General features: G+C 40.5%; 6 protein-coding genes and 2 long non-coding RNA genes across 16 annotated transcripts; 3 read left to right on the top strand and 5 right to left on the bottom strand.

The window, feature by feature from the left end:
- Positions 1–20,755: 20,755 nt before the first annotated feature.
- On the bottom strand, positions 20,756–83,069 carry FBLN1 (fibulin 1). 2 transcript variants are annotated; one of them, XM_064736728.1, is made up of 17 exons: positions 82,411–83,062; positions 70,107–70,206; positions 63,879–64,014; positions 60,626–60,797; positions 58,906–58,965; positions 57,114–57,215; positions 55,386–55,523; positions 53,147–53,284; positions 51,746–51,889; positions 50,824–50,952; positions 50,193–50,318; positions 48,901–49,020; positions 47,965–48,096; positions 47,168–47,291; positions 35,048–35,190; positions 32,981–33,112; positions 20,756–21,906 (listed from the first exon to the last, which is right to left on the bottom strand). In XM_064736728.1, the coding sequence occupies exons 1-17, from the start codon at positions 82,472–82,474 to the stop codon at positions 21,767–21,769; spliced, it is 2,100 nt and encodes a 699-aa protein (XP_064592798.1). In that variant the 5' UTR covers positions 82,475–83,062; the 3' UTR covers positions 20,756–21,766. The 2 variants fall into 2 exon arrangements, with proteins under 2 accessions (XP_064592798.1, XP_064592807.1); XM_064736737.1 differs by lacking the exons at positions 20,756–21,906; positions 32,981–33,112; positions 35,048–35,190 and adding an exon at positions 39,629–40,039 and having other exon boundaries at positions 82,411–83,069.
- Positions 83,070–114,728: 31,659 nt separating this feature from the next.
- On the bottom strand, positions 114,729–125,106 carry RIBC2 (RIB43A domain with coiled-coils 2). The gene is made up of 7 exons (XM_064736718.1): positions 124,990–125,106; positions 121,801–121,882; positions 120,038–120,382; positions 119,322–119,440; positions 118,106–118,324; positions 116,588–116,754; positions 114,729–114,900 (listed from the first exon to the last, which is right to left on the bottom strand). The coding sequence occupies exons 1-7, from the start codon at positions 125,104–125,106 to the stop codon at positions 114,819–114,821; spliced, it is 1,131 nt and encodes a 376-aa protein (XP_064592788.1). The 3' UTR covers positions 114,729–114,818.
- A 639-nt stretch (positions 125,107–125,745) lies between these two features.
- Positions 125,746–148,555, top strand: SMC1B (structural maintenance of chromosomes 1B). Its single transcript, XM_064736666.1, has 25 exons — positions 125,746–125,925; positions 127,465–127,657; positions 128,149–128,257; positions 128,977–129,180; positions 129,564–129,802; positions 130,275–130,533; positions 131,420–131,560; positions 132,663–132,745; positions 133,234–133,441; positions 133,607–133,792; positions 134,138–134,317; positions 135,267–135,413; positions 135,978–136,115; positions 136,569–136,685; positions 138,233–138,339; positions 139,097–139,238; positions 139,981–140,126; positions 141,229–141,382; positions 142,754–142,852; positions 143,525–143,681; positions 144,408–144,562; positions 145,904–146,055; positions 146,206–146,275; positions 147,683–147,793; positions 148,013–148,555. The coding sequence occupies exons 1-25, from the start codon at positions 125,817–125,819 to the stop codon at positions 148,121–148,123; spliced, it is 3,717 nt and encodes a 1,238-aa protein (XP_064592736.1). The 5' UTR covers positions 125,746–125,816; the 3' UTR covers positions 148,124–148,555.
- A 1,552-nt stretch (positions 148,556–150,107) lies between these two features.
- FAM118A (family with sequence similarity 118 member A) lies at positions 150,108–161,513 on the bottom strand. 4 transcript variants are annotated; one of them, XM_064736697.1, is made up of 9 exons: positions 160,612–160,742; positions 159,449–160,369; positions 158,040–158,095; positions 156,601–156,853; positions 155,156–155,377; positions 154,360–154,488; positions 153,326–153,611; positions 151,691–151,723; positions 150,108–150,333 (listed from the first exon to the last, which is right to left on the bottom strand). In XM_064736697.1, the coding sequence occupies exons 3-9, from the start codon at positions 158,084–158,086 to the stop codon at positions 150,236–150,238; spliced, it is 1,068 nt and encodes a 355-aa protein (XP_064592767.1). In that variant the 5' UTR covers positions 158,087–158,095; positions 159,449–160,369; positions 160,612–160,742; the 3' UTR covers positions 150,108–150,235. The 4 variants fall into 4 exon arrangements, with proteins under 4 accessions (XP_064592767.1, XP_064592749.1, XP_064592757.1 ...); XM_064736679.1 differs by lacking the exons at positions 159,449–160,369; positions 160,612–160,742 and adding an exon at positions 161,237–161,513; XM_064736687.1 differs by having other exon boundaries at positions 159,449–160,746.
- Positions 161,514–174,438: 12,925 nt separating this feature from the next.
- On the bottom strand, positions 174,439–180,722 carry LOC135456426 (uncharacterized). Of its 2 annotated transcripts, XR_010442539.1 has the most exons (4): positions 180,643–180,722; positions 177,230–177,354; positions 175,977–176,132; positions 174,439–175,258 (listed from the first exon to the last, which is right to left on the bottom strand). It is a non-coding gene; the product is annotated as an uncharacterized LOC135456426 (long non-coding RNA). The 2 variants fall into 2 exon arrangements; XR_010442540.1 differs by lacking the exon at positions 177,230–177,354.
- Positions 180,723–182,528: 1,806 nt separating this feature from the next.
- KIAA0930 (KIAA0930 ortholog) lies at positions 182,529–235,869 on the top strand. Of its 3 annotated transcripts, none has more exons than XM_064736644.1 (10): positions 182,529–182,549; positions 206,591–206,739; positions 214,548–214,655; positions 215,934–216,011; positions 221,027–221,128; positions 221,554–221,694; positions 223,739–223,933; positions 226,523–226,685; positions 229,267–229,422; positions 231,040–235,869. In XM_064736644.1, exons 2-10 carry the CDS (start codon positions 206,629–206,631, stop codon positions 231,078–231,080), a joined length of 1,095 nt encoding a protein of 364 aa, XP_064592714.1. In that variant the 5' UTR covers positions 182,529–182,549; positions 206,591–206,628; the 3' UTR covers positions 231,081–235,869. The 3 variants fall into 3 exon arrangements, with proteins under 3 accessions (XP_064592714.1, XP_064592705.1, XP_064592695.1); XM_064736635.1 differs by lacking the exon at positions 182,529–182,549 and adding an exon at positions 182,989–183,342 and having other exon boundaries at positions 214,551–214,655; XM_064736625.1 differs by lacking the exon at positions 182,529–182,549 and adding an exon at positions 182,989–183,342.
- Positions 185,565–196,815, top strand: LOC135460043 (uncharacterized). The gene is made up of 4 exons (XR_010443147.1): positions 185,565–185,678; positions 194,613–194,734; positions 195,341–195,554; positions 195,647–196,815. It is a non-coding gene; the product is annotated as an uncharacterized LOC135460043 (long non-coding RNA).
- Positions 235,870–237,394: 1,525 nt separating the features above from the next.
- NUP50 (nucleoporin 50) lies at positions 237,395–251,335 on the bottom strand. Of its 2 annotated transcripts, none has more exons than XM_064736598.1 (8): positions 251,111–251,335; positions 248,529–248,607; positions 248,120–248,203; positions 245,947–246,142; positions 243,802–244,464; positions 242,482–242,560; positions 241,897–242,015; positions 237,395–241,221 (listed from the first exon to the last, which is right to left on the bottom strand). In XM_064736598.1, the coding sequence occupies exons 2-8, from the start codon at positions 248,595–248,597 to the stop codon at positions 241,019–241,021; spliced, it is 1,413 nt and encodes a 470-aa protein (XP_064592668.1). In that variant the 5' UTR covers positions 248,598–248,607; positions 251,111–251,335; the 3' UTR covers positions 237,395–241,018. The 2 variants fall into 2 exon arrangements, with proteins under 2 accessions (XP_064592668.1, XP_064592679.1); XM_064736609.1 differs by lacking the exon at positions 251,111–251,335 and adding an exon at positions 250,662–250,837.
- Positions 251,336–251,903: the final 568 nt, after the last annotated feature.

Raw genomic sequence — 251,903 nt, 5'->3', positions numbered from 1 at the left:
GTGTGTGTTAATTTGTGTCATCCTGTAGTTTTCCCCATGCTATGAGGTGCCAGGGAGAGGCCTCCTTCTGCTTAGAAATTTATTCTCATGGATAGAGAATGTCCCTGTTACAGAGTTAACGCAAATTTGGATAAAACTGAACCTTAAAAAAGTCACTGATTCCACCTCTTCTTGAGTATCAGGTGATGCCCCATTCCTGGAAGTGTTCAAGGTCAGGTTGGACAGGGCTTGGAGCAGCCTGTTCTAGAGGAAAGTGCTCCTGCCCAAGGCAGGGGAGTGGAATTAAATTCTCTTTAAGGTCCCTTCCAACACAAACCACTCCAGGATTCTATGATAATGAGTAGTATATACTTCAACACTGCTGCAGGGGAATAAAATTGGTTACCACAGTTTAATTTCTGTAGGAAAGGACAGGGATGCACAAGGGCCTACACAAAGCAGGAAAGGACATCTCTCTGCACAAGGCAGGCTGCCCTTGACTTCAGTCATGAGGCTGAAGGAAAAATGGTGGCTGTGGGGAATGTGGCAGTAAGCAATGAGCTTGCAGAAATGCTGCATAGACACAACATATCTGAAATAAGTTCTAAGGGTCTTGTTTAAGGTTGTGTGGTAAAGAACGGTTCTTGAGGAGGATTGTGAAGGGGAGAGCATGCAGTTATGAGTCTCCTCTTGTGACCTTTTCCACTATCCAGTGTTACTTTAAGTCCTAGAAGCCAGTGTGAAAATGCTCCCACAAGCAGTGGAGTGGGAGCTAGATTTGACACTTTTGCCATATAATGTAGATTTCCCATACAAATACAATCAGATCTCACCTCTTATGTGAAAATCTTGGTCTTTCCTAGTTTTCATTGCAGCCCAGACAACTGAACAGCCAAAAAGCTGCTATTAAGCCAGTGCACACAAATCACCTCTGTGCTCTGTGCTGAGCTCACCAGGCTTTTGTGCTTCTGTGGAGTTACTCTGTGGCACAAAACAGGGAGTTCAAGCAGACTCATTGCTTCTGCACAGTGTGCAGTCACTCTCCACACGCACATTAAACCTGCTGGGATTGCTCTGTATTTGCAGAGCTCCACATGGGAAACTCACCTTTTGGGGACTGTGGCAGCCACTGCTTAGCATCTGTGAGCAAAGTCTTACAAAATCCTGTGTAAAGCCCTGGAAATGCTATCTGCCTTCTGTTGCTTGGAAAATGTAATTCATCCGCTAAGCTTGGAGACCAACCTGGCTCCTTCAGATATCTCACAAAGATGCTGTTGGAGAGATGGGAATACTCACTGAAATTGTATCTCATTCCCAGAAAATAGAAATAAATATCCCTGCTAGGGAGGAGAAATAACTAAGAAGTTCCCCACCACCTGGTTGCTCTCAGAGAGTGAAGAGGCACATGCTTGAATATTTTCGAGGAACTCACCAGGTATTATATAGTCTTCCTGAACAGATGTGTCAAGCCAATGAATGGAGGAGCAAAGGGAAATGCCCACAGGGAATCCCACATTCCTTGGAAGTGCTCCCATTTACCAGTGCTGTTGTACCTTGTCAATGCTGAGAAATTTGCTGCAGGGAAAAAACAAGGCACAAAAAAATGAAGAGCAAGAAAATCCATACAACAACTCAGAGTGTCTCCTATTTTGGGTTACTGCTGGTGCTTGGAATTGGAGAATTGTAGCTGTGATCCTGACCAAGCTTCATACTAAGAAATAGAGATTAAACCCCTCCAGTTCTGTCAAAAGCCTGACATCTAGTGGAGGTAGAATAGTGGGCAGCAGAACTCAGCCTAAAACCATTCGAGTGCAGAGTTTGTATTATTCACTGCTGGTGTAGAGTCCATTTAATTTGTTAATTACATCTGTGAAATATGAGTTAGTCTTCTCATCTTTATTGTGCACTAAAATCACAGAATACATATCCCTTCCAACTCAGGATAATTTAGGATTTTAAATCCCAATAAGCTCAGCCTTTATGTACAACATCTGTCAGCAGATAAGCTTTGTTAGGTGAGAGCAATAGGCCTGGGATTGGTACATTTATGTTAGGAGACAAATACCTACAAAGTCTGCTGTTGCAGAATTTATGAAAGCCAGACTAATGTCATCTTAAGAAATAATATTTGAGAAGATGCTACTGGTAACTAGAAGTTGCTACATACATTATCTATTTGTCTCTGAGTAGAAAATATATGCAGTTATATAGAGTTGCTAGATGGACAGGACTGAAAAATGAAGGGTTAAATTTCAGTTCTAGAGAATCTTTTTCTTTAGATCTTTATCCATTTTTGCAGCTATAAGAAAAGCTTCAATACTTACAAGAAAACAGTTATTGAAAATTGTGAGCATTCATTTTGATATAATACAAAGCTTGGGAAGTTCTAGTTTAAAATCTCAGAACTTATTTTCTCAGAATTTTCTTATCCTAGCTTAATATTCATTGAAAGAAACATGCAACCTAAACTTTTTAAAAAAAGAACAAATATTGCTATTCAAATATCATCTGAAGATTTCAGAAGGTTCAGATATAAGGATGTTTTGTTGCCTTTAAATTTCAGATCCTTAACCCATTGAAGAAATATCTGATGAAACCTCCCTGTCATACCTGTGGACCTGAAAAAAAGAAAGTTGAGTTTCTTTTAAACCAGTATGTAAAGGCTGTCCAGAACCATTTGTCTAATTATGTATCTGGAGAGAAGCTTTGATCCATTCCTGTTTTATATGTCTTTTTTACACAGGTCATATCAGAAAAATAAAGTGATAAGTTATGGATTTTTTTTAACTAACATCTTTTTTAAGCAGACACAAATATAAGTCAAGTTTGATAGTTTCCATCTGTATCTACTGATTATAAGATTTAGCCTCTGCAGAAGTCCTTATTTGTATGTGTGTGACAGGCTTCTAAATTCAAAAATCCCACACTCTTTAATTACTGTGAGTAATAATACTTCAGAGTTATAAATTTCCCAGCTCACATGGAGATGAAAGCAGATATTGAAGGAAGCATTTGTCCATCTGTTCACCTGTGCAATATTCTCCTTAAGTCCAAAACTCATCCAAATAAGATCAGCCCCCTGTGTCTGCATCTGTGTGCCACACATTATCCACTTGTTATATCTAGGCTACCTAAGGTTTGTTAGCCTCCCCTCCCACACTTTACCAGTCTCTGAGTGTGCCTCGTACCTCAGTAACACAGCAGGCAGTTAGTAAGTAATATAAATTAATAATTAAAATATTAACTGTTAATTCCATGCAAACACAGACACGTTCAAGACACTGTCAGGGATGGGTGAGCCTGCTTTTTGATCTGAGCAAGTGCTGATATTCACAGAATACAAATACTGGTTTCACCAGAGGGGGAAACAAGGAGAAAACCTTGTGATGAGGCAGAGTGGAGCCTCAGTTGGCAGGAATTGGGTCTGGGACCTGACTTCTCTCTTCCCTTTCCTCCTTGCCCATCATTTTTGTGACTCTGCAACTGCACAGAAACTCTGAGTCTTCCAATACCTTTGGGAAAAAATTTTTTGGGCAAACTTTCTTTTTTTTTTTTGGTCTCCCTTTCAGAGTGGTCTGGTTTATAGGCAGAACTAAAGGCAACAAAGCACAGTATGATATTTGTGTCTGATAGACATTATTTTTGTCCCTCACCCTTGCTTGCCCTGCACTGATGGAACAGCCACCTTGGCTCATCCTGCCCCCAGGGTGTATTACAAGCACCAGGCATCAGGAGTCACCTGCACAGCACCCAGTGCTGGGAACAGGCTGGGTGAGATACTTCACATATAATCAGTGCAGTCCTGTGCACCACAAACTCTGCTCCTCTGCTTCTGTTTTATGCCAGAGTCATCAAAAGCCAGAAACACATCTTAGACAAAATCTGTTGCATTGTTTTCACAGCTAGAAACTCCATCCACCAACATGTGACTTAATTTCCCAAACTAATATATCTTACCTCCTAAAATGTTATTTACACCAGTGCATGCCTGACTTCTAAATATGCACTGTAGTTTTCCACTATCCATTCATGGACAGATGAGGAGTCACTTGATAAATCAAAAGCAAGTAACAGTCAATTTTTCCTGCACAAGACAAAGGTTTCTAAGCTCATAATGTTAGATGTAGAGTTTGAGTAGAGTGTGCACCTTCATTCCTGAAGCAAGGAGTGCCTCTGCTGAGGAATCTGTTATAAATCACATTTTTAGTGCGACTGGCAAAGCCGCATAACTCTGGCCTCAGGGAACCTGTCTAATTTGTCAGCTAAAATTCAGTCTCCTCATAGAAAACTAGTCTGTTCATGCTTTGTGAAGGCTAATTGCCCATGGAAGGAATCTGCTCAGGGAGCTGTCAGCAGTGATGCGGTGTGGTGCTGTCATCTGGCTGGAGCTTCCCTGGGAAGGAGGCAGAGCTCCCCTTCCTCTTGTGCTGACCTTTCACCATGCAGCTGCTCTTCCCCTGAAAGGAGTGTTTGGTCAGACCACTACAGATTGCAGGAGCCAGAGGAGTTCTTATTCACGTTGGTGAACTCCTTACTCCTATTTGTATCCGCTTGGAAAGGGACACAAATAACACCCAGCAAATAGGAGCTTCCAAAAATAATCCTTGGAAGAAACACTACTTCAGCTCTTAAGAACTTGGTTTTTATAATCATTCAAGTACACTGTGAACTGAAAAAACTCCAGCATTCAATAAATTGCCACAAATTTAGCATTTCCTATTTCAGGCAAGAACTGAGTTTCTTTTATTGGACTACAACAATTTTCTAGCTGCAAGTCAGAGTTTAATTCCCTTCCATAACCTTAGGCATGCAGTATGCTTTTTCTCTTCTAGGATATTATTCTCTGGTGTTTGCCCCAAATTTCAATAAGCAAAGTAACTCCATTTGTTCCAGCTTAGTGGCATTGTTAAATGACCATGTTTTATTCCTACTAATTATGAAGCCCAAGCTTTGAGTGTGTCCCTAGAATAGCAATGAAGATGGGAAGAAATGTTGAGAAGGAAGCAATCACTCACAGTTACTAGCAACTGTTAACCAGCAGAGGTTCAGTACTTGCCAGGGCTAATTTAGGATCCTGTAAGAGATCTCTTCAATTGACCATTTAACTTACTTTTGCTGTTATTTATCATGCTACTACGAAGACACCTCCTGGACTGAATAAATTGTATTAAACAAGGAAAATAGGCATGAATAAGAAGAGAATTGCTCGGGAAGCAGTTGCATCCAGCCCCAACCTATCTATAACTACCCTTTTCATCTATTATAGAAAGACTTAGTTCAAAATTAGTTACCAAGAAATGTTCCTTGTAGTTAAAAAGTATATTGCAGATTGACCATGTAAGCTTGAATTCAGCAGGGTGCTGAATGCAAGTTTGCAAGAAGTAGAGTAGTCTTGGGATGATTATGAAGCTTAAAATAAGGCCCATGTTTAAAGTTTCTTGATGTTCCAAGACCCCTTTATTCTGTTTGACTCCATCAAATTTGTGTGTTTGTTCTATTAGATGGCATCAATGACTAGTCTCTTTTCAGAGTGCTTTGTAGAAAAGGGGACATAATTGTCTGAAAAGAGGCCTATTAAGTGTTTGCTTTTAAATCAGAGAACACTTTTGAAATATTAAATAAAGAAGGACTACAATATATAAGTCACTCCAACCCATCTCAAATATACTGATGCACATTAATGATTTACTTTGGGCTCATACATCTATTTGGTTTTGTATTCAAAACATTGTTACCCTGGTAACCCCAACATCTTGCAGATTTTAACTTCTTCTCCATCTAAAGTACACTCTCTTAAGGAAATTCATACAGGTTCTTGTGAGAGCTCTTTTCCTTTTTTCCCCCTCCTTTGTTTGTAAAGGAAGAAACAGTGACTGGTTTCATCATGAATGGGTTGTTTCTGTCCTTTCTTCCTCCCCTCTCCTATCCCATTAATGACAGCAGAGCTTTAAACACAACAGTACATTCAGCTTACTTTCACTGTTTAACAAAGATCCCAGTCTTAAGCAAGCTGGGTTGCTTTACTCCAGTGTTGATACTTGTTAGTATGCTGGAAGGAGCCTTTCTAAGGAGTTCCTTATTTCAGAGGATATGTTCATTCTCAACAGGCTGCCCTCTCATATATTCCTTTAAACACGAGCAATATAGATCTATTCTGGCACATTTTACTGGGGTGTCATTAACTGGGATGTATTTCAGCACTTGGTGCAGTGGCAAACATCAACAGGAGGTTGCCAATGCACCTCACACCCCGTGGTATTCCCTGGCAGGTAGGCAAGGATAGAGGAAAAAGCAGTGAATATCCTGCAGGAGACTGAACTCTCAGAAGCCAAAGATGATGTACATAGTCTGAAGTGGTCTGGCCTCCTTCCTGCAGTGGTGATTGCTGGTGCTCTGGCTCAGGGAGCTGAGCAAGGTGCACGTGATGGCTGCGAATTGATGTTGGAGCTGACGGAAAGGGGAAGTCCTGCTTTGCCCTGGGGGCCACTTCCCATCCTTGCTCCATTGTTTGAGGTCTATCAGTCAGTGACCCAGTAGAAGAGAAGCTGATTGAGAGGGCTGATCCAGCAGGAAAGCTGGAAGTTGACTCCAGGACTCTCTGCCCTTCCTCCTATTGCCACTCTTGGTTCCTGGTGTCCCACACCTCATCCCCGTGGGCTGGTGACTGGATTCAACAGCTCCAATTTTGCATGATTATATTCTTGCTGTTATTTTGATTAGTTCCTGATGCACATACCCTGACACAAGGCAGGAGATGGGTCCTGCAGGAGCAAGGGACAGGAAGTGCGGGAGGGCAGGAGGTGATAACCAGCATTGCCACCTTCCCACAGAGCATTGGGAATTTTGGGAAGACAAATCAGAGCTGGAAAGGAAGATAAACTTTGCAGTTTGTGCTGGGCAGATGGCACAGCACCTGTAGCACTGTGATAGCTCAGAACTCAAACATACCCAAGGAAACCACAGGGAGCTGATGAACAAAGTGACATCTGCATCCTTTGTGTCCCACGCTGGGACACCACAGGGCTGTCCAGACCCACCTGAGCACAGGGCAGGAAGATGCCAGTCATGGATAGCTCTAGAGGATTACATCCAAGGGAAAACATTCCCAAGAAGGGGTGGATGGACCAATCCCTGCAGAGTACATCCTCTGAGCACAGCACAGCCATAACCACACACTCAGTCTGCTAAGGCCAGAAACAGCAAGAACATTTGTTGAGCCCTATGGTGTACATGACAAATCAATATTTGTTCCAGAAGTTGATTTTTTTGATTAAAAAGATTTTTTCAGACCAATGCAGAAGAAACAAAAGGAGTAAACATAAGCTTAAAGTTTCAGAAGAGTTTCAAACTCGTTATTCAACATTATTTGCTTGCTGTGTAATCTCTTCCTCATCATTCATTGACCTCTGGCAAACAAAGAGTTGAGCTGACAGCAACTTTTTTCCCTCAAGCCCAAATTCTTAAAACTACCTTCTATTTAAAGTTGTATTTCAACCTCTTCAGACACTCTGTCCAATAATCTCTTTTAAAACCACCATCCTACTTGTCTTTTGCATTTAAGAAACTTGCAAAGAGCACTTCACAGTAAGCCAGGTAGGGAGATTATTTTTTCTTATTGAGAGTAAAGGGGAAAAAAAATCCAAAGAAAGTAAAGCCAGACTGCTTATAGAAAAAAAAAATTCTCTTTTCTTGATTTCTTCACCTTTGATTTATAAAAACATCTTGTTAATCCCTGCAGGGTTTCTGAGAGAAAAGTTGTCTGAGATCGCTACGCAGCGATAGAAGTTGGATACATGTGAAGCAGAAAAGATTGACTGATTTAATGATTAAACAAAAAGAGGAGGTATAAATGACTGAGGAATCTATCAGGGAAACATATTAACTGCAGTTTCCTGATTTTTGTACCTTTGCATTCTTAATAATTTACTTTGAGGAGATGCTGAAGTGACCGTCTCAGTTAGCTGTTCCTAACCTTAAACGTAAAGAGGTTTTATCCATTTCAGAATCACAGAAACCTCCCAGCACACCATATCCAGTTTTTAGAGTTAATAAAACTGACTCCGTTCTTTGGAAAGCTTTCTAAATTTTGGATGATATCACCTTTGCACATTTTTGAATTTAGACCAAATAAAATGATTTTCCAATTTTTTTTATAAAAACAGTAACTTTTTTTTCCTTCTTGGGTAGATTATTCTCTGAAATTTTCCCAGTTTTGAAGTAAGCATTAAAATTTTTATGAGCATTTTAATTTGAAGGAGGAAAGAAAAGTTCATTAAAGGATTTGCAGCATCTGAATAAAACAGGAGTAAATAGAGTGTATCCTAATCTGGGTAGGACTGACAACACGCAACTACTTTTATAATCACAATATAAGTACAGAATACTGCAAGTACTAAGTGTCAACATTACAGTCTCAAGGAATATTGTAAAAAAAAAAAAAAGCAGACCAAATTGGCTGATTTAGCAGCAGAAATAATACTGTTAATTACTCAAAGGATTCAATGAGCTGAAGTAACAGTATTTTTTCCAGTCATACTGCAAATCAAGATACTTTATAGGAGCTACCTAAAGGAAATGAGCAACACACTGCTGAGCACAGGTGGAAAGTAGATGTTTTTTTGAAAACCAAAGTTCTTAGGGCATCAGGAAGCTGCCACTGACCTCAAACAAGGACAAGCATCTTCATGCACAGTAGCCATTCCCACCCCTCAGTCCAGTTGCTGCAGTTTTGAGCATCTCAGCCAGTGCAGAGGGACTGAGCCCAGCACAGTTTGCTCTATGGTGGTTCTTGAAAAGCCCTTACACTCTACAGACATGATTCACATGTACCCACTCTAATTTCATCTCCTCTTACATCAGTGTGCATTTACTGGAAAATGATGTCTGGGTTTACCCCTAGAATGAGCACAGCACAAATACCACCAGGGCAGTATCCCAGGAACTTTTCCCATGCATACAAAGGGACAGAAATATCCTGCTCAGCTGGCACTCAGTTTCCAGCACTGATGTCCCTCAGCAAAGATAGTCCCTGTTGCAGAGGGATGGCTCTATGGGAACAGGACAGTCTGTCTCTGGGAAGTTACCAAACAGGGAGCTGTTTGTACTAGATGTTGGAATAGCAGTGGAAAAGCCACAATTCCCTGTGAAAGGCACCCAAGAACAAGAGAGTCTGTTTAGGGAAGTTTGGCTGGTACTAGCTTGGGTGAAGCCTGAACTGGTGACCATCGAGTGAAAAGGTCCCACAATTCATTCCCTGCTCCACACACCAAACCACTCCTTTGTACATTTCAGATTAACCTTACTGCAGAACATCTTTTAAAATGCTGTGGAGTTTTGCTCATCACAGTAAGTTCGTGGGGCTAGGAGCAGGGCTGCTCCAGGAGCACATCATAAACAAAATTCAGGTACAGAGTTATAACTGCCTCCTTGGAGAGATCTCCCCACTGTGTCCTAGTTCGGAATATGCTCAATTACTGCCCATATTAGGGGCATATCATCTTCTCTTCCATTCAAGTTTAGCTGTGTTGCCTCACAAATTACTGGAGGAGAAAGCAAAATTGCCATCCATGCCTGGCCACTTCTGTCTTCTTCCTCTTGCGCCCATGAAAAGCCACCTCCCAAAACTTGCTCGTGCAGCCAGGACAGTCCCCAGCCCTGTGAAGGGCCCTCATGTGTGCATGTCAAAAAGGTGAGAGGAATTTGTGGCCACAGGTTGCAAATGAGAAGCCTGAAGGGTGTTTTCCCCCCTGCCTTATTGGTTTGGAAGCAGAGGGAGAGGGGAAGAAGGATTTTCCTGATTTTAGCACTTTTTTTAGTGACTTTTCCCCAGCTCAGCCTAGCTGAAGTACACATGCCTGTGGTTCATCCTCACAAATGCCACGTCAGGCCCTGTGCCAATACAAACACCAAGTCTGTCTTCAATATATGCAGGGGGAAAAAGTATAGTTCTAGCTCACTCCAGATTAGAGTGTGTTTGCAGAGAAAGGGAGGAAATGAGGAAGGCTCTGATAGTTGTAGCTGAGTAATGCTGAGCTCTGCCTTTAATAGGCCCTGCTGTGGAGGGCACAGCTATTTCCCTTGGCATGCTTTCAAGTTGATTATAATACAAATAAAAAGGTACTCAAACATACCAAGAAAAGATCTCAAAGGAACATATCTTAATTCAGTAGGATAAGAGGTTTGGTGGAACTGCCAAGTGTGCCTTGTGAGCTGAGGGAGATACAGGTGCCTTAGGCCAGTGTGAAATTTCCAGTTTCACTCCTGACAAAGACATGGGAACAAGAGATACGAGACTTTTGATTTTGTTGTTAAAATAATCCCATTTTGCAAAGATCTGCAAAACTTCCTCCATTGTCAGATGTTAGTAAAAATGTTCAAATCCAGCTTTAAAATAGACTGAAGCGTTGTGTTCTTTTTAGTTGTCTTGTGCCTGGAGAGCCTGTGCCATTTCTGCATGAAGCAGATATATCATGAGCAAAATTAAGTTGATCAAAACAAGAACTTTGCAAGAAAGGCAGCAGCTGAAATGGATCCTGGTTAATCACCTCTGAAGATTTGATGGAGGGAAAACAAAGAGAAAAATTAACTTTGTTTTCAGGTGGTCACCTACAAACAAAGGTAACTTTTCTTTTTTTTTCCCTTCCATTAAGTCACTGAAAATGAAACTGAAAACAAAAGAAATAATATAAATTAATAAATTATTCATGGCAATTAGGTTGCCAAACATCAATCTGTGCCATTTTCATAAAGATCCTAGCCCAGTTTCCTGGCCTGGTAATTACATTGTACCCACTTAAATTTCCCCTTCAGTTCAGCATTATGTACGTGTCTTTCTCTCTGAAAACTGTCTGACAAACCTGAAACTTGTCACTTTCAATGCTGGGTGGTAGCTTTGGGTTTTGCTGCAGGGCCCATTATTCCTCTACCCCAATCAGCTTCATATTTATTTATGCTGAGAATACTAAATGAAAGGAACTCAAACCACAGCATCACTAAATCTAAAATTTCTAAGGTTTTCCTACAATTAAATATCTTGCTACTATTGAGTGTAAAGTTTTAGCCATGTCAAATCACCCAAACCAGCCCAGAAAGGACACTGACTTTGCCCAGCCTTCAAAAGCTGCTGCAGAGGTTTTCATCATTAGTTGAATTTCAGCCAGGCTGCCCTGTGCAGCTCTGAACATTGCATCCTAATGCTGGGCTGGGGATTATCCACATGGCTTGACCCCAGGCTTTGGAGAAAGCTCACAAATATTTCAGAGGCTGCTCAAGGCTGTTCCTGCAGCTCCACCTTTTGGGAGCTGGGGATCAACCAGGCTGCTTGAGAAGAGGATTTCTTTACAAGAAAAGGACTTCACCTTGTTGTATTTGGGCTGACATTAATCTCTAAAATACAAAAATGAAGCACCTTGGAGGTTTCAAAGATGCATTGATTCTTCACAGAAAGCTCTATAATGTGTAGGCTGGACATATTTTTATTCTGAATAGTTTCTGCTCAGAATGCTTCCTTTCATCCTTTCTGCTTAAGAATCACTTGGATTGTCTGTGTTGGATTGAGAGGTGCTCAAAGCACACCATGTGGAATATGACAGTATCTGGTCCACATCAAATTCAATTGTATTTCTGTATGTTTGAGATGGATTTGGTTTCTAATTCTCCACTTGCAGCCTCGAGACTCCATGCCATGAGGTGTCAAATACCCTCAGCCCTGTTAGGGGATTTCTGTGCTCCAGTGAGCGTCAAATGATCCTGTCCCTCTTTGAAAGAGCCCAGCCCACAGCACGAGGAGATGCTATCCTGTGCTGGTGGGCTGAAGATATTGGAAACATGCAGAAAGCATCCTGGATGTCATAAAGCTCTAAAAGACTTGGATCTGGAATACAGCACAAGTCTACTGGAAAAAGCAGGGGTGTGTTGGTGACTGACGAAGGGACTTCTCCAGAGTCCATTGAAAGTCATGATACATATGGCTTGCACTGGGACTTAAACCAAAAGATTAAAAGATATTGTGGCAGTCAGGAGTGACCTTTAAGAGAATGGAATCCCCCCCAAAAAAATGGTCTTACTTGTTGGTTCCAGGGACTTGGGGGATGAGTGAAAAAACAACAACTCACAGATCAACAACATAAACCCATTTTTACCTCTTTTCACTCTTCCACCATGGATTAAGTTGCTTTGATGGATATCAGACATGTATTTGCCTTTCATCACTTTTCATGTTCTAAACCTTGCCCTAGACTCAGCCTCTCTGTTTCAGACTACTGAATATTATTTGTGCACAGGAGCAATTTGGTGTCCGTAATGATAGGCATGATTGTTAAACTGGCTTCCAGTGTCTTTGAGCCTGCATCCCTGCAGAATTGCAATTAAACACTTGACAAACCACAAGGCTATGCTAATCCCACTTCAAAAATTTCTGATGGCAAGGCCAGCAGTCTGCCTTCCTTCTCCACTGAAAGATGGGGAGACCCAGCATTGCTCAGGCTCTCAAAAATACTCCTTTCTGCCTTCAGTTCAGTGGCTCGTGTTTCAGCTGCAACATTCTGCCTGAGCTGGCCATTGCTGTGTAACAAGCTCCTCTTTGTTCAGCTCTGCTACCTCATTTCTTTCTATTAGCCTTTAATCCCTGTCAGGGTTTCACCTTTGCAGCGATGAGGTCACAGCTCATGTTGATTGGGAAAGGAAATCCTGATGATTGTTGCTGACAGAAAGCTGATAATGCTGGTTTGGGCAGCAATAAATTCTCAGTCTCTAAATGAAGACTAATCTTTGAGCCAGAAATCACCTCTTTCAGTAGGTTTTTTTTGGGCCTCATTCACAAATATTTTCCCATGCTCAAGCTGCCTGACCTTTGGAGCATTCAATGCACCTATGTTATTGTGGAGAACTGTTTTCCAGGGATCAAAACAAGCAGCCATCTATCAGTGAGAGGCAGGTGAAGTTATGAAATAAATCAATAGTGGTATTCTCATTGGGAATGCAGCACTTGAAGCTCCCTGTAGCCTCTGCAGCCCTAAGTGCCAAATTGCTCTCTGCTGCTGAGCCATTCCGTTCTATCAGCATTTTCATTTCTTCAAATGACTGTTATTGTTATAACCACTTATTTTTATTTTTTCAGGACAAAAGCACAACATGCAGAGACATAAAAAAATGAAAAAGGGGTGAGCAGGAGTGGTTTGTGCTGTTGAATTCATATTGTTGCCTCAAACAGTGATTCAGTAAAGACAGTTTTTAAATAACCCTGAGCAATGCAGATGCTTCTTTTACAACATATAAACCCTGTCATTGGTATGGTTCACTGCCTTAACTCAAGTGTGATTTTGAACTGGCCCTTCTCTGCTGCAGTAACCAGCACTTCAAATTCCTTACACCTCCTGCAAGGACACAGCTCCTTGGGAGCAGCAGGGAATTTCACCAATGGTTGTACAAGGAGACCTCTCCTGGAAATCCAGAAATTCTAATAATTGACAATACTGTCAAAACCTTATCTTCTGCACATGATATTGTGTTTTTCTTTCTGTTCCTCCTACTGTTGCCCAAAACCCATGTTCCATCAACACACTGCAATCTAATCTCCTCTTAGTTCCTTATCTACCTAGAAGAGCCTCAGTGCCCCCAAATGTGCCTGCTTTGTGCACTTATTCACTCCCAGACTGCCATATCCAGGCCCAATGCTCCCAAAGTATGAAAAGCTGGTGGCTGAAAGCCTTGGCTCCCTCCCTGCCTGTTTTTGTCTCTCAGCAAGCTGTACTTTGATCAGAATAACCCTGGACTCTGGTCTGAACGCAGATTTGAACTTTACAAATTGGGTTTTCTCAGCTAACAAAGTGGGCATTTTTCTTCCTTTCCTCCCTGCAGTAACAGAACTCCCTGCTCCAACACACAGCTGGTAGCATTTTACTCAAGCAATCCCTGTGTAATCCATCCTAATTTTTTTCTTCCTTCCACAGTGTGTTGGTCTTCCCAATGGCAAAAATCCACTATGGTCAAAATTCTGAACACAGGCTCCAGCAAGGTTCCTGAAGGGGGCAGTTCAGGCACCTGAACAGAGATGGGCAGTAGGGATTTGGCCTAAGCTGTGATGTATAGAAACCACCACTTGAGTATTTGTGCTGGTATTCCCATCTTTGCAAGGACGAATCTCAGAATGTTTGTATGCTAATCCTTATGCCTACAGGTAACTACTTTATGTATCTTGTACATGTCTGCATCTGTCTGCATGTATCAGATTTTCCAATCCCTCTGTCAACTAAATCTACTGGCCTGTGGGTTAAACTCTTCAGAGGAGAGAGGGAAACTTTGTTCCTTTGTTTTAACTTCAAGATTCTCTCCTATCTTGGTTTAGCAAAAAAACTCCAGCATTAGCTAGACTTTGTGTACAAAACAAATTTTTCATTAGAGGAGTTTAACTGGACTAAGACTCCTAAAGCTGCCTCACATCTGCAGTCAAGCCCCACTTTCCCACATTCACATCCCACTGCCAGGGGCAGCTCAGGAGCCCAAGGAGGGCCAGAAACACCTGTGGGGTAGAGCAGTGCTCTCAGTGCATGGAGAGTGAGCAGATACCTGGAAAATGCTGATGTGAAGAGAGCAGAGCTGGTGGACCTGCTTTCCTGCCTGGGATGAGATGAAATTCCTTAAATGCAAGAATAGTATCTCTGCAAAGGATTGGGGTGGATTGTCTGGCTCTTGCTTCTGCCCATAATTTGTCAGCCCTGAGATGCTGGCAAGACAAAATAGTGCATAAAAGCATGGGGAAATACACTGCAGTGTAAAAATCAGACTCAGTGGGAGCACAGCATCGTTCCTCCCACAGTCCCAGGGCTCTGCTCCAGGCTGATTCCTCTGGTTTGTGCTGGCTCCTTTGAGCATCTGGCCATGCTCTGCCATACTGCACAGCTCCATTTCACTTGTGCAGAAAAATGGGCACATTCTGCAAAGGAGATGTGTGCGGAGGTATGCTAATTGCTGATGGATGAATTCCAAGTGGATGGCACTGATTTCTCCCAGACCAGATCAAGCTTCCTTCCATGCATTACAAACAGCTTTTTGTGTTTTGCATTACAAACAGCTTTTAACAACAAACACCTTATTTTGCTCTTCTTACAGATCTACTGCTAAAATGAACATGCATTATGGTTTTAAAGCCAGTTAATTTAGTTGAATTTGTAAAAATTTATATTTCATATATCAACATTTAAAAAGCTAAAGAAAAAGTAATCATTATATTGCTGAAACACATATCTAACCCATCCAAACTGGCATCCTAACTCTTACCACAAGTTAAAAAAAAAAAAAAAAAGGCAGCTGAAGGCATGGAAAACCCTTTAAGGAAGAAAACTTGGGATGTCAAGTACAGGTCTGCTATTGTGCAATGCCATTTTAATCCAGTAACACAACTAGAACCAAGTAAAGTCACGCAGCTTCTCCGGCTCTACTCTGAATTCATTATTCCCATTTCAAAATATAATCTCAAAGTAAGCACAGTCACAGCTGTATTCTGCTGTAGGACACCTGCAATCTCTCAAGCAATATAGCTGAAGCCAGACTCTTGCAGCAGAACAGCCTGAGTGCCACCTGTGGAACAGAATTGCCTTGGATTTGGGAGATTTTGTATAAATAAATGCCCTTTCTTGGAACACAAACAGTTAATTTCATCAGCATTATAATACCATTGGCTGCAGACACTTTTCCTTCAAACTCCTTTTTCCATTCTAAGCTCTCTTATCTTTTTATCAGCTTTTTGTTCAAAGTTTGTATGACAACTGTGACTGTGTTCACAGGGGTCCCAGGATGAGGGAAGAGATGAGGATCTGACTCCATGTTTCAGAAGGCTTGATTTATTATTTTATGATATATGTTACATTAAAACTATACTAAAAGAATAGAAGAAAGGATTTCATCAGAAGGCAAGCTAAGAATGGAATAAGAAAGAATGATAACAAAGGCTTGTGGCTCAGACTCTCTGTCTGGGCTGTGATTTGCCATTAATTAGAAACAACCACATGAGACCAATCACAGATGCACCTGTTGCATTCCACAGCAGCAGATAATCAATGTTTACATTTTGTCCCTGAGGCCTCTCAGCTTCTCAGGAGGAAAAATCCTAAGGAAAGGATTTTTCATAAAACATGCCTGCGACAGACAACTAGGACCAGGCCCCCTTCAGAATATTTGGTTTATTCTAGAGATGACCCATAATTGGTCCAGTCCAGTGCCTGAGCAGCAAAGGGCCTGGCCCACCTGACAAACTGGGCCTCCAGGGAACTGAGAGGCTGCAAATGTGCCTGACCCACAAATCCCTCATGATCCAAGGCAGGAGGTGGGAATTTTGCAGGTCACGTTGACACTTCAGTTCATGCTGTTTGGCAGAGAATTAAACACTTGATAATGAAAACTTAAAATGGTTTAATATCAAAGAGCCTTGGTGAGTTCTGATGCTTTCACCTAAAACATGAGCACCTAAAGTCTACCTGCTTAAAAAGAAGCTGCTGAAGCATGAAGGTATCCCTGTTGTCCAAGCATTTTCTCTCTTCCTTTCCCACAGAAAAGTGATTGTGTTTCCATCAATGAGCTCCACAGTGGCCTGGGACAATTCCGCCCACTGGCTTCTGATAAAACCCAGCCATGGATGCTGATAACACATGGCTAATAATAGGCCAACAGGACAAATTCTGTGAGGCTAGGAGTAACGCAGCTTGGTGCTGGCAGGGTGAGTGGCAGTATCACTTCTCAAGTGAGATTTATTGACTGCAAGCTCAAGGTGGAGAGGATGCAGCTCATTCATCGGTGACTTTCTTCCACTCTTTAATGAGTGATTGCTCTGCTGTCTAGGTTGGTTGTGTTTGTTTGATTTATATTGCCTTGGACGCTTATAAAATAGTGGCATTTCTATTCCTCTGTCCCAGCTGAAGGGTCAATACCCTGCTCAATTTGCTGCAAGTTTTACATTCATAATCTCTGGTTTAAATTTAAGGATGGGCAGTGGGAAAACACAATGTTACTTTCTAACAAGTTAATATATTTTATTTTCATGTTCTAGTCACAGAAAGATGGCATTAAAAATGCCTTTCTGTAAATACCTTAGCACATACTTTCTTATTTGTTATACAGCCAAATTTTGAGATTAAGAGGTAGATAATAAAAAGCACAGACATACCAAAATACCACAGATAGCTAATCTGCCTTGACTCTTATGACAATGTAACTAGGCATCTGCAGATCTTCAGAAATCTGGCCATGTGGAAAACAGCTTTGGATCCATAGAGCCTGTCAAATATTTCTTGGGTTCCCCCTCTCAAGAGTTTCACTTTTGGTAAATAAAAAAATATGGTTGATACGTTATAGAGGATCTAATGCATTGAGCATTGTAGAAGAATCAAAAGGAAAACAGAGGTTAGGGAGAGAGCTAGCAAAAGATGTTCAGCCACTAATGAAATTCACTGGTCAAAACAAATTCAGGCCATGAACTGCAACTCACAGAGAATAAAAGAAACTTGTGTGGACAAGATACACATGCAGGGTAACTTAAAATACAGATGCTACTCAGTTATTTCAGTGTGATGCATTTCTGAGGCAGAGCCAAGGCTGCACTCACCCAAAAGCTCCTTAATTGATCACGAGTTCAGTTTCATGAACAATTACCAGCTACAAACAGAGCAGTTTACATCAACCCAGTGGTTTATATGATATTCCAGCACCACTGCTGAAGAGAGGATTTCCAGATCCTGCCTCACTGACTGGGTGTGCCTGGTCAGAGCCCTTATGCCCTGCCCAGGTAAGCCCATGTCCATGGAACTCTGCTTCGGTGGCTTTCTGACCCCGTCCCAGTGAGCAGATCTGGGAAATCTTGTGGGTTTAGGGAAAAAAAAAAAAAAACCAAAACCCAGCAGCTCATTTTCTCGGTGCCCTTCAATGGGAGCAATCTTGTAGCCACCCACACCTATCAGATAACTGCACTTGGCCAGGCATCAAAACCAAAGCCTCAGCCACCAGTGATTTCAGTGTAACCTCTGCCTGGGAGGAGCTCAGGGAAGCCCACAAGTTCTCAGAATGCAGTAATACTCCTTTCCTGCTTGCTAACACACTTTTTCCTGCCTCTTCCTGCCCATCCCACCCCCATGACCACCTTCCCTGGACTCTGACAGAAGCAGCAGCTCCACAGCACAGTAATTAGAGCAGAACATCTCATTTCTCCTTGACTGACACAGCTATCTGCATCTGAAGTACTCTTTCCATGTTCCCAGGTGTTCCCCATTTGAAAAACTTAGAGAAGAGGAATAAGGGATCAGGTGTAAATCTTACTCAGGGGAGAGGTAAAAAAGAATTGTAATCACAAACATTTAGAGAGCTCAGTAGCCAGAGATTCTTCCACATTGTGGATTCTTCTACAGTGATTTGGCAAAAATCAAGCTGCTTGTATGAGTTGAAGAAACAGCACTTAAATGGATCAATGCATGTAATTCAAGACAAAATGAAACTCACTGTTGCTAAAGAAATCAAAGTTTACCACAACTTGTTAACTGATGGGGTCTGATATAAAAAAAGAGTAGGAGATTTAGTGGCTGCAAATGAGATCCCTGATCTGTAAGATGTAAAGTGCATCATAAGTTGAAGGCTTGACAGTCCATTTTTCTTCAAGTTTTTGGCAGCTGTTTTACAAACTAGTCATCCTCTCAATACCACAGAAAATCTGGTGCTTCCTGGTAGAGCTGGACAAATAGTCACCCGCTCAATAGGTACAAATGTATACAATTTTTCCAGTTTGGAAGAGAAAAACCCCATTTTTTTTTCTAATTTCTAGCTTCTAGACAGCTGGCCACAGTTCAAGCACCATTTAGTACTTTCTGGCTAGCCTTAGTTAAACACATATTTGTAATTTTCAAAACCTAAACTGCAGTTACAGAGTTATGATGGTATCCATTACAGTAGTGCTTTTTTATTGTTATTACAATTTATTCTCAAAATGTTGGCAGTATTAGGACAATTTGGCAATGTATACTTTAACTTACCTCACATCCAGAGTCAGAGGTGGTTGTTCTCATCAGCTCCAAGGTCACTTGTGGGCTGGGCTCAGATAAAGTTGATTTTGGCTTTGCCTGAGTGGAGGAACCCAAAATCTTTTATCAGCTCTCCCCCAATCACTGCATGGCCTGCACCAGACCTCACTCATGTGAGAACCATCAGCTAATGACAAAACAGAAAACCTTAACACCATCTTAAGGATCTCACTCATGTGAGAGACATCAGCTAACGACAAAACAAAAAACCTTGGGGTTTTTGTTAACCACCATCTTGGGGATCAACCTGCAAATGTTTTTCTGTGAGCATGGCCAGGCCAAGATACCCTGCATCCAAGGTGTGATACACCACAGCTGCTTTCCTGTGATGTCTATTGGTTTTTACCTTTTTTTTTTTTCTTTTATATATTCTTTACACATGCATTTGGAGCTCTGTAGGTCATTATTGCATTCTCAGCTAGTTTTCCCAGTAGTTTTCCCTGCCCTTTCCCTAGGCAGGAACACAAAACAAATTCCAGAGCTCCAAGCCCTGGGGGTACAAGGCCTCTATCCTGTCTTGGTTTTTCCTAGGATCCAAGGCTGAAAACAGCTCTTTCAGGCACATTTTCATAAACAAAATACAGCTAGAACCAAGTGGAGGGGTGGGGCTCCAGAGAAGGGGCTTGACTTGGGAGGAATTGCATCACCACTTATCCTCCTCATTGGTGCTTTTTATCAATTATGATAATTTCCTGAAACCTATAATAACTTATGCACCCTTGTGGGAGTGGACTTTGGTGGACATTCTTCCATAACTGCTCCTGGAACTCCAATAGACATCCACTCTTATATTACTTCCTATATTAAAACTATCTTGAGTTTCATTTCTAGGTTGAAAAAGGCATCACATACCATTTGATTTATTGGTTTTTCATTTAAATGGGGTGACTCACCTTCTGTCACAGCAGTACCAAAGCCAGACTTACAGATCACACAGACAATGGCAAAGGGAACTGATGCTTGGTTTAAGCTCTTAAAGCCCACCTAACTGGGAAAAGCTGTCCAAGGTGATGAGAGCACCATGAGCTGATGAGGTGTCAAGAGTGAGACTTGGAGATGAGTTGTCAAGCTCAGATGGGTAAGAAAAAGGCAATGTGGGCATGGCATGGACGTCTCCATCCCTGCCCAGCACGTGAATACAAAAATAAATACAATTTTCCTCCACAATGTGGCTTAACACCAACACAGAATATTGAAAAGTCAAGTGTCAGCATCCCTGCAAAAGCCATTTCTGTAACACTAAATGCAAAGAGAGCTGCTGGAGGCTGGTTCTCACAGAAACATCCCTCAGAGCCCACTCTTGTTTTCTGCCACAGCTGGCACCTGCCATTTTCTGCATCAATAACACCCTCCCAAACAGACCCAGACCACAAACACACATTTAAAAAGTAAAGGTGGCAGGATCACACTGACCTTAAAGTTCATCCAGGCCAAGCCCTGCCATGGGCAGGGACACGTTCCACTATCCCAGGTTGCTCCGAGCCCCATCCAGCCTCTCACAGCCTGTGAGAGGCTGTGGCTGTCCCATCCCTGGAAAGAATTTGGGCCTTTCCAGGGATGGGACAGCCACAGCCTCTCACAGCAGCCTGCTCCATGCTTAGTGCCAAAAATGACCAAGGGGGTCTGGTTTAAGTGGGAATATATCTATGATGAATTTGCTTACAAAAGCTGTATCATATCATTTTCCTGGGAATCAGAAACCATGGCATACTTTGGAGTGTTTCCCATCTGACCTTCTTTATTTCCTCATATCTTAACAAACATAACAAACTGAAACATGGAGTTATTTATTTTCTTTTCTGTAATAAAAAAGATACAGTATTTTGATGCCTAGAAAATACATTAAACATTCATTTATTGGTGAGATTTTCATTATATAATTACATATGCCTTAGTTTTGTGCATAGGAAATGTACAGTTTAACATGCTAATTTTATTACCAATTTTAAAAAGGCATGGAGCTTTATAACAGACAGGAGATAAGGCATGAATTTTCCATGTATTTGTGAGTACTGGTGAGATTGGAGTTGAAGCAATATGCTGTCTTCTTGTAACAGATTAATTTCAATGAGAGGTATTTGTTCAATTAGAATAAAACAATCTTACAATCAAATAATAAGTACAAAAAAATAGGAGTATTTTTTAATTATGTGCATGTTATTCTGCAAGTATTTCTAATTCATTTTGCACTTTTTCTGGTGGCTGCAGCTGAATGGCACTTCTTAAATATCCAGGCTGAATTTTTCAGGAATAATTAGCAGTTCTGGGGACCTATTCAGAGGACCCAAATCTATTTATCACTCTCTGACAATCCTCTTCAAGGTAGTTAATTTGGGGTGAAATTATTAATCCTTATCCAACTTCTTCCATCCAAAGACACCATATACCCATCCCAATGAACTCTGACATCTGTTTTGTTACACAGCCTCTCACCCAGGTTATCTGGACAAGGAGATCTGTCCAAACATTTAGAAAAGTTTTAAATTTCACCAGGCAGCTGAGCAGTTTTACACACTACATATTTATACAAACAACTACATCAGGCTCACTTAACTTGCTCAGCCCTATGTCTAAATCAACGTAATAGCTTGTTATTTGTCTTAAACTATAAAACCAAATATTTAAAAACAAAACAAAAAACCAAACAAAACAAAGAACACTATTGGGTTTTTAGAAACAAGAATATGACATGATAGCTTGTGGTAATGTTTCAGGCTGGAGCCCTGTACTCAGAACCAGTACTCGGACACGAAGATGTGCACGTTGACGATGTTGCGGTGGGACACCACCCCGCCCATCACATAGTTCATCTCCAGCTTCAGGATGGCGTGGAAAGGTCCAATGATGGGCCTCACCTGGCGAACCACACCTGTGGGGACAGGAATGGGTGGCTGAGATTAGCAGATCTAGCTACGTCTGGAGGATCTGCACCACTCTCGGTGTTCAGTACAGCCCAGAGAAAGGTATTTTACCTACTGCGCCTGTAAATGGCTTGCAAAAGAAGTATAAAATACAGCTTTTGAGTCAAAATATCTCGAAGTTCTATAATGAGCACTCAAGTGTTGCAAATGGCAAAACCCTCCTATGTATACTGAAATCAGTATTTTTTTTACCTTTATCAAATATCTGGAAGATCCATAATGAGCACTCAAGTGTTGCAAATGGCAACACTTGAAATCAGTTGGCAACTTGAAATCAGTTTTGGTTTTTTTTACCTTTTATTTGGAGACATAAATTCAGTAAGCATGCTGTGACACTGCTTTTACATAGTGCAGAAGGACATTTCCCTGGCTAACCCAGAGCACACATTACTCAGAGGAGAACATGAGCACAGCTGGGAACTCCATGCAATTCCTGGGATTGTGTTGAAAACTCCATTTCATTTGTAGCAGTAGAAACTATCTGTATTGCATCAGTAAAATCAACAATTCCCCTGTGAACATCAGATGACACCAATCTGTAAATCATTAGTGTGCTGAGTCATGGATGGACAACCCCATTGGACACAACAGGAATAAAGTTTAATGAGGAAAAGGGGCTATCTCTGCATCTGCTCCCATGTCATCCTCAAGTGAATGGTGGCCATTCCTTTGCCAGCATTGGAGTTTGATAAGTGTGGTGTTTGTGAGGGTCCTCAGGACATTTACATTCTTGTAATGAACTTTCTTGTGCACTTTATGTAAATAAATTACTGGTTTGCATTCTTTTATGGAGGAATAGAAATTTGATAGACTATTGGTTTGTCCAGTGTCATTGGAGAGGTGGCACTGTCACCCTCCAATCCACTGTCACTTTTCGAAATCTATAAAAGTTGGAGTCAGAAATTAAACACCCTCTTTTTTGCCTTAGAGAGCTGTGTGTAATTTTATTTCATGTTGCAGGAGAGGACCCTGGGGAGGCACATCTGGTTCTGTGCCCTGATGAAATGTGGCTACACAGAACAGTAATGCAGGTTCAGACCTACAAAGCAAAGTCAACACAAGCCTTGACATTGATTCCAAAGGCTCCAGATCAGGTTCTAAACATATTCTCACTTCTTGTTTATTTTCTAGGCCTTGTGTTACAGAGTAGGCAGCTACCAAACTGCTCTCAGCTGAAAAGGATGTCCCCAGATGTCAAAATCACATGAAGCCAAGGTCAGTCCTCCCTTTAGGGTAGCATTTAAAGCATTTTACTAACAACACACCACTAAATAATATATAATACATAGGCAGTTTGATTCAGAAGGAAATGCACAGTTTAAGGAAGGATGGTTTGAGATCCCCTCCTGCATGCTGGGGATTATGATGGAGTCCCAGCTGAGCTCCTGCAGCTGTTCCCTACCCACCCTCTGGCCTGAGATCTGATGGGAGACATAAACGTTTGCTTATGCAGCCTGTCAGCACCTCTTCCTGAGGCAGTGATGGCATTACAGTTCTGTCCTGTTCAAACACTAATATCTTCAGCATGCAGTGAAACTGCAAACTTCTCACCACAGTCACTCTGCCTGCCATATTTGATGAATACACTTCTTAAGCATCCTGCCCCCTAGAATCTATATATATCTATATATACTTATATTTTATTTTTTAATTTTCTTTAGCTTTCTTGGCTACTCTCCTGTACCTTATAAAAACGACTGGGCTTGGCAGATGATGTATTGAAACAGAAAAACCTTGCTGAAATTGCTCTCCCTTTAGGGTAGCATTTAAAGCATTTTGCTAACAGCACATCACATTATTGCAGCTCTAAATGAGAACCCTGGAAATGCACAGCACTGAAATCACTCAGTGCTGGCAATATTTTACCAACCCCATGAGCAGCTCCTGCAGTGACCACCAAGCCCTAGAGAGCAAAGGCTGCTTTAGTTTTGGTTTAGCAATCTTGTTATAGCATTCTACACTTTCTGCACCACTCCACTGGTTTACTCTGCTCTGGAGGTGGAATTGCAAATGGTGTTTTCTCTGCTGTGCTGTGCCACAGTATGTCAAACATTACTAAAAACATCACTGATGCAGCATTCAAAGCATTAGTAATAATATAATTCATGTTGGGATGCACCGTGTTAACAGGCAGGGAAAAAGATGCAATGAGCAAACACTGCAGGCCATGTGGCAGTGCCTTTTCACAGAGTTTTCTTGCTGCAGTTTTAAAATCCAGCTGATTAAATGGCTTGGGAAGTGAATGCCACACATGCTGACAGCTATACTGAAGAAAGAAATTGAGGGAATGTAGAAAGAAACAATACTCTGACCATAGTTATTTCTACAGTTTGTTGTGCCAATGCTCTAGATGGTCCTGAAATGACCACCACTGCAAGAACTATTTCCCTTCTCTCCCATAAAATAAATGAGTATGACACAGGTAGGTGACTTTGTGCTACAGTGTATGTGTCAGGATAAATTCATTCTGAAGAGGTAGAATGAAAAAAAATTATAAAAAAATAAAATAAAAAAAAGAAATGTTCTTCTGGACCTTCTAGACCAAACCATATGAGAGGTTTTCTGCTCTTGGCAGATTCACTCCTTGAGAGCTTTGTATTTTTGTTTTGTGAGAAGTGCTAAAATGGAAAACCTGAGTGGTTTTTCTTCACCAAACTCAAGGACAAACGCAGGGGGGGAACCATGCAGGATGCTTTCTGTGTCTGGTTCTCTCCTGTCTGAAATTTTCACATCACCTACAAGGGAGGCATAGCTCTGCCAGGCCCAAACAAGGCCTGCAGTGCCTTGGGCTGACACACACAAAAGACCAAAAATAAATAAATCTTGAGATCAAGGCCTGGTCCATTAACTTACCTGGATCCTTTCTGGCCTTCCTGGAGACTGCAGTGACATTTGCCTTTTTCTATGGGAACTTTTGATCACCACAGTCTTTTAAAGACTCGAGAGTGCCTTACAATGACATTGACCAGTTCCCTCAGCACCCATGGACTTGGTTATTCCCAGTTCAAATGTTCCCAAACCTGAACTTCCTCCACTGTGGGTGAGGATTTCCTGCTCCATATCTTCCTCTTGCTCTGAGAGTCCAGGATTTCTGAAGGCCAGTCTCACCAGTAAAGAATGAGGCAAAGAAGGCATTGAATAATTCAGCTTTCTCCATGTTTTTGTCACCAGTTCTCCTGCCCTATTCCTGCCACCACAGGCAGCCTCACAGGCATTATTTTCCTCCACTCCTCTCCAGTTCATGTCAGTGCCTAAAGGAACAATCTAGCTGTCAAACTGCAGGCATTTCCCAGACCACCAGATATCTGTCTGCTGACTTCAGAAAGTTAATTTATACTTGAGATTCCTCCATCTCTCAAAAGCTGAATAGTTTTTTTTTTTTCATTTTCTTTTTTGTGTGTGTGTGAGTGTGCAAAAGCTTTTTATATTTCTCTCCATTATTTGTCACAATTATGATGTGGCTCCTGCTATGTGGTGCTCTATAGTTTCTGATATAATGTGTTTTATTAATAAGTGGCTGCTCTTTGTAAAATGAAATATTTCTTGCTAATCATCACTTCAGGCATCAAATCATATTCAGAAAAATAGCTCTGAAGATATCATTAATCCTTAAGATGCCACACCTGACAAACATAACTACAGTGAAAGGATTCAGAAAACTCATTAATCAAAATACAAGTACCAAAATAGATTTTCTCATGCTTTGAAGTATATTGCCCTCATAACATTGTGAATTGAATTGAACTTCATTCAAGTTTGATGGTGAACACTTCACAAAATAAAAGTTTTGGAGAATCAAGTCAGAGCTGGATGTTAACAAGGTTTCCATCCTGATGGAGAACTGCTTCACAGGAATGTGGCTGGCTGTACAAATCTTTGCTGAACTATCTGGGGACAAGATTTTCAAAAACATACTTTTCAAACGTGAACATCCCAGATCTTTATTTAGGAAAAAGCCTGTTTTTCAACTATTGAGCAACCAAGTGCTTATAAAATACTTCAGAAGCCAGTTTGGCCACATAAAATTCACTTTTATGAGCTATATGACACTCAGGGTAATTTCACTGTTGGTTTAAGCTGATCCAAAATAGTGGTCCTGTAATATCCTCCACCCCTTTCCTTGGATGAACACCTGGAAGAACCAAAACCACAGCCTGGCACACAAGCACTCTCTGACCACAGGGTGGAGTGTGGGCTCAGGGGTGGGCAGGAGAAGGGGATTTCCCTCTGGAGCACCCACAGAGCTCCCCAGCACTGAACACAACATTCTCCTGCTGGGAATAGAAGGGCAGCAGTGCGTTATTCAATAGATCGAAAATTTAGGATTCGGTTTGTTATGAATTCAACAACTCCATCAAGGTTAATTTCATTAACACTTGGGCTTCTCTAGAAATCTTTGATTGCTAAAATGCATCAAATAAAGAGGCCATAAAGAGGTGTCATCACATTAACACGTTTTTGGGCCAGAAACAAATGGTGAATATTTTCAAAGCTATTATCTGCCATGTTGGATCATATGGAGCCTTGGTATTATGAAAGAATTTTTTTAAAAAATCTTTGATTTTACTGAGGTTTGGCTAGTTTACAAATACTGTGATCTTTATTAAGGACACTAAATAACTTCAGAGAGATGTGCTCTTATCTTGGTTTGGCAAACTTGAAGTGCTTTTAGATGTCTGGTTTGCCTTCCAGCCAAACCTGGCAATGGGTTTCATTGTTGACAGTGCTGTGAAATCACTCATGCCTAAAATGCAATAACTGTACTTGAAGTAGCCTCATTATGAAATAGTTTCCATCATATTTTTTTAATCTTTCCTCTTCCACCTTTAGGAATGTGAGATGCTCTATGTACTAGAAAAGTAAAACACATTTACTAAAACAGGTGGGAAAACTTCAGCAATGAATGTCCAAAATGTGCAAAATCACATATATCAGCTTCTTGCTACTTTATTCCCAATATCTTATTTACAGGGGGCTTCATGTGAGAGTGGCTATGTTTACCCTGCCTGTCTCACAATGAAATTGTTCCAATTCAGCCACGCTTGGGTCCACTTGGGCAATTAATTATTGCAACCCTTGTGATAAAAGCATTTCTTGGCAAAGAGCCACAGTTATGGCACACAGCATGATCTGGCTCTGTGATTTGATTTACCATGGAAGAAAAAGAACTTTATCCTGAGGCTGTGACACAGAAGCCCCTATGGAGTGCTCAGTCCTCACCTTGAGGCAACAGCTCTGCTTTTCCTGTGTGCAGAATTCTGACAAGGAGGCTTCCTGAACTTTAGTTTCAATTCCTGACCAGTTCTCAAAGGCTAAAATAAGGGTTCACTTCACCACATTTTTCCCCTTTAAAAACAAAAGTTAAGGTCAGGTTGTATTTAAGTGAGCCAGGCATCTGTGTGTCATACTGAGAAAGATTTAGGATGCACCTTGGGTCTTATCTTCCTTTTCCATTTTTATGGGGAGTGTAGGTGCTGCTGCAGGAATAAGATGGTTGCTATCAACAACAGATTTGGATATAGCAGCAGAAGCACCTGAATCACAGAATTGTTAAGACTGGAAAAGATTTTCCAGACCAGTAAGTCCAACCTTTGACCAAACACCACTGTCTCAACCAAAGCAGAGCACTGGGTATCACGTCCAGTAATTAATCAATTGCACATAGATTTCACATTTGGATATCATCATAAAAGCAGGTCTTTGACTGCTTTGAACTGAAGCAGAGCACCTCAGAAAGATGGATTCACACAGACATCTCTCTGAGGAGCTACTATTATAAGTTTCGTGGTGTACTAGATTTCAAATCTGGCTTTATTTGCTCATTTGTGCAGTATCTCATCCCACTGTTTAACATGAATACCAGAAAATGCATTCTATGCAACCTGAAGCAAGGACTTTGGTGCTCTTTGCTGTCCCTAATTTAGTCCATTTCTTTCCCAAGTTGTCAGGTTTTATACTTGCCACCACAGTTCACAAAACTTCATCAGAGCTGCAGTGTAATTTATCTGCCTGCTGAGCCTTATGGAAACTGTACCCAAAGGTGGTCTGCTCCAATGGGAACACCTTGTGCCACCTGAGAGCTGAGATGGGCACAGATCAAGGAGGAGAGTTGAATTAACCAGACTCTTGCAATGTGCTGGAGTGAAATTTGGCCTTAGGAAGGTTGCTCCCCTTGAGATCAAGACTCATTCTCACCAGAAAAGCACCTTCAGCATTTCTCAGATATGAAATGAAAATTCACCTCCTGCTCAAGGTGCTTCTTTGCCCCCAGAAGAGCTCTCCATCCTCATTTTTTATTTTTCTTTTCTGGAGGGGAGGGAGGGTGTGGAGCTATTTGACTACTGAGCAGTGCAGTCAGCAGCCTCCTGAAAGGGCAGGTTTGGGCAGCAAATCCAGGATCCCATTTACCAAATGGCTTCTGGGCACCCTCATCTCCAGTGCTCTGCTGCTGATTGCAACAGGGCAACCTGGCACAGGGAAAAACTCACAAAATATCCTTTTCTGAGGAGGCCCTCTTGTGAGAGAGGCAGCCTAGGGATGAAACCAGAACAAAGACACTGAAAGGGACCGTGTCTTTTTTAATGTGCAGCTGCAAAACCCAGTTGAAAAACCCACTGAGTTATGTCCTACTCCATAAGCATAGCAAGAACCAGTCAGACTCTGGCCCAAAAACAGTTTGGAGCTACAAAGAAGGAGAGAGGAGCAGAGGGAAATGTGAAGGTACCTGCCTGGCAGAGGAGAGTGGGTCCAGGGACAAAGTTCTGAACCAGATCTTTTGGCAGACCAATGACTGAATTTAATGTCAGACCCTACAAACATTTGCATGGAGGACTGTAAAAATACTGCCACACTGTGAATGGGCAAACTACTTATGAGATACAGAACTACTTATGAGACACAGAACTACTTATGGGATTCAGAACTACTACCCCTGTGCTAAGGACAGGCTTCACAAAAGTCAAACAAACCTCGAGTCTCCTTCTCCTGCCCCAACTAAATGGGATATCACAAACACACTTGCTCATGGTACCTGGTTTTGTTTAACTTCTTGATCATTTTTGACAATTCTCCCCTCAGACTCTGGAGCACACTAAACAATCATGATAGCAAAGTGGAAATCAGACCAGTGGTAAATCCAGCAGAGTGCTATCAGTAGTTGAGACACTTTAATGGTTCAAAGGCAGCACCACAAACTGTCACCCACGTAAAAGAAAGAGAAAATTCAGGATGGAGACAGCAATGGAACCCTTGAAAATAACAATGGAGAGCATCTACACAGATATCAGTGTGTACAAATGCATGCAAGCACCAGCACAAGCCCCCATGGAAACTCCATAGTGACTTTTTATACCTACATTGGCTCTGGATGTTTTCCAGAAAAAAAAGCACCATTCTGCTTTATAGGCAAGGACACAGTCTTAGGTTATTAACCAAATGCAATATGGAAGATTTCAGCCTATCAAAACTACTTTTAGCTGTATTGTGAAATTTTAAAACCTTCCTGAAGTTTACGAGACTACAATGTGGGATTACTGTTTTAAAAAATGAATGTATAGCTGAAGGGGAAAGTGTTTTATAGCAACTGATAATACCTCAGGCACTGATAGGACATTTTTGCACAGGTTGAAAATGCATTCTTCATTTTTCACTGACAGCTGGTTAAAGGAGGAATGCAGTGAAAAGTCTATAAAAGCTTTAAAGAAACACCAAACCTGGATAGGTCTGCACTTCTGTTTTCCTCCCACCCGTGCTAGTAAGTGATGTTAGGTTTTTAACAGTATCATTTAGATTCATTGCCAACCTGGCCTGTAACCACACCAGGAAACAAGGAGTCTTCAGCACCTTGTGAACCAGGAAATCCTCAGGATTGGGGATTTGCATCTCTTTTTTAATATAACAGGGTAAAAATATTGGAAGCAGGTTTTTTATACAATTATTTTTCATCAGATTGCATGAAGTCTACACACTGTCTCTCCAGGAATCTGGCTTTCATTCTTCCTCTTCCACTGGAAGATACTTTCTGTAGGTCAGCAGGGCTACTCCTGGAGCTTGTCCTTAGTTCTTTTGGCTCCTCCATGTCTGATAGTGCTGGTCATTGATTCCTGATTGATATATTTTCTTTCCTTGATTTTGCAATAATGTCCTTGCCTCTTCCTTCTCCTACCTTTGGGCCTACTCCTTCTACATATCTTTTGGGAGACTGTGTCCTTTCTTTCTCTGACATTCCCTGGGGCAGTCCTTTCCTCTGCTTCTGTTTTCTTCTGCTGTGTGCCTCACACTCATCCCCTCCAATGACCTCAGTTGCAATCTCTCCATCAGCAAAGCACAAACCAGCCTGAGCAGCCATTCTCCATCCCATCCCACATAATTCCGCTTCCCTAACATCTCCCTGAAGTCTCAGTGCCAGCTTAGAGGGATAATGGCTGAAACTGAATCTTTTCAGCCCAAAATTCTCAGGGCTGAAGCCCCCACTTTTCTTCTGTACCTTTTTCTCTAACAGCTCCTCCCACTCTTTAAACCTTTCCCAAAAGAACTGCACCTTTTCATTTTGAGAGCATCTTGTTCTTTTGCATTCACACAAGCACAAGCTGCATGCAGGTCCTTCTTAAGGCATCACCTCTGTCCTTGTCAGTGACAGGCTGGCTAAAACTTTAATTACTAATTAGAATTACTAATGAGGGTCTTCCTGCTAGTGCATCTTCACTGCTCTGTCCTTTCTACCCCTCTTTTCCCAGTGCTCATTTCTCTGAACCCCTTCATCAGCTTCCTCTGGTCTGATACTGAGTCAAGGTTTATTACACTGAGGTCTTTCAGTAATTCTAGTTATTATTTTCCTGCTTTTTTCCATGTACTCTTATGGATTTCATCATGTTCTGAACTAGTCTCTGTCTTTTCTTTAACAAAAAAACCCAAACCACCCAGTCAACAAAAAATCACCGTAGAAATTGTCAATCTTTTCTCTTGTAGAGAAAATCAGTATTGTAAAAAAAAAAAAAAGATATTTGGTGATCTAATTCCCATTAGCAGACAAAATAGCTTTGATATTCTGGCCGTTTCTCCTGAAATAGTACAACAGAATGAAGCATGCTTCTTGTTTCTTTTACCAATGCATTTATGATTTATTATTAAAATAAATTCTTTTCTTCCCTATATAGGCAGCAAAAAGGCATGAAAAAGTATGCATAAAAATATTTAAATATATGCTGCATGGATTCCAGTGGCATATGTGGTCATCCAGCATGATGGTCCAGGTGTGCTCTCCCAGAAGTGCATAAATTGGTTTTTGCAACAAGTTGGAACATTGCAATTGCAGAAAGTTTCCTGAAAACCCTTCTGTTACTGCCCTCGTTGGGCATTTGCTCTGCAGGAGTTGCTGTGTTCCACACACTGTTCTAATGTCCTGTAACTTGGTGGGATAACCACTAAAGCTTTCTGATACTGTCTGTGCCCTTTGGGGTTTCCCTCCCTATAAAAAACTTTCCCTTTCTTTAAAACAGGGACTTTGTGAATTCTCATGGACTAGGATCCCATCTGATTTGTCTTGGAAACTTCCCAGAACTTTTTAAGGATACACCTAGCATTCTGATTATTAATAATAATAAAAATTATATTATGATGAGAGCAGCAGAACTGCTGCTGGCAGAATTATTTGCAATCCTAATATCGCACAGACAATGTGCTGTCCTGAACCTCTGCCCCTCCAGGTAATTTCAGCTGGGGGGATTGTTTTGATTTTCCTTTTCCAATTCTGCTGTAGGCAGTTTTCTTTGCAGCTTCCATCCATTAATCTCAAAGTACTTTTACACAGAGGAATTAATTAAGAGTCTTACACACAAGAATTAATTAAGACAGTAGTAGGCATGTTTTATCATCTCCATGTTGCACAGGGGGAACTGAGGTGAAGAAAATGTTGCCCAATTCTTTCACAGAGCTGGGAATACACTTGGCCATGCATCATATCTTCTCAACTCAGTGTTTAAAAATATCCTTTCTCTCTTTGCAATGTGAGGCAAATTATCCGGTTTACCAAGTAAAATACTACTGACACACAGTCCTGCTCTTCAAAATGGAAACCCTTCCCTCAGGCAAATACCTTGGCCAGTGAAATTTCCAAACACATCCTTCTTTCTTAGTTCAGACAGAAAGGAGCACACGGCACGAAAAGCAAACTAATGTAACTCCTGCGAGATCTGATAACATTTATACTCTGCTAAAGAAATGCCCCAATAACTGAAATCTGTAATCTTATCCTGTTTTAACAGACTCTCCCTTTTTCTCAGCATTCACATCTATACTTCTGTTTGATCAAGAAAGAAATAGAAACCTAATGACTTGGGATTTTTATCTGCAGTTCATAAAACCTTTGCAGAGCTGACCTTGTGCTGTCCTGCTTCTGAAATGCACCAGTGCCACCTTCAGACCATGTGAAATAGGACTTTTGAAAGCTGCAGGGATTTTTCTTTTCCCCAGGACAAGTCCTGCTGCAGCACATGTATGAACCTGAGCAGGATCTGCATGTTCACATACCGAAGCACAAGTGTTCACTGGGAACAGAAGCCCTTTATTTTCATAAATAAACATTAATAAAGAGCAATCAAATGCTGCTTTTTAATACCTGGCATGAGAATTCCAGTGTATTCCCCTGCCACTGCCTGGGCAGCTCTCATTGGGCAGAGCAACACAACAGCTGGGATCTGCTCCTGCCCTCCTCCTTAATATCATTTGCCAGCTGCTCCTGGTTACATTAGGTCCCTCATCATTTTAAAACTAAGCCATTTGCATTTTTAGTTATAGCTAGTTCTGAAAAAAAGCTAAAATACTTCTCAAATTAAAGAATAGGCCTCTGGTATTTTGCAAAAAAATTATCTTTTATATTAGTTCAAATTACACATATTGGACTGAAAAATATGAAATCAACACTGGCTTGAAAATCAAGGTAGGGATTAATTACTTGAATTAATTTCTTTGACCCTGTCCTACAGTATAGCTGAAAGAAGAAAGTAGGCAGAAAACACTACTCACCCACTGTCATGCCATCCATGTAACGCTTGATGATATCAAATGAATCTCTTAAATTTCCTTCTGTAATGTCAAATATGATATCTGCCTGGTTGGCCGGATATGTAGGTGTGATGGCACGAAGAAAAATGATCTCTGCAAGGAAAGAGGATCACAGAATGCACTGACAAGTATTTGAAAACATCACTGAAGAATCCAACAGAATTTGATCCAAAATGACTTGGTGGAAGACATTAACCTCGCTCACCACTCCCAGTTTGTCCTTTAAAATGGAAAGGCAGAAGATCTAAGGGAAGCAAGGATTTGGATAGATTTGTTTTCTCCTCCTATTTCCACCATCCAAGGGCCCTGAAGCCAAAACACTGTTACTTTTAAAACCAAAAAAGATTGCTTTGAAGAAGCCAATCAGATTTCCAGCATGTGCCCAAAGAGGACAACACTAAGGATCCACAGGCTGGGCTGAGGAAGGGACCAAACAGATAAACCTCTCTAAACCTCTCCACTCTGATTCCCCATGGCAGTCACACAAAGTATTGCCATTACAAATTAAAGAGTCCTTTGGAGTACTGGAGGAGATGTTTATGTTTAAAAATAAAAGTGAGACTATTTTCAAGTCCCTGGTGAGGGATGGAGGTATTATTACTCTCATTATTATCCTCACTCTGCAGATGATGAAACCAGACTTGGAGCTGTAAGAATTCACCTGAGGCCATGCACTGAATTACAGTTTACATCTTCTGGGCTTCAGCAGTAATCTCACATCACTAGGTCTCATCTCTCCTTATTAAAACACCAGGATGGACTAATGAGGTTTGGGAAGCATCCTGGGCCAAATCCTCAGCTCTGCTGCCAGTACACCTGGTGGAGCTGAGGGGTAGGACGGGAGCAGGAGTGGCCATGGGGCATTCCTCCCTTCCCTGTGAAGCAGGGCCAGCCAAGGCCTGGAACAGGCCTGGCAGAACCCACAGGAGCTCTGCATCCGTGGTTAAACTCTTCCTGCCTGGGCAAGGACTGCCATGGCTTTTTCTCCACTCCTGCCTGGTGCAGAAGGGAAGAGTCAGCTTTGGCTTTCATTTAGGACAACTTTCTGAAACAACTTTCTGAAAAGTTTCAGCATTTCTGAAATGTTTCAGCTTTCAGAAGCAGCAAGGCTGAGACTTTGGGTGCATCAGAAATGGGGATTTAGGGCCTTTAGAAACCCCTCCAAAATAACCTTTATGACCTCCATACCCTTCTCTCTGTGCCTGTGCCACTCAGTAAGGTGCTGAGAGCAGCAGGGCTGCAGGCAGTCATCCCACTGATGGATGCATTGCCAGAAAATCCATACAAATGGCAAGGAACAAAAACTGGCTCTTGATCTGTAAGCTTTTCATTTTTATGTGAGCTAAGAGAGTGAGTGAAAAGTGTGTATGGAACTGCAGGACTTAAAAACTTGCAAGTACTGCAGAGGAGCAGTACTGCAAAAAGCGCTTTTTGAAATTCTTCAAAATTCTTCAAAAAGTGCTTTTTGAAATTCTTGTCTTAAAAACTTTCTGCCCAGTCCTTGGAATTTCCCTTCCTTTAATCCATAATAACAAACAACATTTTATTCATAGGTCAAAAATCAGCCAATCATCATATACTCAGTATAATTTATTTTGTGATTAATGTCTGCATGTAAGGTTTTTATTCTTGGCACAAGTCACCTGTCAGTAGCAAACAACAGGACATGGACAGATGAGAGAAATATATTTAGTACTGTGTTCCTACAGCAAAACCTGCAAACAAGGGAAGAAAAAATGTCATGGGGCATATGGCTATTGTGTGAGTAAATGTGGTACATGGGAATTCAGAGTCAATATTTCCTTAGACTGGGAAAGAGTATGAGTTAGAGCTCAGAATGTCTTTCTTTCCTCCATAAAATTAAAACTCCTGGGTATTGAAGGTTTTAATTAAATGAATGGTAAACTATAATTTGGAGCTGTGCAAACATTTATTGCACCGGCAGTGAGTCTGGCTTTAGGCAAGGGCTCCTGGTGGAGGTTTTATATGCTGCAGTCTGTTAAATGGAACAAGGAACAAACCTCTTACCTTCAGGTCTTGTAAACTCTCTGAACGTGGGCAGTGAAATGACAGTGTGGGAGATGGTGTGGACAGGATCCAGCAGGCAGCTGACATCATTTGGTCGGCAAGACTTGATGCAGCGGATGGTATCTGTCTTTTCCAGTCTGACACTGAGAGAAACCAAAAAGAGATTCATTCATTCATATATAGACTCAATATTAAATACTTTGTGCTTTACAGGCAGCCAGAAACTGTAACTGATAGAAGTGTCGATTCTTCACCACAAAAACTTAGACAAATGCAGTTCGTCAGAACTTGGGGACCCCTGAAGAACTGGGTTTGGCTCAGAGTTGCATTCAAAACCCCCTCAAACCCAGCTCTTCAAGCCAGGCATGTGAAAACAAAGAGAACTGAGGTGCCCAGGATGCCATGTGATGTCCTTTTCCAAGGACAAACAGTGAGACCCACACCCTCTCAGCTGGCCTGCTCTCAGCAATTTCACTGGAGCCACTTTTACTTGCACGTTTTTACTCAGTCATATAAAGCAGACAGAATTGTTTCTGTTTTAGAAACCTGGCATAACTATGTATAGGGCCAACTTTCACAATTTTCAGCATAGCAAGGGCCAGAAGAGCCTCTTTTAAGTCTTTTTTTCACACCCTTCCTTTCCATCTGGAAGAACTGAGAAAACAGAGAGGAATGGAAACTAGGGGGAAGAAAAGTTAACCACATTATTTAAAATCTCAAAGGCTGAATTCTCAGCTTGGGGAAATGGTAAGGATCATTTCATATTCCATCTCAACCAGCTGCTCATTCGGCCTTGAAAGTCTATTAAAAGTTAAATGACTTCTCACCCTTGTCCACTAGAGTGAATTTAAAGTCACTTAGAGTTCAAGAACCTCACACAATGCCCACTCTGTGTTGGTGAGAGATGAAAGGGCTGTGCTGGGACTTCAAATGTGACTAAGCCTCACAAATGATCTCAACTTTGACCTGCCCATTTCTACATATTTCTAAGTGGAAAAAGAAAATGCTGCAGTGTCAGAGAGGGGGGGAATTAATAGATTAAAAGTAAGAAAAAATTACTGAGTTAAAGGGAAACAAAAAAAAGGAAGATTTTTTTTTTGTTAGATACTTCTAAAAACAAATCATTCTTGCTCTTTTCACAATGTCTTATCCCAACCCACAGCTACAAACCATCTTTTTTCAGATGTTCAAAGGGACTTTATGGCTCTATTTTTAATCAATATATCAGTAACTTCTTATTACATGTACCCAACTCTGCTCATCAAAAAAAAATTAAGCCAAGCATTATGATACTGTATGAAGTTAAATAAGGGGAAAACACAAATCAACACCAAGGAACTCATGCTTCAAAAGATGTGAAGTGGCACAGTCCATGGGGAGGCAAGAGAGCTGGGTTAATAAACTCCAGCTGAGGCTGGTGTACAGGTATTATACAGGAATACAGATATTCACACACTGTACTTGATGTTTTGAGAGTGGACAGGAGGTACAGGCCAGAAGTGGTGCCCTATGCCCTTTTACTTCCCACCATTATCTGTGTACAAAGTCTTGTCATGTCCTAGACACCTCACCTTAACTTATTTTGGGACACCATTGCAGATTAAGTACTGTTGGAATACACAGAACATCCTAAATTAGCACAGCTGTATTTAGAGAATACAATTTGTATGCAAAAAGCCTTGTGGTGGGAGTGTCTCAGGCATTCAGTAGTGGTCTCTTTTTGCTTCTTCCTGGGTACTAAAGGGAGATTTACTCTCAACTTCAGCTGGAACAAAAGGCAAATACAAGTATTTCTGAAATACTTTGCCAATAAAGCCAATAAAAAAAATAAAGTCAATAATTTTGTGCAAGATGAAGTCCTAAATAAGACCTGCATTCATGATGCTCTCCTGCGGAATAAAGCCTTCTGACATGACTTTAGTACAGATCAGAGGATCTCAATGGTCGCAAGTGGGACAGATAAATGTCTGTGTCACCTCTACTTCTTTGCACCTTTTGTCTCTCCTCTTACAAATTCCACTAACTTGGGAGGTTTTTTGCATGCTCTGTCTACACTGCTAAAATGGAATTTGTTCTTCCATTGCAGTCACTCTCTGATCACCTTTCTTTTGCCATCCCTGCTAATTGCCATGCATACCCAAAGTGCAGTTGATAACACTTTGTTCTCTCATTGCTTCATCTTTTGGACATCTCTGAACTCGAGTAACTTCTTTCAAAACTAACATCTATCTCAAATCCTGATATTTGCTATAAATTATACGCTCTGTTCTCCTAATACTTTATAATTTTATCCTTACACATCATCTTTGCATTTCATCTTCTGATTAGCTGATGTTCTCCATTTTGCCCATGTTCTCCTACAGTGGGGACTATGACTGGCAAAAGTTTTTTCCTCAGTGATGATTTTTTATTTTTACCTTTCCTTCAAGTTTTCTGCATGTAGCACAAATTACAGCTTTGGAGATTGATTTCCCTCTGGGCATTTCCATTTAAGGGGAAGAAAGTTAAGAAACAGCTCAGCTGCTCTGATTATTTCCTGAATATAAAATTTTCATTCTTCTAAGGTCCTGGCATGATTCTTTTTCATATTGCCTCTTAGATTCAGTCAGTAGGTTTTTTGGACCAGGAGCTGTGGAGCTGTGATTTCATTTTCATTTGGGAAAATATAAATAGCACTATGCAATTAGTAATTACCTACATGTTCCTGAAAGTCCCAGTGACACTGCAGCATTCAAGCATCTGACACAGGGGAACGTGAGCTTTGTGCTCTTGAATTCCTTGCTAAATACAATTATTGTGGCGGCATTTTACAACACTGAGGGTCATGTTCTCAAAACCCCTTCTTTTCCTGCTCAAACAATATGTATATTAATGTTTGCAAATATGTCCCCCCAAAAAAATGTATATATTAATGTTTGCAAAAATTTATTTTTGAATATTTATCCTACTTCATTATGGCCTCATAAGGAATTGGTAGCCAGAGAACATTTACATATAAGCACCTTCTGTGGCAGTAATCAACTCCACTGGCTCAAGTGACATGGGCTGTGCTCTCAGTATTTAAACCTGGGACTCTCTCCCCACTGGCAGCTTCTGGCACCTTTTATAAGAATGTGTCAACAGCCTTATTAAACACTGGCATTCCTTAGGAGACCTGAACTCCTGTCAGCCAGCTGTGATGCACTTTGCCTTGGGGAACATGTAATGCTCTGGCAGACTGCTCCAATCCTGCCCTGATCCAGGCATCCAGGAGTCATTCCTTGTGCCCAGGTGATTGAGGCTCATCATCTTGGTTAGAAGGTTCCCAGTTTCCACCCTTGGACCCTGACTGTGCTGTCAGCACTTACATGGTGAGATATTTTCTCTACAGGTGCATGCACATGGATTATTCCCTGTTCTTGTATGGAATTATTATTCTGCCTGTCTAATGAGCAGCAGACTCACCTGAGCCCAGGGTAGTGTAAAACATTAATTTTCGGCTCACTCTGGGAGTCAGCTTTTAATATTTATCAGCACAAGGACTCTGTGTAATAAATAAATCCTCTTCCAGCTCAGAAAACAAAAGAATTCCAAAGATATTCCAGTTGAATTGTTCTTGACTGCTTAGAAGTAAACAAAGAAAGTCAAAGCAAAGGAAGAAAGATCTGGATGTTGGAATTCTGACTGACTTTGCAGAGCACTTATGGTTTGGTGTAATGGTAGTTGTGGATAAAGTCTTTACTGGTCACAATTTATCAGCTTCCATATGAAAGCTGGAGAGACAAAAGTGTTATGAGTCAAATCAAATATCTTTTTCAAATGTTCCTGTAGATGGGAATGTTTCAGGATATAGCTTGTGAAACAGAAAGGAGCTCTCTGCTATTAGCTGAATGCTGTCATGAAGCTGATTGCTGTTCTGCTGTCATTAGCTTTTCATTCAGCAAAAAATTCCACAGAAAGAAAGATGAAATATCTCTCAAATAAATGTTCTTTAGAGAAGATTAGCTTTTGTGCCATCCTTAGAAGCCTGGTGTACCTGGCTTCTAAGGATGGCACAAAAGCTGTACCTGGTGGAAATCCCTATCAGCATTAGCTCATGGAATAAAAAGAGAAACAATAAATAGGACAGCTTGAGAATCTGGCTGCACACTTTCATACTGACCCATGTGCTGGGGCACCTCAGGGCTCCTAAGGGTCCAAGTTATGCCCTTGTAACAGATTTTCAGAAAATCCACACTATTTGCCACACTATTTTCATCACATAAGTGATGAAATTTTCTAGAGATGTCTCAGTTGAGACACTTCAAAATATGTACCTATTTTCTTTGAAAAATTTAGACCTAAACCTATGTAACTGTGTAGGATCAGCTGACTCCTCTGCTGTGTGAAGTAAATTAATAGCTTTCAGTCCTCAGTATGCTCAGGTAATGAATTCTTAGACACCAAATTCTGCTTTGTATTATGATGCAGAGTACACAGAAGAATCTCCATGAATAAGACGTTCAGTTATAGGGAAAAGTGGAAAACTGTACTGATGATGGCAAATAAAATGCAAGTGCAGCATGCAACAGATGAACTAAAACTTTATTAAAATCAGGGGGGGAAAAAAGCTACTCTTAGAAGAGAAAGAGTAGCCAGTGATGACTGCGAGTTAGGGATCAAAGCTGTGCAGAGACAAAGATAAAAAGCTTGGCAATAAATGTGTTGACAGTTCCGTGGCGGGAAAGTCGCATTTGGATTGTCAGAAGAAGGTCTCTGGGCTCTGTGATTTGACGCTGCATGACCACAAGGCCACTGTGGTTGTTCACTTTTTTTGTGGTGAAAAACCCCTCCTGGTTCCCGCTGGTGATGGACAGCTGAATTTTATCCCCAGGGACAGCATTGGAAGGGCCCATGCGGAAAATGTCGGTGGGCACTTGGATGTTGGTGGGGAAAGAGAGGTGATAGTAGGTTATTCTCAGGGGCAGGCTCTGGCACTCCTTATTCTCATTACAAGGCAAGCGCTCACAGCGACTGCAAGAAAAGTGAGAAGACAAGACAAGAGGAAGATTAGCGCACATTTAGCGAGGGGGAGGGAGAGCAGGGGCACTGGGGATGGGAAAAGATGGGCTGACTTGCATCCTGCATCCACTCTCCAGCCTGGCACCTCACTCACATTGCCAAGGGACAGGAGTTCAATGAGGATGAGCTTGCCTGCAGCTGGGGCTTTGGGAGAAGCGTTGCCATTGTCACAAGTGTTGCCCTTGCTCTGCAGGCACAGATGGATCAAGTCTGGCACCCCAGCAGGGGTGAGAGTTTATTTTCATTTACATCAGCCAAGCCCCCCTGGGAGAACACTGCCACTGTTTTCCCCCTTCAAGTTTTATTCTTTTGCTGGTTGGACATATGTTCAGTAAAGGAAGAGATTCTAAATGGCAAGGGAGCTGTCTGTGCCCTACTTGGGATGTCTGGCTGTATTTTAAGACTGAGCGAAGTATTCTGAAAACCATGGATGTCCAAGGAGCTGGTCTCTGAAGATGAACCTTTTCCTGCTGATATGGCACAAGTATTGCTCTGTGCTATCAGAACCAACCAGAGTCAGTCTAACACCCATCTAGGCAAGCCCTGAAAACAAGATCCAATGGCCTGATGTGCATGCAATGTGTCCTACATGTTCAGCCTCCTCCTGCATAGCCCTAAGTCGTGGGAATGATTTCCCATGACTTTCTGGTGAGAGGGGAGCTTTCCCTCTGCTCTTTCATTCCCTCAGCACCGTGTCACAGTGAAAAATCCAGAGCACCAGCAGGAGATCACCCACACAGGCTGGCAGGGAACAACAAACCTTTACATTAGCAGGCACAATCTTCGTGCATTCTGTTCCAGAGAGAAGTTAACTCTGTCCAGAAAAATATGGCATACAGCTATGGGCATCCAAGTCACTGTGTTTAAGAGTGTTATATGAACACGTTAATGAAGATCTCACATCGTGGTACCTGGTGGGTTTCAGAAGTGTGTAAAGGATTGCTTACTGGGTAAGTTTGTGTGCATTTCAGGTTAAAGATATGCCCAAATCGCCACACAGGTATCCAAACACCCTTTCAGGCAGGTGTGTGGAAGTAAAGGTAGACAACAACGATCTCAGCTGGATGATGAGTTTGCAAAATTTCATCATGATCAGGTTGAGCATTTAGCTCCAAACTTGCCTCATGCAAAACTATGAATAAATTAAATTATATTTAATTAATTTAAAGAGTCTCTCCACTCCAAGCAGTATTTGCTCCTCTGGTTGAAAGTTTGGAACCTAAACAATTTCTTTCTTTACCAAGAAATGCTCCAGCATAAAAGCACGGTTTGTTTCTTACCACCTCAGAGAAGCCTGAGTGTCCATTTCATTACTTTATTCTGACATGAGTTTGAGCTCCTATCAGCAGCATCTGCTACCAGCAGAGCTGTGGTTCATGAGCAAGCCCCAATTTGTTGCCAATGCACGGTGATCTGAATTCCAGGAACTCCTCGTTATATGCAAAATCAGCACTTTCAAGAAGACTAATTAAAAGTACCCTCAGCTCTTCAATTAATGTGTTGCATGTTTTCTTTTAATACTACTTGCAAACAAAAGCGGTTCTTTGAAGCAATTCTTTGAAGATTTGCATGCATTCTTAGTTTTATTCATGAGTTTAAAGATCATGCACAAGTCCTCACAGGATGGCCAGCTAATTAGGTGTGGATACTCTTGAAGTATTTTCAGGTATGGAGAACTCTGCATTCTTTTCTGAAACGTCATTAATAACTCCACTAAGGAGAATAACTTGGAGTTGTTAAAATCATGAGGCTACTTGGTTTTGCTGAAATCATGGAGCAAGTTGAGACAGTTCATTCCCTAGCTGGAAATGTTTTCTTCAAGTACAACTTCTTAGAAGCATGTACATGCTAATGAGCACTTACACTCTCATAAAGATGCTCTCCCTTATTATTTTATAAAAGTAAAATACGTTTTTAAATTATGGCCAGAATTTTTTAAGAGAACAAAAACCAAAGCTTCCAGCTTTCGAAGAAAAAGGATGTTCTGTGGATTCAGAAAGTTATTTGTGAAGATAGATGTGCCTGCAGCTAGGACTAAAATTATTAAAAATTCATCATCTTTTATCTCATGCTTTGGTGGTATGCCCTGCACACTGCACTGTAGGTTCAGTTGATGTGCAGTAATTGCTCCTTCAAATAACCACAAAGGAGAGATGGCAAATATTATTGCTTTCAAGAGCCAGAGTTCATTGTGGGGTCACACACCACAAAGGCAAGAAGCAAAGAGCATTTCAACCCTCTCTAGATTTCAGTGGGCAGCAGGAAATCACATGGCAGTATTACTATATATTATATTGGCAGTATTATTACATATTATATTATAATAATTATATTGTTATATCATATATTATTACATATTATATTAAATATTATATATTTGCAGTCCTTGCAAAACTCTGAAATCAGGTGCATGGCCTATAAAAGTAAGTGTATACTGCTGCTAAATGCTTATTCCTGAATTTGAACCCAGTTAGTTTAGCTCACTTTCTACTCTATTATGTTTATTTATGTGGCTGAAACATTCGAAGAATTATTTCAAAGAATATTTCAAAGAAATATTTCAAAGAATTATTCCCAGTTTGAATTTCATGTACCAAACACTGATAAATCAAAACTGGAGGGACTCCATTTACAGATAATAAATACAATATTTTGTAACAGAAAAACAAGGAGAAAAATATTTTGTGCCTTCCCTCACATTAATTTCTGAGTCAGATTTTCACTTCATTGTGCTCAAAGGGACTGAGTGGTATGCAATAATTCCTCACATGCTGAAGGAAAACAAACTTTCTATTAGCAAGATTTATGGCTTTATGCCTTGCTTCCTACAGGGAAACCAACTCAGCATGCTGAACAACTAACCAGGTTTATTAGTGAGCTATACCCTCACTACACATTCTATGCTGTAGATTTCCAGAGCTGCAACAGCCTTCCAAGCCTCCTGGAATATATTCCACTGCAAAGTAAAAAAAAATATAAATATTCCTCTTGCTCATGCTGTTGTTGGTGTGCACCTCTTTTCAGCAGGTTGCACCACACCATGAGATCCACGTGAGCCATTGCCACATCATGGACATTGATGCCAATGATCAGCTGTGCAGGGAAGGTGGTTTTTGTTTTAAACAGAGGAGAACTTTAAGGGAATGAAACCAACTGATGGTTGGTCTTCACAGACAATCCTTAACCAGAGGAGAATCTGGAGCCCCACTTCAGGAAGGGAAACAGGATTGAGCAGAGTGGTAATGGGGATGGACAAGTGCTCTGTATGCTCCCCCTGTCTGGAGATAGGAAGTCTCTAGGACATTTCAAGGTGTAGAAGATACAGAGCTATGTTCTCTTTGCCCTCAGCACTGAGCCTTTACATCCTATTCTTGTCCCCTTCATCTGTCCTTTCTTATCTTGTTTCTTCTTCCTATCCCCTCTCCTAGCCTATGGCCCTTGTTTCTCACTCAAATATTTGGCATCAGGACTGTCTACTCAGCCAGTGTCAATCCCCCTCCTGCTCCATTCTCTCCTGGCTGACACAGCTCTCTCAGTTTCCACCTCACAGCCCTAGACCCAAAGCACAGATCCTTTCCCTCAGGACCTTTGTGTGGCCATCCTAAATTATTTCTTCCTTTGATGGTCCCCATCCAAATCCGGAATAGAATAATGGAATCACTAAGAATAGAAAATACCTCCAAGACCATCGAGTCCAGAGCCTTGTCACCCAGACCAGGGCACTGAGTGCCACATCCAGGCATTCCTTGGAAACCTACAGGAATGGGGACTCCACCACCTCCCTGGGCAGCCCCTTCCAATTCCTGACCACCCTTTCAGTGAAGAAATTCTTCCCCATGTCCTCTTGTCCTGTCATCAGTTCCCTGCAATCAGCTACCCTTGGGCCATAAGGACCTGTGGTTGCCTCCTCTGTAGTTTCACCCCATTTTCCCTGCTACCCTGGAAGCATCTCCCAGACTCATTCTCCTCACCCTGACAGACCTTCAAATACTTCCCTCCCCACGTTCAACCTCCTTATCTCCAAATTTTCATTTTCCTCTCATTTTTTTCTTACCAAGCTGGCTCCTCTCTCACCCATGCTAGAAACATCTCACTTATCTGTGAATTTGGGGCTGCTGTTTTGGCATAGAGGAGTGGATTAAGTTTACTCATCAAGGTCTTAATTTCTTAAAAAAGGCTGAACACAATTCTACAAATTTTACAAAGTTTGTCACTTTAAAAGTTTCACAGGATTTTGATGCAAAAGCAATTTCATAGCAAATCTCAGATTTCCGCTCCTTAACATGACAGCACATTTAAAACAAATTTAAATCACCAAAATGTCTTTAAAACACACATATACCAGTGTGTTCCTCTCTACACTTGTTCTTGGAAATGGGTGAACTGCTCTGGCTGAAATTTGCCAAAACTTGAGCCTGAGTCAGACACCTGGCATGTAAAACTTCAGCCATTGGTTACATTTTGGCAAAATTTTAAGGAGTTAAAACATGTCCTAATAATGATAAGCACCAGGCAACCTTAATAATATGCACAGACATGTCTAGAAAATAGAAATAGTTCCCCATTTGGCTCAATGCAGCACACATCTGACATGTTGCCATAAACGCTTCTTTATCTTTTCTACTATTTTTCTTGGCTTAAATATTACAAATGTTAGACTTCAATGCCATATAAAGAGAAGTTAATTGTTATGCAATTTGAAAACAAAAACTGTTTGGCAAGGCAGGGCAACAAGTTAAGTTTTATTATGAGGAGCAGCAGATCTTAATCTATCCTGGGAAAAACCCCAAGCCTATAGACTGATCAATGAAAAAAAAAGCAGAATTTAAGTAAAAGAGATAAGGCCTTCAATAAAATTGTTACTATTTAGATCAAGCCAGGGATTTTGCTGTATTTGGGGAAGATAACACAGAGTGTTTCCTCCTTTCCTGCTTCACCTGATGGCAATTGCCACTGCAACAGCCACCATGCAAAAACCTCTGCTTTACAGGTACTGGGTAAAGAAACTTCTGGATCACTGAGTGCTGCTGCTGCCTGTGCATAAGGATTTTAAGGAAAAATAAGAATAAGGAAACACGGATTTACAGGATTGAGGCCTATTAAATTATAGCTATTCCAAAGAAAATAATGGGGAACAGGGTAAAAAAATTCCTGAGGTGCCAGCTTGATGGGAATGGAAAAATAAGTAGTCTTTCTTATGATGTGCCAAGCTGGTGAAACTGGAATGTGTTTTGAATAAAAAGGAGAGAAAAAATGGTATCTGTACCAGGTGAGATTAGAAGCCAACTACTTTGATTTTAGAGCCTGGGTGAAAAAGCAATTTAATGTTGTTATTATGCAGAATGTAACAAAGATATGCTGGCTATCAGCCCTGCTGGGGTACAAATGCAAAACTGATTCAGTCAAAGAGATGTAAAGTAGTTGGGATGTAAAAAGGGTGCTAAAGAGCTGTCTTATGAACTGCTCCCAGTAATCCCACCCATAAACAGGTAATCCCACCCATAAACCCTGATTCCTGCACACTGGTGTAACATTGATATCCTCTGAGAATGAGAGCACCTGAGGAACCCACTGCTCTTCACCAGTGACAACAATGAACTCACATTCTCTTCGCTTTATGCAAACATCTTTCCAGAAATGCATTTAGTAACTATCTGTAGCTGTTGAGAGGGGAAAACCTAATAAATCCAACAAGATGATGACTTAAGGAATTAAAATAATTAGAATTTCACTGAGCAGCTGCAGGATTTGTGTCTGACTCAGCCTAATTACAGCCTGAGCACATCAGAAGGATCTCGCCCTCTGAGCAGGTCTGAGTTAGGCAGAGAAAGCCATTACAGAGCAACAACCTAGACACAGAAAAACATTCAGACACTCCTGCTTTCTCACAAGATGTCATGTAGCTCAAATAGCCAATGAAGTCAAATACAGATAAGAGAGAAAAATAAATGGAATGTGTGTATGATGTGTATTTTATAAACTGAACTCTGCAACGCGGGAATGTCTGTAAGAGCAGAAATCTGCTAATTCTGTCTAGTGGTCCATTACACAATGCACTTTTAAAACTTTTTTTAAAATTAGGATACCAATGAACCCACAGACTTACAAATAAAAAGAACATCTGCATCATGAGGCGCTGCTTGGTCACTGATGTGACAAATTTAATTTAAAATTTAATTCCTATTACCCTTCCCAGAACACAAGCATATTTTATAAATAGCTGGGTTTACACCATGAACTTCCTCTCCAGCATTCTGATCAAACACATCTGCTGTGCCACTTGTATGACATTTCAAAGACTAAGGCTCGAATGCAAACTAACTGATCCCCACAAAATCCCTGAGATGGAGATCAGTGCTGGCTTCATTCCTCACAGGAGGCACAGAGCACTCAGGTCTGTCTGACAGATGGTGCCCATACCAACAGTGACTGGGAAAAGCAGTAATGGGCTGATAACAAATGGGTATTAGGAAGAATTTTTTTATTGTAAGAATTTTTTTACTGGAACAGGTTGGCCAGTGAGGTGGATGCCACAACCCTGGCCAGTTTGGATATGGCCTTGAGCAAACTGGTCTAGTGGGACATGTCCCTGTACATGCAGAGAGGATTGGGACTAGATGAGGTCCATTCTAACCCCTTAATATTCTACGATTCAAAATAATGGTACCAAAAATAAGACATTCTTGCAATGCTTTGCAACAGTACAGGTGAGAATTCAGAGAGGGAGCTAAAAAGAAGCCTTTAGCTGAAGTGTGAACATAAGGAAAGACTGTGTGTGATTCTGAAATAAAAGCCAAGGATTTCAAAGCCCAATGTAGCCTTCCTATCAGGCTGCCTTGCAAGGGAACCAGACAGAGTGTATCTGCTTGTGGCTCTGGAGATCATTATGGTGCAAACCACTGACACATGGCATTTCTTAAGGGAGTATCTTTTTTCTTAGAAAGAGAAGCATGAGGAAGGAAACCAGACTTGTGTGGTAGGCCTGCCAACACAGTTCATATTTGCTAGAAACTGCTCTGTGCTCAGCCAGCAGTGGCATGGCACTGAGGAGATGGTGCCACCTTGGAAGAAGGTACTTACGTGTCTCCTGACTTGCGGTAATTCTCGGGGCATTCCAAGGACAGGCAGCGGAAGCCGCCCTGGATGTTAAAGCAGGTCTCGTTGAAAGAGCAGTTGTGGCTTTCTGCAACACACTCATCGATATCTGCCAAAGGGAAACAGGGGTGTGGGTTAAACAGGGGCTTCTCCTCTCCTTGCAGGTGCCAGACAATGACAGAATCACAGAATCACAAGGTTGGGAGAGACCTTCAAGATCAATGAGTCCAACCCAGCCCTAAGACCTCAACTAAACCCTGGCACCCAGTGCCACATCCAGTATTCTTAAACACACCCAGGGATGGTGACTCCACCACCTCCCCAGGCAGACCATTCCAGAGCTTTATCACTTTATCAAACTGCAGGATTGCAAGGGGAGGACAGAAGAACAAAAAAGAAGAACACTAACCCAACCAACCAGCAAGAAGAAATGGAAGAGCAGCAGTGCCACTAAGTGGACAAGACCTAAATATTTGCTGACATGTTTACAGCAGGATATTTCCTTTTAATGGCTAAACCAACTCACAGCATTGGAATTTTCACTGTAAGAATTTTTATTAATATTTTTTATTAATATTTTTTAAAGTAGTCTCTACTGAATTACTTTGTAACTGAAATTTTCTGTATATTTATCATAAAAGACTGATTTCTTCAGATGTCAAGCTGATATGTACTGCATTACCTATAATGTCTTAGGAAAGGCATTTTTTCAAACACAAAAACTGCTATAACTTGTCAGAATTCCACAGTGCTTGAGGTCTCCCTTCAGTTGTTGAACACACCTTGGCAGTTGCGTGCGTTGGGCGCCAGCCTGTAGCCAGTGGAGGGACAAGTACATTGAAAGCTCCCAGGAATATTGACACATCTAAAGGAACAGATGTGTCCTCCAGTGGGCAAAGCACATTCATCAATATCTGCAAGGAAAAAAAAAACACCACTAATTTTCTATGTGTTCACGACATTCAGCCCAGTGCACATGGACAGTGCTCCTGCTATGAGGTTCAAATACAATTATACAATTTGATGCTTCTAATTTCTGGGCAATGAAGAAGATCATCAGATAGGTGTGGCTCTAAACAACAAGATCTAAATAGCAAATATTTTCAGGAATAAATGGAACTCTGAAGAAAATTAAAAGCTATATGAGAGCCCAAGAGACAAAGTAATGGATGAGAGCAAGCACTTTACAGTGACATGTATTGTAGTGCTTTATAAAAGGGAGGGAGAGAAATAGTTTTATCCTTGTTTTTACAAAAGGAAATCAACATTAGGTGTTCTGCCCAAGGCCTCACTGTTTAGTAAGTCTTGGAGACCTAAGTCCAAGCTCAGGATCTTGTCCATGAGGTCACATCCTCATCTTCCTTGTATTTGAGAATACATTAGATCAGAACCGGCCACAAAAAGAGGATATATAAAATATTACCTAGTAATATCTCATATCACATATGTAACACAAATATGCTCATTTATGACAAATTTCTGTCGAGTTATAAAAGTGTGCCAAGCTACAATTCAGTGTGAACAGCAAAAATGACACCACACATACAAAGAGATGCCACTAGAAAAGAGCATGGGTCGGAGACCTTCATTAAATACAGTTAGAAAATAAAGAAAATAAAGAAAATACTGAAGAGACTCAAATGTTAAAATGAAAAAATTACATGGAATTGCTCATGTTTGTTACAGCAAGAATAAGGAAGGAGCACCACAGGGCTCACCTTCACAGGAAATGCCATCGATGTCGCTGAGCTGGAAGCCCCGGCGGCAATAGCACTGGTAGGAGCCGTACACATTGGCACACTCTTGGCTACAGGGGTTGCTCTCACACTCATTCAAATCTGAAAGGCAGAGTTACACACCTGAACCACAAATTTCTTGCAATGTTCACCACTCCTAGTACTGGAATAGGACAAAATTTTGGAAGGTAATTGTTTTAATTGAAAAAGGATGGCACACGTCACTGAGTAACCTGGAAATAGGGGGCTCTCAGTGTGCTACTCTTAACAGGCAGCATAGGTTAATTTTTACTGTGCTATAATTTCCTCCTGTACTTCAAGGTGTGAGACTGGGAGGGAATCTTTAGGCCAACACTCATGTTTTTGTGTCTGGATATCAGCAAGGCTGGTTTTGAAGGTTTTGAACCTGATTGAGTTGAATCACCCTTCAAAGTGCAGCAAAAGCAGACCCATACACCTCTGCATCACAGAATCACAGAACCATTCAGGCTGGAAAATATCTCCAAGACCATTGAGTCCAACCTGTGACTAAGCCCCCACCTTGCCACCCAGACCAGAGCACTGAGTGCCACATCCAGGAGTTCCTCAGACACCTTCAGGAGGGGACTCCACAACCTCCCTGAGAATTCCAATGTCTCAGCACCCTTTCAGGGAAGAAATTCTTCCTGTTGTCCAACCTTTCCTGGTGCAGCTTGGGTCTGTGTTATCCTGTCCTGTAAAATGATGGACTCTAAGGGTGATATATTCAAGCTGTGGGCTATAGTGGCCTCAACTAAGCACGGCAGCATTCATGTAATTAGAGATTCTGCACTGTGATGATTTCTCATGACATTCCAGTACAGTCTTGCAAAGTAAAATAAAAAAAACAACAAATAAAAAAATAAAAAGTAAAAAAGTAAAAGTAAAATTAGAAAAAAATAAAAAACAGGTAAAAGAGCAATGAGCTGTGTCACTATAGGACACAAAATAACACGACGCGCACATGCAGCTCTTCCAAGGTGAAAAGAGAGTTTTTAATTTCTGACTCCAGCATTTATAGATTTCCAAAAGTGACAGTGGATTGGAGGGTGAAAGTGCCACCTCTCCAATGACACTGGACAAACCAACAGTCCATCAAATTTCTCCTCCTCCATAAAAGAACACAAAACAATAAGTTATTTACATAAAGTGCGTGAGAAAGTTCGTTACAAGAATGTAAACATGAGAAGGCTTAGAAAAACTTAAAAATCAGGGTGACAGAGCTGTTTCTCCCACTCCATAACTGACAGCCCTACCTTCACAGGATCTGCCATCAGCTGAAAGCTTGAAGCCCACGGTACAAGTGCAGTAGTAGGAGCCAGGAGTATTCTCACACTTGTGAGCACAGAGGCGGCCTGGGTAGCGCCTGCATTCGTTGATATCTGCAATGACAAACACACAGAGAGCTCTGTGGATGGATGGGCTGCCCCACTGCAACACCAGCCTGGACAAGAATGCGATTATAAAAGCTTGATTGCTGTTTTCCAGATTTAAATTTCATACTAAAGAGAGAAGAAGTCCTCAAAATGCTCATTTAGAAGCACCCCAGAGTATAATTGGATTAGATCTATACAGGAGAAAGTTGCTTTGATCATCCAAAGGAATCTTTTGCTGTAGGTGCTTATAAAAATATCACAGAAAACAATTACACACACTCTCACAACCTTACCTTTTAACAGGATAGCAGATAAAATGTTGACAATACTAATAGAGCTTCCTTTGAAGTACCAGCAGTTCGTTAATATGGTTTTAGAGCCATCCAAATAATATAGCAGTCAATTCTGCATTCTGATAACAGAGGCTATGCACAGAGCAGTAACATTCTTTACAGAGGATCATTTTTTAAGTGCTATGGCTGCAGGTATTTAGGTTGATGGTGCAACTTACCAATGCAGGTCCTGCTGATGACATCAAAGCTGTAGCCAGCTTTGCACTCGCAGCGATAATTGCCTGGGGCGTTGATACAGACGTGCCCTTCTCCACAGGGCTGGTTGGAGGATGAGCACTCATCCACATCTACAACAAAATGTGATTTTAAGTGCACTTCTAACTATGCAGGCTGAGAGAAGAACATGTTAACATATTTTTTGGTCCTCTGGTGGTTATAAAGTGTTTTGGAACAGAAAACAAGATGTTACCGTGCTCTCAGCTTTTACAAGATCAAAGTCACAAATCCAAACTATTCCTACCAAAGCAGGTTAGCTCTAAGGTGTCCTTAATGTTGGTGGACTTGGGATGGAAACAATGAAGTAATTAGGCAATCTTTGGAGTAATTCAGGTGCAAAATTGTTTTATTGTGCATACTCATATTTGTGGATCAAATTTTCATCTAGTCTAAGATGTTTGAGATCCAGAGTCATCAATTTCACTCACAGAAATTGAGAACGCATACAAAAACGCTTGTCTTTGCTAAAACCACCTCAGTTAAAAGCCAGCCAAAGGCATCTATATCTTTCAGTGTTACTTGAAGGCGTCTGTGGAATGTTAAGTTGACCTTGAGTTATTTCTCTGTACTAAGAAGATTTGGGACCTCACAGCATTGTTCCATTGATGCAGTCACAGCCAATGACATTTATGGGGTTGATAATAATTACTCCTCAAAATGTAGGATTTCCTGAGTTTTATGAAGGACAGAGGGTGGATACTTGTCATTCTTCACTTGCTGGGACTGCCATGAGGGAAAGAACAGTATCAAGAATTGACTGTGGGAATGACAAAAACCTGGACAAAGCACAGGAAACTGCTAAACATAAATTATTTATCTGAGTTACTTTCTTAGAACTGCTTTTTCTTCCCAGCTGCCACTCACCTACACATCTTGTTCCATCTTCATTGAGGTGGTAACCTCGGCCACAGCTGGGTGAGATTCTCTGGCAGGTGAAGGAGCCATCAGTGTTGATACAGATCTGCCCAGCTGGGCACGGCATGTTGGTGCTCAGGCACTCGTTGATATCTGCAAGAGCACAAGTCAGTGTAACTCTTTCTGCTCTCAACAGGTTTAAGGTAAGATGCCTTCATTATTTAACCCTTCAGAGAAAAGTTCTGCCCGTGGGAGAAGACAACTTTTCATGACATTTAGCTCCACTGATACAAAGCTTCCAGAGTGAAGACTGTGGAGGTATAAAAGCCATAGATACCAATGAAAAGCAGTGTAAATTTGATATAGAATTTGTATTTGTTTCAAAGCCTTTAGAAGTCCCTTCTAAACATACTGATCAACAGTTCAGTTCACCACCTTAACCAGTTCTGTTTCAGCCTGTGTGTTCTGATGGAGCTCTTAGCTTCTACATGATGATCAGGGTCACAAATCCAACAACAAAATCCCCTCAACTCCACACAGAGCAGCATTTGATTCCCAGTGCATAAAGTTAGGCTGTGAAACTGCCTAAATGTTTTGAGAAAATGCATTTTATGTGGCTTTACTGATGTCCATGACAGCAAGTAAATAAAAATCTGCCATGGAGCTGGCACTACCTGTGGCAATTGTGTGTGCTTTCAAAGGGGGTGCTGGGGGACTGGCCCCCCTCATTTTAAAGGCTGCAGTTTTGTTTTCAGTCTGTTTCCAGTGTCAGATTTCAACTCTACAGGAGAACAAGGGGCTGATAATGAGTGCAACTTGGCAGCAGCTGCTGCTCGGCCAGTTCCACAAGTCCAAGGCTTGCTATGCCAATGGGGGAATTAAAAGTTGAGTTGAGACTTGAAAATAATACTCAAAGGAATAACTGATAGATTTGTAGGTCACATTAGACAGATCCATATAAAGTCTGCTGGAAACCAGTAATTTTAATGGATTTATATGAAAGGTATAATTCTGGTTTTGGGGAGTCTTGGAAACAAGGCATTGGCCTGACAAGATTGTCATCAGTCTTTAAATTAAAACTCCTCTCCACAGTATGTTATACCTGTCCCATATTCTCATACACAATAAGATGGGCTTTAACATGGCACAGGTCTGGAAAGACCTACAAGCCTGTAAAACCAAGCAGACTAATATCAAAGGGTGTTCCAGATGCCATAATTACAGCTTTCTACACAAACCTTTGGCTAAAACCTTTTGGATAGAGTTAGATAAAATAGATGGCAATTTTTTTTACAAATTTTGCTTCAGATAAAACACCCAAAGACTTAAGCAGCTAACCACCTACCCAGGGAAAGTACAATTTTCTCCCAGCAGCATTTGAGCATTCCCCAAGACAAGAGCAAGCCTTACCAATACAGTTGCCCAGTGCATCCTGTATAAACCCACTCATGCACTGCAGCTTGGGGCGGCAGCGGAAAGATCCTGGAGTATTCTGACAGATAAAATCGGGGGGGCAGTTATGAGTACCAGTCTCACACTCGTCAATATCTGGTACGTCACAAAAAAAAATTGTTAGCAGGAATTAAACGGGTTGCTTCATTACATTTCAAACATAAGACATAATTAAAATAATCACATAGATTAATCCTCAGTGTACCTTCCTGGAATTCTGTGATCCAGGATCAATCTGACTTATTACCTCAAAAAATATCTCAATAAAACCAGATAGGTTAAGAGTTTTTTACAATTTTACTACTAATTTTATATATAGGAGGGTATCTGTGCATATCATGCTTTGCAAGTTTAGTTCTCACAACTAAATGATTCAAAACTATTATAGACAACCTAAAGCATCACATTCAGCCTTGATTCAGCAGTGTGCTGGGATTTGAAGTCAGGAAGATTTAATTAGCCAAGTGCAATTTTAATTTTAGCTTTAGATCCAATGCAGATATTGTTCATTTCTTTCATAAGTGAATTAATTGACCTTGATTCCCCATCCATATTAAGGCTTGAAATCCCTGCATTACCATGCTTTAAAATGCACATAAATATGACTTCTGATTACTTTAATATTCTACTCCAGTTCAGAATAGACAATAAATATTTCTGAATAAATTATTGTTCATGTAAAGCAGATAAAGGAGATAACAGCAAATGAGGCTTCACTCAGGAATGTAGTCCTGTCCACATAAAGCAACTAAAATTTAATGTTTGCCAACTGGCAAAGGGATTAAATCTCCTAAAGCTATCAAAATATAGAAAATCTCCAGCAAAAGGATAACTCATCTTTTCATTCATGTTGATACAACAGTAGCCCCAGAGCTTTGTGGGACTTAAAAAATGAGTGTGGAGACCATTTGAATTAATAATGAAGTGGGTTTAGCAGGGTTCTACATGTAGCACAGCTCAGTCATGTTACTTGGCATTTAAAAACCATACATGACTATTTTTATCACTTCACATAGCATTAATAATTAACATTATTAGCATATCTAACCCATATAAGAACTTTCTAGCATTAGTTGCGGGTATAATTTAATATCTGTACTTCTTTTTTTGCAACAGAAAAATATGTTAATCCTTGCCAGTAAGCTATTTATTGACCTAAATCTGATATTATTTAAATCAGTGGAAGTGTAACTTTAAAGGGATCACAGTTACACCAGGATACTTTCAAAAACATTGTGTGATGTTCTGCAGGTTTGGCATTGGAGTTTGTTCATCAGCTTTTTTTTTATTCAATCTATTTATTATTCATCACTGATCAGTTCCTACAGTAAAACCTTACCTAGAATTTTGGTTAATTTACTCAGTGGAAAGAAATTAGTTTATTTATAAAGCAGTCTAAGCTTAGGGAGAACAGACATGGTGAAAACCAATTCAACATCAACTGGAGTTTGCTGCTAAATTATATCTCTGTAAAGGCAGCATGCCAGGTGAAGTTACCAATGCACATTTGAGCATTCTTTAAGCTAGATGGAACTTGAAACAAGTAACTTTTTTAGTAAGGACTGTTACCTTTGTGTTCAAACACAGCTACTCAAGAACAGTGGTTTTAACCCCTTTATGTTTTTAAATCTCTAGGAATGCTGTCATTAAGAAATTAATCCCTTTATAACCTCCTAAGGATAAAATCTTGCTTTCTTTTCCTAAAGATGCATCTACCCTCACATTTTCAAACTGAATCACCTGGTTGCTACACTTTGTTTCATGCTCCAGACTGTGCAAACTTGATTCATTCATGTGCATCCAAACCATCAGATATGCTCCACGAGCAGGACTTGGGCACTCCACTCACAAATGAGCTATCAATCCCACAGACCAGACTGGACCTAGCCAGACACAATCTCCAGGATTTTGTGTGTATTGTGAGTTCTGGCCTTGCTAATCACCTGGTTTAGTCCCCAGAGCAGCTCCTAATGTGCAACACAAACTGCCAGGGTGAAATGCAGTTATCTCTGCTGGAAATCTTTGCAGCAGCCCCCAGCTGCACGATCTGGTTATTTGCGAGGTGACAGCTGGGGAAACTGCTGTCCTTGAAGTGTGTGTCTCAGTTACCTGAGTATTTACCAAAAGCCAAAGAGCATGATGTGCTTAGTTTTTATCTTAAGCCTGGAAGATGCTGGTTTCTGTGCACAGGACATACCTTTGCAGCGACTGTCGTCCGTGAGCTCGTAGCCAGTGCCGCAGCTCGTGTCCCGCTGGCAGCGGAAGGATCCCAAAGTGTTGACACAGGTCTGGCCAATCCCACAGTTGTGTGTCCCAGTGATACATTCGTTAATATCTACAACGGGCAGAATAATTTAAAAGTAAACAAGAGACAGCAAATAAGAAACAAGACATCCCTGGGAAGACACCAGATTGAAGGGCTTGCTGTGGGCACACCTCCAACCAGGCATTCATCTGAGCATCTGAATTCAAAGGTGGGGATTTGGCCTCACATCCACATCCTGCTACACTGCTGTCACCAGGGTGTGAGCCAGCAAAGACATTTGGAGCCTGTTGGCACCAGGACTTGCTGATAAACTTCTTGTTCTTCAGTACAGTGTGACTGAGAGAGAGCAGAGACTCAACATCATCTGACTGAGTCTAGTAGTCGATGATGTCTCTGGATATGTCTGAAGTTGTTACAGCCAGGATGTGTAAACACGGTCTGCTGTTGGCAGTGTTTGGTTTAGGTTGGACTCAATGATCTTTAGGGTCTTTCCAACCTCAGTGATTTCATGGTCAGATTATAGTGACTTTATGAATGAGGCAAACTTTCAGAAATCATTGCCTTGCTCTGCATCCCACCAATATATGGTTGAGGGACTCACTGCACCAAGCTGACTTTCTACTTCACAGCTACTGACAGACATTTCCTTTGTGAATTTATTTTTCATTTTTACTTTGAATGCGTAAGAAAATCTGACATCCACGTGTATTAAATGTAAAAGCTCTTCCTTTTTATAGGTCCAACTATGTTAGTGTTAATCTGACCAATCATCAATATTTATTTTATATTCTGAAGTTTGTGTCTGAGGTACTTAAGATTACATTTCCAGTCACTGACAGAAAAAGGCACTCTTCATCTGGAACATCTGTCATCCTTGAACACCTATGCAGGATGGACAAGTTGAGCTGTGCCCTGGAAGGGCTCACATCCCTCAGTAAGAAGGAGCCTGGGCTCACTAGCTCAGAACCAAATGTCACATTGCTCATGCCTGGAGTCAAATGCAACCTCTATCCCAGCCCATTTCATTTGATGCCACAGATCAGAATATGCTGACTTGGAAGGCACCCACAGGGATCATTCAAACCAGCTCCTGACCCTGCACAGACCCCCCAACAATCCCCCCTGTGCATCCCTGAGAGCCTTGGCCAAGCCCTCCTGGAGCTCTGGCATTCCCTGGGGAGCCTGGGCAGAGCCTGACCACACTCAGGGGTACAGGAAAAACCAGTTCTTCTTCTGGGAGAAGCTAACAATCCTTCCTTGACAGTTGCCATGCCACTCACGGAGTCCAGAACATTAATCCGTTCTGTTAGTTGTGTCCTTAACAAGCTAAAGAATCCTACTCTATTTATTTTGTCTGCCTTATCAATAACAATCCACTTTTACAAGAGAGGATAGGTATTCTGTTTTGGTTTTATTCACAACAACAAATTCAAACTCTGCCTCTTCTCCATTCTAAATTCTCCACCTTTTCCACTTAACATCATTTCCCCACAATTCTCCTTTCAACACTCCATTCAAATCAACATTTTATGACTTCATCTCTTTCCCCAGCTGACATAAGCGTATTCTGCTCTCTTCTCTCTGGGTATTTTTGTATCCATTCTTGCACTTTTAAAACAAGAATGTTTATAATCAGAACAATGGCTTTATTTCTTTTACCTTCACAGGTGATGCCATCTGGTTGAAGCTGATAGCCAACAAAGCAGGAGCAGACATAGCTGGATCCTGTGTCTCTGCACTGCTGGGAGCAGGGACCACCACCTAATGAACATGTTAAAAGGCCTCATGTAATTAAGAGGCTCTTCACAGGAACTTAAACAAACCACTAATTTACAGGATACTTGATTTATTTAGAAAATAACTTAATACACATATACAAAACAAAGAAAGGGCTAAGCACTGAAAGATCTAAAAATTATTAAAAGAAGGGTTATTGTGACAAACAGAAAGAGAATACTACAGAGAATTTACAAAATTTGGCTCATCATTAAGAAAACTTTTTCTGACCTTGTTAAAATAGAAATTAATATTAAAATATTTCATATTCTAAAAGCAGAGAAGAGGTTATACACTTCCAACAACAAATATTTGTTGTAAGGCTGCAGATATTCTTAGTACAAACAGAACCCATATCCTGTTTTTTAGAATGGCTGGATAGGCATTAAACAAAAGGTGTGAGATAGGCACAATCCATGTGAGAAATTGCAGCTATAATATGTTATTATAAATAATTTTTAAAGCACAACAATTTCTAATGAGGACAGGGCCATTAATGCATCACTGAAAATTAGGTGGAACCATAGTTTTGCAGTTGCGATCAACAGCCTCTGCTCTCTGAATCTCTAATACTGTGACCTCTGTCCTGACACAGTAAAACCTGTAGTGAGAGTATTAGAAGAACAGAATTAATAATGAAGGTGCTCCAAAACAAATTGCTGGAAGTTCCATTTCCTAGGAAATTAAAATTTCCCCTGTTGAAGTCCAGGAAATTAGAAGTTTTGGCATGCCAAGTTTATCAGAAAATATACTGTAGGCAGAACCACCAATTGGCAATTAGCAATACCAATCCATCTCCTGCAGGCAGCTGATTAACTGAGAAATACAACAACTGATTACATGGAGAAATAATGCTAGGAAAATATGTAACACATATTTCTATGTCATCTCCTCGAATTAGCAACTGGAGACAAGGAGGAGAGGCACTGCTGACTCTGGCTCACTAACGACCTGGTAGATATTCCCACTCTCTCCAGAGTGTAACAGCTGTAGAACATGGAGCACAGTAAATAATTTTTCAACTGGAATATAAGCCTGTTAAATTGATTTTATCCTAAATACATTTCTGAGCTCGGAAATGCTGGCAGAAAACAGTGAATCGCTGCTGGTTTAGGTTTATAGACATATAAATCGTATGTGACAAGCAATAAATCAGAATATTTAGCAGAGCAATATTCCAAAAGCACATTTCCAAGGAGGCAGAGCAGCATGAATAATGAGAACAACAGCCACTTTTGTCTTCCTTTTCTTCAGGTTATGCATCTCAAACATAAACAAGTTTAATTTCATATTTAAACACCCTGATATTCAAACACCAAGAGAATAATAAAATATGCACATATTTAATATAGGATCACCACATTCTGAAGAATCCAAAGCACTCCACAGGTTAAAGGGTGGCACTTCTGAGGTATTACCCACAAGAGGTTAAGTAGAAGTTAAATGTATTGTCCCAGCTTCAGTAGAATAAGATGGACTGCACTGTGAGAGACAATGCCTCCCTTATATTTGGGCACTATTTAGGCATCACATAATGGCCCATTACTCCTTGGAAAGGCTCTTCCTCATGTTTTTTTTTAACCCATAACTATCCCAGGCAAAGGGCTTTGGCTAGATCTAATTTGGCTTCACTTTATTGAAAGCAATCACAGCAGAGCTGGCCAGCAGGACTCACCTCTGCAGCCATCATGCAGATAAGGATCTTCTTGGTCCAGCTCCTCCTTTGAAATGTCAACTAAAAAGAGGAGAGATAGGCATTAGAGAGAGGAGAAAGCACTTTTCTTCTCATTGTAAAACACTGTGTGCTTGGGATGGAACTCACACCAGGGTTTTGGACAAACCAGAACAAAATTAAAAAGCATTATTTACATATTTTACAGCTATTTCTTACTTAAATTTGACATTCACATGCTCATGGCCATGGAGCATTTTCCATCTGACTGATTCAATATGAAAGTCACATGTGATCATAGATTACATGTGGACTGATATTTTCAAACACAGGTTCTTAATGCCAGGCTTTTAACCAGAGCTTAACCTCATTTCCATAAGGCACATTGTTGGGGCATGCTTGTCTTCCACTGATTTTATAGTAGCTTGGGGTATTCAGAGATTTAATGAGAATCAGATTAACCTCAGTTATTTATTTGGACTTCCTTTCAAAAAGAACTCCACACCTAAGTTTTTGGGCACATACTAACGGCATTCTTTATATATATATGAAGCATATACTTATATACTTCAACTTTTTATATTTATATATATATACACACACACATATATATACATATACATATATAAATATATGCATATAAATATATAAATATATATATATGTACTTAATATACTTATTGAAGAGTTTTGATCTGTGGTATTCCTGCCACATACACATATTCCAAGAGTCCATTCTCTCCACATGGACATACAAGGGCCAAAGACATCTTGAACTCAGTGCAACTCCTAAGAACCTGCTAATGGACTTTCTCCAATCCCTCTGAACAGCTTTGAACACAGGGGCAAAGGTAAGTTGGTAGTGTGCAAAAACACAATCCCAAAAGCCCCAAACAAATGAAAGTCTATAAGGGTCAGTCTGTACTTATTCATTCTCTTCAGCTCTGTGGACTAGTTTTGGGAAAGGGTGTCAGGAGCATCTAGGTACCCCTCTTTTTTTGTAATAAAAGAAACATTTTCCACACTTTCTGGAGATCTTAGTTGTCCCAGGCACTCCAGGCATTTCAAAAACCCCTGGTTTGTGGGCATTTGCCTCTCACACAATGGCAACGTTTGCATTCTGCTGAGCTGGCAAAGGCCCTCTAGCTTCCCAACACAATTCTAAGAATTGTTTGTTGATTTTCATTTTAATTAAACATTTTTTCAGTGGGCAAAATGCCAGTAAAATTAATAGCTTTTATTCAGCTTCCAAGGTAAGATCATTGGTTGCCAAAATAAGCTCTTATAGATTTAAGTTCTGACACCAGAAACTGAGTGACCTCTTTCTGCCTCTTATTTTCAACAACAGCCTTTCAGCTATCACTAGCGCAAAAAAAAAAGAGCTCCAAAACATGCATCATTAAATTACTCAGTTGAGATATCAAATTAGAGTAATTCCAAGAGAAATAATTTAAAGTGAAAATACTCCTTGCACCCTGTATCACTTTGTGTCTCGCTCTTTTAAGTATGCCATAAAATACCTGGCTCTTTTTTGGGAGGATAATCACTGATGGACAGATCAATGTCTTTAAAGTATGCCATAAAATACCTGGCTCTTTTTTGGGAGGATAATCACTGATGGACAGATCAATGCTTTTTAAGTATGCCATAAAATACCTGGCTCTTTTTTGGGAGGATAATCACTGATGGACAGATCAATGTCTTTAAAGTATGCCATAAAATACCTGGCTCTTTTTTGGGAGGATAATCACTGATGGACAGATCAATGCCTTCTTGGCCTTTCCCACAGCAGGTCCTGAAGACAATCCCACACTGATATCCCATCTTTGGGTTGGGCTCACAGCTCTGTCCTTGAACTTGGGCAGCCTTCCCCAGCAAACAACAGTAACAGCATGTCTGTTAAAGAGAAAATGAAAGTATTAACAAAGTCAAAGCAATGTGAGCTTTGATAATGATGTCAGTGGTTATCTCACCTTGGCACTGATGGAAAATTTTCCACAAAGTCTTCAAGAGAAGCACAGAAGCAAGAACAGGATAAATTAATCCTGTGGAGGCTTCCTTTATTTTAAATTGAGAAGATGCTGCTGATTTATTCAGTTTTCTGCCTTGCTGTCAGAAAGCAGCAAAAGTGTTTGGCTCTCTGGAACTGGTGTCTGACAATTGCTACTGTCACATGAAAGCAGATTTAAGCTATTTTTTATTAGATTTGTCTTCCAGACTCTGTTTTGCTTGAAGAAAATTGCCTGCACCATTACACAGAACAGATGAAACATAAAATAACTAAACTTTCAACTAAATTTCTATAGTTTGGTGCTTTAAGCACCACACCTGCTAAAAAGAAGGCGACCATGAAATGCTTTGCATTACTTTGAGATGTTCTAAGTTTTCCCTTGTAAGGAATTACATGTTTCTCTCCCTGCACTAAACTGAAAGGCACTTTTAAAACTCAGAGCAGCGTGAAGTCAAGACAGTAATAGCATCCTGAAGTATGCAAGTTTTCCATTTTGCATGAAGCCATTAAATACACAACAGAAAATTCTCTGTGCTGCAGACTGCTGCAGGGCTGGAACTCCCCTCTCCTGGCCTCATATCCTGGGGTGTTGTTTCCATGCCCTTCCAGTCCCCAGGATGGATTTTTTCCCTTATTTTCTCTTGTTTGGTGAGATGGTTGCTACTACCCACTTTTTTTACCAGTTCCTCCAACTACTTCCATCCGGTGACAGATGCTCCAGTTTCATCCTATTATGTCTGGGATAATTCCATCTTTCCTGGCTTTTTTGGATGACTTTAGAAATAAACCTTCGATGATTGAAACATTTCACAATATTTATTCTAACATATCAAGCAATTCCCTGAGGCATCCTTCTGTGATGATAATTTTGATAATATTCAATTTTTCCAACCATAAATTAGAAGAAAAAAAAATGAAAGCCGGCTAAAGATTCATCACTTGACTTACACCTGCATATTTTTGATAACCAAATCTTATTTAGTTATTGAATAGGCTGATGCTTTGACAAATTCTGACATTATATAATTCTGGTACCCTCACTGGCTTCTGCTGGAAGACTCAGGCCACTTCTTTATCTTGTCACAGGATCTTCATATTGGGAGTTGCAGAGTTTCTCTGGAATTTTTTTGAAGAGTGATCATTAATTTTGCCCTTTTTTGAACTGTTGAACAGCCTTAAGTTCCTTATTTCTTTCAGCCTGAGCCACCACTTGAAAAGCCTCTGTCTGCAGCTTGTGCAAAACTTCAAGTACAGAACTTGCTAAATCTTGCAATATCTGTAAGACACTGCATCTTCAATTAACATAATTGTGTGCCCTGAACCATTTGTTCCAACCCATATTTATTCTAACTGTGCATGATATATCTTGATTTAACATCTTGATAATGAGAATAATTTATGTTTCTATACCTCAGCTAAAATGATACAGAGATGGAAAGTGTCAAGTGTTATCTTAATTGGTTTTGCATGGCTTTTGGTAGTGAGGCACAGAGGTGGCTTCTGTGAGAAGCTGCTGGAAGCAATCTAACTTCCATATCAATTGAGTTCTTGAGGTGTTTGCAGCCATTTCCCAAAGGCTGCCAGTTGTCTGAGAGCAAATTATGATGACCATTGATTTATTAGCTTGAACCATCACAGCTTTCATGGATGGTACAAACTAACAATCAAGTTGTTATTCTACCCTTTCACTGCCTGTAGGCCTCTGCTTCTTCAGTCACCCTAATAATAATATCAAACTTTTTCCCCTCTGGTATTGGCAAAATCCCATGGAGCTTCCAAGCCATGCCTTGCTCCCATGTTTGAGTAGACAGTGGTCAGCTGTGTCCCACCTGAATTCCTATGATCCCTTGACTGCCTTCTCACAGAAAGGAACAAAGGAGTAAAGTTACACGTGAGAAATTTGAAGGTACAATTTTTGGTGTGATTAGGAAGCACCCGAAGTTCCTTAGATTAATAAGGTCTTTTGATTATGCAAAGTTTACAATAGTTTTACAATATTTCTTATTATTTATGTTCAGATTGAAGTTGCCAGTTTTGGTGTGAATCCTGCAGTAACTCTGCTTTTGGTATCTGTCCACAAGAGGTCTCTCCCTTGCTGAAATCCCTTAGATGCTAACCAAAAACCCACTAATAACTCAGAGGAATTTTCCAGAACTCTTTAAGAGCTAAACTTCTCAAAGAGAAGGACAATGTGCAAACAACTTTACCAGAGACATGAGGTGCAGGTGGGAAAAAACCATTCATGTGTAGCAAACCGAGTCAATCTTCAGGCCAACCCTAAACAACCTCAATTCCACTTCTTAGAGACAAACAGAAGTTTCTCTGGGTCAGAACCCAGGACATTCCTCTGACTGCCCTGGGTGATTCAAGACCTTGGCAGGGGGTTCAGAGATCTTGGCACAGAGTCAAAACCACCCGTGCCTTCGATTTTAGCCCACAGAAACAATTACCAGCTTTGTGTGAAGATTCACAAGCTACAAGAGTTTTGAGTGGAATGATAGTGAATTTGTCACAGGGCGAAAAACTAGAATTTTGGGGATTTAGAATGAGAGTTCAAGAATCAAGATGGAGGAATCTGGGCATGTTCTGTCCTTCTTCTTCTTCTTCCTGTCCTCCATCTTCTGCTGTGATGGTGCCACTGTTTGATTGGTTTAGGGTAGAGACAGACTGTCTAACATAGATTATAGGTCTTGGAAAATTATTGTAAATAAAGTACTCATAGTTTGTAGTATAAAAAGCTAACACCACCCCAAGGGCAGTCACTGTGCCACAACCCAACCTGCCAGACAGATCTCAGCAGGTCAGAGAAGGAATGTAATAGATAAGAAAAAATAAACAATCTTGAAAAGCAGAACTGACAAATCTCGACTTCTTCTTCGGTCACAAGAACACAAAGGGAAAAAAGACTCTTTAATACCTTGGGATCCTTTTCAGCAACACAAAACCTGAGATCTCTGATGCCTCACCTTGAAGTATTCGGCCTCACAGGTGGAGTTTTTGGCAATATGGGAGTCACATTCCTCACGCGCGTTGGCAAATTCGACCCCGTCGGAGCAGGACTGCTTCTCCAGCTGGCTGCGGCAGCACTGCACCTGGGTCATGCTGCAGCAGCAGGGAGGAAAGGGAGAACAGTGTCACATATGGGGCAGGAACACATGATGCAACATTTGAGAATTAGTACTTCTACTATCTATGTGGAAAGAGGTTTCTGTGGGAGCGATGTTACAACATAAAGGTATTCTCTGGGAGGAGGCAGATTGTCTGTGTGACATGGTTAGTACAGTTTCACTACTGGTCTACCTTGCAGTCTGTCCTAGCAACGTTTTTAAACTTCAACCACACCTGCCTCAGGACACAAGGAACTCGGGGCTGCATTCTGGCATGTTTTGTGACAGCCTGTGGCTGAGGAGACTGATGGAAGGGAGAAGTTATTGCATTTGCAGGGTCCCTCATGGCAGGAAGGAATGATGGATCTGACTCCATGTTCTCAGAAGGCTAATTTATTATTTTATGATACTATATTGTATTAAAGAATACTAAACTAAAGAATACAGAAAGGATACTTACAGAAGGCTAAAAAGATAATAATGAAAACTCGTGACTCTTCCCAGAGTCCTGAAACAGCTTGGCACTGCTTGGCCAAAGAGTGAAAACACTCACACCAGAAACCAATGAAACAATCACCTGTGGGTAAACAATCTCCAAACACATTCCAAAGGAGCAAAACACAGGAGAAGCAAATGAGATAATTATTGTTTTCCTTTTTCTCTAAGGCTTCTCAGCTTCCGAGGAGAAAAATCCTGGGCACAGGGATTTTTCAGAAAATATGACTGTGACAAGTCAGGCCCTGGATCTTGTGAAAACCTGCAGTCTACCCTGGCACCTGCTGCCCCAAATCAACAGGGATGGCATGTGCAAGGAAGATCAGAGCATTGTTCTGTGGGACACCTGGAGATCATGGAGAGACATGAAGATACCAAGGGAAGTCACAGCGAGAAACAGCAGAGTGTATTGCAAGCAAGGGGAAAAGAAACACAAGGGAAAGAAAAGTATTACAGGGCAAGGAGACGTGGAGAGGAGACAGGATAAAATTGTGCAGAAAACTTAGTTTTGTTGCACTGCTCATTAAATCACTCTATTTTATCTCAATGCCAGTGAAAAAACTGGAAACTTGTTCCTGCAGGGGAAAAAAAAATCTGCATGAGGAGACTTTAAAGTCCTGCAGTCTGGTTGCTGCTTGTCACATGAATACAAAGGCCAGGAAAGATCTTTCTCCACTCTGCCTTTATGTGTAACTCTGCTTTGCTGCGTAGTTTTGTGGATAAAGCTTTTCCACCACTACTTTCTGTTACAGACACTGGGAAACAGAGGAAAAAATACCTCAGTACTCCTGAAAATCCCCTATTCCACTGCTGGAAATTTTGATAATATCAGGAAGAGGAGTGGGTTAGTAGAACTACTGAACTACAGGCTTTTCCCACCATCACCTGAGATAAATGACCTACCATGCATCCCCTCTGGAGGAGCTTTCCTGCTCTCCAGGACCATGGAATGAGCTTTCAGCTCCCAGATGGTATCAGGGACTCCCTCTGCTCTAAGGGCAGGCAACCAAAAGCAGGGGACATGTGGGTACTGGGCTCAGATTATGGATCTCTGTGCATGTGGGTGAGGCCAGCTTGTCCAGATACATTCCTGAAGATTCCAATTCCTATTTATTAGATTGTACATGGATCACTTACAACCCAAACCACTCTGGAATTTTACAGTTCCATCATTACTAATGGTCTGACTGTGCAGTTCCCACTTGGACAAAAACAGCCATGGTATTTCAATGCATAGGAACTAAAAGCCAGGATAAATTTATGAACAAATTATTCAAAAATGGACTCTAAAATCATAGCAAGAAGTTAAGCCCAGGACAGTAACTTTATTTGGCAGGATATTTGAAGTTTTTGCTATCTGATTTAGTTCCAGTTTGGAAGAATATGTAGCCTTTTTGTTGCTGAAATTCCCTCTGAAGCAGAATTTCCATTCCCTGCCCAGCTCTGGGGTGGTCTGACTTTCAGGGCTTTGGAAGCCTCTAAAAACTGAACTCCAAGCCCAAGAGTGTGGGAGCAGAGACTTTCCAGCCTCTTTACCCCTTCAGATTCTCTTGAGGAGCTAGATATGTCAGCCACAGACAAGCAAACAAATAAACAAACAACAGCAGTCTTTCAGTAGGTCTGTTTGATTCCTGGTGTGGCTTTGTTTTTTCCAAACACCAGCCAACCCTTTGAAATCTCTGAAAAACATGCAATTTCAACCAAAACAAGAGAGTTTGTTAAAATGTTTCCCACAGCTGTATTCATAAGTCATGTGGTCCACCCCAACTGTAATAAGGAATTAAACATCAACTGGATACTAGATTAAAATACCATTTGTTCATTCTGAGAACCACAACAACAATAAAATCACACTTCATTGCCCAAATCCTACAGCCCTGTTGCACTGGTAGCAAATATTGCTGGAGACTCCAAATACCAATGTGGCAGAAACAAAAATCCTTGAAAGATGGCAGAGGAAAATGCTGGAAATACCTGCACAGTGCTGGTCATTCTTTTCCCTCTGCACACCAGGGATCCCCAAACCAGCCAGGCAGGCTCCAGGGAGTTTGGGATGAGCAGGATCTCTCCCTGCATTCCCTAAGTCACAGGTGCCTCCCTGGATGACAACCTCAGCTAAAACCTGCTCCCTTTCTGCTCCCCAGCAAGGGGAAGGAGCCAACAGAATATTTAGATTTGTCTCTTGGTGTTACACCATTAACACCATTACCAATCTGTGGTACCATTAACAATCTGTGGACCATTAAAAATATTGGTCCCTAAAAACAGAGAACATAAAGTAGTACCTTTCTACAAATCTGTTTTTTTTTTTTTTAATTAGGAGTAATACTTCAAAAAGTCAAAAGCTGGTTTTTTCTTTTTTATCTGCCTTATTCTGATTTTCAGTTAAAAGAGAGTAACAGAATTTTTCAGAAAATAAACAGCTATTCACAATGTGGCAGATATTGTATAACACTAAATATTGAGTCTTTAGGAGCATGAGGCCTCATAAGTGATATTCATTCAGGATGTTTCAGGTAAAATCATGCATCTCTGAAAGAGGAGTTTTATTCATGGCTCACTAGTGAACAAAAATCACCAAGACATTTTAAAAAATCCTTATTCATTGTTTCACATGTTGATCTAAAAGTTATTTCACTACTAGAGAATTTGATTATAAATGAAGTCTAAGAAATCATGTTTTATATTCTCACTTTTACTTTCTGTTAAATCTTAATGAATGTGACTAATTTCCATGGAGTTAATTTTCAAATTAAAATCTACACATCCACTTACATCCACCATATTTTCACATTTATTATTCTCCTGTGTGGAGGATGCACTCCTAAACCAGCACAGATTTCATAATAATCTATTTTTAATTTCTCTTCTTTTCATAAAAGCATTAAAATTTAACTTTTTTTCTGACAGCAATGTTTTGTCAATCTGCTTTTGTTACCCTCTGTCTCTCTCATTCTACTTCCTTCAAGCTATGTCAGTGCTGTTCATGTGTACAGTGGAAGGTCTTGGACAAAATATCAAAATGAAAAAGAATGATTTTGCAAAAACAAGCTAGGTCTTCCAGCCTTGGATTCCTCAATGTGCATTCTTGCAACACTAGTAAATAATGCTATTCCTGGTGTAATTCCAGAAAGGCTACACATTGTCAAAGGCATGCAAATACCATATGGAGACAGACTGTTTCTGGCAAGGGAATTAAGTTCACTTGCTAAGAGCTCTGTGCAGGGAAAACTCTTCACTTAGAAAGGAAGAAGAGTTATTGGACAGGTTGAGTTCCAAAATTAACTGGCAGCTCTTTCCAGCTGCCTTGAGTTTAACCACACCACAAGAAAATGAATGAATGGGAAAAGACCCACTGCGATGACAGCCAGAGATATTACTCATTAAAATTCTACACTTGTATTAGCTGAGCCACAGAGACACAGAGATAAACACTGACATTGTCCAGAGAGATAATACAGTGAGATAAAATCATGTGTGGGGCAAGAAACCACAGTGAGAGATTGCAGACTTTGGGCCCAGAGCCTTGTTTCAGCTGAAAGCTGGAGTAAGAGAAACCAAGGGGATCTTTGGAACTTGTGAACTTCACACAGGGTCTGGCTCACCTTGTGTAGGACAAAAAAGTGAGTATGGCTGTAGTGTGAGCCACAGCACACTCAGTGAGTGACAGTGACACAGATGGCTCCCTCAGGAACCACAAGGGACTCGGGTAGAAGAGCCTTACAAATGTGCTGGAGCCCAGAGCTGTCACCTTGTGATGTGGCAGATACGAGAATGACAGGGCTGGAAAACAATTCTTTCTGTGGAAAACATTTTCCCCTTGAGGGTGGTGGGATTGTGGCACAGGGTGTCCAGAGAAGCTGAGGCTGGCCTACCCCTGGCAGTGTCCAAGGCCAGGTTGGGAAAGAGAAGGCTCTGGGGTGACATAATTGCCCCTTCCAGTACCTAAAGGGAGTCTGGAAGATGGAGAGACTGTTTACAAGGGCTAGGAGTGACAGGACAAAGGGGAATGGTTTCAAACTGACAGAGAGTAGGTTTAGATTGGATGTCAGGAAGAAATTCTCTGCTGTGAGGGTGGTGGGGCCCTGGCACAGGGTGCCCAGAGCAGCTGTGGCTGCCCCAGCCCTGGAAGTGCCCAGAGCCAGGTTGGACAGGACTTGAAGCAACCTGGGATAATGAAAACTGTCCCTGCCATGGAAGGATTTGGAACAGGATGGTCTCTAAGGTCCCTTCCAACCCAAACCATTCCATGGTTCTTTGATTACTATGGAGGTATTTTAAATGGTTGGGAAATGACCAAGGGGATGCAATTCCAAACCAGTGAGGCAGCTGGTTCCTCACACAAGAGACTCTAGCAGTGGGCTTCCTTTGAGGGAGGGACTCAATCTGAAACACCACTGTTATTACTATTCTAAACAGATGATTCAAAACAAGAAGTGCTCACACCTCTCACAGAATATATGCCTTTTATTTTATAAGTATAGCTTTCTTAACTACATCTCAGTTATGCACATAAGCTAGATGAGTCATTAGTGAGTTTGTTCTCCAGTTCCTATGAAGTCCTAGTAAGTCTCCAGAATTAAAATCTTTTGAAGAATAAATTATTTGCAACAGAATCTCAATTCATATAAATCAAATTATTATTATATCATCAAGATACTCAGACCTAGATCGTTCAATAAACTTGGTTTCCTGTTTTTCCTGCCTCTGTTTTGTCTGTAATTCTTATGACTCCTCAACTATTTCCTAAATTGGCATTTATTTCCTATCTGTCAATTCTTCTGTGTAAGAGGCTGCTTTTGATGCCAGTATAAATGCAAAAGTCAGAAAACACAGATTGACTTCCCTGGAAGACACATTCTTTCTGTAATAAAGATCATCTTAACTCTTCTAGAATTATTACTAAGGCTAAATCACACTGCAATCCATTTGAGTAATGGGGGGAGCAAAGCAAAGTGTTTTAAATACAAATTTCTCTGTGGAGTTGCCTCTCAAACTACCAGCTGTTTGCCCCACTAATTAAATGTAACAAGTGCATGTAACAGCAAAAATAATGCAAATTATATTGACATAAAAACTACAAATGCCACAATAACATAAGAGATGCAGCAGAATCAAAATCTTAACTAAACATTTTCTTGCATTATTTCATTAAGTAGATTAACGAAAAGAAATATCCTACAAATTCTCAGCAGAATTAAGAAATCTGTATATTAACTGAAGGGTTCTGTTTTCTACAGTCAGATCCACAACCAGATTGGTGACAGCAGTGCAGCCATGCTGAGATGTCCTCAGGCAGAGCAGAGCCCAAGTCCTGTGAGCAAAGCAGAGTGGGAAAATCTCTGAGTAAGTGACACTAAATGCCACATGGGTTAGAGTGGGTGAATTTAAGCTAGATTGACACCAAAAATTAAAGGACTAGATTGGAAGAAAAGTAGGTCCTGAGGAAGAACTCCACAAGGCTACATATGGAGTCGAAAAGCTGGGATATAGGAGTTGGGTGCTTCATCTTCTAAGTTCATCTTCCAATACCTGCCATTCCAATGGTTTCACATTAGAGTATAGACTGTGTTTTAAAATATAAGTGTGTACCTGCATTCTCTAGACTCGGATATTAATGGCAGAGAGGCACATATCCTGTTTGTGATTGCCCATTCAACACCCTTGTCACAGCATTCTTCCACTGACAGATCTGCAGAAATGAGGAAAGAGAAAAACACAATACATTTAACACAATTTTCAGAAGTGGTGTTGCATTTGCCAGTTAAAAAACACCCAAGCAAACACAAGCAAGGCAGTTTTTCCCTCCCTGACTTACAGACAGGACAGGGCACCCATACAAAAAGCATCCATGGCCAAAGCAAGCACCTGTCAGCACCTTGCAATAAAGCCCAGTGCTGCAGGTTTTCCTTTCTTGGTGAAGCAAACTGCATTTTCTCCTAACATTCCACACAAAGACATAGCTTAGGGACTGATACACAGGCAGAAACCAGTTCAGATAGTCCTGCCAAATAAAATTATCTTTGGGACTGCACTCATTTATTATCAAAAGCAGAAATATAAATAAGCAACCTTTTAAAATCCCAAAGAATACAGGATAAATCAAATACCTGATATGAAAAACAAATGAAACAAATTACAAGCAAATTTGCAGAACTATTTTTTTCTTGAGGTTATTATCCAGTTAGTCTGTTTTCAATTTTTTACTCAGAAGTATGTTTGTGCAAATGCAAAAGTACTGCAGAGAGGAACAAAAAGGTATATGGTATTTTGATCACTTAACACATGAAAGAAAAATTAATCCTGTTACCAACTTATACCAACACTGACACTAAGGAGAACCACCCCAAAGACAATTATTTGTGTAGAGTATATTTTTGCAAGCTTTTAATTTAATAAAACTGAATACTGTTAATGAACTGACAAGCACTACAGGTTTGCTTCGTGTTCCAAGTGCAAAAGTTCACTGCACAGCAGGTGTATCAGAACTTGGAATAAAACAGGAGTCACGCTTTTCTATTAATTGTCTTGTGGTCTGAACACTAAACAGCTCCTTGTGTTACAAATATGAAAAATATGTAAAAAAACATCTGGTTATCCAGAGGGACAGCTTTCCAATGATTCCTCTCTGTTTCCTCAGTTTTTTAACTAATGGCCCTGACAGGTTTCACCCATGAGTGCTGAGGGAGAGCGGTGATGGCATTGCCAGGTTATAAATGATGATTTTGGAGCTCAGGGTGAATGAGAGGAATTCCTGAAGGATCAAGGAGAACAAGTGTCTCCCTGATCTCAAGAAGGACAAGAGAGAAGATCTGGGAAACTACTGGTCAACCTCTTATCAGAATCAGAACCTCTTATCAGAATCACAGAATCATTCAGGTTGAAAAAGACCTCTGAGGTCATCCAGGAATTCACATGTGGGGAAAGCAGATAAAAATACATAGAGAAGTTAATTCCCTCCAGTAATTCAGGGCTTTTTTTGCAGGGAACAACCTATATTCCCAAGTAGTGATAATAATTCAAAGCAAAAAATGAAAGAGTTAAGTGAGGTTTTAGGATACACCAGTCATTTTGAGGTAGGTAATCTTAAGGCAGTTATCAATTCTATAGTGCAAAGATCTGTAGTACTGCACAGGATTCTGGCTTTCCCTGCTTAGGAAAGATTACATCAAAATGAAAAATGTGTAAAGAAAGATTAGGAGGATGATGAGGGGAATCAAAGTCCTGCTAAATGAGGAGAAACAGACAATTTTAGGCATAGATAAGTAAAACCTGTGAAAGGGCACAGTTCCTGTCAACAAAAATTGCAGTATTACAGTAAACAACAATCAAAATTATTGATCAAGTAAAGCAAACATGTTTTAGTAAGAAAATCATTATACTTCTAAACAGAATTGCATTTAAGTGTTGGTTTGTAAGAGTGCTCTGTATTCTGACCCAGGTCATTCTTCTAGTCTTACCCAAAATAATGGTCAAAATTCTGTCATTACTAAGTCAAGGCAATATTTCTCTTGAATCCCTCTGCATGTCCAGAATTCATGCCAGTGACTGAAAGCTAAGTGCAATTTATAATGCTTTGGATTAAACTAGTCTAGTAAATAAAAGTCTGCCTGAAATCCATGAATTTGTGTCTAAGCTCTTCTTTAAGCACAGGGACCCTGTCTGGGGCCTTCCAGCTGACAAACATCATATGCATCAGATTTCATACAAAGCACTACAAATAACCTCCTTTTTAGTGCTGCTGCCTGCAATCAATCTTAAGTGTGTTGAAAAATGATACACATTTCACTGAAATGCAGAGCTGGCTGCAGGTTTCTGCAGGGCTTTGTGCAAATGAGTCTTCAGCCAAGTTCCTCCCCAGAAGGCCAATCCCTGGCTCTGGACACCAGCTCTTCCCTCCAAGCCCTGGCAACACACCTCCACTCCAACCAAATAACCCAAGGATTTAAAGCAGGCCAAGCCAAGCAAGCTTCTCTGAAGGAGTGCATCCAAGCAAAGAGGGATCATGGAGACTTTGTGGAAGGAGCTCTGTGGTCCAGGCCCATTGTTTTGGTGACATCACAATTCATATCCTCTAAAGATCCTGCCAGAAATCTCCTGAGAATAGAGGGAAGTGAAAAACAACCAGTAAAAAATAAAGCACTCCACCCTCAAGGCCATTCTTCTAAAACGTAACAATTAAACAGTGAAAAACATTTTCTCTTGGCTTTGCAGTTTAAAAATGGTAGCTCACGGGCAAAACCCTGCACTTTCAAAATCTCCAAGTGAGAGTCTCACATATCAGGTGTCAGCCTCTGATTGCACTGGAAGTGATTCCATTTGGGCATTAAGAGTTGCTAATAAGTTTTTAGAAGCGGGACAGAATTACCACCTCCCAGCTGCAGTTCTGTTGCTGATTCCACTGTACACACGTGCACATTCATGTGGCTCCCAGTTGGAAATCCTTGTGCAAAAAGGTCATTCTGAGGCTGTTTGTGCCTTCTTGCACCTTCTCCAGGGGACCAGGAGCACAGAGGGGCTGTGGCCACTCCACAGCCTCTCCTAACTTTGAGTTGGTATTGCAGGGTGGGCAAAGAACCAGGCAGTGGGAAGCAGAAGGTAGAAACTACTCTGATTATGACATCTCAAGGAATCTCACTGAAAAAATGTGTTGGTTTTTTTTTTCTCGATTGTAACCACATCTCTTACTTCAGCTGGTGGGCTCCTGGCACACCTCAGACCAGGTATGATCAAGTAGGAAGAACAGCACTGCTCTGCTGAACCTGGTGCTCCATCAGTTTTGCCAGGTGCACCATGCTTCAAGCAAACCAGCCAGAGAAATCTCAGGCACCCTAAAGACAATGCTGTTATGGGAAATGCTGATGCCATCATCTGTGCTCAGATAAATTGTGCCCTTTTGTTGCCATCTTATTGCAGAAGTGTTCCCTACTGTTGTCTCCTTATCACCAAAGTTTCATACCTTGTTGGTGTTTCTCATGGCCAGCTCCTCAGAGCACTGACTCTTTATTTGGAGGGAGAAACCCTACAGCAAAGTTGTAGCATGCAAGAAAACAGTGTCAGATCCATTTTGTAAAATTGAATGCTGATTCAGCTTTCTGGTATCACAAGACAGAAAAATATGAGGATAAACCAGAGCTCTGTCAATAGGGGGGAGCATGTTAACTTCCTTGTCATCAGATACAGTAATTTTTGCATGCTTACTGATTTGTTCAGAAAATCCCAGGTTTATTTTGGGTAAAATCCAATGCAGCTTTATCACCACTTTGTTCCTGTACAAAGGTATGTGCAGCAGGGCATCCAAAAGAACTTGAGCTCTGTTAGTGCGGTAACAGCAAGGATGTCTGTCCTAGTGGATGCCTGGAGTATGTTGGATTGTGAGAGAGATTTCAGGAGTTGGATTGTGAGAGAGATTTCAGAAGTCTTGGGAAGGAGACAGCAGAAACACAGCTGGAACTAAATTTCTCTAATTTTACAAAAGATGTCATGAAGAAAATCTATCAGTTAGGGCTTGATAAAGGTCAAAAATATTCAAATATTATGTGTGCATGATGCATTCACATGCTGGTTCAGAACTATGTTTACACAGACATGATGTGCACAAGAAAATGTTGTTTTAAGAAAAGGATTTTTTAACAGGATTGCCATAACTTGTGGGGAGTTCAAAGCAAGAAATGAGGTTGATATCTGCATGACCTTAGGCTTCTGTGATGCAATAATTGCTTATTCAGCTGCTGCAGTGAATATTTTTTGCAAAAGAAAGATAAGCTGAAGAATGCAAAAAAAGCATGATTCCTGGAATGAGAGTCCCTGAATTGTCTCTTGTGCAAATGAAAAGCAGGAGTAAAAAGAACTGGATAAATTTCATAGCAGTAGCATTCCAGCTACATCAAAAAGGGAGATTTTTTTTTTTAGGTAACAATCTTCAACAGCAGATATTCTCCACTGTTGCCTCTATTGGAAAGGCCTTCATATATTCCAGGATTGGGTGGCTGTTCATTACTGATCTGTGGAACAGTTATCAACCTGATGGTGAAACCAAACCAAAGAGACACCTGAGCCCAGTCAGGATTGCCTGTTCTTCAGGGCAGTCAATGCTGTGACCCTCAAACTCCCTGATTTCCCAGCCCACATAACCAGCTGTAGTTTGGTATAGATTTGGAAGTGAGTCCAGGTCCAGAGGTCAAAATCACACCTTCTTATTTAAGATGTTTCTAGTCCTTTAAGCACATGAATTGATTGTGTTTGCAAAATGTGGTGCAGATCTTGCCTCTCACTCAGTTTAATCTGTAAGAGGCTCAGCACAGTGGAATGTGAGAAAACAAAACATGATCATCACTTCTCAGCACACAAGGATACAGGCAACAGACTCTGTGAGAGCTCAGCACTGATCCAACATGTTTCAGTAATAGTATGTCATGCAGAATTTTTGGAATTTGTGAGCACAGCAGGCACATGCTTGTTTAGGTTTCCAGTAAGAAAACCACTTTCAGCAGTCACTGTGCACCTTTCTGATAAAACCTCTCTTGTCCTGTCCAGAAAACCCTCTCACTAGTGATGCTCATCCATCTAACTGCCAGCTGGAAAAAGCTCCAAATCTGCTCACAGAATCTGATCCTCAGAATGACAGACTGGCCAGCCATAATACTCAGAGTCACATTCTTTGTCTTCCAATCTGCATTCTCACAAAATTACAGCAACTGCATATCTGTTTAACCAAGGCTCCCATTTGCTCAACATTCAGGGCAAACAGAGTGTGCTTGGCCTGCTCTGCTACACCAAATTAATTCCTCCTGAGCAGTGACACTGGGCTGTTATCAGGGGGACAAGCTCAGCTGCTTCTGTGGCAGGGACAGCAGTGCTGGCAGCTGGGATGCACATTCTTGATTTTTTTTTCCTTCTTCTTACATTAAACTGTGGAAATGCTGTCTTTGGCAATGCAAACACACTCTGGCTGGCCTCTTGAGGTATGGAATAGACCTGGAGACATGTTTAGACAAGAGGGAAGCCAGCTGATTTCAAAAATCCAACTGGTAATAGACTAAGATGACAAATATGGCTTTGCTTATCTTCATATTGTGTGTAAACCTAGGGATTGGGCACACAGAGTAGGGGAAAGGGTGAAGGAGATCTGAAACCATGAAAGGGAGAGATGTACAACAGAAATCTGGGCCCATGATTCCCTGAAACAAATAGAACAGGAGTAAAGGAGCAAAGCAGGAGAGCATTGCCATTCTTCATCTGAGACAAGGTGAGTGTGTGATGGATCTCTTCAGAGTGGAGTGGGAATGAAGACGCTCCTCTTCCATTTTATATGAAAAGAAAGAAGCAAAGTGCATAGAAGCTTTTCTTTCTCTGCAGAGAAGTGCTGGTTCACCTTAAGATTGAGCACACGGAGCAGGGGAATCAAATGTTCATCAAATACCCCAAAACACTGATGGGGTGCAATGAACAGTCACAGCTGAACTGTGGCCCTAGATCTGTGGACAGTAAGATACTCTCGGTCATTCTACTCAGTTGTTCTTACAGGCTTCCTTAAAGAGTAAGACAACCTGAACTTCATAATAAAAGCATAAAACCTGGAGCCAGGACACCCTCTCTCCTAACACCCACAGCAGCAGGGGCCAGGAAGAATTCTCCAGTGCATTTGCTGTAGGATGCAAGGCTGTGTTCCTCACCAGCTGTCCCTCTCCTGTCCTGCTCAGTCCTTCCAGGAGGATTTGTGACTTTGGGCTCCTGTCCTCCAAGTGTGAGGGGTAATTCTGGAGCTTTATGGGCTGATAGACAATCATTCACAATTCACATATAGCTAAAAAATACTACATCCTCTCTAAACATGTTTAAAGGGTTTGAACCTTTACTTTCAGATGGATTCTCAGCTAAGAGTGATTATTTCAGGACAGCTGAGATCACTGAAGAAACCCAGTTAACACAGTAACTAAAGCAGCAGCACCCTAGAGGAAATGCCTGGTATGTTAGTGTGTTTTGTGGTTGGTTTGAAAAGAGCCAACACTTTACTGGAAATTATTTGGGTCTGGAGAACACTCATTTACAGGGAATGTGAGTCTGGTAGCACCAGCAATGGCCATCACACAACTAGGGGGATTTTTCAGACACAGCCAAACCTCATTTTATGAGATATCTGTGTGCTGTTTATAAAACAAGTTCTTAAAACCTTCCATGGCAATAGCTGGTGATGAGGACAGGCCTGACAGAGGCAAAGCTATGGTGCAATATCCATTATGTCCTTAGAGGGGAAAGCACACTCTGCTTTACTGCAGAGTTTTATTATGCTTTGGGTCTAAAAAAAGTCTTCCTAAAAGTAGGCAACTAGCTACTAAAAATTAGAAAAGACACCTCCATCTATTGCAGGAATAAGGCATCTTAGATATATATATATATATATACATCCACATATATATATATATGTGTATCTCAAAATATCAGAAAAGATAATGATATCTTAGAAGGCCTCAGCAGGTTATCTTGTCTTACTCACTACATTCAGAGACTAATAAACTGATAAAATTCAGTTACTTGTGGGCAGAGCTCTTTGTAGTTGTTTAAAATCAGTATCAAGTGAGGCTGATTCTCAAACTTGTCCAGGCAATGCCCAAACTTGTCCAGGCAAGTGCTCTTGTGCTCTAAGATCTCATACATTCAGCAAGAACAGAAATTTTTTTGGTAATTTATTACCTCACTGTTCACTCAAAAGATCTTTTCAATTAATTCTTTTGTCACTATCTCTTAAGCACTCAACCTTTTGAGTACCTGAAGACTGCTGCTCCCTGAGGATGCCTTTCCTGGGAACAAATACCTATTTTTTCATCTTTCTGGATGGGTTCTTTTTTGGGCTTCCATGAGGAGGCTGAAGACTAAAAGACATTAAGACTAGAAGAACAAAGAATTTTCTGAAAATTTCTAGAAGACATGAAAGTGTTGAGAGAAACCTGGAGTCCACTGAATCAATATTGTGTAAACAGCTTAGAATGTGTAATTTTTGTCCCAGACTTTACATACTCACAAGAACATGAAAAAAATGGTTCATTCACAAGATGGCATGATGACAGGGAAGGACATACAAAAAAAGACTCATAATAGGAAGAATTGCAACTGCTGTGCCTGACAAACGCATGTTAAACTTTGCCCTTCATTTTTCCCCCTGTAAGAAAATCATGCAAATAATGAAATAACCTCACAGGAAAAGTGCCAAATAGGGCATTCTCATTTAAAAGCAAATTTTAATCTTCTCTTGATTTCTCATTTCAAATAATGAAAAATGGTGTGATTAGAAATTTTTATTTAGGATACTAAAATTAACCTATTGCTAGTCCTGTTCATTTATATAAAGGCCATGACCTCAAATGTACTGCAGTAAAATGACAGTCTTTGGGTAGTCCTTAAACAGTTTTGAGTCCAAGTACATGTATATATCCAAAATAAAGCTACTTAAATGAGGATATGAGAATGTGACAGAGCAGCACATCTCATAATATTGAACATATATACTCAAGCATTTATATTGCCATAAAATTATTCCTATTTCTATTGCTATTCTGTAAAATGATTACAGGAAAAACATTTTCACACTGGGATTTCTGTATTTTCATCTGACTAGTAAATTAATAATAATAATAATAACTATGCTTTTATATACTGCTAAAGTCAAATGTATCTTCTCTGTAGGCAGCATGTTTATTGCTGAATATGAAAAATGATGGACAATGATGAAAGGTTCTGATATTCTAGTATTGCCATATTTAAAGAACAGTCAGGAAACACTAAGCAGATGGGATAAAATTTATAGCACAATGGGTCAGGGTTCAAGTATGGAAGGAACCACAGATTTAACAGAGCAGGAAGAAAATACAGATCCTTTTTTTGCATATATACATATAGCAATGCTTTAGGGAAGGTTTCATTTTAGAGAAAACATCACCAGAACTCTTACATGAGACTTTCCTAATTTTGCAATTTTCTGTACTGAGCCACAAATCAACATCTAGCTCTCCCAGATTCTCTTACTAAGCATTTATATTAAAAGTACTCAGTACCTGAAATTTAGTCAGTGACAAGAGCAAAGCTGGAAGGTGGCAGTATTTCCAATGAGTGTAGTGCAAGTAGCATTTACACATTATATCCTTCCAAAGCTTCATAAATCCTTGGAAATACCCTAAAAAGCTGGAATATACCATACAAAGTATTTCTACATCTGTACACCTTTAAAATAAGTGCTGATAAAAAAGATCTTTTCTGGTACTGCTTTCTTTATTATTAAGATTAAAGTCTCAATCCAGATTTTGACTAGACTGAAAACCAAACAACTTATTGGGGGACATAGCGCATCCTTGTGCAGCATTGTTCATTTGTGGCGCTACCACCACCCAGAAATCAATACTTCCTATAGATATTTCCTATACCTGTGTACTCAGTACCCAAAAGTGCATCAGCTTTCTCTGAATGAAAATGTAACAGTATTTTAACTAACTGAAAAGAGTATGAATGAAAATCCCTGAGAATCTTGGAATTTATTTTCTTCTTAAGATACAGCAGCACATACTTTTCTTGCTTTTTCTGTTGTGGCTTCTTCTAATGTTTTCTCTCTTGCTCCTGACTCCTTCTTTGCAGATTTCTTTGCAGACAAGTTTTCTATTCTTCCTTACCCTGCAATCTTCTCAACCTTCTGCTTCCACTTCTACATATTAACTTGGAGCAATGCTGTCCATTACACAATTTAATTGTGTGATGACCTAACTATTAAAATCTCACTCCTGGCCTGTCTCTTTCCATTAAATCTACACAAAAAGATGAGTGCCTCACATTTTCAGAGTGCTCACAAAACTTCTGCCTATTTTGGCTACAATTACCTGCTTACTTTGTTATTTCTTAACTTCATTAATTTTCTTTGCTTCCTGTGTAACAGTCAACCATCACTTTCTGCTACATTTTCACAAGAGATTTTGTTCATTTATCTCTTTCCTACTAACCCACTCTGTGTTACCATTGAAATTCTTGCCTGTGCCCTGAAGTTGTTTTATTTGGATTTCAGCTCTCCCTTTCTTGACCTTCTCTGTTTCATCCCCTTTTATTCTCTACAGATATTTTACAAATCAAGTAAACCCAGATTCTCTGCTTACTGAATTCCTTTTACCACCTACTTCTTTAGAAGTAACCATAACTCAAAAAGCCAAACTCAGAATCTTTCATGGTCCCTGTTAACCATTTCAGTCAAGCCCCAGAGGGCTAAAGCCCATCTTTCATTTCAGAAAATAGGAATAGAAGTATTGTAGAACAAGTTGGTCTTAACACAACTATTTATTGAAAACACATGCAAAGTTGATATGAAACTTGCAGAATGGGCTGAAGTAGGATGACAAATAAAATAACTTTTGAAAATGCATTGACCTACTCTCAGATAATGCCTGTAACCTAACAGAACAATATAAATATACTGCAGTAACTTGATAAGCTGGTTTATGGGGGTTTCTCTTGGATTTCACTAACACGTCTGCTTTCAATTACACAGATGAAAAACAAAGAGCTTTCACATCTTGCTCTTCTCCTGATTGCAATAAAATGTCACTTCTGAAAATGACCCCTTAAAACAAAACTCGACTAAAAACTCAACTAAAAACTAATTTAGAGGTACCACTCATGTTTTAGAACTGGTGGTATGTGATTTTTTGGGGGCAGACTTATCTAGGGTAACACACAAGAAAGCACAGATTCAGCCTTTTATGTGTCCTACCTCCACCCATACACTCCTTATAAATGTACTGTTATAAAAGCACATGTAAAAATCATAATCTTAAAATAAAACTCCTTCCACAAAGTCAGTGGAACATTTTTTTTATTACAACAGTAACCTTCCCCTGAATAGACACGCTTCCAGATGTTTAGTGAGTTAAAACTGTGCCTGCAGTACCAAGATGTGCCAAAGAGAGAGCTGCAGGATGAACTATTAATTCCCTGACTGGCCATGGTGATGGAATTAATCTTCTTAGTTTTATGGTAGTTGATAGGTGTTAAATAATGCAATGTTTACAGTACAAAAAAGTTGCATCATGAAATGTTTTAAGGTTTTAACATCCTTACTCTTGCAATGATGTACATACCCTACATTAGTGTGCACTAGGCAGTTCCCCTGAAGGCAGTCCCTTCAGCTGCTTCAGAATGAAGACTTGAAGAGCTACTGATGATTTGATGATTCATTAGTGAGGAAAAGCAATTAAGAAAACTGATGGCAACAAATTCAGAGGAAAACTGTATTTCATAAATACGCTATCCTAGTAACTTGGCAGTTGTATCACTACAGCACATGGGAGCCCCTCTCTGCTCCAAGGCCCTTCATTCCAGACCTGCAGGGCAGCACAGGCTCTGCCCCAAAGACTTCAACAACATCACTTCACCATGTAATTACCCCATTTACCTCTAAAACACAGATTATTATTCAATATTCATTAATTATTTTTCCAAGTGAAGTCTACTCTTTAAATCCCAAGCAAGGATCCTCACCTGCTTTCAGATATTTAAATCTAATTTTACCCAGGTTACTGTTAAGTTGTAAGAAACAGAAATTCTCAAATTAGAGTATGGATTCGAATTTGGAAATCAAACTCTGATATATATTTTATTGCTAATTTTTGTGTTTAAAAAAAAATTTTTGAAAACTGAGCTTATAGATGTAATGAGTTCCCAGTTTTCAAAAAAGTTATCCAGTAACTAAGGTTAAATGTACAGAGGTTACAAACTGAAATTATTCATGTTCTACAATAATGTTGGATGCTTAAAAGTCCTAATTGTCTGCTCACTGGCACATCAAAGCCACAGTTTTGCTGATGTACTCTGTTGTCTAAGGCAAAGTAGGAGCTATTTTGATTCTGGAGGTGAATGCTGGTCTTCTGACCATCTTATTCTGTCCCTCTTTAAAATGAGCGCTACAATTCCTTATCAAAGCAGGTATTTTGAGAGATATCTGTGACGAGTGCTCTGCTATATGAAAATCGAAGACTCAAGACACTGTGATAGTAACAAATTATTTACTTCACTGGCTTTTGTCTGCCAGTGACCATGTGTTTCCAAGGACTTGCCGGGAGTGTAATGAAACCTCACTGGACCCCTTGGGGTTACTCTAATGGAAAAGTCACTTACCTGTGAGCTGTGATAAATTCATTATCACCACAGGACAAATACTTTCTTTGTCACCTCCTACAAATTAAGATTTGCATGAGATTTCTACAACGAATTAATAAGTTCACATCCTCTCTTCAGACAGCACTAAGAGACCAGGAGAAAAGCGTGCAGTACGGTAAAGGAGCCATGGCTCGGATCCAGATCCCAAACCCAACCAACCAATGCTTTCAAAACCAACCACATCACACGGTACCATTCGCACACGCTCCACGTTTTGTCTCCAAAAACCTGCATCCTTTGCTATTCCTGCCTCTCCTCCGGGATCCCAGTGAGCTGCTGGCTCGGTTTCCCGTGCTTGCTTTCGGCTGGAGCTGTGTCCGGCAGGTCAGAGCTGCCGCCTCCGCCGCCGCTTTCGGACCCGTCGCTCCCGCTGGGGACCGGGGGCACCGCGCGGCGGCCGCCCCGACATGTCGCGACATTCCTGCGATATCCGCCGAGCCGCTCCGGATCCCGGGCGGGGTAGGGGTGTCCGTGGGGCGAACCCATCACCCTCTCACACAGAGAGCTCAACACCCGCGGCACAGCACAGCCCGTCCCGTCCGGAGGAGCCTGCCCGGGGGCAGCGGCGGGGCCGGGGCTCACCACGCCTTTCTGCTCACTTGGACGTGGCAGCGGCGCTTTAAAGCCTGCCCGGGACGTGCAGGGACACGGGGGAGAAGGGGCCCCATGGCCCTGCAGCCATGCCCGGGTCCCTGCCCGCTCTTACCTTGTCCCCGGAGCGAGGGCGGCAGCAGCGCCAGGAGCAGGAGCAGCCGCAGGGCCCCGTCCATCGGCGGGCAGCGCTGGCCCCGAGCGGGTCTCGGCTCTCCTCAGGCGGCCGGGGCGCTCTCCGCTCTCCCTTCTCCCTTCCCGCTTGCTGCTGCTGCTGCTGTCCCAGCCGCCCCAGACCGGTTGGGCAGGAGCTCGCAGGAACCCCCCACTCGGTGGGCTTTACAAAGATTTAATTCAGTGCCTGCCCGCTTAGTGCTCCAGCCTGCAGGACAGAGCCGTGGCCGCAGCTCGGAGGCACCGGAGGCTGCCTGGTGCTGCCGATGGCCCGCCGCCCCCACACGCCCTCGCAGTGACTCCCCGGAGCTCGGCGAGCGGCGGATCCTCAGCCCGAACCGTCTCTGATCCCGTGAAACAGAAGTGCAGCGACTTCTCTCGTCTCCAAGTAGAGGGAAGCCACAAACAAAGGCAAGGCAAAGCAAAATAAAACAAAAGAAACCACCTAGCAGAGGTTTAACCTCTCAAGGGGGAATATTCAACCTCCCCTCCCTTTCTAGGTCTTTACCCCAGTACAGCTTTTGTCAATCAGATATGGTTTTTAAGAGCAGAGAGAGATTCTAGAATCTTTCAATGAAATTCAGTGGGGAAAATAAAAATCCCTTCTTCCCTCCCCCTACTCTTAAGAAGTCAGGATGAGAATTTCAACCCAAATGAGGCAGCTCTGATTTCTCTCCCCTCCCTTCTTCTTCATCTTCTTTTTTTTTTTTTTTTTAACCTCCTTATCTTATTTAAACAGGAACACAAACACTGATAGTGGTCAAAGGACCCAGTTGGCAATGCTGTTGCTGAGATCTTTCAGATAATGAGAGGGATGATATTTGCAGGCAAATGGAGATGGAAACACACAGAGAGTTCAACACCCCTGTATACTTTGCCCTCGATTTTACACAAAGAGTTGGGAGTCATTGTGCGTTTGCTTGCAGGTTCCTCTTGTAACTACTCAATGTAACACTTTTGAGTATCTCTCCTCAAAATGTCCAAATGGAAAAACTGTTTAGGGCAGTAAGAGGTGAACGTATGTTTTCTTCCTCACCAAGTTATTTGCACTTTTCTAACACAAGAACATAAATACCACCATAAGGCCAAAAGTCCAACTATCCCAACAGCCTGTCTTCAGCCACAGTTGTAAAGTAGTGGAAGAGCATGAATAAGAAAAACACACAGTAATTGTCACAATTACTCTCTCGGCCTTCAGTTCTTTGAGTTTGGAGCATTTCCTCAGGGAAATGTGCTCTATGTGTATTTAGTAGCCCTCAGTGAATTCCTACTCCAGGTATTTATCATGTCTCCCCACGAGTTCTTGTAAAACTTTATCATCCAAAATACCCTTTGGCAACTGATTTCATGGACTCAACAGTGACTGTGTGAAGGGCCATTTCCTTTTGTTCCTTTTGAACCTGGTTCCAAAACCCTTCTGGTGCTGCCTCCCACACATGATGCAGAAAGAGTTAATCCAAGAACTGACCTCCATCCACACTCAAAATGTCCACATTGTCTTCTTTTAACTGCTGGGGTTTTTTGTTTGGTTTGTTGTTTGGGGTTTCTTTGGGGTTTTGTTTTGGTTTGGTTTTTTGTGTGGGTTTTTGGTTTGGTTTTTTTTTTGGTTGTTGTTGTTGTTTCGGGGTGGTTTTTTTCTTTGTTGGTTTGATTTGTTTTGGGGGGTTTGTTTTTGGTTTTGTTTTGTTGTTGTTGTTGGTTTTGGTGGGGTTTTTGGGTTGGTTTTCCCCTCTGTTTTATTGGGAAGGGGCAGCTGGAAAAGGGGAAGAGGGTTGGATGGCTGATTTTATTTGGGAGGGGGGATTTTAACTGGGGGATTTTCTACCATAAGCTATTAGTCTCTTTCTCTCTCTTTGCATGTCTGTTTCTCTCCATTAAATGCCCTGACTCAGTTTAAAAGGATTTTACATCAGCTACAGTGGGACCTTGCCAGTGTTTCATTCCAACCTCCAAGCTACCATTTTTCATGTATCAGACAGCTGGGAGAGACACCTCACAAAGATTACACCTTGTCTAAAATTCATGCCAGTTTACTGAACCAGAGAAATCCCCTCTGTAGTAACTCTGGGTTCAGTTCAATATTGCCTTTTTTCACTTTACATTAAAACCTCCCCTAATTGATTAAAGGTGGGTAGAAAGAACTTCACCCAGCATGCCTAAAACAGTGTAAAGTCATACATAATAGCCTGTCCACACATGGAGTTCCCCTGATTAACACCATGTGTGGACATTTTTACTCCAGAGTAAGAATTCCTTGTTCCTGTTTAGTTCACCCCCACAAACTATACCAGAAATGAGGCAAATTTAAAAAAAAAAAAGTTTAAAAGCATTTGTAGAAAACATCATGGCTGTGGCCATCTGCAGATCTGACAATAGGTTTCTCCTTGGTTTGGGGTGGGGGTTTTTTGCTTAATACACATTTCTACTATAAATTGGCACTCTCACCTACAGTTAGAGTGAGAGGCCTCGAGTACATGTGATTCCAATTACTGACCCCAAGCTTTGTAATGAGCTGAGCCATGCACTGCAGGCTCAATCCAGAGGTCCTGGGAGTCAGTGGAAAGCAAGGGCTTATGAGAGGGAACATTTTGCATAACCACATTTTTTTTTTTTCTCTTATATCTGTTTGTGAAAGCTGAGTAATCTTTTGTGTAGCTCTAAAACAAACAAATTCTTTAATGAGGATTTTGTTTCTACTTCAGAAGAATAAAAATCATTTGCAGAAGCTCAGATTAATGAGTAATGACAGCGTAACAAATCACTGCACAAGTCATTTCCAAGGGTCCTGTTGAGAGTAGATACATGCAAGCAGATTGACAAAGAATTTAGAATTATTTTATCAAATCCAGCCATCTATGGCAGCAGGTTCTAAGCTCCCTTTTGGCTCCTTAGGAATTCTTGAGATGGCCTGATTGTCTGTAAGGGCATCAACCTCTGTCTAATGAACAAAGCTGACACGAAGTCCCAGCTGTTGTGCCTTCCAGCTCATCTCTTTTACTGCAGCTCCCAGAGCCTGATTTTTTTACCTCCCCACTTATCTGTTCCAGAAATTGAGTGAAAGAGAGGGAAATGAAATTGCACTGTCTTCCCTGTTTTCAGGAAGAATGTTGCAAGGAAGTTAATAGAAGTCACCTAGAAATTAATTCTAACTGTAGGTTTGTTACTGTGAAGGGAAACTCCTTGGGCCCCATGGCAAAAAATGAAGCTACATATTGGCTCTTGTTATGTGCTGCATTAAAATGCATGCTACATTTCCTACTTAACAGGAAGAATACATCACTGATTGGTACAGATAACCCATGATTCATGTGGATTTACCATCTCCCATTGTAAATATAAGACCTCAAACTCTACACTAGGTAAATCCATGGTTGTTGGAGAACAAATGAACACTCAGCTTGGCGCCCAACACTAGTATGAGCATGGTACAACTGACATTCAGCTTCTCTCCTGCCTAGAGCAGGAAAAGAAAAAGAAACTTAGCACAGTTTTCAGAGGTGGATGCACAGTAATCCTTGGTTATTTTTTGAAATGGCTACTGTCGTTATAAATAACAATTTCTTGCTTATTTTGAGTCAAAGTCAATGTAGATTAGTTTTCACTAGCTCTCTGGGCTTGTATTCATATTGAAGTTGTCACTTTGTGCATCACCACTGATCACCAAAGCGTCTTGGGTAGTATCACTTGGGGACACTTTATATGCATTTTCCATATCCTTGTCTGGAATTAATTTGGAATAAATCAGGATGCAGGCACATCCCCATCCTCAAATCCCAAACTACAAAACATCCATACCAAATGGCTCCCAGCCTAGGTAAACAAAAGGAAATGGGAGGGCTGTGAGCTTACAAGTCCAAAATTTCACCTCCAAGAAGGCCCACCCAGACACCACCACAAGGCTTGTTAGAGCATCTTGTAGCTAAAGGCAGAGCTGGAATTCCTTCTACAATAATTACTATGTCATTCATAACAACACTAAATTTAGACTCTTTTTCATATAAATTGTATTAAATATAAATAAAAATACACAAATAAGTAATAACAAATATTTATATAATATAAATATAAATATAAATATAAATATAAATATAAATATAAATATAAATATAAATATAAATAGAATATATATATTATATGACTTTTATATAGTATATAATATATATTATAATATATATAATAATATATACTATATTATATTATACTAATATAATATAATAGTATATTATATATATATATATAATATATATAATATATATATAATATATATATAATATATATATATCATAATATATATGTATATTTATATATATACTAATATAATATAATTAGTGTAATATACTATAGTATATTATACTAATATATAATATATACTACTATTATACTATATACAAGCTACTATGTCATTTGCATATGCAAGAAATACAGATACAAGGGAATCTACCTGGGCTCTTTGCTTCAAATCCCTAAAGACTGTCAGAATAGGCTTGGCTTACCTTCAAGAACTTTCCCTGTCACAGACAAAACCTCTTTTCACTCTTTGCATGGATCAGTTAAATATTCCAGGCTGGGACTCATAACCCTGAGTAGTTTTCAACAACATTGCTTCTAAGCATGTTGAGGTTTTGCCCATTTTGGAGTTTGTATCTATTTTTTACCGGTTGCCTACATTTTGTTTTCTCCTCTGTCTGATTTAGAGAAATAGTTATAGCACTCTTGGACACTCAGAGCACACCCTGGTTGTTCATTAATATGTATGGGGACTGCTTCTAAGACAAGAGGGGAGTTTATCTGGCCATAAAAGAATGCTTTGATGATCCATGTCATTTCCCATGTGGCATTATTTGTAGAAATCAGGAATAACTCAATCTGACATTCATGGGGCATTTCCTGCCTCTCCTTCTAGAAATGCATCCTCCCAGCCTCTCAGATCTCACTTCCCATAAATTTCTTTCCCCCTTCTAAACTTTCTCCCGTCCCCACACACTGAACTGGCTGGATGTGGGGATGTGCAAGGTGTTTTCCATGACCTGAGCCCTAGGAAGGCTGGGATCCTTTGGATAAGCTGGAGAACAGTACGAGTCATGCACACACAGGTAGGAGGGGACAACAGCATCTGCTTGGAGCCTCCACAAATCCAACAACAGCAGGGATCAGTTGCTATTTAGCTGCAGTCTAAATAAAATCTCATTATAAAGGGTGGGGGAAATCCGTCAGTAAAGCAAATGGCTGTTCTGTTAAAGGCCATTTCCCCTCCTGATAACCCTGGTAAATCTGAACTCTATCCTTTGTCAAATAAAAGTAATATCTGAGTATGTGACCCAATGATCTTTGGGCACCAGAAAATATACAAATGAATATAAGTTATTTCAGTCTTGAATAAATAAAATCCAGAGTCAGTTTTACCTATTAGCTTCAAACCAGGAGTATGGTTTTCTAAGTTTCCTCATGGTCACTGGAGACCTGCATTATTCAGTGCTGTTTCTTCATTGTTTTATGAATTTCCTGTATTATTACAAGTCATTTTGCATAGTTCTAATAAACAAGAACCCATCCTACCCAACCACAAACAATTCCAGCTTGCTAGAAAACCTTTATCTTACCAGTAGAAACTGATTTAAAACATTATAATATAAGCAGGCAGTCAGTGGAAAGAGTATGAACACTGATAAAACTCTGCAACAAACTCATGTGTACTCATTTCCTCCTTCTCCCCCAGATTCACAGACAGCCTGTTTCTTTTCCTCAGCCTGAATTTCCTTATCAGAGGTTCTCAAACTTTATTTACTCATTTGCCATATCTTTTAGACTTCACAGCCTTGGGCTGAATATCTCTGTCCCAGGCACCCAAGATCAGTCTTGGTGGCCTGAATCTACAAACAAATGTTAATAATACTGTTTACTGTGTGGCTTGCATTTACAAAATGCTGACACAATTCTGAGCAGTGGCTATGAAACGGTACCTTAATAAACATGAATTTAAAAGTTATTGTAGTGCAGCAAATTGTTTAGAATAAAAATATTATAAACTTACCATCTTTTCTGGCACAATTCCACAGAAACTGGTTGATACCTGGTGTGTGTGAAATTTGTACACACTGAGTTTTAATTGGGAGGGTGAATGGATCATAAAATCCATGTACAGCTGCAAAGTATAAACATTGAATGAGCTTCATGTTCCATGCTGGGTGTGCCCTGTGGTTCTCAGTTTCATTTGTGTGTGCTCCAGCATTAGCCACAGCCTATGGGGATGAGGAGGCTGGCTCAGAGTCTTTGGAGAGCTATAGTATACTCCAAGTTTTGGATAATATTGAGCTTTTCTGTCTGTCAGGGACTACTCAGTCATTCCTTTCTTAGCTCCTGGCTGAGCTCTGGAAGCAGAGTAAGCAACTAAGTTTAGGCTTTGGCTAAAAGAACTTGAAACAACTAACTCTTTCTTTTCCAGACTACTCTTTCCTTACACTCCTATTCTGACTTTGATCTCACAACTCTTCTTTGATATAGTCCTAGAGTTTGGGGTTGGATCACTGAGATATTCCTGCATGAGGGAAGAACAGCCCTCAAGTGAATGTATGAAAATAGGATGTGGCATACAGACAGACAGCAGCAACTTACACCAAAAGGAGGTAGGAAAAACATCCAGGTTTCTCACAAAAATGACCCCCCGCACCCTGAAAGTCCTAAATATTTAGGAATTAATTATCCAGGAGAAATGTGGCCTGCATAACTGCAAGTTTGAGCAGAATTTAACAGACATTCTGTTTCTACCTCATTCTCTCTGGCTTCTGAGATATCTTTTGGCCAAATACTGGAACTCTTTGTGCCTCATGTTGTTTATAGTGATAACCTGATTTGTAAAATGTTTTGAGTTTCATAAAATTAAATAAGGTGCATAAGAATTAGGTGTTAGAAACTAGCAGCTTTAAGCTATTAACTTCCCAAGATTGTGGCATGAAGTATTTTGGGCCAATTTTAATTTAACTTCCATTTCCCCTATTTCAAAGCAGCGTCCTATATAGTCTATATTACAGTAACATTAGTGTTTAGAATAACTCTCATATTTTCTCTAAACTTAGAAATGTACAGACAGGCACATTTCCAGTTGAATAGCAGATATAGACATTTACTGGATAGCTATTTGTACTTTACTTCTGAAATATTCCACAAACACACAGGCTGTCATTATGAAGATCTAATGTCAATAACAGTTGCATTGTAAGCCAGAAAACAGGATTCTTTCAAATAGGTGTATTTGGGGACTATATAAATGGTGTCTTACCTCTCCTGCTGCAAATAGGTGGTGTGAAAAGCACTTGCAGAATCATTTACATGAATCCAGAAAATTAAATGCCTTTATTCATTTATTATTAATATACTGTATTTAATAGCTCCGTTTATTAATATACTGTATTTAATAGCTCTGCTAAAGACAAGTGAAAGCTTGGCTCTATGGAAATCATTGGCAAAATTCCCACTGACTTCAGTGGGGCCAGTGCTGTTAACTCTTCCCTACAAGGAAAATCCAGATTGCCTAGGAAGCTGGCCTGCCTCTGCTAAGACCTCAGTCCAGGCTGCTTACAAGTTGAGCTGACTTTGTACAATTACGAAAGCTGTTATTCTTGAGAATTTGCCAAATCCTCAAGACAAAACTAGCATAATAAATTATCCCCAAACTTTTGCCCTGGAGTAAAAGAAAACTTCTCATTTTATAAATGAAATCACCTATGTAGACTTCCATATTCCAGTGGTTTCACTGACAGTTTTACAGAAATTAAAAAATTTATTATTATTTCCAAAAATAAACTCATGCTTATTAAATGAACGCTGATGAAACATTCTGCCTCCAAGTTTGACATCTCATTGAAAATCCACTAAAATATATAAAATTTGTTGAAATGTGAATATATTGTTTTGTACCTTCTGAAACTATCAGAATTAAGGATGATTTATAGTCTGTGAGGAAAGGCTAAGTGAATTGAGATTGTTCTACCTGGAAAAGAGAAGGCTCTGAGGTGACATAACTGCCCCTTCCAGTGCCTAAAGGAAGCCCAGAAGAAAGGTGGAGAGAGAGTGTTAACAAGGGCTTGGAGCGACAGGACAAAGGGGAATGGTTTCAAAGTGACAGAGAGCAGGTTTGGATTGGATATCAGGAAGAAATTCTTCCCTGTGAGGGTGGGCAGGCCCTGGCACAGGGTGCCCAGAGAAGCTGTGGCTGCTCCATCCCTGGAAGTGTTCAAGACTAAGTTGGACAGGGCTTGGAGCAACCTGGGATAGTGGAAGGTGTCCCTGCCCATGGCAGGGGGTGAAAAGGGATGGGCTGTAAGTTCCCTTCCCACACAGATATTCTATAATTAAAATATATGTCTATTCCAGACCATTTACTACACCAAACCATTCGGTTTCCTTGTTCCCATTAAAACACAAAGATGACTTTGTGAATAGGAAAAAACCACAAGGAATTTGATTTAATATGGAACAGAAAATTCAGCAACATTGTGATACAACAAACCCCCTAAAAATCCAGCTGTGGGGAGTTCTCTCTGTAAGTTATATGAAGATTGTCCATATTTAGAGCTCTCTGCTAAACACACAGAATGCAGATCCATGTTAGTGGCCATTGACTAACTCTCTGTGTTCCCTTGCAAAGTTTAATTGTAGCTGCTTTTCTTTTATACTCTGTAAAGTTTCACAGTAGATGTTCAAGTACTGTTTTTCTGATCATAGCTGGAAGAAATTGGTCTGTTTGCTCTGAAGCAGCAAAGCTAAGAATAGCTTTAACTTTGCAAAGAACTGCCACTGAAGAAACTGGTAATATTTCTGTTGGAGTGGTTCTCATGGGATGGTATGTAGCCTGATTTCAATACAGCCAAACACTTCATCTTTATTTAACAGGCTTATTAACTTCACTGGGATTACTCACACACCTTAATTTATATTTGCCCTTAAATTCTTTATTGAACTGGGTTATATAAAGCGTCCTAAATAAAAAGTCCACTCATGTTTTTCATTTTCCAAACTGCGTGTTAAGAACTGTAGTTTTTCACTATGATTTCTGTAGCCAGCATTTGCCAGACTCCATCATGGGTCAAAAGAATCTTTTCCACACACATGCTGTTCATGCCTCCTTCTGTATTTTCTGACAGCTCACAGAATCTGACGTCCTTTTCATTTCACTGCCTGTCACAGTGAGCTGTTTCCTTTCTTAGTAAAGCCAGCCTTACTAGAAATGTCTGTAAATTCTCTTCTGGTTTGCTGTTCTGTTTCTAGTAAAAAAAAAATTAATTCATGCTGGAGTTTTCACTGCCAGATTTCTCTTCATTCCTCAGCTGAGGATGAGAACCCAAATAGTAATGTCAGTGTTGCTTTCATATATCAGTCATATGTAGATTTCAAAAGAAAAGGAAAAAAGAAAATTCCCCCCTTATATTCTGAGTTTATTTATTCTGTGAAGGAGGCAATGATTGCTCTTTTTAAAGAGCTAGCGATCTTGGCATTCAATTTTTCTTCAGAATTTACTTTCACAGAGAACACACAAGAATGTGTTTGTACCTCAGGTAAGCGTATCCCATATTAATTTTCTTCATGAGTGAAGATCCAGGAGTACGAACTTTCAGGAGATTACAGACAAACCCATTAACACATTGTCTCAACCCCCTGGCTGTTCACTGTGTTTTAGGTAAAAGTCATCTCTTCCAAGCATGGCTCTGCATAGTGGAATCACTCCTTTATTTGCTTATGTGGATTTTAGCTGGCCACCCCTAGAGGATCTAGCACTGTAGAGTGACATTTGTAAAACCAGACCCCTAAATATTCCCTTCATATAAACAGCAACTAGCAGTAGTAATAATCTATGAAATACTAATAAAAGCCTAAAGAATTCATCTGTTCTCTCTTCCTACATTCCTGGGCTCCTCCTCACACAATATAATTAATATTTACCTTAGACATCAGATAAAATACTGGAGCTTTAAGCTGTCAGAGCTGCTAATACCTTCTCATCAGATTGATGGCTTTTGAGATGAAAGATGAACTAGAGATCTTTCCTGCTAGAAAGATAAGTTTGTTCTTAAGAGCACTGCCAGGATAGAAATGAGACTTAATTATGTATGTGACTTCAAAAAGCCCTCACTATTTTACCAGCAGGATGGCAAGGTCAGAAAGTACTCATGAGAAAGATTTTATCACTCTATATAATACTTTCAGAATTATATTATTTTTCAAGCTTATTGTGAATATTCACAGCATTTTCTAATGCTTACCTACAGTGTCATGTCCCACATTGCCCTTCCATCCAGACATATGATGAGAGAGAAATGTCAAAATACTTCTTATCCAGATTTTTTTAACTGGAGAAAACTTCTGTCCTGTCTATGAAGCTTCCATTTAAGACATGGCTAAGGAACAACAATTTGTACTTTTCTTCCACCATGGATTTCTGCATCCCCATGGATCCCCATTCCCTGTGGGTGGATCTCTGCATCCCCTGTGGATCCCCTGTGGATCTTCAGTGGATCTCCCCTGGTGTCACCACAGCTGCAGAGGAATCTCGGCTCTGGCCCCTGGAGCACCTCCTGCCCCTCCTTCTCCACTGACCCTGGTGTCTCCAGGTTGTTTCTCTCACACGTTCTCACCTCCTCCTCTTCTTTATCTGGAATTAAAGCTGCCCCACTGTCTTTGTTTTGATTTTCTTCTCAAATCTGTTATCCCAGAGGCATTACCATCATCTCTAATTGGCCCAGCCTTTGCCAGTGGTGTGTCCATCTTCAGAACCATCAGAGATTGGCTCTGCTGGACATGGAGGAAGCTTCCAGCAGCTTCTCACAGAAGCCACCTCTGTGCTCCTCACCACAAAAAAACAGGCTGTGCAAAACCAACACATCAACAGACACAGATGAGAAACATTCACATCAGCCTGCAGCAATTTTAAGCTCTGTACTATGAGCACTTGAGAACCAGAACGCACACACAATGATCCCTCTCTATCTCTGTCCCACGGGACTCTCTTCAAAATATGGTTTTTCAAGATTTATTTAGAATATAAGACAATGCTTAGGCAATGTGGATTTGTCTGGCTTCCATTTTTATGTGTTTGTACTAAGTTTGGCTTTGGCATTCCTGTGTGCCACCCAAGTTGTATTTTATTTGGAGGCATTTTCATGTTGCTCTCTACTTCAGAGGACTCAGCAAAGGAATACATGTTTTACACTTTGCAACATGGAACTGGAACTGTCACTATAGCATGTATAACTACATTTAGATATTGAATTGTCTAGGCACTGTTATTTATCTCAAAAACAGGATATGTATTTTCTGGGACAAACACAACCACCTTCTCTTTTGACTCTAATGCCTATGAAAAGCACCCATAACTACTAGTGAAACACCACAAAAGTGCCAAGTTTGAGCACGTGTTTCTTTCCTTTTTTGTTTATTTATGTATCTATGCATACATTGTTACACTGGCCTGGCTCATGCTTCAACATACGCCCAATTTCAGCTGAAAAGCTCAGGTTAATGTTCAGTGTCTCCCAAAATGAAAAATTCTTGTTTAAAAGACCTTTTGTACACTTCAGGAAGTTACATGGTTTTGCCTTCAGACTCTTACATTCCAACCATAATTTCAGGGAAAGACTGAACAGATACTGAGTCTAAAAACTCATCCATGGCATGAAGAAAAACAAAAGTGATATAATAACCAAAAATTCAATGGAAGCACAAATACCTATATGTCAAGATTCTCGATTTCATGGCTGATGTAAATCCTCATGGCTCCACTCTTTTAATCAAAATTGTGACAATTTGCAACAGAAGAGGATTGGCTAATGTTGGGAAAAAAAGGAGGCGCAGTATCCTATGAATTTCTATATGTAGGGCAGGAAGTTTATTAATGTGTCCTCAACAATACTGTAGTTCATCTCTTAATTTAAAAAATAAGAAAAAAAGAGAAAATGAGAAGAAAAGAGATGAGAGGGAAAGGAAAGGAAAGGAAAGGAAAGGAAAGGAAAGGAAAGGAAAGGAAAGGAAAGGAAAGGAAAGGAAAGGAAAGGAAAGGAAAGGAAAGGAAAGGAAAGGAAAGGAAAGGAAAGGAAAGGAAAGGAAAAAAGGAAAGGAAAGGAAAGGAAAGGAAAGGAAAGGAAAGGAAAGGAAAGGAAAGGAAAGGAAAGGAAAGGAAAGGAAAGGAAAGGAAAGGAAAGGAAAGGAAAGGAAAGGAAAGGGAAAAGGACTTTTAAAGTTTGAAATTTAGAATAACACAAATCACTGTAAAGTCAGACCTTTAACACTTCATGATATAATGCACTACACTGAGGTGTAATACTTAAAAATATTGACACTGCTTGTAAAATCATATATAGGACTTGAATTTAAAGTTCTTTCTGTTATTACATTTCCCATCTCCTTTTTTAGGCTTTTTTTTTTTCAGAGTAAAAACTTCTTACAGCCTCTGCTTCAAATACAAGAAAATCTGGTCCCAGATGTCACTAATTGGGAACAGGTTAGCAGAGGGATTTACAGAGAGATGCCTGAAGTTACAAATCATCATGTGGGATCTGACAACAGCCTGTTTGACTGGGCTGTTTCATTTCATTGTATGTTAATAAGCTTTAACCAGTACCATGCAAAGCACAGAGGACACATTCAAGCAGGGAAATTACATTAATATAGGTCTTTCTAAAAGCTCTTAGTGTTTGTAACATACCAAGTACCATGTAAATATCTCTCTTCTAGCCAGGGATTCAGCATAAGCACAAACTGAAATGAGAAGTACATTAATCAGTGTCTTTTGTTTCTTAACATCTGACATTTAAAAACTAAATTTAAGGACTAAAATGTCTTTCAGCAGATAACTAGTTAAAAAACATTTCAAAATTAATTTTCTCTAATAAACAATGTTTGGAGAGGGAAGGAAAAGTAAAGGGAATTGCAGTTAGTTATGATGTAGATTTGCTTTTGCTGCTGGAATCAGCAGGAATGTTGCCATTAATTTCAAGGGTAGAAAGACTGAGCTAACTACAGTACAGTTGCACTAAATGAATAAACAGAAACACTTCCTTCCCATGGGATTAAAACATTGCATTAAAACACAAATACTTAATTTGAAATCTAGTCTTTAAAAAATAAAATTATCCAGTTACAAATAATCAAGACAGTTCTGCACATTTACATGCAAGCTTAGTCCAGAGACTACTGAAGCCAACTAACAATTCTCAACACATTTCAACTGGTTGAAACTGCCAGGTAGCACTCACTATTGGTCAATTTTTAACTTAGATATTAACGCTTGTGTTCCATTTGAAATGCTTACTTCAAATTTATTTATGAGGCTTTTTTCTTACTATACAATAAAACAATGCAACTGCACATACAAATTCTGGTATCCTCCCAATGACAATATTTTGTGAGCCTTATTGTCCATTTTCCTGTGTTTCATGTTAGTCATTAGCCCTGGTGCTAACTGTGAGTAAGACAGAAAACCAGTGGGAATTGTCTTTCATTTTCTTTTCATTGTCTCAAATGACCATATAAGAATTTGGATCTATTGAAATATACTGCAAAATTCTCCTTACCTCATAGGAAATCCAATCCAAGTTATGTGAAACATTTTCTGCTGTGGAGATTACTTTAGACATACTCTGCCCTTCAAATAAAATGAAAACTAGGAGGCAGTTAATATGCACAAATACACTAACTAACCATATAATTATTATTTTAACATGTCATTTATTAATGTGTAAGTTCTTTTTACTCTTCATTTCATGGTTGTGTGAATATTAAAATCCATGTTTGAACCATGCAGTTGAAACACACTCGTTTTGAAAAGAAAGGTTTTAAATAGTGAGATCCCATTTTGGCTTTCAAGATCACTTTTTGTCACCAGATAACTCAATATAATTATTCTGACAAGTAACACCGGACACTCTCATTCCCTTTCCTGTAATTCAGGTCTTTGGCATACTACGATGTATTGTGGGAGCCACTGGTCTTTATGGAAGGCATATTCCTATGGAAGTATCAGCTTAGGAGAAGGGGAGATGGCACTTAACTTTCACCAAAAAATTGAGTTTTTCACTTAAAAGAAAATCAATGTAAATTTTTCACTTAGTGCAATCACAAGCTGCATCTGAATTCCATCATGGAGTCATCTTTGTGCTGTTTTAAAACCACTCTGTAATTTTTCTGTTCATTTAATCCCTGGTTTCTGTATTGGATTCATGTAGAGTCTCCAAACAGAAGAGCTCAGAAGGCTTAACAATGTATGTGAAATAGAGAAAAGCAAACTGCCATCTTGGAACAATTGCACAGAAAATGCAAGCAAGGACACCAAGTTTTTACCAAGCCTTCTTAGAGGATATTTCAGGGTCTCAAAGTAAGTGCCCCAAGCACCCTCTCAAGCTCAGAATGTCTCCTCTTCAATATTTAGGGAGAAGTGCTTATTTCTGGCTTTGTGGCATCCAGAGTGCTCAAAGCATTATTAGTAATTACTATTAGTTATGAGTTATACATTAAATTCATTATGGAAATGAACACTGAGATTACTGCAAGAATGAAAATCATCATCACATTCTTACTATTCTCCCAAACTTCCTGAAGTACAAAGCAAAGGAAACAGACCAAAATATTTCAAAAGAAATGTTTTTGTTTGTACCAATTGTGTCTCCTTCTAAACAGTCAGTTTGGCTTCCCAGGGAGAAGCAGGGAAAATAAATCTGTTATGCTGATCAGAAATGTAATTCTCAGACCACATTCAGTTCATATTGAAAGATATCCATGCACACACAGGTCTCTCCTCCTGTGGGGAAAAGAAAACAAGGGAATGAAATTTCTTCTCTAGACTAAAATTTTCATTGCTGCTAAAACAGCCCTTTACAGCCCCTTTAGAATTTAAATTTCAAACAGATTTGCCTAGCCCCTCTGATGTATTCAGGGCAACTTATAAACAGTAAAAGAAAGGTAATATAGTGGAGCCTCTTTGGCAGTTTGCCTGAATCCAAACACAGATCATCTGTTGGCAAGAGAGGAATGGTTTGGTTATGTCAGAAGTGGCATATGTTCCTTTAGGAAACAAATTTCCTCTGCAGCAGGAATTTAAACACAAGTGCAGCTCCAAAGTATCTGAACAGTGCTCTCAACTGAACAAGAAAACTTGTTTGAATGAATGAATGAATGAATGAATGAATGAATGAATGCCCAACACACCGGAAGGGATGCAATTTGTCTGAGGATTCAACTAATGTAATAGAATACAAAAAAAATCTAAATGCCATCCTGCAAAAGAGTTACTACCATTGTTTATTATAGCTAAAGGATGAGAAAAAATTAAAATAACAAAATTATGATATATGCTGCTTCTAATTTAGACTTGAGTCTTAGATGCACTGATATTGGGAGAAAAATTCTTAGTGAATGTTCCCTCTTTCACTCCAAGCTTCAAAAATACTCTAATTCCAACTTTGAAATTTTGAATTCTTGCACTTTATTATTTACTAGATAGGCCAAGAAATCAACTGTCACATACAACGTGATATTATTTCATTACACGTTAGTCAGACATGAAGAACTAAAGTAATTTGCTAACTTTACAGAACATTATTATTATTATTATTATTATTATTATTATTATTATTATTGCTGTTAGTTTTGTCAGGGGTCAACATACACTGCAGACAACAAATAACATAAGTAAAAGACTTAGTGTAGTAAGAAAATTCTTAATTTTGTCAGAAATGCTGTAATGTATTGCTAGATTTAACATATACTTGTAAATATATAAAAATACATTGATTTCGTAATCAGCAGGAGTCTTTAGGTGAACTCAGCATCCTAGGGTGCCAACTATAAGCCTCATTTAATTGTGAATCAAGCAGGTATGTTAATGATGAACAGCATGCTAGCATCTGGATAGACAGGGAATTTTCATTGAGTAGAAAAGTGGTTTCCCTATTTATCCCTTTATTTTAGCTTTACGCTAATATAAAAATACTATTTTCAAAATCCCAAACTTGCATAAATCTCATGAAGTTGAACAAAAAAGAGGATTAATTGCTGTTAATAGAACTAAGCTGAAGTTAATAGTGTAAAATATACTTTTCTTAAATCCCTGGAATCCATTAAAGGAAACTGTGTTGTGGCTGTGGTGGACTGAATGTTAATCTAACACATATGCTTTGCAAATGCCTACTCATACATAAATTCTCAGATGAAATATTTGAAAGCATTATTACGATCTTGTACTGGAATATTCTTCTAGGTCTTAAACTGGGTAGTTTTAAGAAATATATACCTTAAGGAACCACAAAATTTTTTGTTGAGTTTCAGCTGAAACAAAAAAAACACCCCAAGCCCCCGTTGGTTCTTCAGAAATAACCCTTCCTAAAGGGTTTTGCATTCTAGAGTGCTATAGCAGCCTCAATGAGTCAGCAAATGAAGAAAGCACTATTCTGCTTGAATGAAGAACATCAGCTGGTTTTGAACTCCTTTTTCTCATACCAGGCTTTTAAACAGAAACATGAGTTTCTACTCACACTATATTGAAAATATGTATGGCAGATAAATAACTTAAAAAATAACAGAAGACATAAATCCCTAATTAAAGTTCTAAAGTAAATGTAATTTTTACTCTAATCAATACTCTCTGATATTGTCTGTATAGATTTTATGCCTCAGTTTTCAGTGACAACAAATACAATGAAATGTCCAAACCAGACTGCAATTTGATCAGATTTGGAAGCCATTAAGTCAATTTAAGTAATTTTGTAATTCATTAAGTCCCTTGGTATTTTACGAAAATATCAGCTCTAAATTCTTGCTTGGATAGCTAAAAAGTCTAATAATACAGTGCACCACAGGCCCCAAACAGGTGATTTTAGTCTTAAATTGTGTGATTTCAGTCTTCATTGTTTTTAAAAAAGAAACACTTTATTTGCACTTCTTAGGAACAGGAATTCAAGCCAGGGGGCCATTTAGACTGGTTTGGGTTTTTTTTTCTAGCTGTAGCTGTAAGTGGATGCTCATTGAGGAACAACAGAATAAAAACAGACTTTTCCTTCAGAAGCCCCTCAGTTTCCAGTTATATGCAGGTCACACAATTTCCTAAGCTTACTGGATTTTCTTCTGTTTAGTAATCTTAAGTGGATTCCTCTTCAAAGTGTTTGTCCACTTCCCCCTAAAATCCACAAAAATATGAGCATCTGCAAAGCCTCCTGGTGAGCAGTTCCATGGGGCTGCTACTCTTTGCATAAAGAAATGCCACACTGTATTTCTTCTGAAATCAGCTTCATCTGATGGTCCTTAGTTTTTCTATGAAAAGAGACAGCAAACAGCTGAGCTGCATCAACTATCCCTGTGAAATCCTGTGGATTTCTTATCAGCCCTCTAAATTACTCTTTTCTGAGTTAAAAATTGCCAACCTAGTAACCCAGTCCTTCTAGAGAAACTCCATCCTTTTGTTACTTTTTTTTTTGCCTTTGCTGAATATTTTCAAGTTTTAATACATTCCTTTTTAAGACCAAGAGATCAGAATTTGCACAATATCCAAAAACCCATGATTGAACTATAAAGGTACATGGTGGCGTAATGGTGTTCCCTGTTTATTCAGTCCTGGAAATGCCTAACAGTTGATTTGGTTTTATGACTGTCACTGAGCAATGAATCAATGTTTTATGAAACTAAAGATCATAACCTCAGAATCTTGCTCTTGAGTGGGAACAGCTGGTTCAGTTTTATGAGACTCCTGGGTTGTTTCTGCCATGTGTTTGATTTCACATTTATTTACTCTGAATTTCAGCTGCCATTTTATTGCCTGGTCATTTAGTCCTATAAGCTCTCCTTTACCATCTCCTCTTCTTCCCTCTATCCTGAATTACTTAGTATCTTCCAAACTTTTAATCTGAATGTTCACATCTACTTCTAGGTTATTTATGAGTACATTGAAGAGAGTAGAGCTTAGCACAGACCACTCCTGAAATTTTCAAATGACTCTTCATTGTAAAAACTACATTTTAGACTAATCCTCCTTAGCCAATATTTTAGGTGACTTTTTAGCTAAGCAAAGACCTTCCTTTTTGGTCTGTGCTGATTCATTTTCTTAAAAGCTCTCAGTGACAGACTTCTTTAAATGCACTGCATATCTACATGAACTATGGCCTGAAATAACAGCATGGTCCACAACTGCACTGATCCTCTGAAAGATCACCCAGAGGTCCATAAGGCAAAAGTGTCTTGATTCTCTTACATAGATCATATTGAGTTAGGTTTTCCCATTTTAATTTTTATTATGAATTTATAACTGAATTCTGCATGGAACAGATAACTGCACATTATAAACAGGAACAAATTAGTATTTCCAAACCCAAAAAGGTACTGTTTTACAAATGTGGGGCAAAGAAAGAAAGAAAGGCACTCACTCAGGGAGGTTGTGGCTGCCCCATCCCTGGAAATGTTCAAAGCCAGGTTGGATAAATCCTTTAGCAACATGGTCTAGTGGGAAGTGTCCCTGCACATGGTAGGGGAGGTTGGACTATATGATCTTTAAGGAGCATTCCAGCCCCTTAACATTCTAAAATCCTATGATTATGAAGCTGACTTGATTTGGACTTGATGATCTTGGAGATCTTTTCCAACCTTAGTGATTCTATTTCCATTCTACTGGGTGGTAAACTGGATTGCTTGGATTTTACTATCTGTAAAAAGAATGTACCATTCTGTAAGCCAAAATAACATTTTACCAAAAATGTGACCTCAAATGATTCATTCTTTTCCTTTAATTCATAGAAGAAAAAGGACTAATTAATTCATTAGGAAAACCTAGAAACCTGGAAAACTAAACTTGTTGAGGAAGAAAACTCCTTATTTCAACCCTTTCAAGTACTTGCAGAAACCTTCAAGGACAAATACAGCATTTAATTGTGATTATTTTCCTTCCCTATGAAAGAATTTGATTTAAAAATAACTGCATTCATTACAGTTACCTTTTTGAAGTGATACCCACACTGGTACAGGGTGTTCCACAGCCAGCTACACCACCCAGTACCCTCTCCATACAACACTGGCTCATAGTCCCCTGAAAGCATATCCCAAACAGAAAATGTTTTTCTACTATCTAAAAGACATCAATCTCCTAGGCCCATCCATGAAAGCTTCCTATGATGCAAAATCAATAAGTAAAAATATACTCTCTGGATCATGATATTCTAAATGTATTGAATAAATTTCTAATTATATATTGAGTCGCTATATTTATAAATGCGTTTAATTCTTTCTGCAGTCAACATTAATTAGCACCTAAATATATTTAAAATTCCACCATGTAGGACAAAATGGGAAACAGAATTCCTTTTAGATGCCAAAAGTATACATGGGCCAAAATATTTGTGATTAAAATTTAGGACAGAAAAATACAGTGAGAGGTAAACACACAAATGGAGCACAGGCAAACAGAAAGATGGCAGTATTCACAGAATTAAATTGTCTTGCTTGTAATAATAGATTAACTGCTTACCCCCTCTCAGTATCTTCAGTTTTTCATTCATTTATCAATATCGGCCCTAAGTCATGCATCAAAGGAACTGTAAAGTAAATTTAAGGGTGTAAAAGGACGAACAGTGCTGGTAGAGAAGATGCAGGTCATTGTCCTGTGTGGGGGCAGCAGTTTTGCATGTACAGAACACTTGATTTCAATTTCTCCTCTTTTAATGAAGAGTAGTTCAGTGCAGATTTTTTGCAAAAGGGAACTGGTGCAAAACACAAGGAGTAAGGAACGTGAGTTTCTGAAGCTGTGCTGTTCATGTCTGGTTGGTGACAGCCAGGCTTTGGCCAGCACTGAAGTTGGAAACCATATGGAAAGTGTCACAAACACTTGGAAAATACTGCTCTGAAAACTACTCAAGGCAGTGAGGAGCATGTTCCAATTACAGCATCATACTGTAAATCCAGTTGGCACAGACGCAAGGCAGGATGAAAAGCAACAGGCTGAAAATCAGAATATGTTAGGGGCAATTGCTGGGACTTTGTCAATAAAAGCTGTGCACATGAGTGAACAACTTTTTGGCCTTTAGTAGTGAAAATAATAATACAATTAAGCACCAGGCATAGAAAAAAATTGTGTGTTTTTTACTTTTTTTAAAACTTAAAATTTGCTGTAATCATTTGAGACTGCAGTGAGTTAAAGACTTGATTTGTTTGCAGGGTATCTCAAACAAAATACATCTTCATCAAAAAATATATTTTGTCTAAAATATTAGCAAAACCCAACATCCATTCAATATCATTCAAACAAATCAAATAGCCACATCAGGGTCTGTTCTCCACTCAATATATTTGCTCTATGTACAACAAGATGTGCAGTTCCCCAAAACATTTTATACCCAGATGTAAGAACTGAGTGTGGAAAGACAATGCTTTGTTTTAACATCTCTGTGAGCACAAAGCCTCAATTCTGCACCAATTATGTTTCTACTAAACTGCTGCATTAGGAACACTTAGAGGTCTCTGATAACAGAGGCTTATTTCCCTCCAGTGCAAGTTTGAAATTCAGTTTATTCACCTCTTCAGTGCGCCATACAATGCAGGATGAAAGAATTTTCCAAAAGACAAGAATCTTCCTAAGAAGAAACTTCTATAAGTGAAGAATCCCATTAGAAATCCCTCCTTTCTCTGCCCAAGCATGTAACTCCAGGTACAAATGCCACACCTCAGCATCAGGTAACACTGCTCTCTGCACAATAGAAAACCTGACCTGCCTTAGCAATGAATGGCAAATGCTTCCCACGGTGCTGCTCCTGCATTTTGTTCCATGCCAGGGAGCCAGTGTCAGGGGAATGGGACAGACATTGCTCTGTTCAGCACATTGTCACATTTGCAAACCAGTTTTTAGCTTGGAATATAAAAATATATCAAAAATACCCACTCCTGCTCTGTGTTACTGCATTACTGCAACTTCCTTTTACATTTAACTCAGCTGAGTGATTTCTAGTTGAACTGGTATAAATCACTGTAGATCAGAAGTCTTGTTCTAGGGCAAACATTAAAGGCTAAAAAAATAAAGAAACAGAGACAAAAAGGAAGCTAGATTGCCTAAAATATTTTTCAAAACAAAATTAAATTGCTCCTAGTGCTTTCACACATCTCTCTCTCATACATTATTTTCACAGACTGGGCCAAATTCAATAGACACATTGAATGGCCCTATCTGATCTCAGGTCACTACTTAATTAGATGACAGAGAAATATTACATGACAGGGAGTCGGTGAGAGAAAGAATAACCTTGGGCAAAAACAAAACTCCAAATCTGAGATATAAATACACATGAAGGAAGCACCACCGCTTGTTATTTTGCACTTTTTCCAAAAAATATTAGTGCTAAATTAGGAACTGGCATAGTGAACTCCAAAATGATCACACACAGTTGCCTTGGATTCCCAGAAACAGAAGATTCAGATTTAAATGAGGAAGATTGCATTATAGATGATAAAAGGTTTATGTATCATGCTCTAGGAAAGTTTATTATTTCCTAATCACTGAGAAGAGTCTGTGGACTGGAATGTGACATGGGGAAATGGACATTTTTGTGTAAGAGGCCCATTATAACAACTGAAAATAAGCAACTAGATCTCGGCGTCTGTCAGTAAAAACAAAAAGCACAAGTTGAAAAGAAGGAAGAAAATGGATTTTTTTCCTTCTCACAGTTTTAAACAGCAAGTTGTGCAGAATCTACACATCTTCATGGCTGCCTCAAATTTTAAGATACAGTAAGATAGAGATTCCATACTCTCAAGAGGGTGGAGATCCACAGGGTGATACATTTGCTCTTCGTATTCTACAATAATTTGCAAAATTCTACCTCAGCTGGAGGAGAACAGTATCTCACAGCAGGAGAAGACAAAAAACCACCTTCCCTGTCTCTCAACCTTTCCTTCTCTGTCTCATAGAACTGCTTCAATTGCAGTCTGTTGGTACTATTTATGCATCTTGGTTACAATGTAAGGGATGTATTCTGTCACCACCTACATCACCTTCTGATGAGCTGCCACTGGTTGGTCTGTGCAACAGCGATACTGAGATAAAACACACCTAGATACACAAAGGAGTATTTTAAATGAAGAAAAAAATATATTCCCTTAATATTTTTAGAGGCAAGAAATGAAATCACAAAATTACAGAATGGTTATGTTTGGAAGAAACCTCTGGAAATCATGTGGAGACTCCCTCAGCCAAACAGAGCCACTTAGAGATGGTCACTCAGGACTGTATCCAGATGAATTTTGAGTATCTCTGAGAATCAAGACTCATTTGCTCTGGGCAATCTGTTAGAGTGCTCCATCATTCTCCTGGGAATGACTTCCAAGTACAAAAGCACAGCTCCATGCAAAAATGGCACCACACACTGTCCTATAATGAAATATAATCATTTAGAAAAAAAAAACACAGAAAAGCTAAAACTGAAAATTCAAGTTAACAGTCAAGTAAATCATCACAAGAATACATTGCTCATTTTACTTCATATCTATTTGTGTGTTCTTACCTATTGTTAGTGATAATACTCTCAACCAAAAGTTTCAGTCTCTGTTTATTTTCTGTGACATGAATATGAAGGTAACTCTACATGTTCACACTCAATATCATCATATCCTTTGATTAAATTGTAAGCACTTGATAAGGAAACAGAGGATACCAAAAGTACTGAGATCCCACTGCTGACTTTAGTACCTTTGGGTGTTGACATAATCCACTCTTCACCAAAACTCACAATGTCTCTTCAATGTAAATGTCCTTCAAGATTCCAGAAAAAAAATACATCAGTATATTTGTATATTGATACAGCATGCAGCCTGATGACAATTATATGGATTATACATCTATTTTCTCTAGACAGTCCCAAAAAATACAGCTTATACTGATAAAGACAACTATACTTTATATAGAAAGTAAGAATGAAAAAAACCTTTTATGATATTTAGTTTGTGCACAGATTATTCAGGGCCTGAAGCTTCAGCACAGCCACAATTCAGCTCACAGAAGGACACTGCTTTTAGGCAGATGAACAGAATTTGATTATTCTGTGCATCTAGGACCTCACATTTTAGCATATTAAAACTATTAACATGGCTCCATTCTAAAGATAAACAACAGTTTCTAGACACAACATCTTTTGTTTGTGTAAATGCTTTTTACTGAATCTGAGCAGCATTTGAAAACCATACATTTTTTGTTTAATGTTCCTTGCCAAGAATGAGAACACCATTTGGACTACAAGCTCAGTGACATCATTGCTGAAAAATGAAATTATTTTCCTGGCTACTTAAAAAACCTGGATACTATATAACATTTTTTAAAGTGTCTGTTCCTAGGATATACATGTCCATGTAATTGACATTTCCCAGTGGGAACAAATCTTCTGTTTTCAGAGAGGTCAAACAGACCATGAAGAAGATAGGGCTCGTAATTCCTTTTTCCTCAATGCACTACAGAGAAAGGAAAAGAAAATGGTGGAAATTTGCTCTTCACAGGAAAATACAAGAACATAACTCATTGGATCAGACCAGTTGTCCATCTATCATAATATCCTGCCTTTGACAGTAACCTATGCATTAGAGGGAAGTAAGAGAAAGGCATAATAGACACCTTCCAAAGAACCTGCCCACAGCTGAACTTCCACCACGGAACTATGAGCTTCTGAGCCAGTGGAGCACACTTTATCTTTGAGTATGAACAGCTCATTTCATTCCCTTGAATGAAATCATGCCTCCTCCCAGCCTCCTTTAGTGATTTATCACACAGTGGTCCTTAATAATTTGTTTAAGCCCTGAACACGACTGTTGACATCATAATTTTTACAACATGCCCAAAGTAATAGATTCTTACTAAGCATATAAAGATATTTTTCAATTTTATTAAACCCTCTCAAAGATTCTATTTCCTTAATTTTTGTGTTGCTTTCAGACATTTCCTTCTACAGTGGTAAGCATATTGCCTTCCATTTGCATTGTCTTCTCTTCCCTTATCAGAGACTCAATAAGACAGCCCATTCACTGTGTTCTCAGTTGTGGCATTTGTGCAAAGCTCAAGTGCCTGGAGACACCTGAGCTAACCCAAACCAGACCTAATTTGGATTGCAACTCTGCACAAATGCAACTCCTCTACTCTTGAGGTTGGCTGCATTTCAGGAGCAGTTGGTGTTATTATGTTGCACAGAAGGCAGTGAAACAAAAGTCACTTAAAACCTGAGGATGCCCATGAGAACTACAAAACTATTAAGTAAAAATAACATGAAACCTGTAATGGCTTGATGTATGTTGGTATTTGTTGAGATATTCAGGCCTACCAGCTGCCCAGTAGAACTTGACATTTATTTTACCTACCAGTTTGTCTTATGTATTTTTAAATCTCTCTCTAATGACATGAAATCTTTGGTATATTTATTGGTTTTTGTTCTAATCAGTTCTTCTGCTTTATCTGTCTTTATAATTTAATGCTATTATTTAACTTTATAATTTGACTGCAGTGCTGTGAAATAGTTGCTTCAAATTCAAAGCAACTATTTGCTTAGCATAGAAAATAGTTCTAATCTATATATTTATTTATACTATTTGATGTTGAATTATTCTCATTTTGCAGACTAGAAATTAAACTGGAGAAAGCTTAAAATTGTCCTGGTCAGACATGACATGGGGCAGACCAAGGATATGCAATCATGGTCCCCAGTGTTCTGAACTATTGCACAAACTGATTCTTTCTGAGATTCAAACATTTTTTCTTTCTCATCTCCAAAATGCTCTCTTTTGTACTTCAGAATTTTTTGGCAGAGGACACTCACAGCCAAGCATAAGGTATTGGATCATGTTACCATGCTATGTCATTTCCTAATCAGTTTGGGTTTGGGGCTGTGACAAACTGGCTGAAAACTTCCCCTGATCAGTCTGTACTTGTCTTAGCTCTTTTTCTTCAGTGGCTACAATTTCTCTTTAATAGATGTCATTATTATTTTTAGCAGCCATTGTCTTCCACTGGGTTTAAGGTATTATCATGCTGCTTACTGGCTTTATCAGTGAAGTGTTATATGTGCTGCCATTATAAAAAAGCACTTCCTAATGTGTCTTGTATTTTCAGAGACCTGGGATAGGGAAGGTTTGATATTTGTGCTTTGTCCATAGATCCCTGTGACTTGCTTTTTTTCCTATGTTTAGAGGACTTGCACAGTGACAGAACCCCTATTTCCTGTCCTGCATTCCTGCTTTCCATTCACACACTGAATCCCTTACCAGCTTCAACCCTAAACAAAAGAAGGGAAAGTTTTCAAATAGAAATTTCTATTATATTCACAAGCTGAGCTTGGAGAAGGTAGAAAGAACAAAGGTGAAGGATCTGTTCAGGGAAAGGATGCAGCAGTTTGATACTTCTGTTCCATGTGGCTTCTGTTCCATGTGCCCTGAGAATTTTACTGCAAAATGGCAACATCAAGGAGAAGTTAAAATACCACTACGTCATTTATGAATTCATTTCTATAAATGGATCATAATATCCAGAATACAGTAAGTCTCATATGCTAGAGACCTACTGTAAAAGTGGTTTTCTTTAGTAGAGATGCTGCTATTACTCAAGTACTTCCTCTTGACATTTACCTCCATGAGAACATCAACAATCCAATCCTACATCAGCTAGTTAAAAACTACAAAATTTTCCACTAAACTGTATGAATTAATACACACAGCAGAACTGAATAAACATTTAAATTCATAGTAAGGCAGGTCTGTAGGCCCTGGGACAATGATTGTTATACAGGTATCTTTAAGAGTTCATCTTATTAACAAATAATATTAGAATAAATAGAAGTAATTTGCTGTGCTGGCCAAACTTGTTATACTCATTTTTTGTTCAATAACTTTTTCAAGTAAGTTGCTCTTTTGTACTGAAATATGACAATAAAACAGTTTTATAGCACTTAGGAAAGCCCTGAATGAGGAGGCTGAGGCCTTTCTTTTTCCCCAAGCCTTTGGTATGTGGAGCTATAATTGGTAACTTCAGGGCACATGGGTTTTCTCTGACAGAAAAGAAAAATGTACTTTAGCACAAGTCACATTTCTAGAAGAGAAAAATATGTACTGTTTCTTTAAAATCTTTTCAGCCTTACTTATGTCTAACAGAAGGTTTTTTTCTGCTCCTTGCTGATGCATTTCCTCATAAACTGAATTATGTCATAGTTCTATGGCTTTACTTATACACAGGTCAAATTGAAAACTGATGCTGTATTCCAGCACCAGTTAATTTAATACAGCAAGGGCTCTCATCTTCAGTAAGGATGCAAAATCATTTTCTTCTTCAATGCATGCAATTAACAATTTGAATTTTACAAGGAAGGGAGGAAAGAAAACCCCAAGCCAGGAGAACATTGCAGTGAGAGCCTCCCTTTTTCTGTAATATTCCCTTTTTGTGCTTCACTTTTTTCAGCATGGAATTTAATTGGAAATACATACCCATTTAGTAGCCTGAGATTCTTCCAGCTCTATGCAACCTATACCTTGATTATAATCAAGCAGGAAGAAACTCAAACTTTTATGTTCCATGTTTCAAAAAAGGTATCCAGACTGTAAGGGGACGAAGTCTCCCAAGTGTCCATTTGCATTGAGGAAGCCTGCCCAGAATGTGCAATTTCTTGTCAAACTATAAAAACTAAATCAGAAATGTGCAAGCAAAAGATTCTAACAGGTATGTAGGCAAAGCATGACCTCCTTGCAGAATACTAATGCATCAATATACATTGTAAACTCCAGGATAAGAAGGGCAGACTTACTTCAGAGTGGAAGAGGCTTTATTGAAATTGTCACCTTCCATTTTCCTGAGCTCAGTACAGGCTGCTTCCCATGTTCTGGCAGAGTGGTCACATAGCTATGCACACCTGAACTTTTACATCATGGCTGGAGCTAAAAGTGTCCATAATCCTGACCAGAACCTCAGTGACCTCTGCTCTATTTTGTTCATAAATTACCTGTAAAGAGGCTCAAAAGTGCAAAGATTGGAAGCATGAAATATTACTTTCATCATTTACCCAGATTTTGATACAGCCATGGTTTGGTGTTTCTGACATTTCATTCATATTTTATGTAATTATTTTTCTACTTTTTTTGCTTTTCTATTCTGCTTTTTGATTAGATATCTGAAAACAGAGATGATTCAGTTGACCAGCATGAAATCTATTTTCCCATGGCTAAGACAAAACTTGCACTAACCTTTGTATCAGTGAAATTCTATTCCATCACCTTAAAGAAAAACTATAGCTCTATTCCCTATGGGATGCTAATAATTGCTTACCAAACTAAAAAACAAAAGGGAGAGAGAAGGGATGAAATTTTGGTTCCATCAGGGGTTGTGTACCTTTTATTCATACAAAGGTACACACCCCACAAGCACTCAATTCTTTATGCCATACATGACTCATGCTCTCACTTCTGGAAGAACTGTTACACATCCTACTAAGGTCTCAAAAATAGAAAAGCAAAGAGCCTGCAGACCATTTTTTAATGCAGTTCATCAAAGCAATAAGTTATTTCCCAGCTGGATAACACCAGCTGGATAACACTTGGCTAGCCTTAGCAGAACCTCTCATTCTTCAGTCCTTTAAGCTTACAGGGAAAAACATTTTCTTTGTAGAAATAAGCTTATGATCTCTGTTGGAATGAACTCTGGCCCTGGCCATCCTTCCAAAAAACTACTATTTTATCTTTCTTTTTTTTTAAGCCAGCAGGAGCTGAGCAGATGGTTTTAAAAATTGCATTTTAATTTCTGTCTATGTGCACACATCTCTGCTTACACATTACATGCTCACATATATTGTGGGAGGCTAAAAACATTGATCCACTGCAATTCCAGTTATCCTGAGTCTAGGCCTGGGACTTGGATCTCTGAGCTGGACTTAGGTAACTACAGATAAAATCAGACCTGCATCTCCCAAGAATTCACAACTCAAAATCAGCATTGTTTCACACTGGCTGTTGTTCCAGCAGAAACATGAACCCAGGGAATGACTGTGGATCCTTCTGCGTGTGAAAAGACAAACAGGATTTTCCAGTTAAAAGGTTTGCTTGAAACTATTTTACCCATTTTGCTACTCAGCAAATCCCAATTATTATATGTCCTTTTAACTGAGTTTTCTCATATAGCATACCATGAAACTGTTGAGCAGTTGTACCATTTTTTTCATCCATCTTTTCACTAATTTCCCCACTCATCCTGATTTCAGAGCAGTGTCATTGGTTTCAGGCATTTTAACCAATTTTCAAGGCATCGTGTTTAAACATCTCATCACTTAATCACTGCTACTGCAATTAAATTAGCATTTAATTGCCATAGCATTAAACTAGTAACTCATATCTTAATATTACCAATTAAATATAATTTTTTAAATACTAACATCTTTATGTAGCTGGCTGTTTCTTTTGTCAATTTTTCCTGTATATGCTCTATTTTCTAATCCTCACTTCCTTCCTAGCATTTTCAAATAAGAAACCTAAATTAACTCTTAAATTTTATTGATGGATAAAGCTCATTGAAAATCTAATAAAGCTCAAAGGTAAATAATTTTAATTTTTATTTGCCATATCAAACACTCACAGTATTTACAGTACTCTGTTTTTTAGTGTATTTCAAGCACCACTGCAACAGCAAATATTCTCATTAGAAAGGCCATAGCACACACTGGAGCAGTGTTTTGTTTAAGTTGGTGTGACAGGGATGCATCTGAATCCTCACTATTCCACTCTCTTGTATTATTGCAAAATGTCATAGTTAAATTAGACTTTATTTTATTTTTAAAAAATACACTTATCCCTATTTTCTAAGGAGCTCAGTGTGATTATTTTTTGCTGTGTGAAAGGCAATTGTGCAATTTCTACTATGACATCTAGAGGCTGCTGCTTATTTTCTGTGGTTTCTTGTATGGGCAAGATTTTTGTGGTTTCTTCTGTGAAGAATCAGGATTGCTAATGAGAAGCCACAGGAATTAGATTTCTCAGGGTGAGAGTTCAGCACAATTCTGCTAAGCAGCACAACATTTAGAACATCAATAGCAAGAAACATTCCAAAGGGGAAATCAAACTGTGGCCAAGTTGGATGTAAAACTTAACAACATAGACCAAAAATAAAGTGTAAGGATCTCTAAAGTAAAGGTATAAAATTTATATTCCTTTCTGAATACCTCATAAGCAGGTGATCTTAAAAAGAATCCTGAAGGACACAAAATTTCTTAAAGCAGCAGAAAAAAATAACGTCATTGCAAACAGTTGAAGAGATTTTTTATGTATTCACAAAAAATACACAAAAATACAATGGTGGAGAGTAGGGATGATTCCAAACCAGAACACTGTATTGTGGAGAACTTATTGGTAGGATTTCAAGCTGTTGTGTTGATTACAGACAGTCCAGGACAGCGTAACACAATAGAAAGTAACAGGTTGCACAGAAGGAAAATTCCCTTTAAACTTCCCTTTGGAGGGAAATTGCTAAGCCCCACAAGCCCAGGGTAAAATGCTATTCAACATCCTAAAGAAGGAAGTAAATGTTGTGATCATATACTTTCCTGATCCTATTAACTTATCTGTGCAGCAAAAGGATGATGGGGAGATAAAATGATGTTAGGAGAAGCTTAATAAAGGAAAACTCAAAAGTGACACATACCAAAAACCACCCTCCCCTTCCCCCCAGTTTTAAGTATATATTTTGGGGGATCTGAACTAGTTGATACAACTGAAGAGAAAAATATATTTGAGATATTTTGAGATACTATAAAATACATCTCAGTGGTAAACAATGGCCAAAACCAAAACCCCCAATGTTAGAATTCTCTAGAAATACACATGTATTTGCATTATGAAAAATAGGAATTAACCAGAAAATATCATTATTACACAATCTTCTGAGCCCCTCATCTCATAAAGGTTATATAGTCAAATTTTTTAAAGTACAGAAGCCATTAAAAAGGACTGAGGAACCTGTATAACTTCTACTGAGGAAAAACTGGACAAACTTCAGATTCTTCTTTCTATAAAAAGGGAAAATTAAATGGTCATGTCACAGCAGTCTAAAACAACTTTAAACATATCAGGAACAGCTATTCACCTTTTAAAAACATTTTCATAAAAAGATTAACAAGAAGCAAGTGAAGCTCAAAGATGCCAGGTTCAAAAAACAAACAAACAGAAGGTGAGTTTTGGCTGGTACATTTATTTACCTGGGTTCAAAAAGCAAAGGGTTTTTATCACCATGAATGATTTCAATAACAACCAGCTATTATAGCTCTGGAAGTCCTTGAGACAGTTTGCTGGAAAGGAGTATTCCCTCATCTTGGAGAAGATGATGGCTTAGCTGGATATTTATTCTGATAAATTTCTTAGTCCCTCTTTAGGGAAAGGAATGGAAGAAGGGGAACCATATCCAGAATTTCAAACTCATTTGCTTACACCAATTACAATAATTTCCAAGGTTTAACTATGCACTTTGCATTACATCACTATCAGTGAGAGACAGAAAAAAATTACATCTCATTTACATATATCATTAGCTAGTTCATGTGTCAATGAACAAAAAAAAAAAGATCCCAATCCAATTTCTACAATCATATAAAAAAATGCTACTCCTCTTTAATCAGTGTTTTGAATCAGGCAGCAAGATTTTATCAGTGTGATCCCACAGGGCAATACTTCAGCTGAGCAAACAGACCTGTTTAAACAGTCCCCTTTCAAGAAATGCTTCCTTCAAGCATCTTTAAAATCTTCCTGCTAATATTTCAAGAACCATGCATTCTTCATTATCTTCACAGAGATAAGAATAACTCATTTGAGTTTACTTCAGCCCTCAGTTTTTCTTAAGCACCTTTCCTCCTTTGCTTGGTGGAGGCATCTTCAACCTCTTTCACTCAAAATTCATTACCAAACATTACCATTATTGCTGAGACAAAAAACAATCGGTGGACTCCAAGCCAACATCATCAGGATGATTTTGCCTCAGATTTATGTCTCATATTTTGGCAAATTACAGTTTGAGATCTGTTTTCATAAATGGGCTCTATCTTTATTTAAGGTTCACAATATTAGAGGTCTTGGATTCTTAGCTGAGTCTCATCTGACTCATTTTTTCTCCTCTTTCAGATATTCTGACTCCCAGGGTTAAGTCTTCCAACCCTTTTTGCAGTCCTTTCCATTTCAGCTCTTTCTCTTCTGGATTTAATTTCCTTGTTAGCTCCACCATCCTTTTCCCTTATGCAGTTAGTTTCCTACATTGCTTCTCCATATTTTCTTTCTCTGTGTTAAGTTTTCTCCTCTTTCAAATCTTCTGACTCCTAGGTTAGTCTTCTAACCCTTTTTGCAGTCCTTTCCATTTCAGCTCTTTCTCTTCTGGATTTAATTTCCTTGTTAGCTCCACCATCCTTTTCCCTTATGCAGTTAGTTTCCTACATTGTTTCTCCATATTTTCTTCCCCTGTGCTGTGCTCACCCATTTTCAGATGCCAATGACTGGCTCTTTAATTGCTAAGTCAATACTGTCACCATGAAGACAGGGAGTACACAGGTTCCATGAACTGCCCTGCACAGGCTGAGATTTTTCTCCTTGACTTTGTTTGGTGCACACCTGCTTTTTCACCCCTTTTCTGTCACACCTGGGAATTGTCCCCACTCTCCTTCAGCAGCACATTACCTGAAACCTCCTCCATTATTTCCAAAGCATCAGGGTGTATGTAGGAATAGTTTCCCCCTGCTTTTTCCCACTAAATCTAACACACATGCTGTTTCAGTGCCTTGCCTCAGTGCACTAATCACCTCCATGACTACTGAACTCTTTCCTCCTTATTCCCACTGAACAACTTCACCACGTCTTCCTTTTTTCTTGCCTTTCTGTCTGGCTGGGTTTTTTGCTTTAAGAAAAACCAAAATCAAACCACAAACAAACACAACATTTTCTGCCTAGGTCATCTTCCTTCCCTCCCAGAGAACTGCATCTCTTGTGGTCTATGGGAGGCAGCATTCCTCTCTGGCAAAATTGCATAAAGCAGCACTGCAGTTAAAATTCAGATTTCTTTCCAGAAGTTGATTCCTATAGGCATGAATAATGTAAATATTACAGCTAAGCCTGAGACACAAGAGTCAAACAATGTACTACTAAATCTACTAGTCCTATCAGAACAACAATAATGTTTAAAAATTATTACAATGTTTTCCTTTTCTTAGAACAGATCTGTCTGTCCTTTAGTTTGAAAGCAGTATTTGAACAGGGCTGGGAACAGATAAAAACAATAAAAAATGGGATTGCTCAACTGAAAATTTTAATGTGTCTACATACTTCTGTATAATTCTGGTTGATTTATCCAGATCATCACCGGGTGGTTGTATTAAACTGTGCATAAAACTCCTCTGTTGGAATATTTGAATACTCTTCCTCTTTAAGATATATGTTCCTAGAAATAAAATTTTTTAAAAACCATTAGTAATTTTTGTTATTATTCAGAAGTAGCCTGAGAAAGCTAAAAAAGATATAATGCAGTAACACCCATAAATGTTCATAAATTATTAAAAATTGAATTTAATGTGATTAGAACTTGTTCAATATAGCAAACTTGGGTTTTTTTCTCCCTGAAACATCCCTCCAGAAATCTCAAGAGTAATAAAGCCTGAATTAACACAATCCCAAACTTTTGTTTTCATAATAAGAAAGCATCATGTATTGGAAATGCATTTGCAAAAGGTATATATGAACCTGAGACTGGCTCAGTTGGTCAGAGCATGGTGCTAATAATGCAAAGGTCAAGGGTTCATTCCCCATATGGGCCACTCATTTAAGAGCTGGACTTGATGATCATTCTAGGTCCCTTCCAACTCTGACTATTATGTGCTTCTGTATTCATGCACAAAAAAAAAAAAATCCAAAAAACAAAACTGGAAAAATAGAACACTAAATCATTATGTTTGTTTTTCTTGTCCTGCATGTATTATCTTTCTCCTTTCCTATAAGAGCAGACACAAGAACTGCCCTTCAAGACACATCCAGTGGTTAGTTAAAAATCATCTAGCTCTGTCACACATAATGGAAATGCTGTTTGTGTTGCTAGCTTAACCCTCAGCTATCAGAAACTGGCAGCTCTACTGGCAGTTCATCCTTTTTAGTTTCAGATATATTAAAGAAACATGTAATGGTTTTTCACCTTATAATATGATTTTCTGCATAGCTAATTATATTTATTCACTGTTTCACCATCTATATAAACAGTCTGTTGTCAGTGGAATGCTTTTAAGAATTACAGATTCATGTCAATCAGTAACACTCCAAACCTACTCTCTGAAGTTTGATTAAAGAATAGGGGAAAACACACTTCAGGTGAATCGTTGATTTTTTTAAAAGCATGAACTTGTAACGAAAAAAATTACAAACACAACAAGTCAAAAGAGCTTTTGAAAGCCAAGCCATTGGGTTAATAATGATGAAGAGCTTTTTTCATTTGAACAATGCTGGTTTGGTGTCCGGTTTTCGGCTGTTTGGATGGCCTGGAAAGGCCCGGGGTGGCCTTGGGGCAGCCGCGTTTCAAAGGACCAGAAGAGGCTTCAGTTCTTTTCTCGGTCTCGGTGTTTATTAATTGTTTATCTAAAAGATTTTCTCTCGGCCCGACAGAGGTCTGCTCAGCAGCCAGCCATGAGCACACTCCCTGCCCTCCGGGCGGTCACCTATCTTTATACCCAAAGTTACGTGTACAATATTTATCATTTTTCCCCAATACCTTTCACCCTTATTGCCCAGTGCACTTTTAGTAATGACCAATCTCAAAGTGCCACCATCACCACAGAAGATGGAGGAGAAGAAGAAGAAGAAGAAGGACAGGACACGCCCCAATTCCTCCATCTTACTTCTCTAAACCCCCCTGTACAGAAATCCTAAACCCTGTGTCTCACCCTCTAATTAACTAATCCCTTCACCATTCACCCCGGTGAAACCCTCCTATCCTCATACAGGTGTCGTCTCCTGTGTAGGATCAAAGTCCAGCCACCAGACACTTCTGGCAACATTCCAGGACTCCCGAGCCCCCCAAGGGTGGTCTCGGTGACTCGGCACCTCAGTCCTGAGGTGCTGAGATCCCACAGTTTGGTACTCACTTTGCCTTTTGCTCCTGAGAGAGCCCTGCATTGACAGCATCCAGGTCTCGGCGCTGCACCTGGTCCTGGCGCTGCTGGTGCCGCTCCCAGAGCAGCTGGGCCCTGGCAGCCTGCACGCGCTGCCGGTCCCACTCCGCGTCCCTTCGGCGCTCCTGCTCTCTGGCTCTCTGCAGCAGGGACAAAAAGGCTTCATTTCCTCTTTCCAAGATGGAACTCCGTAGATAAAGTCTCATGGGTAAGCTCATCCAAACCTTGCTTGCCTTTATTGAGCACTAGGGGTAGTATTTGAATGGGGAGAAGGGAGCAAGGATGTCTAAACCAGGCAGAAGCAAGATACAGCTATTCTTTTCTCTCTGTAAAAACCCACAGCAGCAACAGATTTTTCTTTTAATTATTGTTAGCAAGAGTTGAAATTTCTTGAAGCAAGAGGTGCACAGACATCAGCACAGCTTATAATATCACTAACTCAGTAAAATAGGGGAGCCAAGAACACCACATGAGTAGAAACTTTTTCCTCTGCCTCACTGTCTTGTCTGACACCCCACTGAACAGAATCAAAAAATCAGGCCTGCAAAAAACTTACTTTTCTTGGTTGTATTCATTTTCAGCCAGCCTAATGACTTGAATGGGTTCATTTCAGAGTAATAGGAGAGGCAGGAAAATGACAATTCTACCTTCAGCTTTAATAACAGTACTAGCTAAGATGTAATAAACCCTACAGTATTGTAAGGAGTAAAAGATAAAATTAAACATTATTCCTTAGCTGTCATAAATACAGCCTATGCACAAGGGAGGCAAGTCACTTCCTACTCCACAATATCTAGACCTGGACACTCTTGACTTTATAGGAGCCTAGATGTTTTCATTTTAACTGCCTGCTTCTATGCACCTCTAGAGCAGCAACTATTACCATTGAAATTCTATTTTGTAGCATGGCTCATAGGTGTGTGGGATGGTAGAAATGAAACTCCATCACATTCTTATATTAATGAACTTTTAGACCTCTGAAATGTGCATGAGCAAGGTCACTGGACCTGCTCTATTTGCCTTGCTTGGGCACTCTTGAGAATGAGAATACTGTTTTGGCCTGCCCTGCTTTCACCTTCAGCTCCTGGATCTTCTTCCCCTATGGAGCAGCCTTGCAGGCAGCCTGTGCACTCTCAGGTCCTGAATTCCACCTTGAAGCCTGGGTCTCAGGCTGGGCAGGACTTTGCTGCTCAGCTGGACCATCACGGACCATACCCTGAGATCTCTTTGGCCCTGGGCTCCTCAGCAACCTTCCTCCCAGTCCAACTCCAGGGCTCCAGCCTACTCCATGACATCTCCCAGGTGCTTCAGAGGTACTATGTTCAGTTATACTGATTAAAGTTTGTGTAAAATGCAGATCAATGGCAAACACAGCCTCATATTGGCATGTCCAGGGCAAACAACGGCATTTTTATTTTACAAACATTGTCTATAGTATTATTACAACCAAAAAAACAAACAATACATGGCAATGCATGTGAGCTTAAATACCTGTTTCTCCAGAACTTGCTCCTTTTGGAACTCACGAATTGCCATCAGCTGCTCCTGGTTCATCCCCTTCCATCGATCCACCAGCACACCCCCAGGACCGATTGCTTGGTCTGGGTTTTCAGACAGGAAATCTCCTCGAAGCAGGCAGGTTATTTCATACATATCATCTTTCATTTTTTGAGCCTTTTCCAATTCATTTTTGTGATCTAGTTCAGCAATCTAAATTCAATGGAAAGAGAGAAGTGATGTTTTTTCCAAGACATATATGAACTGAGGGATGAAAAAATGTTAACATATATCATAAGAGATGATTTCCAACCTGCATACAGTTGTCAAAAGCATCACCTACAAAAAGTGATCATTGTCTTATTGGCCAAGATCAAAACTCTAATATCAAACAATTCTTTAATGCTGTCATATCACATATAGCAAGTAAACAGGGGAAAAATAACTTTGTTTATAAGAAAACAAAGAATTAAATAAAAAATAATTCCACATTTATCCTCACGTAAATGACCAGTATATATTTGGCAGACAAACAAAATATGGAAGAAATTTACAATAAAAATTTACCATCTCAAATCACTAGACTTGATTTATATATTACACTCTGAATCTAGGTGAAAAGCATGGGTAAGCCCTCAAAACAAAGACAGGAGATGTCCAATTAAGGTCTGAGGATGCAGCCTTGATTCTCTTTGCTGATACAAAATGCAAACCTGAATCATATTACATGAATGTATCTGAAATACTGGAGATCACAGTATGCATTTTCTATGGAAATCACTTCTTCTAACATTCATTACAAGGCACAGTCTCCTACTCAAAGGAAATTTTCCCTTTACAATACTCCAGAAATAAAATACAATCATCTTACTGGCCATAATTACCTTTCAAAGAAGAATGAGACTAAATAAACTAATTTGAAGAAGAATGATAATGCTATGCATCTTTCATTTCTAAAACTGTCTCATTCTTCTGTAATGCATAAACTAAACTATCTGGAACAATGCCTGGCTCCAGCATCCAGTGCACAGAGAGAAACCTTCTGCTTGCTAGGGCACACAGAGCACAGGGGATGGAACAGCCTTGGCAGTCAGGTGATAAGAAACCCCCATTGAAAACATGACTACTCATTCTGATTTTGTGCATCTTATTTTCCTTCTCTGTCTCCACATTTTCTAAAAAACAACAAACTAACTAAGTATTCATTTACCTGGATTTTATTGAAATTTTTAGTAGCTGTACAAACAGCACGCCTGCTTTCCTCTTCTTTCCTTTGTTCTTCCATAATCTTTCGGTCAAGTTCAATCCTAAACTTGTCATAAAGATCATCTAAATTAGATTCAAATAAAACATAGTCAATATTCATGGATTTGATGTGCCATATGAGTTAACCAGGGGAAGAGACAGGGGGGAGTTACAGATACAGTAGGCTGAATAACTATTTCCAAATTCTACCATCAAAGCTGTCCAACTTGGGATTTCAGGTGATTAACTAATCAGTTTAATATGTAATATGCACTGTATTAATATATAGTATGTACAGTTTAATATGTATTTATCTTGTCTAAACACATAGTGTTAAAATGAAAGAAGTATGTTAAGTACTGCAGAAAATAATGTTTCATGATAAGCTGGGAAAGAAAAATCAGTATTATTTTTTCTGCTCTAGGACAGTAGGGATTGGACAGTTTGGCCTGATGAAGCAAGCATACCAACTGGAGGCACAAACTAGAAATGAAACCTGGGTGACATTAAAATCACATGTTATGAAACAGAGACTTCCTAAGAAAAACAGTGAATACATTAAAGCTTATAAAGTAAAAACTGGTCCAATATTTCTAAGTTAAATATACAATATCATATTTTCATCAGATACACCACAACTTCAGAAAAAGAAGATTAAAACTACACTATCTTTTTTGTTACCTGCCAATTTTTGGTCAGCTAATGCATTTTTTAAGTCTTTCTGTTGCTGAAGAGACCACTCCCTTATTTGCTCCTTTTGGAACTTCATCCTCTGATCATGGTTTAAGTCTTCACCCACAAACTTCTGCATGCCAGAGATGGTACAGCGAGGATCATCATCTGAGACTCGAGCAGGTCTGTCCTTCTTTAGGGCTTGTGGATCATTCAGGTCAAACTCACGTCTTGTTTCTGGCCCCTGAAAATTCTTATGGAACTCAGTTAGAGCCCTATTCAGGTCTCTGATTTCATTTTTCTGGCGTTCTTCTAGCAGACACATGAGCTTGTCATTTTTCTTCATGTGATGAGCTAGACAAAAATGAACACAATGAAATCACAAGTCTTAGGAGTCCATGAGTCACTGGACTGCACACATAAGGTGAAAATAAAATTTTCAACATGAATGCACAGAATATAAGTTTTCAAACTGTTATGCCTTAGGAGAGTATTTGATCCATAAGTACCAGCCCAGCAAACACTCTAATGTTAGTAATATTTACTTTTGAAATATTTTCAGCTTTTTAGGTATCAATTATTTTATTAATGTTGCAATGAAATATGTGCATATGAAACAAATACAATAATAAGTACCAGCACTATGAGGTTTCATTTGCTGAAAACCTGATACACAAGAAATGTACAGTAAACCAGTTGTTCCCATTTACTCTTGTTTACAGCTACAGCTGAAATACATTGTTGCTTGCCAGGAAGCAAGCCAAAATTGGGCTGCAATTGAAAGGAATATAGGTAGCTCTTCCATAGGTCCAATGATTTTTCTAACCATAGCACTAAAATCATTGGCTGGCATTAAGTTTTGAACAGAGCTTAAGAGCTCCTGCCCATTTAATTGGAACTAAATCAATTCCAGCATTTTTAAGAAAAACATGCAACACGACTCCCACCCAACCAGCCATTTCAGTTATTTAAAACAATTTGCTAGAAAATATAATTTCTTCTTTTGCCAGAAACTACTGCTGGGAAACTAAATGCTGGTAGTTTCCCAAGAGTCAGACCCTGACAGGTGTATTTTCCAGCCAGGAAAATCACAAGCAGCTGTAGTGGAAGCACAGCATGGAAGTGGCAGCTCCATTTTAGCTCCTCTTGAGGCACACAGAGAGCTCAGGCTGTGGCACCCCTTCATCTGACAGCCCAGGAAAGCATCCCAAGCATGGAAGACCACAGGGAACAGCATGAAATATTTGTGTGGCTGCAAGTTCTGACTCAGCAATGGCTCCTCTCATCACCTTACTGTACATGACTCGTGCTCCCAGCAATAACAGCCCAGAGGGGATTCCACAGAATCCATATATTCTATAGAAGAATGGCTGGACAAAAGATGAGCTCACTCTTCATAAAAGCAACTAAAACAGATTAGCCACTACTATACTGAGAGGGTACACTTACCACTTACAATGGTAAGTAATTATTTTATTTTTTTTAATCCTGTTGCATACTCAGGTTTTTAAATGATGCTATTCATCAATACCTTTTAAAAGAAAACACTGAAAATTCTGGTCTATTAGGCAATGTATCTCAGTTTAATCATGTCAATAGAAATCTTAAGATAACAAGGAGAATACATAGTGTGTCAATGTAGATGTATGAACATAAATAGGACATAAATTGGATGACTGAATTTAGAGAATATATGAAGGGATAAAAGAAAGCAAGAAATGGATTAAAACATGTAGCTATTCACAGAAATATCACAGTGTCTAGGAATTTACCAAATCTTTCATGCTCTGCTTTTTCAGCTGCTTCTTGAATTTTCCTTTCCTTGACCTGTGCATCCAATGCATCTTTATCAATCTATTAAAATAAAAAAAAAAAAAGCAGCTCTTTAGGAGAACAATTAAAACATTGTCAATCTACATTGACTCACAGTTGTACACGATAGATATAACCCCACTAGCAACAGAATTTATACATATTTTTAATGTAGGTAAAACAACATCCAGAAATAGAAATATTCCTGTTTGTTTGCTTTGTTTTAATAATGATAGGTATGTTCTTGCACCTGATCAGATGAAAACACCACATTTACATGATCCATAGACCTATAAATATTTTCGGCTGCATTACATAGAATATGTTTTCCCCATTACAGCTGGCAATTTTATTTTATTGTTCTGCTTTCATTTATAAAGCAGGTAAGTATTTTAATAGTAAAGATGCCAGAAAGTTGTAATAGTTCATATTTGAAAAAAATACAAAGGGTTCACTCTAAGAAAGGAATGGAAATGTTTCCTGTCTTATCAGAGAGATTCACATGGTTGCCAAAATGCACTACAGGACACAGGATCTGTGATGAGCTGCCAGATATGGAACAGAACATCCACATCCATGGCAAGTGGGACCTGAGCAAAGGATAATACAGGGCACATCATCAAATGGCAGCACACACCTCCATTTTGGGCAAAAGAAAGTGTTAGCAGATTGTGGCAAATTAATGGGCAGAAACATGGATTTTACTTCTCTTTTTTTTTTTTTTTTTGCAGATGAGTCGCTTAATGTCCTTTAAAATTTTGTCAAAAATACAATGACAAATCTTCAAGAATCTGGCAAACAATTTTAATAATATTTGTCTAAAACCTATTCAGATGAAAAGAGAAACAGATCAAGCTGAAAATACACATGGTTAGTGCTGTAAAGGACAACTGACAACAGCCATCAGCAAAGAGGTAAGTTTGTAAGCAAGGCTGAAACCATCAAGAATTCTATCCTACAAAAACAATGCTGTTGTGGATACTAAATATCAACTCTTCCAGAGGTCTCATTGGGAAAGCCAAGCTGACAGTATAATTACAGGAAATACTGCTAAGAGAAATTCAATACAAGTTCTTAGAGTGGCAATAATAGAGGTAGGTCAGTGTATTGACTTTTTTACATTACTAAGATAACAAAACAGATACAGAAGTAAAAGTAATAATAAAACTATTAATAATCAAGAAAAAAAATAAAATCTGTGTTCCAATTCTGCTTTCCAGTATATTACCTCTATGTTTTTAAAATATTCATACCCTGCTTTAGGATTTCTGGTTTCTAAGTAAAATATTGTCTTGATTTTTAAATTTTCTCAGTGACTGCCACTCAGGTAAACTGGTCAGAGAACTGAAGCAAAGAATCTTAAAACCACACAGAAATACTGATATAGAATAGCTCTGTATGGATTTCCTGGCTCTTTATGGTTCAGACCTAGCCTAACTTCAAACCATAAGAACCAGATTCTGTCAGCATCATTGTTCAGGTACACTGAATGATGTTAAATCAAAATTCTCCAGATTAACTCTCCTTTATTTTAGGTGTTTGTTTAATGTAAGCAAATCTATCAAAACCTGCCTGAGTCAGTTCTACAAAATAAGTAAAAAGTAAATTCTACAAAAGTATTTGGGTAAAACCTTTGTATGGTATACTCCAGTACAGCTCAATAAAACACACTAGGATATGTAAGCTGTCAGCTATTTCATTAACTCAGGATTTATGGTTTGCTGTTCATTTTTAAGGCTCTAGAAAAGCCACTTTATAGAGAAAGTATTTATTTCCGATGAAGAAATTTCAAGTATCTTAACCCAACTGCTAAAAAATGTTATTAGCTGCTTCCACTGAAGAATATTATTGGGTACTTAAGTACATTGTTGGTGTATGTTGGGATGCTGTACCAGGTGGATAAACCTGTCATGTTCAGTAAGTGGGAACTGCTAATTGCTCTGCAGATACAACAACTCATGCATAAGAGTGAAAAGAATAAATTCAAGGCCCTGTCAAAAATAAGGTGAAGATATTTTTCCACTGACTTGAGACATGTTTCTATACCTAAGAGAAGAGGATCCAATTGACATCTGTTGCAATTTTACCAATTCAATGAAGTCACCTCATATCACTCTTCCCTCCATGCATGCTCACAACATCTTAATGTGGGCCTTTGGACATATCAAGAAGAAATTCAAAATACTATTGCATCCAAAGTCAAATAGGTATAGAGCACATTATTTCCTGACGTTCAGGATGCAAACTGCAGAGTGAACTCTGGAGAAAATCTACTAGCCTGAAGCATGTTCACATTTACACATCAATGCCAAGAAAAATCAGATACAACAATTAATTACATATATATAATCAAGGATGGATCTGTCCTATTCATCTGATGCAAAATGTGGACTAATTGCAGGACACTTACAGCACTAAATCTCCCACAGCATCAATTCTAGCAAGGTCCAGGCAGAAAAAGGCAGTATAACAGAGCAGAGAGGTAAAAAACAATTACTTGCTTTATCCACATTTCATAAACTGACTCTGGAAGCTCTAGGCTTCCATTCAAGTACTACTACACAGAGATACAACACAGGGCTTGATCCCTCTGCGCTGTCAGGGGACAATGACACCTTGCCCTTGAATCCAGAGCAGTGGGGCACAGGTACACACGAGAAGCAATGGCCATAAAGGAAAACACAAGAAGTTTTGCCTCAACAGGAGGAAGAACCTCTTTCTATCGAGGGTGGCAGAGCACTGAACAGCTGCCCAGGGAGGTCAAGGAGTCTGTCCCTTTGAAGATATTCCAAACCCACCTGGGCACATCCCTGTGCCACCCGCTCTGGTTGACCCTGCCTTTATAGGGGGGTTGGAGCGGATGATCTTCAGAGGTCCCTTCCAACCCTAAATATTCTATGATTTCTTTCACCGGTAACTTTAAAAGCGACTCTTTTTAAAGACGCGAAAGTTGCATCTGGGCCCTCCTCCCTTCCTGCTTGCTCCCCCTCACATACACACACTTGAGGAGGGGTCACTGGGTGCCGCTCTGACCGGCTCAGCCGCCCCTTCCCTCCCTGCACTCCCTCCCTGCATTACGCCGTTCTCTTCAGAACCCCTGGGAACACCGGGGGGACACGGCGCCCTCCCTCCCGTCCTGCCGCCCTCACCCCTATGGTGCGGATCCGTGCGTTGAAGATGCGGCCCCGCCGCAGCAGCTCCCGCCGCCGCCGGCGCTCCAGGGCGGCGGCCTCCTCCAGCTCCCGCTGCGGCCCCAGCCCGCTCATGGCGCCGGAGAGAACACCGGGGCTGGACTGAGAGCGATGGCCGGGAACAGCGGTGGCGGCCAGGCGGGACACAAGGCGGCCGGTCGCGATGGGAACAGCGGCACGGCGGCGCTGGCTAGGCGGGACACAAGGCGGCCCGTCGCGATGGGAACGGGAGCGGCGCTGGCCAGCCGGGACACAAGGCGGCCCGTCGCGATGGCACCGGCCAGGCGGGACACAAGGCAGCCTGTAGCGATGACACCGGCCAGCCGGGACACAAGGCAGCCCGTCGCGATGGCACCGGCCAGCGGGGACAGAAGGCGGCCGGTGGCGATGGGAACGGGAGGGGCACTGGCCAGCCGGGACACAAGGCAGCCTGTAGCGATGACACCGGCCAGCCGGGACACAAGGCAGCCCGTCGCGATGGCACCGGCCAGCGGGGACACAAAGCGGCCCGTCGCGATGGCACCGGCCAGCCGGGACAGAAGGCGGCCGGTGGCGATGGGAACGGGAGCGGCGACTCCCGAGCGCAGCGCGGGGCGGAGCCGCCGCACGAGGCGCGCAGGCTGTGAGGGCGGGGCGGGCTCGCCCTTCCTTCCCTTTGAGGCGATAAAATCGTCGAAGAGGGTTGTGGGGTGGCGGTGGTTTTTTGTCGGTAGATTGGTGAAGTAGCTTCGTTGGTTGTTTGAGGTGTTGAGCTCGGCAGCTCCTGAGCCCAGCTCCCCGCGGGGATGGGTTACCTGAAGCTGCTGGTGGTGAAGGACTTCAAGTCATGGAGGGGCCAGCAGGTTATCGGGCCCTTCATGAGGTTCAACTGCATCATCGGGCCCAATGGATCAGGTATTGTGGGTGGGTAGGGGGCAGCTGCTCCATGAGCTGCCAGCATTGAGGGCTCAGCTTGGTGGATTTTAGCCTCACGGGCCTGCTGAAAATCTCCTCAGGTGCACCTGAAGGTGGGCAGTATAAATGAAGCCTAGGAAGCACCTGCTGTGTAATTTTTAGCTGGAAGTATAGGTTTTCTTCAGGATGGAAGGGCAGGAGCAGGCTGCGGGGGAGAAAAGTTCGTGTTGACTTGGTGCTTTCAAGCTGAAGCAGAAAGCCTATTTTGCAAACAGCACACCTTGTCTTGGCCATCTCAGCTTACAAAAATCAAATAAAGATGGTTTTATTTTAGTACTCCGGGCTGTACGAGTGGAAACCTTCTTCTTGGGAGTTTGTGGGTTGTGCTGCGCTTCCTCCAGGAAGGGGAAGGTGGCTCTGCAAAATGGCGGCTGTGGTGAAGCGGGGTTGAGACCGGCGAAGCTCTGAAGGGGCAGCAGCACCGTGTCGTGATCCCAGGGTGCTGGAACTTCTTGTGAAAAACGCCAGTCACTTGTTTCTAAAATTTTAAAAGTTTAATAGTAATAAAATGGTTATAAAAATAGCAATATAATTAGAGTTAAACGGGTAGTATACATAGTATCTTGTCGGGGTCTGGGGTAGCTCCTTTGAGAAGGAAAGGGATAATCCCTTGATTGTTAATTCGCTTGCAAAGAAGCTGTCTTTGCCGACATATGGCCACAAATGTTTGTAAAACTACATGATAGCTGTTTTCCACTCTCTCCTCTTTAAAATAATTTCTGATCAATTAATGGAGAGCCTCCATTAATTACCTTAGTTTGTGACTCTTCCTGTGCTGCATTTTAGAAGCATTTGGTCAGTTGGTCATCACTTAGCAGATTTGTTTAAAATATTTCTATTTTAAATTCTTTTATATATAAAATTTTTTACTAACATGAGAATGCTGAAAATACTGCACTAATTTTGGGCAAAAACATAAGTGTTAATCTTCAGGTTGAATGGGAGGTGCTATAAGCTTCCCTGAATAATAAGAGTAATAAAAAAGGATAAAAAAAGACTGTAGGTGAGAACTGTTAGGTGTAAGCTTTGGATTGAAACTTAGTGTCAAAAAATTCAGGTTATTATAATGCCAGATAGGCTTATTTTCTGCTGTCAGTGTGTTACCTCTTAAAAATGTTTATTATGTGCAACAGCTTTTCCTCGATAAAATCACAAAATCATAGAATGGTTTCAGTGGGGAGAGACCCCATAGCTCATCTGGTTCCAGTCCTCCATCATGCTTTCCACTATACCAGGTTGTTCCAAGTCCCATCCAACTTGGCCTTGAGCACTTCCAGGAGTGGGGCATCCACAGTTTCTTTGAGCAACTTGTACCACCACCCTCAGAGAGAATTTCCTCCTAAAAGAATAAAAAATACATAATTAGCAATAGCATTTTTAAAGAATTTGCTGATTCCCCAGATTCTTTCATTCTTAATAAAATGCTTCCATTTATGTCCTGTCAAAAATGTCTGCTTTTTTTTTTTTTTAATTTTTAAGGAAAATCTAACATAATGGATGCTGTTAGCTTTGTGATGTGTGAAAAAACATCAAACTTGCGAGTTAAAAGTGTTCGAGAACTTATTCATGGAGCACACGTTGGAAAACCTGTTTCTTCTACAGCCAGCGTGAAGATTGTGTATTGTGAGGAAGATGGGGAAGAAAAAACATTTTCAAGAGTTATCCGTGGTAGGTTCTAGATTCTGCTGCAGGTACTGTCTACTGTGTGATATATAAAGAAATGAAGACCAAAAATACCCAAGTTAGAATTTCAGATGCCCAATATTAGTTCATAGTTGGGCAGATTAGTATAGTCCTTCAGATGGTGATATAAATGAAAAAATAGATTTAATTAGTTAAAAAAATAAGCAAATTCTTTGCTCAGTATCCATCTCTAGATATTTCTTTGGGGTCTGTGGGTGATGTAGGCTCTAAGAAATAGGGTCTGACACCTTGCTGCAGGTGTCAGTTCCTTTAGAAAGTACTAAAATTCGAAACTAGATTTTTTTAAACAGAAAAAATAAATTACTGAAAGGAATAAAGGAGTAATTGAAATCTACTGTGTTCTTTGAGGAAATCACTCAGTTAAATTATTCCACTAGTTTAAGTATTTTCCAGTGGGTTTTTTTGTTGTAGCCATTTTCAGCAGTGATTTTTTTTTTTTTCCTTTCCTCCTTTAGGTAGTTGTTCTGAGTTTCTTTTCAATGACAAGTCTGTCAGCCGATCTGCTTACATATCTGAGCTAGAAAAAATAGGCATTCTTGTCAAGGCCAGGAACTGCCTTATTTTTCAGGTGAGCATTCAAGGTACTTTCAAAAGAAAACAGAACATTCTTAGGTTATTTCATAGAATACACAGTTAAATATTGTCTAGAAATGAGAGCACCCTTAGCCACTACAAGGCAACATACTTTTTATTAACTTTACCAAGAAGTACAAGACTACAAAATACACTTTATGGGATTGGTATATAAATGCATACACTAGTAAGAAAGAAGCTAATCTGGAAGAAGTTGAGTGCTTCTGTTATTTACAATATATAGAAAAGTATGGTATAAATGCTTAGTGTATTTAATTGCAGGAGTGCTAGGAAAAAGTCATTTTGTCTTAAAATACTCCTGTTAGTAAAGACGCATGAAAATGTAAAGGATTTCTTTTTAAGTTTGAGGGGTTAAAAATTCTATTCAACTATCAATTGTCAAGAATTTAATGACATAATGATTAAGCTTTTGATGAATAATACATTTCACAAAATCATGTTACTTAGAATTGCTGACAAAAATTCCTAAGGAAGAATAGATTTTCCCCTTTTATAGAAATCTGAGTGGCTGGCAAGGTGATCCTCATTTTGACATGAAATTTTTCCTTGGGCTTGAATCTAAATGCATTTCCACCATCTGTGTTGACCATAAATAAATACAAAAGTCAATCTATAATATATGCTTCTAAATTCATAAAGCATCACAGTGATCTATGGTGCTGCATAATTTATTTATTTTCAATTTTGGTTTAGGGAACAGTAGAGTCAATTGCCATGAAGAAGCCAAAGGAGAGAACTCAACTTTTTGAACAAATTAGTAATTCATGGGAATATGCTGAAGACTATGAACAAAAAAAGAAGAAAATGCAGCAAGCAGAAGAGGATGCACAGTTTAATTATAACAAGAAAAAAAGTGTGGCAGCAGAACGCAAACAAGCAAGGATAGAAAAAGAGGAGGTAGCTTCAAGTTAATCAGTTTTTTCATGTTAAGGTGCCAGATTTTGCATCTCTTGTGAACTTCAAGTGTTTAAAAAAACCGACAAAACAAACCCACACACTTATTTTGTTTTTAGTCTAGTAGTTTTTTTCAGTATGGCATACTGTATAATAATTTATTTATCCTTTGAAAAGGTAGAGGGATACATGTAATCTAAATAAAAGAAGGTAGAGGCTTGCCAGTATAATTAATTAAAGTTGACTTCAATATTTGAGTTTTATGATTAGTGACCATTACTGGAATTAGAGCTACTTGTACACCATCAATTTCATCACTTGAAATTAGACTGCTAATGATAGAAAACAGTTTTTATAAACTATAAATTAAATTTTAATGTTGGTAGGCAGAGCATTACCAGATGTTAATCAAGGAACTGGATGAAGAAAGGATACAGCTGCAGCTTTTTCAGCTTTATCACAATGGAAAACAAATTAGCTTTCTGAAAAACAATTTGGATGAAAAGAATATGGAGGCTCATATCAAGAAAGAGGCTCTTTCTACAGCAGAAGATTCATTTAAAGTCAAGAAAAAAATGTTTGGGATACTAAACAGGGACCAACAGCATATGGAAAAAGAAATGAAGTAGGTTTTCCAATCAGATTCTGTGATAGTTGAATAGAGCATTGTCTGCACTGGGAATTCCTTGGCAGGTGTGCATTTCCTGGTGAAAATGTGGTTGGTAGTCCATGCTGTGGAAGTCAGTTCCTAGCAATTCACTGAAGTAAAATCCAGAAATGATTTTTTACCTCCTGTACCATGCCTAGTTATATTTTTCATTATATAAACACTTGTTTGCCATTAAATTTTAGGAGGTTATTTTTCACTTTCTAAATTACTGTTTTCACTGGATATTAAAAAAAAAAAATCCTCTGTGGGCATACCCACAGTGTAAACCCTACCCTTAGAGTTTAAAACTGATTATATATGTGGTCAGCTGGGGGGAGGGAGTGTCTTTTCTGTCTTCCCTCTCTCCCCTTTTCCTGTGGCTTTGCACTTTTGGCTGTGTCTTGTTGGGGTTGGTTGTTTTGGGCTTGTTTCTGCTTTTGTTTTTTAGGACTCTGGAGGCATCACTGATTCAGCAGAGACCCCTCTATATAAAGGCAAAGGAAAACACATCCTACCAAATCAAGAAAGTAGAAATGTCTAAAAGATCTCTGAGGGACAAGGAGAAAGCCTGTGATAAAGAAAAGCAGAACATAAAAGAGCTGGAGATGGAATTGAGTGATATTGAGAAGGCATGGAGAGCATTTGAGGAGAAAACTGAAGAAGAGAGAATGGAGAGAGCAGAAGATATTGAGCTGGGGGAAAGTCAGGTAAACCTGGAAGTCCAAAAATACTCCTGATTACACAGAAACTGTTACTTCACCAATGACCTGTGATTTTTAGTGATCTTTTTGCCCTTGAACTTAAACAAAACCAAAATTCTAAGTTTTATTTAAACACATGGTACACTGTGGGAGGGTAGGACAGAAAATGTTTGTCAGGGTCTCAGGGTGAGCGATTTCTGGCTTTTCATCTGAGGTATCAATTTGGGAAAACCAATGAAGAATTGGTAGTAGACATAACATCTCCTTTGAGAAGGAAAGGGCTACATCCCTTGATAATAAATTCACTTGGAAAGAAGCTGTCTCTGCAACCATGTGGCCACAAATGTTTGTAAAACTACATGATAGCTTTTTTCCACTGTCTCCTCTTTAAAATAATTTCTCACCAATTAATGGATAACCTGCATGGTTGCTACTTTAGTTTGTGAATCTTTCTGCACTGCACTTGAGAGGCATTTGGTCAGTTAGTCATCATTTAGCAAATTTGTTTAAAATATTTGTATTCCACTTACTATATGAAATTATTTAATAACATGAAACACCAAAAATACTGCACTAATTTTGGGCCATGCAAAAACATAGTGTAAATCTTCAGATTGAATGGGAAGTACTATCAGCTTCCCTGAACAATAAGAGTCATAAAAAAGGATTATAAAAAGAATAGGTGAGAACTGTTAGGTGTAAGCTTTGGATTGAAGCTTAATGTAAAAAAATTCAGGTTGTTATAATGCAATCAGGAGCTAGAAGAGTCTTCTGGAGAATTGGGTAGTTTCCCTAAAATTTAGGTAGGTAAAGTTAATTAGAACTGTAACAACATGAGTTTTCTCACTTTCCAAGGAATGAAATTTTTTTTTTTTTGTTTCTTTTTGTGCAGTTAGAGCGATACAAAGAGCTAAAGGAAGTGGCAAGAAAGAAAGTAGCTACACTGGCCCAGCAGCTGGAAAAGCTTCGTTGGGAAGATAAAGGAGATCAAGAAAGGCTGAAACTTAATCGCAGGAAGAAAAATGAAATTGAGGTATCTGTGTCAAACTAGAATTAGGTTTTTAGGAGAAAAATGTCTCTCTGGTATAACTGTATATAAACATGCTCAGTGCTTTGATGTAATCAAATCCTCAGCAGAAGAGAGGTACATTGGAGGTACATATGAGGCTTTGTGAGTGCTAGAGCTCCAAATACCTCATTCTTGAACATCTAAGCTTGTTTCTATGGAAATGTCCGGATTTTACTCCATGTTTATGAGGATATAAAGTTATTCTTACCATAATAGCTAAGCTAATATTTGTACATCCATTTTTTCTTCATAAAATACAATTTCTTTTCTAATTACTAGTTACCAGAAAAATGTAGTTGGTATTTAGAAGTGAAATAAATTCCATTGCCTGTGGATAATAATAATAATAAATTCCATTGGTTGTGCTTCTTAATCTAGCAAGTCCCTTTGTGTTGTTGAGAAAGGAGTAACAGTTACTTAAGAGTGCATGAAATATATACATGCAAACAATGTAGTGGGTGCAAGTTAACTCTTCATCCTTAGAACTATTTAAAAAAAAGTCCAGGGATTAAATTAAGGTTTAATAAACTGTTATAGGTAGCAGTATTTTTTTTTTCCTCTCTACTTGCTTCAGTTAATGTGTTTTTAATAAACTTGAGTAATTGAAAATTATTTTTTTACCATTGGTGGGGTTTTTTTACTGCAATGTTTTGTGTCAGTTTGGAAACTGTTTCAACTTTTTTGGAAAAAGCTATTGATGTAGGGCCAAGAGTAGCACCTCTTTGTTTCAACACCTATAATTTCCTGGTGCTTTGTTTAAAGTTGTTTTTTTTTTGTTGGTGGTGGTGTCATGATTCTCTGTGCTGAATAGGTTTTCCCTAAATTGTAGCTGAACATGGAAAATCCCATAATGGCCTTGGTATAATAATTTCCCTATATTATTTGTTCAGGTGTAGCATGGGACCTACTGTTGCAAAAGAGATGCTGTCACTTCACCATGAAATAGCAATAAAGAAGAAAAGATCTATCTCAGTACTTGTTCTTAATGTAGACCTGTATCTTAAAAACTTAAAACTGTCATTTTGCTCTGATTTATTTTTAACACATTCTATTTGTGACTGCATAGGAAACCATTAAACAGACTGTGGAACAGGTAGAAGAGCATGAAAAACGCATAGAGAAGTTGGAAGAATATGCTAAAGTATGCATGTATGTGTAAAAAAAATAAAAGCTAACTGGATTTCTTGGGTATTAATCATTTTCAAAACATAGCAGGTTTCTACTTCCTTCTAATAATTTTCTTTGAAATTTTAATAAGAACTAGAATTCTTACTAATTTTACTTAATATTACAGTCACTTTGGCTGTCAAAGTAGGAAGTATGATGACTAATCCATATTTTGTTTGAATCAGTTCTATAGGTACAAGTTCTCACAAGTTTTGTTACTGTGGGTATGGGGCTATTATTGGACAAATTCTGAGCAAGAAAACAGGAGAATTTTGTAGTTGTGCTGTTCTAGAAAACATTAATATTTACATTGTGTGTTGGCACAACTCAGTTCTTGCCTCCTGGGTCTTGTCTTCTGCCTGATATTTACTGCTTGTGAAGTGAGGTGACTGCAGAATGACCTTCATTTATACTGAAAGTGTGCATAAATGAAATTGTGAATTGTTTTTTTTTTTTGCTTCTGTTCAAAGTGGATCACTAACAGAAAAAAAGCAGCAGGAGGAAGCGCTGGCTAAGGAAATTGAGAATGCAACAATCCGAATGGCTGAAGTGAACGAAGACTTGAACAAAATCGTTGGTGAGCTGCAGAATGCCAAGATTGATTACCATGAAGGGAGGCGTGAGCAGATGAGAGCAGAGATCCTGGAAAGTCTAAAAAGGCTCTATCCAGATTCTGTGGTAATGGAATGGCCTCATTTTAGTGCTTTCTTTTAGAGTTAAGACCTAAAAGTTCTGCAACAGACTGAGTAAATTGGACAGTCTGGAATGTCTTTTTAACTTTTGTTCTTGCTTGAGTGTATAGTATTAATATTAACTAATATTTCTCTGTATTTTAATCTTCAGTTTGGAAGATTGCTTGACCTGTGTCATCCTATTCATAAAAAATACCAGCTTGCTGTTACCAAGGTGTTCAGCAAATACATGACTGCTATTGTTGTTGCCACTGAAAAAATAGCAAGAGATTGCATTCGGTTCCTGAAACAGGAACGAGCTGAGCCTGAAACTTTTCTTGCTTTGGATTACCTTGATGTAAGTATGTTTTTCTTTCTCCTGTCATCAGCAAGCTCCTACACTTTTAAATCTTGATACTGGCTCATCTTGAGCTGTCTTGTTTATTCTCCATGCATTGGTGTCCCTTGATTTGATGCACAGGTTATACAATTATATCTTAATGCCATCATAAATAGTAATGCAATAGGTTATGCAGATTGAAGGACAGTGGTGCACAGAGAAAATAAACCTCAGGTTTGTTTTTAGTCTTGCAGTGATTGAGCTCCCTGTTGTGTTTATCTGTACATTCTGTCCCCAGACTACTCAGATTTGGACATGCTTTGCTTTAACAACATTTAACAACACTGCTTGTTTGCCTTACAGGTTAAACCAATTAACGAGAAGCTAAGGGAGATAAAAGAAGCTAAAATGATGGTGGATGTTGTACAAACCCAATTTGCTCCACTGAAAAAAGTGATTCAGTTTGTGAGTGGGAATGCCTTGATCTGTGAAACCATTAAGGAAGCAAAACACATTGCATTTGATGGACCAGTGAGGCTGAAAGTGAGAAGCCAAAGTTTATTGCATACATTTTTCATTGCAGTTATGTGTTTGATGCCATTAAATAATTCTTCTGTAAACATGCTGGAGTATTGCAGATAAACACAGAGCTGGTACTTTAATCCCACAGAAACAAATCACTAGATACTTCACTTGGCTGGTTTTGCCTCTGATAGTAAGTTGAAGTGGTTTTCTGGAAAAAGGAGGCAAATGAAATGATTATTAGTGTCCAAATACAGGTCTTGGTATAGTCCTTGTTATGAGGAGTAGGAGGAATGGATAATTATGCTTCTTAAACTGTCTGATTTAAAAACACAGACTTTATCTTATAAAATACTTTAAAATATCTGCCAGAATATCTTGGTTGTAGATATGGATTATGTTAAGGGCTCCAAGCTTCTCTGTCACTTTCTGCAGTTCTTTCTTCGTATTCCTGTCTCTATTGCTGCAGACAGTATTTTATTCACTTTATAAACCTTCTAAAATTTTGATTAAGAGAGTTTTAAGTTGAAGGTGAGTGTGAAGTTATTTTTACTTGAAATAAAGTCACAAACCCCCATGTTCTTTACAAAAATGTACATTTCACAAGCTGTTTGCCTTTATTCTGTTACCATGTTGCTTGGTCTGTTCTACCAAGTTTAAAAGGTGTCTGTTCTACACTTTTTAAGTGCAAGTGTATACACAAGGGCCTATATGCAAGGAAATGATAAAATGAAATTGTATGTTCTGATCAGCTGTAATAGTACCAAAATGTGATTACTCCTAAGAAGGAACAGACTTCTATTTGCTTCAAATGCCTCATGTTAGCAGGTTTGGAAGAGAAAAGAAAAATTTGAGTCCAACTCAAATGTGGTTGTTACTTGTTTTACCACCATATCTTGGGCGCTAGTGCATGGGATGCTTTGGATGGGGTTTTTTCAGATTTATTTGGATATAACTTATTTTATTCCAGACAGTGTCTCTTGATGGAACTTTATTTTTGAAATCTGGAGTGATTTCTGGAGGATCAAGTGATTTAAGATTTAAAGCTAGATGTTGGGATGAGAAAGAAATGAATAAAATGAAAGAAAGAAGAGATAGCTTGATTACTGAGTTAAAGGTAGGTCTCTTAATTAACTGCAGAAGTCATGCTGTGTCTAACTTAATTCACCTCTGGGAAGGTGATTTTCTAAAAGTGTAATTTTCACAGCTTCTAGAAGATAAAGACAGGACATAATTAGCTGTTCATCCTCTACTAGTTAATAATGAATTCTGCATCTCAGTTCTTAGCTGTGCTTCTCAGCTCACAGGCAGAAATACAGGACAACACTGTTGGTCCAAGCTCCCTCCTGGAAAACATTAAGAGTACCTGAAGACTTGTAATGAAAATGACAATATGGTTGTGTAAACATGGGAATGTTGGCATGACCCAAAACCTGCCAGTGTAAAATGATTTGTCATACCTTTAGTTGGATTTTTTAACGAGGGATGGAGTTGTAATTGAATCTGTAAGTGGATACTTTCTTGGGAGAAATAAATCCATTATAATATTAATATTGCATGTGACCTGTGCTATCAGCCTTTACCTTGAATGAGGTCTAGGTCAGTGGGACTCCCTTTAACATCTGAAAAACAAGTAGTTTTCACAGTTCATCTTTTGTTTTTCTCCCAATAACACTTTGAGGACCTGATGAGGATCAGACGGAAGGAGGCTGACCTGAAGCAGCTGCGTGCTCAGTGCCAAGGAACTCAGACTCGACTTAAATATTCACAGAGTGAATTAGACATCATTAAAAAGAAACATCTTGCTAATCTCTTCATGGTACAATATGAAATCTTTATCATTTTCATGTTTAATAATTGTATTGTTTTAACTGTAATTACTGATCAAGTAATGCTGCTTCCTTACATTGTTTTTTAAAGTCAGTTAAAGTTTGACATACAACAGTTACAACTGAGGAATTGATAAAATATAAAAAACAAAGATTGCAAAGTACTTCACATGAGGCTTTTTCTATTGTGCTTTAAAACTTGGGTTTCTGGTAAGCTTGGTTTATCATCTGCTAACCTTCAGAAATCTTTAAGTCAAAGTGCACTTGATGAGGTACTTAGTTTTGCTTTTCCACTTGTTAAAACTGTAATTGTTACATGCAGATTGGCAGTTATAGTTACTAAGTGGCATTTGAGAAGAAATGCCACTTAGAGCTGTCCCTTAATTTCTAGAAAGCTGATCTTCCTATTGAGAAAAATTACTATCTTTTTCCTTTCTATCTAGGAAAAATCAAAACTGGAAAGTGAACTGGTAAATATTGAGGCTCAGTATGATATGCTGAATGAAGGAATAGTGCAGAGAAAGGAAAAAATAGAAGAGTTTCAGAGGAAAATTAACAAGGTAATGTCTTCTGTCAGAGCTTTGAGAGCTCATGCTGTTTATTAGGCTACAGAAGCTTAAGTTTTACTGATGTAGACACTTTGGCCATCTCATCCCTTGGTTTCCCTGTGATTTCCCAATCTGCCAGTGGTCCCTAGAGCAGTTCATACAGACAGTGGACAGATTGCAGAGCAGGGTTGTCATGAAGAGACTAAAGGCACTCAGGGAAGGGAATGTTAGTAAAGCATAATGGGATGCCAAGAGGGGTTTCCTGCTGGGTTCTGCTGGAGTAGGCAGCAATTGACCTCTTGAGGAAATAGGCACCTCATCCCTACCTGTGTTTTGAAGCTGCCTTTTTTCCTGCTCTTGTCAAACCAAGAAATCTGGTGTAAGCTGTGGAAAAATGGTACTGCAGTTTTATCTGGGAAATACAGAGCCCAGCACTTAGATGCTGGTGTAAATGAATATTGTTGGAGAAGGAGACATTCCTCACCACTGTCTGCAGTAACTCAGGCTGTATCTTACATCTGTAATTTAGTTCCTGGCTTCTGACCCATTCTCATCAGTCAGTCTGGGATTAATCCATGACTGGAATTCTACATGTAAGAACAAGCCAAAAGTGCTGCCTGGTCTGTGTCTTGCTGGGGGTGCAGGCATGAGGGAGTGCAGATGTCTGTCATCTGCAAACACTGAGGAAGTCACTGATGGTTCACTGTGTAAGAATTCCAGATACAGGGACTTCTCTTTTGCTTGTTCTGAAAAAAAAACAAAAACATAAAGGCTGTCATTTGGAACCAATCATCAGTTTCCAAACTTGGTTTGATGTAGTATTTGATACTTGGCTAAAAAATCCTGAATACTAAAACAATATAAATAATACCAGGCTTTGACCTGCAGAGTTCTCCTAAAATTTTGTTCAGTCCGTTGGGTTTCCTTTTAAATAGGAATTTATAGGAATGGACTGTTGCTATTTCTTCCTTCAGTCCAGTCATATACACTGTACCTAGTATTCACCTGCTTAAATTGTAAAAAAAATTTAGAATTGATTTTGACTGATGCTTTTGTTAATATATGCTGTATAATTAGGAAATGAGCTATTCCATGGCAGAGTTTTTGCTATGACTTTTCTATAAACATAGCACAGTAATTAATATTTATGGATCCCTTGAAAGGATTCAAATAAAGAACTAAACTATAACTCCCAAGAAATCTAGTGTATCTGATTAGTGTCCTGTCTAGCTTTCTCTTCCTCAGCTGCCTGGGAACAACAGGCAAAAGCAGGGAAACTGGTTACACTGTGATGACTTCTGTCTTCAGAATGACCAGCTGCTGTCTAGAAGAGCTTAGACTGAAGTTACACTTGGTAGATCTCAAATGCCTTATGTCTGTCATTTGAACTGAAAATGTTATTTGAAAATCTCAAGTACAAATTACTTCTCAGTAGTTGTCAGCTGTTTTCTTGAAGTACCTTAAAAATCTAGCCTGTAGCATGAAGTGATTGAATATTTTACATCTGTGAGTTGCAAAATAGTATAATCATTTTTTGTTCCATTTGTCTGTTTTTGAAGGTTGAAGATGATGTTTTCCAGGAGTTCTGTGAAGAAATTGGTATAGAAAATATTCGTGTGTATGAACAAGAGCATGTGAGACAGCAAGAGGAGATTGATAAGAGAAGGTGATATCTGTCACTAAAATGTGAACCAGTGGTTGGTATTAGATTGGGCACACTGGTACTGGAGAAACTCCCTCCCAGGAAACAACACAAAGTCATAGGAGAATGTAGAAGGTGCTCCTTGTCACTTAGTTAGGCCACTGCTGTAGGTTAGTTAGACAAGGATCAGTTAGATCACTGCTGTGACCTGGGTTTGTTAGACACAGTCAGTGACAGCTTGCAACAAACTTGAAAGCTAACATTTACTATTTTGGTAGCACTATTGTAAAAGAAAATTTAAAATAGTTTTCTAATACCCACATTGAAAAATGGCACTATCCCAGATAGAGAATAGCATGAAGGGTCACTCATGTGTGAATAAATCTTAAGGAAAACTGGGTGTGAGATGCATAGGAACATACTCTTGTAAGGAAGACAAGTTCTTGAGTTTTTCCAGACAACCTCAGCTAGTGTTTCTCTCACAGACATGTGTCTCTACACCACAGATTTGTGTCTTAGAAGGAAAATGTTAAAATGAACTGATGGTTGAAGTTCAGGTGTCACTTTCCATATTGATGTGGCTATAATCTATATTGTATTTGTTTAATCAGTATCACTGTGTATTTGTGATTTCCCATATATTCACAGGATGTAGTAGAATCAATGTAATGCAGATTTTTGTGTTCACATAGAAGATACAGTAATGGCACCTAAATAGAGTCCAGTCACAGTTAATAGCCTGCTTTGTAAGAATTGATTTTAAATCCTGTACCTTGACTAGACTGGAGTTTGAAAATCAGAGGACACGACTGAACATTCAGCTGGAGTATAACCGTGATCATCTGCAAAAATTAACAAACTCAGTCAGCAAGTTGAGGGAGACAATTCATAAAGATGAAGCTGAGATTGTCAAGCTACAGAAGGTAATAATAAAAACAATTTTTCTGTCTCTGTAATTCAATACATTCTCTCCTCTCAGCTTTAATTTTGAATAAATGTAGTTGATGCTGTGGATTAATTTTTCAAGGGGTTAATTCAGGGTTGACTTTGTAATTGCTTAGACAAATGCAGATGCATATTGCATATTAACTTTGGAATAAACTGCCATATTTGAATGCTTATTTATTATTAAAAATAAGCTTACTAAAAATTAGGTTTTGGATTACTGTCTGTACAGTATTCCTTATATTTTGTTCAGTTAGTGTATTCTGTTGCTGTGAAGAGGCAACATAGTACTATAGATAAAACCAGCAACATGTGGCTCAGATTCAACAAAGATTTTATGAGTAAGAGCAAGCAATTCTGATGCTTTACATCTTTAAGCCACTAATACATTTGAAATAATGCTAAAATAAATAATGCAATTTAGATTTTTAGTTGAAGTAATATGTATGGGTTCCTCCTTCACAATGTTCTTTATCCTGTACTGTGCTGATGGTGCTTGTTAAAAAAACAAATTTGTGATCCCTCACAGAAAAGGGAAGGAGAAGATCTGTGCTTTGAACAAAAAACAAAATGTGAAATGTGTAAAACTGCCACAAAGTGGGGGAAACCCTCCCCTCCCCAGCACATTTGAATGTAACAGGTTTAACTCCTTTCTGTATAGTAGAGGTTCCAGATCTGGATTCTTAGTGGGAGGTTAAAAATCGAAATATTTCTCTGCAGGATGAGGAAAAGCTTCTAAAAAAAGTGAATGAACTTTTGGAGGAGCAGCAACGCCTTAAGGATAAACTAAGTGCTCATAAAGCTGAGCTTGCAAAAAGCCAAAATGAAGTTGAAGAGTTCAGAAAGACAATGTTAACTCTTAACAGGTAACTCCTACTCCTGGGAAGATGATTTAAGGGATAATATTTAGAATGGATTTACTGATCACATGTTTGGATTTATCTTTTGCTTTCTTGTGAAATATTTCTTAGAGACATAGTGATTTGCATCTACAGTGTGCCTTAGTTGAACAGTGTTTCTAATTCAGTTTGTGCAGGAGAGTATTTCAAGAGGGCCATCCCATAAACCATACAGAATTATTTTATTATCTGCCAAGTCTTAGGTCTCACTGTGATCTCTGACCACAGATCTCTCATCCCCTGTGGAGAATATGAAGTAGCTTAAGCTTGATTGGCAGCATGTGAAATTCCCTTGCAGTTTCACAGTTCAGTTTGAGTTGTACAGTTTAATAATGTGTACTGATTAATAATAGGAATATTTTTATTTTCCAATTTCATTGTTATTTTTCCAGACTTTTCATATTTTGGATACCTTAAACTAATACTAACCTTAGGTAATTTTTTTCTCCTATTTTTATATTAAATCAGCTCCTTTGTGGACAGTTTATACTTAAGTTCTGTTGTGCTTGCTTATTACTGATGTTCCTTAATCAGGTGTCACTGCTATGTTTAAAAACCCCATCACATTGGCACAGTGTGGTTATGTAAACTTGTGGAATTTTCTATTAACTCATGACTTTATGCCTTGTAATTTATGTTTTGTATAATTTTAACAGTGTTTCTGCTGATGGTAACTTGATGCTACCACGGGAATTGGTTGTAAAAAATCAGGCTGTTTCAGGGAGAGTAATGGTAAAAGATACTTGGTTACCTGTTAAAGGATCAAATCTCCATGCATGTTCACTAGAGCTGAACAGGACAGAGGCAGTCTGTAATTAGGGAAGATGGGTATTTGAATGTGCTTTTAATGCACTGGGACTGAGGCTCCCTCTGGAGTAATTCAGGAGAATGGAGGGGATGGCAGAAATACCGTTTTCCTTTGGTTTGGTGGGGGTTATTGAAGAGGAAACAGCCCTCTTGGTGCTTGGAATCTGTTTTCTGTGCTGTATTTTTCATGCTGTTTTTCCTGTGGATGTTATTAGCAGTGCTGTTTCCACTTTTGAGTTGTTTTGTGCCTTTTTGCATGTAGAGAAGCCACAAAGTTGCAGAGGGAAGCTACAGCTCTGGAAACCTCCCTGGAAGAGATGAGATTAAGGGGACACAATCTGCTGCTTGAGTGCAAGGTGCAGGACTTGAAAATCAAGTTACTGGCTGGATCACTGGATGACATCAGTGAAGTAGAGGTACCTACAAGTGTTTACAGAAGATAGATATGATGGGGGAGCACTTACTCATTAATTTAATTTTTCTTTCCTTACAGGACTGTTTCTCTTACATAGTAATGTTCAAACCAATGCACTCTATTCATGTGATCAGGTCTCTTTCATTCAAAAGGAGGATTTATTTTTATTTTTGTAGACAGAAATACTGCTTGCAAGTATTTTTGCTTGTGCTTGAAACATACTCTTTTGAAATATATAAAATCTTGTACAAGAAAATTGGTATGAGGATAAGTAAGAGGATACACAGGGGTCAGTGCAGAAATGTAAATAAATATGGCATGTGCAAGATCATATTTGGTCTATCATCCATAATATAAATGTTGTATATAAAATCATCCTTTTGTGTTCTATAGATGTAGGTGCTCAGAGAAATCAGGGCTAGGCTAACATAGAAACATTCCTTCTGTCTGATGACTGCCCCTTATTATTTGTCTCCATCTTCCCTCTTTTTCCAACATACCTCTCATGAGGAGAAATAAACTTTCTGCACTGTCACAAAAGAAATGAACTGTGAGTTTTGAAGAATTTACAAGAAGTGTGTGAGTTTGGAAGTAGTCTTGTTGAACCCATTCCTTGGCAAAGTATTTTTGCTGGAGGTGGAGGATAGGTGTGAACTGGGCAGCAGACAAAATGCAGGCAGGGAGGTGGGGTGGGCAGTCTGTGAAGGGAAAGAGGAACTGCCAGTGATCCAAGGATGTGGGAACTCTGCTCTCACTGTTTCTGAATAAGGAGGAGAGGAAACCAAGGAGGGGAGCAGAAGGAAATAACAGTGTGGATTCTTAATCAACCTCACAGAGAAGACCAGCAAAAGATTTGGTTGTGAGAAAAAGTCGTGGTGGGAGAGGGGTGTAATAATGAGAGGTAGGACATGTTTCATTGTTTGACATTCAGGTGACAGGCAGTACAAGATTCTCTGCTTGTGCTATACAGAACTGAAGCTCCTTGATCCCCTTGAGTGGAAGGAATGCCTCAGCTTACACAGCCTTCCCTTGGAAGGGTTGAGGTATCAGTGAGTTTCCACCTTCCCAGTCAGGAGATTTACAGGATGTACAGTGTTGTGAATATGTAATAAACAGGTTGCTGCTGCTTTTAGCATTGCTTCAAGCTGAGTTTAGCAGATGTTTTCATCTTCATTTAAAAGGTGTGTGTGTTAATTAGGCTCATGAGATCTTAACTGTTCAGTCCATTTGGGCCAAGGGAAGAGCCATGGATTACGTATATCTTGTACCACATTACCACTCTCTCTTAATTTTAAAACCTTTTTATGAGTTGGTTTTACAGTTTCACAGTTAACTGTTGTATTTCTGAACTGGAATGTTGTTCATCTTACAGCCAGGAGCTGAACTAGAAGGAACCCAGGCTTTATTAGGGATCTATGAAAGGGAAGAGGGAATTCAGATAGACTACAGCACCCTAGAAGCCAACCTAAAGGTAATCTTTTGTCTGAAATTATTAGAGATGGAGTGTCTGATTTTTATTTTTGTGAAAGATGTTTTATTTGTTGTTTATTTTGTTCTTCACCCTGGCCTTTAAGTGACACTTGGTAAAAGCACTGCTAAGCTGAAGGGGATGTGTATGTGTGCTCTGGTTTTGTACTCATGACGTAGCATTGATGTGTGGGATTTCTAGAGAGGTCAGTTTCCCATATAACTGCCTTTAACTTACAGCTTACCTGAACCACAAAAATGGAACTGAGAGACTTAATATAACCTTGATTTTTTTTTTCCTTTACCTTCTGCCTGCACAGAACAGAGGATGAATCTGTCATTAGTAGAACTTATCTCAAAGAATTCACTGAGAACCTCTTCTTTAAAAATCAAGGAGTGAAGCATTAATCCTGCTCCTGTGTTGTATTTTAAAAAGGGAATTGAGAGAAAATAATTGGCTTCCTGTTTTTAAAGGTCTTGGGGAAGAATAGTGAGGGCCTGGTAGATTCATTGCAAGAAATAAGACCTGGGTGGCATTTTCAGTTGTGTTTCAAGTTAAAGCTATTCATGAGTGGGGTAATTGTTTCAGGAACCATGAGTGCTTGCCATTATTGAAATGGCTTGGCCTAAAAGCAAATTAGATTGCTCTGTTGTTTTTTGGGTTTTTTTCCTTTAGGAACTAGAATCTGATAAAGATATAGAGGATCAAGTGAAGCAAATGCAGCAAGAAATCAAAGCTAAAGAGGTCACATTAATGAAGACAGCTGCTCCAAACCTGAGGGCAGGGGAGAAGTTACTGATAGCTCGGGACAAGTTCCAGGAATCGACAGATGGTAACACTGAGTCTTTCATGTCACTCACTTCTGTGATTCCACCTGAACTGAAATTCCTCTTCTTGGGGTTGGTCCTGCTGCCTTTGCCCATTTTGGGGTTTATTTGTGCTTGAGTGTTTATCCTCAGTTATCTTTTAAATTACATATTCAACAATTCATTAACATACACTTGAGTGTTGAGTAGTTTCTTGAAATACAGTTTGAATGATTGGGAAGATATTTGTTCCTCACATGACATCACAAAGTGTTTTTTACCTTCTGAGAGGTACTGACTTTAATGTTAAAATTAAATTTTTCTTGCATAACTGAAGGAACTGTGTATGTTGTCCTAAACTCATACATGAGCATTTCTGCAAAATGATTATTATCTCCAGAGAGTTTTGAAGATATTAACAATGTAAAAAACTTCAGGGGTTCTGGAGCTGTACCAGGTCAGTGCTGGTGCTGCTTAGGGCTGCCTGCTTCCCAGAAGGAATTAGGAGAATATTGTTCCTTGCTCCAGACAAATGTGGCACAGAGCAGATTGAATACATCACAACTTTGCAGGTTTGTGGGTCTTCCATTTGGAATTTGGCAGGAAACTCACACAATACTGATATGTTCCTTTTTCTGCAATAAGCATTTTCTTTGATGCTGTTCAAGGTACCCAGTATACATTTGTTCTGTGTATTTGCCCAAAGACTTCTTAAGGAGTAATTCCTGTGATTTTCTTTTTTTTTCCCATAGCTTTTGAGAACAGCAGAAAGGAGGCCAGAATACGCAAGCAGGAATTTGAAGAGGTGAAAAAAAGGAGATATGAGCTGTTCAGCAGGTGCTTTGAGCATGCCTGCATAGCCATTGACAGGATCTACAAGAGGCTCTGCAGGAACAGCAGTGCTCAGGTGAGTCTGCACAGGGGCTGTGCCTTGAAGGCCATACTGGATGCTTTGTTATCTAGAATAAAGTAGCACTGTTTGCCAAAGACCTTAAGAAGAAAATCACAGAAATAAAGACTACAGAAGTTTAGGGTCAGGGAAGGAATGGGCAGTAAGCCTAAGTATGCTTGACATTAGACAGAGAGAGGTAATCTGTGACCTTGGCTTAGTTTAACTCTGCTTTTAGCAGACTTGTAAATTATCAGAACACAAGTGTGAAATGTAATTGAGTACTTCAGTTTAAAAATAACATTGGTTTACACATCAGGTTACACTAATAATAATCATTAGTACAGACAACTGAAAATCATAAATCAGTGCTAGTGTTCTGTATGAGGTCTTGAAGCACCTTCTACCCCACTTGAAATATTTAGAAAACATAAACAGACATAATATGTTTGCAACTTGTAAGAAACATGTAGAAAAATTGTCTCACAATTATCATTGTTACTGTTCCTGTGTTAATACCAAAAGTCAAGAGGGAACTCCCAAATGCTTTGGTTATGTCAAATTCCATAGACTGTGGAATTTTTAAAGGATTGAACTCTTAAGATTTTGTGGTTTTCTTCAGAATGTTGTGTGGTTGTTTGGTTTTCTTCCATGCTGTCTGTGATCTGAGAGGAGACATTTGAAATGAGGGTTAAGTAAGGAAATTTCTCTTACCTGTCTCCACTTGTGCAGAGGGGAAGAGTCTGTATTATTTTATTGTCTCTTCTATTAATGACAAAAAGAAGCCATCTAGCAAAGATGTTACCAATCATACCTTTAGTGGTTAGGAAAATGGTAATTCTTTTTAAATAATGCTTTTAAATTTTGTCCCTGGGAACCAAGATACAAAGTACAGAAAAAGACTTTAATATGAGCAGTCTTTGTCCAGCTCAAAGCTAGGAAACTGGTAAGCTAACCTTTCACCAAAAAAAGGCACTTTTGCAAATATGTTGTCTTCCAGGCCAAAAAAAATATATCTGCTTTTGAAGTCTAACATTTTAATAATGTAAAAAATCTAAGCAGTTACATAAAAGGTGATAAAATCAAGTTTGTTCAGTAGTTGAAAGTCTGAAAAAAACAAATAAGTGGCACCATTTCCATACTGGTTTTGTTACTGAGCCTCTGGGATCCTGGTTTGTTGACAAAACCATTTTCTCCAGGAACTGGATACTGCTGCTCTCAGCATGGATGAACAGCTTCCCTAAAAGGGAAGCAAACTCAATTGTTTCCTCACTACCTCAGGCAATATTTAAACCCTAAAAATATCCATCTAAATACTTGGATAAATCTCACTATTAATAATTAAATGGTTTTTTGTAGGCATTCCTTAGCCCAGAAAACCCTGAGGAGCCCTATCTGGAAGGGGTTGGATTTCACTGCGTGGCTCCGGGCAAGCGCTTCATGCCCATGGACAGCTTGTCAGGAGGGGAAAAAACTGTGGCAGCCCTGGCTCTGGTGTTTGCTGTGCACAGGTAACAGAACTGTTCTAATTATTTCATTACAATAAATATAAGAATAATATTGCAAAATGCTATCAACTTTATTTATGGAGTAAGTAAGTAATTAGAATGTTGATTAATATTTTGGTATCTCAATGCAAAATACTGACTTGTGTTCTACAGCTTTCGTCCAGCTCCTTTTTTTATTTTGGATGAGATAGATGCTGCACTGGACAACACAAACATTGATAAAGTAAGTTGCTCTTTTACTGACAATATCTGGTACCCTCTGTAAAAGGATGGCTACTTCCATTGCAGGGAGTTGGGATACAGAGATTGTTTAGCCTGACTGAATCTGATTTAATTTAGCTTGGATTTAGGGCTGAACTAATGAGTCTATGAGAGAGAAAAGTCCCGTGACTTTTCTTCGTTAAAACACCTTCCTGCCCTCTTAATTTCTCTTTCCCTCTCTGGCAGTAATTGTTCAATGTAGCAAGAACGGAGGCTGGAGCACAAACAGCAGAGAGGGGGAGACTCAGAACAGGGAGAGTTTTGTAGGGAGGAATCCTAAAGCTCCCCACATATGGCTGGATTTTCTCCTGTGGAAGCATTCTTTTTCAGAACAGTATTTCTACTAGCATTACTGCTAATGTCAGTCTTGGTAGAGCCTAACAAACAAAAACAGTTGTTTAAACACCAAATATTTTGGTTTTTCCCCTGATGGCATTAACTGTGATGTGCCAAGTACCCCAGAGTTTGCTTGGAGGGTACCTCTGGAATAGACAGCTGGAAATCTCTACCACTTGTGCCTGCCAGGTAGAATTAAATTTCTTCTTGGAGCTTACTGACTCACTGTGAGAGGTTCCTGAACCTGAATTCCCTAAATAATCCTTGGGATGCAAGTCCACAAGTTACCCAGGCCCTGAGGTTGTTTTAACTTGGTGCAGTGTGTTTCAGCAGCAGCAGATGGGATGCAGTGGGGCTATAATGAAGATCCCTGAGGAAGTTTTAGGGTTTGGCTCTCTCACTAGTTAGAACTATACTCTGAAGTTTGTAATTTACTAACAAGAGTTCTTCCCATAACTTACTAACAGTTCTTCCAGTAAAAAATTAATTTCCATTTCATGTAGATAGAAGTGTGCAGAAAGAGGGCTCATTAAAAAGGTGTTGGTTTTCCTTTATGCAGCATTTAATTTATATTGTGGGACATTGCAATCTCACCAGTTAGTAACTTAAATTTTGTACCTTTAAGTTGCATTACCATTGAGAAACTTGCTGCTGTCTGCAGTGAACTAATTTAAGATTATTATACAGCCAGTAGCAAACTTTTCACACTTCTAAAAAAAACTTTAGGGATTTCCACCTTTCTTTCTAGTTATATAAAGTAGAATTGTTATTCATTGTCACTGCTGTCTTTTTATAGCTTTATTCACTGGAATGAACCATTGTTTTCTCGAGTGCTTTCAAAAAGCAGCACACCTGAGGAGTTGTCTTAAAACTATGCAAAATATCTGGCTTTTAAAACTGGTTTATTTCTCATTTTAGCAATCATGATGGAATTCTGCAGCTAGCACAGTTCAGTCCTTCCCTCACCATTCCCTAATCACAGCATTGCTTCAGGTTGCCAGAACTAACTGAAATCCTTGGTTTCTCTCCAAAGGTCTCGAGTTTCATTAGAGAACAGGCACATGAGCAGTTCCAAATGATAGTCATTTCCCTGAAGGAAGAGTTCTATTGCAAGGCAGATGCACTGATTGGAGTGTGTCCTGAGGTAACAATAACTGTGGGTAAATAATGCACAGGGGGTTGTGCAGGTGCTGGGTCACACCTGCAGCGTTGCTCACAGTTGGTGCTGGCTGTGTCCTGCTGTGCAGGTACAGCTTTGGGGAACATCCTTTGGGGAACTCCAGCTCATGATTGCTTCTCCTAGTTACAAAATGCTTATTTCAAGTACCAGCAGTGTGTTACATGTGCTCCTCCCTCTTCCCAGTACGATGATATCATGTTCAGCCAAGTCCTGACCCTGGATCTTACCGAGTACCCCGAGGAGGAGGAGCAGGACACAGCAGAGAAGCCCAGCCAAGGTTCTTTCTTCCAGTAGTGCATGGATGGTGTCAGGGCCAGGTGACAGCAGGAACTGGGCTCACAGCTGGCTGTTGCAAACCTGAGTTTGAATGGGGCTGTTAGAGGTTGACAGGGAAATTTAATGTTCACTTTTCAGGTGAAGCAGTTTTGCAGATTAAGGGAATCGGCTGCTACTCCTTGATGCAGTTTTGTTAAGGAGTGAGAGCCTGAGGCTGTTTCTGAGGTGTGCACACTGGTACCCAAAGCTTTCATTCCAAGTATTTTGGCTGTAAGAAGTGCTGCAGGTTCATTTCCATAAGCAGGGTATCCCAAAGAACAAGCCTCTTGTTTTTTGTAGGAAAAGTCCACAGTGCCAGCATGCTGTTCAGTCAGGACCTTTTGTGTTGTACCTGCCTCTATTTGCCTTCAGAATAGGATTATTTCTTCTTTTCTAAAACAGTAAGGTACTGGAGTGTGTTCATTATCTGGGGTGACTTCTGTGACAATCAGATCTCAGTTCTCCACTGCAACCTTACACAAGTATTGGTTAACTGTACAAAAACTTGGGATGCAGCTCTAGAGCTGTGATGTAACCTTGAAAAATTTCACCTCTGAGCTATTTCACCTCGTACAGAAGTGGAAAGAATGAGTCATGCTATAGAGGCAAATGAAATATATACATATGAATATATAAAAAATGTAATGTCATTATGTAGCTGTCCCAGTACACTGAGGTTACTTTGCTGGATGTTTCTCATCTAAACACATGGAAGTTAATGAAGTTGGGTAAAGGAAACTGAAAGCTGGAATCACTTTATCTGGCTTATGTTCCACCTCTGTGTGTGCTGAAGAACTTACCTTGGTTTATGGCTGTTAATAATTTTATCTTGTGTTCAGAGGAGGTTCTTTTTGTTCTGTGGGTTGCTTACACACACCTACCTTGTCATGTGCTGTGAGCCCTGAGTTTGTGCTGGGCCTGGGAGGATCCTGCCTCAGGGAGTGTAACATGTTTCACAGGATACAGGTGTTCATCAAATACTTGTGTTGTTGCCACAGTTCACTGAATAAAATAATTTACTCTGAGGCATGAGTCAGCATCAGTGCCTTATTTCAGAATCTGGTAAGATGTATTAGGAGATAAAACAACCCCTCACTCTTCTGCTTTTGAGGATACAACAGATGGCCCTCAGGAGGCTGCTGGACAAGCTCCAGTTCAGCAGTGTCTGTCTGCAAGGGAAGAATCACCAGTGCTGGGTGTAAGCTCATCCTTACCAAGGGGAAGGATGGCATTTCCTATTGATCCAAATCAAATCGTTTTGATAAGGATTTGCAAGACTTTACTACCATTATTTAAACCCTAATGAGGTCATAAATACCTCAGTGAGAGTGATGGATTTTGCTTGGCTTGAAACAACAGGTGCACAGGTTCTGAGCTGATCATCAGGATCCACAAGAGCCTGACTGGGCACTTCCCAAAGCAGCACTTGCAGGAGGTGGCTGTGTGACAGGAGGGTAAAGAGCTGCTGAACCAAAGGCAGCACCACCTGTGATGCAGCAGTATTTAAAACATTGCACAGGTCAGGAAGTGCCAGCCCTGCAGATGCAGCAGTTCCAGCCTTTCCTCCCCAGCTGATCCTGTGCCTTACCAGACAAAGGAAAAAACAAATCCTCATGCCAAAAGTGGAAAGCAGGTGGGTCATCATGCTGTGGTTCCATAAGTGTTCAGGACTTGGGGATCAGAGACTGCAGCCTGCAAGAATCCAGGAACCCACCTGCAGTTCAGCTGATGGGAGAACTGAAACCCCTCTATTTCAAAGGCACTTTTGACAGATTCAAATGTTGGGTGGCTTCACCTGGGGAAGAGTTTGGTCCAAGCAGCTTCACATAGATGCAAAGAGAAGTTGCATCTGCTTCTGTCTGACCCTGCAGGTCGTGCCTGAGTGGTCTGGCAGTGCCAGGAGAGTGACTCATTTGACTCCCAAGCTTTACACACAACACATTTATGGCTTTAGAAGAGAGAAAGCTAGTATGTACAATTTTATTCCACTTAAAATCATGAAAATACCAGCTCAAAACTTCCCATGCAGCAGATGTTAAACACCTACTGTTAAAAAGCTTCTGGGGTTGGCCTTTGGTGTCTGGAGTTTTTTCATTCAAGAGTGGGCATATCTGACTCTTTGATCCTCTTAGGAGAATCAGTGCCACTTTCTCCTAACTTCCTTTTAGCACAGTCCACACATGATGTTCCTGGGGTGAGAGAGGGGAAAGAAAACACATTAATATTGCCATAGCCATGTGCTTGGTGTACTTTTTATTCTAAGCACCAGCTAGCAAGATAAACACAATCCTGGTTCCCCCCAAGGTTCTCATCTTTGGATTCTGAATTACATGTAACATTAACCCTGCTAAATGTCTGGGCTCAAGCTCTCCCCCAAAACTGATCTCTGGTACTGACACAAACAACAGGCACTCAGCTCAGGATTCAGCTGCCTTTTGCAAAGTAATTTAACACCTGTAAAATTCACACCTGAGTCTGGATCCCTTATTCAGAGGTTGAAATAGGTTAGCCCAGTGATCTTAACTTGAACCATCCCTGAAGTCTGCAGCAAAAATCCTTGGTGTAAGCTGCTGTTGGAAGTACATAAACAGCATAACTGGAGAGTAAAGTGAATGGAATAGAAACTCCTTCAAAAGCAGAAGGTTGTGGGGTTTTACATGCAATAATCTTGAGTTTTTTACTTGGTCTGTATTCTGAACTACAAGTAAACAGGTGCCTAAACTACCTAAAGATGGTGCTAACAAGTTTAGTAAAGGAGGACTGTTTAAGAGGGACTGGAATAAATTGTACTGAAGGTTTTGGTTTCTCTTCTGCCTAATTGTACTTACCGAAACTGAGATTTATGAATTTAGTTGAGAGAAAGTTAAGTTTAAAAATCCCACTGGAATTACAAAACTAATCTCTGGCTTTACACCTGCACACAAGTGTCTTGGAGCTTGTGTGCAATTTTTGATTGGGGAAGAGCAGAGTTTGCACCTCCTGCACTGCCCAAGGCCCTTAATGCAGTACCAAATGATACTTCTATACAATTCTGACGCTGGCTGCAGCACAGGTGTCTCAGGAGTGGCATCTTTTGAAGTTGTTTCGCTATTACTTCTCCATCAATTGGAATGTATTATTGCTTGGGTTATTCACAGAACTGCTACAAAGCTCACAAAGCAACCTGAACAACTCAGCTGTAAAATCACTTTCAGTACCCCACCCTTGAGATTCACTCTTCCTGACCCCCTTAAGGAACAGAAACATGTATTTGGAAATCTAAGCCAAAAATCTCATTGATGTTAGCATGTAAAAGCTCCAGAAGATGTATATAAAAAGTTACTAGCATTCACCAGAGTACTATGAAGTACTGTCATTTGTCATTTGATGGACTTAAAAAGGCCATCAGTTACCTGCTGCTAGGCAGAAAGAAAACCAGAGAGTAAAAAAGAGCATTCAGCAAACTTTCAGAGCTAAATGCACAGTAATTACTTTATTACTTTGGAAATCATTTTCTTGTGTGGGTAGGATAATGGAACTTTCTGTAAAAATAAAAACATTACTTACCCAAGAGCGTTGTGCTGTCCACCCGGTCAGCATCTAGAGAAGTGTAAGAGACATCAGCAACACACATGAGCATCCAGGAGGGTTTTACACTTTTATGCACCATCCCAAAGCAGCAAGGTTGTATTTAGAATCCCAGAATGGTCTGGGTTGGAAGGGATGTTAAAGCACATCCAGTTCCACCCTCCTGCCAGGGGCTGGGACACCTTCCACTATCCCAGGCTGCTCTAAACCTGTCCAGCCTGGTGACCATCCAGCCCATTTTTTTACCCACATACCCCAAGTCTTCCTTTTTTCCCTTTTTAAAAGTAGGGGTTATGTCTCCTCTTTTCCAGTCAGTGGGAAACAGAATTTTTCAAATCATATGGCTAAGCAACTTCATTCATGGTTTAGCAGATTGAGAATTTCACCAGGACATGATTACTCCAGCCCACATCACCACCAACCCTGACCTCAGGTGCAGCTGAGCCTCTCCTCTCTATTGGGCTCTTTCACCTCTCCTAGGAACTGGTCCTCAAGGCATTCCAGGATTCCTGGACTGCTTGTGGTTTGCTGTTTTCCTTTTCCTGTAGTCCCCAGTCTGCATCAGGCTTATCTTGGTTTTGCATTTCTCATTTCTTTGATATAACTCTCTTAACACACTCCCCCTGCTACATTTTAGAATAGACTTTGTAAATAGGCACAAAAAGCCAAACACTGACAGTTGGGTGATGTACAGAGCACTTCTGCACACCTGAAAATGGTTTTGTTTGGGATCTTGACTTGTAAATGAGGTCACAAGGTTTTCAAATCTGAGTAAGGTCCCTCTTCTTACAAGTCTGCTGCAAATCAGACTGCAGAGAAACTTCCTAAAATCTCAGTGGTGTGATAATTACTTTTTTCTTGCCTTCATGCAAAGAAAAACATAATGCAGTCTAATTGGAATATTCGTCAAGTCACAAAAGCCAGGATATTAATTTGGACACACACTTTTCAGGAAAAGGTTCCTCCTATGTAGCAACTGGGAATAATTTTAGACCAAACAGTTTCACTGAAATGATAAACAGAAGAGCTGTCAAACAGTGATTCTTCCCAAGGTCATTTAGTTATTTTCCTCTTTTCTCTGGATAAACCAAAACTGAACTGTCCTTGTTTGGAAAACATTAAAGAAATCTCTCTCCTTAGACATACAGTTGTTGTTTCTCTTCACAACCCTAAGGGTACTAAGGCAAACACTTACTGGATGCAGTGATTTAATTTCCCATTCTATGCTCAGTCAGATATTGTGGCTCAACCAGCTTATCCCACCAGCTAATCCCCTCAATTCTCTTAATCTCTTTTCCTGACAAGTCAGATTTCTGACAATGTAATACTCAATAAGCTCAAGTAGTTCACATCATAAATACATATTAAGTGAACATCTTTACCAAATACTACCAAAGACACAAATCCAGAATTCAAGATTAAATTTGCAAGAATCCACAGACCTCCAAAATCCACAGATTTCAAAAAAACCCATCTAGTTACAGTTTGGCCACATGTCCCTCACAAGCAACAAAGCTGCACATGAGGTCAGTGCCTTGGATCAGCTGCAGAGTTCAGGCAGGGCAAACTGCCCAGGACCTGCTGCAGATTGTGCTGTTGAAGAGGCCACATTACCTGGACTTCTCTGTTTGCAGATTTGAGCAGTCAGATCCTGGACATACTCAGGGAATTGTTGGAAGCAGTCCCCATAGGACACCACTTTTATTCCATGCAGCAGCATATCTGCCTGCAGCTTAAAAAAGTGGTCTTCATTTTCTTTAAGCACCAACATGTAATGTTCTAGATCCACTTTGTTCTTTACTGTGTAAAGAAAAAGAGCCTGGAATATCTGGTCACGCAGAGTCTCTCCACAGCCCAAAAACAAAAAGGATTTGGTTCTGTACAAGTTCTGGAGAACCTCCTGTGAAGGAACAGAAAGAAAGAAGAGCCACATTTACTTCAGCAGACAAAAGCCAAGGTCAGAACTTTTAAAATACATCAGCCAGAAAAGGTTCAGTAGAGCAGAACCTCACTAGTGACCTGAAAAAAGCAAATGTTTTAGGACCAGGCCAAAGTGACATTTCAAAGCCATTGTTCCCACACAAAAAAGGGCAAATTTATAATACAAATATGGGAGTAGGAACAAGATGATCTTTAAGGTCCCTTCCAACCCAAGCCATTCCATTTAATTTAAATAGGCATGTAAGTGCTGCCAGCAAGGGAATTTAAATTGAAAGAATTGGGGTGACAGAATATTGTAAATCAACCTCTAAATATGGAAAATGAATATTCCTGACCAAATGTTTGACTTCCTATGACAGCTAACATATTAAGTCCAGGGTCCTGGTACTGGTTTAAACCCCTAAGAAACCTAGCAATCACATGATGATGAATCCTTGTCCTGGTGTCCAGTATTTTGAGGCTCCTGTTCTTTGCAGAGATAAACACAAACTGTGACCTCCAGCTGAGGGGTTTGGCTGTGATTTACACAGCCAAGGGCACAGACTGCCCTTGCAACAGAGCCATCTTCCTGAATAATTCTGAATAGTTCCTCTGGTCCCCAAGTATTTCATTTATATGATCCCACAGAACCTTAGATATCTTGTCTGCAGTGATTACAAGAAAGCTGTTTGGCAAAACATAGTCAAAATTTTAAAAGTCATACAAACCATGACTTCAGGATCTTGAGTAACATCTTTATATCCTGAGGGATCAAGCACCATTCCACAGGGATCTGTATATAAGCCATGAATATGAAGAACTCCATATTTTACATGGCCCCTTGCCCACTGAAGAACCTAAAGCACATAATGTAAGATACATCCTTTTATTATTATACACCACACTCACCATGAAACTGCAAAACTATACAGCTGAACTGACTCATAAACCACTTAAAGCAAAAACAACTCCTTTAGCACTTTCCTACAGCAAGAGATTGTTAGGATTTAAAGTGAGCTGTGTAATTAGTAATTACAAAGAGGGGATGGCTGACACTGCAGCTGTCTCTGGCTTTTTGGGTTAAACAGCCAGTCAACCAAGGAGCAAGTTCCAGCAGCACTGACAGAAAGGTATGAACAGCAAATTAACTACCAGCCAGGTGAAATTCTATTTGGCATTTTAACAATGACTTTAAACAAGTTAAATAATGTGTGTTTTTTTCCAGTAAATGGCAGGGAACTGGTTGATAAACATAACATGTCACTGAAATTCTCCTTGGTAACTGTTACCAGATTATTTAGAATAAAGAGATATGTAAAAGAAATGTCTGGGCATCAGCTGTAACTTATAGACATAAAACAATGCATGCAACAATTAACAAAGACATAGACAATTAACATTAACATAAGACATGCAACAACAACTTTTAGTCTTGACTCTTTAAACAGAAAAACATCTTTCAGTGCAGCTTATGTGCCAACTTGTCACAAATTAAGTCTAATAATTTTACAGCTCTCATCATACCTTATCCTTATCTTTAAGGTCTAAAGATTCCATGGGTTTACCCTGTTGCTGACCAAATATTTCAAGCAGGTTATCATAGTTCGTAGTCAGAACCATTGTGCCTCTCTCCATGAGCCTCAGGATGGACTGAAGAACCACAGGGTTCTGAATGTGCTGCTCCAAATTATCAAACACCTCCATGAGGCAATCCTGGAAGAAGTTGGGCTTGGTGTCCCCGGTACGCTGAGGAAAGAAGAGAGGAACAGTTGTCTGGGTTTCTCAAAAGAGCTTGTAATACAAGCACAGTAGAACAACACTAAAATTAAATCCCCCTGGATTCACACACCAGTATTTTATCAGTATTCAGCTACTCAGTATATCCTGAATGTCCCTGGGATATAGTATAAAGAGGGATTGGGGGAGGACAGCAATTTCTGTGTTTTCATTCCTGGCTGATAAAACTTTATATGATTAAATCTGCTATGAACACATGCAGACTTATTGTCACACTAGAGCTGTTGAGAGGCTCACCCCAGCCTACATTTAGCACTATGTCTGTCACCCAGATTATTTAAACTAGAAGGAAGACTTGGCAAAGGTCTTAACACTGAAAACCTCTGGAAACTCAGATGGATGAGTGAGACTGGGCATGCATGGGCTGTCCTCAGGGCAGTGTGATCTGCACTGGTGATTCACAATGTGTGGCCCCAAGGCCATCAGCAGCCATCTGTACTTACAGGGTCTCTCCAGTTATAGCCACAGATCTAGAAATTCCTCTTTCAATCTCAAAAACACTACAGCAAATATTTAATAGTCAGGACTCTTGTTTGCATTAATTCTGATGAATGCTAACTTATACTAAAACTCGGGGATCTTTTAAGTCTCCCCAAAATGTAAAATGTGCTGTATGACTGTGACATTCACATTCCCTGAACATGATTCCTTTGCCCAGGGTTTTTCTCCTGGGAAGCTGAAAGGCAGTGAGAAACCTCAGAGAAAAGAAAAACAAATCTTATCTGATTTGCTTCTCCTGTGTTGTGCTGATGTAAAATGTGTTTGAAGATCATTTACCCACAGGTGATTGTTTCATTGGATTCTGGGGTGAGTTGTTTTGACTCATTAGGGCCAATTAGGGCCAAGCTGTGTCAGGACTCTGGAAAGGGTCACGACTTTTCATTATTATCTTTTTAGCATTCATTAAGTATCCTTTCTGTATTCTTTAGTATAGTATAGTATTTTTTAATATAATATAATATAATAAAGTAATAAATTAGCCTTCTGATAAGACAGAGTCCCCCTCATCGTTCCTTCCTTCCTTCGTCAGTGGCCCTGCATTTACAATAATATGATTATTCACAAAATTTCTATTTCACCATTTAAAAAAATCAACTTTTGGAAGTAATTTTCCCTTAGGACAAAAGCACATAGTAGGCTTAGAAATGAACAGAGGTAACAAACATACTCACTGGTGACATCTTCCTGATGAGATCATGTGCCACCACAAGCAGGTCCCTCTCTTTGGCCACTTTCTTACGGAATTCAGCGACGTCCCCGGGGTGCAGCACCTCCAGCTGCTCAGCTGCTCCAAGCACAGCCTCGATGCAGCTCCTCCAGGAGCACAGTGCTGGGATTCCTGGGGCCACTGCAGCGCTCACCCCCGTCCCTATCACCAGCAGAAGGTCCCGAGGCTGCTTTCTTATCAGACTTTTTAGGAATTTCCTTAAACACAGAAAACAAAAGCGTTCATTGCTCACAGCGCATGAAGAGCTCAGGGACTGACTCCAGAAGTTCACCTGAGCCATTAAAGTGTCTCCAAAACACCAACAAACCTGCAGGAACACAGTTCTCCATTCCATTCTCCTCTATTCCAGCCACAGAAGCTCATGGCCTCCCCCAAACCAACAAACAGCCTTGATGCCTTTTTGCCATTTCAGAGAAATAAATGTGCATGGTTAATGCCAGCCAAAAAAAGGCAGCAACTTCAAATCACCACTATCTCTGACATCCAAATTGGTAATTGCCAATTTCCAGGGCAAGCCAAACACCATTTCCAATGAAATTTTGAAAAAAGAAGGCAAAAGATTGTCCAATGACTGAACTAATACATATGTGATAGAGAGGAAGTACAACTATTTCAAAGGGACAAGTCACGCTAAACCAAGAAAACAAATTTTTGGTTTTTTCAGGGAAAAAGTTGACTATTTTATTCTCATTTCTGATCACTGTAGGATATGTGAACATGGCAGTCATGCTGGTTCAGCTCAAGGGTTCATCCAACTCACTGTTTTGACATTACTACCCACAGATCCCTCTCAGAGGAGTGTTGGTGTTACATCCACAGTCTCTGCAGAAACCAGCACAGAGGAATGTGAGGAAAATCTGCCTTTCATGATTACTCAGCAAATAAGTGAAAATGCATACAGCAAAATCACTCTGTACAAACAAGGATTTCAGCAGTACAGAAACCCAGAACTCCCCTGACTTTCCAAACTGCCTTTACAGATTTTCAGTTCCTGGCAACATGGTAATAAAGACGATTAACACATCTTATTTCACAATCATCTGAAACTATGCAGGTCAAACTATAATGGTCAACTTGAAATGGCCTCAGGCAAAGCAATAATCATGCAGGTATGGTTGCCAGCCAGTGCCTACAAATAAAATATGTTTGATAACCTCCATGCCTTCCTGCTACATTTAGCCCAAATTCTTTCCTCTCATTGTTTACTCATAAACAAACTGAGTGAGCATGAAGTAGTAGATCAGTGAAGGAACTAGCTCCTGGGATAATTTCAAGTTTTCTGCCATGATGTTGTTCTTGTATTCAATATTCAGTAGTTTATTCCCACTGTGATTTCAGATTTTCATTAAGAGACAGCTTTGTATCAACTCTAATAAAAGTTACCTGTTTTTCTGTTCATTTCTAATGGTGGCCCCTTCTGGTGAATCCATCTCTGAGCCCTGAATAAAAAGAAAAGCAAAATAATTATTAATGCTTCTACCTTAGAAAAAGCCAAAACCAAAACCAGATGAATTACTGTTGATTTTCTTTCTCTTTATTCCTTAAACCAAGTGTTTTAATATCAAGGCTTCATGTGTCACATCCCAGTGAAGCCAGGCACTGATGGAAACAAACCTGCCAAAGGAGAAGTGTGCAAATCCAGCACACTCCAGTTGAGCTTCCAAATGCCACAGGCCTGAGATAACAGAGATGCAGCTAAAAAATACTTGTGTCTAAATTCAGGATAAAATTTATCACACCCACTAAAACTACAAGTCATTTCAAGTCAATTAATGAGTTGCTTGATTTTATTTCCTGCTCACAAAAAGCCCTCTGGCTACAGGACCAGACTGCAGGGTATGAGAGATTTTATCTAAAATACTTGCTGAGAAAAAAAATAACTTATTTCTGTACCATCTATTATGCCTTGTGTCTGAAGTACAAGAAGGACTCTGTCTTGCCAGGAGAACTGGCTATGGGATCATTACTTAGAAACCCCCAAATTTCATTACAAGGGTTTATTTTTTGATGAGGATGTAATTTTTGGTTGGCTTTGAGACAGAGTTTTTGGTGATGGTGATGGCAAACTGCAGTCCCTAATCTCCCAAATAAACATTGTGCCAGAGCCTAGGGCTCCTAAGGTAGTTGCCAGCTCTCTCATTCATGTGCTGGAAACTAATTTGGAAGCAAGAAGCTCCAAGTTTGGAGATGATTTGACTAACAAAAAAAATCCCAAACCAAACCAAAAAACACAAACAAAAGACAAACCATCCCAAGGCCCCCTCCAAAAAAATTTAAAACCCACAAAAAACCAAAACAAACCCAAACAAAAAACCCCACAGATGTCTTCAGTAAATGCATTCAGGGTGTTTTTTAAGGCAGAAAAATATTTTCTTGTTGTAATATTTATTTTCTCTGTACTCCCTTCCCTGAGGTGCCCCACCTGTTGTCATTAGCACATCCAAAAATCAGGACAATAACCTGTTTAAGGCAAAGCACTTCCAAATCACACAGGCTGACAGAAACCTTCTGGATCACCAAGGCCGCCACCCCAGTGTCTCCATTATCACCCCAAAACATGTTCCCTTCATACACGGGAACATTACGAGTGCAAAAGGCAAAATGAAAAACAATGCGCAAAACAAATGCAAAATGCAAAAACAAAAAATGCACAATGCAAAAACAAGACAGGAACACAGCGCAACTTATTTTTGTGGAAAAGATAGTTCTTATTTTATAACCCCATTCAGGAAAACTTTATTAACATTATTATAATTTTATTAAAATCCCCACATTTAATAAGAACATCTCACCACAGGCTGCTGTCAATACCAACATTTCAGGCCTTGCTGTTTCCTTTCAGCTCCCAAAGTTATTCCTGGAAGGCGCAGCGGGAGCAGCGATCCCACCGAGGAATGGCTGCGATGGGGGATGCAGGTCACATCTCCCGGTGCTCCGAGCGCTGCCTGCCGCTCCGGGACACCCTCCGGGCCTGACCGCAGGTGTGGACAGCAGCCTGCCAACCTGGCTTCCCCTGGAGCTGGGAGCCCGCTGTGGTCCAGGGATGCCCGGCAGCCGGGATGCGAGCTGGCTCCTTACTCCCAGCACAACGAGGGGACATCGGATCAGCTTCTAACCTCGCATCTTTCCTGCCCGACACACTGCGGGCTTATCGGTGAAATAACAGCTCTGTTCACCGGCTGGAGCTCCGGGTCACCGGGCTGACTCAACAAAGCGAGTGTTCCCAGACACTTTGATAGCTGAAAACAGGCTAAAACGTTCAACCCTAAAGGAATGCCCGGTCCCGAGCCCGCCAGTTCCCGCTGAGGAGAACCACGAACAACGCCGGGAGCAGGAGCCAAGCCGGGCCAGCCGCTCCCAATTCCCCGAGGGCTGCTGAGTTCACGAACCGGGCCGGGCCAGCCGCTCCCAATTCCCGGCCGGCTGCTGGGTTCAGGAGCCGGGCCGGGACAGGACAGCTGCTCCCAATTCCCTGGGGGCTGCTGGGTTCAGGAGCCGGGGCAGGGCAGCCGCTCCCAATTCCCGGCCGGCTGCCGGGCCGGGACAGCCGCTCCCAGTTCTCTGGGGGCTTCTGGGTTCAGGAGCCGGGCCGGGACAGCCGCTCCCAATTCCCTGGGGGCTGCCGGGTTCAGAGCAGGGCCGGGACAGCCGCTCCCAATTCCCTGCCGGCTGCCGGGCCGGGACAGCCGCTCCCGCCGCTCCCAATTCCGTGCCTGCTGCCGGGCCGGGAGAGCCGCTCCCAATTCCCTGGGGGCTGCCGGGAGCAGGAGCCGGGCCCGGGACAACCGCTCCCAATTCCCTGGGGGCTGCCGGGAGCAGGAGCCGGGCCCGGGACAACCGCTCCCAATTCCCTGGGGGCTGCTGGGTTCAGAGCAGGGCCGGGACAGCCGCTCCCAATTCCCTGCCGGCTGCTGGGTTCAGAGCTACGCCGGGGCAGCTACTCCCAATTCCCTGCCTGCTGCCGGGCCGGGAGAGCCGCTCCCAATTCCCTGGGGGCTGCTGGGTTCCGAGCCAGGCCGGGACAGCCGCTCCCAATTCCCTGCCGGCTGCCGGGCCGGGAGAGCCGCTCCCGCCGCTCCTAATTCCCGGCCGGCTTCCGGGAGCGCCCCGGACGCGCTGCGGAGCCGAACCTCCCGCCGCCCGGGAAACAGCCGCCCCGCCGCCGAGGTTCCGCGCAGCTTGCGATCAGAAATGCGGATTGCGATCAGAATCTGCTCCCAAATCGCGGCCGTTCCGCTCAAACCCCCAGCAGGGTGGGCGGCGGGTCTGTCCGCTGGGTCCCGGTCTGGGATCGGGCATGGGAGCGGCTCCTCTCACTGGAAACCCCTGAGAGGCAAGAGCGCCCAGCTGCGGGTCTGTGTGAAGCACAGCAGCAGAAAGCGACCTGGCTAACCCGCGTATTAAGCATTTGTTGCTCTGAAAACGTATTGGCGATAGAAGTGTTAGAGATGAAAAACACTACAGTGAGGAAACATTTAAACAAATAGATAGATAGATAGATAGATAGATAGATAGATAGATAGATAGATAGATAGATAGATAGATAGATAGATAGAAGCAGGCATAGACGGCGGCATTACCTTGGGCGGCTCTACTGACGGCACGGCGGGGCTGGCGGGGGTGGCCGGGGCATCGTGCATGAGGCGCGGTGCTGTGAGGCCGTGACAGCAGTGACAGCAGTGGCACAGGCCACCCGGGACAGCAGTGACAGCAGTGGCACAGGCCACCGGGGCACGTTAACCTGCCGGGAGAGCAGGGCAGGGCAGCCCGGCGCTGCACACAGCCGGCTCCCCTCAGCGAGTCACAGCGCCAACACCCAGAGCGCCTCCCTCCTCCTCTTCCACTTCCAATCCTTCTCTCTCTCCTTTTTTTTTTTTTTTTTTTTTTTTTTTTAGCTTTTAATATCTTAAAGCCGAAGTGTAAAAACTTCCAGGTCCTTCAGCATGGTTTATTCTGGTGTTTGGTTAACAATATTTAGCTCAGTTGCAGCTTTTTTCCCATCAGCAGTTTCCCCTCCCTTTGAAGCGCCTCGCTTTAAATCTTTCAGGCAGATAACTAAAGGCTCTAATTGTGCCCAAGGAGGCTGTAACAGACCTGTACCCCCAAATTCCTGTTGCAAAACTGTGTTGAAAATGCCTAATTCTCTGGTTTTAATTCCATAACTGGGGTTTTCAAGGCTATGTGCAGAAGGAATTCTCTGCTGTGAGGGTGGTGAGGCCCTGTCAGAATAAGAAATTTCCCTAACAGAACAGAAATGTGAAAAACGCCAATCACTTGTTTTTAAAATTTTAAAAGTTTAATAGTAATAAAAATTGTTATAAAATAGTAATACAATTAGAGTAATAATAATTTGGACAAATTGAATTAGGACAATATGAGACAATAGAGACAAAGAGTTACGGACGTCCGGGTACCTTTTTCTGGGCAGCATGAGCCCGAAAAAGGACACACATTAACAAAGGATTAACCCTTAAAAACAATAGCCTGTTGCATATTCACACACCTCATACATGATGCATAAATTTCATTCAAATACAGGATTCTGTCTGGTCATCGTCAATTTCTCCCTCTGAATCCTAACAGCACCTTCAAGACAGGAAGAAGTTTGTTTCTTCTGAAAAGAGGGCAATAAATTCTTTTTCTCTGAAAGATTTAGGTGTCCTGTGGCTACTATCTTGCTGCGAGTCCTTTCTTTAAAAAAAGTACCCTAACATAGCATAATTTCTATTTTAACATTTTTTATAACTTAAAACAGTATTTAATACAGTACTTAAGAGAATTAATACAGCATTACTTTCTAACACAACACATATAATATTCATTTTAATATTTGCGAAAAGCCAACCATAAAATACATGCACCTTACACAAGAAAGTTTGCTTGTCAATGTAGCTGAAGTTTGTTAACAGACCAAAACTTGTACTCATACCACAGCCTTCCATGTGCCTCAATGAGCATGCAAAAAATACCTATTCATCTCAGAGATTGATGACACTCTTGCTAAAATTAAATTAATTTAATATCTTAAAAATGTGTGAACATTGTAAGCTCCATCTGTGCTCACAGGATGTTCTGATCCTTTCCCTTTTGTTTATTTAGCAATTATGTCATTAGCTTATGTAGAAAATAAGATCAAAAAATAATTAAACAGCCAAGACACAAGCACTATTTCTTTCTGCCTGGTAATAAGAGCTAATTCCAGCACTAGTTATTAATTTTCACTCAACTTACTGATTCCTTCCTTAGTCCTCATGTAATCACTGTAATTTGCATGAGCAAGGAGGATGTACAAGGTCTGGTGGTTGGAACAGGAGACCAGACAGTTCCTCATCTTGCTTGTTATGTGAACCTGAGAAGTTGTTTTTACAGCCTTTACAATTTAGGTATCCCTGCCAAGTGAGAGCAAGGCTGTTTATGAGCAGCCAAACAAAAGTCCTGACTTACTGTAGAAAAGCTGTGCTGAGTGTATTATTGCCTTACCTGTCTCTTGTTTTCCCCCATTTTTACAGCACTTGAGAAAATCTTCCCGGAAGGAGCAAAAATGACATTGTTAATTTAAGTGATTAATGCTTTTATATACACACACACGAGTTCTTATAAAATATAGTTCTTACTGTTTTTATCATCTCAACTCACATGTCATCCTCCAAAGCTCAATAAAAGGCTGTTGTAAAATGTGAGGAAGGAAAAGAACAAATTTCAAAAATAACAAAACCTAAGTACCACCGCAGGAAGGAAAGGAAGTGAAGAGTCATATTCTGCTTTTCTGTTGAGACAGAACAGAAATGGAAATATATCAAGATAAGGAAATGGCAGCATCTGGCACTTGGCAGAGGCTCCTGTCCCTGCCCAGGGTGATTCAGAATCCAGGCAGGTGGACACTTCAGCAGAGGGCACCAGAGCAGCAGGGATGAGGAGTGGTGCTGGCTCTGCCTTGCTCAGCCTAGTGCACCTAAAGGCTTGCTGTGCTGTGAATTCTTGTTCTTCATATTGCTTCAGCATTTTTGTCACACTGTGTGTGAGAGAGGTGCTGAGTAACACTGGAAGCTCTGGGATGGCAGCAAAGCAAGGATGAGATGGAAGGAAAAAGGCAGTAAGGAGCTCCATGAGAACGTGGGCCACATCCCCCTGAATCAGCATTCTGCATCCCACACCACCAACAAGACCAGGAGGATAGTGAGACTTGCCCATTTAGTAAGCAAAACTTCTAATGAGAAATCATCAAAGCAAAGTTTCTTATCTTCCTTATATTTTTTTCTTTTTTCACATCAGGTTTTACGTAGATTTACGTAGATCTTTTGCATTCCAAGTAGCCTGAAAGCACAAACATGAGTAACTGCACTGATATTCTGCAAATTCATTATATACAGCATCAAAGAACTGCAGAAGGGTTTAAACAAATCTGATGTTTGATGGGTTATATAGTATAATTTGTGGAAATTTAATGGTTGGGAGAGAAGCATTCATGGTGGAACATTGATTTTACACATTCCCTTAGATCCTTCAGGCATTTCTTGCACAAAGAAAATCTAAACCTTGTGTGTTATGGTGGAGATACTGAGCAAGTCCTTCCACAGTGGAAGGCTCTACTCTGCTGTCATCCTTTATTATTTTAAAAGAAGCATATCTAATTAGCTCTGATAGTTGCCTCTATATCCTATGGGCTTGGATGGTATTTAACACACTCTTTAATGAATCCTGGAAATTTTTGCAATGGTTATGTTGGATTGACACAGTCTTCTGATTTTTTTCAGTGGAATTTTAAAAAAGGAAATTAGGTTTTATTAATATGATGGTCAAACACATACAAGTACTAAAGTTTTTTTGCCATCTGACATTTACATGAAAGAATCTTGGTGGTGTGAAATAACAAGAATTTTTTATACATGCTTGCAGCCACCTGGAAAAATATTTCATTCTGATATCACAGGTTTCAAAATAGAATTTTTCCATTATTATCAGTTTTACAGGTCATGTTGGTAACTAAAATATCAAACTGAAACACTGCCTACACCTTTGAATATATAGATATAATATATTTATAATTATGGCTATTCTGGTACCTTGGTTTTATACCAGTTTTATATGGAAAGTGGGATATAAAAATTGAATGGTGAGATAACGCCATTTGACATTCACAATGGTATTTTACCTATTTCTCTCAGTCATACAAGCTAAAATGGGGAGTCAGTTTTAATGTATAATCTGAAAAACATTTTTAGGATGGCCACAAATGTCAAATCCTAGAATCATGCCTACACATTATCCCCTCTTGGATGGAAAAAGAAAATAAAAGAGGAATTGAAAACTGAGACTATATGTGGTAGAATCAAAACTAATTCTTGTGGGTTTTTAAGAGCAGGAAGAAAGAGCAATGTGAACAATGGAGATAAATTATAACAGATTTAATGATCAACTGAAATTAGATCTGAAAACAGTAATCATAAAAGCAGACACTGTTTTCTGTTTCAAATGCTGAAGCAGTGTGTCATGCAGGAAGAAGCGCTGTGCAACTGGGGAAAGCAGATATTAAAAACAATCTGATTCCACTATTATCTAGCAGGATCGGTTCCCAAGGAGAAAAGAAGTTCATCTGCCAATTTTTTAACTTTTAAAAAAATGCTTAAAGAAAAGCATTATAAAAGTGACTCTGATGGAGGTCTAAAGCAGGCTATGAGAATTTAAGTGCTCATCTTTGCTGTCTTATATGATAAGAACCATAGGTCATTTCAGATCCCACTTCTTTGAATTTCATCAGTGCAGTACTGTGGTAATCCATGTTGTTATATTAAAAATCGGTGTTAGTGTGTTACTGCTGGTAATGGAATTAGACTCTGAGGGAAAACACAAGCTACCTGAACACTACAGGAACACAGTATAGAAAGTGGTAGAAGTCTCCACTAGGAAAACTAGGAAGTACAAGGACATCCTCAGGCCCTGACCATTTCCAGCTTCTGTGAGTTTAAACCAAGGTTGCAAAGAACATTTACCATTTTAGCTCCCGGTTCCATCTTCTGCTTCTGATCAGGGCACTGACACCTCCAACAATGTCCACATTTCTAGTGCAACATTTAGGAGTGGATTCTGCAAAAGATGGCAATTGCTGATTGAAAATTTTCTGTGGTGTAGAATCCCAGAATGGTTTGGGTTGAAAGAAGTGTAAAGCTCATCCAGCCCAGCTAGATGAGGTTACTCCAAGCCCTTTCCAACCTGGCCTGAAACACTTCTAACTTACACTTCTTTTGCAATTCATAGTAAGGCTCTTGCTAAATGAAAGGTGAACTTTGCAGATGTATTAGTCTTCTGTGTTTGTATAATCTCAAAGGTCTGTGACTACAACAAGAAAGCCCTGCTTCAGAAATTAGTAGCTGTTCCTAATATTATTTCATTTAACCACTGATACTTGACAAGCATTAAACTTGTTTTGGTGGAAAAGTCTAAATAATAGAGATTATTTCTTTAATAAAATTTTTAGAAATGACACTTTTATTTACTACCACCACATTTCTTGTAAAGGAAATGTTACTTCATATTTATGAAAATGAATATGTTATTTTTTCTAAAACAAGAATTATTTTTCCAAAACTGAGAAGATCTCAGAGGGATGGCTGGGTTATATTAAGTTTGTCTACGTGGTGTTAGGAATTTTCATCAGTATTGTTAAGATGTTAAATAATTTAAAGTTTTGTTAATAATGATTATTGCATTTTAATGTCTTAGTATGTAATAAATTTTATGTTGTTACAAGCAAGGTTTTGGGTTGTGTTTTATTTATGTTTGCCACAGCAGATGGAAAACTCCCTGAGCTTAGTTTTGGAGCTCACTCAGGGTTTCATATGATTATGAAATCAGATCTGTTGCTGTGCTGAAGGAGGAGGATGTGGTAATAGCAAGTGATGTGTAAAGCATGACTGTGCAGAAGAGGGGATGACAGAGGAGCTGAGGTGGCAGCTGCAGAGTTTTCTCTGGCTGTGGGCAAAGAAGGCAAGGCATGAGTAAAACTGACAGAACAGAAGAGAATATTTCATGTTTGGGAAACAAATCAAGGGTTTAGTGAAGAATTTTTTCCCAGCTGTTACAATCCGCTTTAATCACAGAGGAGCAAGTGAGCTGTCTGTGGATTAACAAATCCTGAGGTTCAAATATTCCCCAAAACACGAGAACATGTACTTAGAAAAAGTCTTACAGCTGGGAGGTTTTTTTGTATTTTTTCAATGTAATTTTTTCCCAGTTCTTTCAGGCTCATCCAGTAAAGCCAGACTAAATAACTAAGGTGACTCATGGAGTGAACTGAGTGGACAAGTCCAGCTATGTGAGTTCATAACTACAGTTAGCTAGCAGACAGGTCACATGCCTAGATTTCTAGAAAAATGAAAATTAAAATATTGTGCTACTAGTATGTAAGAAATATCTTTATGTGTGTTAACTGTAGTTAGTCTTGGCATTGATGGGTAAATTGCTGTGAATTCTCAACACATGAGTGATTGACAAAAAAAAAGAGAGGAGCAAAAATAGAAATTAAATTATGTGTGTCAACCAGATCTTCACTGGATGCATCTTCTGAATTGGCTCATCCTCAGGCTGTCACAAGTGCATAGCTGAGAACATGCTTGAAATGATTACTAGTCTGGCATTTAAATTTAAAGACTGTTGATTGAATCAGCTTAAGTATTAACCAATTTCGTCCCCGTTTCAGCTAATTGGAATCTCAGTAATGGAACACCCCAGCCCTTCAGTGCCTTGTTGTGGAGACACATATTTCTGGCACAGCTGGATGACTGAGCTGTTGCTTAAAAAAGCCACTTTCTGTCATCTTCTCTGAAATAATTCGGGGATTTTTTTTGGCCTTGTTTTCATGCCTGAGTCAGCATTTGGTAGCTGTTCTGTTTGTGTGCCTTGCCAAGCTGTTTCTGTCCTCTGCTCTCTGAAGTGGGTGATGAAGCTTTCTGTCATTGCAGGGAGGTGTTCCTGCCACAGACTCTGCCCTCCTCACTTGATTCTCACATGCAAGGACAAGAGCAATGATGAGTTTTGTAAAAAGTGCATATTATGTGGCTCTACGCAGATATTTACTATATGTATTACGTTGTATTGAATACTAGTGCTGTATTAACATTTTAATAGTACAGTAAATGTAGTTTTGTAGTTAAAAGCTAACTTTTGTTCGCATTTGAAAAGCAAAAGCCATGCACACAAGCAAAGCCAAGCAGGGGATTAATTTTCCATATTGGGGAAAAAATTGAGAGAAAAAAGCAAATACATGAATCGGCACTATCACAGAAACTGAAATGGCTGCTGAAAGCCACAATGAAAATCACTTAATTGAGAAAAGCAAAATTCTGAGTGACAAGTTTATATCAACTTGATAACCTGTTAAAAATAAGCAGAAGAAAAATTTAGAAATAGAAAAAAAAAGCTATGGACAAATCATGCTTAAGAGATGGAGCAGTGGCAAGCAGCATGGAAAAGCAGTGATGCTGTCAGTCAGCAGTTGTAGACAAAGCCCAAATCATTTCACATCCCAAACAGAGCTGTGAAAAAGCTTTATACAATGTAAAACCACTGTAGTTTCAGGCAAAGAGGAAAATCTCCAAAAAAAAAAAAAAAAAAAAACCAGTCAGAAAAAGCTGGAATTGGTGAGGTTATCAGTAAAATCACCAACCCCGTGAGGCTGAAAACCCTATGAGACAGGGAAGGTTTCTCATCAACCTGAAAGCAGCACTTCAAGGATGACCTAAGCATTTGCACAAACTGTGAAGGCTTTGGGGTTCCTTCAGTCTTCTCCAAAGACAGAACTGACTTAAAAAGAATTAATGAACTAAGGTGAAAGTAAAGACAAATCAAGATATGGTCCTTTCCAGAAAACCAAGGCCCCACCAGATTTTTATCCTAAGAATAGTCATCAAAGAGATAATTGAATAGCAAAAGCCACCAAACTTCTCATATTTAAAGAAAGTTTTTGACAGGCTTTAGTATCAATGTCATCTTGAAGTTTTATTAAATCCAAGAAAAATAATAGACATGAAAACTCTTCTAGCAAGGCATAGTTTCATATTTTAGGTAAGCATAGCTTCAAGGAACATTTTAACAGAACTGAGTGTCAAATGAAAAAGTCTTTTTTCACCTTTATGTCACTGCCTGCTTCATTATGAGAAGGGATAATGAGAATTATATGAGAAAGTATTTATCATTTGGCTTATGTAGCACCAGATAGCTTAACAACAGCAAGCATGATTTGGATTTTGCTGAAGATACCGTGCCCACCCTACCAACAGGATTATGAAACACCTTCTCCAATATGAACCAAAAGTTTTAATAATTAGCAATTACCAAAATCAAGGCAGAACTCTCCAATTTGCAGTTCTAATTGTCTACAAGATATCAAGAGTAAGAAAGGTGTTACCAGAAGAGGTTTATTAGGCAGCACAACAAGAGTTTTCCCCAGCTTAAACACTTGCAGTTTATCACTGCTTGGACTTGCAGGCATATTAAAGGCTGTATCCAGTCAGAGCTCTATCTGCTCATAAATCCTGTTAATCCCTGGACAACACTTGGGATATGTACATTGTGTCCTGAATTATGAACTTTTATTTCATTTTCATCACAGAGAAATAATTATTACAAGCTTGAGAAACACATTCCATCTCTGATTAAATAATCTGAGCTAAATGTAACTGAGGAAAGGGTTAGAGGAAGACCTGGGCTGCAAGGTAGTTTTGCACCTGATTACCTTAGGAATGTTCTTTAATTTGATGAGCAAATATTATTTACTTGCTTAATAATGCCTTCTATACACACTGCCATAGGTAAGTCTACAATATACATTAAAAACAAGATGTTAGCTGTTCCCTTGATATTTCCATGTACTTACAAACACTACTGTTGAGACTATGAGGAGAGATTAAACCCCAAGGAGGAGCTAAACATCCTTGGACTCCTCCTTGCAAACAGTAACAGGAGAGTTGGATTAAGCACAGCTTTGGGCCTCATGTTTAAGTGTCAGACTCATGGTACTCTCCACTTCTGATTTTAACACATAATGAATGTGGATTAGTATTTTTTCTAGGTCAACATCACTATGTAATGAGTGTAGACTTCAGTTTTGCAGTGGTAGAAAGCAAGCAAAAGACTCGATTTCATCTTTCAATAAGGATTTATCCCTTGTTTCTCCCTGGAATACAAACTCAGAGTGACTTCTTCTAACCCTGCTTGCCATCCAAGATGGATCCAGCCAGGTCATGAAGAGGGAATCAGTTTTGTAGATCCACGGAACTGATCAATCATTATCAGTCAGGGAGCTGGAAATGCAAAAGCATACATTTTAAAGCTTTATCTTCAACACTAGCCCAGACTCAGAAAATGGTTGAATGGCAGGGACCTCTGCAGATCATCTTTTCCAGTCCCTCTACTCACCTGGAGCTGGTTACCCAGGACTGTACCCATTTGGAGTTTTTTTTAATGTCTCCGAGGATGGAGATTCCACAGCTCCTCTGGGCAACCTGTGCCCACTGCTCAGTCACCCACAGAGCAGAAAAACCTTTCCTAATGTTCAGAGGGACCCTCTTGCGTTTCAGTGTGTGCCCCTGGCCTCTGCTGGGCACTGAGCAGCATGGACAGACAGCAGGACAGAGCTCTCCTTTGCTTTTAGGTAGTTTTTGGCTAGCTGAGGCAGAGAAGTTCCCTGGGCTGTGGTTTCTCTTTTCCTTGGGCCTGTTTAACCCTGCTCTGCACAGAACACCCAGCAGAGCACCGGCAGCTCCAGCTGTGGGCACCGGGCCGGGGCATTTCCAGCACTGAGGGACTGACAGAGACTGAGTGAGCTGAGCTACAGCCATGGAGGGGCTTCCTGAGTTTGGCATCTCTTTGGAGCAGCAAGAGCTTTTATTGTTTAATATTATTTTTTTTTTTTTTTTTTTTGTGATGGTGAATGCTTTGCCTGTCAAATAAACAGTTTTTTCAACTTTTTTTCTCAAGAATCAGTCTGAAAGATTCATGCTTTAAAAAAATAAAAAACCAAAACAATAAAACCAAAGAAAAATAAAGAAGACTGTCCCTTCCCTCTGCCATGACAGCACTTTGAAACTGGGTGAACTTTAAGGTCCCTTCCAACCCAAGCAATTCTGTAATACCATTCTATAAGGCACTGGAACGATTTTGAAACCTTCCTTTCTTGTTAGGACACCTATCACAGCAGTGGGCCCCACTGGAAAATAATGAGCATTGGCTTTATGATTGCAGAAGGCTGCTCAATTGCTTTATTACTATACTGTATCAAACTATACTCTTCTATTAAGAAAAACCCATTGCCCTTGCCAGACGGTCACGACACACGTGTAGATCCAATTAGTCAATGAATCTAAAACCATCACCAGAGTCTAATTAAAAAACCACCCTTTAGTAAACAATCTCTATGACACATTCTACAGGTGTAGAACAATGAGTGTAACAAGTAGAGATTAGAATAGTTTCGCATTTTCTCTAAGCTTTCTCCCAGCTTCTCAAGAAAATCCTGAGAGAGAATTATGTCTCTGTTCAGAAGATGTGTTTACTACAGACACCTATTGTCTTCAGTAACTTGTCATCTGTTATACTTATTTTAAAACTACTGGATGAATTTAAGCAGTTTCTTAAGAAGAAATGCAATAGAAGTGACTGAAATGTAAATACAGGACTGGATTGCATTTTGAGGTGTGTGCTGTCAGTGGCAGGCAGGAAGAAAGCAGTGGTAAGATAGAAAGAGCTGCATGTTTAGCTATGAAATGCTGTAAGTACAGCACTCTTGACCATTTCTGCATTCCAGTCCACCTCCTTTTAGGCTTTGGCTTAATGAGAAACCTCTGTAGAATACACAAAGACCAATACATCAAATGCACCATTCTGCACAAACTTTTTCTCAACACAGTATGTGTCCTTCTACAGTTTTAAAAAAATTTCTTTGGGATTAGACTAGGTTTACTAAATGACTTTGCAAAAAAGCACTGTTGTGTCATGAAAATGCAAGCAGTAGCTAAGGTGAAGCAGATTATCACCAATCTGCCTTGTTGCATACACACAGACAAAACAAAGGAACCTGAAGGCAAATGCTTTGGGTTTAATTCTGAAATCCTCAAATTAAACTTAGCAACAAGAATTTTCTGGAGCCTAAATAGATTTTAGTATTTGGCCCCAAATATGTAGCCTGACCTGAAGCATTTCTCACAGACTTAAACATGTCATTGAAAATCAAATCCTAGTGGACATGCCAAAATCTAACTTCAGGGCTCAAACCCTACTTTGCTTATGGCAAAAATGCTGATAAACTCCTGTAATACAGCATTTCTCCCTTCTGTGGGGCTGCCAGTTCTCTCCCAGTCTAACCAGGGAATGCATGGGATGGTCTATCCATATCTCTTTTCCTGGAGCTGAGCAGGCAAACACTGTCTGCCCCCAGGTATTGCCTCGGGAGTGATTCCTGAGCTCACAGGGAATGCACCACACATTCCCTGCATGGATCTCAATTTCCAGCTGCTCTCTGTGCCAGGGCACAAGCCTGGAACTGAAGGGGTTAACATTAATGCCTTTGTCACTCAGGTCAATCCTTTAATAGCCACTTTAGGCTTCATAAATTCAAATTCCCCTTTGTGCTGGGCCAAGGGGAAAAGATAGGGTAATGCATCTTTAAGCAGTGAAGATGAGATCACCTCCTTTTTATAGAACCTGAAGTCATCCAAGAGCTGCACAGCAGTAGGCTGAGCACGTTTCCCAAGCTGCATAAAAACAGCACTATCTGGGAATTTCTTTCCAAATAAAAAGGGAGCACATACCCAGCCAGCTCTTATCTCAAAATATGACTCTTAGACACTGCTTTTATTTCTTGGGGAGAACTGGGGGATTTGACTGGCTTTATGTTATTACTTCTCCAGCCATTTAAATCCATCTTTACAGTTGTGAAAGTGAAAACCAGATCATTCATTTTCCGCTGGATGTGATGAGAAATCATTGTAGCATTTTGAATCTCATCTAGACAGGAGCAAGCTGATGCAGTGATAGAGCAATCAATATTTTTAAAGATAAAGCAATAAATCTCACATTAAAAAAAAAAAAATCATCCTGTCCTAATACTGTGCAGTATCCTAGAGGCACTTAAGAGAAAGAGTGTATATGTTCACAAAATAGACCTTGCCCCCATGCAAGCCCACAAAAACTGCTGCGCACACAGAGAGACAGACATGCAGCCTGAATCATTCCTGGGTTGAACAGAGGCCAGAACCAGGATTCCTGCAGGAGTGATGACACCATCACAGGACACGTCTGCAGCCATGGTTTGCCCCCTATAAAACCCCAAGAACATACTCTAAATTTAGAGTCCAGCAGGTACACCCATAAATCAGTGCAGTGCCTACATTTAACCACACATTGTGCAAGCTGAGTGACATCACTTTGTTCTGACTGTTCTGTACCTTGCTCTGCTTACATAAGTCTCACTACAATCAGCTCTCCTTGTGTCTCCTAGTTTTAGAAAAGGCTTAGTAGTTTCATGCAAGGACTGGATATGTTTCGAAGTTTGACTGGTTTCACACACTGTAGCTTTGTCCAGCAGAGGAGAAACTCAGAGAGGGTGAAATTATTTGACCACGTTCCTTCAGTGCTGGCCAGAGTTCAGGTCAGCAGTCTGTTCACTGGAGCCTTGTGCTCCCCATGCCAGTTCAAAGATCAGGGTTCAAAGAGGATTTTAACACTTGGTATAAGCAGGACTGAAGGGGGGTGAGGAGTGAGGTGGGTTGAAGCCCTGAAAGTTTTTACTCATGGAGTAAAGGGTGAGAAGATGAAGCACTGCTGTGGTGTCTTTGTCACAGGTTCCCTGAGCCACAAAGAGCCACTTAGGGTGACAACTATAAGGAAGCTTGGTCATTAAGGAGCCAGGACTGTGACAAGAAGAAAGCACAGCACCAGGATGTGTGCTGGGCTGCTGGGACCTCACACAGACCAGAAGGAATCTGTGCAGCTCCCTGGCCATTATTCAATTCAGGCCCAAACTTCTCCCTGCCTATGGCCCCCATTCCTGTGTCCATTCAGCTGTGCCCTGGGAATGAATAACCAGGGACAAGCTGCCCTGGAGACCTGGCTGTCCTGGCCCTCTGAGAGCTTCCCACACAGAGTGCAGCAGCCTGTGGGGAGGCAGAATCACACACACCCCAGAAAGTGCCAGGTCCTGCAGCATCTTTTAGGGAAAATGTAAAGCATGGAGGTAACCGAGAGAAATGAGCTCACCTGTTTTGTGAAACTTGTCTGTGTGTGTACAGATGTGGAGCCCATAGTTGATGTTATTTTGATTTATTAATGTATTTGCTGAGTTTTACTGTGGTACACTCAGACCTGTCTGTGTTACAGTGCAGTGGGTCCTGCTAGGATTGACATAAATCAGAGAACCACAGAATGAAAACTGTGATTACAATAGAATGCAGATTTCATTTCAGAAATAATGTGTTGTTCTGTAGCTGTCCTTTCAGGTTTCACTTTCATAAGCCTCTTAGAAATTCAGCTGTGAAATTTCACCCCGCCTTCATTAAGAGCCAAAACCCAAGAGCACTGCATGCCATGAAAAGCAGATAGTGTATGACTATCTCATATATCTCTACAAGGTAGTTATATTAAAGATTTATGATATTTACTAAAACATGGCCATATCCTTGGCTTGCACAGCTTCAGGCTTGCACAGTTCCATTGGTACATACCCAATACACCCCAGCTGGGAATGCAGCCTTCAAAACCTTTACTCATTTGATTGTTGAAAGGCTGAGGCACAGAAAGTCTCACAAAATAATTTACACTCATCTGGAATATCTGTGTAATAAAGCAAGAACTATGTATTTTTCACTTTTTTCTCATTTGTCCAGGCACAAAAAGTCAAGACTTGTTTCAGATGAGTTTTTCCCCTGGAAGATTATTTCTAAACCAGGGATATCTAGTTTCTAAACTAGAGAGATTCTTTCAATTTAGTTCTCTACACAATCCTAAATCACCTGAATAATAAAAAGGCATGAGTGTGCATGTGTATGTCTGAATGTTTAGAAGATTTTTGTATCTTTTCACTGACTTTTCCTTAACACCAGTCACTCTACAAGTACATTATAACTTTGAAGAAATAATTTCAAATACATGGTAGCATTGCATTTTTTGCTGTCCAGCTAAGATGCTGACTTGAACCAAACATCAATAACAAGAAGGTCTCACCACTGAAAAAGTGTAATACCTCTAAAATGAAAAGCTCTGGCTTGTTTGTTAAGGCTCATTTTGTTGCACACACAGAAATTAAAAGGAGCAACACAAAACCACCAAGGCCAGCATGACTGGTTTTCTGCCTTAATTGTGGCAGCTGAGCTGCTGCAGAGCCCTGTGCTGTAATTCCTTTCCAGCCATGCTTGGAGTGCCCTGTGCCTGTCAGGAGGCACACTGCTGCTGCTGCTTATCATCAGAGGAACAGCAGAGCAGGAAAAGGCATTTCCTGTGCTGCCCACAGGCTCAGAACACCCTGCAGAGATGTGAGGCGAGTGCTGAGCCATCCCTGGAAGGCAGCCACATCTGGAAGCTGGATAGCAAGGAAGAGCTGGCATTCCCATCATCTAGGTTTGAAGAAAGGTTGGAGGATGGGAAAAAAAAAGAGAAAAAATAAACAAAATAAGGAAGACTTGCAATCAGCTAAAGAGAACGCAGATTTTTATGATGATGAAATGTTGGGTGACATCCAAGTTAAAGAAAAGACCTGACAGTTCAGGATGCCTCTGTTATAATAATTTCTTATCTGACTGCTGCCATATGTGATTTTTGAAAGACTTCTGACATCTAATTTCTCACCCTTTGTTCATAAGCAATAACTTGTGTGTTTAATCTCTTAGAGGACTCTCTTCTTTTGTCCCTGCACAGTAATTAGACCTAGCATAATTTAGAGCCTCTAGATATTGCATGTATGTGATACTGTAGCATTCAGAGCTAAATGCATGACATTTTCCTTTAGTTTAATTTGAAAACATTAACCTTATCTTTTTTCATACTGCCCAACAAAAGAATACGATCTTCACAAGTGGAGTTGTCCCTTTCCACCCTCTGCAAAGCCTTACAGGTGTATTTCCCCTGAACACGAAGGCTTTTGAAACAAAGCATGACATCAACAGAGATTGGCAGCTGTCCATGACACTGTCAGCAGTGTCATATGCTCAGAAAACCATATTCTTTTTTGGGCAGTATGAAAAAAGGTAAGATTAATATCTTAAAACTAAACTAAAGCATTTGTCAGGGCTAGCACACAGCCAGGCATTCATGGACAGACAGGGATGCACTCACCAGTTAATTCCCAAATCTTCACATTTTCTTGATTGTGCCTGGCTCACAATGCAGTATGTGAAACCCCTGCTCTGCAGGGACTTGGTGCTTGCATGTAGAGACTTTAGATCTTCCTGACAGGAGATGGCTTTTCTGCCTTAATGTTTCCACAAAGAGCTGGTGAGATGCAGGAAATGATTCTGAGAATTTGGCACCTGATGTGCATGAAGCTTCAACAGTAGCTGTAAGCAGGCAGGATTGTGTGTGTGTTGGGGTGCAGTTCAGCTCAGAGCAGGCAAGGCAGCACCCCCTGCACTCCTGACATGCAACACTGACAGAGAAAGGATTTTCCTGACAGCCACGCTTTGGGTGTGCTGACAGAGACAGGTGTGAAGAAGGAAGAGATTTTTGCTATACAGCATTTCGTTTGGCCTTAGCAACCAAATTCGTGTTTCAAGAGTGAAGAGTTTCTGCCTAAATTCATGGAATCAAGTAATCCTCTGTGTTCTCTAAGCCATTAGAGCTGTGAAATTCAAATTTATGTTCTTCAGCTTATTTATCTCAAACATGCTAAAAACAGCCTTTCTTCAGTGGAAAGACACATCCCACCTCCTTAGCTGCTCCTTAGCTGCCTCTTCTTCATCAAATTGCTTGAGGAAAGGAAATCTCACAGCCTCCTGCCTAAAACAAGCACTTAATAAGCCCCCTAAATCTAACAGATACTTTTTAAGCTTATCTGGGGAGCACTTTTTATAATCTATAAAATATTTGGCTAAGGAAGAACAGCACTTCATGAAGGAGTGCTGTGTCTGGGGACACCCAGACGCTGACTGGCTTGACTCCATCTCCTCCTGCTCTGCCTGCACCAGTGTGATCAGCATTCCCCAGGACAGTGTGGGAGGGTGCAACTGCCCAGGGAACTGCCTGCCTGCACTAACAGGAGGAGCACGGAACACCTCAAGCCTTCAAATGTCTCTCTTTTTCCTCCTGGTGAGACACAAATGCCTTACAGCACAGAGTAAGCTTCCCTAGAAGCAGTACAGAAACTTACTTCTGACACACACCATTCATCTAAAGCACCATTTGGGGAATTTTCTCTTTAAAGCAGGCTGAAACCTGTTCTGTGTGGTTGCAAACAGGTCTTGCACAAGCCTTGAGCACCTCCTGAAGTGGATGGCAAACACTTTGCTGTGCTTTCCTGGCAGCCACAGCTCAGTGTGACACAAGGGCAGCCCTGGCTCACCTCACTGAGCCCCTGTGGCCCCAGCACCCACCTGTGTTTTGTCCTCTAAAGGACACAGGCAATACTCAGCCAGAGTTACACATTCACACTTCTGAAATCCTGTGTCCAAGAAGTGCTGAACATTTCTTTAGCAGCTGCTGCTCATGAGCTCAAAGCCTGTAACAAACAGAGGCTCAAGAGCACGGGCACGTAAAGGTGAGACACAGGTAAGGTAACATCACAAGGAATTTAGCAAAATACTGGCAGCAAGTAAGAGTCCTGTGGAAAGAAATGCTGTGTCACTGTCTGGGACAGACCTGTCAGCAGATATTTGGCCTGTGCTGATTACCTGAGTCCTTTTTACCTCTGCTCTCTGAGGTGGCTTCCAGCCAGTTCAGTTTTTTCAGCAGAATCCCATGCCCTGAATGAAAAGCCCTACCTAGCCTGGCAGGGGCTCCTTTCCTGAAAGGAACTTGAATTTGTCCAGGGACTTCCCCACTTCCTCTTATCCAAGAGCTTAGCAGTGTGAAAAAATAGTTCCTACATGGATTTTAGACTTGCTGGGCTGGTGAAGAGCTTGGGGTGGGTTCACTGGGTACAAGTACAGCTCAAATAAAACAATGAGACATGGATTCTGTGTAAGTGGCTTATTAATCTCAGAAGTCTGTTATCACAAAGGCTGTGGTTCATATGTCACTCCTGTCGAGATAATTATCCTCTCAGGAACAACCTGGGATAAAAGGCTCAGAGGTTTTGGCTGAAGAGAAGAGGGATCAGTCTGTGCTAAAAGCTCTACATACAAGTTCAGATGTGTTCCTACTCCTACAGTGCTGGGCTGAGCCCTTCTAGCTTCCATTCAGTATAACCTGCAGCAATTAACAGATTAAAGTAGGAGCAGGGGTAACAAGACAAAGAAAGGGGAAAGAGCAAAAGAAACCTAAACACATAGAACACCTCTAAGTTCAAAATTGCATGACCTTAAGTATTCTGCTGTGTATTCAGAGATCTAACTTCAAAGAGTTATTTTAGCTGAAAAAGATCATGTAACATTCTGTACATAAAACTTTCAGTGACTTGTATGTTTAGTCTTGGAAGCTAAGCCAGGCCTGTGCTGAAGTTTTAGAAATAACTTTGGGTTATCTTTCAAGCTAGCCAACTTAACACAGTTTATAATGGGAGGGCCCAAACTGCCGCATCCTAAGTCAGAATGCTTTGATGCAGTTAGAAAAGCAATTAACTAGAGATTGAGAATTCTTCTTTGCATATAAACTGCCTGGATGGCCACTGACCCATAGGCAAGCCCTCAGCAGAGCAGCAGACTGCCAAAGATGGTAATAACCCAAATTGAGACTAAAATATGATTTGATTTTTTAAATTGCTTAATCTCTTCCTCAAAAAACTGCATTTCATGCCCCATGTCTTCAAGCTAGATATAACATCCATTTGCTACATACAGCTGCTATTAATCATAGTTTCTTATTATCAGTAAATAACACATGAGAGAAATGGGGGTACTTTGCATGTTTATAATTGGTTGAATAGGACTTCCAAAGCTTCCAAGTCTTACAAAGTCTGTTCCTGCAATAGTTTATGCACAGACAGAGCTTGAAGAGCTCCAGTAATGCCGAGCTCAAGTGCTCTGACAGGTTGGAAGAAGCCACACAGGTTTGCCAGGGTCAGGACTGTCAGGTGTGTGTAATCTAGGACTCAGCCATTAAACTCAAATGCATTCAGTAAGCTCATATTTTCCAACTTGCAAACTCATTTTCACCATTAGATATTCACACCCCATGTGGTCCTATTAGCTCACACTGCAGGCTACCACTATCAGCTACTACTAAAATAAATATAGAAAGAAAAATACAGCCTCATACAAATAACTTGCATGACTTTCACATAGCAAAGGTGACTGATATTGACTGGTGCAAAAGGCACACCACACAACATTAAGGCAGATAGATATTTTTAATAAGGCTAAGGCCTTTGCATTTACCTCTCTGCTGTATAGAGCACACATTCGAAGGTACAAAACATAATTCAGCCCAGCCTCTGCCCCAAAGCCTATCCATCTTGTTGATCAATATGCATATTTTACATCAGGACATGAAGTGCATTATTACATAAGAAAGCACAGGAATCTATTGTCAGGGCACTGTGCAGCTTAAAAGCTCCCTGGAGAGACTCCGAGGCTGGCAGGGCCTGTGTGGTCACAGCTCAGCAGAACAGAGCCTCAGCAAGGGACCAGGATAAACCAGAGCCAAAGGCCACCACTCCTTCCAAGGGGGGCTCAGGGCTGAGCTCAAATAGAGATCCCAGCTGGGGAAGGGGGAAGGAGAGCCCAGGTGAGAGTGATCAGGGCTATAACACCCATTACTCCAGAGAGTTTTGTGTGTAACTGAGTTGGGTGAGAGCCTGTCTGGTCAGGCAGTGCTCCCAGTGCCCATTATAGTGATAACTATAGTTATCACTATGCAATTATATAGTTATTATAGTGATATAATGTTAAGTGTTGATGAAGAAGACCTTTAGGACCAATATATAAAGATTAGATACAAAGCCCCCTCTCTGTAAAGATTTTGGGTAGACAGAGTGATTTCTTGTTTTACAGTGTACCATGAGATCTTTAAAAACCAAAAGCAATTAGCATTCTAACAGGTTTCTAACTTATCTTAAGGGTATTTAATTAATAGTCCCTTTAAGAAAACAAACTTTATTCCTGTGTTTTCTGATCAAGTGCTGTGATCTGCTAGGAGGTATATTTAGCTATGGAAGCCTAAAGGAAGGAAAACAGCTACACTTTTTGTCCATGCATGTGTTTTGATGGAAACCAGAAAAAGTAGAAGGTAGGGTGGGAAGGTAAGAAGGGGCAGGAAAACCTTTTCATTTTATACAAGGCCTGGACAGGGCAGCAGCAGGTTTCCTTGGCTGTTTTTTTAAATCTAGGTGGCTGGAACTTCACAGATAGTTTCCAGGGCACAGGCTGAACTCCTGGGGTAACACTGCTGTAAGGCTGGTGACACAAGTGCTCCTGTGTGCCCCCAACATGACAGTACTGTTGGGATCCAGAAGCAATCTGCAGGAGAAAGACGTCCAAGCCAATCCTGTCACTCCTCCAACAGCAGAGAGAGTCCTTCCTTCTGACAATGTCAGAAGCAGCTTGGAGGGTAACAGTACAGGACAGCCTTCTGCTGCTCTTCCCTATGGGATAAATAACTCTAATAACTGTATTTACAGGGCTAACATGTGACTGCAAACTTCCTTCTCTCCAAGAAAAAGAACTATCAGATTAACCAGGAAAGAAGTGCTTAAATCCTGAGATTGTACGTCCCCATTTTCTATTGCTTTATAAAAGAACTAGATATTTTACTAGCAAAATGCTACATCAACTTCAAATTTCCCTCCTCTAATTCCACAGAAAATACTCATCTATGTTGGCGTTGTCATCTTATCACAGGAGTTCCATACCTTCTTGGTGTTTCTCATGGGCAGCTCCTCAGGGCATTGACTGTTTCTTCTTCCCACAGCAGCCACTGAGTCCCATTCCCTTCTCACTCAGCCACTCCACTCTTTTATAGCATCTTCGTCTCATTCCTTACAGCTGTGGCCTGTTAAACTCAGGCCTGTTCCTAATCTTTGATAATTGGCCCAGCTGCAACTCCTTAGGGGTGACATTACTTTCTGCACTATCTTTATTTTCTTATATTCTGTCCCACTACAAGTTGGTGTCATGGGGAATGAGTGCATGACTGTAAATTGCATTGTCTTAGGCTGGAAATGCAGGATGTGGCTGGAGGTGTGTGTTCTATTGCCATGGGTTAGACGTGGGGCAGTTATCTGCTGTTAATTAGGCCACCTGTCTGCCTGTTAAAACCAGGTGGGGCAGTTTTCTTTATCTCTTCCACAACCAATCCCCCCTCCAGGAGATATCTATCTTTTGTTAATGTGCCAGTGAGTGTCACTGCATGGCTGATAAAATTCCATCGTCCCATTGTTAGATGCTCCGCCCAGGGGGAGGAACCAAAAAATTCCTACCTGGATATAATCAGAGATTTGAAACACCAATAACAGCCTTTCCCACTGGATTCCCAGAGGAACAGCTTTCTTTTCCACTAGATTTCCAAAAGACCCGGCCCATCTGCAACACCACCAGATCTTCAGCGGAAAACTCCACCCTTCTACAGGATCCCTGCTCCACCAGAACCACCCCTGGCACTGCAGGAGGGCTGAGCCACCATTTAATGGGACTGCTACCAACCCCCTGACCCACAGGGTGTCAGGGCCTATTCTGTTGCTTTGTAAACTGCATTTTTATTTTATTTTTTCCCTAAAAAACAATTGTTATTCCTGCTCCCACATCTTTCCCTGAGAGCCCCTTAATTTCAAAATAATAATAATTTGGAAGGAGGGGGTTTACATTGTCCATTTCAAGGAAGGCTCCTGCCTTCCTTAGCAGACACCCGTTTTTCAAACCAAGACATGCATTCATCAGGTGTCTGATTGTTAACTTACCAGTGTCAAAAACTGACATGAAAATAAAATTGGCAACATAGGCTAAATGTATCCCATTGCAGAGAATGGATGTGAAGTATTTGATAATTTCTTTTTCTTATTGTGCTGTAGCAAAAAGCCCAACTCTCAAATGCTGTCAACTCAGGCTCGAAGCCCTCTGATCCATTTGCTTCTCCCCACCACTACTTGCAAGGCCTGCCAAATTTCAAATGGGGCTTCAGAGAGAAGAATAGTCTGCCTAAGCCTTTACAATATTTTTAGGAACTAAGGAGAGGCTAAAGAAACATTGTAAATAGAAAATGTCGAATGAATTGTTAGCAGAAAAACTAAGAAGGTGGTGGTATTGCTCTCCAACGGTGGCTTAGAAAATGGTAAATTTCTGAGGAAGTTTTGGCCAGTGTTGGAATTTGCTGTGGACAAGCACCCCCAGCTGCAGGAGGACATGGGATCCAATCTCCACAGCACAAGCTGGGTTATTCCCTGAGATCAATTCCTGATTTTCACAAGAGGTGCTAATGCTCAGGAAGAGGTGACAGATCTTGGCAGAGACTTCAGCATACACCTTAGGTTGGGTTTTGTCCCCACAGAGGGCACATGGGAACAGGAGAGCAAGAAGGAAGCTGTAGGGAGATAGAACATAAGTAAATAAAGATAGTATAGAAAGTAATCTTAACCTGTGAAGAGTTGCAGCTGGGTTAATTATTAAGGATTAGGAGCAGGCCTGATGTTAACAGGCCACACCTGTAGCCAGTAAGAAGAGTGTTATAAAAGAGTGGATTGGTGGGAACTGGAATCAGTTGGCTGCTGTGAGGTCAAGGAAGAATCAGTGCCTAGAGGATCTCCCGACAAGAAACATCAAGGAGGTAAAAACTCCAGCAATATGGAACCCTTGCAATGTAATTACAGTAGAACTGTTGCACTATAATAACAACACAGGACTATGTGAGTAGTCCTGGATATTAGCTGATGTCAGGTATGCAGGATGGATTGTCAGGCATACAGGATGGGTTTCCCAGGATGCTGGTTGCTGTCAGGGATGCAAGATGGGTTTCGCAGGACGGACTGTCAGGGACCCAGGAGGGGTGTCCCGGGATGCAGGATGGGTTTCCTAGGATGCTGGCTGATCCCAGAATGCCGGTTGCTGTCAGGGATGCAGAACGGCTTTCCTAGGATGCTGGATGAATTGTCAGGGACACAGGTCGGGTTTCCCAGGATGCCGGTCGCTGTCGGGGATGCAGGATGGCTTGCCGGGGATGACGGTCGCGGCGGGCCCGCCCCGTGGGCGTGCCGGGGCTGGTGCCGGCCCTGCCGGTGCCGCCCGGCCGCAGCAGCAGAGGGAGGAGGAGGAAGCGGCGAGCGCGGCCGGGCAGCGATCGGGGGCAGCAGCAGCGGCCGCCGTGTCCCGTGGGGGCCGGCGGGACCATCCCGGGAGAAGCGGCCGGGCAGCTGGGCCGGGAGGTGCCTGCTCCTGCCGTGCCGGGCCCCGGTGCCGCCTTCCGGCGGCCTGACATGAGCTCGGCGCCGGCAGCATGGCCTGTGCCCGGAGGGACGGCGAGGCGGACGGCGAGCCCGACCGCTCCCTGCGGCACATGCTGCGGGCCATAGCGGAGGAGCGGAGCCGCGCCGGGCTCCGGCACGACGGCCTCGGCGGCCTCGGTGAGTCGGGCGGGGCGGGCGGGAACCGAGCCGGGCCGGGAGAGCCCGGAGGCAGCACCAGCTCCCTCAGCCCCGGGCCGGCGCCGCGCCCGCTTCACGACAACACCCACAGCAGCAGCGGCGGCACCTGTTGTGTTCCACGGCCACGGCCCCTCCTGCCCGCCCCAGCCCTGGGGATCATCCCCGCTCCATTGTCTGAAATGCCCTTGTGGGGAAAAACGCTCAGGCAGCACAGCGTGCATCACCCCATACTGCATTTTTTAAGCGTAACGCGTGTTTTGGGGTGGAAAGAAGCGATTTTGGGCGTCTCTGGGCAGTGCTCGCTGTTGTGCGGCTCTCTGGAGATTGCGAGGCTGGCGCCTCCCTGCTCTGTTTAAATGACTTCACTCTGCTCGCCGCGCTCTAGTAAGCACAGGATGTTGTGGCTCTTGCAGGTCGGGTAATTTCTTAAACCGTGGAGGATTTTTTAACCTTTCTGTCTTGTTTGTTTCCATCTCGGTTGATGTAAATTTCACGCAGCAGGTCTTTATTTATGTTTTGGCAACGCTTGTGCGCTGCAAACTGAAGTTTCAGGTGGAAATTTGGTCAGCTTTAGGCAACAGAATGGTATGGCAGCTCATTAACCAAAATTGTTCACAGCAGGAAACTCTTCTGGCTAGGCTAATGAATAGAAATTACTAATTTTTATATGCAGCAGTAGAGATCATGGAAATTATTCTTCCAAAATTCCTGTCTACCTTATTCAAAGCTTTTGTATAGCCAGGACTGGACCTGTGTTCTAAGGGGGTGAATATCCAGAAGTTTTTGCAGGTGCAGTGCTTGAAATGATGAAAAGTGATACACAACACTTGTTTCTCCCATGGTGCCTTCATTAATGACTCCTCCCTCCTCAGCTTGTTCATAAGGCCCCAAAAGTCTCATCCGTTTTTGAGCCTTTGTTAAAAGCTCAGAATAAGTTTTTATTCAGGTTTTGCGGGCTGTGAGGTTTGGATGAACATGGGGAATCTCTGGTTCTCTGCCTTTATGTATCAGTTTGTCTGTCAGTGCTTGCTGTGGTCTCCTTGGGAAGGAATGGGCTCTCTATTCTTCCCTTTTGCTTTGCCACAGAGTGAAATCTCGTATGAACAAAGAGAAATGATTCTTGGTTCTCTATGCCTTTTTTTCTGATAGAATTGGCTCTCTGGGATGTAATGTAGTGTTGAAACGTTACAGGGGCCTAATAAAGCAAGTAAAATGTTGTGGCATAGAAATTGTAGATTAAATTTAAATGCCCGTGAGATTGCATTCATTGGAAAGCTTCTGTCAGGCCCTGTTTGGCCATCTCATGTTTGAATGTGTGATAAAGAGAAATATCACCATCACTTTCTTTTGCTGAAATTAGGAAAGGGGAAAACTGTGGCAGCTGGTAGGACCATGCAGATTCTTCTTCTCTGCTTGTGTCTGAGCACACATCCACAGCAGCCCATCATGCTGAGTGGCTTTGGCACTGTCACACAAGGAACAGCGCAGTGGAACTCCTTTCTACCAGGTGAAGAATAGAAAGGTGAACCTCAGGAGAGCTGCTGAGCTCGTGGCACTGAGGGGCTGCTTGTGGCTGTGGAGATTTGCATTTTGCAGTGTGTTCCCTGATCCTCAACATCATCGGTCCCAGCTAATGAGAGCTCTTTTCCCCTGTGCTGTGATTTGTTGCCAGGTCAGTAAACTGTTTAAATACCTCCTTTAGGAAAAACATCATCTTTAGGAGAAACTGTGGGTGAACCCAAGTGGTTTAAACTTCTGCATACCTGCCCTGTATTTTTGAAAGCTGTTGCAAGGCACAGCTGGAATAGCCTGGGCTGCTCTGGGCTGTGCTGGGCTCTGGCAGCACAGCAGATGTGAAGGATTTTCCTCAAGTTCAGAAGGCATGGAAGCAGTCACAGTCCTGTCTGGGTTCAGGTGGTTAGCACACAGATTCTATCTGCCTTTTGTGCCTGCGTGGCACATCACCTGTGGGGCTTTGGGAGCTGCACACCCACAAGCTGGTTTTATATTTGTGCTGGGGTTTTTTGTGGTGCCCATGTCCTTCTGAGCTGTATCAGCAGGTGAAACCTGTTGTTTTCAGTTCCCTTCAAATCAGCTGGCAAAGACTCCCAACAGTGGCTTTTCCCTGAGTGCTGCTAATCCCTCAACAATAAAATGGGACTCACTGGGTCCCATTCTGTCTCCTTTTCTGTATTTTCTAGAAGTGAGTCCAAGGAGGAGGAAATTGCCATTTTGCTGACACTGAGGTTTTGTGAGAGGAATTGCTTTGTTTCAAGAATGTCACATAAACATTTGGACAAGCTTTGTTCAGGAAGGTAAATCCCCTCATGTGATGGGATTTTCTGTCATGTCCTGTTTATGTACAAAATGTAGCACTTCAAAATAATGACTCATGTCATTATTTACCAAGCTGGGAAGGGTGATGTCTCTCCAGGAACTCTTGGCTGGCTGTTGGTGTCACCCAGTTGGACAGCTCTGGTGTTTGTTGTGCACTGAGGCCCCTCTGAAATGCTGCTGGTTGCAACACTTCTGTGGCAAAACACTTCTCCTCCTGAGGGAATGGCAGATGTGCTGTGTGTGTCCTCAGCCAGGCTGCAGGAGACACACTCCTCACTCTAAAGGGTTTTTTTTAACTTTTTAAGGGTCTAAAGTTTCCTTTTGGCCAAATCCCTGAACTGGGGAGTGTTTTAATTTTGGTGGTTCCTGATACTAATGTGTAACATTTCCAGATACTTAATTTCCTTTCATTCAGTGACAATTTGCCCTGCTTTTGGAGTAGGAGAGTGGGTTTGGGTGGAGTGTGACTTTATTATGGAATTTGGGATGAGTAAGAAAAAATAAATGGGTAGATCTGAACAATCTCTTGAACTGTGGCTAATCTGTAATGAGGACATGCAGTGGGTGAAAAATGGAGAAGTCCTAGAGCCTGAAAAGGAGGTGAGTGCAGCACATGGGGCTTTACAAGGAGCTGAAAACTGATGTGTGCAACAGGAACCTGTTCCAGGTGCCAGCAGAGAGGCCCAGTGGTGTTCCCTGCCATGAAGAATTCCTGGTGCTTGCTTTCCTGTGGATGTTCTGGGACTGGAGCAGAGCAGAGTGTGCTTGGCACGGGGCAGCAGAAGCAGGAATGCTCATCCTCAGAGCCACAGGTTGCCTGGGCTTGTTTGTGCAGCAGTGCACAAACCTCAGGGCTCATCATGTGAGAGAAAACTGTAGTGTGATTCATGATGAGTAAGACCTGGAAAGAATTCTTTATCCTTCCTGAGAGAAGGGAAGGTGAGGTGGCACACAGTAAATGCTGGTCCCTGTGGTGGAAATAGTGCGGGGAAAAGGATGAAGAACAGGGGAAAATTTTTCTTTGGGAAACAAAAAGAGGTTAAAATGAAAAATTAAAAGGAGAATTAATTTGGATTTGAAATATTCAGGCCTTACTTTTTTCATAGTGTAGTAACTTTTAATTAAATTATAATATTCAAGAAGGATGTAATTGTGTCTGTAACTTTGAAGAAAGTGTATCCACAGAGTAGGTGGAAGTGCCTGCAGAGGATTCACTGCAGCACAGAACTGGTTTGACAGGAGTCACTTTCCAGCAGACACAAAACATTCTGCATTTGTGGTTCTGGGAGTTGTGGAGTCAAAGGTGAGAAACTACAAAAGCTGCAAAGCTTTTTCTTCTTTCGATCTGTCAATGAAAATCACATCTGTCCTAACAAAACTTGAGGCATGTATACAACCAAAATTCACCAATGAGTGTGTTTTATTTAGAACAACTTGATTTCACCCTAAAAAGACATTTTTTATTACTTTTACCCTATTATTTACACAATCTCTTTTGCCCTATTTATAAAATGTTTTGCAGCTAATGAGTATGAAATGTTCACTAAAAAATGCATAGTCAAATACTGAGGAGAAAAAGAAGATACTATTGTAAGAAACTTACAAATAGTAAGATAAAAGGGTGCTTATAGAGTAGCTTCCTTATCAGTAAAAACCAAAAATACCCCCCCACAACATTCAACCAAGAGGAATCTGTATTTCTTTTTAGGAAGAGTTCTAGAAAGTGCAAATACAATGCAAGATCAGAACAGATTATTTAAATCAGAGTCAAAGTAGATACTTTGAAATCAAAGTGATTCAACCAGTTTACCCTTAGGTAAATACCCTGCGGTATTGAACCTGAGATTTGTAGTTGGATAAAGATGAGCAAATAGCAAAGAAATTCCAGTGTGAAAGAAAGATAGATTATTATAAAACTGATTTGCCTTTTTTTTTTTAATTCTTTTGCCTGGCATTGAAAAATGTCTGGAAAACATTTCTGCAATCCGATAAAGAGGACATTTGGTGTGTATGAGTGCTTGGATGGGGTGGTGTGGGAGAAACCACAGGTGGAGCAAACTCCTGGATCCAGTGGCTTTGTCCAGGGGATGGGAATGCATTTCTGCTTGTCCAAGGGTTTTGTGTCCTGGGATCCCATCCTGTCACTTCTGTGATCAAGTTTAGGAATTCCCTGTAGGATCAGGCCATGCAGAACAGCAACCTGGGGCTAAACTCTATGGCTGCAGCTCTCCAGGGTTAATCCCTATTTCTGTGAGGTTTTATTTTTTTGTTTGGTTGGTTTTGTCTTTTAAAGGGGATTCATTTAAAATTCTGTTCTGATTGTTCCTTAGAACCTTGTTCATGCTGCTGTCACTAATAACCTGTCAGGTTTCCATCACTCACTGGTGTATTCAGGGATTTGTCATGTGGCTGCTGAAGGCTGGCTTCTGTCTGGAGGGTGACAGATACTCCATGCCACATGGATAATATACCAAATTCTCTTTTATTACAGCTTGCACATCTTTCTATAACAGTTGGATTATTAGTTTGTTCTTTCATTTTAACAGAGATGAAACCTTATGGGATTTTTCATGCCCTTCTTGGGAGTGTACATGTTCAAATTATCAAACTCAGACTGGAGATGCTGAAGTAGAGAGGCAAGATTTTTCTAAAAACCAGGAAAAAATCCAACACCGCCACCCAAAAAAAAAAAAAAAATCCCACAAAATACCTTCCAGAACATTGTTGCCTTACCAAAATGAGCAGCTAAGTGTCTAAAGCATGGCGTGCTGCTGTTCATTTGTGGATGCTAGCAGAAGTTGTTGGATCTCCCCTTTTTTTTTGTTCCCTCCCCTTTTTTTTTTTTTTGGTTCCCTCCCTTTTTTTTTTTTGGTTCCCTCCCCTTTTTTTTGGTTCCCTCCCCTTTGTTTTGGTCCCTCCCCTTTTTTTTTGTTCCCTCCCCTTTTTTTTGTTCCATTTCCTCCTTTTTATATAAATAAGACATCTTTTTAGATAAATATTTATGTAATACTTTAGCTCTATCAACATTAACTGCTTAGTTTTGTTGTCCTGTTAGTGTGCTCTAAATCTTTAGTAAATTTTAAATCCATTTGGAAGTCTGAGTTCTGTTTTGGAATTTAAGATGGATGGGAGGTTTGTCTGAGGGATTAGGACACATCTTGTCCTATAAGGTTCAGGATGGATCTTTTAAAGATTTAGCATTCCATCTGTTTGGATTCTTTCCAAGGAATGAAAACTGGAATTTCTTGAAGAATGAAGTGTGCTGGTCTCCCCTCTATGTGTTAGTGCTCAGGGTGCTGATCAACAGAGAAAGCTCAGAGGATGAAGGCTTTTCAGTAGCTGAAATATACAATGTCGATACCTGAAATAGCTGAAATACACAGTGTCAATAGCTGAATTCAGTGTTTCATGTCCAGCTGCATTTCTGGAAAACCAAACCCCTGCAGTTAAACAGTGACTGATGATTGTTGCATCTGCTTATCCCTGTGAACTGTCTCAGTAGGATCAGGTAGCAGCTCACTGATGTTTTAGAGTATTACCTGGAAGTGAACAATAAAATGGAAAGAGAAAGTCTGTACAAAATCAATTCATGGTGTCAGCAGCCCACTGAATAGTGAAGCTGCTTCTTACAGAGAGCCTTCAAAAATATGTGAAACAAGCTGTTTGTTAACCCAGTCCCTTGGGTTAAGCAGGGTGAATTTCAGGGAAGCAAGATTGCTCTTTTTTTGGGGTGTGTGATCATAAAGAGGATTTTGATTGCCTTTCTCTGTGCAGGAAATAAAATGCAGTGAGGATACAGGAGCAGCAGATACAGCATCCTGCTGCTGCTGTGGAGTTGTGGTCACCTGGGCTCACTGCAGCACTAGCTCTGTTGGCTGAAGTTAATCAGATGCACCAACACTCCTAAAGAATTTTTTCCCCAAATTCTTACTGTTTAAGGTACAAATTATAGGCACAAATTATATTATGTGAATTATATTATTTATGTGAAGATTTTTAGGGTTTTCTGCAATCTCAAGGCTTTAAAACTGAAGATTTTGTTGTTTTGGTTTACCTGGTCTCTAGGATAGACAGTGCTAGTGCTATGCAGAAATTGAACCCTGAAAACAGTAATATTCTTTATCTTCCTCCTCTGGGGGTTCCCCAGACATATTTCCTTAGGGGCCACAAGTTAAGTCCCTTTAGGTGAATGTGTATTTTGCAGGCAGGTGATGTGATGTGAAGAGAAGTTCATTTTGGAATCTGTCCTGCCACAGCAGTGAGGAAACAGTATTGCTGGTATTGAGGCTGCATTTGGTGTTTCAGAGTATTTTTTTTTGCATAATTTTCTTTCTTATCTCAGAAGGCAGAGCAGATGCCAGGCAATCATCAGTCCTTCCATATTTGAGGTATTCTGGGTTGTTTCCAGGTGCAGCAGTGTGCTGGATGTGCAGAAGTGCATCTGAGGTGGCCTGATCTCTTGAACTGTGCAGTGTTTCCCTGTGGAAAATGACATCATTGGGCTTTTTGTTCCTCCTTTTTGGGCAAGATGTGCTCGGTGAGTCAGGCTGAGGCTGCCCCTGGCTTTGCTGTTTGTGTTGAAAATCTTTGTGGCTCAACAGTGACCCAGCTTTTCATGAGCTCCCATGGCAGGAATGGCCCTGCCACCACACCCAGAGTGATTTCAAGTGTCAGTAATATTGTTACAGGTGTTGCTCCCATTTTTATCAATCTGTTGGTGCTGGATCGTGTCAGGTGTTCTGTAGGAATTTGGGTGAGCACTGAGGTGGGGTTTCCTTTGAGCACATGGAGGTGTAAGGTAGATTATTTCTGATTTTCTGTGTCTGGCAGTAACATAGGGAGTTGTAGCTCCAAACTCTGTTTGCATGTCTTAACTCAAGCTTGGATAAAGGGCAGAAGTGTGTTGGGAGTTCTTGGTCCTACCTTGTAAGGCTTGGTGTGGTCAGCAGGAACTTGAGAAATGGATTAAAATGCCAGTGAAGCTTTGGCTGTCTTTGCACTATGAAGAGCTTGATTTGATTGCCTGGAGATGTTGAAACAAAATGAGGGAAGTGTTTTGAAATGGATTTATAACATTCTGCTAAGAGCTGTGAAGGATTCCAATGGAAATTTATTCTCCTGTGTTGTTGGAGAGCAGATCCAGGAGATGTTGGATGTCCAGCAGTGTTACATTGCCCATAAGGGATTTGTTTACTTACCTGCCTTAAAGGACCTGGAGAGGTGGGTTTCAAATTTCCATAAAACTCAGTGCTCTGTAATATAAAATAATAAAATAACACACAGGGTGTTCAGTATGAGTGAAATAATCAATCTTGGGATGAGTTTATTGCCTCAGGGGGTCACTCCTGCTTGGTGATGGCCTGATCTCATCCTCTCAGAAGGAAAGCAGCACGTTCATGGCAGTACAACCTGGAGATAAAGCTCTGTAAACCCAGGTGTCTTTCTGAATCATGATGATCCAGCTTTTTATATACTTTGTAGGAATGTTGAGGTATCTTGTTTGTTTCTAATGAGTAGTTTAATTCTGCCTAAATAATGAAGGTCTGAACAGATGACCCTTGTTTTTCATAACAAGGGTGACTAAACTCTACTCAAAGCATCATTTCAATTGTTAGTAGCCCATGTTTTACATGATTAAAGGGAAACTGATTTTGTCCTCTTTGATCTTTGAAATTAAAATCATAGATTACATTATGCTGAGTTCTTTGCTCTGACTCTTCAGATTCATTCCGGATTGTTCTTCATCAGTGGCTTTTCTTTCCAAGGAACAACAATTTAAATGTTTGCATTAGGTGCTTTAAAAATGACCAGGATAGAATGATGAGATTTTTCCCTTTCTTCTGTTCAACAGCTGTCAGTCTAACTCATTTGGTGATAGATATCTGAGTGGTCATATGTGTGTGTGTATTTAATAGGATGCATTAATCCTGTGACACAACAGAAGTGTTTTTGAATGGAACAATGATTCTTTTGCACTTGTTCTACACTTGAGTAGCATCCAGTTGCTCTTAGAAGCCAATAGGGAAAATGTGGTTGTGAGTTTCAAATGGAAAAGTGGAAAGGCAGGCAAAGTGTGAGATCCCAAGTAATTTGTTGCCACCTTTACAATCTTGCTGTCTTGAATTAATTTCTAAAATAACATTTCTAGATATCTTCAAAAGAAATAGACTAAGAATTTAGACTTGCTGTGTTGCAGCTCACTCTGATGTTTTGCTCTGAGGCTGCTGTAGCTGGTGCCAGCAGAGTTGCACTCAGTGTCCTGTTCCTGGAGACTGTGCTGTCTTCTCTTCCCTCCTGTGACATGGCCAGGAGCTCCACCTGGCCTGGAAATAACAAATTCTGCTTTATTAACAAGAAACATATACATGGAGTTGTCTGTGATTTTTTTGCAGCAAAACTTGAATTCTCTGAGTTCCCTTCCAATTTGAATTATTTTCTACAACTGCCAGAAATGAAGAAAACTCCAGGTTGGAATTTTTTAGCCTATATTGTCCTGAATGGGTCAAAAGGGGAAAATCAAGTGTAGACACATAGACATCCTTCCTCTGTCTCCTTTTCTGGTAAGAAACTTTGAATGGAATCACAAATGTTTCTTCAGCAAAATGCTGTGAAGAATGCAGCAAGCAAAAATGTAATGCTTGCCTTGTACTTGCTTGTCGCTATCTGTGAAACCTGAGGTTGAGGGCATTTCCTGAAATTTACAGAAAATGAAAGGATAGGGAGAATTTGGAGTTACAGTGGTTATATCTAAAGCCTTGGTGTGTCTCTTCAAATGCAGGATCTGTGCTTCAGTGCTGTAATGATTGAGTAGAAGAATGTTAAGACTTATATTCTTTACTTCTGAAAAAGTAGTTGCAACATCAAAAGGCAATAAACTGTGTAATCAAAATCTCAGGGGAGGATGTTTGCAAGCCCAGTGGTGGGCAGAGGCAGTAAAAGACCTTGTGGTGCTTGTGTGTGGAATTTTCTAAGGAAGACTTTTCTTCTTCAGCTCACATGTTCCCGCCTGAGACCTTGTCAGTGTCATGAGACAGGAGAAGTGATTTCTCAGGAGATAAAGGTTGTGACTTTCTCTGGTTGTTTATAAGCCACTTTTGTAGCTCTTTTTAGCCTGGAGAAGAGTGCCTGTTGAGGATGGTGTAGTGGGTGGGAGGGGAAGGAGGGTGGAAGAAGCAGAGCTGAACAATAGACATGTTGTAGTTGGAGGCAAAAAGCTTCAAAGTCTCTTAACTCTTTAGTCAGGATTCTGTTCCCTTGGCCAGGTTGCTGCAATACCCCCATGAACAAATCCAGGTCTGTAGGGATTTGCAGCTGGGCAAGTCTCCCCTTTGGATGAGGAACTGGAGCAGTGATGCTGGTTACCAATGGAAAGGGATGGCATGTTTTCAATAGCTGAAATATTAATGCAAGACTAAACCTGTGTTTATGAAATAGAGCAGCAGCTTTGCAGTGGTTGCTCTCCCTTAAGGAGCAGGGTGCTGGCTTTAGGGCAGTTTTTGAGTTTTGTCTGACTGAAGGTAGTATGTCACATCAGTTAATAAAATTCCCTCTCCCTCCCCTCTCCCAGTAATGACCATTTCCACAGAGAGCCAGTTTTTTCCTTGTTTCCAGTTGTTTGGTTGTGGACTAAATGAAATTATTGTGCTTTACTTGGGACTGTCAAGAACTGTCCCAAGTTCTTGACAGTCTGCAGCGTACAAACCCGGGATGCTGATGAGGACATTGATGATTTCCAGCCTGGCTGTGCTTCCTTGACAATTTGATGGTTTCACAGCAAATTGAGCAGCTGTTAGAGGAAACATTTTTCTTCCATGCATGACTGTGATTTGTTTAAAGAGAGTGGCCTGCATTTGCCATAAGAGGAGATTTCACTGGGGTGGAGGTTAGTGGGCAGGCAGTTCACTGTTATTTCTATCTGATCAGCTGTATTTGTTGTCTTAGAAACCTGCATTAACAGTAATATCAATGCTAAAGGGAGTGCTGCCTAAATAGCTGAAATATCCAGGCACTGGCAAAGACACTCAGTTTGTTGGACAACCCAACCCTGAACAACCCTAAGTGGGTTTTTAAGTGGTTTTTTTTTTTTTTTTTTTTGAGAAATACATCCTTCTTTAGACTGGTTGTCTTATGTGTGCATATCAGGTTGGGCACCCAGCTAGAGATGGCAATGTCAAACAAGTTTTTTTTAAATCTTGGCTGCAAGATAGGTGAAAGTGTTGGTTGTCAGCTTCTAGAAGTGAGTGGGTTTGTGGTGTAGAAGGTAAGTGAGAATTATGGCTTCCACTGTAAGGTTGCCAAGTGCTCACTCAGAAAGATGCTGCTGATGTTTCCAACCAGAAGAGAAACTGAATTTGGGAAATGCCAGTCTGTGATAGCAAGTATGGCCAGGAAATAACTCTGCTTCTCTGCCAGCTGCTGTGTGATAGCTGCTCCTTCCTTCTGCCTTGACAGCAAGCTGCAGCCTGGGCAAAGATAAGGTTCTGGGAGGGAGGGACATACACGAAATTATCAGTAACAGCCACAGTCTTGGTAGTTTTGTAAGGCTGGAATACTTTTAAAATACAATTTGCTGGTTTTACCCAACTTACCACAGTAGTCTCTCAGATAGGGCTTTGACAGTGGTGTTTATTAAGTGTGAAAATGGGGACCTTGGATGTCATAAATTTACAGAAGCAGCATCAGGGGGGTTGCTTTGGCAGAGAACAAAAATAGTGTATTTTAGCAGTGAAAACACATATTTGTGCTATTATAGACAAGTTTCTGCACTCCAGCAGGGCCAGCACACTTCTTAAGTTGCAAGTGACCTTTCCAGGTTGGATCTAAGTCTTGGAAAGTTTGGGGCTGTTGCTGGGTAATCCTGAAAGCAGCAGTAGGAAATGTGTAACCATTTGTCCCTCTTTCACTGGATTTAGTGGCTGCATCCCGTGGGGTTTCCTCTGCTGAAGGAGAATGTGTACACCTGCAATAAATCCCCAGTTAGGCCAGCTCTGAAGCACAGCAGCTTCTCTGCAGTTTCTAGAAAAGGCATGACAAGGTGATTCCTCTGGTGCTTCCCTCATGAGTAAATTAAATCTGTAGATTTAAGGGATGCTGGAGTCCTTTGGGGATTGCACATAGTTTGGAAGTTTTGGTGCCATTTCCAGGGAACTGAACTATCACATGCTTTGAGAGGCTGAGGTACAGCAAAGGAGCTGACAACTGTTGGATGAGAGTGGATTTATTATTGCTGTGCACTGCAGTTCAGTAGCAGGTAACCATATCCCTTCAAGTGTGTTCACCCTTGCTAGGATTAGCACTCAAAGTAAACTGTAAAATGCTGTCTTTATTTGGTGTTTCATACTGACCTGTCATATTTGATGATTTTTTTCTCTAGATTTATCTTCTAGGGTTACTCTTGTTGGAAAATATTTCTCATGTTATTATGGTTCCATTTCAATTCTGCTTTTTGGAAGTGGAAATCTGTAGACAGTGCGCAGTAGTTCATGCTTCTAAATTATGCAGGCTTTGAGTATTAACTGAAATTATGGTTTCCTCAGGATATGATATAATAGTAAAGAAGAGACTTGCAGGAAGATGTATGAACTTTAGGAATACATTTTACAAATCTTTTTTCTAGAGGAGATTGTGTTTGTCTTCTCAGCAATGGTGCTATGAAGCAATTTCCTGCGGTGGAAGAAGTGCTGGTGAAAATGGAAATGGAGAAATGAAACAAATAATGGATGAAAGAAAGTAATCTCTCTCCCACCTTCCACTTCTGAGTAACACAGAAACCATCCCAAGGAGAATAAAGAATAAAGTAGAAAACTGCAATGCCCAGAGTTCAAACTCTGAGATTTCTTGATGCTTTTGTGCAAGTGAGCACTTATTTCCCTTCAGTATCCTCACTGCTTGCATAAAATGCAGTGACAAATAAGCAAGACTGATTTTTTTTTTTTTTTCCCCCCAGGATGTGAGGAATCAAAGGGTCCAAATTTGAGGAAGCTCTGAAACCCCAGCTAGACTTCGTGATTAGTGTTTAACCTCAGTCATGTTCAGTTATACTTTGTCACTTTTAGTGGAATTTCAAAAGACTACACAAAAATTTGTGTCCTTTGCATTTTGGTGGCCAGCATCAAGCGCATTCCAGTGCTGTAATATGTGACACTGCATGGCTGTGGTGTCAACCTTAGCTTGAGTTGCAGGATCAGCTGAGTTGTTCTCTTCATGTGTCTTCAACTTAAATAATCCATGAACTTGTGCTGGACTTCCACAAGGTCATCCTGTGCCCCTCTGCATGGGGAAAACAAAGGGAAAACAAACATGGTAAATGTAATCAAAGTGGCAGATTATAGGTGAAGTTCAGAAAGTGGAATTAAAAGTGTTCCAGAAGCTGTAGTTTTCTAAGTGACCACAAGTACTTTAGAAAGCAGTTGGGGATGTAGATATGATATGCTATTGATATCTAGAATGGTGAGATGAGTACTGGGCAGAAAATCTTAGTTTGGTAAGGAAATAGGTAGAAAAACCCCAAAACCAAAATAACACCCCAAAGCTGAGAGAATGCTTGTAAACTCTGGTGTACCTTCTCACCTAAGGTAACAGCTCTCTGTGGGAGTTGTCCTACTGGCCTTTAGCTGTATTCTATTTAAGGAGGTGCTCAATTCACCACAGAAAAACCAATTTGGTCCTTAACAGAACCCCTTTGTGTTGTTTATTGTTCTCCTTTGGTTGTGCATTGCAGATGTGCCTAAAGCCACACTCAAGTTTACTTCTGTGAATCCCTTCTCTCTTGGGTGAAATTCAGTTTAAAAAAAATAGCAGAAAAGAATTGTTTGGATTGAGAAACATCTGTACAAGATCTTAAGGGCAAGGGAGGCAAGTGAGAAACTTGTGTTGGTCGATTGCTCTTCAGTGCTAAGAGCATTCCTCAGGTGGGTGGGATTGTTTCCGTTGTTGATGCAGTGGGTTTTTAGAAATTTAATCTTGGAAAATTAAAGCACATGAAATATTTCAACTTTGCTGTGTGAGGTATTGTTGATAAAGATGTATTAAAAGTGAGGAGCTCTGGGATGAATTTTCTTAATGCAAAGCTGTGCAGTTTCACACGTGGTTGTGAAAGCTCTAATATTCCCTCCTCTAGGCTGGCAATGTGTCCATTTGTGCAGAAGCACATTTGAAATCTGCACTGTGCATTTGAGTCTTCTGCCTGTGCATAAGGCTTTTTCCTTTTAATTGTGTGTGAAAAACGCCAATCACTTGTTTTTAAAATTTTGAAAGTTTAATAGTAATAAAATGGTTGTAAAACTAGCAATATAATTAGAGTAATAAAAATTTGGACAATTAGGACAATATGAGACAATAAAAACAAAGAATTATGGACAGTCCAGATACCCTTTTCTGGGCAAAAAAAGCCCCAAAAAGGACACACATTAACAGAGGATTAACCCTTAAAAACAATAGCCCATTGGATATTCATACAGTTCATACATGATACATAAATTCCATTCAAACAAAGGATTGTGTCTGTGTCAGCTTCTTCCTCTACATCCTGAAGACAGCATCTTCAGGGCTGAGCAAGGCAGGACGAAGTTCGTTTCTTCTGATAAGGGAGCAATAAATTCTTTTTCTCCGAAAGATTTAGGTGTCCTGTGGCTGCTATCTCGCTGTGAGTACCTCGTTCCTCTCTTTAAATAGAGTATCTTACATAGCATAGTTTCTGTTTTAACATTATGGTATTACCTTAAACTATATTTAACACACTACTTAAAAAATTAATACAGCATAACTTTCTAACACAACACATATAATATTCATTTTAATATTTGCGAAAAGCCAATCATAAAATACACATTTTTCACGTTGTGCTACAGCTCTGCAATGAGGTATGAAGAGCAGGGAAAAAGAGGAAATAGTTTTGTGGAAAGGCATGTTTGTACCCCAAAACTTGTTGCATAAGAAACTCTGCCCCTGGGTTTAGCTGATTAGCAAACATCATCTTCACAGAGCAAGCTGGTATTACCTATTTCAGCAGCTGTAATTGTTCCTGTGTTCAGTGCAGGCAAAAGTGCAGCAAGATTCTGTGGCATTGGGTCATTTTTAATATTGTAGACTTGAAAGGTTCAGAGAAGGGCAGTAGAGATGCTATGGGGATGACTTTTGAACAGAGGATATTTCACTAGTGGGGTAGGACTTGTCAGCCTGGCAAGGGATGCTCCAGGTCCTGTGTGCCACAAGATATTTGTGAAGATGGTGTGAATACAGTGTGTAGGCAGTAATTGCTCACGATGCCTCTCTGTGAATAAAACCACTGCCTAAAGTTGGAAATTGGTAGGAAAGAAAACCCCTGTTGATAATGAAGACAGGTGGGCAAGACTGATTGGGTGATCAGAATCTGAATTTACTGTGGACTACCAATGCTTATACACTGTTTTAGGAAGGCTGGTAATGTTTGCTGCAATGATTAGATTAAAATCACATACACAAACTTATGCGTATTACAACATCTCTTGCTTGCAGAGTTTAATGAAATTTTACTGTTCTGGTAAACCAGTCTGATTGAATCTTCTTTCAGTCCTCAAAGTTCTGTTTGCTCTTGCCAAGAGAAACCTGTTATCAAACCTCTTAAGCTAACCAGGTCCAAAGTCCATCATCTGTCTTGTGCCCCAATATCTCAACAAACCCCCAAGCCCCTAAAAAACTCCCAAACCAAGCTAAACCAGCTCCTGTATGATAAAAGCTGTGGGTTTCATGGTCACAAACAATTGTAGGCTGTGAAAGTCTAGGTGTGTCCAAGGAGATGATGCCCAGTAGCAGTGTTTCTCTATGAGATGTAATACAGAGGGAATTTGAAATATTTCTTCTTTAATTTCATGCTATGCAGTTTTGGATTATCTGAATTTAGCTACTTTGTGGTATTTGTGTGCTGATCTTTTAGTAACTCTGTGGAGTTAGTGGATATATAACTTTGATCACTAAACTTCATTGTGCTGCAGGATAATACCCCAGTGTTAATCCCAAGAAACTCTTAAGAGACAGGAAAAATAAGCTCTTTGTGTCACTGTTTAATGAACCAAGGCAGATCAAAGTGCTGGCAGGGGGATGGTGTAGCAAGAGGTTAAACTGCAGTTCTGTGGTGTCCTGTCAGGACACTCTAGACACTTGATGACACTTATATTGATAATTGGTGTCTAAATAGCTCCTTGGTATCTTTCCTGTGTTTCCATGGATGCTCTTTGGCTCATCACTGGTTATGCTAGAGTAATCTACATATCAGAGAGCATTTTTGAAAAAGAATGGCTTAAAGCATGTTTCTCATTAAGTACAAGTGAAATATTTGGAAGGTATTTATTTATTTAACTGCTCTGTCTCTGTGGCAGGATGACAATATTGCCTTATCCTGACATGTGGAATAGTCAGGCAGGGCTGCTGAGTGACTTACTCAAACCAAAAAAGTTAAAGAGCTGGTGTTGGGGGCAAACAACCCTCTTCTGGTGGTTTTTTGGCTTGAACTTTGATGACTTCTGTACAATCTGGATCATTTGTGAACATTTCTTTTTAATTCAGTGTCTAAATATGTGAAGGAGTTCCTTCAGAATGGGCAGGTGCTATGGTTAGAGCTGTCTGGCTGCTCTCACTGTTTTATCTCCTGATTAGACTCCTTTCTCTGATGATTTCAGTGTGCAGAATTGTTGTGCCTCACACCCCTTGCACCCCCTCCAACTCCCCTTTGTTGCTGAGGAAGTAATTAAACTTTTGGGCCCTAAAATAAATGTTGAAAAAGACCCTTCAGGTGATGAGTTGTTAAGCCCTGCAATCCCTGCTTTGCGTTCTACTTTGTGTTCTCCAGCTGGGCAGATTTGCAAGGCCAGAACCTCTTCTGGCTGCTTTTTTCTTCCTTAAGCCCTTTCCTAGGTGAGCTAGAGCCATCTCTTACACCTTTTTTTTTATCCCAAAACACTGTATTTTCTTTTGAAAACCAGCTGAGACCTTCCTTTTCCTAAACTTTTCCTGCAAATTGTAGAATTGGTAGTTGTGTTTGAGGATTCTCTTTGCCCTGAGCCCTGCTCCCCCCATTCCAAAGTCTATAAATACCCCTGGGGCCGAGCAAAGTCCTTAAATACATGAGACATGCATTGAGTGTTTGTAACTTTGGCTGGCAGGGCTGTCTGTGCTCTTAGGCACAGCAGGAATGACCAGTTCCTAAAAGGACTTCGTGGTATTATATTCATTAATCTTGCTGTGTTCTGGCTTTAATTCTGGGTAGATTAATGCAGAAGAGGCAGTTTCTGGAGGGGGGGAGGTTAAAACAGTAGGAGCTGCAGGAAAAGGTTGGGAAACAGATTGTAGGTTTCAGAGATTGGTGTAGGATAGCAAGACCAATTTTGTTGAGTTTGGTAAAAGCATTATTGAAATGGAAAAAGCAAAGCAGCTCAAAAGACACCACCAGATGGATGAGATACAGGAAATACTTCTCTAGTGATCAATTTCTAAATAGAATAATTATGGTAACCTCTTTAAAAACATGCTTTAGAAGTCAGGATGGTATGTAGTTACACCTAGTTAGAGTTATGTCTATTTAGATACCTGGAATATATGGTGCATATGGATGTGTGGAATATATGGGTGTGTGCATGCCACACTTGGTGGGGTAGAATAGTTTAATGTAAGAACTCTGTCTAAATAACTATTTAGTGCAATACAGCAGTTTACTTTAGGGTGTTATGGATGAATAATGTGATGGTTGGCTCTCACAATTAAGAGATGAATATTAGGTATATGTTAAGAGAAGTTTTGTAGATATATAGTGATGTTATATGTGAAAAACGCCAATCACTTGTTTCTAAAATTTTAAAAAGTTTAATGAAAATAGAATGGTTGTAAAAATAGCAATATAATTACAGTAATAATAATTGGGACAATGTGAGACAATAGAAACAAAGAGTTATGGATGTCCAGGTACCTCTTTCTGGGCAAAATAAGCCCAGAAAAGGACACGTGTTAACAGAGGATTCACCCTTAAAAGCAATAGCCTGTTGCATATTCATACACCTCATACATGATGCATAAATTCCATTCAAACACAGGATTCTGTCTGGTCAGTGTCAGCTTCTTCCTGTTAATCCTAAAGGTGTCTTCTGGGCTGAGCGAGGTGGGAAGAAGTTTGTTTCTTCTGATAAGAGGGCAATAAATTCTTTTTCTCTGAAAGATTTAGGTGTCCTGTGGCTGCTATCTTGGTATGAGTCCTTTCTTTAGAAAAAAAGTATCCTACATAGCATAGTTTCTATTTTAACATTGTTATAACCTAAAACTATATTTAACACACTACTTAAGAGAATGAATACAGCATAACTTTCTAACATAACACATATAATGTTCATTTTAATATTTGCAAAAAGCCAATCATAAAATACACATTTTTCATATTATTGTAATATATCTTTTCACTGCCTTTGTAATTGCCTTGGTAGTCAGGACATTTGGGGAGGGTCACCTTATTATTAAGAGGTATGGCATAACAACATCTGAACTCCAATTGAGATGTAACAAAGTGATCTCCACTGATGGATGGCGGAGGAGGAGCTGACTGACAAAACTCTGGGAGGGCCTCAGGGAATAAAAGGCAGAGAATCCATTTTGCGGAAGAGCACATGGCTGCTGGTCACGGAGACTCCTGGCACTGTAATTTTTCCTTATTCAGTCCTTTGTTGTATTTTTGTTAAGGTTTAATAAACCTTTGAAATTTTAGAAGTGAGCATCATTTCTCACAAGGCTAAGGAGGAGAGTTGTATCTGTGACATCTGTCTTGACCCTGTTGCTGCTGTTACCCTGATGCCTTCCTTTTTTAGCCAAAGTTCTGCCAGTAAAATGTTTTCCTTCTGTATCACCTGCCTTCCAGCTATTGCTTGCCACTGAACTTTGGAAGTTCACTGAAGTCCTGCTTTTGTAAGGTCAAGCTGAAGGGATTAAGTGGTGTCCCTGTATGTAGTCTTGGGAAGAAGCCTGAACTTCAGATTTCTGATGATCTGGTTAGCTGGCAACTGTCTCTAGAGAGGGAACATCCATTCTTATTTTATAATTGCATAATTGCAACCTTATACCATCAAAGGTAGCTTTAATATATGTGAAGCACTTCTTACATTGTCCTTGCAAAATACTTGGCTAAACTCAGAAAGAAAATTAAGTACAGCGTGAGTTGCTTAGAACTCTCATTTCGTCACCATACTGGGGTTGTAAAGATCTTCATTAGTGTTTAATTAACTCCTAAACATCTAAGGATAGTTATTTTACAGAATGATCACTGTGGCAGTGTTGGATGAAATGAGTTTTATAATGTTTCACAGTGAGGAGAATCTCCTGGCAGACTAAAGGAATAAAAGCATAACAAGAAACCTTGTCTAGCTGAAATTATTGTTCTTCTAAGCTCTGAGTGGTACATGCTGAAAAAAATTACTATCCACTGAATGAAAAGTCTTTTATTCTATTCTTTTGAAGCAAAATAATAACCTGACACTTCCTTTTATCCAATGATTTTTTGGAAGGCATTAAAAAAATAAATTCATTATTTTCTATGTGGATATGAAGTCAATTCCCTGAAATGAATGCTCAGTATAAAAACCTAATAGGTAAGAAGAAAGACATTTATTGCATAGCAGTTGGCATAAATTTTGCTTCTAATGAGGATAAAATACATGTAAATGTATAATTACAGTAATTGTTGTAGTTAGGATTTGTTCATGACAAACGTCTCATAATTATATAACCTACTTTGGGTTTATTAAGATTTATAGTCTGAACTCTTAATTCCATTTTATTCCTTTAGAAGTGGGATTTGCTAGGGGAGGAGCATTTTCAGGAAGCTGACTTCATGCTCTCAACTATAGACGTTTACAATTTTCTTCTTGGCAAAGCTGGAAGGCTTCTAGTGAGAAGCTGTAAACGACCAAAATTACTGTAATGTGGGGATGGAATAGTGAAAGGCATTTCTGAGTGGACATACTGGATCTGACAGTTTCAGGCTTTTAAATTGTAAAAGATTTTCTCCCTCTCAATTTTTAAGTTCTGGTTACAAATAAAAATGTTTTGTCTCCTTTGCAAGGTAATGCAATTTAGTAGTAGCTTTTAAAGGCTATTTCTTCTTGTGTGCTGTTGCACATCCTTGCTGCTTCTACTAGAATTGAAAAAAAAGCTGTTTTGCTGTGGTTTGGCTCTTCTTGGCTTCAAGACGAGTCCTTTAGCCACTGCAGTCACAACAGTCACAGCATCCTTAGGCTGGTTTTAATTACAGCAGAATCTGCAAGCATCTCTGAAGCAAGGAAAGGAGTTTTACATCTCATCAGCTGCAGGTGGGGTTGAAATTGCCAGTGATCCAATGTAGCTCTAAAGGTTTCCAGGGTTTTTCCCCTGCATTGTGCTGCAGTGCTGAAATAGGTTCAGTGCTGCAGCACTTTTCTCCCCAGGTTTTCTGTTTAGACTAAGGTTGAATCTGTGGAATCTCTTTGTTCTGTGTTCCCCAGCAAGGGTAAAAGCACACACAGAGTCCTGGTATTCTACCCAGTTCTGTTCTCCTGCAGGGTATAACCACCCAGAAATGTATATGCTAAATAAATATGCTATAACCACCCCAAATATCTATTTGAGCATAGTAAATTCCTGTGGTTTATAGCCTAAAACACACCTGATGGTGTCAGCAGCTCATGGACAGTTTCTCAGAGTTTTGCACATACTGTAAGAACCTAGAAGTGATCAATAAACCCTTTGTTATAATGCTGGATTTAGATAATTTAATTTTGCATTATAAATCTAGGAGTGCCTTGCCTAGACTTACTTTGTTTATGGAGCAAACCAAAGCAAAGTATTTCTGAACACTAGAGCACTTTCAGAGGTGGTTCTTACAGAATGTACATTCATTTTTTAGCTTTTCCTTTGTCTTTCTTAGAACTTCAGAGGAACTCAGGGCAATCCTCTTTCCTCCTCCTTCCCTATCTAATTGAGGTTGAGAATTCAGGCACTCTAACCCCACGAGATTTTGAGTTTCTTTGAGGCTATTAGTTAGTCACTATAAATGTGTGCCATTTTCTGCTCTTTGCTAAATATAGAGATGGGACTGGGTCATGGTGTCCTCAGCTGTCACAGGTACCACAGGAACTTTCTTAACCAAGCTGAGCTTTGTCTCAGCTGCAGGGATTTTTGCCTTCACTATTCCAGCTGAGGGTGCTGCTCCTCAACTTCGTGGCTTGGATGCTTAGGAATCAGCTTTGGATTTCCAGCCTGCATGTGTGTCAGTGGCTCATTTAGAGACATTTGGCCTTGTGTCAGTGAGGTTTAGCCTTAAACCTGAAGAATTCCTTTCCTCTTCTTGATATTCCTGTGTGAATGTACAGGCCAGTGATAATTCAGAGTGGTTTTGTGAGTCTGAACACACTGGACTCCACTCTTGCATGCTCTTAGGTGTAACTATTTGCTTTACACAGTCCTGTGCCCTAAGGAGGCATTCCTGTGATGAAGATGCCCAGGATCCTGTATTTAATCTCTCCAGCACTTGATTCCATTTGTCCACTGGAAAAAAATGGATAGTCCTTAAGGACTCAAGTATTTAGTGCAGATTTTATTCAGGAGTGCACATTATGTTCCATGCTGCCATAAGTAATTGAAACTACTTCACTGCAGTCATGCAAATAAAGTAATTGCGGTGTGGCCCGGAATTAGCCTGCACTGGGAACTAACTACCTTGGCCTTTTTCTGTTCTCCCTCAGCCTTTCCATTTTTTTTTTAATTAGCTATATGCATATTTTCAAATACTGTCCTGCTTGATGTTGATTAACATATTCTGTAATCCGTCAGTGGATTTTTATTGTGGTTTCAATATTGCTTTTTTATTTAGTTTGGAGACACTTAATCTTTTTCTTTCAGTCATACATCTACCTCCTAAAATTTTGAAAGTCTAATCTCCTGCCCACCCCAGTAATTAAAGATTGGAAGACAGATTTGTCTGGCAAATACTGCACATGGGGTGAAGCAGGAAAATGTGCTGAGGATGTCCTGTGAAGGGTAGATGTTCTGGAGGAGGGGTTGTACATACACCTCCACCTGTCTTGCTATCTTGTACATAACAACCATACATTATCCCCACTATCTAGTTCAGGTTTTTGTTGTTTGCCAGCAATATAATTTGTATTTCTTTTAGAGTTTCTCTCCTCACATGTTTAAAACAGCTTGGTTATAACAGCCTTGGGGCTTTGGGGAGGGGATGCAGTCACTCCATAGAGTGGTAATCAGCTCCCCTATCACCAGGCACAGGACTGCATTCTCTTCTTATCTTTAACAATACAAGAGGTGCAGCTCCCTTGACTGTTTTATTACAGCTAAGAGCTTTGAAGAGTTTCACAAAATGAGATGTCACCTCTGCTGTGCCTCCTTTTCTTGGGGAGAGGCCAACTGCAGTGCTATTGCTGATGCTGATGTCATTCATCTCCTTGTGTGAGACTTCGTGGCATCTTCCTCTTCCCATTTTTGTCCTTCTCCTGCCACTTTTTTTTGTGTAATTGGGATTCAAGACTTGTGAGCTCATCATTTCCTTGAGTTGGATTTTGTTCCTTTGTCAGAGAGAGGGTGAATTACAGTCCCAGGTACATTCTTGTTTCTGTGTATTGGTTAAGGAAGGCATCAGTAGTTCCTGAAGGACTGGCTGTAATCCCCACGATCCCATAAGAACTGTAGGCACCTTGTGGCTTCAGGTCATAACCTGGAGCATGTACTGTCACCACATGTCTTTGAAAGTGCTTGAGTGTGGCTTTGATGTGTTCTCCCTCAGGGCATTGGCCCTGCACTTCTTCACAGCACAGGCAGAGCCAGGTATTGTATTTGTGGGGGGCTCGATGAAGGAAGGAATGGTGAATCTGACTCCATGTTCTCAGAAGGCTAATTTATTATTTTATGATACTATAATATATTAAAGAATACTATACTATATTATACTAAAGAATATAGAAAGGATACTTACTGAATGCTAAAAAGCTGATAATGAAAACTCATGACTCTCTCCAGAGTCTTGACACAGACTGGCACCGATTGGCCAAAGAGTGAAAACAACTCACACCAGAATCCAATGCAAGTCTTCAAACACATTCCAAAGGAGCAAAACAGAGGAGAAGCAAATGAGATAAAAGTTGTTTTCCTTTTTCTCTGAGGCATCTCAGCTTGCCAGGAGAAAAGCCCTGGGTGAAGGGATTTTTCAGAGAATGTGAATGCCACACGCCAGGGGCTGCTCCTGGGCCCTGACCTTGTGTCCTGCCTGTGGGGCAGAGGGGCAGATTGGTTGCTGGAATGGGCTTGACAATGTCCTAGGGTAGCCTGTGGGCTCAGGCCAAGTGGCAGCACTGGGTCTGTGTGTTAGCATTCAGGAACACAATCATGGAATGGTTATATGCAGGGGCTTTCATTGAGAGCTCTGGGTGTCAGGGGACACAAACCCAAATCTGACTCCAACATGCTTTCAGACCAAACATGTTTTATATTCTGTCCTTACATATTAATTATTAAACTTACATTATTCTGTTGTATACACTGATTTCATCCAAGCATGAATTTCTCGTGATCCCCTCAAACCTCTAACACAGTTTCCCATGATTCTTTAAACAATAATTATCTCTAACCGCATCTAACAATTATATCATTTATCGTATACTGAGTACACAGGTGCAGTTTCACATGATCTAGCAAATACAAGGCCGAACATTTCCCAGGGCCTACTAAGCCTAACTTTCTTTCTACCTCCCTGAATTTTGTAATTTTAAAATCTTTCTCTATCATGTGCACCACAGAAGAACTTATAACTATAGTTCTGGTGTGTTAAGTACAACAAAAGTGAGACCCTCATTCACAACTCTCATATCCCCTTTTCTGTGCCTCCTAGGGTGTTTCAAAGATGACCGTATTGTGTTCTGGACTTGGATGTTCTCAACCTATTTCATGGAGAAGTGGGCCCCCCGGCAGGATGACATGCTCTTCTACGTGCGTCGGAAACTGTCCTACGTCACTGGGGAGAGCACTGAGGGCAAAAAGGTGAGTAACAATGTGTTTTAACTTGGGAAGCCTAAGGCAGTACCTTAGGGGTTTGGTGGTGTTGTGGGGTACCTGACATATCTGAAGAATTGCAAAGCAAGGATGAGGAATTTGCAGCTCTGCTCACCACAAGATGTGATACAAAATTGATCCATGAGGAAATACCATGGTTAAGATTGTGAATGCCAAGTGACCCTAACTTGGCAGGGGATTGGACTGGGTCATCTCCAGAGGTCTCTTCCAACCCTAATGATTCTGTGATTCTGTAACATCAGCAGCAGTGTAAACGAGGTGCATTGTTAGAGACTTGAGAAAGTCAGAAATCTTGCCTGCCTTTTTGGAAAGCTGACTTTTGTTTTGCTTCTCAGTGATGATACTTTATAAACTCAAAGCACAAGTCTGTAGGAAGAGAGTAAAAAAGGAGAAGATAGTGACACTGGTATGTCTAGAAGAAAACTGGCTGAGATTACCAGAGTATCAGCAATGAACATCTGTTGGGTGCACTCAGTAGCAGAACACTTCAGCCTCCTGGAGCTGGGACACAGCAGTGACAAACAGCAGAGAAACTCCTGTACTTTCAGAGTCCACATTTAAGACAATGTGCCCCTCATAAAAAGAATTATTATTCCTTCCAAGCACAGTCAGGTATCCTAGTGCTGCTGCACAGATATTTTCCCAGGAGAGATCTGAGAAACATCTTAGATTCCATGGCAGTTTTCATCTTAGGTGGGGGAAACAGAAGCAAGAGGTAGGATGGTGTTACTGGGAATTAAGGTTGGTGGCTGTAGGAAGGTAAACGGAGAAGGAAAAGACTGGGATTGATTTCCTGGCACATGTAAATAATTGACAATGCTGTTGAATCACAGGTGTTTGTGCAAGGTGTCTGTGAAAGTGTTTGTGACCAGCTGCACAAGAGTTCTCTGGGTTCACATGTGCTGGTGTAAAGAGCCACAGTTGTCAGCCCCCTTGAGAAAAAGATTCCAGAAGGTTTTCCCACACTTTTGATGAAGGTACAGAAAATGGACAGACTTATCTTCTCTCTTCTCCCTGGCCCTCCAATTTCCACCATAACAACCACTAAGGAGAAGATGGAAAAATATGGTTCTTTCTCTATCAGATGAGTGGTTTAGTCTTCAGCTTGTGTATTTGGAGTTTACTACTTATGGGGGAAACTTCCATCCTGATGGTTGTTTCAGTGACTATAAAAGGATCTCTGTTTCACATCAAATGATATTATGGCTTTATGCAGCCTGATAAAAGCATGGGCTGTTTAACCTCTTGTCCTTCTCAACAAGGAAAGTGAATCTCAGAAACAGCCTAGTTGCTTAAATCCATTCACAGACCACTGATCAATCTAACTGATTCATTAGCTTAAAGTGTCTGAAGCTCTTGTGGATAGATGGCAGTGACATAAACTCTTGTATTTGCTCTCTCAGAGCATTATTTAAGCTCTTTTAAAAGCACCATAAATAATTTTTATTTGTGAGGAAGCTGCATAAGTGGTGGTTACCACGAAATCAGCGTTAGTGAATCGTGTGGGGTAGGAGCTGGGATGGGGAGTGGGCCTTTATAGCACACACAGCATTTTGTAACTCTCCTGTGGCTGGCTTTATTTTGCATGGCTTCTGAGAATTGAGCCTTTCCTGTGACTTTGAAGTACTTCAATTGCTTTGTGAAACTTCATAGTTGGTGATTCATTGGTACTTGTTCAGCTGCCCTCCTGTCAGATTTCACTTGACTGCTTTGTAGTTCCAACTCCTCTTTTATCTGATTTTTGAGCCTGCCCAGTGCAGTGAGACACCAAACAACTACTCCTACACATCAAATTATGACTACATGGGTTTTTAATTTCCTTTGTAGTTTTGGACATTCTTCCTTGAAAAATGATGCCAAAGTGATACTGTTAAAGGGGAGGGAGAGGGAGACTGGTGTCTGTAGGAGCTGGATAGAAGTGTAAACCTCCCTGCCGCCCACCAAGCTGTGCTCTCATTTAGCTTTCCAGGGACAGACTGAAAAGGCAAATGAAGGGGAGAGTTCAGAGTTGTTTGGGGACATTTAGGACCACAACTGGAGCTGAGCTGTTGGCTCCTGCTTTATGCCAGGCTGAGTCAAATGGTCTGGTGATGATTCCTTCATGGACCACATTGAAGATGACTCTGTAGTCTGGGTGTTCAGTGAAGCAAGGTCATTGTAGTTCTTCCACAAACACTACTACCTGTGTGCTCTGTGCTTAGCTGGCTGCTGCAGGTGTTGGCTGCAGAATGCTGGCAGAGGTGACTAAATGTCATGTCAGCTCAAAACATTAGTTTATGTTCATGAAAATAAAATTTGTGCAGCTTTGAGGATAGCAATCATCATGCTGATGACAATGACAAAAGGGGCTGAGTGGGGACATGCTGTTTGTCTGAATGCTGACAATGGTGGTGTTTGTTTGTGTCATTTCCATGCCCTGCTGTGATGGTGTGTGTCAGTGGGAAAAAAGTGTCAATGAATCCAGTGGTTCCCAGGCTTTGGTGCCTGAACTGTCTGATTAAACATAGCTCCTGCTTGTGGGTTTGGATTTTTCTGTGCTTACTGGAGCTGGAAGAGTGTTGGCAATAACATTTGGTTTTCAATTGAAGTGTAACAAAGAAAACGCATAGAAAAATCTGATAGAATTGAGATTAGATGTTCTGCTCAGTTTTAAAACTGAATGAGAAGGGCTTTGGATGAGTCACAACAGCTTGAAGTAATAAATTTTACCATTTGGTATATCCAGTAGGTGCTGGTGGTAAACTTCTCCACCATCATTTATTTTATTTTAAAAGGCCTTTTAAATTATCTGCTTTGCACTCTGCCTGGCCTAAGTGACTTTCCATTTGCTTCTCTTTTCCTTCCCACCAATTTCTAAACTGAGCGTAGATGGGTGAAACAGCAATTAAGCTCCTAATATGTGAATGCCAGGGCAGAACTTCCATATTGAATTCTGGGCTATATCCACTACACAGACTCCTATGTACATTTAATTCTGTCTTTCCTTGGCATGTCACAGTAACACTCTTGCAGTTTTTCTTGCCAAGTTTTGAAGATGCATCTCCTCTTGGTGTCTTGTGTCAGGTTCTTTGCAGACCAAGGCACTGTGTAGTGTAGCTTTTCACAAGGTTAAGGAATTTAGCAGAATTTTGTAAAGTGGAATCCCTTTGACTTGTCACTTTATATTAAGTCAAGACTCAAAAACAGTTTTGCTGCTGCCTCTCATGCCAGCTGGTGTGACCTATTGGAAAATGTAAGCCCTGATCCTCACTTCCACAGGGTCTTGGACACTGCAGGCTTGAAAGGTTAACGTGGTTGGACTTAGGATTATGATTTTAAAATGCTGTTAGGTCAAGATTGAGTATCTCTGATCTTTCTGTAGAGAGCAGCTTTACTTTCTCCTGGGAATCCAAAAGATGCAAGTATACAGTGTTACACAGCAAAGAAAGATAAAACTTCAGAGAAAGACCAGCAAGTTGTATTCTGCTTTTCATTGTGCCTTGTCACCTGAAAAGGTGCCACATCTATAGGGCAAAACAATAAAAAAGATAAATGTAAGATACCCTGGGCATATGTTCTGAGCTTGCCTGGATATTGGAGTAGTTCCTATTTTCTTCAGCATCTTATGAGTGTGGAGGAGTAGAGTTGCTGGCAATTTCACAAGATAGTCATTAGGCCTGTTAAGTCTGCAAAAAGCTCAAGCTATTGATGTTGAAACTGCAGCTTCAGAGACAGAACTGAACAGAGTTGTGTGCATCTGGACCTGTGACTCAACAAATAGTGCTTGTGGTGTGACCAGGCAGTTTCCAAACCTAAATTACTTCAGGCACATGACTGGCACAGAAAATCACAGGATTTTCCTAACTGAATCTGTAAATCACTGCCTGCCTGCCTGGAAGATTCAACAGCCTGAACTCAGCATCTAATAAAAATACAAGTTTTAAGAATCTTTCATTGCTGGCTCTTTTCCAGTGCTAAGGTTTTTTCCAGCACTGCAAGCAAAGAGGATGTCTCCAGAAGAGCTCTGTGCTGTGCTTCATGGCAGTCCCCTGTACCACCCAAATGCTGAAGAGAAAAACAAATAGCCAAAAATTGAATCTTTTTTCTTGGAAAGGTTTTCTCCTTGTTCATGGGTAGTATGAGGGAACAATTATTCCCACACTTCCAAGTTGATACAGAATCAGCTGTTGTGCCTGAGCTCTTCCATTGTGCTGAACTTGCAGAGGTGTTTCTCTGGCTCCTGCAGAGTTCAACATCCACACAATGCTTTCATTTTGAAACATGAAAAAGAAACCCTGGCATTATCAGATTGATACTCTGATTTTTTATTTGTAAGGAGCTCAACTGCAGTGTAAAGACCTTTCTTTTGCAGTTCCCCTTGCCAGAAGTCCCTGTGCTTTCTGGTGCTACTTTGATTGTCTAAATGTGTGAGCAAGTACAGCTGAAATACTTTCACAGTATCACAGTCACAAAATTCCAGACTTAGGAAGGAGTGTGGGCTGCAAGGGCATTTTTAATGAATTGCTTTCTATTGCTTCCAGTCTCTGAAGAACTCTTCTTAAGCAGTCAAATAGGGTGACAAGAAAGCCAGAATCAGATGTGATTTTAATATGAATGGCACTGAAATGTGGCAGCCAAGAAGATGCTCTGTTCTCTGCTACAGAGAGCAACTTCACTGGGAAGGGAAGAAGCCCAGACCCAGTTTTCCTATCTGATGAAATGTGCTGAATAATTCAGTATCAGAAATGCATCATATCTGTCTGAGTCACTGGGGATTTGAGGGACAGAAGGGCACTGCTAGGCTGGGCTTGCATCCTGGAAAAGCTAAAAGTGTCTGCTTGGAGCTCCCCAAAAGCCTCATGAAGCCACTGGTTTATCAGAACGCTTAGTGGATTTGATCTGTGGGTTACAGGCTGGTCAACTTGCCTATTTAGCGGTATGTGAAGGTCTGGATTCAGTGTTGAAATTAATATGCAATTGAATTGGAGCTGTTTTCCCATCCCATATTGGCACTCTGTTTGTCAATAGCCAGTTGTTTTTTTTCCCTTTCATCCACTAGTGTTCATCTCTCACTGGGAGAAAGGGATTGTTGGAACCATTTTTTGTTAGTGGAAACACTCGTTCCAGAGTGTTCTTCTCCTAAACTTTTCTCTAAACCAAGACACTAGCACAAGGAAAAGTTCCCAAAGTTTGTGATCATTTGGCTGTACAGAGGGGTTGTGGGCACAGAAATCAAGCAATTGATACAGAAGTAAATTTTTCAAAATGGGTGGTTTTTCTGCAGCTGGACTTTGCTTCTTGCACAGTTTGCAGTTGCTTTATTGCAGTGGGCTTTGTTTCAGCTTTATAGCTATGGTGGGTGTCGAGTTGCCATAGCTACTGGGCATTATCCTGCTTTTATGTGGGCTCCAGAGTGTGTTCCAGGAGGATCAGGTGCAACTTCTGAATAATTGATAGTATCCAGAAAAAGGGAACAGGAATTTTGTCTTGGAGGCCATTCTTTACACTGTGCTCTGCTGTTACCACCAGTGAAAATGTCAGTAGCCATAATCCTAAGAAAGCTTCTCCATATAACATCTGAAAGAATTATTCTTTTTCATTTTAGGACATTGTTGCATTGTTGAATACAGTTGTGCCCTTTGAAATAGTGTCTTGGATATAAATATTCCAGTGGAGGCTTGTAACATCAGCTTCCCTGTGTGACAGGACTGGGAGTGCACCCTTCCCACAGGGCTTCTCTGCAGGCTCCAGAAAATAGCAGGCTTCTTTGATTTCCTTCCCATTTAGCATTTAGGGATGTCACTGGAGAACAGATGCCATGAGCAGATGGGTTTTGATGGCCAACTGGCCAGCCCAGCCTGTGTCCTGTTGAGTATCTGCTCTGCAGCCCTGCTGGGTACCAAATGGGGTTCTGCACGTCTGGGGCTTCCCAGCTTGTTAAAACACAGGAATCACAAGTCCTGGGATATCAGACATGCTGTTTGTTGGGGTTTCTCAGTGTGAGAAGATGCTTTTGTCCTGTGCCAGAGGGTCCAGGCAGCTCCTGAGATAGCCTTTTTTCCTAATTGCATCATGCTGTTGACATGTAAAGAGGAGTGACCAGTGTCTCCATGTCTGGAGGTGAGGGGAAAAGGAGCACAAATTCTGAGGTGATGCCTAATGAGAGGCTCAGAGGTGTCCTAAAAGTATTTTGTCTGCTTTATTTAAAAGATTAGCAAAGATTAACACATGATAGAAAAACCCCAAAAGCCCAAGCATGAAACCAAAAAACCCAAAACTGAATATTCAAGATCTTCATATATATATATATATATAAAAATACATAAATTGGTATGACAAGATCCAGAGGCTGGCAAAAAGAAAGCAGCTGAACTAAATGAAGTTGCACACTTGGAGCCAAGAGGATGATTAATCACTGGAATGAGTTCTCAAAGCAAGGTATTTTCCCAGGTACTGTCCAGCCAAAGGTTTAACTGGGTTTGTTGAGGAAGTAACTTGGTAAAATATCCATGGCATGTGGGAGGTCAGCCTAGCTGAGGTCTCTCTCCTTTACAGCTGTAGCTCAGGAACCCTGTGAAAACTTGATACAAAGGTGGCATCATGGATTTCAGCTCCAGAAGGGTCACTGATTTAAATGAGCAAGGATTTTGGATTTCACTGGGAATAAATAGTTAGTGTTTACATAGTTATTTCTATTTTCATGCTTGCAGGAGTGCATGTCTGATGCAGAGCCAGGTAAACACAAAGATAAGCACAAAGCACAGAGATAAGGCATGGCCAGGTGAGTCAGCAGCAGACCTGGAAAAGGCCCAGTGTCTCCTGGATGCCTGGCTGGGGCAGTTTTGTCTTCTTTTGTTCTTTTCAAACTCAGCTGTTTGAAATCCAGCATGTTCTCCAGTCCATGGAGAGCTGTGATTCATGGAGATCCACTCTGCCCTGACCCACAGGTTGTACACCAAGGAATCCTACCCTGAATTAGTGCACAGGGTAAAAATGGTTAAAAAAAGCCTTTTTCCTGTTAGTATCTGTGATAGACTAGCAAGGCATTTCATGAAAGAGTTGTTGAGCACTGGCATTGTAATTGCTGGGGAGAAGTTGTTCATGTGTGAGTGAATTTCACCAGCAGAAAGAATTAGTGGGTGACTTCTGCAGAGGGAGGTTTGAACTTCTGTGTTATGAGGTGATTAACTGCTTCTTGGCTTAAAATAAAGGCTCCATGGATACAGAGGCAGGAGAGACTGAAAAGGTGTCTGCTGTGCACTTGGTTTTGCTTTCCCTGGTGTTACTTAGAGCTGGGGTTTTACCCTGGCATTGCTCAGTCCTGCCTTCACCCTGTTTTCTCACCATTTCTTTCCTTCAGAGACAGGATGGCTGTTGTTTCACAGGGTATTTCTGGAATTTTGTTCTTGTCATGTTTCTGTGCTTTTAGGCACAGAACTGCAAATATTACCCCTTTGTTTGGAGATGAATCTAAATAAGATTGTTTCCTTCATCTGCTCACATCTTTAGTTTTTTGCAGAAACTGTCATTAGTTCGTGTAATTCTATTGCCAATAAAAAATCATGGATGGGAACCTTGGAAGAAATAAAAACAAACCAAAAGAAGAACTATGTCTACAAACCTTTTAAAAAATATTTTCCCCAGTACATTTCCACACAAAGACTTGCATCATCAGCAAAATCTGATCCTGACAGAAAACTAGGAAGCTACATGATGTACAGCTTCTGATTCCAGTTTGATGTTTGAAATAGGTACCTCTGAGTAATAGTTTTCAAAGAGATGTGGTATTTTCTTAGCAGGTTGAAGTTGAAGTTTATAGGAGAGATTCTAAGAAGCTTCCTGGCCTGGGAGACCCTGACATTGACTGGGAAGAGAGTGTCTACTTGAACCTCATCCTGCAGAAGGTAACAGGGATGCTTATCTAATTTCACTACTTATGCAGTTTGGCCTTTCAGAATCTAAATGAGCCTAAACTGAGATGTTCATTATTTTTCAAGAGTCCTAATAGCTTTCTAACTGTATGCAGTGAAGCTAGGCTGAGTTTTATGCTCTGTAACAATGTTTTGCAAAAGGAAGGCTTCATCCAGTTTAATGTTTTTTGAGAATGAATGAGACTTAGATAAGCAGCATTTCTATTAGAGTTCACTGGTGCAGCTAAGAGAGAAGAGTGTAAAAGCAGTGTCATAAATTATACTGCTCTTCACAACAGAACTTTGATAAAACTTTTGGGAGTAGGAACATGAAGCTAGAACTAATTATTTCTTTAATTGACTTATAGGTTGTTTGGTTATTGTGTGTGTTACATTATGGCTTAGGAAAGCTGAATATTACTGTAATCATTTGAGATCCCTTAAAGGTTTTGCTCATTATGATCTCAGAATGGGAAACTGTGGGCTCAGGCACACATCCTTGAAAATAAATTATTTTCATTCTCTCTCCTTCCTCCCAGAAGTCTCTGCAGAACTCTGCAGAGAGCAGATTTTGTCTTTATTTGTTGTTCAATAAACCCAGGATACATTTGCCACAGTCAGAATTCAGAGATGTTACAACAGCTGGGTACTGCTGTCCAGAGCTATTGCAATTGCTCTTTATAAGTTTTTTCAGGTTGTTTGGAAGGCTGTGCTGGTGTTTTCTGACCTCTCTAACATGTCACTGCTGTTCATTGGTGTCTTTTTTCCTGTTCAAAGGGAGGAAATCTTTTCCATTTCTATCCTAAAGTGTGCTTAGGGGTTTGTGGGGGTGAGTGTGTGTGTGCTGCTTATTCCCCCAGCTGAAATTAAGCTCATGATAAACAATATTGGCAGGACTTTTCCTTACCTATCAGTTGAGCATTTCAACAAGCAGCTGAACAAGAGATTTTGGTGTCACTGAGTTAATGAACAAACACAGGTTCCAAACAATTGGTTCTAAACCCCTTGGTTCCAATCAATTCCTTTCCCCAAATAAGCAATTAAATACTAATAGGTTTAAGGGGAAAAAATAACATTTTATTATGAAAATAATAAAAAATTGTAGGTGATTCAGTATAGTAAAGAGAGTAAATAAAATGGCAGCACCAAAATATCTTACTTTTTAGACAGACAGCTAAAAAAATGAATCAGAATGTGTTCTGCTTCATGCACATGAAGGTTTTGGTTTCCCAACTCTAAATGTTAATTTCTCTGCCTGGTGCCCTGTTCCAGCTGGATTATGTGGTGACCTGTGCTGTGTGCACACGCTCCGATGGAGGAGATATTCATATTCACAAAAAGAAATCTCAGGTGAGCTTCCCTTTTTCTTGCTTTGGATCAGAGGTGGGTATCCAGTATTACCGAATCCTAAAAACTGCTCCAAAACTGGGGCAGTGGTTCTCTGGCTGTGGTCTGATAGATTCATCCTCCTGAAGCAGCTCAAGTCTTTGTATCGTGATATTTCTTGCCAGTTATCTAGATTTGAGATCTAAATGTCCTTTATAGCTCTCAAAGAATTGTGAAGACCCCTGCATGCTTCAGGGTGTGTATCTTTGCCTGCTGGATTTAGGGGAGAGAGGGAAGGTGGCAGAGGGAGGAAGGAATATGATGCCCAACTGTTCCCCAGTCTGAGGCTAAATCTGAAATTGTATGAGACCTGGAAATTAGGAGCCTTTAGGGTAAGTTTCTAATGTAGAGCTGCTAAATGGCAGGCAATTTACTGATTACCAGTTTGGTTTTTTTATTATTTTACAAGATTTTAAGTCTCTTAAACTGCTCATTCCTTCCACAGGCTTTTATCTTTTGTGTGCAGTTAATCCATAGTGGAAGAGACTGAATAACAAGGATAAAGGGGATAAGAACAAAAAACCTGAGGCTTCCCCACTCAGTTTCAATTTGCAATGTAGACCTTGCAACAACTTCTGCTAGCTAGCAGAAATTCTTCTTTTAAAAGGCTCCTGTTGCATTTAAATGGCTGTTTCTCCCAGGCTTTCCATTCCCTTAGTTCATGCAGCTGCTTGTGTGGCTTTACTTAAACAATCCAATGCTCTTTGGCTTTTAATTATGTTTAACCACTTTAAAAGAACTTTTGCTTTGCCTACAAACAGAACTAGCAATGCTGATTTTGTCTTTGTGATTTACATTGATTACACATAATCTTTTTCTTTAGAGCCTCTTGAGATGCCACTTTGCACTGCTGATTTAAGCCTGTTACTTCTCATTGCTTTTTTCTCTGTTGGCTAGTCCAAATTTCACCACAAGTGAACTTCTGCAAATGTTTTTGAGAAAAATCTGTAAATATTATTTGCAGATTTGAAAACTAGAAAGGAGAAGATGAGGGATATGCCCTTATTGCATGTAAGCATTATTTAGAATGAAGAGGAAGTTTTTTGTTCCTCCTTTCTGGACTCTCCTATTGTGGGACTGCTTAGGAATTGTTGTCTTCCCTTTTCCACATAAAGTTACCAGTACATACCAGAAACATTTCAACATCACTGTGTTGATCTATAGAGAGGCAAAGGCAATTCCATATGCTGTGAAAGCATGTTTGCAGTTGGGCATTTAATTGTTACATCCACTACTGGGGCTGTTGGTTTTGGATAAAGAAAATCCAGCTGGTTTGGATCTGCATTTCTGCTCTGATGGTTCTTGCTTTAGAAAATGTCTCCTGCCCATATGCAGCCAGATGTTGATGGCCTAAGATTTGCTGCCCTACTTGAGACCTATGACAAATTTACTCTGCTCACACAATTGAGTGCCTGTGGCATGAAGCCAGTATGAAAAAGGCTGACTTTATTTTGCAAACTGTTGGCTTAACAATAAGATCTCCACAAAGTGTATTTTCCTCAGATGTGCCTGACTGGAGATGAATTTGGGAGGGTGTTTTGTTGTTCATTGGCTGGTGTGAGAGCAAGGATACTTGGAAAAGGTCCTTGTTTCAGGCATTGGTGCAGGTAGCATTTTTGTGAAGTCTGATTGCTTTCTAATGACGTTCTTGGTCTTAAATCTTTCTTTTTAATTCTATTCAATATGCATAAAGGCTGCAAATAAGGAAAAGCAACCCTCTCATAATTATCTAATATCTTCAATTATGTTTTGTGTTGGATGGTTTGTAGCAAGAATGTCATGAACTTGACAGCCTGGTCAGATCCCTAGGTTTTGGCATGTTCACAATGGGCTAAGATTTGACAGGTTTCTTTAATTCAAGGCTTTGTTTGTAAACAAATGTGGAAGCAAAGAAATCTGCTTGGTATGAATTCCTTCTCCCTCTTTACCTACTCATTAATCTTTTTGGAATGAAAAAATCTTAAAGCCTTCAGCTGTTTAAACAAAGTCACAAACCAAGTCACTAAAGGAGTTCAGGAACAGCTTAGGAGGGAGAAATGTGCAAGAGGAAGCATAGTGATAGGGAAAGAAACAGAGGCACAAGATGCAAATGAGAAACCAAGTGCTTGTCCTCCTGTGAGCCATTGTCTTGGTTTTGTCACTGAAACTACAGAAAAGCAAAAACTCTTTGAAAACCTTTTTAGTGTTAGAGAATCAAGGCATTACTTGATTCTGGCCAGGATGTTGTCCTGGCTAGGATGTGCAACAGAAATAATTTCACCCACACTTTGCCTGGATTGTGCAGAGAAAATCATTCCATCACACATAATTTTTACTAGATTTTTCACATACTTATATAGTCAAAACCTATAGAAATTATTTCAATGTTCATTGGTCACACATTACATACTTCATAGTATTTGGTTCCCTCTTGGTTATCAATCTCTTCCCCTTAGATGTTAATTAGGTTCTCATTCTTCATTCTCTTATCTCTCTTTTCCCAGACCAGGTGTCTCCTGCCAGGGGTGATGTTTGGAGTTGCTGTTAGTTAATGGTTCTCATCTTTTGTGTATCTTCCAGTCTGTTGAGATGTTAAGCTCATCAGGTCTTGAGTGATAAGTCCCCTGAATTCAATTCTCTTCCCCCTCACCCCAGGGCAAAGGCGAACAAAACCCCTGACTAAAGTTATAATAAAAATTTTTAAATTTGGTATCATTTCCAATGGTTTGAGACAATCTAAATAGAGGTGAGCACGCTGAAATGAGTAAACGCCCCCTTGATTCCAACCAATTCCTTTCCCTCAATAAGAAATGAAATACTAAGTGAAAAAATAACATTTTATTATGAAACAGACACCAACAGTCAGGGGGAAAAAAGTAAATAACTGCTAGATACCAAACTGCTATAACTCAAAACCCCGTGGGAGCAAAGAGAGCCCCAAAATGCCAGAAATGCCTGTTCCCAAAATGGCGCCTGCAGGAGGCAGCCATGTGGCCAGGGAAGATGGCGTCACACTGTTCCCTTCCAAGATGGCGCCTCCCAGGTGACCATGTGTCCCAGGAATAAAGTGACAGGATGGTGGGGTTTTAAACAGGAACACACTCCCAGAACTAAAGTGATTTCATCTTTTATTATAAAGCCTAAAGGTTGAAGGGCCTGTGGGTCAAGCAGGAGTGTTCCTGATGGGCAAGGTTCCCCGTCAGAGCTGGCGTGGGATCTTCTTCCTTTCTTGAGCAAGGATGTTCCCAATGCTCCACAGTCTCACCAACTCGGATGCCCCCTTTTTATCCTGTTTTTTGTCCCTTTGGATTGGTTTCTTTTTGGATCCTTCATTTGCATGAAGGTTTAATGTGCTTGATTTGGTCCTTCACAGTTCGGTCCAGGCTGGCTCGTTTTTCCTTGATGGGGTGGTGCACTTTACTTAAGTGCAATACAGTATGTTGAATACCAAATTTCTTATAACTACCATTTCACAATATAACAACCAAACTTTTTAACAGCACATGCTTAACAATTATTAACTATTTTACAACAGTTTCTAACCTGTTTTTGACAGTGACAACCCTGCCTTCCTCCTGCTGCTTGTGGGCTCTGCACCTGGCTGTGGGTGAGGGAAAGGAGCGGCCTGTGGGCACTGGCACAGCATGGCCAGGTCCCCTGAACTTGCTGGCTTTTTTTGGCACTGCAGGGAGGGTTCTCAAAGTTCACTTTAAATAGTTTCTTGTTGCAAATGCAATTTCTACAAGTAGCTACAGTTGCAAACCCAAAGCTGCCACAAAAGAGAGACATTCTCTGTTCTCCACAGTCTTCTCTCCTGGCATGGCACAGGATGGCCGGGGCCCTGAGCTCGCTTACTTTTTTTGTCACTACAGGGAGAGTTCTCAAAGTTCACTTGGAATATTTTCTAGTTGCAAAATGCAATTTCTACAAGTAGCTACAGTTGCAAACCCAAAGCTGCCACAAAGAGAGAGATTAGATTCTCCATAGTCTTCTTTCCAGGCGTGGCACAGGATGGCCTGGGCCCTGAACTCGCTCACTTTTATTTGTCACTGCAGGGAGAGTTCTCAAAGTTCACTTCAAATAGTTTCTTGTGGCAAATTGCAATTTCTACAAGTAGCTACAGTTGCAAACCTAAAGCTGCCACAAAGAGATGGTCTTCTCTCCTGGCATGGCTGCGACTGAAGCGAGGGCTGCTACAGGTGGGCACCTGTGGAATTTGCTCCCAGACAGCCCAGTATCCTAACTGCAGTCTCCCCTAGACAAGGAAAAAAACCAAATCAGAATGAAAAATGGCAAGTCTTTGCCTGAACAAAGACCAAGTAGCCTGTGATGTGAATACTATATAGCCAAGGGCCTGGAACCTGCCTCCACACCAATTTCAAAAATGCCCGTAATAGCACCCCACACAGAAGGTCTGCAGCTGTAGGGTCAGAAAGATACAGTAACAGTTTTGGGGTGCAGATAGATGTGGAATAAAATAACATTATGAATCAATCCAGGACAGCCACACTACCCTTACTGAGGGTGGTTGATCTTAGTGTGGTACTAAGTAAACAACAACAGATTAAAGTAAAGGTATTGGATCAGCTGCTTCATGATAACTTTCTTGCACTGTGACATTTTACTTTGCAGCACATTGCAGCAACTTAAAGGCACCTGAAAGTGATGATGAAAAAGTACCGTGATCTACTGTAGTATGGTGAGAGGTCAGGTACACACAGGGACATTGACTGTGAAGGAATGAGTTTTTAATTACTTGTATGTGAAAGGATTTCTCAAGTTCCATTATTGCAAATCTGGCTTTAGACAGAAACCAGCTCAGCTGTGCTTGCAGGATGCCCAGCATCTCTAGTGCCCATCACTGCTCAAGTGAGCAGTGCCAGCCTGAGGTAATTACTTGCCCTGTAAAATACTTTTGTAATTACTTGCCTTGTGTTTGGTATGTCTGTTCCCAAGCACATTTAACTGAGAAGTGACATCTCCTTCTGCATCTTTCTCAGCAAGTGTTTGCCTCTCCAAGCAAGCACCCGATGGACAGTAAAGGAGAGGAGTCAAAGATCAGCTACCCCAATATATTCTTCATGATTGACAGTTTTGAGGAGGTGAGTTCCTTGTTGCAGCAGCAAATTTTTATTTTATTCTAGTTTTATATCCTGATTAGCTGTTTTCTTGTACCTTTTGATCAAATGTTTTTGGCCAGTTGAGGGTTATTTTCTGCTAGATCTTATTTTATTTTTATTTAACCTTCCTCTCCCTTTAATGTTTGAAATCTGATCTTAAAGCTGGATTTTGGCATTGGTGTTGATGATGGGCTAAAGCATGACAGGTGGATGTGAGAGCTGCTCATCTCAACAAGTGATTTGCTGTGTGCACTGCCTGGAGTCTGTTTGAAAGGCTGGGTGGAACATTCTGCTCCCTTTCAATTTATGTTGAAAGTTCCTTGGGCATCAGGACAGCCATGGGAATCTGAATGTATTTTGATTTTAATAACTTTGCATCAAAGTGTTTCATCTTGCATCTTTGGCAGGTTTTCAGTGACATGACTGTGGGAGAAGGAGAAATGGTCTGTGTGGAGCTGGTGGCCAGTGATAAAAGCAACACCTTCCAAGGGGTGATTTTCCAGGGGTCCATCCGCTATGAAGCACTCAAGAAGGTCTATGACAACAGGGTAAGGAGCTTCTGAAAGACAGTGTCCTTTGCAGCAGTGCTGCTCTGACTAGATTTTCTTTGTGGCTGTCAGCTTTGTGTCCTGTTAGATCAGCTACTTCATAGTCTGTCTTTTTTGGCTTTGCAAGTTAGCTGAAAGCTGCTGATTTTGCCTCAGATAACTGAGTATTCAGACTGGGAATATTCCTCTGCTGTTTGCCAGGAGGAGGGAAGGGAGGGATACATAAACACAAGTGTGACACAGGAATGGACCTGAACAACAGTTCTTGGAGCCCCTTCATTTTCTTGAAAAGTCATAGATATTTCAGTGTTCAGAGAAGGTATGATTTCATGGGAAATCTTAAACTCTGGTTACTACCTTGTGATAAAGTGTATTTTGCTTCATTGTATTTTGCACTTGGCTGTATTCAAAAAACCCCTGTAGCCTCATTGCCACTGAGAGAAGCTTTCTTTGCTTTCTACAGAGACATGAAATACCAGCACTTTCACCTTCAAATTCAGTACTTAGTGCCGAAATCAAGAGCCAATAAACTTCTCAAATGGTTTATTATGAAGACAATCCTTAGAGGTTTTTAGAAACAAACAAAAGAAATTCTCACAATATCTACTGTGTCTTTAAATCTCTCTTTGTTTCTACCCTTGTCAGGACAGTTCCTGAATAATTTCCCATCTCCCTGTTTTAAATGTGAGCCATTACACATTTCCAGCAGGTTTGTGAGAGAACATGAAACAAAAGTTGTTTCATCATCTTGTGGCTTTACACCATCAGCAGCTGGGTTATTAAAATAAGTGGGAATGCAGAATCACTGAAGACAACATAAAAAGAAAGCCCTGCAGTGGAAAGATAAGATTTGATGTGGTCAAGTCACCCCATAGCCTAGGAATTTCCTGACTGACCACACAGCTACTGGACGTTATTTTGTTAGATGAAGTCAAATTGTTAACTCAATATTTCATCATGCCAGAGGCAAAACTTGAAATTTTACCTTTTTTTTACAGAACAGGAGTAATCTCTATGCTTTTGAAGATTATTTGATATCAGTTGTTTCAAGGAAGGTTTAAATTTAATACTAGGAAAAATTGCTTTACTGGAAGAGTTGTCAAACACTGGAACAGGCTGTCCAGGGAAGTGGGGGAGTCTCAGCCCCTGAGATATTTAACAGATGTGTAGATGTGACACTTAAGGACATGATTTAGTGGTGAGCTTGGCAGTGATGACTGGACTTAATGACCTTAAAGGTTGTTTCTAACCTAAATTATTCTAGGATTCTGTAATTCTCACTACAATGCAAGCTGATGAGCATGTTGGCCTTTTCATAACTAACGAAAATTGCAATAAATCACTTAAATTTATGGATAAAAGCTGAAAACTTAAGGCATCATTTTCACTTAGCAAAACCTCGACTGTTTTCTTATTGGTCTGTTCCTTTTTTCAGTTCTCAGTTCAATTTTCAGTTCAGTTGTGCTGACTAGAAATTGAGCCCCTGTGTCTGTCGAAGGGATTTAAAGCTGTCAGGGTGTCTTGGTGAGCCATGCAGTGCAGCTTAGCTGTGCATGGGGCTGGTTCCTTATTTTTTGGCCATGACAGTGGGAACATAAAAATGTCAGAAATTACTTGGGACAAGGTAGTGACCCAGTTGTGGGGTGTGCCTTGCTGGTTTGAGGAATCGTGTGTGTATGTCTATTGCTTTTTGGACTCAAATGATTGCCCCAGCACAGGCTGCATTGAGTTGAGCACACACCTGCCTGTGCTCTCATGTGCCACAGTGTGTGGACCTGAATAAAAACCTTTTCTCTCATTGTGCCACTGCTTACTGTGCTTTTTGGGTGGCTGAAGGAGCAGTTTCTTCTCAGAACCTGTTTTTGTCTCTGTAAAATTACTTTCTTTTTGGAGATTGCTTCAGATTGTGGCTTAAAATGTTTCTTAGGAATTATTATTCTCTATGGTTCTGCCTTTTTCTCAGATAGCTGCTTTCAGAGGATGTTGTTTTCAAGTGGTAGAGCTGTTATTACATGTTTTTCTCTCCTGTCTCCATGCATTGTAGGTGAGTGTTGCAGCTAAGATGGCTCAGAGAATGTCTTTTGGCTTTTATAAATACAACAACATGGAGTTTGTCCGAATGAAAGGACCGCAGGGAAAAGGACATGCAGAGATGGCAGTGAGCAGAGTTTCCACTGGTGACACTTCACCATATGGGACTGAAGAAGATTCAAATCCAGACTCCCCAGTGCATGAGAGAGTAAGTAGCAAACAGAAACACTCTCTTAAGGTGAAGCATGAACATGCTTTGTTCCAAAGACAGGAGGGCAGGTTATTGGAAATGCAGGGCTACCAACGAAGGGAGAGAATGATGCATCTGACTCCATCTTATCAGAAGGCTAATTCATTACTTTATTATACTATATTATATTAAAGAATGCTATACTATACTAAAGAATACAGAAATGATACTTACTGAATGCTAAAGAGGTAATAATGAAAACTTGTGACTCTTTCCAGAGTCCCAACACAGCTTGGCCAATGAGTGAAAACAACTCACACCAGAATCCAATGAAACAATCACCTGTGGGTAAACAATCTCCAAACACATTCCACACAAGCACAACACAGGAGAAACAAATCAGATAAGAATTGTTTTCCTTTTCTCTGAGGCCTCTCTTGCTGCCTTTCAGCTTCCCAGGAGAAACACCCTGGGTGAAGGAATTTTTTCAGAGAATGTGAATGCCACAGCAGGATGGAACTGGGTTAACTCTCATCCAGGTTCTGCACTTAGGTTTGTCTGTGTGTAATTTGGTTGTGCTCAGTGTGTGAGATGGATTCTTTAACACAGTTTCCCCTGAGAAAATGTTGAGTACAGAGATGAGTGGATGATTCATACTTCTGGAGGAGTGCTTTGTTGAAACAACAGCAATCTTGATGCCAGGGAAACCAATGATTCTGCCTGTTTTCTAGAAAAAAACAAAAGTAGATTCCTCTTCTGTGCAAAGTGGGATTTACCTAGAAATGTGGAATTTGTGTATTATGTAGGTTGCTTGCTAAACCTCATATTAAGTGGTGCTTTTAGGTTGTGCCACTGAGGAATGCTGCCAACACGAATCCTGTATAATGCTGAAACAAAGATCATGGATCCAGATCCAGCATCATATTCATACATATGCTTAATTTTAATGCAAGTGCAGTAAAATGCCAACAGAATCAGAGCACAGATGCTGATTTGGCCTTTATTTAATCCTGAGCCTTATTTTCCATTGAGACTTTTTACCTGGTTAATGGGGATTAGGTGACATGTCCTCAAAATACCTGCACAGACCTGGTTGGGTCAGTACCTGATGGAGTCTAGCATGGTTTTCTGTGTAGTGCAGCTAACCTGTATCATTTAAAGATCTGCAGAACAGCTTCTAGAGGTCTCCATGCAGGCAGTATGGTTTTTGTTTCTGACTTGGTAAAAGGCAACCTGAGCTACCAGCACAGAACTCATTAACTGGATGTTCTTGCTCTCTACCACAGCAACATAGCCAGAAGACATCAGGCCTGGAGGAACAACATGATTTTTTTGTCTTCAAGGCTTTCAGTGTCAGCTGGAAAATGTAAAATTAAATTTGATAATGTGTTACCACTGCTTTTTGCTAATGGCTTTAATGCTGATGTGTCTGTTTCTGGTTCCCCCTACAGTGTGATATGAAATGACTCCCAAATTAAATACAGAGACAAGCACAAATTAGAAATGAAATGTGCTGGGAAGAGGATCAGTTGGGTGTTACAATGCCTGTCTTTTATTTTTTTAGCATTAATGATAGAGGCACAACATGGAGTGAGTTGTGTTTCTGTACTCAACCTGATTTGGCTGCCATCATCACTCCATGTCACCTCCCTCTGCACTTCCTTGGACAGATAAGAGCAGTGTAATTTGCCAGCCCGGGGAGGTTATGGGATAGTTAAATGGATTGTGTGAAGAAAGAAGGACAAGATAAAAATACTCACATCCATTAACAAAGTAGTTATGCCTATTTTCTTCCCTTTTAAATGAAACTATTAAAACTGTTTCATTTTAAAACTATTAAAATAGTCAAAGCCGGTACATCAGCACTAAGTTTCAGTTCTCTCCAAAACAGGCATACTTGGCTTTAATTGTAATTTACTCAATGGCAACTACTGCTCTGAAGGAAGAATGTCTCCATAGTTTTGTCCCTAACTTGAGTTTCACCACAGACAGTTCCATCCCTGTATTTCTCATCACTTGGACTGACCAAATCTTCTGAGGCACCACAGCTCCACTTCCTCCTTCCAGTTTTGAAACATGACACACATAAATGAGAACATTGACTTAACTTCTGCCTCAGTGTGCTGGGTCAGGAATTTGTGACCCCAGGAACATTGACCTTCTACAAGGATCCCATGGGACAGCCTCCCCAGTAGGGAAACTGCTGCCTTGTGCATGCCAAAAAATGGAGATGCACATTTTGAGTGTGTCCAACACAGTATATTCTTATTAAATCTTCTGTATTTCAACATGCAAAAATAAGATTGACGTTCTTGGTGCCTAAATTACTAATTTTGTGCCGTTATGACTGTAGATCCTTGCTAAAAGTGAGCATCTGAGGAGAGAGGTTTTTCATTTTTCATGTAACAGTTGAGGGTTGTGATACATCAAAATATTTTCCCCTTGATGAACCTCTTGAGGTGATTGTTCAGTCTAAATTCTGTAGCCACTTCAATAAAATGGAGCTAGGTACCAGCTATCATTCTGATTTTTACACATATGATTGCCTTGTGGCACATGGAGGGAAAGCCAAGACTTTCTCCAGCATTTCTTTTATTTCCTCTTCAGGTTACTTCTTTCAGCACACCACCAACCCCCGAGAGAAACAACCGCCCCTCCTTCTTCTCCCCGTCCCTCAAGAGAAAAGTGCCCCGAAATCGAATTGCTGAGATGAAAAAGTCCCATTCAGCAAATGACAGTGAGGAGTTCTTCAGAGATGATGATGGTGCAGGTGAGAGAAGTACTGACAGCCAAACAGACCTGTCTGGAGAGGGTACAGAGCTGTGGAAAGGGATCCCAGTGCAGGGTTTTCAACAAGGCTTGCAGGGTGGAAAAACATGAGCTCTGCATACAGCCAGTGCCTCTCTGAAAATGAGATTTTTCATAGGCTTAAGCATCTCTTTGAAGGCTGGAGCCCACAAGTCCTGAATATATTAAAATTTATTTTGTGTGGATCCATTTGAGAGAAAGTGGAGCAGCTGAAATCCTTCCCTTTCCCAGATGCCACAGTCTCTGGGGACACTTCTCCAGGTGTAGTGGGGTTGGACATGTTGTGAGGAACACATTCTTTGAATTCTAATTTGATCCAGAGTTGGTTAAAGCTGGTGAAAAGGCATTTACTTCAGCTGGCTTTGAATCAATTCTAAACTTTATAGAGAAAATGTAATGAGTTTGTCATTACATAATAGTTTAATGCCTTGTGGAACTCTTCCTTTAAATCCTAGTTACTCAGCAGGAAACAACTGGCAAGGTGGAGCCTGACTCAGAATATAGGATATAAATCCCAATCACATCACTGTCTTGTGAGGCAGGAAACTCAAAAATATCCATGTCCAAATTGCTTTCTTTGTGTTTAAAAACATTTCAGTCAACAAATCTGTCTGTTAGCATTCTAACAGATAAACCCAAAGGTAATTTCCAGATTACAAGTAGCAAAGAAAGTAGCAAAGAAATTGCCTATCAGCAGCACTGGACCACCTTAGATAATAAAGAATTGCACATTAAAAACCAAACTGAAGTGACAATGTTCAATGCAAATTCTGTGACAGCTTAAACTGATGGTAGCTAATTTAATTTTTCAATAAAAACTTCACTCATCTCTTTTTCCCTAATTTGCCTAATCAGAACATATGTTATTTCAAATGAGATGTGTTTTAGTATATTTTACCAGGCACAGGGTAGTGTGGGGAGAAGGGCAGCTTTCCTCACATGTAGTCCTGTTTCTGGTATCTTCATTTTGGAGGTTGCCCAGGATAGAACAGAGTTTGAGGTGTTCCAGAGGAAGCCCTCATGGGTTGTGCAGTGCCTGCTCAGGGTTGTCTTGTGGGGTCTGATCTCAGAGTCTTTAATGATAATGATGGACTTTTTACTTTAATATCCTTTTCCTTCTAATATATTTATGGAAGTAAATAAATTCTGGGTTTTTCAGATATTTTATAGCATTCATATAAAATACCAAGAAATGGATTCTAAGTGTTTTGACTTTATTGATCCTCATCTGAAAAATGAAAAGAGGAATATTTTAACAGCTTATGCTAGGAAGATTGATCTATTAAAAATTAGTTTGCTGTGAGAAATAGTAAAAAGAATTGCTAAATTTTGTAAAATTGCTATTTTTTTACAAATTTCAGAAACCTGAGTGTCCTACCAGTGCTCCTTGGGAGCTGCAGTGGTGAAACTCTTCTTTTGGCATGAGAAAGCCAGGTGCAGATGCAGAAGATGCAGAGACAGGAACACAGATTTGGGTGCATCTTGGCTTTGTGGGTGGAGGAAAAGATGTGGATGGTGTAAAGATCAGCAGTGTCCCTGGTACAGCCAGTGATGCTGCAGACAGACCTGTGGTGAGCAGGAACAGCCCATGAAGGACCACTTCAGGGGCTTTGCTGTGTGCAAGCTGTGTGCAAGCATGATGCTCCCAGAGTCAGATCCTTCTGCCTTGATCACCACAGAGCTCCTGGCATAGTGGTCATGCATGGGAAGAGGTAATAGACAGCTTGGCTATACACATGTATAGGGAAGGAGGAGAAAGATTTTCACAGTTTTTTTCCCTCCCACATTGCTATGCATCTTTCTAGAGCAGCTGCCACCACATATTTTCCTCTTTGGATCACAATCTGCTTCCAGTCCCAGAGCTTGGATCACTCTGGTTCAGATTCAATCTATTGACTATCTGATTTTAGCCCTGTGGAACTGAATTTTACAAGGAAATAGAGCAAAGATTTGCAAACACTCCAAAAATGCAGTATATTGGCTGTGAGAGAGACCTCTATGGAAAAACTCCTCTGGCCTACAGGGGACTCAGTATCTTTTTGTTTTAAAAATTGCCTGGGGACATCTAAACTAATTCTGAGAGCAATGGCTTAGCTGAAAGGCCCTAGGTATGGCTCAGGGTGTGCATGGAGGTGTGCAGGAAACTGAAATATTAGTGCTGAATCTCCCCATGTCTGCTAGATAGCAATTTTCTTCAAAAGAAACAATTTCCATTTTGTTACCCAGGTGAATTTCTGCATGAGTAAGTACTTAATTTTAGGGTTATTCTATGATTTTGTGTATGAGGGAAGGCTGAGTCAGTGTTCTGCTGGTGCAGTGTGGTAACACAAGCCCTCTCCTGTCTGTTGTTTTCAGCTTCAGTGTAAATGGTGAACTCTGCTAGGCAAGATCTGCCTGGTTTTTAAAAAGCAGTTATGATAGTGTCCTGCATGTGATTTGTCTCTAAGCAACAAATGGGAGGCTTTCCTCTCTTTTTTGAGTTTCAGAAGTGTTCCAGTGAAGTACAATCCCCTGAGGCTTGCTGTCTCTCCCTGCCTTTGCAGATCTGCACAACGCGACCAATCTGCGCTCACGCTCCCTGTCGGGAACAGGACGCTCGCTGGTGGGCTCGTGGCTCAAGCTGAACAGAACTGATGAAAACTTTCTACTCTATGCACACTTAACATACATCACTTTGCCATTGCATCGAATTTTAACAGGTAATTTTGACATCCATTGTGCACAGCCCACCAAATACTTGTATTTGTACAAGTATTTCTCTTTAATGCTGATGTAAATAGGAATTGATTTCAGTTTAGAGGAAATTACACATTCCAGTTAAAAAATGGGTCATTTGTAACTCAGGATGGATTTTGAACAATGTTTCAGCAAAAAATATAATTATTCCTTATGATCATTGTCTTACAGCAAGTTAGCTGGAGTTACCAAGCTTACTCACTCTCACCACAGGCGTTTTGGAATTCACAGAAATGTATTGTTTCTTCTGGCATTTAATATCTGCTTAAGAGGGTGGCACAAATGCTTCCATGCTCAAATACTGGCTTTGAGCTTGAACATCCTTTCTGAGACCTAATTTGTTGAACATGCTTAGGGTATATATTGAGATACACAGAAATAGGGCATGAAGTTTCTGGACTGTAAGGCAGAATTTTCATCTGCAGTTTTTCCCTACTCACATTTGTTTTAGCTTGACGTGTTGTGTAAGCCCTGTTTCCAAGGCCTTTTTGTAATTAATTTTTTTGTGCAGTGGCAGCTTTCCAGGTCGCAGGAGCATTACATGTGGGGCAGGGTGAAGTGGGAAAGGTGCTCATTTCTCTTGGTTAGTTAGGAAACCTGTACTAAGGTATTAAAATCCCAGTGATAGTGATCAAAGTACTTTTTAAAATGTCTTGAGTTTATTGATCAATTTCACTCTGACCCTTCTGTCCATGTTGGATAATCACACTTCTCTCACCTTCTCCTCAAATGTCAGATGATCCAGTTCCTTAGTCATCTCTGTGGCCCTTGACTGGACTCCCTCCACTGTGTTTAATTCTTCACAGAGGTGTGGCTGGAGCCATTTGGAGCTGGGGATTATTTTTTGCTCATGTCATCTTCCTTGTGCAGAGGCATTTGATCAGCCTTTTAATTGTGTGCTCCCTTTTCCCATGTTCCTTGTTCTTTGTGTAGCCTAGAAAAGGACATCACAGCCCAGTTTCCAGATGTTTCTGCATAGTGCCCTGCTATGTTGGTTTTACTGTGCATATTTAGAAAGATGCCCATGATTATAACAGAAGTTTTAAGGTTCGTATTCTGTCCCACTTGGACAATATGGAATTAAGGAGCCAAAAAGATGAATGCTTGTTTTTGAGTGCATAAATGTAGGCTTTGGGCTATAGCATGAAGGAAGGAGTTTAATTATTTGTAGGCAGAGAAGTCGCCCTACTGAACTTGTGGGTGTTGCACTTGTCCCTTCAAGAATGGGAAACCCCTTGGCATCTCTTGTTAATGGCACTTACCCTTGTTTCCCTGGAAAATATTGCCACTCCCTGTCTAATGTATTTTGCTTCATCCCAGTGTAAATTATAGTGGATCAGCTCTTCTCTCCATATGATGGGATATATTTGCAGTTTTTCATCTTTCAGTTCCTCCCAGTTGCATCCTGGTTAACTCAGATTTTAACAGGCAAAGCCGGGGACTTGTCATGTTTCAGATTCCTGGTGGGCTGTGCCACAGTCCACGCTTACATCTCCAGTTCTTCATGCTTCCAGGTGTTGTGGCTGCTCTGAGGAGCCTCTTCAGTTGGCTGTGTCTCTCTGTTTGTCTCCCCTGCCCAGATATCCTGGAAGTGCGGCAGAAACCAATCCTGATGACATAGCAGAGGGCGGGCACTGCCTTGGAGCCTTGTTGCCAAGTGCCTATCCCAGCGGTTCCGTGCTAACACTACCACCTAGTGTCAGGAACAGAGACCTCCGCAGGAAAAAGGGAACTCCAGGAATACCAGCCGATCAAAAGTGCCTCTTTCTTCCTTCCTCTGCTGTCACACACCGAATGCCCACATGACTGGAGTGTTTCTGACTGGAAGAGGACTTTGAGCAAGACAAAATAAGAAGGGGCTGCGTTTAAACCAAGTCAACACTTTATGGACAGTTTGCTACCGTGTTTACTTTATAACTAAGAAGCCAACAATATGTACAGAATGTGCTAAACTTTATATTCTTTGGGAGAAACATTCTAAGAATTTCATAATGATGTGCTGTTGGACATCCCTCCATAGACTCTGGCCATACCCTCTCCTCGTCTGATCAGCCATTTGTGAGTGTGTGTGTGTGTGTGCCTCTGTGTGTGTGTGTGTGGATCAGAGCAGGGAGAGAGCAGCTTCCTTCTAAGGGAAGAAAAGAGAAAGATACATTGCTGTTTTGCTATGTGCAGCAGGTCAGGTCAGAGCTTCAAAGAGGCGGAAAATGTTCCCATTTTTCATGTGTCAGTGTTAGGACAGGTGAACTCTGCTGACAGATTTCCATATCTACCAAAGAACAGCAACATTTTCATCCTCAAGAGCTGGCTGAGAAAATGAGCCAGTGAAAAGAAGGCTAAAATGTGCTGCTATAGTAAAGCTGAGGTTCATCTCCAGTACTAATGCTGCTTATCTTCCTCTCAGTTGAGTCAATTCCACTTTGAGTCGAAAGTGAAATAACAGGAGACTCTAATTGCTCTCCAAAGGCCTAAAACCTTACCAGGAACCCATCCTCCTGATGCACTGGACTTGGGGGTTTGTAGTCATCCTTGGGATACCCTTTGTAGGCAAGGAGGGTGTGAGAGCTGCTTTATGATGAGGCAGCCTGCCCGAATTTTCCATCTTTGGTTGTTACATGCTGAAGCACAGAGAGCTTTCTTGAAATACAAAAGATGGAAACATAATTCTGTTCTGAAAAGTGACTAAAAATTGCATAGTGGGAGGTCAGACAGGAGCTCTCAGGAAACCAGCCTTATGTTTACACATGAAGTCCAGCTCTCTCTAATCCTTGACATTTGAAAACAAAGTGGTTGAGTGCTGAGGTTACTGTGCTCTGGCTGGCTATTTTGATGAGAGCCAGTACATTCTTGGGTCCATTTAGGACCCCACAGCAGCGGGAGGGGTGGCATGTCCCTTGGGGCACATGAGACTCCAGTGCATGCACAAAGGGAGAGAGAAGATGCCATTTTTGTCACTTTTCAGACTCTGAGCACCTAAAGCTGATGCTGTGGCATGTGCTCTGAGCCTGGACCTTTGTCTCCCTCGTACCTGGTCTTTCCAAAGTGCTTTGTTGTTACTCTCACAGTAGCACCTAATGACTTAACCTCTCAAATAGGACTTACTGCTTTTTTTCCTCAGGCTAGATTCCGTGGAAATAGCTCCACTTCAGCATAAAGGCAGACCAAATTTGCCCTTGAGCCCAACCTGACGACTCCAGCATGGTAAGGAGGCCTGTCTGTATTTGAGGCCAGCTGTCACCTTAGCACAGCACGGTGGCCTTTCTTACACTGGCAGCATGAGTGTATGACAGGGACAGCTGACCAGTTTTCAGTTGGCTTCAAATGTGTTGCAAGAGAATGCTAGGAAAATGTTCCCTTTGTCACTACCAGCACACCCACTTTTCATGCTGCAACCTTGGAATGTTGCCTGTGGTCTGTGAGGGTGTTTCCACCATCTAACCTGGTTGCCCCTGAGCCCAGGGAGAGGTGGAGGCCTCACACAGCAGCTGAAGTGCCCTCTCAAGGAGCTGGCCAGGCAGCCTGGGTGGGTATCTGATATCCCCTGCAGGTACTGTGCCTGGCATCAGTCAGTAAAATATTCTCACTTTGCCCATGCTGAGGGTTAAACCACAGCTGGAAAACAAGCCTCTCAATGTGCTCCTTACTCTGTGCTTTCATACTGCTGGACTGGGCAAATCAGTGCTTGGTTTTCCTTCAAATTTTCATTGCAGAGAGAAGGGAGAGAGGGTTCACATTCGTACTAATCATGACAATTGATAGCTTCAGGCAGGCAGCCAGAGGAACAATGTAAAAAGGAAGTGTATCCACATAGGACCCTCAGCTGAAGGTGCCTGAACCCTTCTCAGTGGACAAGAATTTGTAATGCTCCCTTGGTGTTGTGTGTTATGTTTAGGTGGCTTAACTTTGTGTGATTTTGAAAGACTGAGAAAATCTTGCTGTGTAAGATTTCAAAGCAAATGAGGAATGATCCTAAGCTAGTGCATCAGTGTAAAAGCAGTGCTATGGAAGGTACAGTTTAGATCCTACATCTGTGTTTCAGGAGGTATCATCTGCTTTGTTACATGTATGTGGTTGGATTTGATGTCTAGTGTTTGAAGGGCTGTAATGTCCTAAAAAAAGTGAATTTCTTTCTTGTATCTTGCTAGTGGGATATGCTGTAGGTACATTGATGACTCACCTTTTCTAGTAGAAAAGGACCACAAGTATGCCCTCATGGACATCCATGGAAAACAAGAGGTCAAAAAGTCTACTGAATGTCAATAATGCTTTTTGGAAGCAAAAATGTTCCAGATTCTCAGTTATTCCTTCTTTAAACAACTGTCTTGGATTTTTATGTACAGCCAGTTGTTCCCACTTATTGTTATCAAATTCCACATTTTGTTCTGCTTTTAAACAAACCCTGAAAATTGTCCTTTTGTGTGGACAGATTGACAGGGAATTTGATAAAAAAATTCTGTTGGGGTCAGGATGGCACAGCTGGACCCTTAGCATGCTCTTGCACTACGTCAAAAAAGAAAAGTGAATGTTATAAAAACCTCTCACAGTATTTGAGAGGGGTGAGGGGTTTAATTCTGTAGCTCCTAAGCAGTGAACTGGATTCAGCCTCTGTTGAAATAATTCAGCATTGAAATAATTGCTGCAGATGGGGCTGGCGTGTCCTGCAGTGCCATGAAGGCTTTGGGCTGTCATTGTCTTGATGGTTGGAGCACAGTGTGTTTCATTAGTCATGGTGATGTTTGAAGATGCAGCTCAGTTAACAAATTTGGGAAACTTGGCAGAACAGCTTTCTTTTTGGAATTCCACCATACCTCATTGCTCAGTTAACTCCTTTCATCCTTCTGCCCATTCACTCCCTCTGGAGATCAAGGCTAACCACTTGAGCTCCTCATAGATGTTGTATATTGATAGATGTCAAATACAAGGATGTGAATCTTTTAATCCATAACAAGTTTTTCACTGCTATTGATTTAACCAGTATAAAAAGCTTGGGAATTTTTGTTTTGTGTTGGTTGGTTGGGGTTTTTTTGGGGTTGTTGTTTGTTTTTTTCTTTTTAAGAAAGCTCTTAAATCAATTATTTTGTGCTAGCAGATTATTGCTCTGCCTTAGAGACCACCATGTATGTGAAATTATGTTCTTTTATGTCCTGCCAGCCAGGACAAGGTGGATTCCAAATCTCCTTTTAAAAGAAGATGCTTTTAGAAACTCTATGAGTCTTTCAGCTGTCTTGGCTAATCCAGTTTGTGTTGGTCCCTGTTCCTTCTCTTTTTATTCTCCTGGTCTTCATTGTTTACAAGGCTTGGGCATGTTGGGCTCTGGATTGCTGTTACTATTTTTATAGTTTTCTATTTCTGGGCAGGATGTGCTTTCCAGAAAAGAGAATTGTTTGCACAGGTGGCTTTTCACAGAAATATGTTTTTCCCCAAAGTATGTTCATTATTTAGACAGTGAAGTTCTTGGCTCTGCAGACAGATTTCTTCCAGCAGACCCTCATGTACAGAATCCCATCTGATCACTGAAATTCTGTATGGATGTGGAATCCAGGGAAATAGACTACACTCTTAGACTATTGACCTGTTTCTTGCCAGTCACTAATTGTTCCTTTTTGAGATGATTCCTTGTCCTGTATTTTATAGTCTGAAGCTTCCATATTAAAGACAGATGTAAGATAAAATCTTCAGAAGTGCCTAAGCCCTGTTGTTACTCAGTGGGGTTTAAGAACAAATTTTTATTTAGGAAAATAATTTATTAGTCTTAAATTCTATCTGTGTTGTATGTAGCAGTGTCAAGAAATGACAAGTTTATAGTTCTTGGATGAACAGTGTCTCTCATATGAATTCACTCTTTGTATTTGAAAGACTCTCATGGTTTCCAAAGGTCATGGCTGAAAGCTCTGGAAAGTGGATTTCCTGTGGTCACAGCAATCAGATGTCTGCAAATGCCTTACACATTCTGCAAGGTATGTGTGGTACTGGTGTGTAGAAATTCTGTGTCAGAACCAGGTACAGTTATCCAGTTCAAGGCATTGTGAAGTGAGTAGCTTTTACACAAAACCTTAAACAAAAGAGTATTTTACACCAGAATGTAGCTGTTTGGGTACTTGGTCGAGATAATACAAGTCTGCAAGCAGGTTCCAATGTTGAATGTTCTCTATGTAAATATATAAATATTCTCAGCCTAATTTTATCAGCCTAACACATGTTGCATGGTTCGGGTTTTATTTGCCTCATCGATCATTGGTGTTGCTTAAAAGGTGATGGGTTGAAAATTGTGCAGGCACTGTACTGAGCCATTTGATCAAAGAGCAAGGAGAAGCTTGTGCACCAAAAATAAAGTTGGCTGTGCTTATGGCAGCAGTGAAGAAAGTGTTGGACCCTGCAGCAAATAAACAGACCTCTTTAATGACCATAAAGTCTGTTAGTGGTGTTTTCTCTCTACTGTGCCTGCTGGTGCTGGAGTTTGGATGTGTTCCTTCCTGGTGGCAGGCACCAGTGGTGGGACAGGCTCTGTGGCACTTGTGTAGGCATTGCCAGATGGAAACTCATGTGGCAGAGTGGCCTCATTGCTCTTCATTCTGCACTTGGAGCAAAGCTGCTTCTGCTGTGGAACCTCTGAGTGATCATTGTCATTCCTGCTTGGCATTGGGGAAGGGGGAAGAAGTCAGTGTAGTCCTGAATTGGTTTTAAAGTGATCTGTGGTTTGTTTTCAACTTGTTTATGTAGTCATATTTATGTTTGTGCAGTGAATACTAGTGAGGACTGATGGCTGTTATGGTTTCTTCCTGATTAATTCAGGAAGAACTTCAATGCAGATTTGTGCATTGTTACAAAAATGAGATTGCATTTAGATCTGCACTGCTTGAACTGCTTTGAATTGTGTGTACTGGCTGGGATCTGCCTTGGTTTAAAGACATGCAAGGCTCTGAATCCTCTCTCTCCACCTGATATTTTGGAAACCTTCAGGGGATTTTTGTATGCACTCCTTGAACAAATGTTACCAACTGTGCCCATGAGCTGATGTGCTGATGATTTCATTTCCAAGAATCCCAGAGCAGGATGTTTTATGAATCCATGTGGTAGGTAACAACATTTATCCTAAGCCATGTGTGTTAGCTCAGAGACATGTGGGATATTAGGGAGAAATAAAACACAGAGCTTAAGAAGAACAGGATGTCTCAGTTATTTACATGGATGTTTGAGCAGGTTGTTGGCAGTGTTGTTTTGTGACTGCTCATGCAACTGGGCAGGAATCTTAGCTGGCTGGGAAATACTAAAATATTGCTTTGAAACAAACTGATTTTTTTTTTTTCCTTGAATGCTTCAAGTTGAAATGTTTTGGAAGCAGCCATAAGGGAGAAGTATTATTTAAATAATTACAAAAGGTAGAGAGCATTAGAACCTCCCAAGTGTTGGTAATAAACCTCCCCTGCTTGGTTAGTCATTCAAGAAGTTTGGACAGGAAAAGGTTTGCTGGTTTTGGGTTTAGTTTTTAATCCAAATGGGTTTTTTTTTCCTTGTGTTTGCAAACTGTCACAAACCAATGAAAAAAATAATCACTTTGGCCTGACTTTAGGTTCGTGCCTGTAGGCAAGATCTGAAGTAAATTCAGTAAGGGTCATCAGGTAGAGCTAGATGATGTGGTTTCTAAATCCTTTAATATTCCTGTGCAGGGTTTAGAGGTCAGTCCCACTCCTGCTGTGTGAGCACAGGTGTTCCCTCTGTCCTCCAAGGCAGCCCCAGCTCCTTGACCTCACAAGGAGGAAGCATTTTGCTGATCTGGCTCCAGGTTTCCAAGTCAGGAATGGGCAGGGCAGGACATTCCTTCTTTAAGTAGCAGAATTATCCAGGCAGGAATTCACCTGCAAGCCACTGATTGTACAATTAATTTTATTACTCCATGTTATACACTGAAAATGAAAGTGATTCACACAAGACAAATGAATCTTCCATTCATTTATTCACATTTTCCATGGATTTTTGTACATGACCTCAGTGTATCAGAACTAATGAAAACATTAACATACACGTTATGTAAAACTGAAGTACCCACTGAAAAATTCAGAGCATTTTGAAATCTACTAACAACTAACAAATCATCACATTCAGCATCTTCATTGGATTTAGACTAGCTCATGCCACTTTAAATTGTTTAATGTCAGGTAATTTCTGCACACAGGCACCAGCTACAAAATTTTATCAAATGCAAATAAGTTAAGGCATCAGAAAGTCAATCTTTAACAACAGTTTAAATGTTACAGTGCTGCAAAGGGAGCTGAACTTCAGTTTCAATAGCACAGCAAACCTCCTGATTGGTTTATGTTCTACAGTGTGTTCATCTGAACTGTAAATTTAATATAAACTTTCACATCCATCACCCAAAAGGGCTTAGAGGAACACAGTGTTGCCCTCCCAAATTAAACCTTGCATACTGCAATTTAATATTTTAAAATAAATTTCAAGCCAACTGTAGTATTTCCCTTAGAAATTATTCTGATAATTAAAAGAAGCAGAGATGTTTATTTTCCAGCTGAAACTTCAAAACCAGAGAAGGAGGAATGGATAAGACACTCCAACATCTACATACACCTGGAACAACGAAGGCATCAATGCAGATTGGGGCAGAAACTTGCATCTTTAATATCAGCTATCTGATATCCAGCTGTTAAATACATTACTAAGACACAGGAATGCCTCTTTGAGTTGGAATTCTGACCAAAATGCTTTCCTTGGATAGCATGTGCCACTTTGTTATGAAGGCAGTAGTACACTGATGTCTGTGGTCTCTGTGAAATCTGCTTTTTCATTAAGGCCTTTATTTCTATTTAACAATCTCTGGCCTTTTACAGCATTTCTGTATTTTAGTATTCCTTAAATAGAAACTGAAGCATCATCAAAAATTTCTAAAGTGCTGGAAAAGGCTGTGCTTTATACCTGAGCACCAAGTTTGTCAGTGTATGACTATCTTTTCCTGCTTCATAGTCCACATAATGGTACAGACATCATGAATTGATGTTGATTAAAATCTGCTTTGCAGGGAAATTCTTCCCTGTCCTTTTAGAGGCAATTTTCCCCATATAAAATGTTCAAAGTTGTATGTTTATGTTTATGCATATATTTGACATTCTAATGAAGGTGACATCTCAATTTTTTACCTTCTCCTGGCTTTACTGATTAAATACAAGCACAGAATAATTCAGGTGTTACTTGCTATGATGACTAGGGTAAGGTTTAATTCTTTCCAACACAATTTATTATTCCTCTATTATTTTTCCATTCACTCTGAGCCCTCTGCTTGTAAACAGGCCAGAGGTGTACTGTCAGAATTGGGCCACATCCATGTGTGCAAAACCTAACAACTGCCCCTCTTTAGAGGCAGCCATAAGGAAAGAAGTGTTCACTTCAGTTTGTTGGTCCATGTTTCTAAGGATAAAGAACAGTTCCAAATCCATGAGCTTTTGGAAGTAAGCAAAGAAAAGGCCAAGCTTTTATAGCCAGAGCTGTTCTTGATGGGAGTACAACCAGAGCTCTGTCTATAAACCTTTCTGTACAGAGACAGGGTTAAGACACTACAGTCAAAAGACAAATGCAAAATTAACTGAGCCCTTGGACCAGAGCCTGGACTAAACTCTTAGGCAGCATTCTGTTTTTCATTCATACACATTTAGACACACCCTGTCAGCTTTGGGCCTCCAATATAGGTAGCAGCAAGACTTGTTATTAAAAAAAAGTATATCTTATTTTGAGGAAAGCAATGTCACTGACTTTTAATGGTTTAAGTATTTAGCCAGATGCAAAAAGAATCCTCAAAGGCACCAGTTTATTTTTCAAATATCTCAAATGGCATCTAAGCTCCCTTCACACTCCAGTGTTAAAAATGCAATTCTTGTACCCTAAACGTGGCTGAAATGTGAGCAAAGGCCTTTCTTTTGGAACTTTGGTCAACAGGGCTATAGATAAAATCTAGATTTTTCTCCTTTTAATGAAGAGGGGGGAAAAAGGCCATAACCTGAATTGTGCAGTGAATTAGGCCTACAGGCAGCCATTTGCTCCCCCCCAGAGCAGGGGTACAGTGAGATGTGCTGCACCTCATCAAATGGTGTTAAGGAATTCCTTGTTCCCTGCCCACAGGATGCCACTGTGCTGGACCACCAGGTCCCCTGTATGAATTGTGTTACACTGAGATTTTTAAGGAAAGGGGTTTTTCCTCTTGTGTCACATTAGCCAGAGGCAAAACAGCGTGTTTGTTCCATCGTGCCAGAGCTGGTCAGTGTGACACATCTGAGAGCAGTTCAAGTTTCATATTATCATCAAGCTCTTGGAGAAGTCCCAGAGTTGGAAGCAAAGTAGAAAAAGTTACCAGGGAAGGAGTTTCCAGCAACATTTGAAAAAAGAAAAGGATTAAACCACCAAACACAGTCTGACAAAGTTGAGAGTGAAACCAAGACCAGGATAAATGCTCTGATCCCCAAATTATTGCCACCTGGTTAATTTTATCACAGCTGAAAACTAAGTTTACAAATTGCCCCATGCTCCCCACATGCAACAGAAAGCTTCTGGCAAAGCTGCACCCTGCTGCTTTGTTTAATGCACTGCAGCATGGCATTTTTATCACATGGAGAAATACTGATACACACCCTTGTGCATGTGTGTTCTGGCAAGGGCAACAGGCAACAGAAAGGTCTTGAAAAGTCCTGAAGTTTGTTGGTGGGAAGAGCTTTCTTCAGCAAAGTACCAGCAGCAGGAGCAATGCAGCACATCCAGCTCTGCCTCAGCTGGGTTTTGGGACTAAGGACAAACACCTTGGAAGGATCATGTGGAAGTGCAACCCTTTGTTCTGACCTGTCAGAAGCCAGGGGCTGCCAGTGTGTCCAAGATAAAACTCTTCCAGTTGTCTGCTTGTACCATATTGCACATCATTCTCTCGTTGCTACAGTAAGAACAGAACTGACAGTTCCTCTGGAGGAACCACTGCTGTCAACAAGACTACACAAGCAAATTTTCTTTTAAATATCTGCAGTCTCTGAGTCCTGAAAGCACACAGGCCTGCAAGGGTACAGACCCAGCACAAAGGAGATCATCACTGGTGGGGTGCAGTTCTGTCACTAAGAAGTCAGTCTCACCAGAATACAACAGACCAATTAAAAATCTGCAGTCTAGAAACAGTTGCAACAGGTAAGCTTGAACATCCTCCCTTCCCAAAACAGGAGGTGCTTGCATTGTATTACAGTCTGTAAGGAAGCTCTGATACCAGGTTTTTGTACTCAGCTTTCTGTCCATTTGGTCGACTGGTGCTAAAAACATTTGCTTGGATTTACATCCATGTGCTTTATCCAGAAGAGGTCCTGCATTTAGATACTGAAAATGAGGGAGAACAGTCCAACACTTGTGTTCTATTAAAGCTTTTATTAGCTAGTTTAGCTTTTCCTCACATCATTTTTCCAGAATTCCTATAACAGTTCTTAATATCAGAGTAAAGAATTAAATGTTCAAATGAAGTTACGGAAGAAAAAAAGAGCAGCAGCAGTTTGGCAATAAATCCTCAAATTATGGACTGCAACTTATTTAAGCCTCCTTTTTCTCCAGTAAGATTTTGTGCAACTCATCTGCATCCTCACTTGTTTTCACTCTTATTAGCATAGTGACAGGAACAGCTGGGTTCTTCTCATCGATGGGTGGGTTAGGAACACAAACTATTAGAACATTGTTTTTTCCGGTTCTTGTGCATGGCATCTTAGGTGGAATTAGAACATTCAACAGGATATTTCCTGCATTTGAGGAGGGGAAAAAATTACCATTAGCCATTTTCTAGCTTTTACTGCAATACAGGTTTAGTATAGATAGTAACTAGAGATTTAGGGTGGTTGGAAGGAAGGCAATTCACAAATATCGTGTATGTTTGTCTTCTTCTTTCCTAAGCATCCATTCATGGCCATTGGTCTCAAATTTCTTTCCTCACTAGAAATGAGGAAATCTCTATCCTCCTTTTTTAAATGGAGGAACCTGAATATCAAATGATAGTAGGTGGACACAGGAGAAAGGGAAGGGGACAAGGGAGAAGCAGCAAATGAGGAATCCAGTCACAGTGCTTAGTTTATGCCAAGTTTCTCATTCTGACCACCAGAGGCAGTTCATATACAGAAGCAAAAGGTTCTGATGCAGACAGGTGTTAATCTGGACCAACCAGGGTAAAACAGGCACTTTGTATCCCCAAACATACACCATAGCCTTTTACTTCTTGCACTGCTTCATGTGCTGTCTTTTGTAATACTCACTAGAGGCACCCAAGTGTTTGTCAGTATTCTAAATGATTTAGGAAAATAATAGCAGAAAGGTTTTCACTAATTGTATCTGTTAATGCTGTGTAAAAAAACCCAAAAAACCCCTAATTCTTAGCAAGGAATTCTGACATCAAGACCTGTTACTGGGATAAATGTACTTACCTAAATTGGTATCTGCTCGTACTAAGAGTTGAGTTTTTTCATTTCCTGCTGGTTTTAAATGTAATGTTCCTACACCTTTTTCTTTAAATTCATTATCCTTTTTGTAGAACAGTTTGCACCTGTGGAGAAAAAAAATAAAACCCAAATCCTTGTTTGTGCAGCCATGTAGAGATGAAATAAAAAGGTATCTCCCAGGTACATGTATCCATCTGACTCACAGTAACAGTAATCATGATTTAACACGCTGTGAGTAACCTAAATCTTTATTATTCTTGACCGTGTTTCATGTGCTAATGGACAGCACTTGGAGATCAAAGAGAAAGTGAACTATTTCTGATAATAGTTTCTGATTTCTATGATAAATGGATTACTTTCAGGGAGAAGTCAAAGGCACAGCAACTGTACTCAGGGCCTAATCAGAAAGTCATAAGAACTGGCTGTATCATTCTTAAGTTATAATAGGACTTTAATGTACAATTTATAAACATTTTTAAGTGAGGCTCTAATAAACTTAAAGCCATTTTAGGTGGTGAAGAATAGCAATACACAGATATTCATTTTATTTTCCAAGTTCAAGTCACTTACTTCTTTGAGTAGAAAGCATCATCTTCTTTTATTTCATTGACGATGACTTTTGGTGGCTCTTCTTCCTCCTCTTCCCCTCCTTTAAATAGAAAGTTTTGATATGTTAATGTTGTGAGCACATATTTTGGCACCCTTATGCCCACCATGGTTAACATGGTCAGTGACACTTTTCAGTCCCTGTGTACTCTGTAGCAGCTTCAGCTACAAAAAAAGGGTTACTTGCTTTTCATTCAGCTCTTAAAGCAACTTCATCCTCACCTTCAGTTTAAATGGGATGAAAATACCCAATCCATACCAAACAATCAAACACCAACAATATAAAGCTTAGTAAGTCAAAAGCTTCTGCTTGAACAGAAACAGTTTCACATTTCAGAGTATGCTCCACAAATGGGTTCAAGTAAAGCACAATAAATACTTCCAATAACCAGGTTTAATTTAGGGGAAGGGAATTAGTTGCAGAATGACAGATAATAGTGGCAGATTATGCCTTTCCAGCCCCTCAGCTGCTGGGATTTCTATCAGCCTATTGTATGCAGCACAGGCAAAGACCAGAGCAAAGCTGTCAGGTACTATGCAACTTTGTTGGCCTCCTTACAATCCATTAAGTAAAATGGACTGAACTGTTCTGTATCTCATGCTTTCTACTGCAGGGATCTCTTGATAAACCTACTAGGAAAAGCAGTGGGATTGAGAAGTCCAGCAGACTGAAAGGTGAACATACTAGCTGCTTTAAATTTCATCAATTCCTGCCCTCAGATATGGGATTATCTTGCATATTATATAAAGTACAAATCTGACAGAATTATGTAAGTCTTGATAAGCACATACTTTTGGTGTTGCTTACATAAGGCTGGGTTCTCCCAATAAGGGGTATATTATATTATATCATAATCTCATATATCATTTATCATATTGTATTATATTATAGAGGTGTATATATATATATATATATTATATAATTCTGCACTTTCAAATTGAAGAATGATGATGATCACAGAATACAGAATTTCCTCAGTTGGAAAGAACCCACCAGGATCATGGAGTGCAGCTCCTGGTCCTGCCCAGAACACTCCAACCATCCTACCCTGTGCCTGAGAGTGTTTTCCAAATGCTCTTTGGGAGCTCTGGCATTGCCTGGGCAGTGCCTGAGCAGCCTCTAGGGGAAGAAACTTTTCCAGATATTCAGCCTAAACTTCCTCGGACACTACACCATGCCATCATCTCAGTGAACTTAATATTGCATTTTCTTAGTATTCTTAAGTCACATACACTCATAGCTGACCATTAAAATAACTATAAATAGAAATACGTAGAATTTACCTTTGTCATCATTATTGCCACTGTCTGTTTGAGCTTCCAATGAACTGGTGGATGCTGTAGTGACAGACTTGGCCTGGTTTGCATCTTTTCCAAACAAACCTGAATTCCCAGAAGAAAATGAGAAACTACTAAGCGTTCCTGAACCGAGGGAACCCAAAACAGGACTGTCAACACTCTTGCCAAAATTAAACGAGACAGTTGATGTAGCTCCTAACAACGGGTCTCTTTTTTCTGTTGCAGCTTCAGCTTTTTTGTCGGAGGTATCCTCAGTTTTGCTGTTAAACAAAAAGGTGGAGCCTTGCTGGAGCTTTGAACTCCCAAACACAGGAGCAGCCTGGGGGGCAGGGGTCTTGCTGCCCTCGTTCTCGGAGCTGCTGTCACTGCTGCCCCCGTGCTGCTGCTCGATGCTGGCCAAGTAGCGCTCGTAGTCCCTGAAGATGGGCGTGAGGTCGCACAGGGGGTTGCTGTTGACGTGTTTCACTATCCAGTCTCGCACGGAGCAGTTGAGGGCAGCCAGCTGTTTGTGGTAGGAGCCAGAGGCGGGCGCTGAGCCCAGGGTGCTGCCCGAGGAGCAGGGCTGGCTGCTGCCGCCGTTGGCTGTGGGGCTGGCAGCCTTCTTCTCAGCAAACACAGCAGCACTGGGGCCGTTGGACATCGGGGATCCTGTTGTGGGAAAATCACAGAGTTACAGGATATCCTGAGCTGGGAGGGACACAGCAGGATCAGTGAGTGCAGCTCCTGGCCCTGCACAGACACCCCAACAATCCCTCACAGACACCCCAATAATCCCCCCCTGTGCATCCCTGAGAGCGGTGCCCAAACGCTCCCGCAGCTCTGGCAGCCTTGGGGCCGTGACCATTCCCTGGGGAGCCTGGGCAGTGCCCGACACCCTCTGGGGGAAGAACCTTTCCCTGATACCCAACTGAACTCATTGGCTTCATAAGCTCTGGTTTAAAAAACAACACAGATGCTTGGCTGACCTAGTGAGAAATGTGGCTTAGAACCATTTTTTTTTTTTTTTACCCAGAAAGCACAACTCTCTTAAAAACCTAACATGTGTAATATTTCTTATCAAATCACTGATCCTTCCTCAGTTGATCTCCTTCTTTTGGGTCACCACACTGTGCCCCAGGTACTCCCATGCCAGTGAGCTGACCCAAGTTTCATTTAGACAAGTAAGTTGGGGATAGACAAAGTAGATGAAGCACACTTGGGTATAAAAAAAAATTTCAAACACATCTTGTACAGAACATTAAAAAAAATACATGTTTTATATATTGCCAAAACCTTCCAAATCATATAAAAATCTGACAATTTCAGCAAGCTGTAATGCTTATTAAATCAAAAAACTCAACTTATCTCTTGCCATTTGTGCTTTAAATGCGTTTTAAATGTGCTTTAAACCACCCTGAGTGCACTAGCCCATAATTTTACAAGCTTTTGAGCACTTCTGTATAAAAAACCCTAAGAAGCAAACAAGAAATAGTCTCATTGAATATTTCACTTTCCCTTAATTTATTCAAGATCACTGAAATCCACATTACTCCAAAGTTCAAATTCCACCATTTCTATTCTGTGGCATGGTGACTCCAAAATAAGGGTTAGCATTTCTGCATGTCCAGCACAAAGGGACAGAACTAATATTCCTCAGGGAATTCCAAAGCGTGACAGCTCAACATGCTGAAGTATTTAAAATGTCCTAAAATGTAGGTATAACTGTAAGAGATAAATTCTAGTAAGACTGTCTGCAACATCAGATGTACAAGGAAAAAAGATGAAGACTTTAGCTATGCAGCATGTATTTTTAATTTAAATTCAAAGAATTGGGACATGTCACCAGATGCTTTATACCTTTTACAGACTGCCTTATGCCAGTGCCTTCCATTTCCATCTGTGCCTAGAAAACTTTTACCTCCAGTATTAGAAATATAAATTTAGTTACCACCTCTTTAAATTGCATGCAGATCAAAACTTGTCCCTCCAGCACTCTAAAATAATAAGAAATCTTACAAAGAGGTATAAAGTCTCAAAACCTTAAAACACAACTATAAGATGGTCTAAATTTGTTTTTGTCACTACTAAAATAACCCGAAAAATGTTGTGACTGAAGGTGTTGATAAATATGTATGGTTAATTAAAACTTACCAAATGCTGATTGTGTTTCAGAGGTGCTCTTCAAACTGCTGAAAGGAGGAGTACTAGAGGCACTACTGCTTCCATTAGACAGCCCTTCCAAAGGCTTTATTCCTGCACCATTCCCAAATCCACTGAAGCCTCCTCCTCCTTTTCCAGAAGGCAATACAAAGCCTTTAAACCCTTTAAAAGCTCCTCCGCTTTCAGACTGGGGAGAAAAAAACCACAACCAGTTACAAACATTTTATCCACACAAATCCTATCCCCACTTAATATTCCTGATATCCTTGGTTTGTTTTTCCCTAGTTCAGTGTGTCATTCCATGCATTTCTGTGTCAGCTATGCAAACAAAATTAACAACTTCCTTATGACACACACTGCTACTGGTTTTAAAAGACTCAGATGTTTGGTATGAAAACAAACTGGGTGTAGGATGTGGATACATGGAAGTTTCTCAGAGCTGTGGATGTGTTTACCTATTAGACATTTTGGTAATCTGTAATCTGGTTTCTCTTTAAATAACTACACAGGATTATGTAATTTCAGGTTTATTTTCAACAAGTTTTAGCATTTACAATGGCAGTCAAGAGCCCAATACTTTAATCCACTCATCACTCTGGAGTCACCTATGAAACCTCTCATGATTTACCCAAAATATTCCAATGTGACTGATGGAAGATGCAAAGACAGACTGTACCTGACCACAAATATCCATCTCTGCAACCTCTTCATCACCCAGTTCTGATCACTGTCTTTGCAACCATATTATTTTACAGTATAGTTTCTTAGGTGTTTCTAAAGACAAAGTACAATTAACATGCAAATAAAGCACTGCAAATTTTAGGCCTTTGGAGGTAATGAACTTTTACTACTCAAAGCGAACTTTCAGTGTCATGGCCAGCACAGGAACTGGGAGGGGGTGGCTGGGAGCAGCTAATTGCTGCTTGGCCATGGGATGAGTGAGGTCTGTGGGTAGTGAGCAACCTTCTGTGCACCCCTGCTTTTTCTTGGGGTTTATTTCTTTCTCTTTTTTTGGTTCCCTTATCATCATGATCACTGTATTTCAATCATTACACTGTTCTTATCTCAACCCAGGCTTTTATCCTTTTTTCTGATGCTCCTCCTCATCCCACTAGAAGGCAGAGGGAGGGGCTGCATGGTCCTTAGTTGTCACCAGCCCTTCTACCAGCCCTAACAGCTGCTCCAGCCTCCTAACTACTTCTACAACCCATCTGCTCCCCTTTCTCATTCTGTTCTGTTTTTCCTATCCCATTTGCCCCTGAACCTGTCCTGCTCAAGTTGTAGTTTATGTTTTGCATCACCTCATTCCAGTACAATCCTTTATTTAACTGTATTTTCTACACATTTGTGGCTAAAACCACTCAAGGCATCAGTGGGCTAAGACAGCTTCTTCATTTACAGTGCTTGGGCTGAAGAAGGAAAATCAAAAGCATAGGAGAAGGCTGTCTAGATCTTAACATTTGCCTGGTCCCATCCAGTCCTAAAGCAATCTGTGTAACACATAAAGCTCCAGGCCTATGTCTAACATGATGCATGCCTCTTCAAACATGTCTGGGAAAAATATATACAACAAAGCATTGTCAAGGACTTCTGAAAGGACAACGTGGCTGGACTGGGATAGTGCTTTCACAAGAACTAAACGTGTAACAAAGGCCAACTGCCTTTCAATTTTTAATTTGTTAGTGCAAAGAGTAGATGGCACTAAAAGCTCTTGACAGGGAGGGAGGAAAAAAAGTAGCAGCATTCTTAAGAAAAGACATATTTCTCATTCTTAGAGCAGGTTAGTATTTGGGTGTTTACTAATAAAGCTTCTGAGACATCCCCCAGCCCTCCAGTATGGATAACTAATAACTTTGCATTTCCATACTTCCATCTCTACAAAAAATGGAAGTAAAGCAGTAAAAATGCTGTTTTACCCATTTGCAAACAACATTGTGTCTGAAATATGCAAGAACACCCTGCTCACCAGTCAAACTAGTATTACCCTTTTTTTGCCTTAGCCTTATTCTTAGCATGGAACAGTAAAGCCAAAGTTGTGCACATGTGACCTGGAATGATGACTTTATTCAGCATCACCACAAACCCAAGAAGTAAAAGCCTGAGTGTGATGTTGTGTTTTGTAAGTGAGTAAAACTCCAGCACCCCTGTCCAGTGACCACATTACCTCTGACCCCACGTTGCGGCGCTTTGCTTTTTTAATAGCTCTGTTCTTCAGGACCTCCTCACTTGCCACAGAGAATGTTCCCACCTTGAAGAGGAAGTTATGGAATCATTAGTGGAATATTCAACATGAACATGATGGCTGAGATCAGGTTCTGAACACACCTCTAACACTGCTACCAAGCAAACAAGGGAAGAAGTTAAAATCCAGCCCACTGGTTGTGAGCTGATACTTGGAAAACATTTTCTGGTTCTGCACGACATTTCTCTTTGTGCTATCTCCATTTTATTACAACAAATAATGTAAGTTTTGCTTTGCTTTTATAAAGCACAGCTCTAACATCTCTGTACTGAAGGGAATCTGTCAGTAATCCACAGTTTGAGGCAGTTTGGGGAATTAATGTGTATTTCACCTCTTCAGCTTCATCCTCCTGGTCCCAGTTTCGGTCAGTCAGCTCCTTTTCTGCAATTCTCTTGGCCATTTTTCCCCACCTGTGTGGAAGAAACAAAAAATCCTAGAAAGAATTGCACAGAAATTAAATTCTAAGTGGCAGTGATCTTCAATTTGTATTCTTAGAACAAAAAAACAGGAACTTGCAGTTCATGTAGAAGCAGGTCAAGATTGGAATGACAATTGAAAACTAAATGTTGTAGCAAAAACAATCATCATTTTTCTGGTTATCTCTGTGATGTAGAGCAAAATCAGCTTTGCACAAGGAATGTCTGTAACTGTTCTGAGTCCCATTTTACTAAAGTACAACTTATGAGCTGTGTACAAAACGAAAGAAAGAAAACATGGTAGCTGGAATTAATCTAAAAAACTTGGCAAGCAAGCACACTACTGGAACTTAATGTGAAAAAGAGGTATTTTACCAACTATGGTTATATCTTCTGACACTAAATATGAAAACTTTCCAAAGGAAATATGTAGTTTTGTTGCAATTTAAATCTCAAGCAAGCACAACAACTAAAACTCTTCCAAAATGCCCCCTGGGTGTGTGATTAAGACCTGCCCAGAAAAAAGATTTAAAAATCCTCAAATAGCTGAATTTCAGAGCCAGACATTGTAACAATACATTATTGCAAGATATTTTGTTTATATGTTGAAACATTCTAGAACAGTACATCCAGCAGCACACTTGGAGATCACACATCCTAGTCCTGAATTTTGTCTGACACACATCACAAATTACTAGGTCAAGTTACTAGAGCTTCTGGAAATAGAGGGACAAAGATTGGCCTGTGTATACATATTTAAATGCCCTAATCCACTCTGTCCTGGAAGTAGACATCCTTGCTTGATAATCCCTGGGAGATCATTTCAATCTAACCCATTGAAAAGCTAAATAAGAAGATATTTTAAAGTCACCTTTATATAAATTATTATTATTTTATTACATAATTTAAATAAAATTAATTAATTTTAATATAGAATGTATTATATTATGTAATACATTTTAAATTTTAATTTATAATAAATAAAAGTGTTCTGCATATATATTCTGCATATATATACTCACTATGTATATATAATATACATATGTACACATAATAATGTATAAAATAATATATATGTGTGTATTTAATATATATTATATAATATATACAATGCTATATATTATATAATATATATAGTATTATTTATATAATATACCATAGTATTATATAATAGCATATACTATAGTATATACTATAGTATATACCATACTATAGCATTATTATACTATAGTATATAATATAGTATATACTATACCGTAGTATTATTTAATTGTATTAGTTTCATTATTACATTAGATATTTGATTTACTAAAATAGCACATTAACTACAGAGCCTGTCCCCCACCAAAAGAGGGGAAACCTTGTTGACCTAAGCTCCAGGTTCTCTGCACTCTGTTTACAGAGATTCTCTTTAAAAGCATTGTAGAGGATCTAACATGAATCTAACAGCGAACCTGAAGTGTATTCTATCCTGTGAACGAACACAAGCCTACATCTGGTTGGTGTTCATAAACTTCACTAAGTTTTTGGAGCACACATTCTCAACAGGCTGAGAGAGAACGATTTTGAGAAACTTATCAAAGAATCACAGAATATCCTTAGTTAGAAGGGTCCCCAAGGATCATAACTCCAAACCCTTGCCCTGCACAGACGTCCCAACAATCCCTACACTGACACCCCAACAATCCCTGCACTGACACCCCAACAATCCCTGCACAGACACCCCAACAATCCCTGCACTGACACCCCAACAATCCCTGCACAGACACCCCAACAATCCCTGCACAGACACCCCAGCAATCCCTGCACAGACACCCCAACAATCCCTGCACAGACACCCCAACAATCCCCCCTGTGCATCCCTGAGAGAGGTGTCCAAACGCTCCCGCAGCTCTGGCAGCCTTGGGGCCGTGACCATTCCCTGGGGAGCCTGGGCAGTGCCCGGCACCCTCCGGGGGAAGAACCTTTCCCTGATACGCAGCCTCACTCTTGTTCGATTAACAAACTCTTCTGATTTAAAAACAACACAACGCAGACGCTTTGCTGACCTACAGGGAGCTCCGCTGCCCTATTTAGCGCAGCCGAGGCTGCCCTGGAGGTTTGCTGTGGGGGGCATCGCCCGGGTACCGAAGGCCGGAGCCCGGCGGTGCTGGCGGCAGCGGGGCCGGTGCCGGGCCCGGCGGTGTCGCAGCGCGGTCGCCGCGGCTCCCGGCGGGAGGAAGCGGAAGCCGGATGCCGGCGGGGCCACCCCGCGCCCCCGTGGCCGCGGCGCTGCCGTTCCGCTTGGACTCCCGGCTGCGCTCGCCCCGTCCCGGGGACGCCGCGCGTTGCCTGCGCACCGCACAGACCGATCCGCGCGTTGCGAACCCTGCGAACGGTGCGACCCCCCCGAACCCCGCTGCCGCCGCCCCGCTGCCTCCATGCCCAGCCCGCGCTCCCCTGCTCGGGTCCCGCTCGTGCCCGGCCGCCCCTCGCGCCCCCCACCCGCGGCACTCACTCGCTCGCTCGGGCGGGCGCTTCTCTCCTGCCGCGCTGCGCTGCGGGGCCGACGCTGCGGCGGGCGGCACGCAGGGTCTCCTGGTCTTCTCGCAGGCTGAGCGCGCCCCGCTGTGCCTTCACAATCCCCCGATGCCGCCCGGCCTGGCCTCCCCCTCGGTGTCCGCCGGGAGACGGGGCTCGGTGGGGCCCAGAGCGGGAACGCCGCGCCCGCCGCCGCCGCCGCCGCCGCCGTCCCGCGCCCGCCCGCACCGCGCGTGCGCCCGGCGGGGGCAGCGGGGCGGGGCGGGGCCGGGGCTGCAGTACCGCCGGCGGCCGCGGGGGACGCCCCAAAGGCCGCTGCGAGGGAAAGGCGGGCCCAATGCAAGCCGCTGGTCACGTGACTTCCGGCGCCAGCGGCGGTCTGACGGAGTTCTCCCGAAGTCGTCGGGAAAAACAAATCCCTGACGTTGTCTTTTAGTGTCAGTCAGTCACTTGCCTTGCCCCACAAAATTTCAGGCTTCCACACAGAAGCTAATAAAAAACTTTCTCACCTGTTTATACATTTTAATCAAGTTAATGTTCGCTGGTTCTGAATTATATAATTCTTCATTTTCAGCACGGGAGGCGCCTCAGGGCGGCTGAGGGGGCGGCCGTGCCCTGGATTGTCACGGGCTATCCTGCTTCCTCTTCACTGCCGCTGCTTAGTTTTCCTCATTAATATTTAATTAAAATCCTAATCAGAATATTAATTATAAGCAGTGTGCTAGGCCTGTAGGAAAGCACAGAACCCTCTGCTAAATGCTGGCTTGTTC

The sequence above is a fragment of the Zonotrichia leucophrys genome, chromosome 1A (assembly GCF_028769735.1).
Source record: "Zonotrichia leucophrys gambelii isolate GWCS_2022_RI chromosome 1A, RI_Zleu_2.0, whole genome shotgun sequence".
Lineage (NCBI taxonomy): Eukaryota > Metazoa > Chordata > Aves > Passeriformes > Passerellidae > Zonotrichia > Zonotrichia leucophrys.
This window is presented reverse-complemented; position numbering and strand designations above follow the sequence as displayed.

Bases quoted from the DNA above. Each gene is read 5' to 3' on its own strand.
- NUP50 (XM_064736598.1), bottom strand. From the start codon at position 248,597: ATGGCCAAGAGAATTGCAGAAAAGGAGCTGACTGACCGAAACTGGGAC. The intron at 242,561-243,801 runs GTAAATTCTACG...TTCTATTTAAAG, and splicing joins TGGCAATAATGATGACAAAG to GAGGGGAAGAGGAGGAAGAA. The intron at 241,222-241,896 runs GTAAGTACATTT...CCTCAAATGCAG, and splicing joins ACGAGCAGATACCAATTTAG to GAAATATCCTGTTGAATGTT.
- FBLN1 (XM_064736728.1), bottom strand. From the start codon at position 82,474: ATGGACGGGGCCCTGCGGCTGCTCCTGCTCCTGGCGCTGCTGCCGCCC. The intron at 57,216-58,905 runs GTGAGTCCTGCT...CATGTTCATTAG, and splicing joins TCTGCATGATGGCTGCAGAG to GTGGTGGTCCCTGCTCCCAG. The intron at 48,097-48,900 runs GTGAGCCCTGTG...TTTTCCTTGCAG, and splicing joins CGATGGCATTTCCTGTGAAG to ATATTGATGAATGTGCTTTG.
- FAM118A (XM_064736679.1), bottom strand. From the start codon at position 161,296: ATGCACGATGCCCCGGCCACCCCCGCCAGCCCCGCCGTGCCGTCAGTA. The intron at 158,096-161,236 runs GTAATGCCGCCG...CTTTTTATTCAG, and splicing joins CGTCAGTAGAGCCGCCCAAG to GGCTCAGAGATGGATTCACC. The intron at 153,612-154,359 runs GTTTGTATGACT...GTTCCTTCACAG, and splicing joins CTCAAGATCCTGAAGTCATG to GAGGTTCTCCAGAACTTGTA.
- SMC1B (XM_064736666.1), top strand. From the start codon at position 125,817: ATGGGTTACCTGAAGCTGCTGGTGGTGAAGGACTTCAAGTCATGGAGG. The intron at 130,534-131,419 runs GTAAACCTGGAA...CTTTTTGTGCAG, and splicing joins TTGAGCTGGGGGAAAGTCAG to TTAGAGCGATACAAAGAGCT. The intron at 135,414-135,977 runs GTAGGTCTCTTA...TAACACTTTGAG, and splicing joins GCTTGATTACTGAGTTAAAG to GACCTGATGAGGATCAGACG.
- KIAA0930 (XM_064736625.1), top strand. From the start codon at position 183,216: ATGGCCTGTGCCCGGAGGGACGGCGAGGCGGACGGCGAGCCCGACCGC. The intron at 206,740-214,547 runs GTGAGTAACAAT...GTATTTTCTTAG, and splicing joins AGAGCACTGAGGGCAAAAAG to CAGGTTGAAGTTGAAGTTTA. The intron at 223,934-226,522 runs GTAAGTAGCAAA...TTTCCTCTTCAG, and splicing joins ACTCCCCAGTGCATGAGAGA to GTTACTTCTTTCAGCACACC.
- RIBC2 (XM_064736718.1), bottom strand. From the start codon at position 125,106: ATGAGCGGGCTGGGGCCGCAGCGGGAGCTGGAGGAGGCCGCCGCCCTG. The intron at 119,441-120,037 runs GTAACAAAAAAG...AATCTAATTTAG, and splicing joins AGCTGACCAAAAATTGGCAG to ATGATCTTTATGACAAGTTT. The intron at 118,325-119,321 runs GTAAATGAATAC...CATTGAATTTAG, and splicing joins AAAATTTCAATAAAATCCAG to ATTGCTGAACTAGATCACAA.